The 214,016-nt window shown below is 35.6% G+C and overlaps 3 protein-coding genes across 5 annotated transcripts; 2 read left to right on the forward strand and 1 right to left on the reverse strand.

Annotated features, from left to right (window-relative positions):
* The first annotated feature begins 3,525 nt into the window (after positions 1-3,525).
* LOC138937521 (uncharacterized) lies at positions 3,526-7,581 on the forward strand. The gene is made up of 2 exons (XM_070303879.1): positions 3,526-3,551; positions 5,725-7,581. The coding sequence occupies exons 1-2, from the start codon at positions 3,543-3,545 to the stop codon at positions 6,031-6,033; spliced, it is 318 nt and encodes a 105-aa protein (XP_070159980.1). The 5' UTR covers positions 3,526-3,542; the 3' UTR covers positions 6,034-7,581.
* An 85,345-nt stretch (positions 7,582-92,926) lies between these two features.
* Positions 92,927-207,819, reverse strand: LOC138937698 (cell adhesion molecule 1-like). Of its 3 annotated transcripts, none has more exons than XM_070304215.1 (9): positions 207,703-207,819; positions 169,395-169,544; positions 141,083-141,158; positions 127,130-127,253; positions 116,062-116,197; positions 110,697-110,830; positions 104,150-104,262; positions 103,851-103,924; positions 92,927-97,941 (listed from the first exon to the last, which is right to left on the reverse strand). In XM_070304215.1, exons 2-9 carry the CDS (start codon positions 169,471-169,473, stop codon positions 97,859-97,861), a joined length of 819 nt encoding a protein of 272 aa, XP_070160316.1. In that variant the 5' UTR covers positions 169,474-169,544; positions 207,703-207,819; the 3' UTR covers positions 92,927-97,858. The 3 variants fall into 3 exon arrangements, with proteins under 3 accessions (XP_070160316.1, XP_070160315.1, XP_070160317.1); XM_070304214.1 differs by lacking the exon at positions 207,703-207,819 and adding an exon at positions 174,371-175,068; XM_070304216.1 differs by lacking the exon at positions 207,703-207,819 and adding an exon at positions 172,165-172,587.
* Positions 196,363-200,693, forward strand: Blop (opsin, blue-sensitive). Its single transcript, XM_070303753.1, has 8 exons — positions 196,363-196,656; positions 197,868-198,059; positions 198,730-198,945; positions 199,168-199,298; positions 199,552-199,724; positions 199,826-199,983; positions 200,071-200,166; positions 200,329-200,693. Exons 1-8 carry the CDS (start codon positions 196,595-196,597, stop codon positions 200,435-200,437), a joined length of 1,137 nt encoding a protein of 378 aa, XP_070159854.1. The 5' UTR covers positions 196,363-196,594; the 3' UTR covers positions 200,438-200,693.
* Positions 207,820-214,016: the final 6,197 nt, after the last annotated feature.

Genomic DNA, 214,016 nt, shown 5'->3' on the forward strand with positions numbered 1-214,016 from the left:
AACGTGTAAAACATGATTATTAAGAAGCTTGAATAATTTATTCGTTATATATATATAATGTATTATCTAATATATTAAACATATATAATATACATAATTTAGATACCGTTAATATTTAAACATTTTTTATTACTTTAGATCTAAAAAGTTGAATTTTGAAATACATTATATGAAATATATAATATGAAATATTTATTATATAAATTAGTTCTGTGATTCTTTTACTAGTTAAATTTACTTATTTTATTATAAAGAGACTTATTAAAAAATATTTTAGAAATAAATCCTGTTTTTTTTTTTTAATTTGGAATCAGAGAGAGAGAGAGAGAATTTTTTTTTTATTAGGTAAAAATATTTATTCTGCCAAAAGCATTTTACTTTTAACATTAAATAACTTTTTAATAATATATTATTTCTCTCTTCATGAGAAAAAGTTCAAATTTGTTAAGAAAGATACTTTTTTAAGGCAGATATTCTGTTAGATATGACATTTTTTATACAAGAGATGGCGATTATAAAGCATAGAATCAACAAGCTAAAGATTCAATGTACATATTTGCATTACGATCCCAGGCTTTACGTCGCAATTTTTTTACGTACGTGTGTGTTGTACTTTTCTTTTGTAGCGTTATAACTATATCGATACATAGCACAGGCGTGCGTAGGTAGAAGAGAACGTCAGAAAAACCGGATTATTAAACGTGCCCTCTCGATAAGATGGAATAGAGCTTAGTGACGTCATCGTGTGCCGGCGCGCGAGTGTTTTTTTCTTACACAGCTAGACGGTTTACGGTAGGCCGCGTAATACCTGGTCGATCGAGTGGAATAAAAGGGCTTTATGGCGTCACACGACCCACGATGAGATCACTTGGTCGCAAATGATATCACTGTATACTCCACTGCGTCGGCCGTAACGTCATTCATTTTCAAACATCGAGAAAAATGAACTCGAGAAAGTTAATTGTTTTATAGGACAGAGACAATTTTTTCTTCTTCTATATCTCAGTTTATTTTTGATGGTGAATAAAATCACTTGTTACGCTCCAATGACAATTTCGTTTTAGTTATTTTTGGTCTGTGTGTTAATAGAGAATAAGCATATTGCATTAATAGATATAGCTGTATTCTGTAAATTTGTAAAAGATATTCAGTTATCTCGCTCTTCTGCAAAATAAAAGTATGGACATTTAAAATCTAGAATGGCATAAAATATTTAGTTTGTATAATCAAACTACTGAAGATGCGAAATATATGTCACTGTACAAAAAAAAAATAGATTTTATAATATAGTATTTAAAAAAAAATATACAATATACTTTTTTGCGTACTATTAGAGATATCTTACGTTATAAAATTCTGAGATAAATATTATATCTTTTTCTATACAGATAGGCATTTCCGAATCGACAGATAATGATTCTGTGAATCAAGATATACATTGACAGTTGGATAAAATTTATTAGCCAGTTTTCAATAAAAATTCACTCTCTCATCTTTTAATATAATATTTACATACGTGGAACTGCCAGCGCGACTTGGTATCCGATCAGTGTAATTCGATGATTTTGCAAGATCATTTTTATTTGGTTTATGATTTAAATAATTTGATAATTTTTAAAGATGATTATTATTGACGACAATAATTAGCGAACTTTACACTTCACACGACGCTATCGTTATAATTTGTGCAATTTTGCATCTTGGATGGCAAAAGAAAAAATTGAAGTTTTTTTTTACATTTTATATTTTCGCGCAAATCAGTAATTACGAATACGTCAATCTAACGCTATATTATTAATATCAGATAATTTCAGAAAATGGAATACTGGGAATAATTTCAAGATAATATTGGACTTCAGTTTGGGCCATATAAATAAACATCTCTTAGAAAAAATACTTATATATAGAGAGGGTCCCAAATGTCCCGGAATGGTCAAATATCTTGAAAATAAAGCATTTTTGAGAAAAATGTTTCAAATAAAAGTTGTAGGGTTTTTTAAGTGGCGTATTAAGTAACAATGTTAGTGACTTTAAATAGCATTGCTAAAGTCATGTAAAAATCACTTTTGAATAATACTAATGCTGGCGGTACTGCAGGTACCTTTCAAGCCTCATAACTTGGAAAATACTTAATGGAAAGAAATTTTATTGTTTTGAAAAATTCTTGATGTAAGCTACAAAAATATGCAATAAAAAATGGGAGGTTCCATTTAAAAATTTCAAAGTCATTTTTTCGCGTCCTTAACAATACTATTTAAAATCACACTACCATTGCTACTTAATGCGCCACTTAAAACTCTACAACTTTTATTTGAAGTATTTTTCGCAAAAATGCTTTATTTATGAATTATTTGACCATTCCGGGATTTTTGGGATACCCCGTATATATGTATATATGTAGAGAGAAATTTATATTTTATATGTAATATTTTCATATGTAGTTAATCTCATATTTCTATAGCGTCAAAATCTATATATAAATTCACTAACATTATATCCATTGTAAAATCACAAATTAATTTACTTGCTATAATAATCACGTTAACACCAAATTGATGCATGCGCGTAGCAATCAAGAAGTAATTATATGTTAAGAGTACACATGAGATTATTAAAATATAGTTATTGTATTGCTAGTATAGTAGTATCATAAATTTAGAATTTCTGGACATGCATACATATTTTATTGCTATCGAAACAAATATTTTTCAAGCTAAACAAGTGGTATACACTTTTGTGAGATATTAATAATGTGCAAAATTTGAAAATTCGAAGTCTCTTATATCGTTAATATGTTACGGTTATATTTGCGCGTACAGAAACATAGAATTACAGATAGATTTTATAAATAATTCATGTGAAAGATTTGCGCATAGTTTTGCAAGTAATAATAAGAATCGCAATCGTTTAATCGACACACGATATGGAAACTAGTTTTTAGATCTCCAATTACGATTAATTTATCTATAATTACATGTATAATGTTATTTATAATTACATGTATTCTAGATAAAAAAGAACGCCTATAATATATTACAGTTTCTATATTATTTTAGGAAATATATAAAGATATATTGCATTTTTCTTTTTGTATGTATCATAAAAAATTATATCATACATTTTTATATATACGCTGAATAAAACCAGCAATGCACGTTGAAACATATGTGTATGGTAAATAAGATTTTCTTTGATATTTTTACTATCAAAACGTGTCAGCAACTCTTTAATTATCTTTTTACATCAACCAACAAATTCTTTCGAAAAGCACGCGGTTACGCCATTGCGAATATAAAACGGAGGTTGACGATTCTTAAGAGTAATAACTTTAACAAAAAGGAAAAAAAATAAATCTTCTCGAAAGAAATCTTGCCCTCAGGCGATCGTGATCGTTTGCTTACCAAAAAAAGAAAAAAAAAAAACGTCGATTCAACACGCTGTAAGACCGGTACTCTCCTCACACATACAGATACACGTATACCTATATATAAGTGTCATCGTGCCATTCTCAAGGATAGTTGGACACTGAGCATCGAGCGAACATGATAAAGGTAAGAGAAGATTGGAAATTCCGAGACAATAAATATCGCGCGCGTGTTTTCCGCGAGTGGCGTCGATCATTTGCGTGCCGATCCGTTGATCGCGCAATTCTCACTCAAGAGAAATAAAAATTTCCTTATGAATTCGCTGAAATCGTGATCGCATAATTTTTTTCAGAACAAAATGATGAGATTTGACGAAACATGGGAATTACAATAAATTCAAAATTTAAAGAGTAAAAAGAGTTTTTTTTTTTTTTAAAGAGTTTGCATTGATAATTACATTAAAGAGTTTAATTGATAATTATATTGATAATTATTGAACGATTAAAATGCCACCAACATTTATCGTCAACGTGCTAAATTATTATTTCGAGATTTAGTTGGTTATGCTGTGAGTGATATCGTTATTCTGTATTTCAAGATTATTATTAATGTCTCATTGTATACCAGATTAGCATATTTTTATACACTATTCATCTTCTTCTTTAATTCTTAACGAAGGAAATATTTAGAGAAAACATCGGAGAGATTTTCTCTCTGATGTTAAAACGCAATAAAAAGAGAAGAGAGTTAATCAGAGTCTAAATGCAAATGTAGGTGGATAAATTGTCATAGATTTAGTAATTTTAGACGCGTCTACACCCACGTTTGAGTTGTGATTATCTTTTTTCTTCTTATTACAAAACCAAGTATTTTTGGGAAGCTATTGTCAAACCAAGTTATTCTGAGTTTTTGCTAATTTTGCTTTATCATTGATAACAAAACCTGTAATTATATTTTGTGATATTACGTGAATTATATTAATGGTTAGTGTAATCATATGAGCGGAGATTCGTTTAATTTTAGATATCGGATTAATTTTATATTTATCACTGAAAGTGAAGAGAAACAAGAGAAACAGTTACTCGTAACGAGTTCAAATAAATCGTCAGTAATTAATATCGTCGCAACATCTCGAAAAGGTACATACAACTGGCAATATTTCAAATAATCAATTGAAAGAAATTTATATAATATTTTTATAAATTTGTAAAAAATTGGATTGAAATTCAATTTTTTTAGAAATTATTACAAACAGTTTCTGTAACAAAGCAGAGTTAAAATCTCAAAAATTCAAATGCTATAAATTACAAAAAAAAAATAGCAATTTTTAAATGCCACTGAGTGAAAGATGCAATCATTTTACCGCGACAATCCGTTCTTGCGATTAGCGTTCGGAGAAAAATTCTTTTCTGTCCGCAGTAAAAATAGCTTTGTCCCGTTCGAAGAATTTCTAGTCAATTGCGAGAAAGTAGGTTATCTTTTAACCTGGTCGAGATTTGGGTCAAGCAAAGCGGAGCCTGAGAGTGTCTATATGAAATAGCACAAGGGTGCGGAGAATCCTCTCGCACGTATCTATACCTATCTATCTATCTACCTACCTACGAACGCCGTCAAATTATCGTCATCCGCTTTAAATTTTCATGTTCACGGTTTCTCGACAAGTTCAATCTGCAAGTGATTTCTCCGAATAAAATGCTGTACCATACGAAATCATGTGTAATTCTACGTATTTTACGCGATGCAATAAACAGTCATAAATCTGTCATCGCATCGTCTAACTCGTATTTATTTTCATATCGATTGTTCGATGATTTTGAATTAATATCGCGTAAATTCCGCGTGATGTATGCCAGGTTAAAAAATAAATCTTGCACGCATGATCCTCTAGTGTGTTGTAATTTCCTTTCTTTTGTACTATGACCAGATGTGAGAACGGTAGGATGATTTTAAAAATCTGATTATTTCATGTATATTTCATTAATATTGTAGTTAGGTATATTAAAATTATTAAATAAAAAAGTATTTTAAAATATATGTTAATTATAATATAATATTTAACATTTAATATATATTTAAGGCTTTCGTAAACTGAAATTTATTTGAATTTAAGTGAATGATTTTGTTCGCAAAATTTAATTAACTAAAAATATTTTATTTTCATCATTTACAACGAAAGTTATTGAAATCTTGACATCTAACTAAAGAAAGATCCGGTTCCGAAGTGTTCAATGAGTCTAGTGTTAAAATCAAGATCGACGTTGTAGAATGCGTGATTATACTTATAATCATCTTTTATGCGCAAATGAAAATCTCACGTAATTCGATGCAATCACACTGCATTCAAGTGCTTTTTATGCAGTTTCTGATACTATTCCTTGGCATTTACGGGGCATTGGCGGCTCCTCACGCACCCCACGTGAATCATGATCTTCATCTGGATAATAATACGGAAGTGGTTGACGAACAGCTTCCTGGTACGGAGAACCTCAATGAAAAGGCGCTTCCGATATCTCATTTATTTATCACGGAATCGAGTAATCTGCCGCCGAGGAATAATCTGGCGGAAAGATCTCAAGTGCCTGAAAAACTTCCCGGGACGGGAAATCTGGCGGAAAAACGAATTCCCGATGTCGTTTTGAAGAGATTATTCCAGCTATCTGATAAGTAAAAAGAAAAAGAAAATCTGCTGAAAGATGTAATAGCTCATTCATAACCGTTTAAATATATTTAACTATTGTCCTTGGCGTTTAAATAAGTCCTGGATAATCCAATCTGCATAAATCTTTTTTGCTAAATATAGTTGAAGAAAGAAACGCATTTTTATATCAAAAATGTTTCCTTGTGAAAAGAAGGAAAGAATCTTTCAGATAATTGACCATTATATAACGATTATAATACTAATGTGATGATTAAAATATAATATATGTATATAGATCATATTAATAACATAAAAAGTATAAACAAGATACAAATTATCGAAAACACGAATTAATATATTTTATTGATTACATATGATTTATTTTAACATAAATGATTTTTGCATTATAAATTTGACATAGTTAATGAATTATTTTTGGCAAAACTTAGCCTCTTAAAATAATTACGATCATCTCATCGCGAGAAATGTATGTATGTATTATAATTACATCGATAAATTATTGTTATTAATCTATTTGAGTTATATATTTATTAGAAAATAACTTCGAGTTATTACGCGATAACAATGTAATTTCTAGCGATAAAACGATTCGCAAGCGAATAAATTCTTGAGGAGAAAATATGCAATTTACATATTCGTCGCTCTTCTATTATCGTATCTATTAGTATTTTGCGAGATTACTATTATTACTTGCACTAGAATGGCAATTGTATAGACAAAGGCATAAGAATGGGGATTATGCGTTTAATGTTTAGTTTGAAAGAAAAATAAAGAAATGCGTTTTATATTGAAAATATAATTATGTCATTCCATCTTTTGTATGTATTTTGTACTGTTTTGCTAATATCATCAGCACCATCAGTCGAATTGTAAAGTAGAATTTATACCTTTTACACAATACTAGCATATCTAGATATTATATACAATTCTAGATAAAATATAGTAAGTTATCTTTCTCATATAAGCGAGAAAGACAAGAAAAATAAATAACAATATTAAATTTCTATTACTTGATTAGATAAATGATCTGTTTTCACGCTATGCTCTTTGCACGGCGTCGCATATGTAACATTTGTCGGTAAAGATGAAAGTATTAGATAAATCATATGCATTTATATCGTAATTAAATTGAAATTGATGATGCAACAGTAACTATGCAATTATGCTTATTTTATATTTTTGCTGTTTATGTTATAAATCCAAGATATCGACAATCAATAACATAATATCATCAGTCAGTATATACGGCTTTCTACTCGTTCTAATTACAGTGAAACTGCCGACAGTGTTTGTATTGATTTGCGCTTGTTATCTATTTCGTTTGAAAGATAACGCCACGAATAAAATTCAGTGGGTTAAATAATAAAGTATTTTAAATACAAACTGAGTAATTTCTAAAATAAAGTTTGTAGAGGATATAAGCGTATAATTAAACATTTAAACAAAAAAAAGAGAGATCTCTAATTATAGTATATTTCAATGTGTATTAATCCGATTGAATGAGAAAACAAAATAGAGACAAGTATTTATAATAAATTAGATTTTCATATAAACGTATTTTTATGCTACAAAAAAATTTCAAATTTGTATTAAAATAAGAGATGGAAGTGCACAAATATCTTTTATAGAAAACAAATTATAATTATTTATTAACAAATTATAATTATATTTTATTATACAATATAAATGATCGTGCTATTATAATTTGATATGTTTTTATTTAGATTATTTATCTAGATATAATTATTTTTTGCATACAATTAGGTTGTTTCTTCTGTTCAATTAAGCTATATCTTTCTCTTTTTGCAAAAGAAAGCTAAAGTAATTGATATACGATTCGATATGCTGGCCCTATTGTAAGATTCACGTGTCATCCTTCAGCAACTGCTATTTCGTACTTGTTGGACATTATTCCGTTGGCGAATAGCACCAAGTCATGGCAGTCCCTCGTACGTGTTGGAACTTTAATCCGGTCGGCGTTTGGATTTAATACACGCAACCGATTAACAGCGAGATTACACAGGGCTCTACGTGCAGTCGTCGAGCTTATGGTAGCTTTAAACTAAAATTAGCTAAACTTCGCGTATCTTCAATATTGCGCCTTATTCTAGTAACGCCTCGTCGTGTTGATCGTTAAGCATGAGGATAATAGGATTTTCATCTCTCTCGAAAAACTTGGCTTAACCAAGCCTGTCTATATCTGCAATAATCTACTAACACAAATAGAAATAAAACTCTATTCTTCTTCAACAGCGGAGCTATTATTAATCAGAAATTAAAAAAAAAAAAAAATAGAAAGTTAGGCTAAATAAAAGATTAATTAATATTGAGATAAAAGCAATTCAATTAATTTATTTCTATATCAGATATTCGGAGTTGAAATTTATTAAAGTTTGTAAATCAATTGCCAACTTTTGTTTAAAATAATTTTTATAAAATATCGAAACTTTGATCTATTTTAATATAATAAGACTTTCTGTCTCTTCTTTGTGACCAAAGTATAAAGTAAAATATAAAAATGGAATGATTATATAAATCATAAGAATTCTTAAAATATCTTTGATTTGAAATAGCTGAAATTAATGTGAAAATGTGATACTCGTAGTAACGTATCGCGTCAAAGATTGGTAAACCAGCTTCATGACGCTTATTTCCTCTTCATGCATGCGCTATTACGTATCATTACGGCGCGACATCTTCACGAAGTGTGAAATCTAATATTCATGCCAAGTTGTTGCTTCGAAGCACGTGCCCGTGTCATCTCTCGCGCTCGTGCTTGTGTATGTACATCGATACGTGTCGACTCGATCGGGACACATGCGCTACGCAGGCTAAAGAGAGAAAGGGAAAGACAGAGACTGAGAGAGAGAGAGAGAGAGAAAGAGAGAGGATTCGAGCAAGCGCTTGCTCCTATACAGCCGCTAATCTTAACGGAAGAGGATAATGTTTGCACGAGGTAGGTTAAGGGTTGCGCCAGCGGGTTACGGTTTCAGGGACGAGTCAAAGACACCGACCGCGTCGGTGCAACGGTAATGCCTTTTGGTCATGTGGGTTAATCGGCTTCTAACTTTGACCGACGTCGACCTGCGCTCAAAACCGATCGATTAAAGCCGCCCACGCATATATACACGCAAAATCCGTATGGTGAAGTGACTCTGCGTTCAAATACCGATAATTTATCGAGTAGATATTGGCTATAGAGATTCAAAGACTGCCGGTTAAGAGTGCAAGAAACCGAACGATTTCAGTTCTTGTTATGTTAAAGTTTCAGTATATTATATTAAATAAAAATATGTAATAAAACGGAATAACACATACGCATGGTTTGTTTTCGCTCTGTATGTTTCAAGTAATAGATTCATTTCTCTTATACAGGAGTTAACGACGCATCTATCTATTGAAGAAAACACAGGTACCGAAAAACTACGCTTATTCGCTTTTACTATATTGGATTGCGATTTGGCAAAGTTACGTAGTGCTACGATTTCGATGAATGGGACTTTTGATATCGTTGCGCCAAAGTTGACTTTCCTCATCGAATGGCAACGCGACACAGAATACATTATAGTATTTTAATATATTATTCTCTTACCATAATATTTTTTTCCTTCTATGATTCCCGACTATAATCGAATAAATTAACATTTTTTGCATATAATTATTAATATTTTTTAGTTAAATGTTTACATAAAAGTCGGTATACAAAGAATTAAATGAAAAAGAATCCGCAACCCAGAGTTTTCTAAAGCTGCATGTTTAAAATGGTGTATACGTTTTAGCGAAATAGTCTCCAGTACGAAGTCATAACATTTTAAGTTGTACGGGAGCACGTGAGGAGACTCATTAATGGAAAATGTTACGCGAAGTAGCTAGGTAAACGCACGTGTTATATATGTTTATGCGCAATATCGTTGGAAATAAGTTCCGTGAGCATTTATATACGTAACATACGTCGCATATTTATAAGTGTTATTTTATAAAAAAAATTGGCAGACAATTTTTAAGAAATTTAATAGTGCAGGTTATCTGATGATCTTTTTGAAAATTATTAGTTGCTTAAAGATTTTTATTGCCACCGTGATTTTCATGGGAAAGCAGTTTGCATAATTCACTAAGAAGCATGTCATGATTTAAAATAGCAACAAATATTATTGCATATTTATTTAAAAAAGATTTAAATTTTTTAAATTTAATGCGATTAAATTATTGACAAATTTCAAACTATATTAAAATTAAACTTTAATCTACAGTTTGATAAAATTGAGATATTTGTCTCGTAATATCGGCGTTCTCTTGTCATCTCTGTCATTAGTTTTTATTTTCTCTCCCTCTCTCTCTCTCTCTCTCTTTTCTTTCTCTTCGTTCTTTATAAAGTAATTTTATCTTGCTACAGGGAAATATACTATCGTTTACTTTGGAAAATTTATTAATATAAATATTCAAAGAATATATATAATAACATATATATATATATATATATACACACACACATGTATATAGATATATTTATAATACATATATATTTTTATAGATAATATATATATAAAATTAAAAAAAATTAACATATATAAAATAAAAACTTAAAAAATATATATATATATTTAATATATTACAATTTTTTGATTCATTTATACGTGATATTTAGAGTTTAATTTGATTTTATTACACAAAATATTCATTATATATTCTTCGCTGGAATACCATAAATATGAAAAAGATTAGGCCATTTCTTTTAAAAGAATAACATTACGTTATGATAATTTATACGCGATTAGAGAAAAGAACGTTTTGAAAATGCCCGCATTTATATTTTCGCGGTAAGTAAATGAATGACGATGGTCAAAAGCAATGTTACATGTATATATGATTATTTATGTATGTGGAAAGTGGAAATGATTATGCATGTGGAGTGAGAGAAAGCCACAATCGTGCTTAAACGATAGGATTCATCGCTTTGTATGTTGACTAAATATAATACATGTTTCGACGCTTATCGAGTAAGAAAGGAGAATAAATTGGTTCACTGCTTCTTTAAATATGAAACAGTCTGAAAAAAATCACTGGATCATAGAAAATACCATTTTTGAATTGATCTGAAATTGTTTCGACACGTTGTGTTGAAAACTACGATCCTCGAATTCGTTTACATCAAAGTCCATTTTTCGGTGCGGTTGTTAGTAATCTTCAAACCCAATATTTTTTCACAAGAGATTTACATATATATATACGTATGAATAGAACATAATAAAAACAAGCACAGAATATTCCAAAGTTATTCTATTTTTATTTTATTTGATAATAATTGATAACATCGAAATTATATCTTATTTTACGCAATCGATAAATAGAAAATTTGTGTCACTTGATACTTGAATAATATATTTTGTTATAAATCAAATTAATTTTAAAACATATTAAATTAGAATAATTTTTGCGTTATGCAATGAAGGTAATGTAAGAAATGAGATATTTAATCTTTACGTACTCAATGTTTAGCCTTTATCTCGTTATATAATAATAATTAATAATAAATATTCTAATGCATTTATAGAACTAAAAAATTTTAATTATTCTGACAAATAACTCCTTTTTTGTGAATCGCAGCATGATATATTAAGAACTTGTACAGTTTACCGAGAATAATCTATTTTTTTCTCGGACTTTGAATAGCTTTAATTGTTCACTCGATCAAGATACACATTCTGTATCACCGTAAACTCTCTAATGGAATATCCGATATGATCTGATCCAAGTATTACGCGATTTGTCGGCTATCCCCAATGGATCTTGCAAAGTTACGCCTCGTCGAAAAGCGCTTTTCGAAGCAACATGAGAAACAATAGCGAACTGCAGTCGCACTTTGGCGAAAGCAATCGCCATTCTAACTACGAATCAAATGCAAAGATACTTTACGTTGCTTGTTCGTCCCGAATAACGACGACTCCGGATTTGACGATGGAAAATGGAATCCCTTTCGAATTCCCGTTCTTGATTGTACAACTTCCTCGGCATTTCAAAGAACCAAGTCGTAAAAGTTAGAGACGATAAGTATACATTTTTACAACTCAAACAGAGAAGTTCGCTTTTAAAGCGCATAAATTATAAAAAATAAAACTAAAACACATAATTTATATCAAAACAAGTATTAAATAAAATAAATCATATGTTACTTTTAATACTATTGTAATTCAAAACGTAGAGCTTTATATCTTTGCATTCCATAAAATTTATTTATTAAACTCATCAACGTGTTAAATCTGCTTGTATAGTAACTTTAAAATTTAGTGGCCAAGTTGGCCATTTGGCATTTAAATTTGTAATAAAATTATGTCTGCGCACATTGTAAAATTGTAGATAACGAGCGTAACAGGGAATTATAAAGTTTTTCAATCCTCACTTTTCAACGCTAAGAGCCCAGTTTATATCCTCTCTGACGAACGACTTTGTTGATCCAACTCATGTTTGTCGTGAAATCGGGAATGAGCAAATTTGACAGAAAGAAGAAACTTTGACGCAGACGAATAGATCCTCGTACTGTAAGCGAAAGTTATCCACATGCTATTAATGTGTCTAACTAGCTCGCTTCTCTTGTCATTTACGCATCTGCGTTCTCTTTTCTCTCTCGCTGCGTAACAGCATCCTTTGCCACCGGAAACTAGTTTTGCATATTACGCGAACGAATAACGTACATGCCGCATAATTGGACCATATAACGCGTTTTCATTTCAACCAATGCATATTATAAAAAATAAAAATAATGTTATTTATGGGATGTAAATCATATTTTTTTTTACACATATCTCGATTGCTTTTAAAGATATGGAATTAAAGATGCACATTATATGTATACATATAAGAATAAAGTTATATTGCTCAAAAAGAGTTTTTATAAAAACTTTATTTGAATATAGATGTTTGTGTTCAGATATTTTTAAATATCATTATACATGTATGCATTTTTAGAAATTATTACAAAAATATATATTTTTTTTTTATTTTAATGTAATAATTAAGAATATAAGAATCGATAATATAACAACAAAACGATTTCTCTTTCTCAAAGACAAAGATTTACCTTTATGTAACATTACTGCTTCTTCTTACGCAACCAATGCAAATGGAATTAAATGTCTAATAACTTTCATTGATGCTGCTTAAATTTAATTAATATCAATAGCATAATTATCTTAAGGATGATCGCTCATTCCGTGAGCAACAATAGATGTCAGAGGGTGCTGTTGAGGATTCAAGAAAATCTATTGGGTTTGTATCTTTTCATTAAATTTTGTGAATACTTATAAGTATAATAAACAAATAATCGGAGAATAACGAACGTGACGTGCGTATTTATTCCCTTTTTTTCTCCCTTTTGCTCTCGATAGTATATTATTTTCACAAGTAGCTTTTATACAGGATATTTCAATGAATTTAGACAATAATGTTTAAATAATTTTCTGTCAAATTTTGAAGTACTTGATTAAAAGTACTTAAATAAAAACTTTTATGTTACTTAATTAAAGAAATGTCCTATAATATTTGAAATATCCTATTGTCACACACACACACACACACATAAATTCGCTCTTTTTATGGCCACTATGTGTACAAATCCGATCGAACAACCTCCCCACGGTATACATCGGGTAGTGCGAATGCCGGCGATATGTCAACTTTGAAGCTTCATATCTCGGGAATGGCTTGCAGAAAACATATGTAGATAGTGTTTTGTAAACATTTCAACGTCAGCTACAAGAATATGTAATGAAAAGTACAAATTCCCATTTAAAAATTTAAAGTTAACTTTGGCAGGGGTTTTCAAGATAATCGCAAAATCAAACAAATATCAGCATCATCTGTCCCCCTTGATATCCTACAACTTTTGTCCGAAACGTTTTTCCGTATCTTTTATTATTTTCAAGATATTTGCTTGGAGCAATTAAAACCTGACACCCTGTATATATAAAATTTATATAAACTTAAAATATATTATATTTTTTTTTATTTTCGGTGACGTATATCTTAAAATGTATAAAGTATAGCAAATTAAGAAAAAAAGAATATAAGAGAGAAAAATTATTTTAATTTTAACATTATTGTATAGTCGTATTAGCTTTTTTTAGTTAGCAGCTCTTTCCTGCGTATATTTATCTTATCTTTAAAATTTTTGAGGATACTCAAATACGCAAAACATTCGAAATAAGATACCATGTATAAGGAATTGACAGTCGTATAATTTGTATAACAATAATAAGGGATTGGAGTGTGGATAAGGGGCCCGGTGTTCTGGACTTCGCAGAAAGAAGTATGTCGTAAAAATTGTAATAAAACGGTCGTTAACTGTGCAGAGCCCGTAATGGACTGATATTTGTGTCACTCTGCAATGTCCGCGTGGCCGGTTTCTACCCTCAAGCTTTTAGAGAAATGTCATTATAACCATGGTTGCCTCGTGTTACAGCACAATCGTATTAGAAGTTGCTATAATTGAGTTGAATTTTAGAAATAATATCTACGATTGAGTTTTTTTGTATTTTAAGAACAATATCTAAATTATAATTTCAATTATAAATTCTAATCTACTTTAATTACCTATATTAAGTTTCTCGTTGATTTTCTCTCGTTTGTTCTTCCGTTACATGAAATCGTTTTTCTTTTTTTCTATATATTGTATAATACCAGATGTTTTCCAATTCTAGATATGTTGAAATACACACTCGTACGTACATATATTAATATCACGAGCGTAACATTATCCGGATGTGATGATAATGGAAAGCACGCTGTGTTTTCAAAAATGCGCTTAACCCAATTATTTTAATCCCGTATCCGGTTACGCGGAATTAATTGTGCTGTGAGGAAGACAGAATTTGGAACAGAGCAATATATATATATATATATATATATATATGCAGGAAAATTTAGCGTTTTGTCCGTTTGACATATCTTTCGTGTTTACTAGGCGCAATATATGTTTCGTAGTATAGACGAAAATTACATTTCTATTGGACTCTCAAGCCGTCAAAAGTAAGGCATCGCAAAAGCCACTAAAATAAAACCGTCATCTCTGTTACGAGCTACAGTGGTCAAAAGATATTTCATATTTATTATCGTATAGCCAGTTTCAAAATACATTTGCCCTACTAAAATTTTTTGCAATGACGTTTTTCCTGTATCCAATTCTCATATCGAACCTATAAAGCTTATTTCTTATATTTATTTCTTTCATCGCATTGAACCGTAGTATAAAATAGACAGCACTTTTACTTATCTCCATATAGCAAATTTATAAGCAAACAATTCAATAATTTCAGATTTATCATGAAAATATTTTTGAAGAATATTGAAACATTGTGAGAAAAAACAGAGAGAGAGAGAGAGAGAGAAAACATCGAGAGATACATATATAGTTGATCTTTCTTTCATGTTTTGCGGAGAAATAATTGACAGGACCTTGCATTTGTGAATTGGTCCATGTCGAAAGAGAGGCATCGTAAAAACTGTAGTAAAATTGTCGTTACCGTAGTAGGACGGGATAATGGCAAATTCTATCATGAGAGCTAAGTCGTTACCCGTTTTGCTGGATAGCTAAATGACGATTTTATATTTCGCGCAAAATACGTGTTTGGTTCTTCTATGAAGTTATCTCGTCTCTTTTTCTCAGAATTTTTATATTTAATTGATAGAGGTCTGGTTTTCTTTGCCATAAAAAATTTTGAAGTATATGTCATGTATTAGAAGTATGTCATATATTCCCTTTTAAATATATGTTTGGTATCCTTATTACACAATATAAGCGAATCTATTTTGGAACAGCGCTTATTTCCAAACACTACGATTTTTCCTCGCGTTATCTATCGCGTAATATCGGATTTTGAGCTTTAATGTCGAATATAAAGTGTTGTGATGCTCTTTGTCGCCCATTTAAAAATACAGCATTATGAGATGGCTAATGCAAGAAAAATCAAAGTATTCCGAAATAGGTTTACCTTATTTAAACTAGAAAAAAATTAGAACATATGTACAATATATATTTTTTAATGTCCATTTTTCCTAATTACAATACCAGTATAAAATGGATTTCTTGAGATAATTCAATAATATTTTTTACCATTCGCAATATTTATTAAACATCATGTTTTATTAAAATATATGAAAGCATTTTAGTCCACAAATGGAAATTTTTGCATACGGTGGTTTTTGCGAAATAATTGTTTGGTACGTTTCCGCTGCATTTTAGTATAATCGTTTATTACGGTGTCAGCAATATACATCATTTTCGTGGACGATAAAAAGCAATTGCAGTCTGTTATAATCGTTCCTACACTAGCATACATTTCATTATGCAACAAAAGTGGCGGAAACAATTGGTTTTCGGTGCAAAATGCATGCTATAATAATACTGTCGCGATAGTCACGATGTCGCAGGTTCGTTGTAACATTGACGCAATGAATCCGATTATGCTATTATCGCTACATTAAACATGCTATATTTGGCGTTTTCATAAATTCCAATTTTTCGTACGTGGACGAACAAATATACGGTATTCGCGCAATGGAAGAAAAAGAGAGCCATACCGCGAATTTTCCACCGAATGCGACTACGTTAAGTTTTACGTTTTACTTGTCTAATGCAGTGAATGCCGTCTAAATGCAGACACAAAATGAAAATCAAACGGTAACATTCAGCGTTAAATGTGAGAACACACAGCTTATTGTATTCGTATAAAAAGTAAGCCGACATACTTGGGTATAGTACTGGGAAAGTGTTCTTGGTTAGAACCTGTAATGCAAGATAATAATATATTACTAAAAAAAAGTAAAGAATACTTAATATGCTAGAAATTGAACTATTTTCAAACCTCTGAAACTCGGCGAAAACACATCGTAGAAAAAAAATTAAAAAGCATTTTAAAGTTTAAAGTTTCAACTTTAACGTGGTATCAATAGTTTTAAAAAATTTTTTTTGTCTTTCGTGTTTCGTATTTAAAAAAAAAAACATATTATTTTGTTTCTCAAAATTATGTACTTTTGATACTCTGCAGCTCGATTAAAAAAATTTTCTCAAAAAATTTAGGTCAAGTTTCATAAACGTTTCAAAATTTTGCTTACAAAACGCTTTTTTTTAAATTTTCCTACAATCTTTTTTAGCCGCGTTATACGATTTTGAAACTAAAAACCTGGATTTTCTAGAAATAAAAAAATTTTGAAAAAATTTTTTTAATCTATCGAACTGCAACTAAAAAATGCTTTTTTTAATTTTTTGTCTATGATAATTTCTTGCGAGTTTCAGCAGTTTAAAAATAGCCCAATTTTTAGCGTTTGAGGATACTTTCTCAACTTTGTTGAGAAGAAAAAAGTTTATTCCAGAAATTGATTTGGCTAATTTATATCTAAAATGTGCGTTTCCGTTATTCTAACACGAAAAAGAACTCGCAAGAGCGATGTCGTTCGATCATTTCTTCACTCGCGATATCGCCGATAAAGGTCGCTGCGCGGATGTACCGTCCTTGTTTAAAAGCCTGTTAGTGTGGTAACGGCGAAACCTCGAGAATATGAGATTTCTCTCTCTCATCGGCGGTTCTTCATCCGCATCTCTCCTCCTTCCTTTCCCAACCAGATCGTGAAGTGATACAGGAATGTCTGGGATGCTGCTACCAATGGTGTAGAGCTCTAGGGTGGTTCTGGCGTGGCCATTATAGTGATTACATTAGGTACCATCGTACCAGGCAAACCCGCGTGCGGCTCACTTGGTTTATCGAGTGGACAATTCGATAGAGAAAGCCAGATCGCCGATTCAGAATAATCCCCCGCTGTCTCTCGACGTTATAGCCGTCTCTGACGCTTGCGAAATTTGCAGAGGAACGATAACGGGCGATCGCGAGAAAGGTGTCTTTCATTTTGATGAGAAAATTAGCGTATTATTGTAAAACGCACACTCCGTCATTCCTTATCCTTTCAATCGGGATTATCGGATAACAGATTGCTACATCTCACGAATCCTTTAACTGCTGATTAAATTTTTTTTTTTTTTTTTTTTTTAATGATAAATAAACATAACAGAAATTCTACTGCTATTATATCAATCACTTAGATTAATCACTTTGTAAATTTATATACGATTACAAATTAATAACGATAATTGATATTAAAATCAGAGGAAGATTAAAAGAATAAGTTAAAATACAATTTTTAGATTTTTTAAAATAAAATTTAATAAATTGAAATATTTCTATTTCTTTCTCTTTTCAAGAATATTATAAAATATATCTTTATAAGATATTGTAGTTATACATGAAGAGAATTAAGTTAATATTAAGTTAATAATACATTATTTTGAGTTAAGTTATTATTACGGCATAATTTAGACGGAGCTCATCTCAATAATAACTTTATCACGAAATGAATGCATGGCAAAGTTAAAAACAATCAATATTAGCGCTATTTTCAGAACAATGGTGTATGCTTTTCTCGTAGTTTCTTCCCTATAAATATAATATGTACCGCGCGTTCTCCAACGATATGCAAATTAATTATTTAATTATACCGTATTTGTTTGTTTTATTAAATATACACAATTAACCCTCTCTTTATAGCGCCTGTCGTTTGTGATGTAACGTAACAAAGGATAAACAATTTCGTCGTGTGACGGGTATTACGACATTAATTATTACTACTACACAATAGAGAGAATAACCTATCGGCAACAGAGACTATCTCTGACATTTAATATTATTTAATACCGTCTTTGCAGGATACATTTAATGCAAATAGATTTCATTTAGCGATCTAACTGCATTACTACCTTTATTATTATTATGATATTTCAGAATTCAATTTTAATTAACGTATATCAAGAGGAAACATTTATTCAATTTACACTCGTTTCTCTTTCGATCATTGTATTCAGCGACTTTTCTTTAATCTTTCAAGCCTAATCTTTTTCGATTCGGAGAAAGTTCTTTACATTTTCATTACATAGATCATTCTGATGCTATCTAGTCTATATACAGATATACGCTGATGCTAATTTAGTATTTAAAAATGTTAATTTCATAAATCTGAAACAATTTCGACGGACATTATTGATTTTATACATATATAAATGAATATATGTACTGGAAAGTAAAATAACAGAGACACGAGACTGAGTAATGTTAAAAGACATCTGTTTTACGACGCTGGAGTCGATAAATTCTAAACATAATACGCGGACGATTTTGTGGTTTTTGGCAAGGCAGAAAACTCTGATCTTCTTTCGTAACGCGTATTTCAACTTCCTCGTGGGCATCGCGAAGTGCGGAAGTTCCTTCCTCCTAATAGGCTCGACAGCCTTTACGCTTCCTTTTTATGGACTTTATTCGAGCGAAACATTCCCTAGAGAACGCGAGACGGAGACGGTGTTTTATATCTTTCTGGCTATCTTTCTTTTCCAGTGTGTACCGTAGTCTCGAGTTAGTCGGGTTAGACAGGCACACAGCATACTCCCTTTCCTCATACGCTTCTTCCATCCCCTCCTTCGTTTTCATTCTCTTTCTCTATTATGTAAATAGTAATACGTTACGTTGTCACAGAGCGGAACGCGTCGTACCCGACGTGTATGCGAGTCGTCGCGTAACATCCCTCTCGGATGTGCGGTACGTGCCGGAGTGATGTCATACTAAGCGTACTCCCCCATAGACTAAATCTACTCTCTAATCGGAAGACGATGGTCCGTGTATTCATGTTATCGCCCGATTAAATCGTTTTAAAATATTTCAAGCGCAATTGCTTGTCATCCTGTCAAAAAAGCGATTAAACCAACATATTTTTCCTGTATTTTTTAAAATCCTTTGCGTATATTGGTTTTTAACACATCCTGCAAAAGTACCATTGAATTTTCAACAACTGCCTAGCTAAACAATTGGATATTGTTGAAAATGCTCTGCGCGAGAGTTTGATTTAACGAGCACAATTTGTTGAAGGATTAAATTATCTTTCACTATGCCTATAGCTGTACAAATATAAATCAAAGGAATGATATATAATTGATATTATGATATCAGTATCTAGTTTAAATATTTGTTCTTATATAAAGTTTATTAATTAGACTAGTCTTTTTTTACTTTTATTCTCAGTTTGGAGCCCAGTACATGTGTGGCTGTTATAATGATATGTACTTTATGCAATTCCAAAGAAGTTTAATTTAAAACTTTCTACGTAAGGGGAAAACGCAATTGCTGTAACTTATACTGTTCAGAAAGACGAACTTCCTGACGTATTCACTTACTTTGACCAACATCAGCACAATGTTGCCGAAATGCAGCAATTGCGTTTAATTCTACGAGCGAACGCACGTTGTCGACGTGGAAAGCAGCCGTGTCTTCTCCTTTTGCAGCTACAATGTTTCCGGCTAGCGATGATGCGCCGTCGAGTCGGGAAACAACAAGGATGTTGCCGATGTAGTTGGCTCCTTTAGTCGACGTGTTTATTTCACTTTCTCTTGGCTCCTTTCTCGTTTACTCAGTTATATGTTTGGAGTACTCTCATTGAATATCTTCTTCCCTTCATCTGCTCGCTTTCGTACGAATTTTTTCGCTTCCCGCTGGGCAAACTTTTTCACAATTTTTTTTAAGCTTATTCTCCTGGCTAAATTGGTAAACAACGTCCGATTCGAGAGACTTGTACAAGTTTACAAACACATATTTCTAACACAGACGATAATTGATTACGCTATGATAAATACGAGTTTGATCTATCGGCGATTATTTAAATATGATTTTCAGTTCGAATTTAAATTTTGATCTATTATCTTTACACTTAATTATATATAAAAAGAAAAAGAGAGAAAGAGAAATTAAAATTAAATATATTAAATTCTAGAGAATTTTGCGATTATAGCAATATATATTGTAATATTAATATCTAGGTCAATGTATCTTTGGCTGACATAACTTATAAATGATTAAAAGATCATATATAACAAGGATATAAAGACATAGAAATATTAGTATTATCATTATTACGACAGTTATTAAGAAAAAAAGCAATGAAATTTAATGAAATGGAGTTTACTTAATTATTCACACACAGAATATATATTGTGAGATCTTGAAATAATAATCTTTGAAAAATTAAAATCAGTTAAAAATGTTTAATTAAAATACGCGATTAAACACATATATGTATAATATGTGTACATATTATATTATCTCCTATCATATACATATATATATATATACCGTTTCATATTTCTGTACTTCGTATAGTTCAAATATTTTTTTGCATAATAAAATTTTGCAAACAAATATTGCGTGTATACGTACAGAATGTAAAAAAAAAATTCCTTTTATTATCAGATAAACGATGAATGCGAAGGAGCAGCAATTGTCGGCGATAAATTACGAGGAAGTTGCATCGCATAGTAAGCGATAACCGTCATAAATTATGCTAGATAAATATTCGCGATTTCGATACGCTTGCGCGGGCGCCGCGAAATCAACGCTCAAAACTCCGCAATTATTTCCCAGGGGAACCTAATAATTAATTTCTCGGTGCGACTGCGTGGTTGAGCGGCGGTGCGCGACCCGTATGCATTATACGGACGATGAAGTTAACGGGGAGGCGAGAAACTTGCCGTCCCTGTAAACCCCGTTTTAGGACGAAGCCATTCTAAAATATTAGGGTGTTCCTCGCGTTGACGAAATTTCTTATCCTAATAATGTGAAAGGTTCCTTGTACCGCATTCATGTAACCGTTAAAAACGTTAAATAATCATTAAAGGCGCTTTTTTTTAATAAATAACTTTCACGGATTTTTATTCCAAGATATACATAAAATAATAGCTTTTGTCGATTATGTATACAGTGCATTGTAAAGCGCGATTTTATAATATAAATTACATTAAATTAAATTATCAGAAATCAAATTTTGTGAAGAATTCTCTCTCTCTCTCTCTCTCTCGCTCTGGACGGAAATAAACTAACAATAAGCCCACAATTTACAAGATTATTTAAATACGCAGTAATATTTAAAATAGATCCTCACGTATCACGGTCTTGATTTTTTCGCTGTTATTGAACGCTTAATGCTGTTTCGCGAATCATTGTCAAATCCTTTTAGCATTGTGACCAGCACAATGCACCGTCGTTGTAAATATTTTAATTTTCTCCTCCGAATCGTGCGAGTTTTAACGTAGCCTGGAAAAATCCAGGAAATTATTTTGTCTGCCGCGCGAGATGCGGAGACGAGGGTTCCGTGTTACGAGGATTACCATGGTCCGTGTTTCTCGACGAATGTAATATTCGCTGCGATTCTTGATAAGACTGTCAAGTAATGTACTCTCTTTTTTTTTCCAGTGCTCTTTCCTATTTTCCACTTTTTTCGTTTACTCTTCCACATATGGTAAGTCTGACGTATGAGCACGTTTGTAAGAGAGTCATATCTTTTTTTGCGTATGATTATCATTAAGATTATTATCGATGGTGCTTTTTATTTAACTGTTTGGAGTATCGCAGTATATAGAAGAGACAAAACATTTTTAAAGATTTTTTTCTAAAAGATACAAAATATATATGTATATTTTATTTTATTTTAAACGTATAATATTTTATTCAATCAATAAATATCTGAATTCGGAAATTTACGTTGTCTAAGTGTATACATAAGACTATAGTAATGGCGCCTTCAACCATCGGAAATAGTGTTATTTTTTAGAAACAATTTACTTGTATTTTTAAAACAGAAACTGAATTCGCAATAGTAATATCTTTTTCTTAATATCGTTCTATCCGTTCTATTCTATATGTTTCTGTTCTAACAAATCTTAACAAAGTTTTTAATCTCAAATGAATAGGAAAATTTCAATGTCTATATCTCCTTATTTACATATTACGACTTATATGATTCAAATTTCACAATACTATATTTCTCTCAACTCTTTTGCTTTGTGTGTGCGTGTGTATGTGTATGCAATGTAATTATCTCGACTAATTCTGCAGAACTACAAAATTATTATATTCGTTTGTTATTTATCAGTATCGGAACTGAGAATTCGGTATCTCGATAGCGCATCCAAGTATCGCTAACGTCTCCAGTTGTACGGATTCGGACTACGTTCTCGTGCTGCGCGTAATTAGCGCGAGCGAGAGCTTAATTATTGCTTGACTCGCCCCGCGAGAAATCACCGAACCGTTCGCAAACGGATCCCGCGTATACAACGCGTGCCGCGAGTAATAACGGTGAAATTCGCGGCGAGGAAAATTCGCGAAAATCGCCGACTATCGTGCAAGAAGGCTGAGTCGCTCGCGAATATCATTATAATAAATACTTGTAGTATTCGCAGTAGCTAGCGATTGTTCCTCACGCGCATGGCAAAGAATATAAAATGAGAAAAAATTAATTCTCGCTCGAAAGTGATTACATTACGAGCATCGCGTTCGCATAAATATTCTATATTTCTTATTCTTTTTTAATTATGCAATGTCTATAGATATGTAGAAAAATTTTTTAATGCAACAAATAACAAAGGTTTCATAGACGTTAGTTTGATAATTATTTGTTACAAAACTATTTTCTAATGTTACTTCTGTTTATAGCAAATATACGATATATCTTTTGTTTATTTTAATATATATATACATATCTTTTTTTATCTCTTTAAAGAAAAATTTGTGTATATGTATACATGTGCATGGATTTTATACAACATTTTTGAAACTATTTAAAGATAGTTATCATATAAAATATATTGAAATCGAAAAACAGCAGATTCAAAACTTGTCATAAAATAGGAGAAAAATCTTTTCCGAGAACGTATAAAGAGAGAAACGTTAAGGAGAAACTTTAAAGAAACGTGCTCAAGTGTATATTGAAATGTACGGCGGATATATCGAATACTTTTTAGATAAAATTTTATTAGCGATAACATCTTGTAATAAAATATAAGTAATGTTTTAACCGATATTTACTCAAATTGTTCATGTTTATTTTTTAAATATTACAGATCTTTGATGCGTATGATTGGCAACGATCTTTTTATATTTTGCGTGCATAAATGCGTTTATATATTTACTTGGATGTATAAATGTTTGTCATCCATTTTCAATTGCAATTTATAGCGATGCACGTCACGATTTTAATTGTAAACATTCGTATTTTCTGTTTCTTGCTCTTCATATTCTAAATTAAATGCTTCTCATTCTCTCGTCCTTCTTAATCACGTAATCGAATACGCACAAGCCGATCGTGCTAATTAATATCGCGACAGCATGTCGGAAGAAACATCTCTGCACGTTACCTCGTTAGTTTTTTCGACACGAGGCTATCATTGTTTCCCGATCCGATAGTAGATCCCAGCGCTTTGCTGTATCTACGATATAATTTAACCACGAGTAGTCGAAACCGGCGCTAATTAGCAACGTGATGTGTATTTACGACAGCTTTACCCGTCTGTAAATCCTCACCGTCGGTCGCTCTCGTCCTCGGCGAACTTTCGCCTCTCGCACACAAGTTTAGCAAATGCTTTTGGCCCGCGATCACGCTTTCGTGTTCTATTTACCTGGCGTGTGCCGAAGAGAAGGTAAATGGCGGACCACGTAGCCCTTATTTTGTCGATATCATCCTGGTATAAATCCTTAATATATCGCGATGAATGGTCGAATGGATAGGATGTTAATCGAGTATTCAGAAAGTTTTAAATTTGAAGATTGTAACTTTAAACATTGACCGTAACATTAATAATTACGACAAAACGGACGCAAAATGCAACATAGCATTCTATCTCAATATCTCTTACGTTCTTTTTTTTTTTATATAGAAAAGAATGTAACACTTGATTTAAAAGAAAGATTGACCGAAATGGCATATGTGTATAATATCAAACTATCTAAGAATGTTCTCTTTAAACTTGCAAAAATATCAACTCCCCCGAGGTGCCTCGCGTGCCACAGCAGCACGCGTGCGCAATGTCGTAACGATTGGATCCACTGCCGGTTTCCTCGGCCTTCGTGCCATAGCTTCCGTCCTAAGATCGATCGATTTCCGTCGTTCATGTAGCCGCGTGATGGATCGGGGTTCTTTCCGCGCCGGTAACGACCTTCGTTCATATCGTCCTATATCGTCCTCAATTAAATGCGCGACTCGAGGCGGATCGAATGACCTCGGAATGCAAAGAGATCATATACAATGCTCTTTTTAGGGATAGGTGAGATAGCCGTTTGAATATGTATATATTTCAAGGAAATAAAAAAATTAATATCGGCACTCGTGAGAGACTTTAATGACGAAGAGAAAGAAATGTTTTGTGATTTTAATGTGATCGACAGAAATGCGATATTATGGAAACATTTTGACTATGTCGAGATGTGTGTTTGGATCACAGACCATTGTTTCAATGGTCACGATGAGTCGGCTTCTCTCACCTGAATCTTCAACTTTGCGACTTCGTGCTTAACGCGAGATTCTGTTCTAACATATTCCGGCACGTTCTCAACTGACATGCGAGTACGTATTCGCAAATATAAGCTTTGCTATGCGCTGTGTCTTTTTTATACAATTTACCTCAACGAGCGGGTGCACTGTACAAGTTTATATTAGCGTAAGCATGCTACTGCGACAATACAGAATGCACAAGATGAAGACGTTGTATGAACTTATATAAATGGAAAATCATGTAGAAATTTACCTCTATCTAATAATAACGTTTTCTCAACTTCTATTAACGTAATATCATAATGTACATAAATGGGTTTCAAAATAAGATTTTAATATATAACACGATTTGCGTGCCGGTATTAAATCGAGGCACATCATATCGTATATAAATATTAAAGGACTATCTCATTTTATGATTCGTGACCTTAATTTCATGACATTCTCTCATAAATTTAGAGTTGATTTATACTGACTGAATAATGATTCGAGAGAAATTGTCATTTATCGCAAATGTCCAATTTTGGACATTATAGGTATTCGTAACTAAAAGCTTTAAATTAAAATTAATATTTTATTAAAATTTATATCAAATAAATTGAAAAATATAATTTTGTTATCTATTTATTCTCTTTCCTTACTGATGCTCGATTTCTTGTTTTTTAATCGCTTGTAACACGATAAATATTAATAAAAATCGAAATATTAATACTTTTTTAAATTGCGTAAACGGTTTGCTAGAAAATCTTATCAAAATTATGCTCACAAATCGTTAAACATTCCGGCTGAATTAGACAAACTTACCATATGTATAATAATATATATCTTTTTTTATGAAGAAAACTGTAATAAAATAGCGACAAAGCAATTGAATGATTTAATTAAATATAATTTTGTAAAATCGCGTTCGCATATATACGCAACAAAAAATACGCATAGAAAGTATAATATATATAATTTCGGTGTAAATTTATTTTTAGACGCTGCGCCACAGAGATCGATAAAATACAGCTGAAATTTGTATTTTCTCGAGCCACTCGCGCTTATGCAAGAATTTCTTTGCGCGTCAAGCGCTCTCTCGTTTGTTCATTCGCTCGCTCGCGTGCTCGCGCGTGTTGAGCACGCGCTGGTACGCACGGTTCTGACGTACAGGATGTGGTAGGCCGACCTACTTTTCGCGTATGTCAAAATTGCTCGGAACAGGATAATGTTAACCCACATTTTTGATGCCGGCGCTGATATAAACTCCAGCTGTCAGTCGAACGTCGGACGTAACTGCAGTGATTAGAAGGTTGAATATTATAACAGACTATATCAAAAAACAGATATAAATAAGTATCGAGAATTTCATCGAGAGTTTTCTCCTCTCAGACACATTCTAATTAATACTAAAATATTTTTCATTACAGTTAGATCTCTCGAAGAAGTAAATATAAAATAAAAATAAGCTTAATTTCAATACCTCCCGTTTTTTCTATTTTGATTGGCATATGTGTCAATAACTGTTAATGATTTAAAAATAGAAAATCTTCTAAAGAGACAGAAAGTCAGACTTTCTAATTAATTTCGCACGAATATAAATATTTCGACTATTTCTATTTTTCTATGTTAGGCCAACATTGTTGGGATATCATGGGATAATGGTTTGCAAAGCATTGGCAGAACGTTGAAACGATAGCGTCAATATTATGCGAAAATGTACCACCGAGCTATACGGGAGCTATCAATGAATTTATGTAAATGCACACATAAGTGTAAATGACACTGCTTATCGACGTCGTTTTTCGCTTAGCGACAGACATGTGGAAGCGATAGCGCAATCATCACTTTGAACACTTAGGCGAAGCTGGCTTTTAAGATCTTCTGAGATAGCTTTCCTTGCGCTGCTGCCGAGTTGTTGCCAGGTATGGTGAGTGGGTACAAAATTGTTTACCGCTCCCTCTTGTTGAGGTTATACTCCTTGCAATACCGGGCTTCTACTCGGCTCCCCCTCAGCTTCATCGGCACGGAAACTACTCACTAACTTTCGGGCCAACCGGTCTTCGACGGGGAATGTGGCGCGTGCAGCTGTATCGAGATGCATTACCGATCGAACCTAATGTAAGTATACATGCCGGGGGCAAAGGGGAGTTCGAGAGGCCAGGGAGCGGGTGCTTTCTTGGTGCAGAACCAAAATAAGATTTAGCCGAGGCATTCGCGAATCTTAACGAGTCTTCTAGAAGGAACTTCGGGTTTCTCTATTGATGGCTCTCTCGGCGTTTGTTCCCCGACTCGCAAAACTCAAAGATACTGTAATATTTTTGCTAATTTAGCTTTGAATCGGAAGAAACAAATTATTTTAGAAACGAATACGCAGAATGTCCCAGAGCCATACAATTTTAATTACTGTTTTTCTTTATCAACCTGGAAACAATCTCTCCTTCTGCAATAATATCGAAATTTTAATGCAAGATTTGATTATAAAAATATGCTATATTAAAAAATAGGGAGAATGGAGTACACAGGAATGATAATTTTTTTTGATAAACTGTAATTAAAATTTTAATTATACATATATGTAAGAAAGTTTTTTTTCCAACTTCAAAGACATATTAATCATTTTCATCAATGAGAAATTTATTCCAAATCGAATAAATAATCTGTAGTAAAAATTCTAATTTAAAGAGAATATGACATATGCGACAATTAAAGACAGAAATATATTTATATTCTATCTCTAATATAATTTTTTTTTCTTTATTTATAAATATATTTAAAATATGGAGACCGCAATTGATATTATCAGGCTTTAAATATCGTGTGACCTCATTTAGCAAATACACGATGTGAATACTGAATATATTATATACATATAGCATGACAATAACATATTGTAAGATCATTTACAATTAGGGGTGTCGAAAATACGGCCAAAGAAGGACAACCTATTTTTAAAAAATTTCGATTATACTTGGTTGCCTCCGTTCGTTTAATAATAAAAATGTGCACGTATATATACGTAAAACAAACTCGATAACTGTTATATCAGAAATAATCGTCGCCCACCTTTCGTGAGTTGTGAGATTTTTACCTCTCACGGGAATAAAACGCACAAACACTTCGCTGTTTAGATTACTAGTGGAAATTGTAGAAAATTACGGATCGTGCGCACACGCTCGGAATTGAGCCGAGATATATTTTTCAAAGCGACGAGCTCTATCGATTATGCGATTAAAGCCGGTGATGGAATCTTACTGGAGAGCGATCACGCGATTATTACATTATATCCGAGCACACGATTCGCCGACACCTTGCGGTGTCGGATAGACGAATTAAATTATTTAGGTGTAAGAATTCGATGATGATCGCGCGACAGTCGCAAATCGCCGAGCGCGCAGATAACGATTGTGAGAAACGCGCGATTTTTATTGCCTATCGTTGAAGCTATCCTCCGAGCGAGTGATGTGTACGTTTGATTGAATGCTCGATCGCAACTAGTAAATATTATATACGAGTCGCGAGTATGTTTCCGTTATTTCGATTCAAATGACGGAAAGAGATAGCACCTCATTTTTATCATCTACATCGGAACACGTGCTGCATTGACTCAATAACTTGACGATAAAAGAGCTCTTGAATCTTCTTAAACATTGAATTTAATTTGAAGTAGAAACTTTATTCCGAATTCATTTCACAAGCAAGAGATTATATCTGCGCGCGTGGCTTGACGGGAGGAACTCGTGTAGTTCTGGTGGACCATGTCGTTAAAAGCTTCGAAGAACACGAAACCGGAAACTCGACGAGCAGCCCAAATGTCCCGCGACAATTGAATTGTCGGCTGGACGTGACCGGAAAGTCGCGTACTTACGGTGTTCGTCGCTCGTGCTCGTCCTGCTTTCGTGCTCTCGCTCGCCGTATCTTTTATCCTTTTACCTCAAGGAGCGCCGCGTCTCACACTCGGGATTAGTCCCGGGACTTCTACTACTGACGTTGCGTACCGCAAGTGTCGAAAGCGATCTCCAAAGGGTTCATATGGTGCAATCTCGCAAGAATCGATGTGCAACGCGACTTATAATAAAAAAATGAAATCGATCCATTTCGTTCATTTTATCATGTATAATATGATAATGCAAATTTTGCATTTTACAATGCCGTTATTGATATATTAATAGCGCACTTTTCGGTGAATGTAAATTTCTTATCAGCGAAGATGTCGATCTCTTACGAGTTTTTGCTGAGTAAAAATCTGCGTCCATTTATTGGATTTCGTTTCTTTCGCGATTTTTGTTGCACGCGTGATGAGGCGGAACGGGAAAATTCCCCGATATTGTATCTTTTCTTTCGCTTCGCTTTATTGTATTTTTTTATTAATGACGGTAGAGCGAGCGTGGCGAGGAACGCAGTGTGGCTCTCGCGCTCCAGCGATCGCGCCGTAACGCGCTAAATGAAAAACGCCGAACAGAGAGGAAGGTTTGTTACTAAGGAGGGAAGAGTTTAATTGCATTTTAACGGCATCTCGGACCGGTTCGGATGGTTGCGCCGAGAGTACAACGGTGGCTTTGATTTACGTGATAGTCGTTCCCGGTGCCGGTTGCGGTGGTCTCGATCTAACGTTGCGCTCGTCAGACTCCAGGGAGATGAAGAATCGCGCGGAGAGCGCTAACAAAGGTCGTACCCGAGGGTAAACCGGAGATATGCTCCTCGTCGCGAAGAATTTCGCGGTAATAATGGAGGCGCCGTAAGATTAGTTCCCTCGACGAGATTCGCGGGGTTGAAGAAAGAGGACGGAACTCTTAACGTTCAGAGCGAATAATCAAGAACCTTTATATATTAACGTTTAAGTTAAAATTCTCGATATTACAATATTTATGTAGCATATTAAAAAAAGTGGATTTTAAAAGTATCGATTTTTGCTTTATTTGTAAATGATATTTTAATCTGTATATATTCGCAACTACAATATTTAATATATTTAATTTTCATATATTGTTCTGGCTATTGAGTGCAAACATATGATATAATATAGAAGAGTAGTAAATTTTACGATTTAGCCCTTATACAGTATGCTGACGTTGATAAAACGATCTATCAAACCAGACTGGACTCTTTCCTTTTTTTTCTTTTTTTCTTTTTTTCCTTGTGTCATTGACATATGTCAAGTTTCGGGCTTCGTCTTTTTTATTGTATTCCACATGTCGCGGCGCAGCATCCCGATGGACGCGGACGAGCCATTGTTGCTTGTCCCGTATTTCAGAAAAAAGTTCGCTCGAGTTGCGGAAGGAAGGAAGGAGGGAATTTCCGTGCGCGCGCGCATGTTTTGTGCGCACGGTGCGTTGTGCGTTTCCTGAGGCTGTCCTTCGCAAGCTCGAATTTTTAATCAGAGAAAGTTCGACGCTGTGAAATTCACGTTGCGTTCGTTTGACGCTTCCTGTCTGTCCGCGTGAAAACGGTCACAGTTCGTCGACTCGAAACCCTCGAATGCGTCCGCCGTCTATAGAAAAGCAGATACAGTCATCAGCTATTGAATTATACCGAATGTTACAATACGGAAAAAAAATAGAAGATAACGGCCCCGTGGCTTGACGCAAACTTTTTTAAACCAAACGGGAGATATGTTTCGCGTTGCACCGGTATCGAACGGTTGGAGATGTCTGTTGGGTTTTTGGATGAAATATGGGAGATAGTAATAAAACGGCAGTGTGTTATGCTATATTATTTTTAGTTTAGGTAATCTTTAAAGTTACCTAATTTTAGAGATTAAAGAAAAATGTACTCGGCGTATTTCCATAATTGCAAGGCGAAAGATCGCTTTGTTTTTACGAACGATGTTTTTAAGTCTTCCGATCGCTGACAAGTTAGAAACAGTTTTACTACACATGTTTTCATTAAATATTTATATCCAATAAAGGAGGCAAGAGAATAAGAAATTTCGCTCTTTCATTATCGAAATTATCAAATTATGATTTGCTATTAACTTTTAAATTTGAAAACATAATGAGAAATAAGAGACCAGCTATATATAAGGATCGCGTTGCTAATAAAAATTATATATCATGTACATTACACTATACCTGAAAATGATTGAACGATCAAAATAATTAGTATGAATGTCGATGACACAGATATTCCGCTACCGGATTGTTAACGACTTATTGCAGAGATTTCTACGGAGTAGATGATCCGTGATTTGCAACGCAAACGAAAGAGAATCATGTGGTTGCGCGTATATCTCTAAAGACGACGACGGTGTCGGTATTGTTGCGCGTGTTACTACTTCAGCGGATGGAATATGTATTCGCTTCGACGGGCCGGGTAATGACGTCGTGCGATGATAACGACAACGAGCCTTGGTTTGATGCCCATTGACGTCGCGTCGTTGTCATCCTCGTCGTCGTCGTCGTCGTCGTCGTCGTCGTCGTCATCGTCGTCGTCGTCATACTCAGGCATTACCGCGCTCGATTTCGCGAAGTCGACTCTTCGGTTTAGCCGCATGCATATGCACACAATGCACCGCCGCTTTACATATGCCTGCATAACGCGATTTAGTCTTCGCAACCGAACGACACGCTGTCATGCTTCGGTACAGCATACACGATAAATCGTATGATTCGTGAAGGGGAATTTACATTACTCGCTTATTGATCATGCATGTCCATATGTGGCATAACCAGACAGAATCAGAGGTTCGCAGACATATATATATATTGATATAAATAAATTCGGTCTACACAGCGTGTGTCTTAAGGGTGAAGCTCTAGGATGATGCAAAATTGAGCAAATATATGTACGATATGTAACGGTATATCGTATATACGAGAGTGCTACAATTGTAATGGTGATGGAAAGATGAATCCTCGTGTAAAAATAGGTCAAAAGTGTAGAATAGAATTTTCAAATACGAGACTTTGTACGAGAGGTTCAGTTTTCAAGAGAAGTGACTTTAAAGTAGCCGACAAATCAATAATATATTGTACTTTTTTTTAAACTGGAGAAAACAAAAGTTTTAATCCTTTCAAAAGAATGAACTTTCTCTGATAATATTGCGAATTTTATAAACTTCTCGGGTATATTGTAATTTTAGAATTTTGTAGACTGCAACAAATTACAAAGTAATGAAAATTTCAAGATCATATTTTTTGCTTTTTAAAAATGATTAATCCGACATGGAACAGTTCTTCTCGTATGCTATAAATAATAACTATGAATGATATATTGTATATTTTGCTACGCAAATATTTCTAGATAGCTTAAAAATGCAGCGCTTGATTTCTTTGATATAAGAGTCATTCAACTGTATCACATTGCAATCATTCTTACTCTCCTTCATGCGTTAGTATCATTGTCGTTGCAGCTTTATTTTGACGACGTGATGATTTTTTTTTATATAATAACGCAGTGCAAATTCGCATGATTTTCATTTGGCTCTAAGTAAGGGTCGAATCGGCGAGATCAGATTGGAAATTGATTCGTCGTGTTACGCAAATGGCCATTATCTCGGCAGGTTCCGGTGGAAATTGGTCAGAGCACAAGAACCTTAACGAGACGTCGAGACGTCGGCTCCCATGGGATGTAGTATTCAGGGATTTGCATCGATCGAGACGGATTTGACCATTGCACATTATTTCTTTATCTTGCAAATTATATTATTAACATTGTTATACATTATTATCTGACACATATAAATAATAACTTGATAATATATATATATATATTTCTAATATAATATAACAATAATAAAATTTATAATAACTATAGTATACATAATTACATTATTATAACAAAACAATATTTGATATAGTAATAATAAACCGTGATTAATATTCTTCTACATATAATATAATAATATTTGACATAATAATATATATAAAAATTGCCAATATTTTTTCTATATTAAATCGAAAGATTTATAGTAACATTTATATTATATATAGTAACTGTAATAGTAACGTAGATATGAAAATAATAATGCGACATGGCAATCTAGTAGTCAAATTAAACTGGTGCACAGGTAAATCGTAATCTTCGTTAGATCGGTTTTTCGTACTTCTCCGATACGTCGCTTTATTGCACGGCGTTCAATAAATTAGCGACAGCGAATCACAGCGTGTCGAGAGAGCCAAGCGTTAACCCAATACTTTTCTGTCGTTTGACAGGCCAGTGCCGAAGGAGAGAGACATTAAATGGCTTTGGAGGGAAGAGGAATAGTCGCGGCTTCCGATTCGCGCTCGATCGGTTAACGGCCATAACTTTCCTTATCGCGTCCGGGGTTTTATCGTGCGCGTGACGTACCCTCCGGGGACTTTTTGCCACTCTGTGTCAATCGTCGACGAAGATCGTGAGGGACCAGAAGGGTGTCACGATGACGAGACATTCACACGACGCGGCTCTCAAACCTGGTTGCTCGGTCCTTCGGAGTTAGGAGGATTTCATATCCACGCAGGATCAGCTTTGAGTTCTTTCATGCCCCGAATAAATGAGCCTGCTAATATTTCTTTTCTTTCCTTATTCGGCTTTAAGAGCCGTTACACATTTTTATCATATAAATATTACTATGTATATTTTTGTTTAGATAATATTTTAATTAAGTTTATCTTGTATATTTAATTGTGCGGTATGTTAAGTTTATTGAAAAATGCCCTATTAAAGAATTACTTGTATTTATGATATCTAGAGTCGGCTCTGTCTGTGAATTCATGCACTTTATATTGCAATGGGTACTTTCACCTTTCGATCATGCATTTGCGAAGCATCTTATCCCTTTTCCAATTTTTCCCCCGCGACTCTTTCGACGATAACTTCCGGCTCCCGCGATAGATGTTTGACATTTGACAACTCGCGAATAATCGCAGAGTTCCCGAGATAGCTACACTTTAAAATTATCATGACATATGAACTGTCGGAGGTCATGTCTTTTTTAATTATTTGTCGATAAATATATTAACCTTTAAGTTCCGAAAGGAAGAACTTAAATAACTTATTCAGTGATAGTGCCAAAAAGATATTTAATAAGATTAATACGTTTCTTATATTTATATGCGTCTAGTTATCGAGAATACGATAATAAGTCAGTTGAGAAAAATCATAAGTGTAATTCTGTCGATAGTTTCAAATGTAATTGAGACATCTACTTTGGACCAATTTTAAAACATTATAATTATATCCGATATTTTATATCAAACATGGACTGTCTAAAAATAAATTCTTATAATTGTTTATCAAATACTAGTATATATTTCTGATTTTATTTTAATTAATAGTAAGTAGCAATATGTATATTTTATTTTAAGTTATATTTTTTAGAGATATATAGATATTTATATTTTAAATTATCTGTTCCTCTCTTCCGTCATATTCGACATATGATTTTTCAATATTTAACATTACTTTTATCGACAAAAGAAGCTATCTGCGAAGCGAAAAGCACACTATATTTGTTCAGTTTAGCACAATTTTGTATATTACAGAGATTTTATCGTAATTCTTGCGTATTCAAATGTTGAAAAATAGTGATAGATACTTAATCAGGTTTTGTCGGAAAATACGTTTTATCACTGCATGTATCGCAAATGATTTTTTATCAAGCATAGCAAATTGCCACTCAAATTGCAATTGAAATTCTCAATTTTATTAGCATCATGAATACGTTTTGCATATAGTAAAACTACTATAATACACTTACGATACATCTCATCAAAAGATATTACGCATTCTAACGCGTAATATACGTTGTTCTATCGTCACGATGCGTTTTACAAAGATTTTATTTACAGAATATATTGGAATATCTAAGAGTATTTTCGCGTGTGTGTATATCTTGTTTTAGATAAAACTTGCATATCTTTGTAATATTGTTGATCCTCTACCCACAGTCAGTCACGTGAAGTAAAAAGTCATACGTTAGAGACTCTCCCCAATGCCTATATACACTTGCTCCTTCATTTGGAAAGAGAAAAAAGTAAAGTGGACGATCGAATGGCATAAATACGCTTAATCGTTTCGGGCGTGAGATGGAATCGATTAAACTGGACTACGGTGGGCGCTTAAGCGCGAAGGCCCGAAAACTCAGGGCCGAAAGGATAAATGAACGAGCTTCCCCGCACGCGTATAAGTCGTGTGTATCTCTCGGCAGGCAATGTATAACGGTGACGAGCTTGCGGGTATAAGCAGAAAGCCGCGTGCGGTGCCATGGCCGTGCCTTCGGTAAATGCATGCTCTGTAAATTGCCTGGCATTTAATTACCATGAGTAGGCAGACTGCGCGCACGCTAAAGCCAAGAGCCCACTCCGCTCGGCTCCTTCAGCCCATTCTACTTCTCTTTCTCGTCGAGGCGAGATAGCAAAAGAGAAAGATAGATGGAGCATCCGAAACAGGAGAGAGAAGGAGAGAGATAGACAGACGGAAATACTTTCTCGCTTCCTTCAATCCAGGACACACCACCTTACACCCTCTCATTCGTCTACTGCATCGTGACTCTTCGCCTGCCTTTACGTTTACAGCACGGCATGGACGTATGTGTTACGAAGTACCGCTAAATTAAACACCTGCTTGAGTCAAACAGTACCTACTACGACTCACCACTCCGAGCTGCGAACCAACCCGCTCGCGTTTCACTCCCCCGCACTCCCTCGCAATCCCTTATTCTCTGCGCATCTCTCTTTCTCACCATCTGCGTTTCGTTACTCTAATTGGGCGCTGTTGTAAATCCTTTTTAACATCTCAGTAATATACATTTCGTAGCAGTCGTCTTAGAATAGTAAAGCTGTTGTCCTAGGCATTTTGAGATTACAAACGTCGACAGTCAATTTAAATCATCAGATGCACGGTTTTATTTTATAAAAAACTTGTAAAGACCACTCGCATACACATATACAAGAATCTCTTAGAAGATATATAGAATATCGATTATATATCGATATAAGAAGTCAATTATAAAAAAAGTTAATATAATAATCAATTTTCTATCATAATGCGTAATTTATTAATTTTATTCTTAATGCTCATAAGAAATTAAATTTTTCCCATCATACGTGTATTATTATCATACATCTATATCTTATATTTTATGAATCTATACCTATATTCTTGTATATTTCATTCATATTTAAAGTTTAAACGAATCAATTTTTAGTCTGGCATTTCTTAATTATTAATCGAAAACACAATAAGTGCTTTTAATAGCTAAAGGTTCTTTTTATTGGCGAAATGTCAAACACTCGTCTCTAATATTATCGATGTATCGCGATGATATCGGGCATTCTTAAAATCGTCTCATTTCGTCGCAGCTTCTTCCTCTATTATTATCTTGCTCATTCATAACGCTGCGCTTGCCATTGACAAGATCAAGATGCGTCTTTGACGAGCCTTTACAACCCTTTGCATCGTCGCTGACTTAATACGCTGATTAAGTGTCGAGACTGCTCATTGCGTGCACGTTCGCGTGCAAGTGATCTCGCAAACGGTTCCGTTGATGTATATAATTGCGAGCCGATATTACACTCGTGTGCGCATTTACAAAGTAAAATGTGTTATACTACAATATATTGCCTTCTTTTGTGATTGCTTATGATTGCATATTATAGATGAAAAAAAAAAAAAGGTAAAAACGCTTGATTCTGATCGTTTCAATGTAAAATCATCATAAAATTGAATCTTATAATATTTTGTGATATCTCAGTTATTTTTTTATTTGAAAAAGATATTTAACGTAGTAAATTAATATCTCAAATTAAAAACAAAATTAATTAAAATTGTTTAATTATCAAAGAGTAAAAATTAATGATAATACATAAATAAGGAAGAATGGTGACACCTAATGGTGGCTGCTATATCGATCATATCAATTATTTAATGATCATTATTGTGACAACAATATTTACATTGATGATTAATTATACATGTGGTTTACATACGGGAAGAGCATAACTAAACAATTGGCCATAATTATTTGTTACTATCGCGACCAATGATTGCAGTTTAATCATCTTCTGCTCTGTACTTAACTTACACGCATGCATTTGCAGTTCAATCATGGAGATCATATTTAATAATTTTATACATATTAAACAATTATTGTGCAAACTTTCAAATTATGTTGTAATACATACTATATTATATGCAACACGAATATATAAATTAATTATGATATTTAATTATTATAAATGATAATTAGTATATATATTATAAAATTACATAGAACATAATGTAATAATAAAAATGCAATTGTTTAAAAAACTTCTTATTTTATGAAAAATATATTTTAGTATACTGACTTTACATTATCCAATAGCTAATAAGCTGCTGCATCAGTAGCGATTATTATAGTAATTAATTTGTTTTAAAGTTCGTGAAAATTCTATAAGAACCTCAAAGGCAGGAAACACTTGGAAAGGCTGCGCACTTGGTAACTCGCTCCAATCTAATAACAACCAAGAACGGCAATGGATAATTAAAAGAGAAGTACTCTAAAATATTCTTTTTCAAAGAGTACAACATTTCAGTGCAATGCGCAGCAAATATTTCGAAAGTAAAGCATTATGTTGTTCTTATTAATGTACGCGATTAAACTTTTTCTTGTCACCTCTGAGCTAATATAAGTCGAATTTTAATATGTATTATTATTTAAAATGATTGGCTATTTTTATTCTCACTGCAATGCAAACATGAATGCAACTAGCACAAGCATGTTATCGACAATTATATATTTTAAATTTAGCAGAATATGTAACAACCGTTTCTAAATTAAATTTTTTGAATGCTCTTATAAGAACGGTTTATTCGTTCGCAGAAGTTACGAATGTGCAAACTATATTCTGGATTCGACAAGAGTATATATATAAACGCTCGTAATAATAAATGGCTTAGAGGGAAGCTAACAATTGTTTGGTCGATCTCACTCGCTGCGAATTTAATCAGAATTCTCGGATCCGTCAGCAGCTTTGTTATCCCGAAACGCTAACAATACGAATCTAACTGGCACCTCGTGGCGCGATGCGTTTTAATTCGCTCGCTCTCGCGAGTGCCGCGAGTGCTGAGTAGACGTCGTGCTCGAGGAGTTCCTTGGGGTGGCTCTTTGGGGGTGTTTTTGATTTGTTGGTTCCCGCGGCGCCTACCGGGCACAGTGGGGGAAAAGGAGAGACAGGTAGAACCCGCTGGAACGAAACCGAGTTGTGCGGAGGTGCAGGTCTCGGGCGAGGGTGGCAGTGGGTGGACTGGGTAACCGCACATTATGTGATTTCTACAGGGAGCGGGCTAACTTCGCGATTGAATTGTGCCGGTGACAATGGCAATCTGCCAGGGCACTCGACGGTTTCTCTGCATGGCATTTTCAACGCGGCTCTCGCCGCGCCGCGATTTACGTTTTACGACTGTCTAACTATTATATTCTCTTTGTCACGATTGCGCTTACTTTTACGTGTTAATCGCGATATGCTATTTTTTTTGTAGCGTAATTTTCTAAATAACAATTACCAATACTTTTTGACCAACGCTTTTCTCAGGCATGCTAGAGTTTGATCAATACCCAAATGAAAAAAAAAAATAAAATAAAGATTATTAATTATAATGTCAACTCTGGTGCATGTGTATGCATGCAAAAAAATATTCTGTGTATGATGCAAGAACGATTTTCATATAATTTTGCCAATATTTTTTGCATAATATCTTTTATTTCGTCGAGATTATTAATCGAGGGATAAATCGTGTTCTCTAAAATAAATTTATATAAAATTTAAAAGATTAATATTTTATAGAGGCATTTATCTTAAAAAGGTTTTTCGCTATCTGGCTGCAAACGAAAGAAAGGTCCATATCGAACGTATTACGATTTTAAGATTCGAGAAGGAGGATATTTTCTCATCCGATATGAGACGAGGAGCTGCACAGAGTCGGCGCACGACAGAATGGACGATATTCAAATATTTACGCGGATTTTCCGTAAACCAAGCGAATGTTTTTCTTAGGCACCTTTCTCTAGAGACAACATCGGTCGCCGCAATAGAATCTATAAATAAGGAAAAAGCGTTGCAGAGAAGAGAACAGTGAATTTGCATGAGACTTAAATATGTAGCCAAAAAGATTATAAAACTATCAAGTTATTGTATTATCATAATGTATAAAATATATCTATTATATATTATATTTTATATAGAAAGATTTCTCTTGTTTAAAAACAAGGAAGAAAGAGAAAAATCAGATAAATTGCTATTATACAAGTTATGCGATATCAACCTGGATTACGCATAAGAAGAGATAGTTTATCATAAAGTATTATCATTGCTTGTTCCAGTTCATTGCTCTAGTTGTCTGGCAAATAAAATATGCATACCATATAGGATCGTTAAAAGTTAAAAAATTATATCTTATATTTTGTGCTTAGCAGGATATGAATATAAAGAAGAAGAACTTATATTAAATATCGTTAAATTAATATATAACTGTGATACTAATTTTCATCGAGTTGTTACGGTTAACTAATTTCTAAAAAAAAGAAATCTAAAATTGGTTAAACATCTTATATGTTTAATAAAAAATAACAATTTGTAACAAGACTCAAGTGCCGTTACGAAGCATTTATTAGAGAGGTAGTGAGCGAGTCCCTTTAGTACTTACTCTTCGCAAACTTAATTTTTCAGTACGCGTCACTCGCTTGTCCTCTCAATAGGCGCGTGTCCTTTGTCGCGAAAGTGTTCGCCTATGACAGCACGGTGGATGGCGCGGTCCATCGTGTCAAAAGGATTTCCACTTTCGCGATCCCCACGAGAGGCACAAAGCCCGAATCCCGGGTATTCGCATCCGGGAGGCGAGATCGACGCGCAGGGAGTTAAGAAGGAGCTTAAAAACGCGCGCGGCTCACACCGGCTTTTCTTCGCGATTTGCACACGAATGTCGCTCCTCTTTCACCACGGGAAATCCCTTTCCGGTCAATGACGTAATCGATGTTCACACACTCAAGGCGCTCCTCACCCTTTACTTTATGCAACATCAATCTCGATTATCCTGCTTTTAAACTTTTTCGTGTTTCACAGTCCTCTTAATAACAATGGATGAAAATATATGCACACGCTATATGTATTAGAATATGAAATATAAAATATATTAGGCATATATTTCTGTCTATACATATAATAACATAATCGATATAATCTACGATACATGTACATAATCAATATAATTACACAATTAAGAAATTAAATATATAATCTGAAAATATAATTTATGATTGAAAATATATGCACATGATAAGTTTCTCTTTCTTTTCTCTTTTATCTTTCTTTTCGTTCTTTCTTTTTATTTATTTATTTATTTATTTTTACTTTTTAATCTCTGAGATCTCTTGAGATGGAAGATCTCCCATACATGCCTGTTATACCAACGTTCAAATAACACTTCTGTTTCTGTCTTTCCGATTTTCGATTTTTTACATTCTTCTGTTAGAAGACTGCTTTCTTTTCTCGTGCGCGCGATCGGTGGATAGTCGGCTATTTGTTTTTCGTTACGTGAAATTGCTGATCGGTATTTCTCAAGGACTTGACAAACTGCAGCATTGACCACTGATCGTAAGCAGGACAGGTAGCTTAAGAAGCGTATTTATTCCTTACGAAAGAGGAGAAGAGAATCTGTTGCAATATTTAAGTTTATATAAATAGTGATACAATCTTTCCATTTATCAGACTTTATAATGATATTTTAATTACAAATTTAATTTATATATATATATGAATCTAAACTTTTTAATAATTCTTTTATAAAAATAAAAAGAATCTGTTTATAAAATTTAATTTTATTAATTTCAAAAAATTACCTTTTTTTTATATCTCAGAATAATTTTATCTTTAATAATTTTTTTTTATTATATTTATATATATTAAAATGTATAAAAATATATATTTTTATATATTAAATTTTGAAGGTTTAAAGTTTAATTTAACTTAAAATCTTATTATTTTATTTAAAAAATGGTAATTATTAATATTATAAGTTATTAAATAAAAAAAAATAAAGATAAAATTATTCTGAAATATAAAAAAAAGTATATATATATATATATAAAAAGGTATTTTTTTTTAAATTAATGAAGCTAAATTTTATAAAAGAATTATTAAAAAGTTCAGATCTATTTATATGTATATATAAAAAGAGAGGTTAAAAAATTGGAAATTGTCGATTAAAAAAAAACGCGCGGCTGTGTTGTTCTAGTAATTTTTAAATTTTCTTGGTTGTGTTTCTGTTTTTACTCTCTAGTATATTTTAATTTTTCAGTACTACTGTGTATTTTCAAAACTTTAACTTTAGCATGCAGTGTGTATTCAACATCCCAATTATTACAATATATGTAATAATTATGTCATTTATTTTAATACTTCTACATTAATATTTTATAACAATTTCTGTTTTTGTATATTTCACAATATTAAACAATTATCTCATTTTCTATTGATAAGAATGAAATATACAAAATGATTTAAACTTTTTCATAATATTTCGTGATATTGTCTTAATCTATATAAGATGGAAATCAAGATATAAAAATTAATCTCTACGCCTTCATTCTTATTAATTCAATTGAAATTATTAAAATGTGCTTTTAATAGATACGAATAAAAAATGCGAAAATCGATCTTTCCTTGCAGAATAATTTCAGACAGATTGTGCATGTTATCATCTCCTTTAACGCGTGTATTAGAGTTTTGAAATTTGTTTCTTTACGTCTCCATCTTTTACGGTGATGTACGCAGGAAGTAGAGAAATCGGTCAACCCGGGAGCTATCTCGCGCAGGCATCGTTCCGGAAATTCGTGTGCGTTCGCGGAAGCGTAAGCTCCGTTCTCCGATGTGTTAGAAGACGAAACGAATACAGAAATAACGTTTCGATAGGTATGACGCGGCGATCTTTTTATCTCTCGAATCTCCGACGAATCTCTCATGGGATGGGCGCGGAGAGAACGGCAAAGGCGAAGAAAGAAGCGAGGAAGCGGAAAGAAAGAAGAAGAGGATGGGAAACGAGGAGAGGCGTCGGCATCGCCAACGATGGAGATACGATTCATCGTTTTCGGTCTACTGCCAGTATTCGCATCGTACGGCCCTTAAGGCTTCGAAGATTTCGATTTACCTTCCCGAGGCGAGGAAGAGGAACAACCTCTTCCTTCCTCGCCTTCAATGGTACACCGGATGTTGAATTACGACTAAACGCGAAATGCGTTTTCTACCGCTTCGCGCGACCATACCATACATTTGCGGAATGTTGCGATTGGAAACGCTGGCTGATGTCCTATCGGGACACCATGATTTCGTATCGATGACGACGCGAACGAGAATGGGGAAAAAACATCGAAGATTGAGTGAGTTTGAAATTCCGACATTCCTGGTTAGAGAGAATGTCGGAATTTCAAAGCGAACTCTCGATTGGTAGCGTCGATAGAGTCGCGTATCTCGCGACATCGTCTCTCCTGTTGATGCGCCGAGAGCGAATGCATGTTTTTCACGGGGTTCGATAAGAGGTGGGGCTCGTCGGATAGGTAGTAACTAGTGACTGCAGCCGTTTTTCCCTATTTCGCGATGACACCAGGTAACTCGGAAGTTTAATTTCACGGTACAGACTAACTTTATGGAAATATGAATTTTAGATTTCGCGTTGAAAACATATTTCACTAAAATGATAATTTCTCAATTATACTGTAGTTATACGTTTATGTAACTATTATACTGGGTTAATTCGGTCCCATTAACTAAATGACGTCATCATTCATGTTAACAGGCTGAAAAGCAATAGCAGCTTTAATTTTTACTTGTTTTTATAATAAATGAATAAAAAAATTCACCAATTCTTTTCTCTCCCTTTCCTTTCTTTCTCTCTAAATTCATTTTTCTATTGTTTCTTTCTTTCTAATACATAAAAGTTAATTACACTATTTTGCTTGTGATCTTTTCTACAGCTGTACGATTAAATTACGTTTGACATTATCTTGACAGTGAAAACATTTCTTGGACAGGTTCGATTTTATTTTTTTTATTTTTTTTATAACAAATATAATAATTTTACAAAAGAGTAATATTTCCTATAATTAAAATTATAAGAAAGTATATAACAAATAATTGTTTACATTAATATATAATCCTACTTCTACTAGGAAATGTTGTGAAAATCTGGTGGCGTCAATCGATCAATGTATCGATTGAACTTCGTCATAGCTGTCGCAAAATTAGACAAGAAAAGTCGTAGAAAACGTGAAAGTCACGCGAAAACGATTCTGCGGTATTGTGTGGGTACCATACGCGTTGGTAATAAAAGATCGCAAAAAGAAAGCAAAACTTTAACGAGACGTTCGCAGAATTTACGATCGAATTTTTTTTAGTTGAAAGTTTCTGATAAAAAAATGGTGTTAAATTATTACACTTCTGCTTTTATTAGCACACATTTAAAAGTTCGATAAAAGCTTTTTATATATCCAGTTCAAAATAATGAAATTTATTCGATATCTAAAGATATCGTTTAGTTTGCAATTGACTTTATTAATATGTACGTGTTTGTAAAAAAGAAAAATATTTTTACCTTTTACTATATATGTATATATAAATAACGAAATACATATACATACACATCAGCCTCGCAGTTTTATAAATGTATCGTTGTATCAATTGACGGCATATTACGTTCACTGTTCATAAAAATTCTCGATTTGGATTTTACAGCAACAGACACACGTTTCACATTTTTACGAGTGAATTAATATTCCATAGTAACCGTTTTTTATTTATTCAATCGTCAATAGCTCAAGTGATCCAATTCCAATTTCAATAATTTTACATTTTATTTGATAGAAGATAATGCAGGTTATATTATTTGACGCAATCGACAGCTATTATCTTCTTTTAAACGGGAGGCAATTCTCATAAAAGTATGTATCTCGAGAATCGATTATATACTCAGCATAATTTATTCAATGAAATGTCTATAACGTGCGGAGAAGAGTAACACAACGTGACACTTTTTGTCGCAGATTCCATTATAAACTGATAAATTTTTAGCATTAGATTTGTAACGTTTTAAGTTGTTTAAAAAGATCTATTTTTGAGTACTAATTTTTAAAGTAAAATTCTAATTTTAAGACAGAAATATAATTTTCGAAAAAGCAATGTTGTACTATAATACTTGAATCGAAAAACATATATTAAATATTCAGATCGTAGAATTTAAATATATTCTAGAATTTAATATTTTATTAAAATGTAATTTATATATTATAAAAGCAATATTTCGGAGAAAATTTGTTAATGCTTATTTATTGTGTCTTTTAATTAATTGATTACAATTTAAGAATTGGAATTGCAAATCAACTATCTTTTATAGATTAGATTAAAAATAAAAATCTAATAAACAAAAATTTATAAATGAACCTATACAAGAGTACGGCAATTATATCGGGATTTTTTCGTATATCACATATTGCACGATCGAAATATAAGTTATTGTTATATCATCTATTTTTACCTTTTGTCAAGTAGTGACTTAATTTGACCGAGAAAGAGGACAGGAGATATCGCGAGGACAGGAGATATGGCAGACAGGCGAAGCGCGTACCGTATTTCATCGTTTAGGTTCCCTTTAACGAGAAGCCGGTGTATCATTGTACTCCATTCGAGTATTAACGCTCTTCGGCGAGGGGAGAGACGGCGAACTTTCCGCGTATACTTGGGGCACGTAGTTTGGTATCAATAAATTTCCATGCGCGGGAAACGGATTACGTTTTATTACCCTCGTGGTCTGGCAGTAGATTATGGCGTCGAAGTATAACTATTCCGGCAACAACTCCGAGGGCCGGCTTTTGCGCCAAAGAGAATGAGAGAGTTCGGGGGGATAATCAGCGGCATGGTCGCAAACAGTCGCGAAATGTTCAGCGATATAAGCGACCGGGAAAGCATTATAACCACGACGTCGAACTCCTACAAAACGTCCTACTAATGGAAAATCGATTCTCGAAATAGCTTTCTTATATAGAAATCATTTTGACTACATATCCGAAGGGAATATCTTCTTTTCGATCCGCATTGTATATATCATACTATATAAAAGATATAATGTGGATTTTATTTATTATGTAGAATTGTACCCCAGAAGTCATATATTTCACGTAAGAAAAGAAATAAATATTTATAATTTGATTTTAAATTTTTAGAGCGAATAATTTTTTTTACGTCTATAATTTTGTATTATCATTACAGAGGGTTTAACTTGCTTAGACTGAAATGTCACGCGCGCGCGGTTGCATTACTTGTTGAAACTTATTGAGGACTTTGAACAGCATCAGTTGTAAGTATGTGTGTGTGTGTGTGTGTGTGTGTGTGTGTGTGTGTGTGTGTGTGTGTGTGTGTGTAAAAAAACATCGAACGTTGCCGAAGAAGAAACCCAAGAGGGCATTGAGATCGATGGATGTTTCACTTTCCTTCAACACCAAAGTTTCCTCTTTAATCCAATCTTTTTCTTGACGCCCGATCGACCGCTTCGCCATTTAAAATCACGTAACGAATTCTTTCGATCCCCCCCTTCCCTCTCTCACCCTCTCTCTCTCTCTCTCGCGCGCGCGCGGTGATCTCGAGTGCATTTGTCTACCATATGTCGATGAAACTGTAGCATGTTTTCTCAGCCGTTTAATCTTTTAATCCCTTGCAATACGGTGTTAATCATGCATAATCACTTTCTCAATTTTCGCTCAAATTGACATATCGGTTTCATTCATCATTCTTTGGTGTTGGAATAATCTTAATTTTTTTAATTTTTTTTGTCGTATATGTATGTGAATAATAATTTAATATTTAATAGTTAATTATTGAAGTAAGTATACGCAATATCAAAAAGATTAGTTTGTAGAGACCTAGAAAAATTTTCAATAAAATATAAGTTAATATGAATTTTTTTATTGTAACGGAATAAAAATTTGATATTGCTTTTTGCCAAATAAACGATCTATTATATGCAAAATTATAATTCTCAAAAATTACGCAACTAATTAAAAAGTATATTCTATAATTTCTATTTATTTTTTTTTTACTGATTCTTTTTTTACAAGTATTCATCTCCTAATCGATTTACTGCGATTAACTGGGTATCCTATGTACTTTCTTAATATCTTTTACATATAAATTTATTGTTCAGATTTTAATGTACTAAATAATATTGAAACACACAGGAGAATGTAGAATGTTTGTGCAGAGACTCGAGAGAATATTTTTTTCTGCCGTAGATTGAAAAATTTTCACTCTGTGGGCCGGAACGTCGCGGAACGAGTCGTCGCGAAACGAGTCGTCGCGAAACGTCACGTCCGTCGTAGCGTAAAAGAAGAGAGGAAGAGACGGATGAACGCGTGAACCCGGAAAATGCGACTATGCGGGGAGATAAGTGTTGCAACAGGGAATACGAAGTTTCTCTCTCGCTGGTCGCGTCCGTGTCGCCGGGTCACGGTTTCCGCGAGGAAGTTTGCCTCATGGTGATGCCATACGGTGATCTATACGGGTTACCGCTATACACCGGTCCGCTCTCCTCTCAACCCTCCCTCTCGAACCTTACGTGGGATGTCCTGTGGCCCCCAGAGTTGGTACGCTATAAATTTCGCGGCTGAAAATCCCGCGTGATGTATATACACGCGCGAGAGCGCGCCAAGTACATGTACGCCGCGATATATATCGCGCTCCACATCGTTCTATATTCGTTCTCCACCTCTCAAAACGAAGGGGTGAGATGGACCAGACGATGGTGAAAGGGTTGGCCGGTACGCGCGGGAGTACCTTGACTGCGCGTTTAGGCTATGGTTATGTGAGGGGTGTAGCCGGTTGAATTACACCCGGTTACACGTTGCAGTTCTTAGGTGTTCAGATGATTAATGAGCGCTGTTTCGCGCGTGCTCGTTCACTCGTGCGGACTATTGGTACGTTATCCGATATTATCCACGCTCTTATGGCGAAAACAGTTTCTGACATCGTCAACTTTGCTGCCATATTGATTTTCGAAATAAAATTTTGAAATGTGTATAAATTTGTTTATAAAATGCGAGTCTCCAAAATATTGATAAATACATTCTTCGAATATGTTTGAGATCAGCTGAAAATAATAGGCAATTTGCATAAAAAAACGCGTTTTTATAAGAAAAAAATCTTTCAAGCTTGAAATTCATTATTACTCGAAGATTTTTCAAATTAATATCACAATTATACAAAGGTTTCATTATTTTTGTTAGTTTTTTTTATTCACAAAATATGTTTACAGTCTCTTTATTTTTCTTGCCTTCAAATATCGATGGTGAAAAGTTATTATGACAATCTAAAAAACGCGAGCGACCGCAATAGAATATAATGGCGCGCGGAAAGAAAGCAGAACAGGCTAAACAAACTGGTGAACAAGAAGGTAAGAAGATACGAAAGATCGAGGCAAACGGAGAAGAGTAACGAGAATGAGACTGTGCAAACATAGACCCATACTTTGCTGTCGTTGGAAGTTGCCAACTCGGCGCTTTATATTATCCATGTGTCTCTCGGTCGCCAGTATCGTTCTCCATCATGAACAAACTGGATAAATGCTCGGAATGCTTGGACATCGCGGGAATATGCCACAAATTTTGTTATTTGTTTGTATCATTATCTCGCTTCGTTATTGCATCAACCGGGAGCAGCGGCTGTATTGTTTGCAATGAAAACTGTATTTGATCAATTTGAGTAATTAAATCGTTATGCTTTACAAACAATTTATTTGTTTATTTTTTTATTTTTATTTTTTATTTATTTTTTTTTTTTTACATGAGAAATCGGAGTGGCATATAACAAAATAGAATTGACACTGCTACCATCGCAATTAAAATTCTTTATTCTATTTTGCTTCTTATCTCGTTTATTCTTTATTTATGTTTCCTTTTTCTCTTTTTCCTAAAAGAGAAAAACATAAGGAGAGAAAGAAAGTAAAACTGAGTCGCGCGCAAACCCTTTTGGAAACAAGCTCTTTGAATAATCTCTGTGTTCCGGTCACGAAGACAACGCTGTTGCTCGCTTGTTTGCCACCGCGTGTCTTTCATCGGACAATGCCATGCGTATGTGAATACATATACGCACACATACTCCGGTTCACCCCCATGAATTTTCGATAATCCAAATTGGATTCCCCTATTGGGTGCGCGCCGGCGGTTCTCGACGGTTCTCGCTCTCCATCGGCCGTGGCTTTCCTGCAAAATTGTTTTCTCCCCCTTCCCCGAAAGTTACGAATTCGTTCTCCGATCCGTGGGAAATGCCCGGCACACCAAACCCCGTTCTTTTTCCCGCATTCGTCCGTTTTTCCGGAATTTCTCGCCACGGTATCGGCCGAGAACACGGGAAAATGCGAATCCGCCTCAAAAGATCTCGAAACTGCGAACTGGAAATAAAAGAGAAATGGCCGGTAGTGTATTTCAATGTGTTGTTAGCTATTTCTAGCGAGTGATCCTACCTGCATTGAGGTCAATCCAATGCGGGCGGAGTAATATTTAATGGCGGGAGAGGATTTTATTGTTGACCAGAAGACACACAGCGGGAATGTGATTAAAAATCAAAACTGAAACCCCCCCTATTACAACATGGTTTTATCTCACGCTTCTGTTTTTTTTTTTATTTTATTCTCTTGTCATTTTGTTGCAGTCAATAACATTTATCGCACTCGTTTAGGAGACAGTGGTTATTACATGTAATTTAATTTAATTTATTTATACAATCGTCGCTGATTCATTTAATTATTCATTAATTATATTGCATTCCGTTACGATTACATATATATATATATATATATATATATATATAAATTACTTGCATATTTTCTCTATTGATTTCTGACAGGCAAATATATTATATAGAATGGTTTGAGATTTATTTTTCCAATTTCTGAATATATAAATAAATGATTTTGTTAGAATGTTTAAATACTTATAAAAACTGAATAATTCTCTATATCATCTGTGTATAGACGATTCTGACTCGCTATGCTTGCTCTGTACCAATTTAAATTAACATTATTTATACAAAACAAATATTTTGGTGTCCTTCTTTATCGCTATATTTACCGTGATGGATGGTGAAAATTTACACGACGCTTATAACGAACGTAATTGACAATTAAGCCAATAAACAATGATAATATCAATATTATTAATATTTTACTATATTATATATACATTCATATGTAATTAATAAAATTAATTTTTAGTATATAAACAAACCATGAAAAATTAAAAATTCCATATTTAATTGAAATTAATTTTCTATATAAATGTTGTACATATAACGCTCATATGAGAATTTTAGTTATATATGTAAACGTATTGCCTCATTATTATGTTTCGTAAAAATTCCTTTTACATTGAATCGAAAATTCGACAATTCGGGGAGAAAGTAGCTTAAGCCGGTGAATGTATGTGCACGCCTAAGCCTAACCGAGATAGATAACTTGTCAAATTGGCGGCGCACGTGTACGGTTCGCGTGATCGCAAGTTCGCGAATCCCTCTCGCGAGCGTGCGACTCTCTAATTAGTTTGACAAATCGATTGGCAAGCGCGGCCGGACGTGTGCGCGCGGAGCATTGCGGTGATCGGCTTTGCTCGACTCGGCGATTCCGCGTTGATCCAGATCGTTAAAACATAATGTAATCGTTAATCCCATCGGGCATCCACCTACGCATGAAACTATTCGCGAGGATTATATCGATCGCGCGTATCTGCTATGTCGCGGAACGATAGAAAATGCGCGCCAAAATACCTAGGCCGATAATGATTCCCGATATTTATTTCAGTCAAATGACTGGAAATTATTTATAATGAATAAACTGATATATATGTGTATGTAAAAAAAAAAGAAGCTACTTGAGTTGAATTATTATCTTTTATTGTTAGCAAATACATTTCTCTTGGAAAATTTTCTCATATTTATTTGATGTTTGAACACGAACATACAGGAAACGTTTATTTTATATAAGTAATAACGAACATATTCAACATATTTATTTTATATTTTGTAAAGTCTCGTGTTTCCCATGCGCTGATATGACACTACACGCATTAATAAAATTACATAGGGTATAACAGATATAGCGAGCAAAATTGTAGCGAATGAGTTGAAGTTAATACGTAGTGTGTCCCGATTCTGTAAATGTAATGTATGTGTGTTTGAGGAATTCAATTACTATGAGATCCGCGAAGTGCACTGCGATGTCAACGTTAGAACAACCATAATTGACAAGACGGTAATAGTGATAGATTACGAATTAGGTAGATGCTTCGTTGGTTGTCTGCTCTACTATCGCAAATTATCTTATTAGTATTCAATAACGAAAAGCTTTGTTTTAATGATATTTTTATCACAGCTCGACAAAAATGTAGCTTTCATTTCTTGTAAACCAGACAATATTAGTTATTAATCAGATCGATTACTATTCTTACAAGCATTATCGAATGGATATAATATATGAGATGGATATAATGTATGAAAATATTTATATATATTAACAGTTAGCTATAATTAGCACCAATAATATCGGTGTATATGTATGTTATCAATATAATCTATCTGTAAAGGGATCGTGCGCAATAATTTAATTTAGAGAGGAAATTCCTGATTTAATTATTCGCACATATATATCGTTATTTTATCCCTTTATCTTACAGCGAAAAAGAGCTTCGGACGAGTATATTATAAAGTAGGATAGCAATCTCATTTTCCGATATATATCCCGCTTATATCCATATTGAATTATACAGACCGCGCCGAGTTATCTCGATTCAAAAACAGCCGAAAGGTCGTTGCACAGTAAACTCAATTAGCAACGATAACGCTTACGTGTTTCCATCCACAAAAATGATTTTCCGCGAGCCGACTGCCCGAAAATATTTGGGAGATTAAACTCATTTAGATTGGATTGTAATTTCGATTCTCCCGCATCGAGACGGAAAAGCAAAGAAACGGAGACAAAATAATAAAAAATAGCAATAGTAAAAAAAAAAAAACAGGATAAACGTTCTAATTCGATATATTTTTAATCTGATATTGTGCCATTATTGGAAAATTGTAATAGCTTTATATTATATCAAGAAGTACGATGATGTCCCGCATCAAGTGCATATTTACTTAATTTGGAATGTGAAAGAAGCAAATTGAATTTTTCAAATATTTTATTAAGACTCAAATTGGATTCTATGGATCATTATGTAAAAAAATCTTTAATACCTTTTTTTTTTTATTTCACATTTCATTCATTTTTATATTAGTACGCAAAGTAATATGATCCTGTTTTCTGTTTTCTCATTATTTCTCATCATTTTGGTTTTCTCTTACAACAATTATTATAATATCTTTGTAAAGTAGATATATTCCTGACATACATACATTAAAATTGTAGACTATTTTTTATATAATTATCGAATCGTATCTTACGACATTTATAATTATACAGAAGGATATATATATATATATATATATATATATATAATAATAGAGTCTGTACGGCTATGTACACTCAATTTTCCAAATCTTATTTTATTTAATATTTTATTTATATTTGAATTTGAATTTTATATAAAAGATTTTATATTGAATTATAACATTTAGCGAGAAAGTAAGAAATAAACAGGAAATAAATATTGATTTATCGGATAATTTTGGAAAAAAAAAATTTTTTAATAGCTCGTATATGTATATTTGATCATATTTTAATCTAGATATTTCTATATTTTATGGCTTGTCGATTTTATATATGTATCCATGTGTGTATGTATATATGTATGTGTCGCATGATTTACCAGACATTTGGTATTCTGTCTTTGCGGATTGCATGTGGCATCGTTGTAAACCGATCCTCGTTGCATAACATAACAAACGATAAATGTTCGGGGATTATGCACGTCTATTCTCAGTTAAGTTACTAATCGCGGCGGTCAAGCGACTGCATCTACGGTATCGCGAGAAGCCGACCGATGCTACGAGCGATGTTTCCCTGCGCCATAATGGTTCATTATCGAGGATTAGTTCAATTTGCGCGTACGAGGTCATGTTGTATATCATATTCAATGCGCACGACGTCCAATTATGACAATATTGCGCATTTTATGTATTCTATACAAAATATATAACATATTTTTAATATATAAGATTTGACATAAAAGAGAGAAACTATCAATAATTATTTCGGCTTAATTAAAATCAATTATAACTTTGTAATCGTCTTCTGAGTTTATACCAAACTGTTATATACTATTATTATACTATAATACTACTATTATATTCAGTATTTTATGTCAATTTTGTTCACAGCAAGATGAAAAACAAGTTTCTACAAGTTACCGAAAGGATATTTGGAAAAAAAATGGAAGAAAGTCGAGTATGATAAATAACGTGGATGCTTAAGAAGAGTAATGTTTTTATTAGCTTTAAACCGTTTCGCAGACAAATTATAGGTCGGCGCCATCCTGATTCGATCAAAGGTAGGAACATGTTTATGTACTGGAATATACATTCATTTTTTCACTGAGAATAAAACGATTGATGTATGTGTGAGAGCATTGTTACATGATCTATTAAAATATATCAAATCTGTGTGTTTTTATTATTTATCTCTTTTGCTCATAGTTTCCAATTTATGTAATCAGTGTTATTTTTTTATCTCTCTTACTTTTTCATGCTTGACCTCGCGTATTTCTGCGTGTCTAATTGATATGTTTAATCAAGCTTATTCTACCGTCTCGATTATGTCGATCATTTCGTGATTAACGATCAAATTTTAATGTACCGAAGAGACAATGTACCGAAATACTTATTCGATAATGATCCCATCAATCGTATTATCGCATTAAAAGTCTCTCAATTTATTATAAACCATCTGATACGATTAATGCGTTTTATCATTCTTTTTTGTGTTCTAGTCATTCGCAACAATTTGAAAGACCGTTGAAATCTTTATGACTCTATCAATTTGATAATGAAAATGACCGATTAATATGGCTATTATAACAGCATAATATTCGCAGATATAAGTTACCATAAATTTTGAAGTATATCCGGACTTCATCGCGTGTTATAATTTATACAAGTATGCGACAAAGTATATATTAGTCATGAATATTTTAACATTTATTTCAATTTGAAATCTAACGCATTAAATGTTTAAATACTAACATATAAGTTTTAGTAAGCATAATAGTTAGCGATAGCCTAGTAAGTATGATAGATTTATAGCACGCGATGCGTGCATTATATATCTTATAAGATTAAAAATCACATTTTAATAAGATTAAATTCTTATTCCTTTTTATAAAAAATTAAATTACTCACTTTATCTTTCTATAGGAAATCAACTCCTGCTCAGAGTAAACTTATCGTTAGTTTATTTATAGAGGATACACATATAAAATTTTATAGACTATAACAAAAAATGTAAAAAATTAATACTTGTAACGTTACAAATCTGGACGCATCTTCATATTCAGTATCCGGAATGGAAAGAAATGGGAAAAGAGAAATGTTGGCAACATTTGCGTTTTACATATGTATCGCGTGGCCACCGGAAGTTACCGTAGCAGAAGAATCGAAGTCTCTCGTGTTTCGAATATGTAGGTCGTTCGTCTAACCACAGCCTGGAGTCCTCGTTTGTATACCAATCGAATTGTGATTCTATCTCTCTCGCGGTGCACAATATATCGTGCGATAGGTTTTTTCGAGCCTGGAAAAACCTTTAATCGCAACCTTCGTGCCACAAAATAAATGTATTAAAGAAATCTTATCTTATTGTAACTTATGCATCGTTCGTATATGTTAGAAATTTACGTTTAAAGATAAATATGTAGCATAATAATAAAATTAACGCGAGCGAGAAAACTAAAGAGAAAATAAATAGTATAAACGATTATAATATCAAATTAAATATAAATATTAATTATAGATATTCTATGCATATCTTTTATTAATCCAGAATAATCATTTAATCTAATGATTTGTCACTCTCTGGTGATTATAATGTTTGCATGCAAATACTCTTTTCTCGGTTTCCATTTCTTGTACTCATTTTCCTTCCCTTTTCATTATATCGTATGATACATTTGTTAATAAATCATATCTCTGTTGTTCTGTTAACATAAAATTTCTAAAACTTTATTAACTGTGTGCAGCATTTCTATACAAATTTTAATATATTGATTCTTGTTCAATTTTATATATACTTTAAAAACTTAATCAAAAAAACAATAAATAAAAACAAGTCACAGAAACTTATATACCATATATTTGAAGTTACACAGACATTAGAATCGCAATGACAGAAACAATTTAATTTCAGTATTAACATAAACTGATATAGCATGCTTACTGTGCGTGCCATACTGCAGTATTTGCGTGTGTTCTCGATTGAATTTCTTACATGTTTAGAGCGCGTTTGACGGCAGTTGAATGAATGTTAAATAATTTTATTTGCTTGTTCTCTCCCTCTCTCTCTCTCTCTCTCTCTCTCTCTCTGTCTACCGAGTCAAATGAAAAAAAGCATTTATTGATGTCGACATTATTTTGTTGCTACTATCAAGATTTTTATTTCTGTTTGCCATTTATTTTCGTACAAATATGACATCAATGTAAAAAGCAGGAATGATATTACTGACGGACTAGAAGACAATATTGATATAAGCAGTCGACGGTTTGTCGAGCTTTACATTTGGAGAGCTATAGATGCGATTGTTCTCCAAGTGTGCGCGCTCAGTTCACGTCTTTAGACAATGGGCTTTTCGTGTGGAATTTCTCAAATTGGACTTAACTATTGAATAAGATCCCAGGCGCTCTCGCGCGAACTACATATTTTACTATCGAGAGGAAAGAACATACAACAGCACTTACGGAGCGCGACAGCGACAATTCGCTCGACATTTCGCTTCGTGAAAAACCAAGGACGGAAAGCTGGTCATTCGTTCGTACGGTCGATCAGGTTCTGGAAAATCAACTGTAGAAAATAGGAGATTCTGTAACGATGGACGAGTGGGCTGCTATGAGAAACTGAACCGCTGTTTCGTGCGAAATTATAGTTGTAAATTAGGAATGTGTACTCGGAGCAAACAGGCTCGCGTTTGCTCGAGAAATTTCGGAATTTAATCTACATTAAATTGCGTTTCTACGTTTGGTTGGTCTTCAAATCTTATGCTTCTCTCTTCATCGAGCAGTTTCCTATTACGTCGTCGTCGGTTATTCTTGCGATTACTATTTATGTTTATATCAGCTTTTTTTCTCGAACAGTTCGCTCTAGCAACGAACTGGTAGCACAAGATTTAAAATATTGACAATAATGTTAAAAGATATTATATAGCCGATGATACGGTTACAAAATATTCTTACGCATCAGACACGAGGGAAAAAAGAATATTATCCAAGAGTCTCACCAAGAGACTCTCTCACGTAAGAATCCTTACGCCTTATCTGATTGTTGATCTCGACATCGATCGCATCGTTTTCTTCAACTTTCTTGCTTAAAATAACAAAAGCAAAAATAATAAAAACGTATAGGACTAAGTTAGCACGCCACAATATTTACGATCAATCACTGGCTCGAGTTAAGCTTGATTCACACTATCCGAAAGCAAAAAATTGCTCGATGTTGTCAAATTTTTCGTTTATTTATGCACTTTATCTAGTAGACAGTAGACTATTAATTGAATGACAGTAAATTGATTTGAACAAAATATTTAATATTGGCAGTTATTACAAAAAAAAAAAAAAAAGAGAAAAGCAAAACATAAAAATGAGTATAAATAAATATAAATTTTTTATTGCATAAGGAAAGCAAAGTGAAATTTTTTACATCGTACATTTGTCAAAGAAGGCGAAAAAATATTATCAATATTTTCGAATGACTTATTAGAAAATATCAAATTATCTATTAATAAAAAAATTTTATTAAAAATGTAATATCGTGATAATTAAGTGTCAATTGTCTTACTTTTAAAATGCTATAAATATTTATCTGAACATGATTAGCAGGCAAATATTAAATATTTAACTGTTTACTACATCAGAATTGTCTCGATGTCGACGATCAAATGATCCTCTTCAACAATATCGGTCCACACTGATATTACATCTCCATATTAATTACATTGCGTAATGTTTCATTGATCCTTCAACCCGTTTCTGCCAATGGTTGTACCAAATGAATATAATGTGAACGAAGCTTTAACCGATTTGCTCGACAGAGTCGCGTTTTACGACCCTCCAAGACTCGAACGAATTCGAAGGGAGAAGGAACGGGAAGGCGAAACGGCGTGCAAACATCAGAATCATGGTGGTTCCTCTATGATCGTATGCATGAAACAGCCGGTACACATACACATGACATTGCGGAGGGTCCGGGGCGTTGCGTAAGTGTGCGTACTCGCACACATATACGTACGAAGGCGTTCGCGCTCGAGGGAACTCCGCCGCGCTGTCCCGTTATACCTATGGTCAGGTCGAGCCGTTGGTCTTGCTTAATCTGATTACAAGCGAGGATCGATATTTTCGCGTGAGTTTTCCAGGCAATCGGCCGCGAGATAGCGCCGCCTCGGCATATTTTATACGCGTACGCGAATCGACCCCATTTACCACCCTCTCTAGTCCCGTTCGTCTGCCCGTTTGTCTGCTCGTACCCAGTCATCTCCCCCTTGCTTCGTGTTCATTCGTTGTCATTCATTGTAACACCAAGACCGAGTTGTGAACGAGCGAGTCTACTACCGCCTTTTCGATTCATGCTTAACGCAACGAAAGTTAAGATGTTTCTCGTTATTATATATATTGCAACAATGCTTAAGGAATTTTTAAAAAGTTACGAGCATCAAAAATTTACTAAATAATTAATAATATTTTAGTGATTGTACTTAAAAATACGATTAATATCTTAAACGTACTGACAACGAGCAATGTTTTATCAAGGCTTTTCAATCAACGTATTATTAATTTTTATATTGATTCATATAAAACATATTTGCAAAAATTTATGCTTGCAATATATTTTTTGCAGGAAAATATTAATTCACCAGTTATTATACTTTATTGAGCCATTCCGTAATAAATGAGGTCAGTCGTATTGGATTATTTTACATAATTAATGTGTAAAGCTTTTTACATCATATATCTCAATGGTATCCAGTTATATATGGAATTAATTCTGTTAATGAAGGAATAAATTCTGTTAATAATATTCACAATTTTCGCTTTTTTCACATTTTCATCTCGTCGCTAATCGAGTGCACATTTAATTTTATTCATAAATATAAAATCTTAATAAATACCATATATAAGATTGTACAATACATCAGAAATATTCCGTTTACGCTATACTTTCTTTACTTTATGATTCAGTTATTGATTGACAACGTGCTATGAAGACAAATAAATTATATTCATTTATGTGATAATGCATCGTCTTTACGGCAGAATTACTCGATCTGGCAGGATAATGATTCCGGCAGTATCGATTCTCGATAAATATTTAGGACACATTAGAGATTGCAATAACAATGGGAACTGAATTTTGCGCTGGCGGCTCGTATATTTGTCCGATAATATATATCTGAATTATTCGACATGATTAAAATGTGTACAGAACTGATTGGCCATCTACTATGCAGCATCATATGTTACAAAATGAACGAAGACAAATGTCATTTTTCGCAATGTAATGTTCATCAAAGCTGACCGGATCACAGCGCGATATATGAAGTTTTGAAAAGGTAATTTATTTTCTGCCGAAAAAAAATGTATTGTTCTTGTAATCTCGATCCGCTCTACGTTACGATTCATTTGGCCCATATGCAAATACACCACGAGAATACAAGAACTGATACAAGCCCATTTTATCGCAAGTTTGTGACGCTTCGGCATTCTCATCGCTTAAGAATTGTTTAACAAATATTGGAGCGTTGGTACGAGCTGGTATAAAAATTGAAACAACCGTAACGGCTGAAAGCATGAAATGGGAAACAGCTTGAATGAGCAATTTGTGTCAATCAAACAGAAAGCAGCCAAACAACCAGTTCAGAGTAGAAACGTGCTGTTCTCTGCAATATTTACTTTGTTTCGTGGCTTCGTCTCATATCTTCTATCACGAGATTACTACGAACTTTAAATTTTGATTGAACGTATGACGTGCGCACGAGATATCTATTAACGAGAAATAATCGGTCGATGGGATACACGATTTGCTCGCGGAAATCCAAATTCGACGACGAGAGCGAGCGATAGGTTGTCGTGAGATATGTATGCTAATTGATAATCGATGTTATCTAATCGGCCGATGTAGCCGCTCGCGCGAAATCATTCAAATCGTATCCATTCGCATTTGGTATTTCATCCTCAATATGTTCTTTTGAATCTCGCGATTCATTTATATCGGTGTAACGGAAATACAAAATATCTCACCAAATGACGAACAGTCGCGTAACATTACTCGCGGGCTCTGCGTTTATCTAAAGCTTAATAAAAATGTTTAGCATTACGTATTGGAGTTCCCTATTGCGATACTAAATAAAATTTTTGTTAAAAATATCAACTTCAAAATCGAATTATCACATACAGAATTATCTGTATTAGACGCGAGGAAGCGTGACTGTGGCAAAGCGAAATACTTTGTACATTACTCTGCATTCAATACCGTGGTTTTCATCCTCGTGAGGGAATTTTTCTCGTCGCCGTATGACGCGCATCGCTGATTTTCACGTACGAAGATGAAAACGGCGCTATCCTTCATCCTGCCGCAATTTTAGACGTTTTCTACCACGCAAAGCTTTACACAATATACATACATATATTAGAGCTGACTGTTTTATGACAAAATCGATATTTAAAGATTATTCGTAAAACAATTTGATAGCCACACATCTCGATCACTTCATCGCATATCTATCTACATTTTTCGCATGATGAAGAAGTCAATTGAGAATCACGTACATATCTTGTAGTATCATTACAAAATGATACTAACATCATATTAAGATCTCTAATCTCTCTAACGAAGATTATGTGAAGGAATATATGTCTTGTGCAATAAGTCTCCAAGAATCAGAAATTGACAGAATTGCACTTTCATTCTAGGCTTATTAGATACGTATCGATATAAAAAAAAAAAATTATTTTGCGAATAAACATGCAGCGGCAATTCCATTCATCGCCGAGTTATCGTTCGCGTTTCTGTCCACGAATATTTCATCGTGCGATTTTTCAATTCGTACGCCCCGGTTTCAGTTTCGAAACTTATTTCGCGAGCGATTTTTCGATGAATACCGAATATATATGTGTCGTATGAACAAGAAATGGGATCGCTCTGCGGATTTTCATATTTGTATGAATAAGTTTTCTCAAATCCAACGCCGCGATGAGATACGATTCAAAACAGGTCGAACTTACGGAAAATAATAATTTAATAATCGCATCTACAAAATGATACAAGAAGAAAGCAGCGTATTCACATCATTGATATCTCGCCTAGTAGTTTGTCGTCGTTTCAAGTTTCGCACTTCTCACTCGAAAAGAAACTTTTCTCGTTGCAAGTAACACGCGTCACTGATGCTCGATGCTCCTTTCTCCTCAAATCACAGATTCTGCCTGGATATACTTGAAAGATTCTTGCAATATCATTCAAGCAAATAGCACTGTGAGATAGATCAAGTTTCTCTTTTAATATAATAAAAAATTAAAACCAATAAAAAAAATAATACAATAGTAAAGTTTAAAAAACGGTAAAAATAGTAAAATAATAAAATAAAGTTGAGAAAGTTGTAAGAAAAAATAGATTTATACGTTATAAATTAATACATTAACAGATCTGCATTTAATTATCGTTCTACTTCTTCATTCAATTAAATAAGAATATTGCGACTTCCCGAATTTGCGTTTAAGCTTCGGTGCACGCGCAAGAAACCCGAGCTTCGCACTTTTCCGGAAGTACACTTTACGACTCTTAGAATTAGTTCACTGGACTTTCCTCGGCTTAGTAATCGGCTGTTTAGCAGCAGACAAAAGCCCCCGAAAGTCATATTAGGAGAAAATAAGAATCTATTATCTTGTAACCAGCGGAGATTCTCTATAAGTATTAAATACTACATTGCATGCTGTATACAGAGAGCGAGATTTAAAAAAACAGATCGATAAATTTACGAAAATTTACATACATCGCGCTCGCCGTATCGTTCCTCCTTTTACGCCTAATAGAAACGCACAGCCGTGCAATTTTTCCACGGCTGACTTTCCGCATTTTTCCATCGTATCGCGCGCGGTTTTATTGTCGAACATTTGTCCGGGCGGATTAACGATTTAGCCGGACGGTGCGTTTTCCGTAATATTCCGGTGGGTCCAAATACGCGCGCGCACAAGGCGCGTGCATGAGCGTCAGGATGATTTAAGCGCGCGATAAACGGAGGGCCGAGCGCAAAATTTACCGTAACGATATCGCCGCATACTAACAACCAGCTTTCTCGCGTTTCGGATGACTTCGTTCGTATTGTTTGCCGCTGCACGTTCGTTTGAACGATTCTATTTAACGCGAAGCGACCGCGCGCAAGCTTGACTTTATTTACGATCGGGTGCGGCTTGCTCGGGGGTGTTCGAGGGGTTGCCCTACGCCTTCGCATTGACGTACAGATACCACATCTGTTTGTACATACATTCGCATGTACAGTCACTATCCAATAGCGGTTGGAGTCTTAATCAGATTAGGCCGATCGATTCTTTTCCCCTCTTTTGCGGTAGGATCTCGTTTTACGATCTTCCGTCGCGCGAATAATTTCTTCTTTTTTTTAGAAATACCGTTTTCGTGAGTCTTCTTACCCGATTATGTTTGTTAAAATAAAACAAAGATAATAGAAAAACTAGAGAAAGGGAGAAAAAGAAGAAAAAAGAAGAGGCAAGAAACATGCGTATAGGGATAGAGAAAACGAGAGATGACAAAATGAAACCAAAGTGTAAGGAACGATTCGTATATATCGATCTTAAGATCGATAAGATTTTAAGAAAATAAATAGACAGGAAGAATTTCTATATTGGACGCATCAAATCGGAAATTAAAAACTAGGCTGAATAGAAAAAGTTAAAGAAAAAGATGGGGATCTTTAAAACAACTTCTATGTTTGAAAATTAGTAAATTATATCTTTATAAATTCAATTTCTTTGTTATAATCTCTTTTAATTCATTTATTTCGTACAAAATTGGAATAACAGAAAGAAAATAAAAATACGAATAAAAGAAAATTACACGAGCAACGAAAGTCAAAATCGGAATACAGAAGAAGAAATAAGAAGACTTCTTCGCCTCCCTCTCCCTTCTTAATTAAAGTCTTGTTTTAGTCGGCTACGACAATTTATCCGAAGTCAGAAGACGATTATCGGATCGATGAAACTGCCCTCGAACTCTGTTAATTCGAGCATCGATCGCGATTCTAATTGTACGAGCGACTTACTGATCTCACTGATTTTCGCTTTGAATGAGCTACGGAATTTGTGCATCTAGCATTACTTTAATTATTACTTTAGGAAACTTATCGAGATCGCACGCGTAAGTTTTGTCGTTCGATTCTTCGATACTGTTTGTGAGCTTAAGAGAAAATCGTCGCTTCGGCTTTATTCGATTCGCGACCGTTGGATGCGCTCCAACAAAATTCATTCTATCGGTTTTAACGCTGTTAATGATTAAAATTCCTTCGAATTTGAAAAGACTCGGTTAAAATTATAGGAAAATATAATAATTATATAATAGAATAGATCTCGCGTTTTGAAAATCACAATTTTTTATATATGCCATATAAAGATATATCTAAGTATCGGAAAATATAGATTTTTTCGTATTTTCGGTTTTTTTTATTTAGAGTTCTGGGTAGTGCCCGATGAAATAGAAACAAAAAACTTTTAAAATTGTTATGCTCAAATCAATATTGCAAGAGATATCGCGACTTCTTTATCATTTTTATCTATTATCATTTATAAAAACTAAATAATGCATTTTATAATATTCTATATAACACACTTTGTAATATTTTAATAATATGCCTTGAGCAGCTCTCATCGAGATATCCATTCTTAAAAAGGCATGTTAAATCTATACTCGCAAGTATTGTTACCTCTTTTACGCGATTGGTTATTTTGACACAGCTACGCTGTGCATTACTCTATATCAATAAAAGTCTGTCATGACTGAGCGATGCATTTGAGAGTTCAAATATTAAGTGGATGTGTAATTCTTATGTAAGTAATTATACACACGCACCAAAAATAAATGGCGCGCTTATATTATTCTAAGTATATAAAACATGGCATGCGTATTATTACTAAGGAAATCAAATTATCTCAATATTATTTTATCAGATATTCAAATGACTATCTATGAATCAAATGGAGTGTACTACCAGACTTCATTAAATCTTATTAAAAATTTAAGAACTTTTTTATCAATACTTTCATTGGAATATTAAATGTTTCTAAATTCCTCGTTCTACCGAGTAACTAACGTAATGTCACACACGAGGAATCTAGAACTAAATTAACATTTTTCAATATTGCTGCATTGAAACTTAAACACTCTTTGTACGTTAAAGGCAACCACCGTCGCATCCACGCCCAGGATTAACGTAGCATGAATTTTAAAAAAGTAGAATTTTCATAAAGTGGAAAGTTTTCTGTTTGCTGCTATGACGTAAGCATGCGAATTACAGAGATAAATCTACACTTTCTCACAGCAATATAACTGCATATAAAATTTGTTTCAATCATTTATTCTATGTCAAGATAGTAATTATAAATTTGACAAAATAAGGGTAATATACGTCTTTTAATTTATTTATTACTTGCTTTTTTTTTGTTAGAGAAAAATCTGTGGTTTCTGAAATATTGCAACAGTTAAATAACAGTTAATAACGGGTTTATATTTTACACTCTGTGTGTAATTGTGAATTACATATTCAACAACGACGCGTTAATAGTTTCATAACCATCGTAATTTAGCATGTGAATTCGATTATCATGCTTTATCGATGAAATTCGAAATGAATATTGCGTCGACCACCATGCTTCCGGAGGGTGAGACAAGCAAACAGAGAGAGAGAGAGAGAGAGAGAGAGAGAGAGAGAGAGAGAGAGAGAGAATTAGTAGATTCAATTTTCTAATTCCATCACCTATATAGTTTCGTACATACATAGATTCGTAAATCTATAGATTACATCCTTATTGATCCGTAAACGAACATATACTAGAGACGCACAAATATTTTATTGTTCATATATATTTCTATTGATTCAAATAATATCGTATTTTTTGGATACGATTTTTATTTAAGAATCAAAGAGATTTTTGCCGGAACAATATTAACGTATTGCGGAGCATTATATGAGTTGAACTTTGTAAAAGCCCAATTGCCACGCATTTTTCAGAACATTTCAACTATGCAAGCATTAATTAAAACAATTGCAAGTTTGTCCGACAACAATACCGTACGACCTACGAGAACGTTTACAAGATGTCAATCGATATTTGCAGTCCCTAACGCTACAAAAAACAAAGACCTCGATCAATGTCTCCGGTGTACAATATGTTAATAAAATATTTCATGCATTACATCTGTTTATATTTTTTAAAGACGTGTATTCTCTTAAAGTTTGAAATTAACTATATTATTATCCAAACGAAAAATCAAAACATATTATATAAAGTTAAATATCTTATGTCCGTATATTTACGAACAATCAATTCTAGTATCTTTATCTCTTTAGATCGAGTAAATTTCACACTGATCAGTATCATCGTCGTCGGTTGTAATCGATTCGATTATCAGAGATTACGATTTTCCATCTTGCCCAACGCATATCGGTAGGCGATATCGACTTTAAGTCGTGTGCGGAAAATAGAGTGGCCAGCTCGCAGCCGATTTTTATGAATGGCGCGCCGTGAAAGAATAGGAGAAAAACACAGCAACCTCGTTTCACTCTTTCTCCATATCAAAGGAAGAGAGAAGAGCTCGCTCCCGGAAGCAACACTGAATTTTTCGTTTGTTCGATCTTCTGGCTCGTATAAACCGTACGCTACGACTCGCTGCACGCGTTATCGATGAACGAATGAAACGTCCTTGTTTACGGCGTTATCTGTGCCCTTTACGATTTTTTTTTTTTAATATTTTGTTTCTCTTGCCGGTCACGCTCGAACGTCAAGTTTCTCCAGCTGTGTTTTAATCTCCCCGCGATTGCGGTGACAGTTCTGATAACGCACCAGGATCTCTTATTGATCGCCGCGTGACGTGGCGAACAGGTTGACTCGGCAATAGCGACGCGATGAGAATTATATTTAACTTCCGGTTGCATTGCAGTGGAATATATCGGTCCCATTCAACTGAAATCTGACAGCTTTCAGATATTAAATTTAACGATAATAACCATCTGATAAATATGTTGGCAAATTTTAACTGAATTCTCCATTGTCTGCAATATTGTATAATACATTTCATCTATCGCTAGTTATAACTATCAGCTGATAATTATTAAATTTTTATATATTTAATCTTTTCTTTTTACAAATATTTAAATATTTACAATTTTGACTTATATATATATTTTTCTTTTATTTCCTTCAGATTTGAATTTCTTTGAACTTCCTCGTGTGTATGCAATTTCTACGAATTAAATGAATAAATAATGATTTTTTGCATATTCTCGCGAAAATAATTCAATTTCATTCCGCGCGCGCACGTACCTGGTATTCCTCAAGTATAAGTAGGATTTTTTCTTCAATCATCTTCTCGTTGTAGCGTTTTTGTCCCTCGGGAACGCTTTTTCAAATACTCCCGAAAGATGATTGCTAATAGATAGTCCAAACTTTCTCCTTTTTTTCGTCTCCTCCTGGTGCTTTATCGGTTTCTTGATGCGCTCGACTTTAGTCTTTCGGACAGACGCGGGACATATGCGACGCGACTCTTCGACCACCGAGTACTCATCGCGCTCGGCTTGTTTCGCCGGAAATTGCCCATCAGACATGTTAATGGCGATGTCTGCATGTATTCCAACCCAATATTTAGCAGTTCTGGCCAATGGTCGAGAAACGCATTAATGCAGATTGTCGCTATCGCGCCGCGGCGCACCGGACTTCCCCGACGAAGCCGTTACTCGCGCGCTTCAACCCTCTCGCACTTTCTCTTTGCATCTCTCTCCCTGTCCGCTCCATCTCTCCCATTTCGCCTCCACCCTTTCGGAACTCTCTCTCTCTCTTTCTCTTCTGCTGTGTATTCGTCTCCCTCTCTCTTTCAAAATTGATTCGCCCCAGGGAATCGCGCGGCAGGCGTAAATCATCGAGAAAATTTGATTGCACTCGTTTCGTGACACGCGCTCTTTTTTATATTCGGCGTTATAGTCAATTGGAAAATCAGGAGAAACTGAAGCGATAGTAACAAATAACGCGAAGATTGCATCTGACGTAGCTTTCTATGATATTGTTAATTGATTTACTCTCAATAAGAATTGTTCAGTCATTGTCATCGACAAATTATATTCATTTTCCGCGTTATCTGCATAATATATTAATAATTTTTAAAAATTGAAAAGACTTGTACCCCTCTCGTAACATTATTCTCGATTATTAGTAATAAAACGAGAATTTGCAGAAAAAATCATTAGCACGCATGCCATCACAGATTTGTCCAACATGTACGTTAAAAGCATACTATATAGGTATTCCTGATGAAATTATAACGCACTGTCAAGCGTGAGAAAGACAGAAGAAGCTTTTATTTAACATACGCGCGTACAGAGTATTCCAAAATTATTTTATATATATATATATATATATAGTACTTGTTAGTATCATATAATTTTTTAATACCTACACTAGAATCCATAATTTAATCTAAAAAATACGAATATTTATTTAATACATTTTTGTTGAAAAATAAATTTTCGTTTTTTCTACAATTTTTCGTCGATTAAAATCAGTGCTCTAAAACAGTATGTAGAATTCATATTTGGTAGAGAAATTCACCGAAAATTTCGCGCAGCGCTGAATAATTAGACGAGCATAAAGTGTTATTGAGCATAAAGAGCATTTCGCTCATCTTGTTTATATTATAATTTCATGACGTTGAACGTGCGGTACCGCAAACGGAACTACCGGTAGACCGTCCGATAGAGAGAAGATCAGTAGAGGGATCCGATAGATATAAAGAGACAGACGCGACACCGGAGATATACGCGTTAGACGCTTGCCGCGCGTCAAGCGAAATTATGCGAATCACGACGAACGATTGTCACCTTTGTTTAAGCGGCCGCTGGCTTTCGCGCATCGCGTCGAATCCCATTGCGGTGGACGTCTCTCTTCGAATTGTCGACTACAGAGCGGCAAATCTCCCTTCTGTATTCGGTCGGTGTATAACCGGTGCATTCTAATTGAATGAAATTGAATCTCATATCTTTGTTGCGGTACTATTGTATCCCAATGCCCGCTTCGCATAATTTGGTTCATAGTAACGCGCAGTTCGACGAACGCGGCGACGATCGCCAACGCGAACGTAGCTTTGTCGACCACGAATATCAGTTTCTGCGAATGCAAATTTCTCTTAGAATCTTATTCGCGATGCGAAAGGATCCGGTATGTATTCAATGGTATTTTGTACAATTAATTCATATTATTAATTTATTTTGTGCATTAATTTGTACTGGTGAATGATCTCCCCTTCCCTATTTCAAGCTATACGTCAACAGACAGAAAATTAATTGAATTTTATCATATTTTCTTTCTCTCTCGCTTTCTCTTTCTTTCATGTTTGTCGATACGACACACTCTATGAGAAACTTTCATTGGAGATGATTAAAATTTGCAGAAAGTAAACAATGATAAAAATAGAAGTAGGATGATACGCGATAAGTGACGCGAAAGGCATGTCAGTCTCAAAGTATTATAATAAAAAGTATAATAATTATATTGCGTTGTTGCTTTAACTAATTATCTTTATACAAAACGCAGTATGGACAAAGCTTTATGTATTAATAAAATATTAATTACACAATATCGTAACTTTTAATTACCTTAATTGTTTCTCTAAATTATGACATATGATACTTAACGAAATGAGATAACAACTAATTATAGCATTATTAGCTTCAATTTTATATGAGACGCTTCTGCATCTACGATACTGAGCTTAATGTATGAATTCCGGAAAGAAAGATAAATTAGAAAGCAGGGTAGCAGAGAACAAATAGCATAAATACTAAAGGGCCAAAGGGTTATGGTTCCACCACTCATCTGTTCCACATATATGCGTCCCCGCAACCTCGACTAATGGCTAGCTAATTGGCGGAACGCAAATAAATACCCTCCGGTAATGTCATGAAAGCCAGCCACCTCCTGGGACTAGGTCTATGAGGATATACTGCCTTTGGACATGCATTGCTACTTCGATGGCTCCGCGCGATTTCACACTACCGGACAGATTCTATCTCGCGATGATGTCTCGGATGACGTCGGATGAGCGGATTTTTTATAAAGACAAGCATCCTTTGTCCGTTCAACAGGGAAAGCAGATGTTATTCTTTAAACATTTTAAAAGTAATACTGCTAATAAGAAATATGCATATTACATACTGCTAGGAAATATATCAAGTAATACGCATACAAAATTGCAAGAAAAATTACAAGAATAGATAAGTTGTTTTGAAAGCTATCTATAACGTATTACGTATTTGTCTCCGACCACTTAAAAATTAAAACGTTCCGTTATTACTTAGATAAAATTATTTGAAATTAAAGTGACAGAATTATTATTATATTTTTACCATTATACATCGTCCGTGTCAGAATCTGACAAGTAGCGATTATTAAAGATTATTCACAATTTTATATTTTTGTCGTATTTAAAATCTTATATTATGCCTGCAAACTTCAAAATTAAAGTTAATTTAAGTGTTATATATATATATATGCACTTTATCTTTATTTCTCTGGTCATCACAATATTCATCAGTCATGGTCTCTTCATTAAGGCTGAATGATAAATGCGACTAGCGAGTGTCAAAAGTTTGCCGACTCCTGGATTTACGTTATATCGCTTAATATTAACATTTACGTTGTTACGATCAGGATGACATAATCTCTTACAAAGTTTCGCATATAATCCCTCTGTCACGCGATATAAAATCTAAGAAAATTTTATGCGATACGACGTGGCAATTAGGTCTAACCGTAGTTTTGAAAGGAACTATAATTTCTAAACTAAGCTTTCGAAATGTTAAATAATAAAATCTAGATTATTTGCTTAGATTCAAATAGATCTTATTCTTTATAAAATTTCAATACTATATATGTATTCGTGTGTATGTGTTCCGTAAAATAATTTATATTAAATAGCCGTAATAGGTATAATAAAAAACTTTAGTATTTTTCGAAATAGCAGTGTGTGTATGCTAGTACTTTACAGAAATATAAAAATAAAGTAATTGATTAAAAATTAATTAATATATATATATTCTTAAGACATGTATCGAGCATTCTAACTTTAAACAATCTAACTTCTGCCGAACAATGATTCAATGAATTGAAAGAAAAACAAACGCATCTGGCGTGCCTCTGCAACGCATTCACGCTCGACTAGCTCTCTCTCTCTCTCTCTCTCTCTCTCTCTCTCTCTCTCTCTCTCTACTTATTTTCATCGAATGAGTCACGATGCCGGATGCAACGGCGATGGCAACTACTGCCGCTGGCTGTGGCAGTTGGTGGAACGTGACGTCAGCGAATGCAAATTTCACCTTTTATCGCGGGTCTCGCAGGTCGGTTGAAATTCTTCTCGAGTCCGCGCGCGAATTCTGGCGGCGGGCCGATCGTGCTCGATCGCTTGGGAACACATCGTAAAATAGAGAATCGATTTGGGACTATTGGGCAATTTTTCCACAGTGACAGGACACGTTTTTCGATCGCTTGCTCGAAGCTACTCAAGATCCGTGTGTCTTCGAGCAACGTCATCGCGTTTGCATATTCTGCCAACCGTGCGGTTAATAACGAAAAGATATGCTTTTATGATATATTTTTTGTCATACAAATTTCAATTGCCTTAATTTAATCGAACGATGAGTGAATCTATTGTTTCGATTTCGGACATATGTGCATGATTCTGGATCTTTCTCTCTTCTCATTTCTGCTTCATCTTTTACTTTCTGCTTTAATCTTAAAAGAAAATATCTGGTATAAGGAAGCACCATTATCTTCTTTAGTGTTAATCGTACATGGCTAAGATAATATAACGTAATTAATTTTTAGACATAAAAATAATTTATACGTTCAAGAAAAACTGTGATAATAAAGGTTTCAGAGTAAAGTTTTATACGGTAGCTTAGAATATCTGTGTATTAATGTCCCTAATCCCTAATGTATTAATGTTGTGAATTTGTTAATTATATCTCACGATATCGAACATTCGATACTCATCGCTCTCTCTTGTACGTTTTATATAAGATATAATTTAATTTACACGAGGCTTTGTAATGTCGCTTTAAAAATGCATACGCATTACAATGCTCGCGCGTAATTAAACAAACAAAATGATGGCAATCATAGGGATTGAAGAATATATATGATATAAATTGAAATTTACAAATTATATCATCATTGGACCGAACCCAATATTCAGTGATAAATAATAAATTACACTGATAACGTTTAGCAAACAAGTGCGCATGCATTTTCAACGCGCTCGGTACAATTGGCGTCCAAAGCGGAATTACGTTTGTGACGCTTAATTTACACCTGTCTAGAGCTTTAAAATGTCGCGGTTATATTTAATCGGATATATCGTCCGGATGTACATGAAAAGGAAATATTTTATGTGTCTAGTATTATATATTTCTCTCTCGGCTTATATTTGACACAAATATTTACTCGGATACACAAATAACCAGCTAACGCGTTATTACAATTTTTATTTGACAAAAATTATTTTTGTTAAGTTACTTTCTCTACATATGTATATAGCACAGATTTTAATTTCTTTTTTTATTAATTTATATTTATACGTTTATTCAAAACTACTTGTCAAAATAATTATCTTTTCCCTCATTTTGTTTGTCTCCTTCTTTTCTCCTTTCTTTATATGTATATAATCTCTATTTTCCTACTCTCTTCAACATCGGACACCCTTTCATCTGCAGAATCCACAAGGCTGTCCGTTACGCCGCTGCATATGAGATTGTCGTCATCGTCGAAAAGTTTCAAATTCCAAAGGGACAATAGCTCAATTCGGCCTGCTATCGGTTTTAATATCTTTCTAACCGCGAGCGCGCGTTCGTCAATTATTTTTCAGGGCAGACGTGTATCGATCGTGCGAGATATGAAAACTGTCGGCGCGCGTATCGGCACGACGACGTGCCGTATGTTGTGCTTTGTAACGCGTCGCCTCCAATTTTTCGGCGCGTTCTCGATCCGCGCGGAACGAGATCAAAGGTGTCACTCGCCGTTACAATAATTCCAGCCATCGTCAACGGCATCAGTGCGCGATATCGACGGCGACTGTCAACCAAAATAGATTCGATGGCACTCCGCCTCCTTGTTTAGCCATACATACTTTTTTATTTATTCATTTGTTTACCTGTATCAATATTTTTCTTATTACGGCTTTGATCAATAATACAAATAACGAAAGATTTTAAATATTTCTTGATTAAGACACGCGATATATATATATATATATATATATATATATACATACATTTTTAGCCCACATATACAAAATGTAAATACATCAAGCAGATTTAATAGACTTATATATATAAATAATTAAATAGTATTTTTATTTGCAATTTCAATTTTTTTTTGTAATAACTTATATGTGAAATGAATCTATCTTCCAGAGTGCATAGTTTCCTTTATGTAAAAGCCAATCATTTTGTGTTTCAAATTCGGTATTGATCGATTTTCGAGGCTCTGTGCTCTGGAGCACTCATCAGGAAATGCGCGCGAACAGAGCGAAACTTGGTGAACGCCATCGACACGCGGACGAAATTGAAGCGAAACAGCTTGACGCCCTCGATCGAGAAGCCAAGTCTCGGTATTCTCAATTACCTCTCTCGTCGCTAAAATTGCTGACGTCGAGAAATGTCATCGAGCGCGTTTCACATAACTTCGAAACTACAGTATCTTGCTGTAAAAAAAAAAATGATCACTATTTTTTCTTATTTGCTATTTAGTAATTGCAGTTTAAATAACATATCCGTCGATTTTTGTGATTTCATATACACGTATATATATATATATATATCGCTGGCTAATGTAGATAAAATTAGAATATGCCAAGGACTACGTAGATCGCAAACGAGAAATCGAGGGGTCGCCGGCTGTCCTTTGTGCGCCGCGAAACTAGATTGCTCAACTGTCAATAGCAGAATAATTGAAAGACGCGAGCTTAATTAGTATCCCGGTTAAATCCTGTCTTCTACTGAGATTATTTCGTGCCGTTGGGACGTAACGATAAAATGAAACGCGTACCGGACGCGAAGGAGAAACGAGGCAGGAGGGGAGAAGCAGAAAAGCACAAGTCCGGAGAGAAGAATCGAAAAGAAATCGACTTTACGACTTTCAGCTCGGCATTTCTTAGCGCGGATACCTTCGCGTATAGGCGAAGACGTGTCAGAAATGCTAGGAAACGAAGAACGACGAATGATACAGGATTGAGACATACAAGGTGTCGTGTAAATATCTGAGAAATATTTATGAGAATGACCTTAAAACGTTGAAGCTTCTCAGGTTTTATTAATATTATCGTTTTCTTCTTTTCTGTAATTAAAGTACATGTATAACGAGAGCTTAAAATGTCCTGTAATGTATATATAAGTGGACGGTATGTAAATGTAATATAAAGAGAATGTGTACGTGTGTTGTCTGTTCTGTTTCCATGATTTCTCGATCCATCATTTTTAATTATATCGAGATTCGCAATTATTGTATATGTATATATTGCATTTTGTAGATAATATTTTTATGTTTTGAAAAGGCATCTTTTTAGCTACAATACGATTAAAGAAATCAACTTTTATATTTTATGAATTATGCTTTTTTATTTTCTCTCTCTTTTTCTTTCTCTCATTATCATAAAAAATTTATGTTTTCTATATATATATATATATATATTATACGACACATTGTATATCACGATGTCTTTCGTCTCAGTTTCAACTAGTTCTTTACGGAGTCGAGTCATCTATCGTTTAGTCTTTTTGGTCGTTTGGAACTCGGTAAGTTTATTAATGAAATTTCATCAAGCGGATCTTGTTTGATGTGCGCTTTTCTCACTTACACGGATAGTACAGTGGATCCTTTTTTTCGATATAATTGACACATATGTTTATTCTATATTGTTTTTTTGCGCATCTTTCATAACACGAAGATGAAGTACATTTCTTAGATCTTTCTCTCGCCTATTTGACGATGTGGTTGCATATAAAAATACATGTAAATTAATATTAAATTTATAATATCATAAATATTTAGATCAATTTACAACAATATGAATATTGAGAAACGTGACTATTAGCAAAGTATTTAATATTGTGCATTTTACATAATTCATGTGTGATTAATTTTATTTATTGTAATTTATTAATGATTTTTTCCTTTGAAAGTTATAAATTGAGTTAATTGATGAAGAGTTACATAGTGATAAAGTTGACGAAGGGTTACAATTGCATCGTATTACCATAATCCCTGCTTTTACGCCTGTACATGAAAACAATTGCACCTATATTTCGATCATGTTGTTGGGATTACCAGGATTGTCGCGTACGCGAGATTCGAGTACAGGAGAGGAATTTTTAACCCGACCTCACGTTTGCCGTAAGTTCTTGCTACGTGATAGAGTTAAGAAATTTGGCGTGCATCGATTTATCGAAATCGGATCACCACCAGCAGTTTATAAATTCTGCGAGCTATACGAAATCGGATTAAAACAGGAATCCGCTACATCGGATTCTAATGCTTGCGAAACTTCATCGATATTCCGCGTAATTTTCCGCAAAATATTACATAATATTTAGCGTAATCGGTTTATCGTTTGCTAATTTGCGACCCTAATTAACGTGCATACGAGTATGAAACGTTAAGTCGATGCAACTTTTTGAGCAGTCAATGTGAAAATCAGCTTACCATCGAGTCATTTCTAATTTCGAGCCTGAACGAGTGACGAAGACGGGACCTTGGAAAATTATTAATCTCTTCTGAGATATTTTGCGGCATTTATCACGCAAAGAACCTGGATCTTATTTCAAAGCGGTTGCAAACGACAAAAGTTAGATGAATAGCTTTATTACGTGTCGTTGAGCTTCCTGCTGTTGGAAAATCATAACAAAAGCACACAGAATCCGAATGAAAGAGTATCTAGTGTGTTTGTATTTTAATATATTATATTTGATTTTTTTTCTATTATATATGTATAACTTGCGCAACAAATTAAATAATTGTACTGATTATATAAAGTACATCGACATATGAAACATATAAAAAAATATGTTAATAAAGCATTAATAGATACAAATTATAGAATCCTAATTGCAAAACAATGCGGAAATCATAAGGTTGATTTCTGAAAGGCTAGTCATCTCTTTGATCGATTATTCGAATTATGTACTATTTCGACGCTCGTAAGAGAAGAATCGATCTCGAGATTATCAAGAGAGGTTTCAAGAGCCGTTTATTTATGACCTGCAAAAGATACGCCATATATTGTACCTAAGTTAAAGAAAAATGTTAAAAAAAAAACGCAATATGAAAGATTTGTCAAGCGAGCCGCAATCGATCGTCCGTCTTCTATCTCCTTGGAAATCCGACAAATCTGTCAAGATCCTCGAGAAAGAACTTATCGGCATGCGCTATTGATTTGCGCGTGCGCAATTCTTTCTCGATAGTTGGCGAAGAGACACTTTACGATCCTATATATCGTACGAAAATTCTACTCGGACGGACGAACGAACGTCGCGAAAATACATTCTGCGATTCTTATCATGCGATTTCTCGTCCTTTCGGGAATGCGAAAATTGACTTTCCTGAGAATTATGTGTGAGAGCTGGTGCAAGTCTTACGACGCACACAGAGATATATATTACTTTCGCGTATACGTACGCGAGGTCGAATTCGAACGAGATTCCGCACTAGGAATGCAGCGCGTACAAAAAGCTCGCCGGAGAATTTCAGAGCACGCGGCGAACAGCGTAATATTTTCAGTGAATATAATAGAATTTCCGATAATTTTCGAATAATATATTTCATTATGTCTGTCGTCGCGCCGGTTCTCGTCGAATTAAACCGCTAGAAATGTCCAGTCTCGGATACATTATACTTTCAGTGTCTGTATAATAACAATTTTTTTTAAAATCTTTTTTTAGCTTATAATATTCTTTTCTAGTCTATGAATGAGTAATACAGGTCGCTCTTTGTTTTGCGATACGATGTAATAATAGCAAAGGGAATCGTGATCGACGGACTAGGGATTATCAAGATGCATCACGATTATACAATACTATTTCGTGCAAAATTTGTATAACGTGATTAAAGAGAATTTTCTGCAAGAATGGGAACGACCGCGAGATCGTCATTACAGCGTTACAAAGTTTCCGAAGACGCGCGTGTTTACCAAGGCGCTTCTCTATTAACCGAGAATCCGATAGCGCCTCTCGTAGTGTTCCAAAGTTCCGTTCACCCTTCTTGAAAGGGCCGTAAATATTCGTGCGAGATTGGCGGATGCATAAAATGTACCTATTCTTCGCGCTAATGATCGCTCGATAGGAAGAGGAGAGAGAGAGAGAGAGAGAGAGAGAGAGAGAGAGAGAGAGAGAGAGAAGAAGAAACGCGATCAACAGACAACCAGGAATTGTTTATTCCCGTGTATCAGATATGCATCGCGCATAAATGCAACCCCTATTTACGTCATGACATTAACAACCCCTCGTTAAGCTCCGAACAATCGAACGGTTTCTCCTTTCGAAAACAGAGAAAGCTGAATGCTAAACGCGAGCTGAACGTAAAGATGTTTCTCGGCCGAAAGTATCTCATTGGAAGAAGTTAGCATTGTTTCACGCGCATTGGGATTTATGCACTCGACAGTTACTTTCGAAGATGGTACAAATTCAAACAAATAGACTTAGTATTAGAAATATTATCTCGTTTAGTGATAAAGATAATTTTATTTATTATTTATTCAGTAAATATCACATGCACAATTATTTAATTTATTTTGAGGACTTATTAATTTAATATATAGAACCGAAAAAGCGATTCTAAGCATTTTTTATAAAAAAAAATTATATTTGAATAAATACATATTTATTGTTATCGTGAATTTAATACGCAGACCAGCTTAATTATATTGTCCTATTGAATCTTCCTTTATTTGTATAAACAGAATTGATTTAAAATCTACAAAATGCGAAAAATGTTTTCAAAAGGTATCAGAAAAAATATACGTATAAAGCAACAAATTTTATACATATAATATCTATATTAAGTTGTACTTTCATCTCATATTGAATCCATATTGTTTATATTTATAGATAAAAAATGTTTTCAATATTTTTTAAAATAATAAAAAGCAGTATTTATGAAAACAAATTTTGATAAAAATATATGATTGTTATATATATACATATATAGACAAAATCTCTAAATGACTAATGCAAGCCATTGTACATGAAATAGCTATATTGGTTACGTTTATATCCTATTAAGTTTTATTGGTATTATATAAATGGAATTCAAATATAACGCACTCTGAGCACTCTCTATTTAAATTTTTGCGAGATGGATATCAGGTGGAAACTTTTGCGGATTAAAAATGTTTATTCGGAATTATATATTAGAAAAAATCCAAATTATTTTTGACGTACGTTTTTTGCCGATATACATAAATACATTCCGCGAAATATCAGACAACTGATCGACATTTATCGGGACGTGACATTACTTCGAAGTGTATGCGGAGATTATCCGTGACGTGCAGATAATGGGATGAATCGACGAAGGAGATAGACGGATAAATCGAGCAATTTATCACGACATCGTGGGATATACTTTGTTACGTAATTAAAGTAACTGATTAAAACACACACAGACACGTAATCGTACGATCAACAAGGTGGCTTCAAATCACTGTAGCATCCATATGCAAATAACGAGTAATTAATTCTAATCGCAGAGATTAATAAAGTATATCGATACGTGGATGTAATATTGTATTATTTCGCGATCAAGATGATAGGGACGATAAATGAATGCAGTTATTTTGAATTATTCAATATATTCCATTATGTTCTTAAATACTATATATTTAGACAAGTAAACGAAGCATTACAGTAAACGCTATGAACTAAATAAATAATTATAAGAGTGTAAGTTGCAAGATCGCGCTATGCGAGAATATCTGGAGAATATTTAATGCTCGGTAAGGTAAATGTACACTGTATTTGGAAAGTGTGTTAGCGAGAGATAAGTATCAACCGAGGTAAAATAGCACGACAGATTTTAGAGCGATTAATAACAAGCAATTTTTATGCAAGCCAAACGATGCTTCATCTGTACTTTTCTATTTTTCTGAAATTTTTCCTGCGTACAGAGCGTAAAGGGAAATATATATTTTTAATACATGCTATGCATAAATCATTAATTTTATTCAAATCTTTGGGAGGTGCAATTCGAATTAAGTAAACCAAGGTCTATTAACATCTTCTAAATCGTATATATATATAAGTACGATTCGTTTTATTCAATTCGGTGAACAAAAAGTGATTTTGGTTAGCTATCGAACTCGGGCCGCCATAAATTCACGGTACTAGAGACAGTTCATTGATTTCCTGCCGTTGTTCTTAATTCTATCGTTTCTCGAATCGTCGGTGGTTACGGCATTGATGGTGGTAGTAGCGACAGTAGTGACGGTGATGGTGGTGGTAATGTTAGCCGTGTGGTGCAATGTATGGCATCGTACACGTAAGTGCCGATTGCGAATTGCGCTGTGGAGAAAACAGCTCGTAATGAAGGTTGGCGGACAATAATTCTTCTTCAAGTAGGTCATCGGATAATCGATGTTTTCGGCCTGTCTACCTGAGGTCGAGTAGTTTTCGACCTTTGATACGTCGATCGTTATTTGTGCGGGAATTCTCATAATCATGAATAAACGAAGCCGTATAACCCGGAGAACTCTCGGAGTTCGTTTTGTTTTTGATTAATCTTTTCTTGATATCTAGCTTTCATTTGTGTAAAAAAAAAAAGATTTAAATTTTCCGCGAATTTTCTCTACGCGATTAAAAAGTCTTCCAGAATTTTAGAAAAGTTATTAGATGGATCGATCTGGGAAAAGAAGAGTTAATTACAAATAAGTGAAGAAAAGACATCTGTTTTTTTTTTTCTAAAAAATAATAGTTTGTAAATCTCTTAATTTTAAATTTAAAATAGCACTTGTGAATATTAATGTTATCTGCATATATTCTAATATCCTTAGTACATGAGCGTTGAAAATGTGCCTTGGGAGATAAACTCGGGTATACGTGAAACTAAAATTTAGAATCAAGAAACGCGAAGAAATTTCACGGGACAGATCTCAAGATCTCGGCATTGATTGCACTAATCTTATTCAAATTGCTCGCGATTGAAAAATTGCATCGACATTGTATAAAAGTGAAAAGTGCTGTTAGATTTTTATTTAATTTATTGTTTTGAAGATATTTTAATTGAAAGCATACTTTGATGTAAGAATTCCAAATAAGTTACTTGGTAGCGCTTCGACTATGTGAATATAATCGCCAGTGACTTTCTACATACTTGGAGTCGTAGCGATGCTACCGCGTCGCTTGATTCTTTTTGCAAACGCAGCTATTCCGCCGTCGTTACGACGTATCCGTCTCATTCCTGTGTGCTTTTTTTTTCCTCTCCGAATTCTATCGTTATTTACGTTTCCGTTTTCTCTTGTGCCGAAGTAGCCTTCTCGGCTCGACGTTCCCAAAGTTCCCTAAAGGAATATCCTTCTTGTCTGTTTTTACGCGCATCGAGCCGCGAGTCGGTGAGCACCTACAGGGAAACCCCCGCGTCTTCGAAGGAAGGTCCTCGGGGATAGTAGCGGCGCCGAGAAGGCCCGTTTCGGAGAAATATGGTCGAGTATCATAAAAAGAAGATAAAGGAAGTAAAATATGTGTGGTCACACACCGCACACTCGATCGCCATTAACGTGTGTTGCAATCGATAAACTCGATATTTCCGCACCCGTTAATTACACAATCAGAAAACTGATCCTTCTTCGTCTTTTATCAGATATGCTTCGCATAATTAAAGATTGGAATCTATTGTTCATCTTGCGCATATATTTTCAGGGATGGCGTTTAGAATGATATTGTACGATAAGAGAATGACACGAAAAAAAAATTTTAATTCCTATTTTATTATCAAAAGCATAACCAAATATAAGATTTATGAACGAGAAAAGACGAGCGATACTCATAAATTATTTTATTATACTATATACCAGGAAACATTCTAAGGCTTAAAGCGTATCTCGCATTATTCAATCCTAATTGCCCCGAGAGATGTTCTTTTTACATGTTACTTGATTACCACCTAAATTGAACAAATTGTTGCTTTCGTGAAATTCATGTGTAAAACGACGCATTCTCTGTGCGTCGATTAAGCTGTGATAGTGTCCGTTATCATTTTCCCCTTTTAATTGGAAAGTTCATTAGGGAATGCCTGTGTATGTGCCAGTCGCTCTCTTCAGCCACGTCAGTGTGATGTTTTTAGTCGTGCCGCGATAATACACGGACATAGTTTGTTGACATGTGTGCGGACGCGTACACGCAAGACCATCCACACAGAATATACCACAGCCTCGCTACGCGATCATTCGATACGATACGATCGATCACGGCTATCGCTGCTAGCTGCAGTATCCAACGCGTATTGTGAGCGTGGAATTGACGAATGGACCGCTGGCACAGTCTGGTTTTCAACGAGTAATTAACGACATTATTTCAGCGAGACCGGGCTTCGCGCATTTGTATTCAAATTTACTTAGAGATGCAACCCGGTCGACGAATACAACAACAACTGGGAAAAATGTTGATGCTAGTGACAGATATTTCAGAAATTGCGACCTCTCATGGAAAATTTTATATTTCGAAATTCTCACAAAAAAATGCATAGTTTATAAATACATGTATATTTATGTCGATTATTTTTTCAAAAAAATGGTACATAAACACGGTTTTTCCAACAATTTAAATTGTGTACGGTTGTAAACTAAAGCGATATATTGATTGTAGCAAATTTATAGTTATTTGCCTAAGGCACAACTCGCCCATCATCGACGTTATTCGTTATCCGATTTATCCATTTGAACTGAAATAGTTCTTTCCTCTTGTGTTACGTTTAATTGTTTTTATACATGTTTATTTTGCGTATTTTCAAAATTGTGAATACACGTGCAGAACTATCAATGCGCAAAATACGATGCTTACCTCATCGAATTTCTTACTCGTCGCATATTTTATAAAATTTATTACATGCCGATCTCGTGAAATTTTTCGAAAAAAAAAACGGGAAATAGAGATTTTTTTCGAGGCGTGATAAATTGAATCTCGCGCGCGATGAAATCGTGCCAAGCTTCTGTTAAATAGAATACACGCAACACGGTGCATCTATATCCGGGTATCGATGCGAGCTGAAAATAATTCGACTTTTTCGAAGATCGACGCCACGGAATGCCGATGATTTAGAAGAGTCTCGATCGTGAGGGAGCATCCAGCGGCAAAGAATTTTACGGCCAAAGATTCTAACGGAATCGGGCGTTAATTGCGGGCTCGTTCTAAAGCCATCGGTAGCAATTAAGGGAGGTACGAATTAATTAATGCTTTCTTCTCCTCTTTTTTCCGCGGTAATACCGACAAATGTGTACGTACCGTACGTATTGTGCGCTCTTCTTTCTCTCTTTTCATTTTTCTTTCCTTTCTCTTTTCTCACTATTTCATTAGTGTGCCCTCCTTTCTTCTTTTCATTTTTATAACTGGCTTCTTGCGAATTTTTTGATATTTGCAAAAGATATTTCACGTACGCATTAATCAACACGCAGCGGATGACTTGCGCTCGTTATCGCTCAACAACGAAGTCTCGAGAATAAACACGAGGAAAAAGAAGTGCACTAAGGCCGATATTACATTTGTCGTACGACAAACTTGTTAAGCGCATTGATTAGCTAATTTCTAGAGACTCGGGAAAGTTTCTATTCTGCAGCCAATCAATATGCTTAAAAAGTTTGTCGTACGACAAATGTAATACCTGCCTAAGTCCTCGAATCCTGAGGAGGCTGCATTACCAGATTGTCGATCGAGGGAAAAATCCAAAGCGAGTCAGATCCGTTATACAGCATCAGGCCGATTCGTCCATCTCTTTCATTTTCCATTCTCTCCCCGTTCCTCGTCTTCCGTCTTTATCGCGAGTGTGCTCTTTGTCGTAATCCACTTCCACTTCTCGTTTTCTGACGCAAAACGTCGTTTCAAAACGAATGACACCGCTCTCTCTATTCCGTAGACTTGCGACGAGTCCTCTTCCCGAGAAAGCCAGTGAACGTATGAGTCGGGAGAAGAATGCTTTGAAAATCAGTTTTGCCGGGCAATTCATCGGAGAGAAAGCAATGCCGGGTTATCGATGAGAAAACGCAACGATTCGATATCCTGGAAAGATCTTTCGTCATTCTGTAAATTATATCGAAATCGTTTCTATAAAATATAACAAAATGTAAAATTTAATATTAATTTTTTATATAAATAAAAGATTCTTTACATATATAATATATATGTATACATATTGAAATTTATGCGATTATGCATTATTCGCTTATACATCTTAGTTTAGCTAAAGTTATTTTAGAAAATAGGAAGAAAATAAAAACTTGATCCTCGTATAAAGTTATCCATATATCATGTGATTTTACACGGTTTTTCCCTTACAAGATACTAAAACATTTATTTGAATGAAATAGTTACGAGTACGCAAATAAATTTTACAATCCAAGAAAATATAGTTATAGTTTTGAACGACTAAAGGTATATTCCGGTGATTCTCCACACGGCTTATTTACGCGTTTCACATTTTCGAAGCATCGATCCATTAACTTTTTTCTAAAATAAGTTCACCTCTCGAACTTTCCTCTGTCTCCTAGTGACACCCGATAAATCGTCGAAGTTTGGCGCGTGACAGCTCGAACACTTCAAGCGGTTTGCGGAATCTAGATTTATAAATCGACTCTGCTGGAAGTGTTTCACTACAGTATTCAACTCTGGCAGGGCATCACTCGTCTATGGTGTCTATGTATCTAAGTATTTAAATAGAAAATGCATTCTGAAACTTATATACCACTATCCGTTAAGGAACACATGTCTGCGTCATGACGTATAACATTGAATGTTTCAAAGAAAGTGGAATTGGATCATTTATTCAACAGCTATCTTGCGCGTATCCGCACACACGCACTCAATAAGGCAGATGGAGTAGTGAAAAAATGATAAGCGCATACGTATGCAAATTTATCCTACATACATTGCCCATAACTCATACATAAATCAATATTTTATAAATAGAATGCAATTTTATTGCTACAATATCGTGTAAAAATCTTTACAAATATCTTATTCGATTTATCTCCGCCATAAATATCTTGAATTCTTACAATACACAGAATGTCTCAGAGTTATTTATACTGAAGATATTACAGTTACTATATAAAAATCAAACTATAAGAGAAAGTCATTTTTGTTTTGCAATATATAAAAATTAATATATTATCTCTTAGTTACAATTTAAATCAAGTTACAACACAGCAGATCGACGAGACTTTTTATCCGTCAAGTAATATTTACATTGGTCAAATTCTATTTTCCATCTATTGTGCAAATATACAAAATTAAGGAGAGTTCATTATTGTGACGAGTCATCATGTTAAGATTTCTCAAATCGCAACCACAGGGTTTCACCTTAGAGTGTTATTATACCAACACGACAAGATTGCTCGACAAATCAATTGGCTTATGCAACAGGGAGTATCTCAGAAATTGACTAATTTGACAATATCATTGTTACGCTTAACAATCTTGTCTTATAAGCGTAATCAATAATCTTAATAGGCCTGTTTACATCCAAATCGATAAATTTGGTTGCAAATTCAGTATCAACTTACCATCATATATGGGATCTTTGAATAGGTGAATAAAAATTAAATTTTAGCATGCCAAAATAGGAATGTTGATACATTATAATAGTCTTTAATTCCTTACATGAATCATTTACTTCATATTGTTTGAAAGCAGCAAGAAACAAATAAAATATAATCAATATATTTGATTGCTCCAGTTATCGCAAAAAAAAAAAAAAAAAAAAAAGCAAGTATCGGAGTATCGCCGATCTGTGGATTTCTTTCCTTTATGATCGTTCATATATAACGAGCATTATTATCTACCGGCGCGTTTCTTTGGGTTGTTTTCTCTATTTTTCAGCCGAGCGTAGACTTCGTACATTATTGCTTGAAGAAACATTTGATTTCGAATGACAAAATGGAAGTATACTTTCAGGTAATAAAAAAAAGAATCGGAGAAAAATAAAGGCAGAAAACGAATCTTTCTCTCGTAACTACAACGTTCTTTTTTAGTCTTTGAGATAAAAGGAAAAGAAAACATGTGGCGTGAATTATGGTAGACAAGTGTCAACTTTACATAAAAATGTCAGCAATAAACATGATGTTCTTGTGTTTGACGATGAATATGAACAGCGTCCGCTTCATGTGAATCATGATACACATGGATCTATTTAACAATAAGAGTTCATGTCACGGAAAAAATTACGCACGATTTATTGTGACGACACGTATCAAAGCTCTTTACTTATTCCCGATATTTATTTACTCGTCGATGACGCATGAGTGCACATAATGATGATGGCGATAACAAGCTCCGTTGGTATCGACCGAATATTTTAAACGTCGACGATTCAACCGCTCGTCGTTTTCGGGCCACACGCTTCGTCATGGCACGCGTCGCTTTAAAGCTTTTATCTTGGAATCACGACGGCGAAAAAGCTTATGAAATTTAACGCAATTGCGTGAACGCTCTGCGCACGACGATCGGATTCCAAAATGTTTTTCGGGGGTTTCAGGAGGATGTTTGTAGAAATGTAGAAATATCGATTCGACATAACGGTTTCCACGTCGATTCCTTCCGATTCGCCTCGTCACGTTACATTCGATTCGCTCTTTCGAAAAATCGCCTCACCGGAAGTAATCCAATGCGGAGAACCGATATTTCCCCTATCGGCCACTCTTTTTGCGCCAGTTCTTTCCGGGTGCCGGAGCGACCATCAAAGTCCACGAGGGGGTGAAATTTCACGAGGCAAATCGGAGGGAAAGAGAGAGAGAAACGAGGCGCCCCGTTCGTGTACAACTTCGATGAAGCGCACACCCGATGTTTCTCGTTCCGGTAAAAGCTCTTCACGTCTCGATTCCTTCGCAAATCATCGCTTTCCAATACTTGCGATCAAATTTTATCGTATCTACACGTATTCATATACATATTTTTTCAATAGTATGCGATAACGACGTGATGACAACAATGCAAAAGCAATTCGTATATTTATACTTTTAAATCTCCTAAATAAAGATATCGATATTCCGTCTTATCAAAAAGAATAACATTTTTCTTGCAACGCTAAATTTTCTAGTTTGTTTAATTTTTATTTTAACTTGTGCGCAACGAACTAAATTTCTTCTTGTAAGCGCAAGTTGTTATCGATAATCTTGTATAAATAAAATCGTCATACTCGCGTCATGTAAATTGATAATTGGTCATTTTTGATGACACTAATTATCACATTCTCTTATGTTTTATACATTTTTGTTTATAAAATGTGAAGGTTAAAAAAACAGGAAAAGATATTTTTAAATCAAATTAGTTTGACATGTATTTACTCTAAGTATCAAAACAGCTCATGAACAAACTTTCGATGCAACGGCGGTGCATCGAGATGGACCTTGAGAGATTGAGGGGGAGGGGCATTATTTTATGCCAAGGCTTTGCTGTGCGCGCAAGGCTCCCACGCGGCGACATTGCGCGAAGTCACGAATGGTATAATTGAAAATCAATATTTGAGCTTGGTTTTAGACCCAATGTATGCTTTTTCCCCCTTGTCCCTAGATTTCCTTTTCTCCCACCATTTCCTCTCTACCATTCACGATACTCGTTCTAAATCTTTCGATTGTATGTACGAACGATGTCTCATGTAGCTATCAGTTGTAAAAGCGATTTAAATTCTCAGTAATCGGGATCGAATTAACAGAACATTCGTTCATTGTATTGCGGTGAAAACGCAATATATTTATATATTGTTGCATACCTTCGTGATCCGTCGCGTTAACTTGGCAATACGATGCATCACGGACGAGACGCATATTTGTCATTTCTTACATTATTTCACTCAAATATATGAAACGGTAATATGGTTTGCGCTTCCGCCACTCGGTATTCATTTCGTGTTTTCTAGGATAGCAAATCATACTTGAATAAATAGGCAAACAAAAGCTGGTATTTTATCAAATTTTAATTAAAATAACTCGGCTACACACCGGTCGCCCCGGGGTCTTAACTATTTGTAAACACTTTTTTTTTTTAATAAGATTATATTGTATATATACACACATTCATTTACTCGCTAGGGATTTATTAACGTACCGATGCCAGTCTGACTCGTTATTTATCGCGTTGAGAAATTACCACATGATATCCCAACCGTAATATTATTTTTACAATGGGCGTTCCAAGTTTTTTATACGGATTTTCGCGCGCTTTTGCGTTGGCCCGTAGATGAGCAAATTTGTTCATTTTTTTTTGTTACTTTACTGACCATAGACAATTGTTGTGTCTCGCGGTTGATGCAGTGGGATATTAATTTAGGCATTTTGTTTATTTGCATTACACATGTGCAGTAAAATAAAATAAATTTAAATAATAATATTAAAATAAAAATTAGATTAAAAAATTATACCGTATTATATTATATTATAAATTATATTATATTATACTGTAAAAATGGAAACTATAAGATATATTATATTTTAAAAATATATTGCATATATTATTATTAATATTTTTTAATTATTAAAAAAATACACAAATTTAAATCAATTTAATCGTTAAACCATCAGAAGCATAAAAGAAAACGGCTAAGTGGAAGTATTAAGAAGAAATAAAAATGGACGAAGTCATTAAGTTTTTGTTGCAGAAAAATCCTTCGGTGCCGCATCAGACTTATTATTAATCTTTGCAATCTCGCGACGTGCAAAAGTTTGTTCGTTCTCAAAGTAGTATAAACGGAAAAAGTAAATCATCAAAAGGTAGCATGCGCTCTCTTAGGAAAATTGTCTGAAAAAAAATCCCGAACAAGCCTAACTCTAACTTTGTGAAACGTCAAGTGAACTTTCTGCGCCGTTTCGCTATGTGACCGCTTCTCGATGACGCATCTCCTTCGCGAGTTTGTCTTTGAATAGGTAAAGACGAATTTTTAATTTTATCATTCGCTTTACTGTCAAAGAGATTCTACGCTCATTGATATTAATCAGCTGTCGGGGAAGAGAAACGACGAATCTCTCGGCGGCGACATTTATATTCAAGATATTCCATTTTGTTAATTTGTCACGACCGGATCATTTGCTCACGAATCATCCACGATGTTCTTTATAATTAATTATTCAAAAGGCTATTCTTAGATTTGAGACAAGCTATCCGAATCGTTGTCAGCGCCTGTTTTCTTATCGTGAAATATGTATATAATAAGCGCTTGCTTGAAGACCGATTAAAGAGATTCGTATCTCGCGAATTTGCTATCGTTTAAACATGTCAGATAAAGGAAGGATTTGTGACGAATATTGCGTTCATTCAAATGTATCCGCTGTTATGGAAGTTTTCACTCGGACAAGTGCTATTGCGACTCGAAGTGGTTCGAGAAGTGGCGACATCGTCGCTTCATTAGACACACGTCGACGAAATTGCAGTTTCGTCTGTATTTATCCTCCAAGTCCAGCAAAATATTTCTCATCTACGTCAAATCGCGTTGTTTACACGCGCCCGCAAGTTTAAGGTCTGTCGCATATCGTATGCGACTGTCGGACGATGAGCTCCTTCGTAAAGTGGTACGTTTTCATTTAGATGCACAAAAGTGCGCCACTCACGAAATCATAATTATTTCTATAGTGATCCAAAAAGAATGCCGAGTTTTGCGGTAATCAAGAGCCTTGATTTTTACATAGCTCAATAAAAACCAGATATTCTGGAAAGCAAATATAATACAAAGGAGAAAATATTTCAAAATATACGAGTAATATTGAAACTTTTCGTTCTCTATAAATAAGAAACTGCAGCAAATGTGTGCTACACAAATAAAGCTATACATAGAGAATGATATGTATTCGCGGAAACAATGTCAAGAACTTGAGAGAAGCATAGCTCAGTTGTATCAAAATGTTTTCTCCGATATATCTCAATTGTTTTGAATTAATTGCTGTTGATTCTACAATGGTGCGTCTTCCCGGAAAGTTGAACGAAGCTGGTGGAAAACGTACCATTAAATTAATAGCCGATCGATACCCGCTAGGCCACGTAAAATCTCCGTAAGCGAAGTTACTCTGGCCAGCTTTATAATAAAATCGGATAATACCAGGTTTTTCATAAACGGTAATGCGTCGTATCACGCAGCGCGTGCTGTCCCGCGGCGCTTTTAATAACCGACACGAAAGGTCTGTATTACGAGTAACGATGGAATAAAAAAAAACGAATATGATAACCGTAGCGTGACCTTGCGATACGTGGTAATAATCGCGGGGCATACCGCGGGCGCAAATTGTGCACCCCGAGGAAATTAATGTTTTACAGCGGAGAGTCGAGTGCACCAACGTAAATTTATCGGACGCACGTGAATCTAACAATAAGTGTTCCCACGAACGTTCGTGTCATCGTGTTGAACGCACAATAGTCGGCGTGTCAAATCACAAAAGCGATGCAAAATCTTTGATTTTACGCGATATTGTGACACTATTAATTGATGTCGAAGCGAAACTTTTGCAGTGATTATTAGAGAAAAGTCGATCGTTGATATTTGATTACTAATTTATCTATTTGTAGAAATGGAATGTACAGAAATAGAGATGTAAATAAGATATGTGAAAAAAAAAATAAATAAAAGAAAGAAATTTGATCATTGGAAAATGAAATAAATAAAAATGAGAAAATCAGTCATCTCTTGTTTCTATCAGTCCCAATATTTTCCAGCGATACGTCTCAAAAGAAAATTCTAGATGTATTGCGTTTTAGAATTCACGGGAAAGATTCATAAAAATGTCGACAAAGAAAAAGAGCGAAATAGAAATTGAGAAAGAGTGAAGAAACTGGAAATCTATCGAGCTGCAAAGGGTAATCCTCAGGAAATCCTAAGGGACAAAGACAATTAAGCGGCGTGGTCTATTTATTTGTGCGTCTCTGGCGAGGCTTGTCGACGAGAATACGAAATGTCGCCAGGAAGAGGAAGAGGGATTAGCGATGATGACGAGCCACGCATTTGAGAGCTGGATGGTTGCGACGTCGACAGCATCGGTAGGGCTGCCGTTGCAGGCTATAACAGCGTCAATAGTGCTGATTATGTGACCGCATCCGTCCGCGTATGCATCGGCTCGTGTGCGTGTAGGAACGTCGGTATCATTGTGTAGCGTGAATAAACTCCCTGGCTCTGTTCCCTTGCCGGGAGGAGCAAGATGGTACAGGAACAGGTAGCAGAAGAGAAGAGAGCCTTGAATTTGAGAGCTCGTGCGCGTCGCAGCGAGGGCCAATGTGAAAGCTGCGAGCGATCGGTGAGGGGACGGCAAATGAGGTGACAGTAGAACGTATTGGGTCGGACGGACGTGTACACGTACGTGTGGCCGTTGTCCCCCACGTGAGCGCGATTCTAGCGCGTTCTGAACGTTGGCAGGATGAAGGGTCATCGAGATTGCACTCCGGGACTCTCTTCAACACGCCGCGATTCGATCGTGGAGAAATTTCGACGTCGCGACCCGGATAACGAGCCACTGTTCTCGCAACCGTCAACTTCCGTCCTCATTTTCGCCCAGATTTCGAGCTTTCGCGAGACGTTGATCCGTAATGTATCTTACGGAGAAACCCGTCTGATTTTACAATCATCCTATCGACTTTGAAATCACATTTTGCCGATTGTGAATTATACTTTATAGACATTATTTGAAAAAATATAATTTTTCGAAGAGGGGCTTGCCTGACTGAAAATTCTAGACTATCACCGTTAAGATTAGATAGAGCTTAATCGAAAATCTATATGCCGTTTAAGGGCAATTAAGAGCGATCGAGAAATGTCAGTGTTTTTACCGTCAGTTTATTAAATAAATTTAAAAAAAAATAAAAACAAACATTAAATAATACGCAATAAAAATGAATCGCGAGGAAGTATCATGAAAATTATTATACCCGGTATATTGACCGATTAAAAAGCTGCCTAATACACTGAAGAGTGGTATAAAAAAGATAAGAGTTATTACTCAAAATTTACAAGAGCTCGGACGGCCGTGTGAAATAGCGCACGAGTAATAGTAAACCCACCTCAATAATATAGCATGATAAGGAGTTGGCGGGTGCGCTTAAAGCTCGAGACGGCCTCGGTCTACACTCGGCCTCGGGCCGTTCATCGATCGACGTATTCACGGGGAGAGAAACAATTTCTTTCCCGACGGCTCGTTAAGTCCGACCAATATACGTAGTCGATACGGAATCGCAAAGTTCCCGTACGAGCGGGAGTGAAATTCCGCGAGGACGTATGCGAACTCGCAAGTGGTTTCGATCGATCTTTTCCGATGCGTCCTCTCTCTGTCTCTTTCACCCTCTCCCTCACTATTCCTTTCTCGAGAAGCAGGTGCGCCTTACCGCTTCGTTTTAACATTCTATAATTCAGAACATGAGAGAGAGAGAGAGAGAGAGAAAGGTGAGAAGGTGAGGGAGAGAGAAGACGGAAGAGAAAGAGAGCGAAAGAAATGACCAAAGATGGTGAACGATTGCTGCGAATCGAAGCGAGTACACTGATATATGTTTCACGCGGTTGAAAGTTTTAGGATTACCAATGATTTTCTCGCATTTCCAAGTACCGAAGAGGTAGCGGGAGCGCCGGATCCTCCGAGAAGAAGCAATCGTATTCGGACCATTAACCCTGATGCAACCAAATTCTAATATGCAGCACGACAGACCGAGGATGGGTTAATCATAAATTATGATAAAGAATATTTTCTCCGATTTAACACCAAAAGTTAAAAGCATATCCCCACTCATTGCTCTTATCATGTCTGTATAAAGAGAGAAAGAATTATATATATATATATAAATAAATTTATAAAATTTATTATAAAAAATTTATTATACGCGTCAAATAACTAATGTCTAAAGAGAAATTCCTTGCGCACGATAGAAATCTAAAATATTTAAGAGCAAAATTTTCAAAATTTTTTTCGTCGCTTATTATTTATCAATTTATCAATGTATCAATTTGAATATCCGATCCATCAGTTTAAACCTCTAAGCATACGTTCTTGCAATATTACAGAAATTCGATATAGAAGTATGACGTTGCTATTCGATAAAAACTCATCGATGTATGACTTAAAATTTTGTGCAATAGTATTTTTCAGTATTATCAAAAACGTTATCCATTTGCCAGGTAGCGAGCAAAAGAGCTTCTGGCAATAATCTATTTAAATATCCGCGCGCTGCGTATGCGTGCCATTTTATTGCGGATTATATGTGAAAAGCGTGACTTTTAAATTGGTTGCGACAGATGCGCGAGTTTACACGAGGAGGGTTTAATTCGTTATAATCTCCCGAGTCTCGAGTGAATTGTCGTGACTGCCGGAAAAAAAGTTTCATAGATTTCGCGGGGAGAGAGAAGATGGGGAAAAAGTTAAAAAGAAAAAGGAACAAGAATACGAAAGAAAAAATAGGGAAAAAGAATAAAAATGTGCCCCGACTTATGAGTTTCGTCAATGATAAGGAAACTGTATACTTTGGAGAAAGATAACTGTACGCTCGAGGTCGACGGCATCTCGTCACCGTTGACGATATATTAATCACAAGATGGTTCAATCAATCTGGAATTTATTATGATACCGACTTCCTCATTCCGACAATCCGACGTCGGAATAATTTTAATAAAGCACCAAGGTCACATCTCGAGGGATTATTCATGAAAATCCTCTCTTAAACATTTGAATATCCGTCAGCCATAGAATAATATCGCGATTGACTCGATATTAAAAAAATTCGGCGCATCACGATTATGTTCCTCGCTGGATCTGATCTCGGGATTGTTTGAACAAAGTTGGGGTAAAAAGCGACTTATATGCGAAGATCACGCGGGAGAAAGGCAGACGCGAGAGGATTAGCGCACGGACAGATGTCAACTGGCAGCATAATTAATTATCTCGCGTTACCGAGCCAAAAGTGATATGTTCGGTCGTTAAACGCGGTCGAAAGGGAGTATCGAGCGGGGCTCGACGGGGGCTCGTTTTCCATCACGGCCCGTCGCGCGATTTCGTCCGCGTGTCGCCATGTCAAGTGCATTACGAGACACGCACTCGTGACGTGTCGCGCGCACTCTCGCTTATAAATCAAGCTTGTCCATCCGTGCCAATACTAACCGGATCAAAGTGAGTTTGTAAAAGTCAAGGGGACGTGGAGATGAGTTTCGCGCGCAACCGTTCTCGTTTTCGCGTCCGCCTCTGTTCCAGACCGATCGTCCTCTTCCCCTCATCCCCCTTCCCTGCCCATCTCCTGTCCACCGCTCGTTATACTCTCTCCTTCCGTGGCGCTTATTCATGTGCCGGTAAAGCGATCGATGTTTCTGGCACGAGCCATGCCGTACTGTATCGGATATGTGCCAACAGATAGTATTTGTCCGCATCGCCTGATATCGATTTTCCAACGGCGGCTCATGTACGCGGACTTGCTTTATTACGCATACCGTGGGAATTGTTTGGTCCATTATGATAAGAACCGATTAGACGAGAAATCAATATCAATCCACAAAGATTGTGCCGAAGACGAAGAGTTTCAAAAGAAGGAATGAGATTTATCAATCGACTTCTCCGTAGCTAGTAGTAACAGTCAATGAAAAGCGCGACACAGTTTTGGTAACAAGAATTTTTAGCAATCGCGCATACCAACAAAAACTGCAATAATGGTATTAAATGATATAAACTTTAAGCAAATATTACAATTATGTTGAAAATATCGAATATACTTTAATACACAGACTGCATGAAATATCTGTCATGATTAATAAACAAGCAAATAAATATATAATATGTATAATATTATAACTTTATGTGTGTGTAATAATTTATACTGTAACTTCAAATAAATGTGGTTAGCATGGTATGCCAGTGGAGATACTGATACTAAATAAATATGGTTAACAAAGTATGTCGGTGAATATGATAATTAATTCTGTGCTTATTTCTGAAGTGAAAGCACGTACGTGCGTAGAAAATATAGTGATGCTAGGTGATTAGTCATGATATTATATTAATGAAATTGTATTGTAGAATAATTATACGATTCTGTAACATTATTATAGTCGGTATAGTGCGGCATTATAATCAAAGCACATACATTGTAACTTACCATGCGATCCCCAGCTTTAGCTCTCCTTGATTGTAGGATTTCGTGAATTTGCGGCAATCTTTTCCGATAAGGCCCGGTAAAATATGCATCGATACATATTCAAATCTTAGCGTACACCTTTCCTTCTCCTCTTCTTCGATCTTCTCTTTCTCTCACGTTTCGTACAAGTCGTTAGCGTTAATCGCTTTCCGATGGTCCGCGATCAACCGACTAAGGAAAAGGGCCGATCGACCAACCGTTTACATCGCTCGGAGATTTCAAATTCTATCTGGCTCATCCTATGTATCTCTCTCTCTCTCTCTTTCTCTATTTCTCTTTCTCTGCTACGCTCTATTATTATCTCTGAACACAAAGGATCGCGGTTACTCGATGCGTTTATTCTTCATTGAGTTCACTGGCCCTGATCTGCGAATACGAGTTGTTTCTCTCGGCAGAATTGTTTTACAAATTATGAAATTAATAGAAAAGGAAAATAATATTAATTGTGCGTGTTAATATCAACTCGCTCGTCTCTTGTTCGGATTAATAATTGGCGATTTTAATATTAATTTGCGGTGTAAAGGCCTTGGCCATTGTTGCCTTTACATAAAAAAAACCGATTATATCATAATCTTAATTTTAACTATTTCCATCTTTCTTTTCAATCAGAATACGTATAGAAAGTATATATCAAAACGCTTTAGCAATAAATAGTAGCGATAAATAGTTTTTAATATTTATACAATCTGTGGGCTTTCTTTCGGGGATAATAAAAGCAGGAAATATAATGAAATATGATTTATTACTAAAATCGCGAGATATATACATTAGGCCATACACATAAGAACGTAATCTTTTTCTCGTAAGTTTCTCGATATCTCTCGATAGAGCGGAACATCACATGCGATTCTTCGTCGTCGTAACGGCGAGAAATCTCTTGCGCGATTACCGTTTTGAAAACAGGCGTAGAGGTACATATACTTGTTTCCGACATTTTTACTGTGTGTGTATCTGTATGGGTCCACAAGCTCGTTACAACTGAAAGCTAACACCGAGTATACCGTCTTTTTTTTTTTTTTTTTTTTAATAACTACATCTCACGCGCCTCGCGAGAATGAATTTATGGGGTTGCGCTTTCGCGTGCGCGCGTCAATGTATTTCTTATTTACCTGTATTGGCAGTGTCCCCGATACTTATCTCGAGACGCGCCATTTGAACACTTCCACAATATATGGCTAAATACTTTCGCTATCTTTCTGTCGGATGCGAGATTGACAACCCGCGTCCGTTTAATCACGCACGAGACTTCCGGGGTACGAAGTCCTTTGTCCCCTCGAGCAATTTATTATTATACATTACAACGCAGATATATACAGGATATATATACAATTCTTGCTCGGCCAACACCGCCGTAAATATCGGAGATATGTCCTCGATAAGTCGCAAAACATACTGCCGCCCAACGACACTTGAAAGCAAATGAAAAGCTAAGCCTGCTTCGCCGTAATATGTAAATGTAAAGTGCCTCGCGTTCATCTATCGTAATCGCAAAAGACATATCAGCTATATACATTTTTTGTACGTCGAATACGGTTAACTATGCGGCGAAAATTATTAACTATATGACAAAGCGTGATAATTGGAGATCGAAAATAACGATGATTTATGTAAACTGCGAATTTTATGCATCGCTATTTACATTGGGATTTATCGTATCAATGAAATGTTTTGAATTACTGTATTAAAAAGCGTCCAATCGATCGTGTTCCTTATTAAAAAAAAAAAAAAATCTTGGTCTGATGGAAGTATATGGTAATAATAATAATTATATGTGAAACTTGCTGATTTGTGCGAGTTAATAAACGAGCCTGATCAAAACGGCCGTTTTGTTTACTTATTATTTTTTAATCATACTTCATAATAACCTGTACTTGTTTGCACTTTTTAATCAATGTTAATGATGTATGTATATGTGCATATTCCGAGAAAAGAGTCCATATTGATTTTTAATTAAGAATCGTAGAAAAAAGAAATCAAAGGAACGAATATTCGATGTGACGTATTATTATAACATATACGTAATTAAATACGATATATATATATATATATATATATATATATATATATATATATATATATCCTTCGTACTGTCGCAATGACGTGTCATCTTTTTAAGCCATGACGTGCACGTTGCGAGAATTAATGATAAACTCTTGCGCTCGAAACTTTATCTCGTGCCTTTGAAAGTTCCGACAGGTCTTTTGCATGTCAAAGAGACACCACGATCGCGCGAAATTTTCAACACGATAATTCGTTAAAAAAAATCATATGCATTCTTTCTTTTTCTCACAAATTTTCTTTCCCGAAACGTATTCCGCTTGCGCCTGATTCAACATTTGCCGATAAACCGCGCGCAACAGCATTCCGGCGCGATTTACGGCGGTCTGAAATTGCTATAAACGAACAGCTGTAGACTCGCATTCCTTTTTACAGGTTCTCGCGACTTCTCGTATAAACGCGACGTATACCGCGAACACAATCCCATGATCGCCTTCTTGCCGTTATATAGGAAGCTATCGGTTCTGAAACGGGAAGCGTGAAACTGGAAGAGCTTAACTATCGTATTTGTTGCGCGTTGTTGTCGATAAAAATGCACGCCGAAGGGAAACGAAACAAAGTGAATAAGGTAATATCCTTTCTGCATATGTGTCTATGATACTTTCGTATCGCTATATGAGCTATATCGCCAATCGCTCTTCTAAAATATTTAATATATCTAACAAGAAGTTGTATGTAAATTTCGAAAAAAAGCTAAAAAAACAAATTGTATAAAAAAATAAATTATACATTAAAATATTTCATACTAAAAATAGTTTTACGTACTATTATAAGTGGATTTTGATGTGTATTATGAAAAATTATTGTATATACGATTAAGGACACGGCGGAAAGCTCTACGGTTCGCGCAAATGTCTGGAGATAATTTAAATATTTTATCGAATCGGTCTCAAAAATGCTTTTCAGTAAACTATTATGAGCGATTTCTTAATCGTATAATCTCTTGTATATGAATATTCTTTCACCTGAATTTATCGTGAGAATTAACATCCATCTTTTTCAACTATAGATCTGCTTCGTTGAAACATCGATGTCCTTTGAACGGAGAGGATTTCGTCGATGCTTGCGTTCCTTACGAAAACCTGGCGTGATATGATATTATATTTATTATGCGACACACGCGATGTCGATCCGTCGATCGTGGCGACACACGACTATACATGCGAGACACGCAAAAACATACCGTAGCACGCACCCTCGGGATGCGGAAATGTAACAACTATTAATCTCGGGTGAAAAAATAACGCATTTCCACGGAGAGTGTTGTATAAATATCCATGTCAGCTGTGTGTACGTTGAACTTTGCAAATTAATCGGCTTACGTGCATGAATCATATTTTCCGATCGTTCGCGATCGCTGATGGCCGCCGCTACCTTTCCGTGTGTGTATGTTTATATATGTATATGTTTACATAACAAAAAAATAAACACTTCACGCAGCTCTCGTGTTCGTTTCGCATTTTCTGCACAATTTCGTAGATATCAAACGCATAGGGTAAACAATAGGCCGATAGGCTTCTTAATTTCTCATGGGGCTATGACTGATAAAAATCATATTTTCAATTTGTTAATTTTTAAATATATTCGTTAATATTATGAATTTGTGATGATTTAATTAAAATTAATCAATCAATCAAAACGTGATAAAATTATATACAAATTATAATTATAATAGGAAAGTATCCAAAAATTATTGTCCTTATTAGTAAATTGAATATAAAATAATAAATAATTTTTAAAATTTGCTTAAAAACATTAAGCTAAAATATACATAATAATTTTCTCCTTAATTTTATAAATTTATCTAAGCTTGATATTATAAGCTTAACTTCAAACTTCAATTTCACATATTTTAAGAATTTTAATAATTCTTGAAGAATGCTTAAACAAGTTACAAACAGATGCGAAATGATAATAAGATAAACTTGAGCATGTATTTTGATATATAAACACTTTGTAAAACAATAAATAAATTTTTTTCAAGGCTTACCATATTTTTTCCATATCGTATAAATACGATTTTGTCCAGCGTTACTGTTTACCCTAGTAGCAAAATACTTTTCGTCGCGCTTATCCAAGCTGAAGCGGGTTTTTGGGCGTAATATTGTATTACCGTACGTAATAAAAGGAGAGAAGGAGCGTCTATGCAATTGGATATCCGAGTTTCTTCTTGGCTTCTTACATTAATCACACACGTACCAATTAAAAGTTATAATTATAATGAAGGAAGCTTACGACGGGGCTCGATGAAAACGTGTCTATCTAAGGTTTGTTATATTTACACTCGGTCGCTGCACGATACAATCGATAATGATTGCATCTCGACGACAATTGCTGCGCCCATTTATCACTGACAACGATATCACGTCGAGAGGGTTCTCGAATCTTGTGGTGCAACATCCTCGACGTTTCTTTTTCAACAAAGTTATGATTTTATGAATTTATATTAAAAAACAATTTGCATATAATAATATTTTGCTTTTAAAGCTACTTCCCCGAGATATATTTTTCGTATACATTGTTATTTCTGTATTTTTATTGAGATAATTCTTTCAATTAAGATTTTTGATAAATATAAGCAAGAGAAAAAATACAGAACATAGAATTTGCATACTTATTATTTCGTTAAAAAAATACTGCAGATGTCAAAGGCGTTGCACCATAATAAAAATTGCATATGGGCTCAATATACGTCATTATCTACACTGCCGGATGCATTTCTAGCTCGTTATATTCTCCTTTATCTCATTTTTTTAAATTCTCACTTTCTAATGTTGTATTCCTGATACGGCAGTAAGATATATTTATTCTTCTTCTTGTTGTTTTCGACGAAAAATTTCATTTTTCGTCTATAATTCCGATTGACTGCATTTCTCTTTTCTTTGAAGTATTAGAAAGAAAAAAACGTAAAAAATTACAAATTTCTGGGAATTCAAATTCAAAAAGAAAACAAAGAACAATCTAGTTTCGTTAGTCATGTTACATTCTATTGCATTTCTATTGAATGTATTTTTATAATTTGACAAATTTAATTCTAAATTTATTTTATGATTGTAGAAGGAAAAGTTTATTCTCCAAGTATATGACTAAAATGAAAAGTTAGGAAAGTTTCTTCACATTATCGAGAATTTGAATCCCCCAATACGACCGATTTGAATCTATTTCATGAGTCATGACGCAGATATCGACTGCAATGAAATCGATGCTCGCCGAGGAGGAATTTCTCGTACGTGCAAGAACTTCATTGATGTGTCCATTTGATTATATATCGCGTACTTTTTTCCGCGATTAATTAAACTATCTAAGATTATATGTGTCGGAGAGATACGGGCACAAGATACTCTCGAACAAATCGTTTCTCGTTCAATTCGATACTCTCCGGTCTAACGAGAAGGCGCCGCGACGTAAAAAAATCACGAGGATTGTTGCAATAACGATTGATAAATCTGACTAATACATCCTCCGATTTTTCTCGTCGCAGTTCGCTTCGTATTAAGATATGATTGTCTTTCATCACGAAACTTTTGTTGCTTCTCGCCTTTTGTTTTTTTCCGTGAATCGCTTTCTCTCCCTGTTTTCTCTCATGTTAGAATCGTCTTGAGTTCCTCGTCAAAGGATCTACACGGGCAGCAGAAATCGTTGCAGGGCCGCTGCCGCCAGCAGACATAGCGAAGGTGTCGTCAGGGTGGCGAGACCTCGAACTGCAACACGACGAATGAAAAGCTTAGAAATTACAGATATAATTTATTATCAACAATATCCTAACAATTTATTTTATAACTAAAATGGGAGGACTTACAACTTATTTAATTTATTTAAAGCTGTTAAAAACTTTTACTGCAATACATCTTTATATCTTTTATTTATAAATTAATTACTACGAAATGTTTTATTACATTGCTCTTATAAATTTTTTTGTTAATATTTTTTCTCGTGTTCGGTTTAGCGACAATTGAGTCTAAAAAGGATTTTGATTTTAATTTGAGTGACAGTGAGATATTAATCGTGTAACATTCACAATTATTCCAATCAGCCAGACGAAGATAAAGATTACATTATAATCTAAATAGAATAGAAAAAACATCACTTGCCGCAAATTTCTCATTGTCACATCGGTACGAAATGATATGAATGAAGTGAATACGCGAAAATATGGTTTATATATACGTAACTCTAGAAATTATATATTAATCTATTTCGTGTGTGTATGTGGTTTGTAAAACTAAATCCATTCACCACATTATAATTTAAATTGATTTCTGTTAATAAAACTGGAAAAAATACTAAAACTAATATAAAACTCGCTATATAAATTGTTTAGGAAAAAAACATGAATAATATAGTTTAAAGATTTATGTAAATTATGCGCGTATATAATTTATTTACAGGATCTGCAATAATAATTAAGGATTCTAAATAAATTTTTCTTCGAACAGGAGACAGCCTGTGGCATCGAGATCGTTGCCTCCGTGGCGCACGCGTGCTTTGAGATAACTCAATAAGCTACTCTTCTTTGAAGATGCCTTAGCTGAAACGTGTAACTTTCGGATACATCTCGTAACGAGATGAACAACTTTGCGAACGTCATTCTCATTCTTATACTCCCTACTACGCATTAATAATACCGATAGTTTCTTTATTTTGGTTTTGTCTTTATTTGACTGTGCCAAAATACGCGTAACAACGTAAAAATTTAACAGAGAAAAATATGGTCATTGAATAAAAAATCAATGCGCTATATGTATATATATACAATATATAATGTATTACAGCGAGTATCGTAAAATACATCACGCAAAAAATATTTTTACCACAGAAATGCTTCCTACTCACGAGAATATAAAATATTAGATATAACAGGCACATCAATTCATCGAGAGAAATTATAATAATCCAGGACATAGTCCCACTATTTCAATCACGTTAATACTTTGTTATAATAAAAATAATAAAACCATCTTTGCCCATCTTTTTTCCAATAGTTTCTCTCGCGTTGACGAGAGATCATTCAACCGTAATAAAGCCGAACGAGAACTCGCTACGTCTTCTGTTATAATATTTCTGACACAAAATAGGAATATCACGGATATGCGACAACTTGACCGTCGTAGACCGCATGAAAAAGCAAAACAATGTAACCGCCATTCAGGTAACGTAAATCGGATAGACAATACCAGTCATCCGTATGACAACTCGAGAGTCCTGTTCAGTTACTAAAAATCATCTAACTACTCGATATAGGTTTTCAGCGTTATTTCATATTCTCTCTCTCTTTCTTTTTTTTTTTAGTCGAGAACAAGCCAACGAATACGTGCGGTATTTCTATCCACGCTTCGAAGAGAACGGCATTCAGCTCATTCCGGAAATATAAAGAGAAATACAATATCGTCGATATAACATAACCCAGCCGGAGCTATTGTCGGTTCACTCTCTCGCTGCGTTTCGATATTATTTGTGAAAAGAATAAAGTTACGCGTATAGTCTTTCCGCTTTTCATACAAAAGTTACGCATTGAAGTATATGATCGAGGGTCGCTACCACCTGTCTCGAACGTGTCAACGCTCTGCTATTATTTCTCTTTTGTGATTTTTACGAAAAAATGTATGCGATGAAATCTCTGGAGGTATTCATATCGTAGCGCTAAAATTTTATCAAGTTTTAATTTAATTTTTTGTTTCTTATATTGTATTTTGCTTTATATTCTCCGTTTTTGTAGACAGGATTGCAAACATAAAAATGACATTTAATAATTACGTTAATTATCGGTTTCATGTTTTATTTTATAATAGCAGCTTCAAAATATGTGTTTACAATTCTTTTTTAAATATATGATTTAATTTGTTACTTTCATTATTAAATTACTAAATTAGTAAATTAGTAATGCGACGAATATTCTCGTGTAACGTATAATATTTTACTCTTTATAGTACAAACATAATTACGTAATTAGCAAAATATACAGAAACGAAACATTACGAGAATATTTTAAAGTGATGAATTAGCTCATTTTGTTCAGTTAAAATGAATTAAAGCTGGCCAAGTCGAACACCACGACGGGATTGATGATGACCCCGTGACCGAGTTAAATAGCGACTAGGTTAAAGAAGGAAGAAGGGGTAAAAAAGGGGGGAAGGAGGTAAAATAATTCAAAAAGTCACGTAGAGGGAAACCAGAACGAGGGAGCGAGGCGAGACGCAGGGAGACGATAAGGATGGCCGTTGATAGAAAGAAAACTGATAGTTGGCGAAGGTTCGAGCTATACCTTATAAGGTAGCTCGGCGATAAATGCAGGAGGCGTAGCGAACGTCGCGTAGGGCGCTTCCAGGAACGATTCCGCCTAACGAGAAAATCGAAGATCGTTAAGAGCAATTTCTTCGAGTCGTTCGGCGTCTTTTCCGGTTTGCCTTGCCTCTTTTTACCTGTCCTCTCCTTCCTGCCTGCCCGTGCCGTTCGATCTGACTTCACCGACCGGCGCTCCATCTCCTTCCCTTTCTCGCGTGAAAGTATGTGTTCCACCGCGTGTTCGTTACCCCTTCGTGTTTATTTCTTTTATCCTTTTACCCCGTGTCTCGTGCAACGGTCGATATTCGGAGAGGCTCGCTTATACAATTAGGCCGAGTGCTATTCGGCGGGATATCTAACGACAACAAAAATATGCGATTCTTCCTGGCGTTTCGTTTACTGTTACGATGAATATCCTCGATAATTCTTGAATATACAACTATATGGTAAATAGAAGTACCGATCGCGACAGACGTTATAGAGATTATCATTCAAGAGTGCTGTTATTCAAGTAAATTCAGGAATTATTTATGATTTGAAAAGAGGAAATATATCATCGTTGTCTTCTCGCAAAAACTCATTATTATTATTACGCTAATCGTTCCAATTAATCTCTCATTTTCGTCAAATTGAATAAATTGGGGCTTTTAGTGTCATTGAAATTTTACCCTCGAGGCACCTCGACTAAACAATGTGCGAATTGGCTCAACTTATGACCGGAATATTTCTAGACGTGACGCGCCGCCCATTGCCAGCACAAAACGTCCCGATAACTGAGCCGCGTTTGTATGCGCCGAAATGTTTGCCGATTTACAATCGCGTAGTTATATGCGGAGCTAGTCAAATGCCGCGCATTATATGCATTGTAATTCCCTCAGCCCGCCCGCGGGATTTGTATTGCGCGGCGTGACGCGATAGAGCATGCGGCTAACGCGCATTTGATTATTCTCGTTACGCATTCGTAATGCATGAATAGCTACGATCTCCTGACATTCTCAAAAATCGTACAAAAATATTTATCTTCTGATCGCAATGCAATTGTTATGTAGTTGAAAGAAATTTCATTTCGATCGATCATTCGCGCGACACATATTCATAAGCGAAATAACTTTTCAGACAAAAATATTTCTCGACGTATGTCTCTCTCTCTCTCTCTCTCTCTCTCTCTCTCTCTCATTCTCAGCCAATTGTGTCGCAAAGTGACAAATTATTGATTATCTCTTTTTTATTTATTTTCAGTATACTATTTACCTTGTGTCATCTCAATCGTTTCGGGCATTTTAATGCCGACAATTCAGCGACTGTAACTATAACAAAAATATAGAGCGCGCGACAGGTAATAACACTCTCTAAATTACAAACGAGAAACGTGTCCGCCGCAGGTGTTCCACTGGTTGCGTATTTTTCGACGTATTTTTCACCAACGGTGTACAATCGTGTACAAATGTGGTAAATCGTTGATTACCTTTGTGAGCCTAATAAAAGAGAGATACGCGAGCTCGAAGTGAGCTCGGTGTGAATCGCTGGCTGATCGGCTGTGAGGTTCATTCTCGCAAAATTCACTCGAATCGAAGTACGATGCGGAGAGTGTACCCCATGATGTGCGCATCTCTTTCTCCCTTTCGCTCGGCTGTTGCCATTGCGATTTCGACAATCGGTCAACTACGAGTGTCTGCCGTTTCCACGAAAAATAGCGTGCTTACATCACAACGATATATTGTCATCGCACCGCGTGTAAACGAATGTGCTCGCAAAAAGTCAATTTATGATTCATCGACCGAGCCAAAAAAATGCTATTGCGGTGAAATTCTTGTGATACATACATACATACATACATACATATATATATATCGACACATATATACACACATACACATACACGAGGCATATGCGCGCGTGTAACGCCACGTGAATTTCTTATTGTAACTTGAATTGCGTGACGCGAGGGATTAGTTGATAAATATTTAATCGCGTTGCGCGCCGGGCGTTGCCGGAAACGCGGGTACATACGAGACACACTACTGTATATGGTTTGATGAATCACGTATCCTCCCTCCCTTTCTCCTTCCTCTTCGAATTCGCTGTCGTTCCGATTTTCTCCCTCGACGATATCTCGTGCAAGGGAAACGAAGTGTTTCCGCATCACCGTAATTTTGCCCTTATTGCATGTATGCTACGCATGTATCGATTGCCTTATAACACCGATCCGAAGATGAAAAAGGTGGGTCAAAAGAGGAAAAACAGCAAGCAGGAAGATGAAAAGTGATCGGAATTAATTTAAGTTAGAAATTAAACGCAATAACGAAACGCACGTTTGCAAACGAGGAGACGCGGTGAAGAAAAGGTTAAAGTAGCTGCAGGTGCAATTGGGCAGACGTGTTGCGCGAGAGCAGGTGGTAATGGTTGTAAATCATTGTCTTAATTTCTTCCCAACCATTGCTTTCCCCACGGGTTTCGTCGACTCGCCGGACCCCGCCGGTCCCACGCTAATTTTGCATACCAAGAAATAATAAATTCCCACGAGTGGTTACTTTAAAAGAAATGAACAGAATATCGATAATTGAAATTCGCTATCGCGAGTATCTCCATTTGAAGTATGACTAGAGTTTCTAATTTGATACGATCTATATTCGAGATAGAACTCTATTTATAATTTCTCAAGTTGAATAAATGTAAAACTAGGTAAATGTAAGGAATAAATCTTGAATTGGCAAACACAATCGTATATTCGAATTAAAATTGTCATGTCTAATTATAGAGAGAGTACATGCGTAATTGTACTCTATTCTCACCGACTTCTCACTTTCGGATCCACCGGTTTATTATTATTTAACTATATACGTCCACGTGTATACATATATGTGCGAAAATGATTCAATTCTCAAATTCTCTCTTGCACGAGGTATGATTTGTTCTCGGCATCAGACTACTGCTATTTCAAATTATGTACAATGTAGACGATTAAAGATTTTGAATCATGGATTATAATTATTAAATTTGTCATTTTATTGCACGTATTTGGCTTGCCGTTTCCATCTAGTAAAATAATACATATAGAAACATAAAATTTAAATGCAGATATTAATTTTATATATATATATATATATATATATATATATATATATAATCTCCTGATTTTGAGCAAGTATCACACGTTATTTTAAAGTTCTCTTTTTTTACGCACGTGTTTATTTTATTTTATTAAGAATAGCCAGTTTCTCGGGCTCTAGGTAATTCGATTATCGTTATCTTTTCCACGTGAATTCAATCTCGATTTGTTCGCCGGTTATACATCGATTGTATGCGACTTGTCATATTGTAAACTTACCGAACACCTCGGTATTGCGCGTTTCGACGAACGGGTTGTCGACGTCGTGACTTGATCGCACCGTCGCCTCGCACCTGCAACAAGACATTCGATCATACTTTCGAGTCAGAGCGATGGTTTTTCTGGCCGATCAGACAAAAGGGTAAATTATCGCGCTTGACCGCGCGAAACTCACGTAAAACGAACTCTTGCTCGCGAGCAAGTGCCATGTATATTTATGGGGTATGTGCCGAGGTGCCATAAGCAACGGCCCCGTCGAACGACGGGAATATACTACACGTTGTAAAAACCGATATTACCTGACGTTTATCTTGTCGCTTGCGAGATGACCCGGCTCTAACTCGAGCTCCAGACTCGATATCGTTGAGTACAGTCCGTGTTGCTCGAGCACAGTTTCCAAATCGGATTTCACCTGGAAAAAAACATCGTTCATTGTGCAATGTTTTCCCTCGCGGCGACCAAATCCGATTGCATCGAAAGTAACTTTTCGATTCCGAGCATCGGGAAAGAATGAATGTCGCAACTTTCCATCGAACATGGAACCATCGATCGATCGCTATTACAAGCTTCGACAAGCCTATGTGAATAGGCCCAGCAACCGTCGAGCTATAAATAAATTTTTTTGTTATCACTCAGAATTGCTTGCATCTGTTTAGATTAGTTCTAATTTTACGTGATTAAAATTAAAACTTGGAAAATGATCAAATCTGCAAATAGAAATGGTTAAGAAAATGGAAAAATGTATATATTAATGTATAAAAGGGTAGTTATCTGCGAATGGAGCGAATGGAATTATATTCGCTTTTAGGAAACATTATTATTCCAATTTCTAATCTGTGTTGATTAATCAAAGTTCTCTCGGGACTACGAACCTTGTGTAAAAAGGACGACATAAATTGCAGAGCATATGGCGCAACGATATGTGCGGGGTAATTATACATCTAATAAATCGTAGACTAATATCGCGAGGTTCAAGAAGCAAGAGAAGAAGGGATACATGGGGTGCATCGTCTCGGAGTACGCAAAGACATCGAAAAGAAAATAGGAAGTGTAAATGTGATGCCGCAGACCGACGATAATACACCCGCACGTTGCTTCGACGTGATTCCGCCGATTCTACCAAATGTACATTATGTAATGTGATACAGCAAACAAATATCGTTTAGAGACAAAGTTAATATCGGCGTAACAGCTTCAACATTATCGTCAACTTGATCAAGGGGTATCGTATTAAAATGAAATTAAATGTAAACAGATGTGTTGACAAACAACGCGGATAAAGTTCTCATTATTATATATGAGATACAGTTTTATATATAGTAAATGTACAATATTACAGTCGTTAATTCAGTAAATGTGTTTTATAAGAATTCTTTGTCGTTAAAATGCACAGCAATTAAAAAATACAGGTGTGAAAAATATAGAATTACTAAGAAACTCTCTTATGTATGAGAATAAACATTAAATAAATAAGTGCTCTACATAAAATATATTACGTATATTATATATTATATATAAAAGAAAGGTTTATTTATCTTATTTTAATATGAATTTTTTTATCATGATTATTTCTATACTCTCCCTTCTTTCTCTCCTGTTGCATTAGTGTATTAAACTTTCTTTTTTACAGATGTGTGCTTAGTGTATTTATCGTTTCTGTACAGATCTCTTTATTTTCTACCTGATACTTTCTGAATATTTATGTGTAATGTTAAAATTATATGTGTCATTAAATTAATAAATAAATAATAAAATGCTGCATATAATTTTGTAATTCAAAAATATATCTTGAATAACAAAACTGCAATAATACATCAATTCTTCGTAGAAATGTCCTTTATCCTTTTTATCTTTATACTTTATTAATATCAGAATGATATCGCTCAAAGAAACGTATGCAGTTGGCGCACAGGCATCTTTTTTTATTATAAATATCTATTAGCATAAAAGACAACGCGCAGTGAAATGTATTAACGCGTTTGTCAAATTCGTCATATTCGTGTCTTGACTTTATGCAACAGCCAGATATACGGACATCGTTTTGTAATTCAAGTCTTCCAAGTTCTTTATACACCGTATGTCGTACTTTGCGACTAAAATTTCCATTTTCTTTGCCGCGACGACATACAATTCTGCTCGCTTATTCCGCGCCGTCTTTTCTCCATCCAACTCTCTCTCTCTCTCTCTCTCTCGTTCTTCCAATTTTACTCCGCGCCGTAGGACTCTATGTGTCCTCCCGTTTATCTTCGAAAGTCGAGACTCAACCCCATCGCCTTCTATTAATAAACCACCTTGTGACTGCACTTTGCGCGCGTGCACGCGCGAGCTGAACTTTATGCGACTTGAATATTTCTATCGTGAGCGAAAAACTTTAACGCGAGCCGCGCGTGTGCGTATTGAGCAAGACGGGCAACGGTGCGGAAACGTGCGAAAGTTGACAGACGAAACTTCGTTGAAAGTTTCGACGCGACGCTCATTTGAAGTACAGAATTTCGTAATTAAGGTAACAAAATCGCGCGATTGCCGCGACACGATTACGCAAATGGGGCGAAAAAGGAGCGAGTTTGTGTTTCGTTCGAATGTTGCCGAGAGAGAGAGTAAGTCGATCGTCGCCCTGAATAGATAAGCGCGTCTCAAGGGAAGAATGCTGATGATGTACAAAAGGGATCCGATATTTCAAGAATGACAAAGATTCGACGGACATTGCATCGAAATATTTCAACGACCTGATATCGTTTCGGCATATTATCGATAAATTTTAACGCGCGCGCGCGCGCGCGCTTCGTATTTTCTGTATCGTTTATGAATTCTACAATGCTTCCGTCTGATTTTGTTGCCGAGCGCTATATGTCTCTTTGTAGCGAAACATACGCGTTCCATCCTGATACGCTACGCTGCACATTTGGCTGCGTATATTTTACTTTGTGCAGAAATACGATGCAATTTTATCATCTCTCTTGGCATATCTACGGCGCACTTATATATTTATCTTTGAGCAATTGTCGTCCGATAGTTTGTTTTGATGTCCACTCGGTAAAAAGCAACAATGATGTAAAAAAATATAAAGGGGCCGAGAAATTAAATCATTTTTAAATTACTCGAATATTCTTGATCCTGTTGGTTGTATTTACTGCGATTTACGACTGCCATCATATTTCCGACACCTCTTTTTTTATAATGATATATATATACATATAATATAACGCCAACAATTCTCCGATCCTGCAATTTAATTTTTTTTGTATTTATATTCCATCAAAATACAAGCAAGCTCCATCCTATATAAAATAATCTCCCGCGCGAGTTGCCTCCTCTCTCTCTCTCTCTCTCTCTCTCTGTCTTATTAACTTATTTATCGAAACATCTGGCGTATCTCTGATATCGATATAATTTATGATTCTCGACTCTCTCTCTCTCTCTCTCTCTCTCTCTCTCTCTCTTTCTCTCTCTCTGTATGTGTGTGTGTGTAAAATGTAATAGCTCTGACATAATAGCTTTCTATAATCATAAACAATTATACATAGCGAATATTTTCGTTTAAATAAACGTTGTAAAAGCCAAGATTTTGTCGTAAAAACTAATTAATCTAATGGAAATTAGTTCCTCTATGCTTGGCTAGTAATATTTACTCGGCAAAAAGAATTCATTAGGACTCGCGAAATAATCCTTGATGTATTATCGTCCCTTGCAGATGCGGATGATCGCGGACGTAATATTCATTGTGATGCGGAATGCCTAATAACGTTACAAGTCATATAAACATTTGCTTTTACAGCAACATAATTCATAAAAATACTCGTTCAACCGGTATATGACAATGCTTTTATATATCCTTGTAAAGTGGTGCCATTTTGGCTGCTTTTATATGACGACCACTTCACGACAAAGGGTTAAAAGGCGCGTGACTATTACACGGTTAGCGATCTGGAAATCAACCGCCCTCGCTTTTTCTCGCGTCATAATCATTCATAGTGAGCTTATTTTTTTGTGCGCGATTAGGAGAGTAAAAAAAAAGGCATTTTTTTTTTCTTAATTCTCCGATACATCTTTTTTTTTTAGCTCATGTATATCAAAAAATTAATATTTATTTCATAAAACTTATATATAACATAAACAATTTAAGAAATTATTAAGGCTCTCAACTGAAAATCACAAGTTTAAATAATCGCGGGCTAGAGTAAAAGCCCCATACTACCAATACGATATTCAACGATATTCAATTTAACTTCTTCCGGGACAGATCGAAAAAGATTATTTACCTTTCTTCGCACACAATTCTATTTTTCCAAAAATATTTATAATTATTAAACAAAACAAGAAAAAATTGAAAAATATTTGAAATCTCTGAAAAAATATTGCACATATATTGCCATTGTACATTAAGATTAACTATCCGAGAAACGATTTCGTATATTAAATCTCAATGTGCACATATTGTATATGTCGATGATTTAAAGAAATTAAAATATTAAAGATTGGATAATACCAAATGCTAAATTGAATCAATAAATACAAAGTTTTATCTCTCTCCGCCGATTGCAAACATAAAATTGAAACAGGGAGAATCCACGAGTATACTTGAGAAGAAGAGAACAGATAACAGATTTAAAAAAAACAGGAACTAGTTTAATCGATTCTATGATCTTTTCGTCACTCAACCTAACGACAATGATTCTCCCGTCATGCTGCTCATCCGCGACATATTTCCAAAGTTGGGGGAGTGATCGAACTTTTTCCCTTCGCAAGATTACTCGACTCGCGTTAACAGGTTTTTCGAGTCTCGCGACACGAACATTTCCGAAACAATATTACTTGTTAAGTGCTATACTAAACTCGCGCAACTTCTAATGGACGTCGTTGGAAGCGTTGCAAAGTTTTCTCGAAGGGAAAACGGGGTGAAAGGGGTGGGGGTATGTTTCCGCGGAAAAGGAAAACCAAAGTCCAAAAGATAAGAGAGAAAGTTTCGGCGCCGCCGAGTACGATCCACTAGAAGAAATGCTCTAAAGAAGCATCGCTCGTTATTGGTGTAATCTTTGACTCTTTAAAGCTTCGCCGAAAAGCACTTGCATTTTACGTAACGCGATTTGATTATTCTCGACGTAAGTGTAAGCGTCATGTTTATTAATGTTTTCTACGTGGCACGTTACATCTCTGCTCACCATAACCAGTGAATAATCTTTGCGTAAACGGTAAAAAAAAAAAAAATGGTCCTTCTTATGTTTCGCAAATTGAATACTCTCAAGACGCATCATATTTTCGGTATTACAACGCTTGAAGAAAATCTTGCAAGCAACACAATCCAATTATATAATCCGGCCTATTTACTTTGAATATACCTTTAAGTTTATTTAAGGTTGCAAACAAAGGAGAAACTGCCAGTAATTTTTTACTCTGCGTAAGTTACGATTGTCATAATCCTTTGCCTTCTGCTTGAAATAAGATTAATATTCTCTTTGTAATTTGGATCTATAGCATCTCTCTCCACCTAACACTATCTAATTGTTCCTATTATTCTCCTCCGTAGGATGAAAATAATTACGAGTCTGCTCCGGACAAAAACTGGAGCTGAGGTATTCGGCATTCCCTCTCGGTTCCCTTTTACCGAATTTCTTCCTTATTCTCGCTTAGAGTTAAGAGTACGTCGGCGTTTTCTTCCCTCGACAGCGCCGATAACGATACATCAATATGCATGCGATAGAAGCTCCGGCAGCCTCGAGCGTTAGGAGGATTGAATTATTCGTGACGAGAGAATGGAAACTTTGTAATAATAACGTGAAACGAGAGAAATAAAAATTCCGCGCGTCGAATATAACTCCCTTTCTTTCTCGTCGTCTCTCCGTCGATTTATCGAACGCTAGACGTGCTAGATTTAAAAACACGAACGAAGTGAACGGATGGGATAAAAATAAAGCCCGCTCTTTTCCGAATTCATCTGGGATTATCATGCGGCAAGGAGGAGATAACAATTAAGCGGAGAACTCTCGTGCAAATCTTCGTTCTCGAATGCCGGTCGCTTCTTCCACCGCAAATGCAAATTGGCCCTTTCTTATTGTACGCTCTGGATTAATTAGAGAGTCGTGGCCTTTTTCACGACTCGTCCCTTTCGCGACTCGCGCTTCCGATTCGCTTCAATTCGATTCGTAATGCGCTTCGCGAGGCTATAAACAGAAGTTTGGAATTGACTTGATGGAAGCAAGAGACGGGAGTAAAATCACTGTGCCGCCGGTCTATGGCGCGCATTAGAAAGCGCTGAACAACGTTCAGTGGTGTTTGATGTTACTGCACGAGGGATCCGTTTCGTCGACCGTTAATTAGAGCTTTGGCTCATCAACCGTCGTCGTTGCTTGCGCGATGAAATCGAGCCACGTCGCTGCGACGCCGAACTCTCTCTATCTCAGTCGGCTTACTGTAAAATCAGCTTGCCTACCGTCCGCTCTTCCCATCCCGCTTTTCACTCTCCCCGAACCTTCGCCAATACCGGTGCAACACCATCCGATCTCAACGCGAGACCGCTTCACCTGGTGAAGCCACGTCGTGCTATTCCAAAGGTTCAACACTATACATATATGTTCTACGGATTTTGTAGAAACTTGGTCACCCGTGCGACAGCGAGTCGCTGTTGCAAACGCTTTCACCCGACAAAGATACAATATAATACAATATCGATCGTCATATTCCATTTTCTCCTTGTCGCGTATGTATCTATTGTACTTTATTTTTATCCATGTTACTTTGGCCGGAACGATGCAAGATTCGGTTTACGGGCGATGCTTCTCTACTTTGTGATATCTTTCCCGATGCTGCGGAAAGTACTTTTTCGAGAAATGTTTAAAAGTGATTACTCACCTGCTCGCCATTAACGAACCATTTAAGTTTCGCGGCAGGATAGGACTTGCCGCTGGTGCAATTCAATGCGAGCACGTCGCCACTCGCGTACACCTTTTCCTCTCCCCTTATCGAGGGGCTTTCTTGAGATACCGCTGCAACAATTTAAGAAAATTCTTAGATCTATACGATAATATTCTTTATTTTAGCTGTACAAGTTTGAATAAAAGTTAGCGCTTTATTTTTATTAAATTATGGCACATTATATACACGTATTGTCTATTATATAATTATAAATATTGCTATACATATTTTTAAAAAATGAAAAGAGAGAGAGAGAGAGAGAGTGAACATCTTGATTTGTAATTGTAAATTAAAATAATGTCTAAAGAAGTAAAATTTCTACTATTCAAGTAAAGACATTATCTGATATGGAAAATAAAAGAATAAAGAGAAAATTCTTAAAATACTGCCATTTGTCTCGGTCTTATTAACCCAAGACGTCTAATACTAAATCCCACATTGTTTCGTCGGCATAAAAAGCAGCTTCGCCCTTTGGGAACTTTACGCGGTAAAGCGTATAAAGTCGGACGCGCCATTAACAAGAAGTTTTACTGCCACTAAACGCGTTTATTAACCGAGCTTTAGATCTCGTGCATTTTAAATTTTTCGGCGTATACGTGCCGCCTCGCGTTAATGCTCTCCATAATGAAGCGGCCGTACGGTACGCCGTCGCGTAGACACGATTAATAGCCGAAGTCGAGAAAGTGAGCTCTATAAGAATGCATCGGGGTTTAGATGCTCTCGGTTGGGAAACACTTGCGAAATTTATGACGACGGCCGAAGCAGTACGCATATTTGTTTGACGCGTATATTATATTGTTCGCTGGATAAGAACGTTCTTCCGTGAATAAAAAATTCCATGTTTTTCCTTTTTCCATTAGTTCCAACGCTAAACAGCTTACATTGAAAGACCGAATCATAGATGCAATGCATCAAATATCACTAGAACAATCTACAATCTAGCTGCAATTAATGAGATCAGTGCTAGATGTAATGCTTGGATTGATGCAAGAGGGCAACATTTTGAACAATGTATGCATTAAATAGATGAAATGTAAATAAATAAGTAAAAAAATGAAAACTTGCTTTGTTTCTTTTTTTGCGATTCTCTCCAAAATGGAGCAAAAACGAGCAAACCTCTACAGGACTTTCTGTCTTAGCTTTTTGGTCCTCGACACGCTCCTGAAGTTTTGTCATTTAGATTGGAGACAGCCTGTATATATTTATAATATGTTAATTCCAAAATACAGTATATATCTTCACATGTCTTTCTTTCTCTATTACATATCTAAAAATATTAAAAAATATATAAAGTAAAAATTTCTTTCTGCATTGTTACAGAAATAAATTCTTTGTAATATTTTTCTCTAAATTAACAATAATTCTAACAATGAATCTTTTTAATCTGATTTTGATAGAATTGATATTAATTGAGCAGAACACATATCGATTATGTTTATAAATGATAGATTAGAAACATGATTGTTTCTCTAATAACATAATGCATATTTAAAGTTATTTATCTTTTATATTATGTTACAAGAAGCATATAATTTCTTGATTGTAGCTAAATTCGATTCTGATGTGTGTGTGCTCGATTGTCTCTGCTAAATCGACTACGTATGAGAATTAATCTGAAGCGACTGGACAGTTTTGATCAAAGTCACTATCGAATAAGATACCATCGTAATAAAAATGCTTATCTTCCCGATAAGCTTCCAAAGCCATCGCGACACTTCGTTTGAAATATTCAACGAAGCCATTTTGAATCTTATAACGATTCTTTCCATCTATCCGACTGGCGTTTCCGCCGGAAGTTTGTGTTTGCAAATATCGTTTGCAGCGAACGAATATCGTTTGCTCATTTCTATTTTTAATCAATTACTCATCAAATTAATGAAGTTATTAAAGAAAATTATTTCTGTATAAAAATATTACGAATGTTTTATGCATTTATTTTATGCGTTTTATAATGAACAGAGTGAAAGATTAATATATAAAATGTAAAAAAAGAAACATTTATTTTTGAAGAAAATACATAATAAACGAATATTCCAAGTTTTTAATAATTTATTAAATTTAACGCGGACGTTGAACAAATCAATAAATAATATCAAAAAAGTATAAAATGTATAATGCCATTTAAAATCTCTCTCATGCAATAAGAGATGATATGTCGATATACGATAATATGGAGAACATTGTACGAACACACAATTAACTTCTAGCATTTTTTAACGCTTGGCAATAAAGTTACCGTCTAGCCGATGTATGGCACACCAGCGAAATAAATTCAAATAATTCACGCTCGCTTGCTCTTGTTGAAACGCATTGGCCTGACGACGGGAACGCGATCGAACTCGCATGTTAGCGAGAGGAGACGAGGTGGAAAAAAGGAAAAAAAAAAATGCGAGAGTCGACCACTTGGCAAAAATACGATACGATTAACCACGAAAACACAATTAGACGTCTGTTTCTACGCGAGAAAAAAGATGGTTACCATGATATAATATCCGATAGTGAAAAAAATAATTGGGTTGGTTACTAAAACTTGATTTTAACTTCGCAATATATCTATGTTTGTGCGAGACAGGCAATGAAATACTTCGCATTGATTTATATGACTGTATTGAATATTTTTGATATTTGCAAATGGCACGTTTGAAATTCGCCGAATTGCGAGCGAGAAGCCACGAAGCGAGCAACGCTGGTTATCGATTTTTACGCGGGTCAGCGCGAGGGAGAAAATTTCGTCGCAAAGATGCAGTAGAAGACGAAAAGCCGACAGGCCGACGAAACTTGGCAAGACGACAGCCTCCTACACAACGGTCTTAAAATTCCCCCGTCCGCGTATCTCTCCTTTTTCGTCTCCTTTGGCCCGAAGCGGCATCGGCGGCGCCCAGTAACGGCTCAAGACTTACGACACCGTAATATTTATCGCGTTTCGACGGTTTTATGCACCCTTAAACTTTAACGCCCGTTCACCGATCGCGCCTCGCGCAAACCACTCGAGTGAATTTCCTGCCTTCCACGGAATCGCGAGTAAGAGCACGCGTCCATTCCCGCCTTCCTTGATTCGATCGAGCGGGATGCGGATAAGTCGAAAAATGTGACGTGGTCTTTCGTAAAATTAGCGTTAGAATATTTCGCAAGTCGATGCGTTTCATCGTTTCGACGATATCAAAACATACGCAAATTTAACTCGGACAATTAACCCTTTCCCCAATCATTCCTGACGACAATTTAATATCATTTGTCTGCTACCTTTTAAACAGGTTTCGATATTATATATTGCGAAACAATATTATAAATGCATACCTTTATAACACAACTATGTCAGAAATTTTATTTAGAGCTCACTGATTTATACAAAACCGATATTTATATGACGTAAAAAATAATTGTTTTTTTCAATCAATACTATTAGCGGCGTTGTTTGTATTTTTCGCACAGCAAAACAAAATATACAATTATTAATTCTATTATTACATTTCTCTGTCTTTTCTTTTCGGCGAATTAGGTACATTTTTAAATATATTTTCATTATTGAATTAATAACAACATGTGTAAAATTATTTGTTTTAATGTTTTTGTGCTGTAACGTAACGTGACTTCCGCACAAATGAATAAGTTGTTTGAGGAATTAACTGAAAAATAAATGCGCTTAATGCGTTGTATTTTACGTTCGACATTATCTTCTTTTTACAAAAATTCCAAAATCCATTCACCGCAACACACCGTTTACAAATCTTATTCAGTTGCTAATGGAAATATGTTATAACGAAATAATTATAAGGCGATTATGTTCTGCCTATAGCGGACGAGTCCCTCATAATCATGCCTATCTTCGAACCGTCTACGTTAAGGTGAGTTAATATCTAGCTCGGAGTTACTATGTACTATCGTATCGCCCACTTTGACCGTATGATAATCCTATTGCAACGGATATCTCGTCTAGCGTGTGCTCAAGATAATTAGATACGCTTCCTTTGATCCTGATAAGAACAGCATACGCATCCACGCGCACGGCCGTTTGGATCGAGTATCCGCCGCGGATTGATTGGTCAATGTCCGAAACATCGTATGGGAATCATGTGTCGCGTCATCATCAATCGGATATACTAATCTTTGAAAGGAGAATTAGTGCGATTACGTTAGAGGATATTGCGCGCTGTTATCGGGTTTCGTCTCCCATTTACTACTTCGTACACTTGCTTTGTTTGAGGAGAAATGTACCATATTTGCTGTACCTACAGTTCGCTGTATATCGTACTGATGAAAATGCGTCCAGAAATCGAGTTGCATGGAGATCAAATAACAAAAGAATAGCAGACAAACAAAAAAGGCAGATGACGTTTTCATGCACAGATTATTGATGAATTTATAACTCCACATGGACACGTACGTATTGTATATTCGATGGCACAATCAAATAAAGAGCTGAACGATTAATCAATCAAACCGTTATTCGTTTACCCGCTTGAACTGGTCAGTGGAGCAAACGATTATCTGTTTGTCTATCTAATCAATGAAGCGATTATATAGCTGTTTTATATCGCTTACGCGAGAGAGGTAATGAAAAAATTTTAAGTACACGATAAATACATATAATTTTAAAATTAAAAGAGAAATTAATCACATGTGATGAATAGAAATTTCCCAATATTTGCGGCTATTTTTTCGTTCATTAAAAAAAAAAAAAACCTTTTTTTTAACCCTTCGATTGTATACGAGTTTATTGGGATATCCTAAAATTCTTTTTCTATTGACAATATTTCAAAATAAAAGCTCTCTGAGAGTACTTTCGATATTGATGTTTTCTTTATCAGAACTAGAATTATTTACGATTCATTTTTAAGCCTATCACGATTCCAATAAGATGCATTTGACATTCGGTAATTGGCGCATTCTCTGACTGTTAGATTGTCTTGCAAGCAATATAGGGTCTCGATGGCACTTGCGAACTTACACAACGCTGTAATTCGATATCGTCGACGGAGTTGTCGTTAATTTTGCGAACTAATCGGTCCATAGTAACCACATGAACGTGTAAACGCGATAGCGAATTCATGGTTAGAGTAAAGGGACTCGCTCCATCTTCGAGGATGATAGAACATTACGAAGGACGATACCGGGTCTCGACTCGCAGTTTCTCATTTCTTCGCGAGAACGCGACGGTTACCTCTCTCTTTCTCTCTTCCTTTCCGCACACTGCCGCCCAACTCAACCACGTCGTAGTCTTTAGTCGAGTTACCAAAGGGGAGACGACGGCGCGGCCGTGTTCAAAAGCATTATTAATTAAACGCGACACCGGTCCACTCACCTATGACCTCCATGTTCGCCTCGGCGCTAACTAAGCTAAAGTTCGGCGCCTCTGCATTAACTTCGCACTTGTATTTGCCGCTGGCATGAAGGCTCGCATTTTGCAATACTACCATCTGGTCATTCGACTGTTCTTTCTGAAACAGAAAATGCAGACTCGTTGTAAAACCGCACAAATCGTAATACAAATAATAAAAATAGATATAAAATAAAATACTGAAAAGTTGATTAATGTTACTTAGATTGCAGGCTTGCAATATTCCATTCAAGATAATACCTATTAATTAACTCCTGCTCATACATAGCGATTTTGTAATATGTATATACATATGTTAAATTGAAATTTCTTTTCCTTTTTTCTCGTTCATCATTTGAAAGAGAGATGTTACATAGAATTCTATTTTATAATTAAGTTCTTAATCGCAAACTGACTATTATAGATTAAAATATAAACATTAAAAAACATATACAAAATTTTTTAATTATGTTAAATATAAATTTTGAATGAACAAAGATAAAAAAAAAGATACATTCGAATAACATTTAATGAATAAAGCAACGATAGATATTCATCGTTTATTTAATAATGTTTATTTAGTGATGCGCAGCCATCTAGTCTAAAATAAAATTTTTTGCAAACTATTACATAAATAAAATCATAAAAATTAAAAAATAAAAAATCACGTATAAGGATAAATTGCATTAAAATTAAATGAAAGATGAAACACTTGAAATATATGAAATGGCGAGAGATGTCTATTACATTTGACATTACATGGAAATTTATTTGTATATCAACCTAATCATTTGCTGCGAGCTATTATACAATAGAATAGAGAATTATAAATATGCAGTATTTTGAAGATAAAAATGAGTTAACTCGAATAAAAAGACCCAGAGATATGTCTACTGGAGAAAGTGTCGAAAAATGAACGAGACGGAGCCGCGATTTTTCCGAGCTATTTGACAACATTTAGCCGAGGTATAATAATTCGTGCCATTACGGTAAAGCGGGATGACAAGACATCGACTTTACGAGTCATTTCGTTTTTAGAGCAGTGTAGTTACGTCGTTACAAATGGCGGTCGCAGATCGGGCGCATGATTATCGAGTGTAAGAGTTATTCTTTTGTTTTCTTTTGCTGCAAATTTGCGACTTGCAACTTTATAAAAGGTTTTTGCATTCATACGCTTTTTATTGAATTAAAGCACATTTATTATATACTCTGTCCTAATTTACACATTAAAGAAAAGAAGATTAATTAGATCGAGAGCTCTTTGCAATATTTTAAGAATAAAAATTCCATCAAAAAATTTGATATAAATTAACAAGTGATTATACAAACCTAATATACACCTAATTACACAAAACTACAAATTTCTTTTTGTAATGCGTTAACAGGACAACCATAGCATAATTACTGAACAGATTTTTTACGCTATGTCAAGCTCTTATGCAAGAAAAAAATGACATCGTAAATGGATTTTTTCTTTTTTCTCGCCAACTTTCGAATGCAACGGAGAGTTTCGCAAATAAAAATAAATAGAAACGTATAATCAAAACATGCAAAAAATAAAATGGATTTATTGAAATAAATATAAAAAAAACATTTCCCTTCCTTTTAAATAAACATTTCTTTATTTTTTAAACCGGCACAATTAATCTATATATATATATATATATATATATATATATATATATATATATATATATTTCGTAATTATGATACGATATTATAATTCAATTAAAGTAAAAAAAAAAATTAAAAGTTTCAAATTTAAAAAGATTGATTTTATCCATCTATCTGGAAGACAAATATGGGAATTCAATTTTATATAAAACGATCTGGCTGGCACTTGGACCATATACAAAGAAATATATATGTATGCACACTTAAACGAGCGAGCAAATATATGTATTTATTCTATTTATATACATACATACATATGGTACATACATATATATATGTGTGTGTATGTACAATATGGGTAGTATATGACGTATTTTCCATAGTAGTGCATAAAAGGTCGATGCAACGAGTTTAAGAATTATGCGGCGGAGAAGCGAGTCTTTTGGGTGCTTGCAAGGCAGAAAATTGGAACACTTCTTTGCTATTCGAATTTATGGGAAGTACATTGCAGATATGTTTACTATGAGAACTCCCAATTTTATAAACGAACTAAAAGCTTGCATATATTCACGATAAAACTTTTTTTTACAATCAAATAAATTTATAAAATAATTGCATATATTCTGACAGTTTCCGAATAATAATACTTTAGACAAAAATTAATGTTATCAAGAAATTTATTTATTGGACATAAAAACCGAATTTCTCTATATTAAATCTTTTAAATTTCTTATTACAATTCTGTTACATTACATTTGTTAGAGAAAACATTTAGAATTTCCATATATTTTTTTAAATGTATAAATTAAATATATTTTAGTAATATATCAAATATATTTTTTTTTAAATGTAAATTATACAGAAAAGATATTGTGTTTTATAATCTTTTCATTTTACATTTCACTGTGTAATAACTAGTGAGTTATTAAAAATTATTTAAGAAAATGAATCTCGAAAGCGATTAAAATAGAGAGCTATCTAAGACAACATTAATATTTATAATCATTAATAATATAAGAAATGCTTCTTGAAAAAAAAAAAAAAAAAAAAAAAAAAATGATTTTGATCTAAAATATCTTTTTCAGTAATGAAATTTGGAAATAATAACGTGCAGCAAATAGGATACTTTAGCTTAGACATACGCTAATTCATTATAGTAGCAATGTATAGCCAATGTGTAGCTAGTAAATTATTAAAATACGCAACGCAAATGCAAATTATGTTTTATCGAAAAGAATGTACGTCAAGAAGTGGTCAGAGAGATAAATGCCGTTACCGAAAGGTTTCATACTGCTACATGGTACTGATACGCGAGAAATCCGCTCGATACTAAAAGTATCCGAAAACTTTTCAGGAAATACTTTTCACAGGTACGATAAAACTTTGCACAATTATGAGGAAATAAGAGCAATGTCTCTCGTGATCTACCTTTGAAGATAGTGACAGCGTTGAAGACGCTATACAGGGTGGCCCCGAACGTTCCAGCCAGACTTTGAGATCTTATAGGAAATTTAATTCTGAAAAAATTTCCTATAAATTAAATGGATCATAAAATGCTTTCTTAAAAAGTTATCGCTCAAAAACCTCTGAAATCGTGATTATTTTACACATTTTTCCAAATATCATGGAAAATGTTCGTCTTTTAACAAAAAGTATCGAAACAAAAGTTGTAGAAAATTAAATTATCTTTCAAATGAGATCAAAATGATTGTTGTACGTTCCATAGATTTTGATATAACCAGTTTCAAACGTACAAAAACGTGCTTTTTGTTACTTATTGTTAGATCGATTAAAGTTGAATCAGAAGGAAATCCGGGACATTTTGAAAATAGTTAGTTTTTTCACGTTTTTATTCATTTTGTACTATTACGTGCTATCTTAGTTTTAAAAAAATTTATTTTATTTTCATAAAAGAAAAAGATTTTTATTTTTTATTTTTATCGTTTTTTCAAGAAATTTATTAAGTTTCATTTTCTTTTCACCTTTTGCTCTTCCTTTGCAACAGAAGTTTTTGAGCGATAACTTCTTAAGAAAGTATTTTTCGACCCAGGAAATTTTTTGTTCAGAATTAAATTTCCTATAAGATCTCAAAGACTGGCTGGAACGTTCGGGGCCGCCCTGTATAAATCTTCAAATAGAAATAGAAGATATAGAAATAGAACGGTATAAATAATAAATTCTGAGGAATTACGCGGATCTAATTAAATAGCACAATCCACATTTTATTAATTATACAATGTGCAATTATTACATATATTATATTTTTTGGGATTAATTTAGCAAATAAGTTATATTTATTTTTCATTGCGTTGAAGTAAACTGCGCTCGTCGAAATTAATATAAACGTTAAAAATACTCTTCTAACATTTTCTTTTTTCTTAATTACTGATTCAATGCATGCTAATTTTAAATTATATTTTTTTCCGTTCTATTTAAATTTTCAATGAAAACAATAGAATGATTTGTCGTGACGCTTTGTTCGTGTCACGCATTCTCAGCGAAAATGACGAAAAGAAAGATTCGCTTATAAATGGAATATATCTATATTGGCGAGAAAATTTAGGGCAACCGAAGCAGAATTGAAAAATCGGATGACCGAGCATAAGAGAAAAGATCGGGGCAGTACGCCCTCATATGTCTGGGGAAATTTTATTACCGGTAGTAACACGTCCAGAGATTTTTCCAGCAGCGGAAAAGTACACACAAACGAGACTCCAGAAAGAGCGGAAACGCAAGGAAAGAAGGCGCACCGGCCACGATCACGTGGAGGAAGTCACGAAGTATAAACGACGTGGTTCCTGCGCGGCAATGTTGACGTTTATCTCGTACTAAAGGCGCTGTCGGACATGGAGTTCTTACGCCGACAAATTAATTTACGTCCCATGAGAAAAGTTTCGCGAAAACAAGAGAGGAAATGACAGCGAGCAGCGGAGATCGCGGGAATCGTATTACCGTCGACAATATTTCCCACCGGCAGCAATTCGCTCTTCAAACGGTCTGTTTTGTAACGATAAGCTAATAGGTCAAGGTATACATTTTGCGAGGGAATATTATTCGAAAGAGCTATTGATTTGAATCAATCATGACCCACGTCCATTTACGCTAATCCTGATTAAATCAATCTTACGAATTCTGTGCTTTTCTATTACTGACATGAGAAAAACAGTAATATGAAGAAGTTGAATTGAATTTTGTGATACTTATATCTCCGTATGTATATTGCATAAGAAGAGGAATAATTTAAAAAAAATAATCAATTGTTAAATCAACATTAATTAATCAAAATTAATTCATTAATTTGAACAATTAACACACGACCTTTTAACATGATTTATAAAAATGTATAATTTAATTTATATTGCAAAAAATATTGGTGAAAGTAGAACTTTGCAAGAAAAACGAAGTATTCAACTACCAAATCCAACTCGGTTAACACGAAAAGAGTCCATAACTGGCGGTTTACCAAAGCGAGTCAAAAAAGCATGACAGCGTAGAAGCACACGATAACTTGCTCAAAGCATCTGAGATTGTTTGTTGGCTTCGCTACGGAAGTTTCGCGTAAGAGTCGACTGAGGAAGAGAGTAAAAGAGAGAGAAAGATTAAGAGAAGGAGAGAAAAACATAGAGAAAGGGATTAAGAAAGATAAGAGAGGAGAGGAGGTTTTCTCCCTCTCAGAAGATAGGCGCGCATTTCTAGCGCATCGCGAGAGATTCAGCTGTTGATTCGTTCTCGATGAAATTTCAGACTCGAGTTGGCAGGTAATTTCAAAGCTGCGTGCTTCTCTCTTTCTCTCTCCGTTTCCCTCTTTTTCTTTCTTTCTTTCTCTTGCTTACTTTAGATCCCACGTGTCCTCCTCTCACGGCTTCGCCGCGTTCCTATAGAATACGTCTTTTTCATCATTTTTCCAAGCACCTCGGAATCTCTCTCGGTTTTACGGCGAATTAACGAACGCCTTTCAGGCTGGCTGCATCCGTGCCCGATGAAGGTAAACGCGATTACACGTGCGCGCCAACGGGAGATGAAAACAATTTTTATATTAGCCACTCTTTCACATTTCCAAAAACGTAGAGATATTTGTCCGGAACTACCCTAAGCTGCGAGATTCGTTAATACTACTTTATTATTCGCATTACTCATTACTTAAACTTAAAATATAAGACATGTGATGAAATAATTGCAGAATGAGAAAAAATATGTTAGCTTAATTTCCTAATTGAACGGTCTTTTCTTCAAACTGGCAAATTAACGACAAAAACAACAATAAAAAAAAAAAAAAGAGCATAGAATTTATAAAAGCATAGATATACAATAGAAACTGTATAAGAAGTGTTTAACGATGTTCAAATTTAAATTATTTAATATTAATATAAAAATTATACATCAAATCATGTTTCTTACACGATCATAATAATTTTGATTTAACCGCGATTAAAGAACAATTAATATTCAATGAACGATTTATCACATGAAACTTCGAAAAAAGAAGCAGAAGAAACATGATGAATATTCTTGTTTATATAAGTCACGATCAAAATCTCAACTCTTAGTTTTGCGATGTTCAGCCATCGAATGATAACGTCATTTTATAAGCCATGTATCTTATTGAAGTTCATCAAAAATATTGAGTGTACGTACAAAAGAATTTATGTTAGAATATATTTAACTGTATTAAGATTTGTCTTATTTTATTTTATAGAGTAACGCGGACAATCTTTTTTCGTCATCTAATCGATAAAGATAAATTAATCAGTCAAAATAAATTTTACTATGTTATATATTATTACCTTAATATTAATATTAAAGGCGAATCAATTATATTGTTCAATTTTGTTAAATATATTTTATAATCTAATAATTGAAAATTATATTTATTTTATAGATGTTTTGTAGGCATGTAAAGAAAATTGTATGTGTGCGTGTGTGTAAACAGATTTATAAAAATTATAAACAGAAATTGTAAAAAACTCTATTTATAGTAAAAGATAGAAAGTGAAATATTTTACAGACCTCCTTGTTCGCTCCGCTTACTAAAGTAACGACGTTATATATATATATATATATATATATATATATATATATATATATATATATATATATCTTTAAATTTTCGTGATTCTTTACACTTTAATACACGTCAAGAATCAGGCGCGGAGGGGAGAGGCAACAACGGCCGACGGACATGATCACTTTTGTCCACGGAGAGTTTTCTTTGTCGATATCGGAGAGCCATTGGACTGAGCCAGATTAATAGTCCGCTCTCCAATACAGGAGATTCGAAAGATCGGCGGCCCGGCGAGCGAAAGCCCGATGAGCCGATTCGGCTCACGTAATGCTCGTTACACGTCGGACGATATTAACGAGCGCCAAGAAGAGCGGAACTTTCGTGCCATCGAAAACGTGAATCGGAAGCGGACGCACCGTCTCGGGAATCGAGACGATCGCTCGCAGCCGGAACGGACGCAGACCGTCGATCCTCCCGTACTTTAGAGACACGGTAGTTTACTTCATATCTCACGCGTACGGCCGATTTCTCCGACGAAGCTGTCGTGGTCCGCGGTCATTTCCGCCGGCAAAAAGATCGAATCGGGCATCCGAAAATTACCGCACCAATCCGCATCTGCACGCTGCACGACATGTCTCAGAACCGGACGTCTTTTCATCCTCAGAGTTCGTGACACATTATATATATATACAATATATATGTATACATATGACAATTTTTTCTTGGTTAAGACCTTATGAATAGAACCGTTTGTCTTAAATTTTTGACACATATTTTTTCAACTAATCTCCAAATAAAAACTTGCTAATTTCTCCGATCGAAGTTAATCAAGATATAATTTTGCTGTACCTCCCCGTGGCGTAAATAAATTAAACAATCCACATACTTTTTTATCACTAATAGTTACCTGTCGTAGAAAGAAGAAGAACTTGTAGACGCCTATTCCCAGAGAATAGTACCGTATTCTCGTTTGTCTTCGCGTTGCGCATTTGGGCGTTTCTATTACGATGGTTCTTTTTATCACAAAGCATATTATCGCGACCGCGTGCCATTTCCACGATTGCCTAAGTCCGTCTACGGTCATGACAAATGTGTAATCGGATTTTATTTATATTCTTGTATACTTTGAACGCGCGCGCGCAGCGCTTTATTCCTACGCGGCGACCTCGTTTATATACATATACATACATGCGATGTTTTTGAGCACGCGTCGCGAACACGATCTTCCGCGACTATAGAATTAAATTAAATAATTTTACACGAATTTCTCACACATTCCTTACATTTGTCCGATTCGACGCTTCTCGTTTCGCGATATCTACATTCTTTCTCGCCCCGTACCGTGCCTGATGTAGTTTTACTTTAGTCTCTCTTCACGAGAAGTAACGACACGATTCCTTTACCATCGAACGAGCAATTCTCCAATTAAATTCTCTCAGTTACCTTAGATTATTCGATATGCTATATATAGATATATGTATATATGTATGTGTATGGATTTTTTCTATCGTTGTCGTCAAATAATTTTTCAATTATCAAATGCTATCGATAATTGTTCATTAAAAATTTCTTTTTTAGATCAAAATATGAGATTTATCTTACCGGTGTAATTGGAGCAATCTATATATTTATAACATATGATTGTAAACTAGAAATATAAATCGAATAGTTTAAGGTCAGAATTTTATTAGAAAATAATAGTATCTATATTGCTTTCGGGAAATATACATGAAAAAAAAGTGGCAGAAATTTACATTTTTTTTTTAAATTAATAATAAAATAATAATTAACTAATAATTAATAAAGTAATAATAAATTAATAATATTCTTCTCAGAATAGAATATTTAAGAAGAGCGTAGCAGAAAGAAAAAAAAAACAGAATATTGTAATTTTAATAATTTGGATGTTCTGTGTAATGTACTTGAAACTTATCAAGATATGCTTGATGTACTTATCTACCGCAAAACGTCCTACGTCAAAGCAAGTATGTAGTCGTAAAGGTAATTGCGCTTTACAGCTTGTCCCATGACACAAAAGGATCGCATCTATAGATATTAAAACGTAAGATAAGAAAACAGACAAGGAGAGAGAAAGTTTATATATTGTAGTTATCCATCTTATTTCTTATCTTACCTCGCGTATATAAAATGTTAACATTAAACATGCGCGAGTAAACTTGATGGAAAGAGAAATTGCAATATCGTAAGATTAAGATTACATACGAATGGGATTTTTTGCGCTTAGAAATAATTATTTGCAAAAAAAAAAAAAAAAAATGGAGACAAAACGTTTTTAAATTAGAAATGTTGTATGTATATATATATATATATATATATATATATATATATATATATTCTTGTATATTAAATAAAATTGACTTAGTATTCTTGGAGAATACAATATATATTCAATTGATTATATTTACACAAAGTATTCCATTTGCTGACATTTCCTTTCATTATCTCTCAAAGGCTTGTAAATTATGAGATCTTATTACTTACGTAATTCAGACTTATACAGATTATCTAAATTACTAAATTGCTATAATAAGACCGCATTTTTTATGTGATAATTTGTCAAATACCTATTATGAATTGATATCGATGAAAATTGTGCGGATTAAGGTTGAGCGACGAGGATAATCCCCATCAAATGTGATTAGCAAAAAAAAAAAAAAAAAAAAAAAACTATGAATTTGGTAGCAACTCGATTTTCCTGTTTCGCGGACACGTAATCGCATCACCGATGTCGCGTGTCCATTAAAAACGCGGTCGATTCTTTTTCAATGAGCGTATCGTGACCTATATTCGTTGCATTACGGCACGGGAGCAGGATGCATCATCCTCGTGCAATCTCTCTTCACGAAGATCTCTGAATTCAGCCTCATCTCTTCGTAATATAAAGAGTAGATTGGCGCCGCTAAATCTTTGCGGAAAGCCGTAAAACTTGAGCGCTCCCATGTACGTTGTTGAGTACAATGGCGGTCTATGATATACGATGCACATTCCCTCGCGTTATACGAACAACACCGCCTGATAGTGTACCCTAGTCTATTTTTTTGCCAAATCTATATAAAATGGGACAAGGAAAGTACATTGATAACGTGATATGTGATCGAATGCTTTTGATGATTTTAAAGTCTAAATTATGTTATGATCTATTTTAATAATAATAAAATTAATAATGTTTCTTCCATTTTATACTTGTTATTTCAAAAAGAAGATATAAGATTTATATAGTTCCTTAACTTGTATAGAAAGATCTTATTACATTACAGTAAAGAGATGAGAGAGGAGGAGAGATAAAATTTATTATATATTTTCGCGCACGTTTTCACAGAGAAAAAAAAAGAAGCTATATGATGAATTATAAGAGTGTAAAGTAATAATGCTTTATAAAGGCATAAAATTTATTTTATCCCTAAAATGTTAGATATAATAAAAAAAAAAATTTTTTTTACGGTGATACACGATATGATTATGCATCGTCAGATGGTTAATTACGAAATCAAATTAATCTATGCTTCTTTGGGTATTAGATGGCAAACAATATTTTTTTCTCGACAAACACAAATATTTTTGTTGCAAGCAACAAAGATGTCCGTAAAGCTCGCGTGTTAAGCTCCTTGTCGAAAAAATCGTTTCCGTTTATCGAGCGATGAGACAAATATTATCGAAACGAAGTTTGCTGATCGTTCGCGGTTTTGTTTGCGACGAGACTCCCGATAGTTTCTCCCGCCGTTCCGATCTCTATAATCTGCGACGTTAGAGCAAATTTTTCGTCCTCCTTCTCTCTCCTTCTTCCCGCTACGTATGCTCGAGCGAATCGAAGATCTTTCCCTGAAATTGGTATCGTAGATCAGGTCGGAAGGTCCACTTTGTTTGACCCGGAGGCTCTCCAACCTGTTACCCGGCATCTCGGATATATCGACGTTTAAGACGTATCTGCAGGAGGTTGCCTTTGAAAAATTTATCGGATTCTCGCGATAGATTTCGAGATTTGTCTCAAAATTCATTCGTCCATGACGCATCGCTGCGATATGGCGGTCTTCAATTCGATTTATTTGTCTGCATCTCCGATCGAGTTTGAATTTCATTGAATGATTTTTATCGAAACGAATGTAAACGTAAATCTAGGTTTAAAGTAATCCGTTCCTGTTAAAATATTTCACATTCGGATTACACACATCTTTTATCTGTGACATACTTATTTGCTTCCATTTACAAGTGTCATTCGCCAATTTGTCAATTTTTTGGATTTCAAAAACGTCTACATGTTTATGACAAAGATATAAAGTTCTACCGATTCTTTTTTAGAGGCGAAGTGCTCTTAAATGAAGGACATTGTATTCGATGAAATGTTAAAGATTCAATATCGAAAAACACACACAATAGCACACTGAAATATAAGGAGGTACGAGAGGGTATTTTACTTACGTCAACTTTAACACCATTGACGAGATAGGTGTGGCCTTCTTTTGTTTGTAGTATATATTTGTAGAATACCTCGTGGTCCTTATACCATGTAATAGCATAGAGATTGTCTGCTCCCGGATCGTATCTAAAACAAGAGATTAAACGAGACACGTTATTAAACGCATGTCACAACTGTTGATCGAATAATTAATAGATACTAAGCAGATAAGCCTGAAAGCTCGCAACTACCTTCATCGTGACATTCTATAAAATACTATATTCTACGTATCATGTTTTAATAATTCGTAATTGCATCGCGTTCTTTCTTTAATAATATATTATACGTATATCCCGCATATAAAATAAAATTTATATGTGTGACATACATATAATATATTTAAAATATATTACAATCTCCCCCTCAACTATTAATTTTTTAATATTTATAAAAAATATGCATTAACGTCCTTAAGGAAATGATACTTAAATATGGATACTAAACAGGCAAAGTTTTTTTAGTTTCTAAAAGTTGAAGCATCAGATGCACGGGAGAAAACAGTCAATTCGTCCGAGAGTTCGATTTAAGAAAAAGATGCCACGAAGAGTTATTAAGCAGTTTAAATCGTTCTCACAAATAAGATCTGAAGATCTTATTTGATTATTATTATAAAACAAATGGTTTTACAAACACACATGACAAGTTTGTGTGCAATATACATATGTGCTCTGTGTGGTGCTCGTTTCATCATCTCAAATCTTCATCATAGATTGGCGGTGAGATCCCGGGAGCTAATTGTATGGGTTTTTGTATGGCAGACCAATATGCCTACCTTTGCTACTGAAGAATACCCCATCCATCTATTCACAAGCCGCTTTTACCGTGGACGCAATTTACGTATCCAGGGACTAATCGGTTCTGCGGTTCATTCGGTACAATAGAGACGAGTCGTGGAAACGAACAGATACTAACGAGTCGGGAATAAAAGTGAAATGAACGCGCGTCCCATTCGTACGCCGGCTTCAGATCGTATCCTTAATTGCTCCTCGTTCGATTATTTCTATCGTTGAATCGCGCTATTAATTGAATCGATTCTCTCTCGGTTTTAAGAATAGCACAAATATATTTTCCGGACCTCGAACTTTTAACGTGCCGTTTATTGTTGTACAATTAACAGAATGCCAACGAGCGTTTCATTTAGAGCGTCTGTGGCCTACTCGATATACATTTATTAAAGTTTTAATAGTTTTCCGCGAAGCAATTTACATATGGATGTGCATTTACATATGCGGTGTACACGCATTAATATTTCCGAGTGCGCTAATTTCACGCGATTAAACATTAATCTCATGGCTGCGCCTTGTACGAAATAAGATTCAAATTGACACAAGGGAATACTATTGCCAGATACATTTGTGACTGTGCATTTTCTAGAATAAAAAATTACAAAATTCGTACAAAATCTTTACAACAACGCAGTTTTTGCACATGTCCAGAAAATATGCATTATCTTACGTTGATAGATTATTAAAATGACAATTATATATATCATAAAACTTCACTGATGAGATAAAGAGCACCGTTTTAAAAATCCTTCGCTGCGAAAGCTTTTCATGTTCGTTCGAGATAAACGGGTCCTAAAGGCATCATTCATAAGCGTAACATTTCGAAATTCAAAAGAACATAATTCGATATTCATAAATTGTTTTAATATGATTACGTTCAACAGAAAGAAGAGATTGAGAAGATTATTCTCGTGTGACGAGACTCAAAAATGGAGCAAATAACAGTGCGATAATTCACCAATATACGTGATCGAAATACACTATCGCAGCAACCTGTCATTTTCTTAATCGAGAGTTATCCTTGTTGCATTCCGAACAATAAATCAAAAATCAGTTGCCTATATCGTAATTTTCCTAATTGTCATACATGTTTGCGCATCCATAGCGCTCGATATAATTCTTCGAAAGATATACGGATTTTTAAATATATCGTACTTAAATAAATGCTCTGAAATTATTAAGTCAAAAGTTAATAGACAAAATGAAATCGTTATCGATGATTACAAGTAATGAAAGCATTACCGTGTCCATCCTTTGCTTAAATAATAAATTAGTTGCAAACTCGAATAACGAATTCATTTTTATATCTATGTTCATTCGCAATTAAATTCTACCTTTGATATTATGTTCGGAACGATTGATCCGGTCGGAAGAGGTACCTTACTCCACGACCGCGCATTTGTCGTTTTCGCTATAATCACCGTTCTAGATAGTCTTCCCCACCGTTCCATCTCGTTAAATTGCATTTCAATAGAGTTTCTCAGTCATGCTCCGATAAACCTTTTGAGCGGTTAGGACAAAGGGAATCTCGTCTTCGACCCCGTCCTCGCCATGTTCTTACGAGTGACGCGTTTGCAAAAGTAACCGTATGCGCTCTCTTTCGCAATCGGTTCATATTCATCAAACGAAAATTTATCACGATATCCGTTGCCCATCAGAATATAATCTTGTTAAACAAACATTTTTAAAAATTTAATGAGTATTGGGCATCTTTCGAATAAAAATTTATCCAATTTTTTTTTTCTATATTTTTAGATTTAGATTAAATATCAGAGATTTAAGAACAGCTTATAAATAGAGAGTTTATCCTAAAAGAGGAATGTATATAATGTAGTAATATTATATAAAATTTGTAAACTCTTAAAAAAAAATTTTAAGAGAGAAAGAGAGAGAGTTGTCATCTTTCTCAAAAGATTTTATAAAATATACATGTGCGTTTTACTGTGTGTGTTTTACTAATCTATAATAAAATAATTTTACAAATGTAAAATTGATGCGGAGAAAAGTCGCGAAAAAACACAGAAGAAATATATAATTAATTTATCTCTCTCATACCTTTTTTAAACGTCTCGTTTCAATTACTTAATCATTGTAAAGCAACTTTAAAGATAAAGCAATTTTATTTGTCAAAACAATCAAAACATTCTACAATTAGAATTTCAAAGCCTTGTTCCGAACTATTGTATAAGATTTAGTTTCACAGAAATAAGATGGTCTTTGCGAACTGCACTCGTCTTCTGGTTACATAACACAATCCATTCGGAACAAACTGCTATCTTATTTTTGCATTATTCTAACGCGTAATCAGTAATATAAAAAAAATCGTACAAGGAGATACAATATATATTAAGGTACTATCTGTTTACCGGTATATATTGGGTCGTTTCATAGAAATAAGATGCAATAATCGAGAGCCACATGGTCCGCAACGAAGATTCGCGAGCGAGCAAAGTGTACGAGTAGCATCGGAGAACATTATTCCCCGAAGAGAGGATCGCGCAGTAGGCGGTTCTCCCGGTCGCGTCGGACACGTCGGATGCGATAATGCACGCTCGGTCTCATTGCGCCGTTGCACCGTTGCAGTGACGTACCCTAGGGGAGCATTCCGTGGGCTGTATGTCGGTGTCGGCGACGGTTCGCTACTAGCGCACCGCCATCCTCCCTTCCTACCTTATCCTGGCACAAGCAGCAAAGCCCTGGAAAAGGGATTGCCGCATTCGAGCGTAGGTGCACAATTTCGAGCCCTGCGTCGTGGGATTGATTTGCATTCTCCGGCTCATTTGCTGGGTCGTATCCTGCGGGATTTCTTCCTCCTCTTCCTCCGCCCCCCCTTCTCTCTCTCTCTCTCTCTCTCTCTCTCTCTCTCTCTCTCTCTCTGAGTTCCTACTTGTTCTTCTCCTCTTCTCATTTAGCCTTTGCTTTGCTTTCTTTTTTTCTTTATTGCTTATACGATATGTTTTTTTCAATCCTTCACGCGCCGGTCTCGATTTCGTCGACTTTTCTTCAACAAACATAAACTTTCTCGCATTTTTAGTAAAGTATTATTTATGTGCTGCTTTTATCCTATTCCTTAAATTTTCTATGTTTCTTTAAGTTTTTAAAACAAAAGAATGAAAATTCTTCACCGGATATAAAGCGTGTTGTTGCATCTTTTATTTTAATTAAAAATTGACTCGATAAATTGATGGCGCTCATGCACACCAATAATTTGATAGCGCTCGTGCAAATCGTCATTTGAATTGGAAAAACCAATGATCTAAATATTATTTATTATAACAATATTACCATAAACCATTATATTATCCCGTTTTCTATGTATTCAGACATTCATATCGTCAAATCCGTGATGATACAATTATATAATTTTAACTTTAGTTAGATATATCCATTCCTGTTATTTAAGTTTCATGAATTCATTCAATCGTCCAATTCGTTTATTATGAATGCGTTCAACGAATCGTGGATTACGTCCATATAACAATATTTTAATAATTTATATTATAGGGCGATGTGCTGTGTATATATAAATATCCTTTCGTTTAAAAGCGCAGAACAATGGCGTACAATGGCAATTATATTGTTTGGCGATGCATGACAAGATTCAAAATCAATTTGCTCAACGCTAAATCAAGTCGCACCGAGATCGTTCGGTCTAATAAGATCGAGGAAAATGTCGCGATGATAAATGAGATTCGTGGGGCAATCGAGGCGAAATTCTATGATTGGACAGCGTGAGAATGGAGAACTGTGGAACTCGAACTAGGAAATTCTCCGTGATGAAATTATACGACGGAAGGAGTACGCGTTATAATGTTAAAGCTAACGTGCAACGATGAATCTTCGTCTTTGGGATACACTAATCGCATAAATCTCAATTGCGAAAAGTATATTAGAGTCGATCAAATAGATAAAAGTGAATGACCGTTCTTCATTTTGACTTTGTTAACGCAAAATGTCAAGATTTATCTTTGAAACTGAATTGAAATAGAAAAAGGAAAAGATTCCAGAAGACAGTGATATTCTCTTTGATTAGCCACGTATTCCCGTTCGAATGCGGAATGTTCAATAATTCAACTAATGGCAAATTAGCGGTATACTGGCTTCAAAGCTTTATCGTGTTAAATAAACATGTAGAGGGTATTAATTAAAATGAGACTGTCAATCTCGCGACAACTTATGCGCGTCCATACAACAGATCGGTATACAGACGTGACGATACTCGATAATTTCGGTCGTATGATTTTCTATGTATTATCGCTAATGGAAACGCGATTAGTATAATCAAGGTTTATTGATATTGTATCATGTGCATTGTTCCTCTTTTTAAAACATGTACAGGAATTAAAGTAGGATTTACGTATCCATAATAATTACTTGATTTGATTTACATGCATAAGAATTTAATTATCATTGTTTCATTGTAAATGTTGATTCGTCGTTATTTAATTATATGTATACATCTTAACAAGATCGATGTAAATTGAATGAATAGTCAAATTAAAAAAAATTATTAAAAGAATTCAAAAATGTCATATGAGATTCTCATTTAAAGTTCCTAAACTGATTTAATTCTCTACGAAATTTCAATCGGTAGGGAATCGATAATGAACGAGTTAACGATTTGGACGCGGGCGTGTCAGGAATAATTTTCGCTTCTAGAGAGGTGAATTGTACGGGTGAGAAATTATTACTGTAGAAGTAGCAATACGTGGAATAAACTGATCGAAGAAGTGCGCCGACGAGAGCAAACTAATTTGTGTGTATATCAGAGAAGATATTTCGTCGCTCGTGCCCCGTTTTGAATGTTCATTCGCTTTGCAATTAATAACGATTGTCGACGCATTGATCATTATCAAATAGATAAGAAAAGATTTATTTGTTTAATACAAATCTATTTTCACTTTTAATTATCCTTTATTGCCCGTCAAGAGATCATATTATTGACCTAATTCCTCGATGCTTCGTGATTGAATTAATTAAATAGCCTGTATAATATGCACATCTATGAGATGTGTATATTTGATGATTTGAAGATGAAAGCTTCGGTAAATATTCCAGTAATTCTTGGAAAAGAGATAATTTTTCTGCAAAAGAGGTTTTCTCATCTCGATATACTTTATGCATTTTAAGTTCTTCATTCCGCTCAAGATATACAAAAATATATATGTATCTTGCGCGAATCGAGAGAATATTTCTTTTTCAAATATTTATCAAAAATTCTTAGATAATAGCTTTTAAGTAAATTAAACGCAATATCGATCGTTACGAGCGCTAAATTGCTCCATCCGATATCTTTTACGAAGCCCAGTTACGTAAACGTGAGACAGTGTCTTTCTTTACAAGAGTCCTTCCCTAGTATCCGCACGTAATGTAATATGATTGAAAAGTCCTAATTAAGCATGCAATATAAGGTACAAGTTTGCAAAATCTATGCAGAAATCTAGAAACTTCGTTACATTTCCGCTATTTGGAGAAGTGAAACGTCAATATCGCAACAGATCTCCTCGCTAGAAGTTTCTGCATCTGACAAAATAATTTTCAAAGTACAGCGTATGGTCGTTTCCTGAGACTCGTATATCTTCGCATTGAAGATACAAGACTCATCAGTTAAATTAAACGTATCGAATCAATGTGAATTATGTTACGCCACGCGCGCGCGCGCGTATTCATATATATATATTCGTGATAAGAAAAATTATTTTAGAGAAAACATGAAATAAAGCATAAAATTATTGAAAACTGGATTAAATCAATTTTTTCTTATATCGTTGGTAATTTAAATCTGCACTCAAATGGTAGATTAAAATAACATGAAAAATAATAAAAGGATAAGTCAAGAACCAAAATATAGAAATCGTCAGGACGAAAGAGATATAGACCGTAGAATTTTCTTTTCCTTTCGTTCCCTCTTTTCTAATTTGTCACTTTTAATATTGTTGTATTGTACATCATCACTTTAATACGCAGTATAGGATCAAGACTCAGCCTTTACGAGAAAAAAAGAAATGGCTGGAAAGTAGCGCCATAATACAAAAAGTATATCTTTATTCTTTCTAGAAAAAGAGAGAATTAGTATAAAATGTCATAAGAGCAATTTTACAGAATAACATGATGCATTTTAAAAAAACAAAGATACTGATTTTTTTCTCCTTAGGATAAAAAACAATTCAACAACAAAACAAAACAATCGTATAGATATATTTTTCTTTGTTGCAGAGAAAATAAAAAATTTATCAAAGTAATTAATAAATTTAATCATTAAAGCTATTTTTAATGAAAAATAAAAATTTTTATTAAATTTTCTATTAAGTTTAATATAAAATTTATCTATTTAATTGATGACTCTCTAAAATATTGATACAAACTTCAAAATTTCGTTTCTTATAAGAATAATTGTACACAGAAATTAATTTACATCAAAATTTTACTTGTACGCATTTTTGCAGATTATTTAGATTCATCGAGACACATCCTCTCAACGATTCAATTATTCCTGGACTAATAATTAATCATATTATTATTTATCTCTGCCAAAAGGAATGATATACTTTCGATTATTGTAAATTTTGGACGTGGCAACAGATTATAAAGAAGACCAGGGGGAGGAACGGAAAACCGGGCGCGATTACTTCCACCTGTTTTCTTCTCTTACTCTCACTTTCTCTTCTATCGCTGTCTCAAGATTTCATTCGCTGCTGCTGGATCGGCGTGCCAGTCGGATTAATGTTTCAGAAATTCAATTACGAGTTCCTTGACAGCTGTCCGAGTCGAATAGGATCCAATTAATGCTCGCGATGCAGTCGTTGTTCCCCTTCTCCCCCGGGTTCGTTTAAAACATCGAACTGAAAGTGCCGCGGAGACAAGTACAATAACGCGCGTAAGGGAGTACGGGTATCTTATAAAATGTAGCGAAATGACGAGAGCAGGTTGAAAAGCTGAAGTGTTTCAGTTTATACGATAGTCGATGCGACGTCGAGCCACGTACTCTAGGGAGCGCCCGCCGATAGAGGGCAAGAGGGTAAAAGCGTGAGAGGGTCGCCGATCGAAGGGAGGGAACGACACCCCGTTCTACTTTCTCCACGATTTCTCGAGACACGATGGAAAAAGCGTGTGTTCCAATTTGCAGGCGCTTCGCGCGCTCTCACAGTCTCGTTTACGACGTTACGTGGGAAGCATATTGTTTCCTCTGGCAAATACGATACCCGTTCGGCGGCGAATAACGTTGCGAAAACCGCTTCGTGCAATACGACAACGTTCAGATGTTTCGCACGCGATAAAGATGTTAATTGCAACAACAATCGCGTCTCAAAATACCGACAATATTCTAAAAAATGTCACTGGAAGATCTTCGACAATTGTAAAAGTATTTTTAACCCATTGCATTGTGTTTTTCACCTAAAAAGATACATTTATCTCGTGTTCTCGCGCTCATGTCTTTATCAAAAAATAAAGATATATTGCAGGGAGTGTGCACGACATATGTATGGTACAGATTAACGTAAAGTGCTTCTCACGCGACGTACATATAATGACACACTGCGTGCCATATTTTATGGAATTTGCGCAAAACAAGTACCCGCGTCATGCTTTAATGCATAAATTCTGTCGAAATCCTTTCGAAATACCGTCGCTGTAATCCATAAATTAACATGCTATCCATATAAATACATAATAATAAATAAATTCTTTTAAAATATAATAAATATTATATATATTAAATATGAAATTTAATGTCTGCGCGCGCGCGCGCGCGTGTGTGTGTTTGTGCGTGCATGGTGCAATAAACAGAGATCACTGACGATTAATTGAACGAGAACATATTTTGAGAATTACGCGCGCGCGGATCTTACAATTAGTACCGCAGACGTCTGAGAAAGAATGTTTTCTAGCGAGATAAATCGACCGTCGTATAAGAATAACAGGAAAGTTTGAATTCAATATCGCAGCGTCGCGCGCCGGTTCGCGTTTGTAAGTTATTGAGTTTCAAAGTGCAATAGTCAATTCGAGAGTACGTGCCATGCGTACACTGCCGATTCGCCGGCGGTCAATGTGACGAATTTTACTTCTGAACTTTGAAATCCAATAACTCACGGCTCGGTCATCGAATCGACGTGTTACCGAACGGTTTGCCGAGTTTCGGGCAAGCTCATCGCTCTTCATGCGTTTCGCTCCTTGCGATGCATGGCAGACTACTCCGAAGCTGAAGCCGAATTTATGGAGCTCCATAGTCCGACCGTGTACATCTTGGCATTAAATATAAAGTCAAAGCGACGATATTCATATTCTATGTAGGGATAAATCTGCGAGTTCAAATTTCGGTGCACAGATATGGTGTAGATATATCAAGATAATCTCTCTTGACATAAAATAGAAGAGAAAAAGGAGGAGCTACTTTTGAATAAAAGATGCTTTTAAATAATAATATTTTCTATATTAATTTGAAATGAAAAACTGCCATTTTCCAGAAAAAAAGTATTCTATAAGCGAGCAATATGTACACATAAATAATTTCCAATTATTTAAAATTAATATGAAGAAACGTTATTATTCAAACGTATTCATGTTCAAAATTGTGCTTTCTCCGCCACATATTTGCATAATTATATTAACAATTATCATTGAATATCATTGTTTCATATCCTCCTGTATCTAAAATAATACATAAAAATCGTCGATTTTTCTCTTTTACTTATACTTTTATGACTGTACGTAAAAAAATATGAGCAAAGTTTGCTAAAAAATTAGAATTAAAATTATATGCAATATAATTTATCAACATGTTATCAATCTATTATTCACATTTACATGAAATTTCTTATTAGCTTCCAATTAATCGATTAATATTTTTAATAATAATTTTTAGAAAACAAAATTTAACCGATGCAAAAAGATGAAGAGTATACTATGCTGCTATCTTATTATAAATAATATGTAATAGAGCTTTCTACGCACGCAAATTTTTTCATCAAACATTCTTAAGAAACTTAAAATAATACGTTTTATCGCTAAACTGTTCAATATTTTTTTCATTATATATTGTATATCATCCACATATATTTTCTTATTAAATTATGACAGTGTACATATATACGAAGAGTTTTCTTAAAACATTTTTACAGCAGCAATATCTCTAGCATTAATCGTATTCTTGGTAATAATCATTAAGTACCGCATCAATTACGACGTTTAAATCTACGACGTGTTGACTAAACATCATTACACCTATCCTCCGCCCGTCTCTTCATCTCTGTCTCGCCAAGGTATATAATTATACTTTAATTATCTTCCGCTCGAGGTGACTCCGCGGTTCCGTGTGAGCGGACGTTCGTGTGCGACTAAACACGGTGACTACACAACTCTTACACAGACTAGACGGTATACGTCCACGCGGCACTTCGATCGAGCTTCCCTAATAGAGATTCCGTGAAGCTTGTCGTTTCCTACCGGAAGAAACTTCGATTCCGTGATAACTTGGGGTATGCAATTACCATCCATCTAGCAGATGACTTGGGCAACCGAGCTGGTCCAGACCCAAGGATTGGAAAAGATAAAAATATATTAAAGCACGTGGATTGCGGGTTTATAAATTGACAGCAATCAGTGCAGTGAAATTCTTGATTCTAATTGCATGGATAATAATAATGTTACATTGATCTTTAATTATTATATTTGAGAAAAAAACTGATCGCCGTATGTAGAAAACTATGTTAAAATGTATCGTTAAATTAATGGATAAGCAAATTCAGTGTAAAAGAAACGTAAAAAGTAAATGAGGAAATGAAAAGTACGACACAAGAGTTTAGATAAGGAATAAGAAAATTTAGCAAACTTCTCCATCGTTTGTCTGATTTTTCGGCTATTTATTCTTATGATATATTGTTATATTATTATTATTATTATTGATGATGCGGCCGAATCGAATACACGAGCTGTGCAAATAGCACATTCGAACTATTGCACATTCGTATCGCGAATACTGCAACGGGGCAAATCGATCTGTCATGTATGTATATTCGGAAAGCACGAAGCGCAAAGCGGAAAGCACAAAGAGTGGAAAATCCATGGTCGTTGGCTGACCCTGCGGGGACCTTCGAAAGGTGCTCGCTTTCCTCTTTTCCGCGCTCTCTTTAGTTTTCTTCCTTTCTTCCCCGTCCAACCATATTCGCATATTCGATGACGGATCGTTCTACCGAAACGAGTTTTGGCTGACTAACGCTTTGCTGTTTCTTTCGCTCTCTGCATCATTGTTCCTTCTTTTTTTTTCTCTCTCTCTCAACGGAGATCAATGGAAGCAACAGCAGCCATCATCGTTGGCAATGGAATTCCGATCGGAAGATTAGAGAAAACGATCGTGCGGCAGTACGGCAGTCGTCGAAAGCGTCCACGAAGAACTTACGCAGAGAAATCTCGCGAGAGTTACGACTCTCGCGGTCGAGTTAGAGATCGAGAGGCATCTTTTTCCGAGAGGAAGAAAGTCGCTGGCGAGAGATGGGGGAGAGGAGAGAAAGAGAAGGAGCGCCGGAGAAAGAACGAGAAGTTTTCCCGCACGGACCCATCTCCGCGCGCTTTGGCGAATAAATAAATAAAGTACGAAAAGACTGAAAAAGAGAGAGAGAGAGAGAGAGAGAGAGAGAGAGAGAGAGAGAGAGAGAGAGAGAGAGTATCGAGATTTCTTCGTCGTTCGATCCGGCTAGCGCCTTCTCAAGCACCTTCCCACCTTCCGCGCTCCCTCCTTTTTCTAGTCTGCTTTTATTTGTAATTTTATTTATCGTTTTCCTTTAACGTTAACCGCAAACTCGATACGTACTTTATTGCTTCGATTCTTACCGATGCCTTTATGAGTTTCGCTTACACGATTTACCTTTGCGGGGTAAATGCGAGAAACGGCTTCGTCTTCCTTCATATTGTCTCTTCTATGGCCACATTTCCCATCGGATTTTCCGCGTTGGCTTTTCTCTTCTATTTTTCGTTCGATCTTTCTCTCTACGGCATTACCGCCGCGGTCTTAATAATTCCAGATGGAAATGGAATTTGTATGCCCGTGTATCCGTGCTGTCGATGCAACAGTGATAGTATAGTTTTTCGCTTTCGGCGCACGTGTAAAATCTACTATCCGCTGGGAGGTCTAGTCCTTCATTACGATTTACCATTTGCGTTGTAACGAACGAACAGTGGTTTCGCCGCACACCGCGCACTCTGCGCGCTGTACATACATATAGAGAATTCACGCCCGTTGGCTTGGAACCGGGTTGATATACATTAGTGATTATGCCACGATACTTCGGTTTTATTGTGCGGTCCGTATACCCCGACGAATTATTTAGCGAGCCCTGCGCCACCGAACCGGTCATTTATCGTTGCTACATCGCGCCGAGAACGTTATTGCGAGAAATCCTGCTACAGGTTGGTCATTCGAAAACTGATCAAATGAGCGTTCAGAGTCCTCTTTACGGATATAACTTGATTAATGGAGTAAATCGATTGAATTATTGAATGTAAAACTAACACAACGACCGGTGCAAATTATGCAATCTCGACAATCTGAAAGGAAGTTATAATCCAACTATATAACATGTGTCTTTATCTTTTTCATAAATCGTCTTTCATCAGTCGTTTTTGAGATTGTAAATGCGGCGATTTTTAAAAAGTCGCTAAAAACTTTTCCTTTTCCGTTCCACGTTTCATTAGTAGGTATATTAAACACGATATATCTATCTCTCTCTCCTTTTTTTTTACTTGAATATAAATCTTCCGTAGACATTTTTTATTCCAAAAAGATTTTTTTATCAATTAATATCGCTTTTACTGATCCTCATAGAAATACCTAAAAAGGACGTCAGAAATTTTTAACGAAGTTCATCGAACGAGATTTTGTTAGGTCGTCGTAAAATCAGATGTTGTAATTGGAGAGAATAATGAGGGAGGATGTGCCGGAGCGAGAAAGGAAGGGTAATAGATGCTCTGAGAGGAGGAATGCAGAAATTATGTAACGAGGGTGAAGTTGCGTCTTGTTTCAACGAGATTCGCATTATCTCTCTAGCGTATAAAATAAGAGTGCGTATCGATCGATAATTCGTAGAACACATCTTGGAGGTGCGCGCCTGTTTAGCACGATCGTGTTTACGTGCCTTATGAACAAAAGCAGGCAAGAGGCTCTGACTTTTCACAGTAAAATTCTCTCTGATATTTTCATAATTTAGTGCTTTATCGAAAGAGAAATCGAGCGAAAAATATAAGAAATAATAAATACGAGCTGGTCAACCGTTTAATATTTTCTTAAGAGGGCATGAAATCTTTTTCTTTTTCAATATGCATAGTCATAAATTAAAGACAAACATGTTTTCATTGTTAAAGCACTATTAAAGTACCAGTGATTTTTTTTCTATAAGCTAATTAATACCAATTATAATACATGTATTTATTCCCTCAATATTACATAATATATGAGAAATAAATTATAATTTGTAATAAAAATATAATTCTGAACAAAATTGCACAAGTCATAAATGTAACGAAAAATTAAGTTTAGCTTCATTGATTTGATTGAAAGAAAATTGTTCTATGAAAATTCTAAAAAAACAACTTTAAGATTCCTATATTGATATATCCTGTGAAAGATTTTGAATATTTTAGGAGAAAGTATAGGAGATTATTTACTTCCAGATAGAAAAGATACAATATTCATATAAGTAAAATTATACATGAAGATGGATAAGATTACCTCTGTCTTAAGCGCTGTCGTAATTGCAGACTAAATTTTTAAATACAAAAATAATCAAATAATCGATGCACGCTTATGGAAATTAATCGCGTATTATTGAACTATTACAGTATATAGTAGAGAGTTCAGATACAATATATATAAACTTTATTTATACTTTATAGTATATACTTTATTATACTTGCCGATATTAAACCGATTAAGCCAATATTAAGAGAAATAGTTTTAGGATACTGGGCCATTTCAATTTGAAAGTGCATATATATATGTCATTATGGGATAAAATCTGATCGTGATAAAGCTCCACGATAATCTGACACAAGTGTACGCATAATTGCCGACATTATGACCACTTTGCGCGCACAGAAAGCAGTTGACGTTTGTATGGCTTATATAGCGAACATTCTCACCTGCATTCCAGAAGTGCTGTCTTGCCTCTGAGGATGTACGCCGGGACATTTATTTTAAGTATCTCCAGAGCAGCGACTGAAACAGAAAAAGAGAGAAGAAGCTCGCATGAGGTCACATAAATGTCAATTGCGAATATATACGTCGTCGCCCGGGGGTGCTTATCGATGCGACGTCGTTGGAAATGCGAGGCAACGATATCCCGAGTGTTCGATTATAGTATTGATAATAATAGAACGAAACAGATACTTTTCTTCGTTGAAAGCATCTTGAAATGATTCTTAGTTTTATAAATATATTTATACATAAGTATACTTTAGAGGAATATAACTTCTTTTCGTCTACACAAAGAAATTTTACTTTTTTTTTTTTTTTACGTGAAAAATTTACATAGATATATATAAAAATATTTTGATAAAATTCTACTTGAAATATTTTTCTATACATTTTATAATTTTAGCAATATTCGTTTAAAACCATATATGTTATCAATCAATTAAAGATTCATTAAATCAAAATATATAAGTTTCAATAAAACGTAGACCAAAAACACACATTTTTATATAGTTTTTTAATAAATATATTATTCTTATTTTTTTGCGTCATTCTCTATGACACTTTTGAGACTTGTAAAGAATGAAAGACTATCGCAACAGTTTTTGTTACTTAGATCAAGTTAGATCACGTCAGGAACTCTTGCGAACAAGTGCTACTACTTTAATACTATTCGCTACGTAGTCGGTATGTAGTCAGATTTCAATGGAGATGATTTTTAAATGCAAGAGGCTTTCTTTCACGCCTAACTCGGTAAATCTCTTGACCCACTGCCAAGCGCACAATAGAAGCATTAAAAAAGCGGTACTATGGTTACTCGACCTACCGCGGATCTTTTCGCGAACAAGTATCGCGTCGACCTTACAATAGTGACGAGGGTCGACGAAGCTTGAAAAATTGTGCCGCGATTGGATGATCCATAGAGTTGGAAGTAGATCGCACTAGATGCTCAAATAATAGAGGATAGACTTTATTAAGATATTTTTCTCGCGCGATTTATTCTCTATCTCCCATCTCTCTTTTCATCTTCCATCCTCTTGACATACTCGATGAGCCAAACAGAGAAATAAAGCTTTTACGAAACATATGTTCCAAAATATTAATATAAAATTTTATATAATTGACAAAACAATATCTTTATGATATCAAGTAATTGATATCTATGTAATATTCATGGTAAAGATATATATATATATATATATATATATATATATATATATAAATATTGATAAAAATTAATAATTATATATTATCCAGTTAAATATTAAAGAATTATATAATTTTATATATTTATTGACATATGATTATTGGGATTCTTTTGTGTTCTAGGTAAACTGTTCTTTATCAAATATTTCAACTCAAACTTAGAGAATGCGAGTAAAATCAATATCTTTATATAGAACATCGAATTAGATTCTTCGCTTCTTGTTTCAATATTCAATATTTCCAACACGTTTCTATTCTCGTCAGTTAAAAGTAAAAAAAAATCTTTGAGCCGTATAAAAATCTAACAATAAATTCAACTCTTGTATTTTCTTAATATAGTAGAATGTATATGTGCAATGTATATAAATATATGTAGATATATACAATATATACAACGACTAATAGGGTCGGTATCTGACTTCGTCGTCTTTGTCGTCGTTTTGTCGTCGTCGTTGTCGTCATCAGAAAGACGGGAATGGAAAGCAAAAAGGTTAAGAATGAGAATTCCGAGACAGAGACAAGCTGAAATTTTTAGTACCAGATTAAATGTAGAAACTGAAACATTCCAGGCGCGCCAAGTCTTCTCTCGTTTTACATTCTTGTATTCGTAAACGTAATCCATAGGTAATTCGTAAGACAATAATTTTGTATATATATATTAATTTACCGTGGAATAAAGCGAAGACTATATTTATGCGTAGAATAAAGCGGAATAAAGAAAAATAAAGACTTGTGTCTTTACATGTTAAAAAAGCATGTCTGTGAGAGAAATACGTGTTTAGTGTGAGCTTCTTCCTTATACAAGTTAATAGGAAAAGATTGAGTTTTCGATATAACGTAACAAGTTTGATTTTACGGTCGCTCTACAAAATAAAAAGTTGATGCAATTAAGATAAACCGATGGCTAAAATAGATTTTCGTGAATTTTAAAGAATATGGAATATTTCGAAATTTAAGTATTAATATTTTATCATATACTCAAAGTTATGAACGAAAAATATCCACGTTGTAAAATTAATTCCTTTTTTAATTATTATCGACATCCATTTTATTTATATGTATATCATATTGCCTTTCTAACTTTCCGATTAAATCGATTTCATTTCACGACTCGCAACTGCAACATCTATCGTCTTTCCCTTTCGCTGGCCTGTCGATCCTTTAGAGCTTCCGACATGGTCTGTTTGACATGGTAAGTACTAAAATTCGTACGTCACTTCAAAGTTTTCGCTCGTCCTAGGATATGTCTAAACAGTTTAACCAGCAACGCGCGCATGAGAAACGTCAAGCAAACCAAAACTTTCTACGGAAACGCGCGAGCTTTCGTAATTGGAGATGGGGAGGAATAAGTGGAGAAGGACTTGCATCTGCCTCTCGATTCCTGCATATATCTCACGAAGTAAACTGGTAAACTAGTAATGTTCATCTCGGTGGAAATTGTTATGCCCTGTCAGAAACAAGTTGGAAGTGATCTAGGTCCGAGGCAAATCCGAGTTTTGAGATCACCCTAAGAGGATTAGATAAGGAAGAACTGCCCGCAACATCAGTGTAACACATTGTGTGTGCTTTTTAGGGCATTACAGTGAAAATCGATGCAATCCTCTCCGTTCTACCATGTTTTCTTAACCGTTTATAAACTTAACCTTGATACCATCCTACAAATAAATTCTACATAAAATTTCCATCGTAACAACATGAATAAATATTGTCTGAAAAAAAAAATCAACCTTCTATTCTGAAGTCCCAATATTTTACAATTAATCTTCGTTATATAATTCTCTCTCTCTCTAAATACTCTTTTTTTATACAACATTCTATAAAGCAACGTCAATAGACAGCAATTTGCGCAAAGCAAAATGTACACGTAGGGTTATTCGTCTACGTGATCGTCGTTCGAGGATAAAATTCAACGCGTCGACATGGTTGGAACTAGACAAACGGGAAATAACGAACGCGTTCCGCGTGAACGATGCGACGTTACGCTATTATCCACAGATCGGAAGGAGAAATGACTCGATTGCATTGCTGCATTGCACGAGTGTAAAAAGCTCGTATAAATGTCCGATTAAATTGCAGCTCAATCGCGGGCAACGCGACGACCGATCAGCAATATTGCGTCTTGCCGATCATCGCCAATTTTCGTTTCACAGCGCGTCTCTACTACAATAATGTCTTCATTTCTGGTATTATGTTCCAGCATTGATCGTTGAATTACATGAATCGTGGCTTCAAGATAAGCAATCTTGGCTCGCTCTCGACAAGTCAGTTTTGGTCCTGATGCCGACCGAGAGACCGCGATTATATTCCATCGAGAGGATCGAGCTTCGATTTAGCCTGAGAATTAATTGCATCGGGATTCGGCTTTGCATACCCACCAGAAACGTCATCCCTTCACAAAATTCGTCAAGTTTGAGGCAACGATCGTAGGCTCTCCATCTACGATAATTTAATGATTCTATCGAAATTTGCATCAAGAATGTTTAACAATCTACAGTTTATTTCTCTATGGTAAAATCATGAATGACGATAGCTTTCAAGAATTTGGGGAAATATGTGTGTGTATGTGTGTATGCTCGCACGTGTGTATGTAATAATATTTTAGAATCATAGAAAAATCTATATAGTACTGCAGAATATATTCAAATTAATTAAACTATTTTCCATTAAAATTTCAGTCGTGAGAGATATTTTATATTCTACATTGTTCTTAGATACACATATATATATAATATGCTCTGTTTGTCGTTGACTTTTTTCATTTTATCACTTTATCTTCGTTAACAGACCAAATAATATTTTTTTACACGAGACGCACACTATCTCACATAGATTAGTAACTTAGTGAATAATGCCATTTTATCAGTCAATGTAACCCGGAAACTACCTCTGTTCTTGCTCTAAATGACATTAAGAGACACGCTTCTCGCGCGGACTACGTATTACTATGTTAGTGCAGGTTATATTGTTCTTGCATTAGATAATGTCGGAAATGCTATTTCTAAGGATATGACAGGCTAATTTCGCTGTAACTTCTGTTGACAGCCTTCCCGTACTATACTTTTCAAGCTGGTAAAAGTAAAATAAATGAATGCAAGAATATAAGTTTATTCTACAATTTTCTGCTAATGCGAACATTCATTTAAAAATATTTATTCTCTTTTATAAATTCAATAATATTTCTAAAATAATGATGATGTAAATTATAAATACGAATAAATATTCAAAATCTGTCATATATAGAATTTACGTATACACATATGTGTGTGTGTGTATGTATGTACAGAAGTAAATTATAATAATTATTTAAAGCACTTAAAAAAAAAAAGACGATACATATACATATATTAATTATTATAAGAATAGGTATATTAATTTATTTTTTCAATTTTGTATAATTACCTTACATCTGATGTTATGTAAAAAGAAAGAATATTCTTGAGAATAGGAAAGTTGGTAGACAACTAGAAATTTCATACCAAGATTTCATAAATCCTTCTTGAAATAAAAATTTTGATCGCGCTCTATTCGTAGAAGATCTAATAATATTACCAACACTTTAGCACGAAATCACGCAATCTGCTTCGTGGTTGAATTTATGGACAATGTCTGCTATCGATCAGGATTTGTTATCAAACTTCGCGCAATCTGGCGAACCCATGCAATCACGAAGCTCGAAGTCATCTTCTATCCTATATTTTTTTTTAACATATTTCATGTCGGAAAATGTGAAACTGCAAAATTTTTAATAAGGTCTCTATGAAAATATGCGTGTTATAACATACTGAATCTAGGAATGAGAGCTCGTAAAGTACGATATCTGCGCATAAAGGACGTGCGCATGAAGAGAAAGGGTGCATATAGGAATGACGAGAGAATGTAGAAACGCCTCTCGGGTGTTCTATTTTAATACTGACTTATCTAAGAGCGCGGCATAATAACGCACCTAAAAAAGCGCTATCGTTAAAACTTCTTGCGAGTCGGGAGCACGCCGAGGTATCTTTAATTTATGCAGTGTCCGCGTTTCGGGCGTTGCATCGAGAGTGGGAGAGAGACAGAATGGCCTCCCGCGTTACGGTGGCTTTCCCGGAACGAAGTTGAAATTCATTATAAGCAGACATTAATTTTACGCGGATTAATAACGACGCTTCCTTGTCCTTTATCACGAAGAGGGAACACCGTGAGTCAGCGCCGACGCGATGCCGCGTTTCGTCCCGCTGTGTTTTAATTAATTCGTGCCACGCGCACGTGTTTGCGTAGCCTGTCATTTTGTCGTTGTCTTTCAATTGGCTAAACGAGAGAGAAGAGAAAGAGACGCGATCGAGCGAGGGGCGCAAAATTATAGAGCGAAAGTCAAATGCCGACTAAATATAAATAATATTCTGAATTAATGAAAAAGAAAAACTTTTGAAATTTTGTGCTTATTTGAAAGCACTAAGTTAGTATCTCAAGCAATATAGAAACTTAATTGACAAATGAGAGATGATAATTCATAAATAAGAAGATAAAAATGTGCAACGGAATAATTTGAGACATATGTTTTTTATTTTTTCGAAAGAAAATCAAAACATTTTTTAAAAATCTTATGCGTGTATTTTTATCTTCTTTTGTACAAATATAAAATGTTATTTTTTTTATTATAAGTATCATTTCTAGCATTTAACTCAAATTCAAATTCTTCACTTAATAAAATCGTTGACTGTTCGAATCATTTGATGGGTCAGCGTCGAATGGATGACCATCTAGCTCGCCTCGGTGAATCGATAAATTATGACTAGATATAACGATGCTGAATCGAGTTCCGGACGATCATCGCTATCGCTTTCGGCGACGATAAAATAGGATCGCTTATTTTTGTCGAGTCAAACCAAACCAAACCAAACGCTTGTTGTTCCTTGGCGAATTTACCGCACTGCGCCATTACTTGGAGGCGAACGAGTTACGATGCCGAATCGATGATACTCGCCTGCGCGTCATCGTTTTCATGCGATCCGCCCCGAGGCCCCTTGCTTTTCAGAGCTATCGGTCCGTCGTCATGCCGGTTCATCGCGTGCATACGCTTTTTCCCTTCGTACCCTTTTGCCCGTATCATTTTTTTTGCGCCAAGTCATTACCATAGACCGTTAGACGCCGGAACTTTGTTTCGTTTCGAAAATTCCGTTTAGCGAATTCGCGCTAAATTCGCTGATTCGTTTCTTTCTATTTTCTTACCGTTATATTATATTAATGATATATAATGATAATAATGATACATAATTAAAGCGAACAATGTTATTTTACTCTTCAACATACGGATACGTTACTACTCTATTTTTCGAGAACGTCTGTATAACAATTATACCGTATAGCCGTATATAGATCGTAAAATACTAGCATTACTTTACTTTCAAGATATTGATGTATCGCAGTTCTTTGTTCTATCTCTCCTGTGTGCATAACGGAAGAACGTCCTGAATAATTCACCGGCGTTTCCCGCGTGCATAATAGTCACTTTGTCTTTGACTCCCGGCATTCAAGCGCTTTTTCTTTGCTCCTGCTCGCGCCATCATTGTCATCCGATGCCAGAAAACAGAATTACTCCTTGTCATTCGCGATACTAGCAACTAATTGACGAAATGGCTGCATCAGGACTCGCATATATATATATATATGTGCGTGTGTGTGTGTGTGTGTGTCAATTAAAACAATAGCGTTGATTTTCTTCATATTATCGTCAATTTTTTATTTATTTAACAAATATTTCTCAAATCTTAAATCTCAATTTTGAATGTATGAAGTTAAGATATGTATCTCTGAAATATATTGTATATATGCATATGCATCTTTTCTAAATCGCATATCAGAGAAATATTCGTTCGATCTCTTATATATAACTCGATCGCTGTAAAATTCTCATTCTTTTTTCTTTGTGTAAACTAGTAAAAATAAAAGAAAACATTAATTTATTTTGTGGATACTTTAATTGATTATTCTTCAGTTAAAGATAACAATTCAAAGATAAGTTTTTCAAGAAATGAAGACTTTTACGCTCTGATACATTGCGATCGATGGATTAATAAAAAATAGAAAATGGTCGTATTTTTTCAAGAGGAAAACTGAAAATATTGCAGTATCTTCTGCAACGGTGATATTTGGTCATAATGTGGATAACGGTTCGTGATTACTTGTGTGTCTGCAGGAAAGATTTAATTTGAAAGAAATTGCTTCGGACGGTTTCTTAACGAATCGGAAAAAAAAAACCAAAGGAAAGAAAATCAGTCTAAAGTAGTTCTGTCTGAAACGCGAGAGATTAACGAAGGAATAAGAACGTAATGTAAAAATACACAACGAGAGAGACGGGGGGGGGGGAAGGGCAGGGAGAGAAGATAACGGAAGGAATCGCGTATAAAATTGTCGCGCGACGAGCAATAGGACCTTTGTCTGGACGACCGCGCGGTGGTTGAAATAAAAAATAATTAGTCGCTTTCAGCTTCTAGGCGATATACCGCAAACTCCTTTGCGCTAGAACGAACGGTTAAGCTTTCCAGCTTGGATAAAGGAGGAATTAACCGCGGAAGTCCTTTATATCCGTTCGTCCCCCCCCTTCCGCGCTAAACGCGAGTTCTATTGTAGCTCAGCTTCCACCGTATCTTACCTACATTAGATTTCAACAAATGTTTGCCAATTTATGAAACGCGAGTGCCCCTTTCCCTTTTCCTCCCACATTATAATTAAACATGATTGACGATTTTTATGGATTTTTGGTTGTCAAAGATGGATTAAAATTATTTTTTACGAAAGATGTATTTTGACGAAGCAGATCGAGAAAGAATAAACATTTTAATAATCTAATCTAAGCGACGATCATAATAGAAAAATGTAATCGGATAATAATAAAGAATTTAAAATTATGATTCGTAAGTAATAAAAGATAAATATGATTTAATTACAATATCGATATCCGATAAAGTGGTAAGATATGCTGTAATATTTAGTTTAGTCGGATAATTTGATTTTCTGAACGCTTACGATATATCCTGTCACAATAATTTGCCCGAGGACAGGCGGTAAAAGTTACGAGTGCCTCAACGCGCGCGCGCGCGGGTATACTAGTTTGTTTTAGACTATTCTACTTATCGCGCAAGAGAGCAGCTAACTCTTCCCGGACGTGTGCTCACGTCAAACAAACTTTACACGTATTCCATTTTCCTTCGCTCCCGAATATACTACGTAGTTATTCCAATCATCCCGACCAGAACCGTCTTCAAGCATTTGGCCACCGTGGGTTAACAAAATATGACGCCCTAGTGGAGCGTGAGATAAGCCGCCGACTAAAAGTTTGTACATTAATTCCGCGTAAAGTTCGGCCATTAAATAATAATTCTCACTAGTGATATATTATTAAATTACTGATGGAAATATTACGTATGCGACTTACAGGCGATATTCGTTCGCGCATATAATCTAAGTGAATAATCTTTTTTTAAAATTACGATATTTGCAATTGGACACGTAACGCGTATAAAGTACCGATAAAAACACTAGTTTCCTCCTCGCACCTTCTTCGTATGATTAATGCATTCGTGGTCTCCATCGAGGTTACATCGATACAGATGCAGTTTTACGTTGCAGTGCGATGGTTATATTTAATAATTCGCACCATCAATGACAAGTCCATTTCTTTCCGCGGGATCGCGTTTCATTAACACAAACTAGATTGTATCCCAATAAAGAGAAGTACCTGACAGTTCCTCTTATCTTATCCCGTACTACCTGTCCGAGTAGGTTGAGACTCGTACTCCGGTCACGCTACATGTAGCGGAGATGCGCTACTTATATATACACTCGGAATTAAAGCCTCGGAGAAGGTAAGGCCGGGGACACGGTAAGGCAATGGCCGGCTGAGCATTATAGTATTTAGATGAGCTTCACGTTACTGCAAGAGCGATGCTCGACACATTAGTGTTTTCATTATAACGATACGACGTACCGCGGACGGGAGTCCGCGAGTATAATCTTCGAGTTTAATTATCGCGCCGGGCACAACAGTCGTGACGCGATACATTACTCCCCGTTTTCCTCCCTCGTGCTATTTCGAAAATCTCCGTTCTCTCGGGCACGATTCAGCTATGAAAAGAGTTCACGACTCTCTCGTGTGCACTTTTCGTAGGACTGTATCTCGTGTGACTTTTCGAAAGCAACCCGAGTAGCAGCACTTAGCGGAGAGCGGTAAAAGCGATTTCGGACTAATCGTGAGAAGCTCATTCAAATAAATGTATCTCTATAATTATGTGTCTGTAATTATTTTTTTTTAATTTTCTTATTATCAATATATAAGTAGCTGTGTAAATAATCATCTATAAATAATAAAGGCTCTTTACTTTCTGCTCTCTTTTCTAGATAAATATAATAACCTAAATTACTTTATTTCTAAAATTTCACTAGCTCCGTTGCTCTATTTAGATACCTGAAATTTTAAACTAGCTCGTGCGCACAGTAATATCGCGAGAACGAGAATAGAAACAAATGCCGATCGTTCGCGTTATTACACGCAGCACAGATATTAACCACAGCGTTCGCATCTCCTTTCGACGCGAATATAAACCGAACAAATATCGCATTTGTAGCATTATTTCTGCTTTATTCGTCGCGGAAATGAGCGAATAATTAGACATACAACAGCAGAAAGTTTAGGCTGATGCGACTTTAAATTGATGTCTAGATTTACGTTTCTCCGCGGATAGAAGCAATAGAATAACGATCTCCATACGATTATTTCGTCAGTTTGTTGAAATAATCGCATGTACCATGGAAATAAGTTTCTAAAACTCTTCTCATATGAATTTCATGTTAACAATTATCCGGAGCTTCCGCCATTTCTTCGAAATAACAAAGAGTCTTCATTAAAAGTTTACAAAGATATAAAAAATTCAGTAAATGAGATTTCAACTTGTTTCAGAACTTCTTTTAAGATGATTAATAATTAACAATATTCGTTAATTTTACTTATCTTCATTAATAATCTTGATAATAAGATATTTAAGTTTTCAAAAAATTGATTTATTTTTTAATAATTACTTTTACTCGTTTTACATCCCATAATCTCAATCTTAAAAATATTAAATATATTAATAAATCATTTCAAGATTCCGACAAAATATAAAATGATTTGATGATTGCGTTTTTAATTGTATACTAGATTTTTTTAAATATAAGATGTAAATAACATGAAATATATCGTGTCAAGAGCGAAAAAATTTGATATTCTTATACAACAGTCACAATATATTGTAGACTGCGACTATATATCACCGATCAATATATATGCTACATCACTGTCTGAGAAACTTTCTTTCGCGGTTAAACTACTTGTAAACTCAATATCGCTGTTTCGTTACACGCCGCTAAGATACGTACATGCATGACTGCATACTGGCAGCCGCATTGTCTTGACATTGACGAATTGCCGCACGCTTTGCTCTTCTCGAAATTTAAATGCCACCATCTGAATATTTGAAAAGAAAAACTTTTCAGTTGAAAAACTCACGGTGGGAAGAGAAAATTCTTCTAATGAAATTGCTTCCAAATATATTTTGTTCACCAGCTTCTTACTAATCAATCTTCATTAATTCCTTCTTAGTCACCTTCTTATTAATTCCTTGTTAATCATTTTTAATTAGTCATCTATTCGGCGATTAATGGACGTTTACAAATTATATAAATATTTTGCCACATTCACGTATGTAAAAAAATAAAACAATTAGTAAAAAATTTTTTTAATTTTATTTTACTTTATTCACAAAAGAGATTACGTATCGTATATAGTGTAAAGGTTAAGGATAATAGCTATTGCTATTCCAGGAGACACGTGTAGGTATTTTTGCAGCAAGGAAACAATGTATAAGAAATCTGTTAATATTCTCAATGAATCGAGAAAATTTATTTAATCAGATCATCTCGCATAATCTCCATTTATCCTGATTCATTCCCCTTTCACCCCCCCCCCCGCCCTTATTAATTGTTGCCAGCGACTCCGGGACATACGAAAAAATGATTGTTGCCCGCGACTGGACACACAGTCGTCGGATAAAGTCACCTCGTCTCGTTTATGTTTTTTGTATGTGTGTGCGCGCGCGCACATACACACCTACGGTAGTATGGTGATAAATTTGTCCGATGATAAGAGTCCCGATTTTTGTCTTTACGACTCCCGACGGGATCGGGCACGGAATCCGGGGAAAGGGTCACTTCCGGCTCATGGCGTGACTACTTCGCGCCCTCGGTGCTCACCCGACGTGGACGATAGAAACTATACAGGGCTCTACGTAAAGGAAGGAGGGAAGGGCGGAAAGGGAGGTCGATGGCTCTCCCTCTCTCTCTCTCTCTAGTATAAACCGCATCGGTTATATAACACACATATATAAGATATCAGACGCATTTTACCTCCGAGCACGCGCCTTCTCTCTTCGTTATATTTTCCACGGGGGAGGAGAATGGAATGCTGATTCGGATGCGTAAAGATTCGTAAAGTCAACGCTGTTGTGATGGAGACGAAAGCAGGGAGGTGTTACGACGGAAACGTCAAAGGCGAGGGCGTCTCACTTCCGTTGAACGAGCAGGTAGTTTTTCGCGTGCTTTATGATTATCGATTGTTTGAGGTGCCCCCCGCGGCACCCTTCGCACTAGTGCGTCGAGACGGCTGGCGCGGCCGTCACATGCTAGCTGCTGGTGCGTCCTGTCGCTGACTCAGCCGAAACGCAGCCCGGCATTAATATTAATTACCGCGGCACGAGTGCGCTCGTTGTCGCGTGGGTTGGCGTTTTTCGAAAACGCTCGAACGAGCTCGTATAACACGAGCGATAATCGCATTTTGTCCTTGCTGCGATCAAAACGCTTTGCAAATTATGTTAAAACCGTGCGCTTTAAGTATAACAATATTGTGTAATATAAATTTTATAGTTTTACGAAATAAATATATTAGACCAAGCTATTAAATAATTTCTTAAAGTTTTTATAGGGCACAGAAAAAGAAATAAAATGCATTGCCAAATTGTGCTCCATTTATATAGCATTTATGTTACTTTATGCACTCAAAACAACGGATATTTCTCACGTGTAGAATAACACAGAAATTGGTTACGCTGAGCACGTTTCATGTGTCATTCTTTCAGAGGAGGATAACGCAGCACCTCTCCACTGCAAGAGAAACATTTATGAGAAAAGTAATTGATGAGGAGGTTCGTATTTCCGGCCATAATGGTAGATTTCGTCGATCAATCAGTTGTTAATGATTATTCGTGCAACGACCACATAAATATTTTGACACTGCTATACTGTTACACTACTGTATCTGTGTGCCTATAATATAATTATACTATATTAATTCAAAAGTGCAACTTTGAACGTATTGATAAACAAAGAACAGAAAATAATTATGGTATTAAGATGATAAATGCAAAGTTAATCATAAAAGATTATAAAAACTTAAAATATATTTTTAAAAACGTTGCAATTTTGGCAGAAGACATAAGTCATATATCTTCAAACATTTATGGGCTATGTGAAAGAAAATGTAAATATTGCGAATGATTCTTTCCTTATTTTGCGGAAACTATGACCTACATACCATTCATCCTTGACAATTTGTTTTAAAAACGAAACGGCTGACATATAACAATGCAATGTAATTAACTTATTAACGCCAACATTTCAGTTTTAGAATAAAATAAAGAAAAAAAGAGTGTCGAGTATAAAATTTCTCGTATATAATTTTCAAATCTTCTAAAGTTTTTCGAAAAATAATATTGCCGCATTCACGTTTTCTATTTTTATCAAAATGTGTGTATGTAAGAATATTTTTATATTCTTCAAAAGATTAGAGAAATATATACAAATATCGCAATATATATTTTATTTTTTCTTTCACTTCAAATAATTTCATAAATAATGCTGTCTAAAATATAATTTTAGAAATAAAAAAATTAGAAGCTACTTTTTTTTTTTAATATTGATATATTTATATTAATTAAAAATTTCTTTTATTCTTTTTAGAAAACAAAGAAATTGTAATTCAACTAAAATTTTTACAATTATATTTTAAATTGTTTTAAAAATCAATCAGCCTATATTTTTTTACAAAAAGACCAAGTTGTGTGCTTAGACCACTTCGCATAAGGACGCCAAGAATGATAAAGTACATATAACCCTTTCGTTTGCCGCGGTAATAGCGAAAAAGAAAGACAGAGGATTGGGACAGAAAGAGAAGGAATAAACTGTTAATGTAACCAATGACCGATCATTTTCAGCTGTGTAAACGAACTCTTAAACGCAGTTTCAACGAGAAATAACAAAAATAAAATCTGCGATAGGAATTGAAAAAGAAAAGATTTTATTTTCGCCGCCGATGAAATCTACAAAAGAAATAAGTTTGCAGCAGCGGTTAGCGATGTTAAAAATGTATTATTTCGTCGCGATATAAGTACTATAGTTTCTTTGATGGCACGAGGTAGGAGGAATAAATTAATCGTCACACCAGAAAGTTCCGCGATGGATCTGATAAACTTTGGAAATATGAAAATCGGGAACTCTCACGCGATTATAACAAGTCCTATCAGAGCAAGAAATCTGTGTTTCATATAAGATTACGTATACTTAATGTTAGTTTATTATAATTAATATTATAATATTTTATAACAAAGTGGTTAAGGTATTTTTAATTTATCGCTCAACGAGATCATATTAATCGTTACAATGATCAATAAAAACAGTTTAATGAACACAAACAATGGAAAATGTAAGCAAACATTCATTAATTCGTTTATTGATAATTCAGATCATATATCGTAGTTTGAAGGTATTTCAGTATCTTTTCCCATTATTTATGAAAAGAGTTCACAGGATTAATGGGGACTTTTTTATCGTCTCCTCCGCGTTTTAATATTTTTAAAAGTTCGAATCGTTAGGAAAAATGTATCACAGAACAACCATTATAAAGAGGCGATTTAAAAGCCCGAAACCTACGAGCTATTTCCCCTGAGAATTCGCATTCGCCAGATTACATTCCTCGGTACATGCAGCTAAGAAGATTCGAATTCTCGGTGCTGTTTCGCACCGCTTCCTTAAATTGGCGATTTCAGGTGATTTGTAGAGGGTATTGCGTGTACCACGAAAGCACGGCGGAGGTTCTTTGTAAAATGCGGGAAGCCACGGTCCACCGATCACCATGGTGCTTAAGGTCGGCACCCTCCGACTATGTAATGTATTGTGATAACGACAATACAATCACGCTTCGCGTGTCTAAAATAGTAAAAAAAAAAAAGGGAAGAGAAAAACATCGTTGCTCGCGTGATTAAGTTTCGCGCCTGTCAAAGAAGGGCGATATTACATTGTCGTGTAAGTTCACGTACTTTTGCTGTAGAGCCGCACGACTTTTCGAGTGCTTTCAACCACGAGAGAGGACAAGTTTTCGAGTGCTTTCGTGCAACGTTCTACTGCGTCACTGATTGCTCATATAGGGTATCACCAACCGACGTTGTTCAACACATTTGAATATTTAATGAGGGATCACATGGTAAATTAGCACATATTGCTCGTTGACTATAGCGAGAATAGCTATACAAGGTAATACCGCGCTTATCGTTGATAATACAGAGATATACTATACGTTTGTGATAATCTTTAATCTGACTTCCGATAAATCAATTCTCTTTAATTTTACAAAAAATTTTAATGTTATATATGTATGTGTGAATTTAGACATATACAAAATATTAGAAAAAAACAATATTGGAATTATTATTACATTTTGCGTAAAATCCAGTTTTTGTATTAATATTTCTCATAAGGAATATATATATATATTTCAATTTATATGATTTTCATCTTTAATACAATATAATTTACAGATTGATAATATATACGCACGCACGTAACAAAAACGTGTGCATAAATAGACTAAATGAGAGAATTGCAGCGAATGTATGTTTTATATTCGTATTTTATATTCATAGGACTTATATGCATGCGCGCGCGTTTATATATATTCCCATTATCGATAACAGTTTGATTCTTATCAATGTTTAATACTGTATCAATGTCAACAACAAAGAAAGAGTTTCTATATCCGACCTTTTAAAGTCCTCAATATTATCGAAATTGATAATAGGTGAAAAGAATTGCGGTTACAGATAACAATGCTAATAAGAACATGTATATTTTCTAAGAAAGAATTTTAATTTCACAAACTTTAAACTACACTATATATTGTAAATACCATTGTATATTGTTCGTTCAATTGATGTATAAACATTGATCGAGCAGTGAATAAGCATACTTTAACAGCTTATTGTAATCATCTATTATAACAATCTGCAAATTTCAATTTATGCTCATAGCCTCATTGTTATTATAATTAGTATCAATATCATTTCCAATCTGTTATTCTAGTAATATGTAATATCCTATATGTTTGCTATTATTATCAGCATTGTCATATTATTTATCTTAATATTATTATAGAAAGAAAGTACATATATATAGAAAGAAAAGGATTAAATGTGTCTCATATCGTTTATATAAAAATCTTGTAGTTTCTAATTAAGAGAGGATGTTACTCACACACTCTAATAACGTAAACTAGAGTAATATCTTCTAATCTAAATAAATATAATGTAAAATCTGTAAAATTCTTATTTTTCTGTGACTCTTTGCAATTACATATGTTCTCCTTTAACATTACTAGATAATCTTAGATAATCTTCTTACGAGATGGAGTCCACAAACATTACATGACGCTTTACCTTCGGCGAACATCATGGAATTCAGTATTACTCTGGACTATAGCCAGATTTTTATCCTTTACACATTTCTGTTCGGCATCTGCAAAACTTGCGTGTTTTTTCTCTTACTTATTATACCTATTTTAGTAAAGATTGGTGACTGCGCTTCATAAATTTTAACAACCGTATTCTCGCATTTTATAAAAATAATTTTAGTTGGAAAACGACAAGTAGATGAAGCATTTCTAGAAGTAAATTTTTGCTCCGAAAAGCGCGTGAGCGAAGATAGCACGGTGTGTGCCGGGTCTCATGAAATATGAAATTTCTCGCATCCGTTGCAAATCACGGAGTACCCCTAAAAATTCAGTGAAACGTTACGGGAATGCCAGGACAAGAGTGGTTCTTTGAAAACGGGTTTCTGTCTCGTTACATAATGTGAATTCTTCCCGTTACGAAACATAGGAAAACGAATCGCAAATTACACGTTAATCCGAAATATATATATATATATACAATATATAACGGCCAAGAGCAAGCGACAATAAAGCGCAAAAATAATCAAGGGAAAAATGGATCAACTTTTTCGGCATATTTATTAATTCATTATTTATTTTATTCTCTTATACTCAATGAGCATTATATATGTACAATACTCGTGAGATAACATTGAATTCAACGAACGGCAGTTGTGTTACGTGCTTGCTCCTGCTGTTGTATCATTAATATTTAACGGCCTGATAATTTGTGGAAATTTGGCAGATATGTGTCGTGAGTGAGTTGCGTAAAAGCGCGTATCGCATGACAGATATAGTTTTACGCAACCGGGATAACGCTTTGTCTTCCGGCCTGGTAATTAGACGTATATGTAAGAATTTTCGTGGAAATTAAATACAGGTACGTGAGAGAGGCACACGGTGCGCCAAAGTCGGATTCAGCGTAGATAACTAGGACCAACTAGAGATCCCGTTTATATCCTGTTACGAGTAATTATACGAAGGGTTTAAAGTATACTCCCGCGTGTTCTGTTCGGCCGTAGATTCAAATTTGTCTGGTGCATTGTACAGTCCGCAAAAAGTGTTACGCGCCGCCGTTGCCGCGACTAGGAAAAATAAGAACGCGTGAAATTTACATTTTATGTATCACGCTTTTGCACTCTCGGCCCTCTCTTCCAACATTACGCTTTTCTCGTCGTTGCGGTCTCCGCGCTGGGAAATATTATTCCTAATTACACTGGAATACGAATATATATAACGCGATGCCGCTTTGCACGGCAACTTAGCTTCCGGCGAATCGTTGCTTATGTGAAAAAATAAAACACATCTCTTGAGAATTACGTTTACAGAGGCAACTATAATTGATTCTAATTAACTATGTATATATCTGGAAGATATATATAGTTCAATTTTTTTTTTTTTTTTTATAAATTAATAGAATTAAGTAAAACGTAAAGATATTAAAAGTAAAAATTAGGCAACTTAGTAATTTCCAGAAAGTTTCTACGTGATATAAAATTTGTTATTATTTATTTTAGTTTAGAAAATATAAAAGTGCTTACCTATATATTTTACTTGGAAAACGCCTTGCAACCGATAGATAATTAACTCAAGTCGCACAACGTGAAATTGACAGAGCCGGAAATTCGATCGAGACTGCACGATCTGATGTAACTAAGTCGCGTTAATTCACGATACATCTATTCGTGTGACAGAATGTATGAAATCGTGTAATCGAGTTTGTGTGAAAGAAATTCAAGTGTCGTGTATTTTAGATAATGCAGTGAAAAATTAAAATGAGAAACAGAAACGCTTTTGGCCGCAATCGGAATGAAAATCTGTACAAAGTCTGCGACTAGAAAAACGAGACGAAATTAATTCGCGTTGGCAGTGTCGGTTTGAAAAAACACAGACGCTGCAGTAGCCGCGACGAGAGGTAAGGATTTGTCGCGAAAAGCGTAAATTATTTTCCTGCCGAGACAAACGGAATTGCTCCGAAATTCATGGAAAAGTCGGGCTGCCACTGGCCTGTAAGTTCGTCGATTTATTTCTTCGTCGGGTACAATTTGCGATGTGAAGGCTTATTATCCCCGATCCCTTCCTTCATCTTCTCCTTCCCGAAAGCGGTCCGGAATATAAACAATTGTGGCGATAACGCTAGGAATACATTTACCGGACTAATTCAAAACTTTGCCAGCGTTTTTACGTACGTCTTGCCGCGCGAAGATGCGCGGGCGAAAGAAAATAGAGAAATTAATTGGAAACGCGAGAGTGTATGCCGGGGAATAGAAGACAGGGGGAAAAAAATGGAAACTCGGGAATTTAGCCAGAGTCGGCGTTGTTGACTTTTAAATTCCGTAACAAAATACGTACACGTTCCGGCGGTTTGACCAAGATCGACCGGAATTTTCCGCATCGCGGTAACGCAGAAACGATGAAGATGAATCGCGAATAGACTCGGTTAGCACGCTTATCTCAATGAAATAAACTACACATGACATATATATTTTTTAACGGAGGGACGACTCGTTAAGAAGTATGCGTGCGTATTGGATGTAAAATGAGCTTTTTCGAATGATGATCGTTTCCTCGGTGGAATTATAAATTCCCATCAGAGGATTAAATATATTTTCCTTCCCGATATACGAGAAACTGGATAATACACGTAGCGTGAAATGAACGGTTTACTTACTGCGGGACTCGGATATGTATAATAAAGAGATGTTTCGCGTGTTATCGCGTGCGCGAATTGTTTCCTCGTTGATCGTTTCCTTTCTTAGCAAGATTACACCCTTCGTATAATACATATATCGCGCAACATTAGCGCAACTTACTTGGCAAACAGCGTAATGGAAAATATAATCCGGGGGGGGGGGAGGAGGGAGGGGGAGAGTAAAGCCTCCACAATCCCAACCGAAACGAAAGTACCTTTGCGAACACGGGATCATCGAGTTTCGTTTTCCCTGTCTCTTTCTCTCCTCCTCCTCCTCCTCCTCCTCCTCCTCCTCCTCCTCCTCCTCCTCCTCCTCTCTCTCTCTCTCTCTCTCACACACTTTCTCTCATTCATTCGTCCTTTCCGCTATTTTTCTCTGATCCCGAACGCGGGTAGAAAATTACACGATCCAGGCCATAGAAAAACGGGAACTCGATTTACATACCTCGGTGGACCGGGAATCGCACGCGGATCAAATTACCATGGGTCGGCGAATGAGCGGGCGAGCGAGCTTAATTAAGCGCGCGCGCGGGCGAATCGCGCGAATCGCGCGAGCGACACCGCGCGCGTGATGCACACTTCGTTAAATTTTATTCGTCGTAATTGTACGACCGCGTCCCGCCGCGCACGCTGACGGTGTCACCTTTAATTACATCGTCTGTCCTGCCGGCGGCACCGTCGAAACTGCGAACTTCTGTTTTCCGACAGACAGACTACGACGCGACGAAACGAACGCGTTGAAAATCGCGGAGAGAAAGAAACAAAAGGAAATAACGGTATCCGATTGTGAGATCAGGCACACGACTGTGCAGTAGATGGAGCGAGCTTAATACTCTTGTCGTACGGTTCTTCAGTCGGACATGCTCGTTAGTCAGATGTTAATGAGCGGAATCTTCATTACACCGTTTTATATCCTATATCAGTCGGTTTGCGAAAAGCGGATATAAAGTTTTGCGATAATGTTGTATACGTGTGTAATACAGATCCGTTTAGACGGAATTAATTACGGTACCATCTATCTTGATATTGTTTTGTGTAAGGATTGTTACACAATGATCACAAATCGTATCCACAGTCGATCTGCCAGTGATTTTAAATCGATCGGACAACGTTAATGGAATTATATCGCGGATCGATATTTGTCAATTTAATTTAAAATTGTAATGTAATGCGAGCTAAAATGATTCCGCGCAATGATCTGAAAATAATATTCAATGCTACGTCGCGTGAATATCGCAGATCAAGCCACAACTACTTTTTCATATATGTATATACATTTCGTGTCTTTATGCGTCGTCTTTACCATGTCAATTAAAAAAGTTCTCGACAGTTTTTGGAAAAGATACTGTCACCTGTACGTTAATGTCGATCTAGACATTAAGTATCGAAAAAGAACACACACAGATATACGCGAAAGAAATGTAATATAAGCTCGCTCGAGCAATACTCGCAGACAGTTCGGCTTTATTATTTATTTGTGAGAACCATTAAAAACAAGCGTGTGAGCGAGTGCAAATTGTTTTAAATTGAGAATCTAATAAATTCATCGATAATTTTGTATTCCGTTACACCCTTTTAAAACCGTCACTTTGTTTCGCCATTAACGTCGTTTCGCGTGACAACGTTATGACATTTCGTTTCCCGCGGAATTGAAAATTACTACCGCACGAGCGCCGGGTTTAAACGGTCCCGGCATTGCAACCTGAATACTTTATGTAATATCAATTATTTGACTGTGGATTGGCAAGCGTATCGATTTTGTCGTCGATTAAAGCACCGAGGTGAGCTCGATCCCGCGATTTGTGAAAGCCGCGCCCGGCCACGTTTATAATGCGACACGAAATATCTAGTTTCCAGTCGTGTTCGGTGGAAATGAACGTCTTGGATTGCTCCACGATCGCGGGATTTTCACGGTGTCGAATATTATATTTATCACCTCCGCGAAAGGAGCTTTACGGGGAAAATTCGAGGATGCAAAGAGGTAACAGAGTAGGAAAGCGATAAAAAAAATGTAGATTAGTTGAAAGTAGAATTCGAAGATATAAAATATGCAAACGTAACTATTCGTATAATGAAAGAAGTTATCGATAAAAACAGCGAGGACTGACTTTTAAACTGGTGCCATTAGTATCCCGGAAGTAAAAATTGCGAGAATTAAATCGAACTTGGATCCCGTAATGTAATATTAACGTCGACAGTTCCTCGACTATTATTATTGAAAAAGTCGACTCTCTCTCTCTCTCTCTTTCTCTCTCTATCTCTTCTTTTCGTTCATTGATTATTATTATTCGATGATGAGACTGCACGATTTTAACTCTCGTAGTACACTCTTACATTTCTCTTACATTTTAAAGATGTAGCGTAAAATCGAATTTTTATACAACAGTGGACGCAACTTTATTCGAGAATAAAGAAAAGATTTGAAACCTTTTGACATTACTAAAAGATTAGTCGGTATAACAGGAATATCGTAAACATTAAAATTTAAACTGAAAGATTATTCTCTTAAGTGTTAAATGATAATATTGTTCTTATTCATCGTAATGCAAAGTCTGGTGCAATCGATTTGGCGGTGCAATCAATGACAAAAAAAGATTATATGATAAATTATAAGAGTAGATAATTTGGAGTATAAAAAAATTTTTGACAGGAAAGAAATTTTTGAAAGGAAATATTGAACTATAACGCATATCTATGAAAAAATGTAATTTTGAAACTAAAACAACGATCGCTTTTATTGGCAAAAAGAAGAAACTATACTCCCGTTTGTGCCTGACCCATTGCGGACATTTCGTTTTCGTTTCGAGTAGGTCGAAACATCAGGAGCTTGGAAAGTGCTGAGATCGCACTTGGTCGAGCTCCTTTCCACGAAAGTCATAGGAATGAAGGGAAAAAGAAAGAAAGAAAGAACGAGGAGAGAAGAGAAAATGCGAACGGAGAGGTGGAGAAAGCTATTAAAGTGTACGTTTAGCCAATGAGAATTTGACGATACTGCTTCACTTTAGCGAAAGGTCTTGTCAGTGTAATTACTGAAACTACGATTTGCAATCGATAGTTTTTCTCTTACAGCCAAGAGAAACTTCTTGGAATCTTTTTCTTTTTTCTTCGCAAGAGAAAATAAGAGACAAAGTTAGCGAGAGAGGAAAAACAATATTTATATATCTTCTAGTGATTTTTATTTCAATTGCTTTTCTTCTAAATGACCTGGTTCTAAATTTTCTTTTAATATGTAATTCTAATAATTATATTCTCCGAACTATAATTTTAAAAATCATAACGAAATACGTAAATATAGAACGTTTATAAATAATCATAAAAAATATCGTTTTGTATTAAATATTATATTATACATATTATACATTAGACACATGTCGCTATCTCCAAACAGTGCTATTTGACTAAAATAGCATGTGATAAAGATTTGACGTTTCCGAGCTTTTTTCAATTATACATCGGATAATAAGTTTGATAGCAATATCTTAATAGTGTTTGTAGATTAGCTCAGTTTTTCTCTTTAGACTAAAATACGATAATATAAAATGAAAAATGAAGAAAATACGATACGGGATGGGAGATAGAATTCGCGTGCACCGGTACGATTAGCAAGGGGAAGGAGGTTTTGCAAGCAGCAAGAGCGACAGCGTCTTGGACGCGAATTGCGAGAGCGGCAACAGAGGAAACGGTAAGCACATCTGCCACCAGCATGCGGCAGTCACGAAACAGAGGAAGCTGAATGAAAAAAGAATGAGTTAGAAATAATTAGCGAGATCGCGTAGAGTTGCAAGCGGTCGGCCAAACACAGATGCACACGTCCCGTATGAAAAATTAAGCGTCCCTCGCTCTTCTCGCGTCCGCTCTATTTCTATTTCTATGTTCACGACCACGGCTTTTTATTTCGTCCAACTGTGTGTTCAACGCACGCAGCGGGTTTATTTTCCTTTATACCGGGGCTCTTTTTCACCGCCCGCAACCCCACCTAAGTCTCGGTTTTCCTTTTATTGCCGCGCCCAACGTTCGACGATCTCGCGTGTCCCGACCAAATTTAGCTGCGCCGCGATCCTCGATAGGCTCTATAATTATCCCGTTTTATCTTCATCAGGCGAACGGACTGCCTGCCTGCTCTAGGGAGGCGAGTCTCGAGGTCGAGGAAGCGATATAACTCGCCTCATTGGAGTGCGTTTTCGATTTAAGTCCGGCACGCCTGGACGTTTACATTTTCGTCGGCGAGTGAGCGGTGAGGGAATCGTATTTTCTTCATTTCAAAGCGCTTTGTCAGCTTTGGCCAAGGGCGCATTTTCATATAGATGTGTTACAGACAACTACCTGCGCTAAATTTTGCGCACGCGCGTTTGAATATTTTTTAATCTTACTTGTAATAATTTTATTTAGTTTCTCTTAGATAACTAATCACAAGGTGTAAAAAAATAATAAGAAATCAAATTAATATAACTTATTTTTTCTCCTTTCTTTTTTTCTTATTATATATCTAATCGCACCTTCTCTTATATGCCTATAAATGATAATGTTGCAAATACGCCTTTCTCGTTACTCTTTGGTATTAGATTAGAGAAAATTTGTCGAGAATATTTCGCGATAATTATCCGGATAAATTGGCCCAACTCTTTAATTCATCTTCGTTACGCGCGTCAATCATCCAATCGCACTTCCTTCGTTCGCCTTCATTTTTCATTTTCTTTTCTTTGCGATCCGATCGATAAATTACCGTACAACACTCGCCGCTTCTTCGACACATTTTTATCATAAAGGAGTTATCTATTAATGTAGAAATCCACGGAAGAATCGACGCAAGAAGCATGGATTTTTACATCCAAATACTTCCGCGCTCGCGCTTTTCACGCTCCGCGACATTTTTATGCGCTTTTTATACTTTTCTCTGAAAAACCGAACGTTTCTCGCTACATGAATACGAGACCGCGCGGAAAAATTCAAATTCCCGCAACCTCCGCGCCGAGAGACGAGAAAATGAAGTTTCGCGCATTTCAGCTTTATTACATCGGGGGATGCGAAAATGCATACGATATTGTGAGCGAAATGCCGAAATGCCCCGGGGCGCACCGTTGTATTTTCTTCTTCTTTGAATCAGCCGCCAATTTTTGGCTTTCGATTTTTCAATTCGTTCGACTTGTCGATCCGGGCACTTTATAACATGCACGATTTCGCACACTCGTTTAATTTGCGCACTACCCTTTTCTCGGCGCACACCTATTAGCATAACAATGATATGATTTTGTAGTTTTGCGATTATAATAATAACGCGCTCCCATCTTCAAGGTATTACAAATTCTAGAAACAGCTCATATAAAGATTGCCGTTATTTAACATTTGTTCGCGTTGCCATTTGCAACAGTGTAATAATCGAAATAGTAATACATGCGATATTATAGTATTAAAAAGCACTCGAATGATCCCCAAGTTTCATTATGCGTTATGACAAATTTAGCAAATTTCGTATCTCTTGAATAAATTTCTCTCACGGATTCCGTCGTAAATCGGAGAACTTTGTGTACTGGCCCGCGCGATTGTACGCGCGTGCGGTGTCATGTATCCAAAAGCCTTGAAGCCAAGCAAATAAGACCAAAACCTATGCAAAATTTAATTACTAACCTCTCTTTGATAATTCTCTTTGATAAAATTCAAATATACACCAAATTGTTAACTCTCGTTACATATCCAGAGTTCGTTTTTATCACAAAAAATCAAAATGAAAAATACATTTGTATATAAGAAATATGTTAATAAGATAAAAAAATATGTGGTAATAAGTGAGATATCCATAAAAAATAATAAAATTTACACAGAAAAATCTTATTTATATAAAATATTTGAAAAATAAGATTTAATATTTTATTTCTGTTCTAAACGAAAACAAAGTTTACGCACATTTCTCTTCGCAAATAAAAAGATATCATTCCTTGCAACACTGCGACTAATTATGTATCTGATAGATATTACAATTTTTGTAGATTATATATATATATATATATATATATATATATATATAGAATGAGCCATAGATATGTTTTCAAACTTTGTGAACGTGTTCCTGGATAAAAAGTATGAATATTAGACTAAAATCTCACCCTGTATAAACATATAATACATATAAAATATATGTTGCTAAATAATTAAAATTTATTTGCTAAAACAATCATGCGATTCGTATTCTTTTTTCTTTAACTAATTAAACAACTGACTTGCAATCTTTGCATGACAATTCATTCGAGAGAAAGAATTTTACGACGCCGATATGTTCGAGCATCTTTTATTTATGTTAATCAACTTACCACATATGACATTCAAATTCATGGTTTTAAAATTTCATATCATGTACATGGCGATGCGCGCAGTTTCCGTATTCATATGTATTTTGGAGCAATGCATTTTACCCTCTTTGGTAGAAATATTTTTCATTTTCTGCTGAGGATACAGACAATATAAAAAAAGCTCTCCATACGATTCCCCAAAAAGAATATAGAAGCTTCTTTATTTCATCGACTTCTCATCGATTTCTCATATCATGTTTTTCCATATCGTCGATATATTTTTAATCTTGTCTTGATTATAGCTTTTACTGTCAATCGTGAAAATTGTTAATAAAAAATAAAATTAATATAGAATACTTAACTAAATTATTTTCACTCGACGACTTAATTGTCAGATGCCCGCCCGTTTTTCTCATTTTTTCATTATTAGTCAACTTGTTTTTAATTTATATATAAAATATTATAATTACAATAAATAAAAATTCACATCGATACACATAATCTACGTTTTTATTTTATCATATAATTTCTATTATTCTCTCTCTTTTGACTCTATTTCAATTCTATTTGATTTTCTTCGCTCGCTGATGTATACGTCAAACTTTACTGTCGTGAGCTTCCATAACCGTTATTTCACGAGCTGACGTGATGGAAGTAAAATCCGTGAAAGTGATCCTTATAGATATTCACCGCCAGTTGATATATAACATGAACGCATCTTCGTATTCGCGGTTACTTAATCTCTTGCCGATCGTAACCTTTTAACTACTCCCGTCCTCCTTTCGTCTCCGCCCATTTAATTTTGACTTTTACACCATTTGCCTTGCCTTAACGCGAGATTTTTATTCTGCCACGGGCGTAACGCTCGCTTTCTCGTTACCTCTCTCTTCCTCACCCACCTACCGGAACGTAATAAATCCCAACTATCCCGCATTCTGCTCTCTTACTCAGCGCGCAACCCTCGTCTCCCTCTCTCTCTCTCTCTCTCTCTCTCTATCTCTTTCTCTTAAAGCTCCTTATCTACCTTCGTGTAACTGCTATCTCTTTTACACCGCACACACCTTTGCCGTGATAACTGAGAAGGAACGACGAAACGTAATTAGAAAGAGCGCCATTTTTAAATCGTTCCTTTCGTTCCTCTTCTTGAAAAAACGAGCGCGGATAACCATTCTGAGCTTTTCACCCTCGTCAGAATATGCATTCAGATTGAGGACCAAACCGAGAATAGGAAAAAAAGAGACGAGATCATCGAAAAAATGGCGTGAGTGAGATGGGAAACGGCCATTTGGAAATTGCAAGAGCTATCAGATACTTCGGTATAGAACGACAGAGGAAACTTTGGCGTACAGGCGAGCTTGTAGCTGGCTATATACACTATAATATACATCAGTGTTTCTCAATGTGTTCGTTGCGCATTCTAATAGTGATTTTAATTCTCTGGTTAATCTTTGTCAACAAAAAAGACTTTGAAAAGCTTAGAAAATCTGGCATTTAATTTTTAATAATAGAGAACATTATTTCTCCCTATACGTTAAATGAAATTTTTCTACGATTAAATATTATTTTTTGACATTAAAGGAATATGTTATACGTATACACATGTATATGTGCGTGTATTTTATGTGTTGTGTGCGCGCCTATGTGTGTCTCTAAATAAGAAAAAACGCACATCGCCCGTCTAGATTCGTTAAAAAATGCCAGCGTTTTCCAAATGATATTTCTATTGTGAATTATGCAAGTTATGCGTTTTCTTATTATCACACTGGTCGTTTTTGTCCCGCAATGTGTCATAAAACTTGCACTTTATCGCGCACCGAATTATGCGACGCCGTGAGAATGCGGAAAGCTCTAAATAAATTTATACTTCTTGTGGTACGGCGAGGTCGAGATATTAAAGTTTGAGAACCTCTACGAGTTATACGCCGTCTGTGCCATACGCATCTTTGGCTGTTATGATCTTCATGATAGACCCATTGAACTATATATACCTTAGCCGGAGGGGTAACGACGACAATCAACTCTCGAACCCCCGGCTGTTAAAGACGGCTTGCGAGGAAAGCAAAACTACCGTCTACCATCCTGATTGGCGTTCTGAATCGAGTCTGGATTTATAATTTGTAGAGTTACGTGATTAATGTTACGATATCAGATTCAACAAACGTCACTTTTGACATGCGTGTTGAAATATTAGTGTTTTATCGGTTCCAGCAGTTTATTTGCACGATTCACGGGAAAATCGAGTAGCGTTAAACAGGCTGTTGCAAGTAATAATTATTATAACAGCAATATTTCGTTTGCGATGCGATAGCCACGCAACTCGATGAAAACTATTCGACCTTCCGATTGCAATTCTATCCGCACCGGATTATTTCACATAATTACGAATTATTGCATTACGTAGCTGTATTTCATGTTCCGTTTACTCACGTCCATTTAATCATCTCTCGCTCTACATCGATGAGAATTTTTATAGTTTCTAATAATTATACAAAATATACAAAAATTATTATTATTCAAGTTTTTTCACCAGAAAACCATCGCAATTTATTCAATTAATTAAGATAATAATTTTCACAATTAATATAGAATGTAAAAATTTATATCATAACAACGTAATATATAAATAAAGAATAATTATTACTTAATATAATATAAATATAATTTGCTCATCAATACATATACATATATTTATATAATATTTGTGTCTGTGTGTGTGTATACGCATATACTTATACAAATGTGCATCAGAAATTATCCTATACTAATTCTTGATATCAAGATTAAATTTTCATGGCATAATTCTCTACAAACAAATAGCGCAGTAATTTATAACAAGTTGAAAGACAACGGTAACTCTAAATTTCTTGTCTACGTAAGAAATTGAACAGAAATATTATATATTATATATTTAACAATCTCACACATTAATGCACATTAATGCATAATTCAATCAATAGATATTTTGCGATGTATCAAGCTTACTAGAGAATAACTTAAAATGTATATAACATACAATGCGCGCAATCGAATTTTTATCACTGTTCCAGCATTTAAGAGATTTTTACGAGCAAGATCGATTTTGATGAGCAGTCTTTGTGGCTCTTTCGAAGCGCGTGCTTAAAATACAGCGCAATAGTTAGTATCCTTAGCGGCGAATAAAAAAGGAAATCGCAGAGAAAAGAAGAAGGAAATGCTATCCTTTGTATCCTTTAAAGTGAATGTAGCAAAGAATTCTGCACACTTAGGGGATCAGAACAGAATGCATCCGTGCGTTGGCGAAAGCGCAGCTCGTCATAAGTGAAGGTACTCACCTTCTTGCCTCAATAGCATCACGAACAGCAGCAACACAAAATCCATCGCTCGACGGCGTTCGGGCACTTTCTGGTCCATGGATTCGATTCGTAATTATCACCCAGCTTCTTCGACGATAGATGGTGATCTTGCCGATAATTCTCTTCTTCCTGGCGTCAAAGAGAGACGTCGCGTGATAATAAGAACGGGAAGAACGAAAGTGTTCGCACAGTATAGACACGGCGGATAATGTTTCTTAAACACTTCCCACCAGGTTACATCAATTATTGAAAGATTAACTATCTCTTTCTCTCCCTCTCTTGTAATTTCGATTTATCGATCTCACTTATGTAATGATTTCAAACGTCCATTCGGCCGAAATTCTTAATAATTACTCAATAAAGCAATAATTCTTATTCTCTTAATAAAAGTTTTTGATTATTAATTTTATATGTATATATATAATAAAATTTAAAAAAAAAATACATATATATATATATATATACATATTCCTGTTTTTTAATTTTATAATAATTAATAATTTTTCTTCGTTTTCTTTACAAATAGTTAATCTATCTTATTACAATCATTGCACACATTTTCCCATTAACAACAAAACTTCCAACCGCTCTACGAAAATTTATCGTTTCGATACGTTATTTCGGAGGCGCATTCGCGGCACAATTTGTTCAAGCGAGAAAGAGTCACGAACAAACATCCACCATAGAGACAATCGCAAAACTGATAGCGAAAGGGAAAGGGAAAAGAGAGGAAAAAGAGGCGTGCTCGTCAGGCACGCGCGAGAATGCCCATCGCACTGGTCTTAATTACCGACGAGGTTCTTCGTTATTCCACTGTCAATTAAATTTAATGATTGCCGCGGGTTATTGTGTTTTCATTGTCCGTCCCGCCCGTGGAAGAACCGTATACGCAGTTAACGGCGCGACCTTATTTCGCGTACGTTTACTTACGACTTTGTTCACGCATCGAGGGACGTGTTTCCTTTCTTTTTATCTTGAAAACATTCCGATCGGTTATCGGTCGAAAACGAAACACCCGAGGGAATCAAATCTAGTATCGGATCGACATTATCGACACTTTTTCCACCATTCGAGCGTATTTTTGTCGAAACTGGACCCGCGCGACGTTTTCCTTTTTGCAACGTCAGTTAAATTTTTCGCAATTGAAGGTTCTACCCTCTCTTTCTACCCTCTCTCTTTACTTTATCCATAAGGTGCTAAAAGCACTCGCTTAGTAACGAGTCGAGTGCGCTTCATCTTCGAAGCTTTCGGTTGAGAAATTCTGGTAATTCCACGTGGCCCTCTCCTTAATTGAATTTCTTCGTCGCAAGAAGTCGCAAGTCAAAGTGCAACGCTTTTAATTCGCGCTTGCGAGTAGAACGATGTGCTTCTAAACAGTCGACTCACCATAAAATCGAATTAATGAGCGCGCGTAAAAATTACTAAGCGCATGAATAAAAGCAGACAGCGTCGCGAACTCCAAAAATAGAGACGAATAACTAATCTCGCGTTTCTTCTTCCTCCTTCCTCCTCCCCTCCCCCCCCACCCACCCCCCACCCCCCTCAGCCCTCCAGAACGAGCGAATTAATCCGATTAATAATTACTAGCTATCAAGAGAGTGAGAAGGCTGTCAAGGCAGTCTCGAGCATGCAATACGACCCGCGTAGTACCCCAGAATGAATTTATAACGAATTTCAGGAATAATCCCGGGGCCGAGCGGACGAGAGAAATCTCAGGCGAGCTCTTGTCTGAATAGCCCGAATCAGTCGAGAATACTCGGCGATTTGACGGGGTTTCCGGTAGCAGCAACGGGCGAGAAGAGGAGAACGGGAGGGGAAGAAAAGAGACGAAACTGCCATACAACTACTACAGACGCCGGATGTGGATTTTTAAATGCAACTTGTTGCCGAGTTTGCGCTGCGAGTCCCAAGCGTCGTCCGGCGTCGAGACGCTGGCCGACAGAACACGCTCTTAGGAGCAAGTTGCGGCACAATGGTACGCATGTTTCGCCAATCGATCGTCGTAAAGAGATGTATACAGAGGGAGATGGATAGGCAGATAGATAGAGGGATAACGCAAAGGTTCCGGTTTACCGATGGGGCACGATGCTGCTAATGAGCGTAGAGGAGATCGAACAGGATGTTGTCTGTTTGTCTAGCGCGGCTGACCTGATGCCTAACTTTGGAATAGTGATTTGTGTTTATAATTGGAATGTATCTTGCGGGGATTCTATTTACCAGTGATATCGCCCGTTTATCCGAATTGCGTGTGCAAGATGTATCGGAAATCAGCCGCCGCTTTTCTTACGTACCTCATTATTACATTCGAATATTCAATATCGAGCTAATCCCTACTGGAATAATATTACATATTTAATCTTACGATTTAATATCATAGAGCAGTTAGAAGTTAACAGAAATACAATTTCTGTGCCTCATATGTTTTACATTCAATTGTAGAAACCACAAAATTGGATCAAATTTGGGCTGTTAAAATATTGTTTCCAAATTTGTAGATTAAAAGAAAAGAGAGAATGCGCGATACGTTCATTTCTCTTTACAATCTATCGCAGGTCAGAGGTATCGAGTTAAAAAAAAAAAAAGTTAAAGAAAAAATTTGACAGACGTAAATGTGATTATAAAGTTTACGCGAGATATAATATCGATGGGAAGCTGCGACTAAAGTAAAGCGAAAAAATCTCTTGGTTCGCTTCTCATAGTTCGCGTCGTAGAATACACACAATATTTCTCGAAGCCACAATAGTCTCACCTCCGCTACGTTCGTAAATGATTCCGAGTTTGAGGGTTCGAAGGGTCGGCCAAAACTAGCACGAATTGTAGCGCTGCATGGTTTATTTATTCGCGGCAAGGCTACTCTCGTTCCTCGCCTAGCTTCCTTTTTCCCTCGTGTCCACGTGCGCGGGCGGCCGCGCGAGAACATCTTACACGCAACGCTCGTGTCCCGATCGTGTATGGCATCGACTACGAGAATCGATTTGTCAGCGGTTATTCAGATACATTCGAATAAAGGGCGGTGTGTCTGCTCGTTCATTCTTGACTTATTCACACCGCGATACTTTTCTTGTATCTATATATCGACTTTGCCTTCCCTTCTTCGTGCTATTCCCGAAGAAAGTTTCTCCAGCGGAGGAATATGAATAAACGATTGTATCGTTCAAGATCGTTCCTTTTCCCTTTGATCGTGTGATAAAACTTGTACGGATCGAGTTTCAAAAAATAAAAATTTTTTTTGTGACGATATAAATAATTTTGACGGTAAGATTAGTTATTCCTTACAAATTTTTTTTTTTTTTTTTTAATCTTTAACAAATTCATCATTTAATTTTTGCTTATCGGTTATGCACCGATTCGTTTACTCGCACAAAAGAATTTTCTATTTAAATAGCAAATTTTTAGCGGAAGAACGCGAAAATATATAACGCGACTTTTTATGTTAAGACTTTATTTTAAAGTAATACATTCGAGAATTATTTGAATCCCAACGTCTTTCACAAATCCGATCCCCCCCTGCCGATTGTTAATTTCATTCGCCTGTGATTTTCACAATACGCGATATGGAAATATTTATCGGCATCACCGTCGTCGATTGAATTGTCGCGTCGTTTCGATCTCGCCACTCTCCATAACTACCATCTACGCGACACCCACCGTTCTCGTTCTCGAATGCGAAATTTGAGTTCCGCCATGCGTTACTTTTTTATTGCTCCCTTTTCCCTGGAGCTTTCGCTCTCTGTCGTCGTTCGCGTTCCATCGATATGCCCGTTCCATCGGCATACGCTCGATGAAATCGCCCGATCGCTCGTATAAAATCGAAGTCGATGCATCGCGCGCTTTCTATTTCCGATTTTATTCTTCTTGTCATAATCAGCCGATCGTCCATTTTACCGATACCGATAACGGATGACGCTCTTTATTGTCCTATCGCTTTGCTCGATTTTAGGAGACGACTCGGCTCCGCGTATCCCTCGTATTGCCTTTATCCCTTGATCACACTTAAGGACGACTTTCCTCCATTCTGTCGGAAATATGAGAAACGAATTTCCGTCTCGATAATCAGGTCTCGATTCTGAACAGCATCCGCATTCATCGAATGGATATTCCATCGTTTGTATTCTTACGATGTATTAAATTTCAATTGGCTTTCGCGCGAGTTGGCAGTCCCGGCGTTGAGATTTTATAAAAACGTCGTTTTTTACGTGATATATCAGTTGAATGTTTCATTAATTTTATCTTTTTGAAGATTACTCGGTACGTAAGCCCCTCGCTGTCAAAAATATAAATCTTAAAAGCGACAGATTCTTGTTACGTTAATAACCATTCAAACTATACCAATTGAAACTGCGGAGAATAAACGATGAGCTTTATATCAAGCAACTTAAGCAAGCTGCACGGATCGCTTACTCCTGATTTGCATAATTCTCTAGATAAAGGAGATTTCGCGATGCATGTATAATATGATAGACAGGTTAGTTCAAGTTTCCAATCAATTGCAAATTTGATACCGTCTTTCTTTCGGATCGCATATAATACTATATATATATATACCGTTGGTTAATTTAAATGTTTTGTGAATCTACACGTGAATATGTTACGTATGATCAGCATAATTTTGTATACGTACGTGTCTTATACAATATATCGATAAAACGCACTTACTTGATCGAAATTTTGCAAAATCGCGTTTATTTAGCATCTATTAATTTCCATTGCAAACCGATTCGAGAGTCCCCGATTGCGATTCCCATCATTTGACGTAATATAAAGAGATATTCCGATTGCGTGTATTACGCATCGGCATAATGGACCTATTAGACTCGTGGAATTTGCAATCGTGCCTCCGATCGGTATTGAAATTTAGCGTGACCGCATTTATTTCGAACCGCGCGGGTACATTAATTCGCCTTGCTGGGCGATTTGAGGCTGCGTCGGGTGCGCTGCCGCGGTTTTCAGCCTACCTTCGCGACCCGATCCGGGTTAAGAGCGGCTCGCCGCAATTCCGGGGACAGCATCGAAACTCTTCCGGCCGGCTGGTTTCATCGCGCGATCGAGCGACCAAAAACGCGAATGCGGTTTATATGCCGGCCGTATCCTGGCGTCGGCGGCGGCCGGTGAAATTAAAATTAGAGATAGCGCCGTTCGTTGTCGCCCACAGCTTGTGTTTTTCCAAACAGTTTTTCCATTCGCGCGCGCACGCGTTCGCCCGTAGGCGTGCGATTGGGATAGATGAAATCAACGCCGGCATTCGACGCGATGCACTTTTTATTCATCCGTACGCCACCGTCCACGAGGAAGAGGCATCGTTGTTGCGCGCGCGCGCGCGAGCGCAACGATTAATCCGAAGAAACGTGTAAATTCCAGTTGGAATTAATTTCCATTTCCTCGCTAACCGGCGAACTGGCGATCTCCCGAGTCTCGCCGCCGGGATCAAAGTCCTAAAGGATTAATGTCCCGAGTTCCAGAGTCAATTGCACACTTGTCAGCCGCGTCGACGTCGTGACTCGCCTCGTATATTCTTCCGCACAATATTCGCGAAGAGAAGGAAGAGAGAGAGAATGTTCTCCTCTCCTCTAATTCACTTACACGCGCGACAACTTCGTAAGTGGCGCCGCGGCATGCGCGGGACCGTCGTCCGGGTGAAAGTTCGCGTCGCGGATGGCCGATGCCGACTACGAAAGCTCGACCGCGCGACGTTTTACCTCCGTACGGCGATTCGTAGCACCTGAGCGCCTGCGCATCTCGCGCCTGACAGGTGCAACTGCACGCGCCGCGTCCACGACGATCCTCGACGAACGCCAAAGCGCCAATCGGACGTTCAACAGCGACATAAAAGCGATTATTATCCCTATTTGTACTTATTTTATTATTGTTATTACTATTATTATTATCATTACTTGATATTGCGCCTGCACTGAGCAGTCTGTTCTCTGATTGCGATTATCTTTAGTTTAGAGAAAAAGGGACGAAAAAAGAAAGAGACATAATTCTTCTAAAAAATTCTTTGTAAAATTTAGTTTAATGGATATATATATATATATATATATATATATATATATATATATATATATATGTCATTTTGTTCATTTTCATATTCTACATTTGATCGCGATAGGATTTTGCCATGTGTACATGGCATACATTATAAAGAAGAATTTCAAAATGTTGGAAAGAATTATGACTACAGGGCGCAGTGGCATGGAAGTACAATGCGAAATGACTAGGGAGACGCTGAGAATTATTATTGATGCCCATCTATATGCAGACGTGTCGTGATACTGTTCTCGATGATTATAGAATGTCGTCAAAGAATAAGGACGTTTGTACGCGTATCGCCAGGTCGAGGAAGAATGGTACTTTATAGTATCGACGATATAGATCGACGAATCGGCGGAACAATAATTCTTCCCGACCGCTTCAGGATATGCTTCCCGAGCAATTTACGTCGTACTCTTCTCAAACACTGAAAATTTCGGCTCGCAAACTATCGTCGAGACAATTGTTCGTAGACTTTTAAATCCATCGTGCTTTCGTATCTTCGATAGATCGATATCTCGGCGAGTCACGACAGCAGACTCGCGCTATTCCAAAGTTTACGAAGACAGAGGCGGCTGTCTCACAGAACACGTGTCTACGACGCGAATAATTCTATTGTTGTTTCGGCGAACGTGCAACTTGTACGTGATCTAAAAGTCACATAAATCCAGTTTCACGTCAGGACTGTTGCGCCCAGCATTATTTGCTCAACTAATTGCTCGAACAATCGTGAACGGCCGGCTATTCGCGCGCGTTCGATCGCGCACCAATTCACTGATTTATTTGCGCTCACTATTTAAATGCATTGACGATCGACCATTTAATGCACAGTTTGATCGCTCGGAGGAATAATTATTCCTCTCTCTCTCTCTCTCTCTCTCTTGTTTTCTCTCTATTACCATTTAATGCCAATAGGGTGCAATCAATTTACCGATTCCTCAAGTAGAAACTAACAAAATTGCTCACAACGGGCCCATTGATGAAATGTGTCACAAATAAAAAAATGAGAAATAGTGAGGTAGAATAGCAACGGTAAAAAAAAAATGGAGGAATTTTATACCGAATGATCTACGCTTTTTTATATTATATTTAAAATGATCAATAAATATATAAAATGTATATATAACGAATAATAATTTTAATAATAGTAATCCGTGAGTTAGTCGACTATAATTATTGCTCAATGTAACATAATCGTAAAGTTCGCATCTCTTTCTCTCCATCTCTCTCTCGTGACTGACCCGTTCACTTGCCAACCGCAACAGAAGCCCGTTCATTAGTTTCCATATAGATCCGGTCTTGACTGAGGAAGGGGAACACCGCAAGAGGTTGAAACTAATTTTAGTGTCTCTCTCTTCGCGGCCGGTATTCGCTGGAGAGCACGTTCGTTCCACTTTGCCGACGCGAAAGAACGATAGCAACGGCGGACGACCGGAAGAGAAAATATCGCGATAGAAACTGCGTAATGCACCGCGCAGGTGCATATCCGGACAGCCTGCATATTTGCGTACGGTGGGATGATAATCTCTTTTCGTTTCTGCGCGCGGTCGTCGGCCGTCTTTCCCGGAATTTGCCGATCTTCTTTCCGGTCGACTTCGCCTCCGGGCCGCAAACCGAAATTGATATAACGGCGCGTTCCGCGCGTTACCCCGTAACGGGTAACGGTTGCCGTTAAAACGCGCGTTCGCGCCCGCGATACGCTTCATCCCGCGTTTGCCGTACGGCGAACAGCGCGCATACTCGAGACGAAACGAAATTCCAAGGGAGGTGGGATCAAAGGGTAAGGCACCTTCGCATCGTTTCATCTTTGCCTCTGTTATTCGATATTGCGCCGTCGGGCGTTTAGAGGAAATCAAGCCGCTAGGTTAATGCTAAGATAGAAGAGAACTGACGCGTATATATAATCCTTTCTTTTTAAGTAAATCTCTACATTGCTCAAATTTGTATTTTTCATTATAAAAATGTTGCGTGCATAATTTGCTATACAACTATTCTGCTGCATTAGCATCCCTCTAAAGTCGTAATGATTAATTAGGATAAATATATAATATATATATCTACATCTCTATAAAACGTCGATGCTGAGAAAAATTAATAGAATAATAAATTACTTGCCGCAAGATAAACCTTATCTCTTTCGCATGAAATGATCACACGTTTTATAGGAATCTGTTTCCGCTTACTAAGCTGCCCTTTGTAATACTTACTCCATCACACAGGAGCGAACTCGGCACTCGGTCGTTTCTCCTTCGTCGACATTTCGGTATAATCGGAAGCGTTTTACTTTGACAGCTCGTAAAAACCAAATAATTTATGCCGTAATTGCACGGCTATTAACGCAGCAATGAATGAGTAATCGGTTTACGCGACCTCCAAGACCGAGAAGAACCGATTGAATCTTTGATTTGCGCGCATTCGAGAATCGGCACTCACGGTTGAATGCCGTTGCGCCAATTTCTTACTTCGCGCACAAACTGATGCGAGAACAAAACTAACTACTTTGTAATTATGCAAAGTTTCCCGATAACTCGCAAATTTACGACAAACAGTTCCGTGATTCCGAATTAGGACGCCTCGATAACTTGACGCGAGAAAGGATAAAGAAGTTATTATTGTAAAACTTTGATTGTCAAAAATGAATATATCAAAAAATATAACATGTAGCGCAATTGTAATATAATCCACGAAATAATTGATGTCAAAGACCAAAGAGATTTAGCCGTAAAGCTATTTAATATTCTGGCAAGAAAAAAATAGCTAACAAATAAAAATAGAAGCGCGGGCAATACATAAAAACTCTGCACTTAAAAATAATATCGAACTAAAGAATATATTCCATTCACGCGCACAAAATCAATGCGATGAATCCGTGTAATGTCAATTATTGCGTGCGATGAAAAGAAGAGATAGCATAATCGTATCGGTTTCACTTTTGCGATTCGTGTCTTCGATCTTTAATTAATGATAATTAATCGTTTAATTTTGCAGAGTTCAGGCAATTTTTCTATTTGACGAATACTCGATCAACGAGTAATAATAGTCAATCTTCTTCGATGTTCCTCTACAAGTCCGCCTCTACACAGACTCGTACTACTTAACCCGAATAAACAAGAGCGTTCTGCAAGAAGATCGTATTGACCATCCCTTTTCCAGCTCGTCACAGTTTCACGGATCACCAGCAGCAGGTTGCAGGTTCGTTCTCTCTGTCGCCTTCGGAGCGACCCGGTCGTCTCGTATTCGAGCGACGGCGACCGTTGAAAAGAGATGGCAAAAGGAGCGGAAAAGGTGCTGGCGGGAATAAGACAGAGACGGAAATACGCAACTCCGGGATAGATCCCAACCATCTTTCCCGGCTACAACGAGTTAATATTTATCGAGGCTGTAATTTTCTCGAGACTTTCCGAGACTACCGCGAACGATACGACTCGAGATGGCAACGAAAGTAAAATAACTAAAATGCTCGATATATCGGGATTAATATACATATGATTATGTCATCGCAAATCATTTTTCTACACGACGTAGAATGGTAAGCTCGAAGATTTTGTTTCGCGACAAGTCAAATTTGCAAAAAAGACATGTCTCTTTCTTGCTTTTTCATTTAGTTAAATTCAATATAACAGAAGGATAAATGTCATTTAATTCGCGTATATTGTTATATGCGTACGATATCAGAAGAGACATTGAAATCTAGTTTACGTATCACGCCGCGTTGTTCATCTCATCGTATAAAAATAGTTTTAAACTTGGTACTTGGTAGCAATAATAAACAGAAATATTTTTTTCCAATTCGCCATATGACGCGCGTTTCCGCGCAAAATCACACATAGTAGGTCGTCGACCGCAAAACGTACATCATTGCCGGGAGAATAACGTGCTTTGGTGATACAGAACATATCTCCATATGATGCACGGGCAAAGCACATATTTCTTTACGTGGCAGCTCGATCTACTAGTTTTATGTTTTCTTCCATAAAAACAGCTCGCTCCCTTTCACACGAGAGAAAGTTCGAGAAACGAGCTGTCGTCGGTAACCACAACCGGTATCTACTTTTTATTGCGATACATCTTAAAAAGAAAAAATCAGTCGTATGAAAAGAAAACATGCAGTATCTTCGTGCACTATATTTTTCAATCTTCTTCGAGAAATAGTGACAGATTGACATATTTTTAGATATTTTTTTTAAATTGAAATCATTTTGAAACCTCTAAAAAAGTAAAAGATTTGTAATTGCAGAAGATTTTTAATTGTTCCTAATAATGAAGAAAAACTTTTACAAGAATTTTGAAAATTACATTCTTTCATATTCAGAGTGCTGATTTCATATTTGTAATTCATTGCTATCAAATAAAAAAGTTCAATATAATTTTTTTAATAATTTTTGTGGATTCGAAAAAATTTGTCATTGTTAATAAATAGTAATCGAATTTCTTGCGAGGCAAATAGAAAATAGAAACGATAGCATAATTAGACATAATTTGATACCGCTTGTTACATCGTATGTGTAATATTGTGTAGTATCAAACATTTCTCTCTAGCGTCGATTAATTGAGATCCAACAGTGAATACATCGCGCAGAATTAATTTATAAAGGTGCCGATCATGTTTGTCAACAAGTGGCCGATTCGTAGACTATCGTCCGAGATAATTGCGAGAGACGATCTCTACATATATATGTTGCATATATCGGAGTTACGAGAGCTGCTCGCTTGCATTTCCGCCCTCAAAATTCACTCTGTTGGTAATCTGGACAAACAAACTCCCTGATTGCGCAATGGAGAGAGATTTCATGCTAATTTTTATGTGGGATTGCGATTATGAGTATGAGAAAGCGGCGGTGCAGAATTCACATTGCCTGTGGTGTTTCATTAAACCGAAATAAAAAAAAAAGAAAGAAATAAATAAGCACTAAATCGTTTCTATAAAGAAAGGACAAAAAAAAATTAAGAGCAAAATAATCTTTTAAATTTCTTTGAGAGAAAGAGAAAGAGAGAGTTTATCGGAATTGTAGAGCGTTCCTAGATTTTAGAAATTGTTCATACTATATTGTGTGTGCATTCATAAAAACAATGTAAGCAAAAAGTTTCAAAAACGATAATATATTGCATTTGCGCTGCAATCCGCGTTATAATGAACATTCTCAGTAATCTATAAATTCTCACGGAGATATACATTATACTTGAACAGTGGTATGTGGTAGGAAACGGGGAATAATTCGTAAAGCAGATATTTACTGTAACTTATATTTATAGCGCCGCGCGCGCGCGAGGTCTCTTCATACCACGACTTTTTACCGCGAACGCGAGAATAGTGTGGAAAATAACGGAAAAATGCCAAGACAACGGCATCGCGGTCCTTCGGGAGAAGCCAAAGATGCACTTTTTATCGAGCCGGCATCTTTGCATGCACTGCGAGGAGGTCGGATCCGTGCATGCATATTTCCCGGCACGTTTCCGCCGAGTATCCCAATGTACACGCACGTACTTTGTTCCTGAGCCCGGCTATCTGGATGAATAAACCGTGCAAGGTCGATCAAGACTGCATATTCATGGAAGTTCAGAGAGGCGATTTATATATATTTTTTATTTTTTTAGGATGCGAGAGATGTTTTAAAATGTGTGGACCGGGTAGAAATACATGTTTGTCTCGCGGATCAGATGGCCATATGAAATTTTCCGAGTGATACTTTTAGAACGAGCGTCGTCACAAATTTCGTCGCATGATCTCTTTCTCTTTCAAATACAAATAAAATATTTCTAAAACATACAATATATATTTTCGGACCGTGCTTAAATTACGCATGAAGCGCCGGTTTCTTCGCGACGAAGTTTTCGATTCATTTGGAAAAAAGTCATCTCTTTCGAATGTGTTTTTATGTTCTTCATCTTGAGTCCGAGAGGCCACGCATTTCACAGGATCTTTTCCATTTCCCGAGCGAAAAGAACTATCTCCTGCTTTCTTCGAAAATATATTTCACGTATATCGAAATATATATAAATAAAGCAACCACACGTACATTTCATGCTTATATAAAATCGCTCCTTTTCAGTGACTCTATCTATTTTTCAAAAACAAGATAGGGAAATATAAAAAAAGCATTTTTTATAATGTCTTTCCCTTAAAGATTTCCAGAGAGAGAAAGAGAAAAAGTTCAAATCCTTACGTTTTTTTAGAATCTAAAGTATTTTGAACCTCGGCAAAAAACCACCACAAATATTCTATTCTATATTGAAGAAAATATGTAATTAGGAATATTTTTGAAGTAGAGCCAGTGGATGGGGAAAATAAAACTTTTCTCCTCTCGTGTCCTGCACGCACTGAGGACCGCGACGCACAGCGTCGCTACGAAATTAAGTGTGGTCCACGGCCGCGGTGCACCTTCCGTCAGTTTAGTCACCGGAAAAAGAGCGCACAGGAGGAAAGAAAGAGAGAGAAATGTGGAAGCACGACTTTGTCCCCTCGATAAGCGGATTCTCCAATTCGCCTGGCGTTTTCGAGAATTTCACTCGACCGTTTCTCTCTCTTTCTCTCTCTCCCTTATTCCGTTATTGTAGCATACGAAGTACGTAGAGCGCGAAGAGCCGAGCAATCTAGCGAACGATGTATTTAAAATCCTCTACAATGTCTTCTCTTGGCTTAATGATTTTATACAGTGCTAGCCAATTTTTTAAACAATGAATTTTACACTTAATGGCGACGTATATTATTCGTTTATCTCGATCTTGTTCCGCGTTCAAAAATTTCATGATTCAACTGCAAAATTAAGTCTGACAATTTGAAGGCTGCTTTATTCGCAAGATTGAGAAAGTTACACGATGGCAGTGATGCGACGAAAGCCAACAAGAGAAAGAGAGAGAGAGAGAGAAAGAGAGAGAAGTAAGAGAGCGAAAGAGTACGAAGGTAAGCCAAACGGTAAAGTTTCGGTAACTTCATATACACGACGAAAATCCTCGTTTCTCTACACTCGTCTACGATATGTTGGCGCGTGAGTAAACCTATGATCTAAAGGCGCATTCATATCCGCACAAAAGATAGCTGCTCGAAACGTCAAACGTTTTCGAACGCAGCTAAAATAGAATAAAATAAAGACGAGTATTTTCAAGTATGATCTAATAAAACTCAACAAGGTAACGTCGTTGAGAATTTAAATAAAAAGTCAGGTAAGTCGGAAGGTAGACAAACCAGGAGGTGAAAGAAATAAAGAGCAGAAGATTTAATAAAAATGGAGAAAGGGCGGATGGACAAAGAGGAAACGTAGCTAATCGCCTCGCAAACTTTTCCTCGCTTCATCCATAAATTCTAGTAATCGCGTACTTAAGGTGTACTCTGCAAGTAGTAAAAGCGCAGTCGAAACGCAGTCAATGTATCTTACAAGCGTTCATTAATAAACTTACGCAAATTATGCCTGTGAAATTCTCGCTCGCATAAAGCACTTATCGCAATATAGCAATGTAGAACGAGAAACGTTGTGACGTCGTCTTAATGTATCATTGCGCAATCTCCACCTCCTTAATAGCTTATATATAGCGCGTTCCACTGCAACGCAAGCAACATACTAGGATAGTACGAGTCTTTAATCAATTATGCAAATGATTTGCGGACGACTACACTGTATATCCATCTCTTCCCTATCCCCTCCGTTGCACTAGGACGCGCAATCTAAATGTACCCTTGTCTTTGTCTCTCAGCCTTGTCCTGCGTATAAACTCCTCACGGAAATACGTCTCGCTTTCTCTCTCTTTCTCGCACTTTTCTCTCATTCCCCGACAGCACCGACCCAGTTGACACGGTTGTTTATTAAAACTTCCAAATTAACCAGCTTTAATTGTGTTTGTTTTAGGCGTTTTGTTACCCCGATTTATTATTTATTACAGCGACCAGTTCTCGCGGCCTTCCTTCGGTCCTTAATCCTCTTGCACAAATCGCGTCCGTCTAACCCCACCTCTCGCGGTTCGTTCTCTCGCTATGCACTTTCATCCGCCTCTCTTTCATTTCCACGCTATTCCATATCCTTTCTCTATCTCTATGCCATTTACACCTTCGCCAAGTATCGTTCAACCCATCATAACGTAGTTTCGGCCTTTGCACAAGTACCCTTTTACCCTTCCGCCTGACGGCTCATCCGCATCTTCTCTCCTCCCTACATCCCTCATCACTCGCTATTCTATTCTATTCCGCTCTATTCCTCTCTATCTCTTGTTCCAGCACACATTTATTTATCTTTCGTATTCTCGCATCTCTTCCGTTTCCTCATATATGTCCAGCGAGTTATGTTTCGCACCCTCTCTACGGAAGTTTAAATACTGAATTACGGCGGTGGTCAAGCACGGACTTATGAAAAATGCAAATGGCGTGAAAATGCAAGTAGAAATAGAAAGGATTTCTGGGGGGGGGGGGGGGAAATTCAATTACTAAAAAACGATTATGAAACAAATGTGTAATAACACCCCTCGCGTTTCGTATTTATTATAATATACGCATAAAATAAAAATTTGATAATTTCACTTTATAATAATTTATAATAATTGGAATAGTAATAATTTATACAATAGCAGCTCAAGTAATAACAATCTCGACAATTAAAACGGAAACAGTTTAAATAATAATAATGCGATAAATGGTAACCTAAAAAAAGAGTGTGACATGTGAGACTAAAAATAAAGGGTTGCATGAGGTTTCGAGGTTCAACGCGCGTGCTTGTATGCGCGACACACAGTTTCGGAAACTCCGACGTTGCCATGAGCACCCGCGAGACTCGTATCCTAGGACAAACTGGATGAGAAACTGCACGAAACGCGTTCAGACTAAGATCTAACGGGGAACATGCGCTATGTATATAGAGTGTGTATAGGTGCATGTTTGCGCTTGCATCTCTATCTCGAAACGTGCTGGATCGCGTGTTCTTTAGGTATTTCCGTTCGTCGTAACACACGATCGTCGCAAATAAAGAATTCGGACTGGTAATAATCTGTGGAATCAAATTGTTCACTTAAGAACAGAATGGCACGTTACATATGACATTTCGAATCTATTTGTTAACTTTTAACGCTCCACAGAGTTCAACAAATTATCGGAATCAATTTTTTATTCGTGCAAATTCGATAGAATATTCGTGGATTTCATCGACCGAATAAAAAAAAACGGTCGCCGCTGCGAATGATTCCGGAATAATCGTTATCGAACTTGGATGACAGTTCGGCGGATGAATCGGGAGTCGGCTGACCAAGATCCGCCGTTAGGTACATCCCATCGAAAGTCGGCCGACGAGTCTGTGCGACGGGTGACTTCCCATCGAATTAGAGAAAAGTGTTCTCACGGCATCTTGCACATTCCGCCACAAAGACAAACTTCTCCGTTAATCTCCTGGAAACCCCTACGGGGCTCGATTTATCGAGGATACTCGATACGCGGAAGCTTCCTTGGTGGTTCTCGATTTATTCCGGACCCTTCCGGGCCCCCGGTCCGTCGCACTCGACTCTTCCTTCCCCCTATCTCCTGATTCTTTGGCAACTTTCTGTCTACCGGGCAGCCACGTTTTTTCCCATTATACTTTAATCAGACGTTTTACAATGAGGCACTTGTATATTCGAGAGGACAACGCGACGGATCTTGAGTCGCGCGAATACGCCGATCGTGGGATATCGTCGTGCCTTTGTTTCGAGATTTAACACGATGTAACTTGGAGTCAGGAATAAATTAGCATGAATGGAATATCTACGAGCTTCTGGAACTTCGCAAGAGATTGTTTCGTTTACGCATACGTATTTACGAATGTATCAGTACTATTGGATCGTGATTCGTGATGTTAACGTTAATACACACGGCATGTCCTACATTAGATTTCTCACATGTGCGTGTTCTTTAATTCACGGATTTATCGATGAAATTTTATGTCAATGAAAAAAAGATTTCATTGAACATCATACTTTTTCATACATTTATATGTAATCTATAATGTAATATGTAATGTATTATACAATATAATACGACGTAACGTAGTATAATATACCATAATTGAAAAAAAGATACGTTATTTTAATTTCTTTTATCTCTTTGTACTTCTACGATTTGAATAATGTTTCATTGTAATGGCAAAATTACTGTACAAAAGATCAAAAAATATTCTGGCCGCAGGTTCGATGTAACATTTCTAAAATTTAGAATTTGTATCTTTCTGGTAGACGATAAGAGAGCGAGACCGAAAAATCCGCAGCGGTTTAACTCGAACATATTTTGCAAAACTAGCGAATGCGGTAAATGAAACGGCGGATTGAAATTTCCAATTTGTTAATAGCGCTATTCTTTTCCGCACTGCCGGCACGCACCGGCCATTTCGAATATTAAAGAATAAAAATGGTATCGGAAGAATATGTCTCGAGAATGACCGAGAAACAAATGTTAACTGTTACATATAGAAAATGGCTCGAACCCGAGACTCCCACACTCGACTCATTAACTTGAATTATTCGAATAATATTTTCTTGCCTAACGGAAAAATCAATGCGTCTGCCGGAGAGATGCATAATTCATGTAGTAGTATCAGACAGATCGAGAATTAATAGATCTGATCCGCAATCGAGTATATTTACCGTCCTTTCGCTCTCTATTCCTTTCGTTTCTTCTCTCCTTTTTCTTCTCGTCTTACATTATTTCGGTTCGGTTAAAAGAAATCGATAAATCATACCGACGAGAAAGCTTTTAAATGATTTCAGGATATCATTAAAACGGTATTTCTGTAATCCATTTCGCAACATTATTATCCAAGTCCAATCGATCGATCGTCGACAAGAAAGGATTATTTTGTTTCGCAGCGTCCTATTCAACATTTCATTTTACTTAATACGTTTACATTATACGACATATAGACAAAACGCAATTTAATAGACCAACTTTTAAACATCGCTGCCTTGGTAACGTTCCTTTCTTTCTACATCCACAAAAAATTGATTGCAGAGCAGGAATTTAATTATTCTTCCCGAGTACACGGTTTGTGCCGGTTGAGTTCACATCAGAGAAAATATTTAACCTCTTCAGTTTAAATAAAAGTCTTGGCGTGAGCTGCGAATTAACGATTCAAACAATGACTTGATTCTTTCGCTTTTTTAACCTTCCGAGGCAAAAAATGAATAAATACAAATAGAAATGGATTTACACAACTAAATCTTAATTTCAAAGATTAGAGAGTCATTGCTTTGAAAAATAAATTTCTACTAATTAAGAATTAATTATCAAAATATTATTCCTACCGATTCTTAGTAAAATATAAGAATTATACAAGAATTATATACGAATTACACGAATTTTATATTCTATTTATTGTTTAGGAATTTCGAACTTCTACAATTAGATAAAATAAAAATTTCATTTCATTCGTATCGAAAAATCAAAAGTTTGCTCAAGATTTTAACGGTGAAGTAATTTTAATGCATATACAGAGATTGTATATAGACACTGTTCGCGATCGGTATTAAGATTTAATCGAGTCAAGCACGTACCGACGGATAATTCAACGGCTCGTCCCCGGAAGTTAAGTGACGTGACGTAGAAACTAAGCACAGTTGGGAGGAAAAAAACAGTCGGCGGCTGGATTTTAAAAGAGCGGTCGAACGGTAGGTTGTAACACGGTTAGCTGCAGTCACGAGTCGACCAAACTTCGATAGCACGGGCTAAGAATATATTTCAATTGAAATCGTTAAAAAGCAGTACGGCAAAATAATACGGAGAGAAAAGAAAAGAGAGGAACGTAAAGAATAGCAAGAATATCTAATGTTGAAAGAAGCGACGTGGAAGCGCTCGAATTTTAGCTCGATGGTTATTCTCGAAGCGTTCGTTAATCTTATTACGAAGTTGAATATTTTTAGACGCGCTTATTTCCAGTAATCAATATAATTTTTACATTTTTGTATATATATTAGGTACGTTCGAATTAAACAAAGTGAAATTTTTATGAAACAACGACCTTAATTTATGTTTCATTGTCAGTTGAACGTATTTAATACTTGGAATTTCTATAAAGCGCGATGAAAAGATGGCAGAACAAAAAAAGTTCTGAGATAAAAATTATAAAGAAAATAAAAAAACATTTGTGCGTGTGTATGTGCGTGATCTTAGTGAGAAATCGCTGTCTTCGTTTACAAATATTTTTATAAAACAATTTTGTGATGTGCGCGCGTGTATGTATATGTGTGTATACATATATACATGTATCTTTAAAGTCTTTTCACGAATATATTAATTATACAAATTCTTCTAGATTAATTGTACTTCTTTTCCATCGCAGAATTTTAAATTAATATTTTTTATTGAAAATTTCATACAACGTTTTCTGTAATGTTTTCATTTTTATGAAGACATCTCAATAATTAAACTTTATTAAGATTTTTTTTTTTAAATATCTATCTGAGAAAGACAGAGAGAGAGAGAGAGAGAGAGAGAGAGAGAGAGAGAGAGAGAGAGAGAGAGAGAGAGAGAGAGAGAGAGAGAAGTTATATAAAGAATAAAACAACATTGTACATTTTTATAACTAATACTGAAACATAAAACAGAAAAGTTCACTCTACAAAAAAATTTCTTTATTTTCAATCCGTAGTTAAGAGAAAGTACGATATTTCCACGCAGAATATTTTTTATATAAATTTATTATTTCTTTTATATACTTTGAGAATCAAAAATATTTTTAAATTTCTATGAAAATTTACAATACTTGTAGTCTATTGCTCATACGTGAAACTGATATCAACTAAAGACCTATCGGATACATTTTTATAATTATTTTATCTCCTTTTTTTAGACTACATTTTAATATTAAAAGTTTAGCATAGTTGCTGGCTATTCATTTATATCATAGCTGGTAAACGCGATAGCATATTAAAGTCTGTGTTTACATCAACACATTAGAGAGAAATTCTGTGCTAACAGAATTCTAGTCGAGAACTTTCTCAAAATATTCATTGCTCGATAAAATCGATATCATCTTTCATTTTCCTACAGAGTTATTGATTGAGAGTCTAATGATAATTATATTAAAAATAAGTAGTTATATCGCCGTGTTAAAAATAGAATATTATATAGTATATATCAAATCTTTCTGTTGCAAAATTTATTTTTGTAGAATCTATTTTTCAAAATCTATATTTTTTGTAGAAATTGTAAAAATTTGTAAGGGTTGTAAACTTGTATCATTTTAAAAATGCTAATTGCTTTATCGTTTCATATAATTACTGTATATATTATCATGTAAGTACTTAAATATAGATTTCTTTAGTTTTACAACAATTAACACAAAAAACCAATCGAGTTACAATAATTGCGTGGACGATAAAAAAAATTCTTTGGTTACTATTCTAATACTGTTATCTTTATATTCCTATAAATAAATAAATAAAAAAAAAAAAAATAGAAATATATTAGATATTTTGGACTAATTGCGAGGTTCTTGATAAAAACGGCTAGAATTTAAGTAAATATGAATAGAAACAAATGACTAACTAATCTTGTCTTTGTCAAGCGGCGCCTCTTTATTCTCGTCGGCCATCATGCGATTCAGTATCGATTGAACCGGATTTTTAATTTCCCCGAAAGCCGTGCGGGTACCCTATATAGCGTGTCACGTGGCCCGAAGAGTCTCCAGATGTTGGCTATACATCATGGTTGTTCGAGCATTGCGGTGCCCGGTTATATCAATTTCGCGCTGGCGCGCGCGCGTCCGCGTCCGCTTCCCGTCGTGAAAACCACCGACGTCCTTACAAATTGCCATCGCGGGTGCTAACTAAACGTGCACCGTACCCGCTCAACGAGAAACGGCGACCCATTAATATCGCGAGAATGGCGCCGCGGGATCGCCGATGCTCTCGTTGGCGCTCGTACGTTTTTCCAACACGGACTGATTGCAATCCATGAGAAACGTGCTGAACGACGATAAAAATTGGACAATCTGTGGTCGTATTTTCCTCTTTTTTTTTTTTTTATATAATCTAACAATTGATTCTCCGAGAGAGAACAATTGTACCAAAGTGTCAAAATAAATATCTATTTATATACTCTTGTTCAGCAATGTAAATATAATTGTTTCTATAATATTATCACATAACTATCATTTTGATAATATTTTCGGAAAATTCACACATTCACACACATATTGTCAATTCGTTTAATAATTTTCATCATAATTCATCGATTAAAGTCCATTTTAGGCTATTTATAATTTATGAAAGACAAATTCATTCAACACACACACAGCCACAGACTTTTATTTTTTTATAATTTTACGTGCCATGTATTCTGAATATATATATATATATATTTTTTTATTCTTTTTTAATGCTATTTGTATCCAAAGGACGTAGAATTATAAATAAAATTATATCTTATCTTTTACAGGTGCAATTTACAGATCATCCAAAAAGTATGCTTAAAATATATAAAAAGATAGTATAAGATCTATCGATTCTTAAACAAAATGGTAAATTGACAATGGATTGGCTTATAAGTGGACCGAATCACGCGCGTACAACGATACGTCCGAAAATTTCAAGGTCGATAGATATGACAAACGATTGGCAAGTCCGATATGATATTAAGAGGGGCCAGTAGCACAAATTAATGATTCCTGCCAGCGGCGTTCGATAGTACGGGATGAGACGTATCGCGCGAAATCACGCGACGGCGCACGTAGCTACCAGCGCGGCAAGCGTTGTTTCCGGCACAACACAACGCGTTGTTCGCCAGCTACTCTCATATTATATCACCCCGCATTGAATTCGTCCAAGGTGCGCCAAGAGTCCTTGCATACAGAGAACCGAGAAAGAGGGAGGGTGAAAGAAAAGCGCGCGCGGGGATCAGACGAGAGAAACAGAAAGGGTGTGCGGGAATAAGGGGGACATATAATAGCGAGTATTACGGGCATTTAGTCACTTTTGTGCCGCGGTCGCTATTGTGCTAAGACAAAAGATGACGAATCCCTGGAGCGATTCAACCAACTGTCCCGTACGAACCAGTCGCCGTCCGCGCGGCGCGCGGCATCGCTCCGCTCAGCACGGCTCAGCTCGGCTCGGCTCGGCTCGGCGCGACGCGACGCGAATGCTCGAATGAACATGATACTCGGGGCTAAATTAAGCCCCGGTTTGCAAGCGAGTACCAAAAGCGTATTCGCAGCACGAGCCTTCCTCTTCCTTCCCGAGCAAACTCAGACATACATTGCGCGCGTACCAGCTTTTGTTATCGCACTGTTCTATTTTAAGCTTAAATAGGAAAGACCATGCGCCTGCGCAGTTATTGCCATTGCCACTTGTAATTTCTATCTACTTGTTCTCTCTTTGATGTTCTTTTAGAAGCTATATAAGTTACTCTGACAATGATTTCTCTTTTGTTTTAAATATATAATTAACAAATTCATAAAATATTAGGAGAGAATAAAGTCCTGATCCAACGCGTGTGACTATTATAATTTTCAATAAGATTGTCTGCGAAATGGCATACTAATCATGTGTTAAACGTATTAATGAATTGCCTTGGGAACTGATCGCGAAACTTGTCAAAGTACGACGATCTCAACCGTTACGCGGTTTGCTAATCGAAAATTCGGTAGGGAAGGGGAGATAGATTATCGTCTTCACCGAAACGCAACGACAAATTTTCGTGAGATTCTCGTTTCATTGTATCTTTCAGAAATTTTCGATCTTTTTGTTCATAAAAAAAGCTACGAACAACAAGAAAGACGCGTTGAATAAAAGAAAAGGCGAAGACTCGCGCGTAGGAGGTTAAAGCATTCAGCATCGCGGGGCTTTTATCTCGAACATCAAAAGACAATTCGCGAAATTATGGTGATTTTTCCGAAGAATTTCGCGAAATTGACGTTATCCTACTGACAGGTCACGGACTCTTTGTCAGCGCTAACACGCTCTGGGACGTCACTGACAAAGGAGGGAATAGGTTGAAGGAACAAATGAGACGTTACTTCAATTGCCGTATACGTGCCTCGTCTAAAGCGTTAGTTTCAGTTTACTTCTTTGCGTTTCCACAGCGAAATTCTTGTATATTTTTATTTCGATGTCCGAAACAAATAGACCAATCGTTTTTACTTTATGGGACATTTATTTCCAATGTAATCGCAATATATTTTTAATATATATATACAAATTTTTGTGTAATAATAATCTTATAACAATTTTATCTCAACAAGATAAAAAGAATTAAATGCTATTGGTAATTTTAATCATAAAAAAATATATTTATTGTTTACGTGTATTTTAAAATAGAGTAAAAGTGATTACAAATACAAATAATATATGTATAACGAGCGAAATTTATATTTGTATGATACCGATGCGCCAACAATCCCCATATTGATTGTTCTAGCAATTTCGCTGGATTCTGAGGAAATAATAATGCATAGTTAATGAATTTGCGATGATCAGAACTATAATGAGCGACGCAATGTTAACGCGTTAATCATGTTCGCGGTGCAACGAGCCGCGATTGCGCTGCGCAGAGGCCGACCAAGATAATCCATTTCCACTTTATTTAGCATCATCCGGCTGGCTGCTTCGAGCAGGCCGAGTCAAAGTCGTTCGATCAAATCGATCCGCGCTTCGGCTGTGCGCTTCGTTTCTGGTTGTCGGATCTGTCGCTTTGAATACATTTGCGCTTACAGTTGCATCGACCGCAACGAACGTCAAGATCGAATTGCCGCGGCCGTTTGTTGTCTTTCCATCGGCAATTGTACGTTGCCGAAGAAAAGGGAAATGCCCTACTGTTCCCGAGACAACTTGTTGTAACGATAACAAGAGAGATATGGATACCATTCGGATATTGAAAAGAATTTATAAAAGTCCTACGATTATCAAATTATCGCGCAATTTATGTATAATTTCTGTAATACATTGTTGCGTAATTTTTTTTCTACTTTTTATTATTTATTGTACTTCTGAAATACATAAGAGTATTTATATAAAAGAGTTTTGTCATCATCGTAAAATAGAGAATTTGCACCGACAAAACTATATACATATAAGTATAGGTAATCTCCTTATAGAAACGTTATACCTTCAATACACATTCGTGCATACGCTTTCTCTCTCCCTCTCTTTCCCTCCCATTTCTACTACACCATTCAAGCGATATCGCGCAACGCGCTTATTTTGAACGATGGATGATATTACGCTTTTGAAAATTGTGGTTGCCAACAATCGATAGATTTCTACTCGCCGCGTGCAATCAGCCGTAATCACCCGACCGCGTACACAATGTGTACTTTCCGCACAATCGGCGGTAAAAATTTGCGTCCATCGTAAAGTAACGAACGACTATGCATCGCTCTTCGTAGTATTTTTTCCATTTCGATAATGACTGCTTTACCATCAGTCACCGCCGGTTTTTCGTCTTTGCCTTTCTCTCGTACGGGCCAACTTTCCTAAAAAGCGGAGCGGGAGGATGAGTTTTCTTTTAATCGAGCGTCGAGATGAATGCGAGCGTATTCGCGCGTAGAAATATCCTCACGAGAGGTGCATATAACGCGCTTTATTTTCAGCGACGCTATATCTATGTATATAGCTTTTCTCCCTCTTCTCGCGTAAAAATAATCGCCACATAAAAGCGCATAACGACCCGCTGCATATCATAAGCGGCTAAAAAGCGAAAGAAGAAATCGGGAATTTCGTTAAAGTACTCCGTTATGCTGATAAACCGAAAAAAATTGTTACCGCGTCGTTTGTTAAATTAAGAAAATTAGCCACTCGTGTATTACGAATACTCTTTACGCCAACCACGTCAAACATCTTGTCTTCCCAAAAATCGATCGGTCGCGCGCGCACCCGATGGTGATTCCCCCTCGATCGATCGCGTTATAATCCCCTTGTTGTAAAAGCGAACTTTGATTAAAAACGGCGCTGAATTGATCACGCGTAACGACGACGCGGCGCGACTGACTTTGATGAGACGATTTGAATAATACCGATGGCTCTTGACTTTGAAAAAAGTGTCAACCTCCAATCGTGTTGCATCGAGAATCATCTCAAGTTCTCAAGATTGAACGATCGTTGGAAAACAAAAACTATGGGGTTATCCTTACTTACATTCGCTCGTTTCGGTGAATTGCCGTCGCGAGAACGGCACGACCGAACACGAGAAGTAGTCGTCGTCGACCGCACAATTAATCCTCTTTTCCGTTAATCCGTCTTTTCAATCTGCATTTCTTTGTACGTCGCCCCTGTCACTCGATTATGTGAATACTATAAAGATCCTATATACGGGGGGGAGTGAGAATCAACGCGCTCTGACGAGGCAACGATAAAGACGTTCTGGAATGAAAGGTCGAAGGTAAACGAGGTAAGATACAGTTTATCCCACGAGTCTTGGCCGTTAATACTTTAGTTTCCTATATTTATGACACCGATCAATATCCTATTCCTATCCCGCTCTATGCCGGAAACGACCCAGATCCGCGCAAACTAGGCAACAGTTTAAGGTCTCGTGTGTGTTGCAAGGAGAATATGTGACAAGTCTTGCCACTTGGGTCATGATAAACACACGACCTAACGAAGTAAATATATTGTACTTTAATGTGTGCAACAGCATCTATACGTTCGGTTACAATATTCTAATAATAAATATATAAACGTGCTTTTATCATTGATATTCAATATATCCTTTCATGTCGGGCTTTTGTACCGTTTGAAAAATCACAAAATTCCGTTCTCTCAAACACTAGATGGAATGTCGTCAATGTGGCTTATCGAATCGTCGGAACAAAAAAATAGAATGCTATATCATCTAAAAAGACGGGTTACAGTTTTGTCCAATCAAATGGTTCTATTGGCACATGTCTCGTTGGCTCGTAACCAGAGCCATGATCGATCTCTATTTGTATCGGCTGGCAATCGGATATTGGCCGACGAATGTATGAAAAAGAGGAAGGCGTCGACTAAGGCAGTAAATAGATGTAAGCGAGAGATATCGTGGTTATACGTGGTTATAGTGGTAGGTGTAGTAATGCTCAAGTCAGTAAGTAATATTTGAAATCGATTATCTGTGGCTTTATGAATTCGATATAGTTTTACTTTAATTGCGACACGCGCTCTTGTCGATTCATCAATGTGTCGACGATGGACGTCTAAAATCGAGAATGACAAACCGCGAAAGTATACATGAAAATGCGAGAATGTACATACGACGATGTATGAAAGGCGAAATAGAAGCGCAAACTGCAACGCAGACAATCGTTCGTCGCTGCGTCGCTCGCTGCGCTCACATTGTTGTCGTAATCTGCCCAGACTAGGTCCATTGTTTGTCATTCAATTTTTCCGCTGAATTTCCATCACGGACAATGGTAGCGGCGCTTCATAAGTCGCGTGAATTACACGGGCGAATGTAGCTCGTAAATATAGCCATAAATATATCGTGCAAAAGCACCATCGCGTTCACTCCCTTCATGTTACAGAACGATGCTCCAAATTCTCTCGATTATATTTTATTCCTCAATGAGATTCGACAATGATGCATTCGCATTTTATTTTCTTCCCTAATTCAAGCAAATCTTACATTTATCGAACATTACTTTCACGGAGGAAAAAAAAAACTAATTTAAAAGCAACTTTTGATCAAAATTAGATAATGCAATTGCAACACAGAATACGATTTATTATTATTATATTCTTCATTGCATTAACATATATAGTGACTATTAAATTCTGATTTCATTTTACTCCCTCGCTCTGTTACGTCGTGTTTTTTTTTCCCCGATGATGGGTGTTTTTCCTGTTCGAACCATCTTTATCGAGATCGCCGATGAAAAGCAGATAGTTCGTCTTGCGAGAGAACCGGAGCGAAGTCGCCAACGATTGCCGGTGTCGCTCGTAAATCAGCGCAATTTCGCAAACGTTCCGGGACAATTTTATGATTTAATCTAGTGGATGCGTGAAGGCTGCGGTCGCGAACGGGGACAGCCATGGAAACGCGAGACACGTCGCTTGCACGATATACCGGGTTGCACTCTTCGAGATGAATTTTCCCGCGTAAATCGCCGATATAGTAACCGCGAGAGTGAAAAATCTCTGCGGCTAACTGCGAGCTCGCGGTATAACGGGAAACGCACTCGTTCGTTCGAATTTTCGCGTCGATTCTATCGTGGCGTTGCGTTTTACGAGTTACACAGTTATCGGTGGCGGATGTATCGCAATAAGGCAAAATAAAATACCGATTAGGATCTACATGGGAAATTTAATTAACTCGGGACGGATGGTCGCGCTTTTGTAATTTGCATTTTATTATATCGGAAATCGATTTTTTTCCACTCGGCTTGAGGCGCTGCTCTCTCTCTCTCTCTCTCTCTCTTCTTTCTTTTTTTGTCGTAACAACTTGCGTTCGCCACTTAAAACGTTTCATTCTGCCGGAAATAAATATTTGTAGCCGACGTTATATTGCCTAGTCAGAGGATAAATACGCAATGAACGTACTTAACTTCACGGGAGGTTTCTCTCCGGTACGGAAATTAATTTACCTCGCGTCTCTAACTGCGGCAGGGATCGCAATCATGTGTAAAGTGTTACCCAGCTGGTTTTTGCCGATAAGTTTATTAAGTTAGACTTTTCATGAGCGTATTTCAATGCTGACGTCGCACAAAACGATGAATGATCTAATAATCGCGATTACCTTGAACAGAGATTACGATACATCGCAGAAAGAAATCGCGCGGCGAGGATCGGATGCTCGCGTGTCGGACAAGCTTCGCGTCCTAGCAAAAGGTTTCTCGCATTCGGTAAATCGCAAATCGAATTAAGCTCTCAACCGGCACGCCATCCTCGATCCGAAATGTCGCGGACGTATAAAAGGGAGCGATAACGACAAGCGGCCAGACAAGCGAGTTGCGGAACGTGCCCCCATCCCTTCGCGCCGCGTCTCGCTTCAATCTAGGAACCTCTCGTGGCTATTACAGCTTTAAAGTGTACAGAACTCCACGGAACTCGTCGTCCGTGTCCAGCACTGACAGTCAATCGGGCGGAAAGAGAAAAGAGAGAAATCGACGTCGTCCAACGCATCTGCCGTATTCGTCCGTACGAGTTCGCGAGCTAACTCGGAGAACTAGTCGAGCTTTATCCGGGGTGCGTTAAACGGTGCATCGACCGTTAGCTCACGACTCGACTCGTATCGAAGGATGTTGATGCATAACGTTAGCGGTATCGTAGCCGAGCCATTGGCTTTCGCTAGCAGAGCCGGGTAGGTATAACGTCGTACCGTCTTTCACCGTATCGTTCATAATCGTCGTAATCATTCTGTGGCGGCTGTAAAGTGGATAATACTGGCGTCACGAGAGAGAATAGAGCGAATCGAAGATCGAGACGGTGCGAGCGAGAGGCACCAAAGTTCCCGACAAGCGCGTGTATGGTATACGTATTCGCAACAGATGCGTTTTATTTACGGATAAGATCGCTATACGATAGTGGAGGCGATTATCAAATCGTGCGCGCATTATAGTATCACGCCGCTACTTTGATCTCTCGATAGATCAAACTAATAATTTCTCGACATTCCACTGGAATAACAATGCAGGTAGTAATAATATTCTATATAATATCGACTCCTCGCGGACGCAAGATTTCCGCGACACTATTCGCCTTGATATAAATCTCTGCTATACGCGATTATATTGTTTGAGTTTCTTTGTCTTCGATACGTCAACTTCTCGCAATGTTATGTTCTCTCGGTCTCGTATCGATGGCGTTTTTATCGCCGGAATGAACAAATTTGCCGCGCGTTAATGGATCGTGTTTGTCCTGCGTCGTATTGCGATCGATGTAGTGAATTTGCGGGTCGTCTTATTCGGGAAAGTCGCAACAACTCTTATCGTTGACGCGAAAGCTATTTGTCCTACAACCTGCTTTACATTTGCGATGTCGTGACGGAGTAATAATGTCGGTCACGAAGGAAGCGACAGAAATTACCCTCACACAAGTCTTATGGAAATTCTTGACTGTTTGTTTAATTTCTTGAGATAAGAATTTGGGATTTTGTTCTATCAATGAAGTTTAATCAAACATTACAAGAAACAATCATTGTGTTCGTCAGTTATCGTTGCGTAAGTGATCATGTTTATTTGCTTAAAAGCAAGTTTTTAAGTATGTTAAACAATTCAATAGTATAATTTTATAATGATAGACGTAGATTTAGCGCAGACGCTAAATTCAAAATCGACTTTGGCTTATAGAAAATTTTACGAGATAATATTTCAGTATTCAATGATAATCATACCGATGATTAAACCTCGGATTAAAATTCTCAGAGAATCAGATCCACTGAATTTAAATGAACAATAATAAGTCCTCGTTATTGAATTTGCAGAAGCTTTATTTATTACGCTCGAACAGTTTTGCAAATTTTAATAACTCGATAATCAAATATTGATTAGCCCGTGTATTTTTAAATAACAGAGATGTACAGCCTTTGCAAGAACGATTTCTAGGATGGAATTTTCCTGCCGAGCACGCAGACCTCGTGCATCCACATTGGCGCGCATTTCTCGCACCCGGAAGACTATGGCATGTCGGTCTTGCGCTTATTTACCTCCTGCTCTTAATTCTCTCTACCGTCGGAAATGGCATCGTCATTTGGATTTTCAGCACGTAAGTTTGCATTATTTAAGAAATTTTATTTTTAATAATAATTTCAAAATGTTATTTAAATTTGACAATGCAAGAAAAGCGTCGAAAATTTAAAAAATTATGAGCGAAAATTGTGCAATTTAAAAGCATTTAACTTATAACTATCCGATACATTTTTAAAGCATGTATTAGCAAAGCACATACCTATCTAATCGCAAAATAAATATATTATAATTAGATATGAATGTTTTGCAAATACATGCTTTAAAAATGTATCGGATAATTATAAATTAAATTCTCTTAACTGCAACATATCTAATCGTAAAATATATATTTTACGATTTACAAGTGTGCTTTATTACGTACCTAAATGAGATAATTGTATATCATTTTAATAGGTAGTATAAAAATATATATAGAATTATTTCAAGATTTTCTGTGTTTTTTTAAATTCGACATTAAATTATTTTTTAAATTTATCGATTAATATTGTAAACGACAATATGATGGTGCTGCCGCCATCTCTATACATGAGGCTGAATCGTTTTGGCACAATACGCAAAGTTTTTATCGTACGACGGGAATTACTATCGCATTTCCCGTTCTATTTTTACTCGAAGAATAATTTTATTTAAAATTTAATTCAACGCACAATATATAAATATATTTGTTTCTATATATTAATTTCTAGATCGAAATCATTGAGAACGCCATCGAACATGTTCATCTTGAATTTGGCCATATTCGATCTTCTGATGGCAACGGAAATGCCTATGTTAATCGTAAACAGCTTTTTGGAACGAACAATTGGTTGGAAGACTGGATGTGACGTATACGCTTTGTGTGGCGCAATTTCCGGAATGGGACAAGCGATCACCAATGCGGCGATCGCTTTCGATCGATACAGGTCGGTATGGTCGAGCTTTCACAATTTTTATTAATTATTACTGGACAATTACGAAAAAATAGCTACATGTTTGTTAAAAAATTTAGTATATTCTGGTAAGATTGTTCGTTCTGATCAAATTGGCGTATCGCGCAATAATCGTAAACGATTATTTCGATGATAATAGATTGGGAAATAAAGCAAAAGATTTTACAATCTACTACATCATACTTGGTATTACAGAACAATCAGCTGTCCGATTGACGGTAGACTAAACGGAAAGCAAGCTATAGCGGTAGTACTCCTTACGTGGTTCTGGGCACTGCCCTTCTCGATAATGCCTATGATAGGATTTTGGGGTCGATATGTGGCAGGTAAACGAATAGTAACCTTTCTATTGTCCAAAAAAATATAATAAAATATTTAATTTTCGCATAATGTCCATATTTTAATTCCGAGTGATTAATCTCTGTATATTTTTATTTCGTATATTATTTACACGTTTATTTTGTCAAAACTGATATAAGATGTATGTGTTTCGGGATAATTTTACTATTATCTCTCTCTTTTTTAGAAACATGAAATATTTTACTTAAAAAAATATTCAGTGAATCGCACAATTTTCAGAGGGTTTCCTCACCACGTGCAGTTTTGATTATCTTACGGACAACGAGGACACGAGGACTTTTGTGATATCGATATTTTTCTGGGCGTACGTCCTGCCTATGCTGATGATTATTTATTTTTACTCACAGTTGTTGAAGTCTATTCGTACTCACGAGAAAATGCTCCGCGACCAAGTAAGCAATAACTTTGTGCATCGTAATCTTTTTCTTTGATGTCGCGATAAAGTATGCAATTTGTGGAGGATTCCATTTTTACCGGCGTATTGCGTGCACAGGCCAAGAAGATGAATGTCAAGTCGCTCGTATCGAACCAAGACAAAGAGAGGAGCGTCGAGATGAGAATCACGAAAGCCGCTTTTACGATTTTCTTCCTCTTCGTACTCGCGTGGACACCGTACGCGGTTGTCGCTTTAACGGGAGCCTATGGAAATCGGTAAGATGGTCCATTTCCAAAATTATTCTTCGATTCAAAGAATATTTTTTCTACTTTGACATTAATCATGCTTTACGTATATTATAGCGAAACGCTTACTCCGCTCTCGACTATGTTGCCAGCCATATTTGCCAAGACGGTATCGTGTATCGATCCATGGATATATGCAATTAATCATCCTAGGTCAGGCATCTATATGTCTCTAACATTTTCCTATTTCTAACTGCAATTTCCGAGCAGCTATTAATTTCGATAATCAAAATAGAGTGTCTCAAATAAATGACAACTAAACGAATAATTTCTTTGACCCCTTTTTTTTAATCTAATAATTTTTGCATTGTCTAGGTATCGACAAGAATTAAATAAGCGCTGCAAATGGATGGGAATCCGAGAACCTGCAACCGCAGATACCGTGTCGGCGCAAACCGAGAAAGTTACAGCTGAAGAAATGTAATTTCACCGATGCTCATCCAACGTTCTCGATGACAGTTGCCGAGAAGATGTCGATCGATCGCATCGCATTCTGATCACGAATTTTACTTTAACTGATCGTCTAAATATTTTCTCTCTCAAAACATATTTCATTTATAAAAAATGTAGACGGAAAATACCTCTCTTTTTGTTTTGTGGAAACAAACTCGAGAATAAAAAATGATTGCGTATTGTTTAATTTACGTATGTCAAGCTATTACATAAATATATACCATATACGAGGGAATATAACAGTTTCTTTTTCATCTTCTTAAATTCTTTCTCCTCCCCATCCATATCCACAATAATAAATTTAGCCTTGATGCAATTCAAATTTTTTTTGGATTAATTGTCATGCTTTCCCCAATTTATCAGAGATGGCACAGTATGAAAGCCTGTCTTGTGCTGCCATCCTTGACTGACTGGCTTATTTTTTATTGATCGTTGATTGCAAATGTCAATGAAAATTTCAAAGAAAATTATCTTGCTCTTCGTTAACATAATATTGTAGTACAAAATGATTATAATTAAAAATAATCACAAATTTATTAGATTCAAAATATATAGATTCTAAGAAAGCAAAAATCGTATTTTGAGTTTTTGGTATTATGTTTTAACAAAAATTTCTATTATTTTATTTTTCTAATATTTTCAATATCATATTCAATATCATGTTCCATATTAAAATAATATTTCTTTCGTCTGATAAAAAAGAATATTTAGAATTTGAAACAGCTTTCTGGTATAAAGTAGTTCTGTAATTGATAAAGGAATCTTACAAAGTAGCTCTTTTGACAATATTCGAAGGCCAAACCAAGAATCACCAACGAATCGATCATTTTAGATAGTGTAAATTTTCTATCCATCTGTGGACAAAAAAAGGCTTATCTACTGAGTGAATAGAGTGGATAGAGATCTCTTTCTGTCCTCCGAGAGTGGAGAAACATTGTCTTATCTGAGAACGAGGTCACGTGCTACCCGAAGCGCGGCAGAAGCCCGGATAGAAAAGAAAGTCGGTGAGAAGAGCAAGAATGGATGAAGGAAAAATGAAGAAGAAAAGACAAGCACAACTTGAAGACAGCTCCAAAGAATACCACGGCACGTTCGCGTTTACGTGTTATCTTTTAGTCTGGGAAAAATATTGTCCTACAAATCAACTCCAGCTGAGAAATTGCTCGCTCGTGAGAAGACCGAGGCTTTCGGTAATCGTCGATCGCGAGTTTTATCTCGCAATCGAATTAATTCTCGATAATAAGCTCAGCTGTTGAACGCGTAAAAACGGATTGTTAGTCTCCTATACGTAATTCACACACACGACGTACACGCGCACATAAATATCGTCCTCTACAAAAGTTTTACATTCGCCGAATATAAAGATTCAAGCATAATGTACGCTTTTCTTTATGCGCACGGATGAGACGTATCCCTTTTTTATGACAGAGTCTTTGGATGGGCGCTTGTTACGGAAAATTGAGAGGATCTTCTTACTCTCTCGTTATCTTGATCCCCTTAATTCGCCCCGCGGATTTCCGTTCTCTGCCGAGGGAAAGCGATACGCTATATGAGTAGCGTTCACAGAAAATGGCGCTCCGCCGCGTGTGTCACGAAACATATTTTCAGAATATATTTTGTGGGGAAGATACGTTATGTTATATTTCTTATCTTGCATGTTCTATCTTCATGTGCTATTTTCCACGTATTTCGGTGTATCTCGATTCGGTAATATCGCTTGCTACGCTAATTATGATTACTACTGCATATTTCCGGCGCTACCATATTATGTCGATATATATACGTAGTTTATATGTATTTTCAAAAATTACCTTTTATTTATAATTATTGATTACCTGATATTATATTATACATAATTAGAAATGAGAAATTTATTTAACGGTGTTAAAAACTACCAATATATTAACTCGTAAAGTACATCGTCGAGAATAATCGTCACGAAAGTCAATCTCATCTAAAACTTTAAGAATATCATAACACCGACGAGTGAGTTTGGTTGATTTTAGGTTCCGCGCGACGTTTTTTTTTTTTCCACGATTGTCCGGGATACGATCGCGCAGAAGGAACAAAGGTAATGAATAACGCGCGACAGCGTGCTAACTTACCGTCCAACTTTCTTGCGAGCAAGAAACATTTGCTCCATGAATACGTATATATACGCACGAAGCGTCTCGTGAAATATACGACTACCGAAGCGCAGCGAAAAACTTTGAAATCTGACGGACGGAGACTGGAAAGAATCGCGCTCTTTCGAAAAGAATATTGCGACGAGGTAATATTTTTATTCACCAAAGAGAGTGTACCGTGTCCGCGTTTCCGAGACTTTGACCGTGGCGAACGAAGCTTTTATGTAAGATTACGGCAGAATATCATTTTCTTATTCGCCATTTGTATGAAAATCGACATTTTTTTTTTTTTTTAATTTGCGTACCATGATAAAATAATTATTGTGATTCCGCCGAGTCGACGCGAATAGCGCAAAGGGATGCCAATTGGGCGATTTCGGGTAATCCCGGTCAACCGGCATGCTGTCGATAATTGTTTCCATCGACGAGTATCCTAATCCATCAGGGAAGACAAGGTGATTACGTGCCCGATGCGCGCGTCGGTCTAGAAAATTTAGTCCAGTCCGTGAAACGGCAGTGAATTGCGCGGTGCAGATCATTGAACGGGCGGATCATAGATGGGCTTCGCAGACAATTTGGGCAGTTCGGTTATTATGCAGTTAGTACGTCATTTGTTTCTCGCCGCCGGCGCCGGGAGAGAGTTTATCATTATCCTTGATGTTACGGCACTTCAACGCATCGCCGATCAACCGTCATTCGACGTAGTCGATTTCTCCAAGTTATGATTCTCGAGGTAACGGCTGTCTCGTTCCTACATACGTATCGCGACGGAAATAAATCGCGTCACGTCGATATTACAAAATGTTGAAAATGATAAGAGCCTTCGAACGAATTTATTCGCGTCGAACGTGAAAAGATTATCGTAGGATCGCCTGTTCTTCTCCTTTACAATCATTTTTTACATAAGTGCATCGCTATACCGACCGACCGAGAAAAATATATGTGCGGGCTATTGAACGACAGGATTTCCAATCAGCAGAAATTTCATCGTGCTTAAGCCGGCTTTCGGCAACCGTCGTCAATCGATGCAACCATCCCACAATATTCTTTCTTCGTTCCCGGCGCTTCCGACTTACATACAATCAAAGTTTTCCGTGCCAAGTGCGTCGACAACGTCGACAACACGACGCAAAGACAGAGACGAACGCGGGGAAGGATGAGAACGAAGGTAAAAGGAGATGGAAGGGAAAAGTTGGAGTTAAATCGAGGAAGAAAGCGGGGGAAGAAAGATAGGTGAAGAATGCTATAACTATAGAACGGGGTTCGAGGGGGACAAAGACTCAAAAATCGTGGAAATCCTTGATTAGATGTTCGCGTCAAAGGAACTCTTCGCTCACTGGGAATCAAAGAAAGGAAAAGACGAAGAAAAAGCGAGGAGGAAAGGACGGCTGCTGGATCGCGCCGCGGCTCGATCTTGAAGGCGAGAATTAAAAATAGTCTCTGACTATGAACGTCGCGGAATCGATTGCCATTCTGTCTATCGCGTCGCACGGAAAAAAAGAGAAGAGAAGAGAGGAGAAGAAAAGAGAGAGAGAGAGAGAAAGCGAAAAAGAAAAAGTCGAAAAGGACCGTGTCTTTCAAAAGCGGAATGGAATCATCTAACTCCCGTTCAAGATACGTTCCGTTCCGTTCTATTTCCTGAGGTCGCGACGGCCAGTTATGGATGTTGAAAATTCAATTACGCGGGATTTATGACTACCGACGCTGGGCATATTTATTATCGCACTATCCTCTTCTGTAACTTCGCCTGCCCCGCCGCCCCCATCAATGATGTCCGTTTCTCATGATATTCATGATTAAATAAAAATTCATCCGCGACATCGGATACTCGGCAGTCGATTTTCATTGCATCAGTGAAAAAAAAAAAAAAAAAAAAACATCGTAATCATCGATATCGACCTTTTCCAATATTACGTGCACAATTAAGCTATCAGAGAAATAACGCATAAAATGATTGTCGAATAAAAATTTATGACTCGATGGCTATCCAGATATTTGAGCCAAGAATTGAACTCGAATCGCGCATATAATCATATCTTTTCGATCATTCGCACGTATGACATTGCGATTACCTGAATAATATTCGCATCAACCGCGTATCGAATGCATAACGGCATTATTAAATATACAATGTGTGGCACCTAATGATGTGACTATGTCCATATTATTATTAATTTGTACATAATTAATAGATATCAAATTTCGATTCCGATTGCGATGCAACCTGCTCGCTATGGCGGTTTCATATGATCGAGACACTTTTAGCAAAAATTATATACATATATATATATATATTCCACCATCGGAAAGGGGCGAGGGGGATGGGAGGGATACACAAGTGGAATAAATTTGCTTAATCGCGGTGCTCATTAGCGCCCAAACTTTAGTCTATGCGCAGCTCTATCGTGTGTTGCAACTCACTATGGAATTATATCCTCTTTTATTTGTGTTGCTGCGGCTTATCGATTCCGTATATCCTTCATTTTAGAATGATAAATTTCCCGTTATTTCGAATCAATAATGAAGAAGTATACGACTATCGATGCATCTTTAGTCAAACCTATCAAAATATGAAAAACCATCGAAATAAGTCTGATTTTTTTTTCTTTTTCTTTTTCTTTTTCTTTAGGAGCGTACTTTTCTCTCTATCAAGTTATATATGAAGATTGAGATGCACCGACAGCCTGAGTTAATTAACTCTAGATTAGCGATTCGTTGCCTTTTCAGAGATTATAATCCCAATTATAATATAGAGAGTAAAAGAAAATTTAGTTAAGCAAATTTACTGCTAAGCGACGCTGGCATTATTAATCCAAGATTCTCTTCAAAAAATGCCAGTTTCCTAGAAATTTCTTTTAAATATGATTCCAAATATTTTATATACGACGGAATATATATTAATATGTCATTTTTTATTTCCGTATATCAAAAATTAAAAATCTATGTAGAAAGAAAATAATATAAAATTATATATATATGTAAACGTAAATTATAAATATAAATCTTATACACTCTCCGGCACAATTACAGACAGGTGCCATTGTAGAGAAAATTATTAATTATGTATATATTAGTACGAAACTGCGCTACCGCGAGAACGATCAATTTCACCGAGCAGAAGATATCATTACCGCGATGCGCCCTCATATAACGCCGTTGTTCGTTAATACCATGACGCGAAGATGTAACGTAACAAACGTATCGCGCCGCCGACACGGAACCGTCCCAGTGCACACCGACTCTATCGACTCGATTACACTGGCTGGCTGGCTGACTGGCTGACTGTGTACTACGCTAAACTACTGACTGCGACAATCTGCATTGCGCGTGGCTCACACATACGGTACATCCACGGTAGCCAAAGCCTATACTCCGTCCGATAGCGTACTCACACACACGCCGTACTCGGATCGCTATTACAAACGTAAGGGACATATAACTCCTATCAACCATGTGTTCCCCACCTGTCATAGCGGTCCGATACGCGCAGAACTGCGGGAACCGACGACCGTGCACTGATACGAATTATTGTACTTCGGCTTACGGTAACGTGCGGCAATTAATTTCTACGCGCGACCTCACAGCTTCTGCGATATAATTACCAGAGTAAATATAATCGCCGGATTGCTCAGCGTACAGTATTTTCTCTTTCGCTTTTCGTTGTGTCAATCTTATGTAATAATCTCTTAAATAAAATAATAAGAAATAAAATCGAAAAGTTATTTCTTTATTAGATATTTTAATTGATAGATTTATCAAATAGCGTGCTTGAGAAAAATAAATAAATATGTTTATTTATATTGCGATTGGAAATATTTCGATTGAGGATTTGAATCTTCGAAAATTGAGTACATTTTCTAGTACTTTTTTTTTTACAATATTAATACAATATTATTAAGTACTTAAATAAAAATGTTCAGCTTAAAAAAATATTTTTTTAAATGTTATGCGAATATTTGCAGAGTTATGTTTTCGTGTACGATGTGCATAAAAATTCGGCATACGTTCAACGGACTGATTTTAAATTTTACACGCGAATTCCTAACAAGATTCCGCATCTGCTAACAAAGTTTTTTTTTTAATCCAATTCCAATTTTTTGTTATAAACAAAAAAAGATGGCCTTTATAAAATTAAAAAAAAAAACTTTTTTCGACACGCCGCCATTTTTTTATCTTTTCAAATTTTGAAAAAAATACTTGGACAGCAGATTGCTATTAATACGTTTACTAAAAAAGAGCTTGTATTTTTGATTTTGGATATGATTTACAAACATTTTCATGCACAGCTACCTAAAAATTTGGAGGAGCTCTGCAACAAATATTCCCCTAATTCCAAAAAGGATTTTTTTTTTAAACTAAAAATTTTTATTCAAGTTAATAATATTGTATTAATATTGTAAAAAAATTAAAAATTTTTATCAAGTCTGCGCTCTGCAAAAAAATCTAGAAAATATACTCATTTATACCCCCTTTATTGTGTAAAATTATAAATGTATTTATTTATTGCAACTAGAAATGTTTTGAGATATCGTAACTGTATATAATATAGATTGTATGAATTCAGAAATTGTAGCTGTATATAATATAGAAATAACGCAATGCTTACATATTATTTATAATTTATAAAAATATTCAAATATAACGATTAGAGATTATAAATCATGAAAGAAAAAATAATTTCAAATTTTGTTTCTACAAATTAAAGAATAAATCAATAATTATGTAAGTACAGTGACAGTCTCTCAAATATTTTTTATTTTTATATTGGATATTTACCATAAAATGTAATTATATTAATAACCGAATACGGGTGCGCGAATATATTGAATAGTATAACTACTATACTCATACTAAATTACAAATACTATACTACACTCACTCACACAACTGCTGATTATAATTACTGTGTAATTAATAAATAAAATTAGTAATCAAATTGTAATGAATTATAGAGAGATAATCACGGCGAAAAATATAATCGTTTAACATAATTAGATTATAAATTATTAATAGAAAAATATCAATTATACCAATAACCAATTTATAGTTATTTGCGTAAATTAAGAAATAAATCAACAGTTATGAGTGTATAATAATCAATTTTACTCACCAACCGATGCACTGCGATTGCATATTTTTTCTGCATCCGATGACTACTTGTCGCTCCTTTATGCTCCCGGTTGTTCTTTTGCTGCAGTCAAATATTCTCATAGACGACATCCTCGGTCATATATTCACTTACACACTGATATATTTCGCTAAACCACCAATATGTACGTGTGTATTAATTGACTCGCTAATACAGTAATTCACTCGTATTCCGCAAAATCGAAGCTTGCAAAAGTTTGTCGCGGACAATGACGCGATAGATTGTTTCCATGTTATTTGCAAATATCGAGATAAAAAGATTCGGAGTGTTTACTAGATATGTACACTAAAACAATCGTCTGTCTTTCAATTCGGCACTTCTGATACACCTTCGAAATCCGCCATATGCAATAACGCGATAAATTATTTCGATATGTCGCCTACGAATATCGAAAGACGTATTAATCGCGATCGCGCAGCTTAATAAACGCACTAAGATGATCGTCTTTATTCAATTCGGCACTCCCGACACTCGTTCGCGTGCGAAATTCACTTCTACGACCGATAAAAAGATACGAGAAACACGGAGCGACGACGTGACCGAGACCGGTAAAAATTTCAACTGCGTTCAAATCGGTGGACTGGCGCTATATAAATGCTTTAACTCGTGCGAGCGGGATAAAGAAATCTTTGCTCTGATTGGTCGAGCGCGTATAGCGCTAACGCTAAGTCGAATGCACGAATAGACCGATCGTATAGAATTGTAGGAGGAAAGGAGAGAAACGGAGAGAGAGGGAGAGAGAGAGAGAGAGAAACACTTCGCCAAACTTCTCGCCGGTGGCGAGCGCGTCTTTTCCAGGAAAAAAACCTCGGCATGAGAAACATAAATAAGAAAGCGTAGTTTGAGCGACGAACTAAATAATTTTTACAGTTATATATTACATTTGGACGCAAGGAAAATACAAATAATATCGCTATCTCTTTCATTGCATGGTTTTCTTTAATGAAAAATCTGCGCTTGCTACGTTTGTGATATTAAAATACAGTACACGACGCATTTTAAAATACATTTACGCACTTTAATCAGATCACGTTCCACATGTCAATTTGTCGTACATTTGTCGCTACGTCGAATATAATGTCTTTTATCTAAGAATCACTAGATGATCCATAATTCGTGACAAAAGATTCGAAATGAATTTTGATTTATAATTTTACGCGTCGTGTGTAATATAGAAACATTAAAGAATTAAAAATAAATACGCTTATATGTAAAATATATTAGGGTACATATATCGCAGGATAGATGTCTTATCGCCAATAGATAAGAAAGCGACGCACGAATTTTTGAGATCCAGATCGGTTTTTACAGTGAACCTAAAACTAAAAAAAAAAAAAAAAATCAGCTTGGTAAAAAAGAAACGCGATTAATCGAAATGTACATGACGTAATGGCGCGAAATTATTATTATGTATGGCAAATGGATTATATATATTATATTTCAGCACTGCTTATAAATTTATTTGAAAAACAAGATTACACACACATACGATTAATCGATGCATTGAAACTGTAAACCGTCACTCAAGTCGATATTTCGAATATTCCGTCCGTTACATGAAACTAGGGTAAAATGACGCGGAACGGACGTAATTGTTTTCCAATTGTTATAATATAATATTATTGAATAGTTGCAAAAAAATTTTCACGATGAGCGCGAAATTTTCCAAATTCGCCATATGCAACGTTTCGACAGGTAAATCTCGACAGGATAAAAGACGCGTTAATCGCGATCGCGGGAACTAATAAAAGTACCGAGATGATCATTCGTTATATATAATTTCATACTTCCGATACTTGCTCGCACGTGAAAATCACCTTCGACGAATAAAAATCGCGCGAAAGCAAAAGCAACTTGTCCTCATACTCGGGTTAATGCGATGTAAATCTGTGAATGACATAATTACGCGAAATATAGACAGTTAGATATGTAAGTATAAAGAGGGGTGGGGGGACAGACGCGTGAGACGCGTCGTCGAGAGTCGAGGGACGGAAAGAACGATAAACAAAGAATCTTCAGGTTATAATAAACAAAGATAAGCAAGTGTAAGACTCGAGCTTTTAAAATCTCGAACAATTTATATACACGGTGAGGCGATAGAATTAAACGATATGTGCACACATAATTTGCTATAAAACTCAAGATAGAATTTTTATTACGATTTTATGCTCTACATTCTCTCTCTCTCTCTCTCTCTCTCTCTCTCTCTCTCTCTGAATGTATGTATATATCCTGATATATGTATATATATGTAATATTATATGTGTGTATTATTTTTAATTCTTTAATATATCTATATTACACACGACGCCTAAAATTCGAAATAAAATTCTGTTTCGAATTTTGTCGCGAATAATAGATCATCTAAAGTGGTTTTTGGATAAGAAACATTATTGAACGAAGCGAAAATACGATGAATTAACACATGGAACGTGATCTGATCAAAGTGCATAAATGTATTTTAAAATACGTCGTGTACTGTATTTCAATGTAATAAATGTAAAAGCATATTTTTCATGAAAAAAAAATCACGTAAAACGATGCAATAAAATAGGTAGCGATATTATTCGTATTTTCTCTGCGTCCAAAATGTAATATATAACTCTAGAAATTATTTAACTCGTCGCTCAAACCTCGCTTTCTTATCTATGTTTTTCATGCCCCGAGATTTTTTTCCTGGAAGAGACGAGCTCGCCACCGGCGAGAAGTTCGGCGAAATGTTTCTCTCTCTCTCTCTCTCTCCTTCTTTCCTCTCTTTTCCTTCAACAATCACACTATCCCTGTCGACCTATCCCTACGTTCGATTTAGCGCCGTAGGCGCTTCATCGACCAATCGGAGCCAAGATCTCTTTATCCTGCTCGCTCGAGTTAAAGCATTTATATAGCGCCAGTCCGCCGATTTAAACGCAGTTGTAATTTTTACCGGTTTCGATCATATTATCTCTCCGTGTTTCTCGCATCTTTTTTATCGGTCGTTAGAGTGAATTTCGCACGCGAACGAGAGTGCCGGGCGAATTGAATAACGGGCGACTTTCTCAGTACGTTTAATAATCTAGGCGATCGCGATTAATGCGTCTTTCGATATTCGTAGGCGACTTGGAAATAATTTATTTCGCGTTATTGCATATGGCGGATTTCGAAAGAGTATCGGGAGTGCCGAATTGAAAAACGGACGATCCTTTTTCAGCGTACATATCTATTTATCCGCGACGAAGTAAACACTCCGAATTTTGTGTATATAACGCGCTGTACGCGGTGACCTTGTTATCATTCGTGCGTCGACCGTCAAGCGGGAATGTATCGGTCCGACATAGATTTCGTGTGTCCTCGATAAACGTCATAAGTCGTAATACGTATCGAAATACGATCGCGAAAAGTACCAACGCCACACAGACACTCGATACACATACACGAGTGCGTGCGATTAAGAAAATCGTGATATGTCAATCATTTATTAATTTATGCGTATATCGCCGATTTTATGCTCGAAATATTATACGCGAGTAATAATCCGTCCAACGTCTCGTAAATCAAGGCAATAAACGAATCTCGAATGACAAAAGGAATTCGATAATTGTATGGCTATTTACTCGTCGAATCGATATTACAGCATTATTATTTACTAACTATACTTTTGTGTACTTTTATCTATGCTTTAAATAATAAAATAATATTCATTCGCGATTTAGATTAAGGTATCGTGTATTATCAGCAAATAATGTAGAAGAATTCAAAGTAAAAATAAGTATAGAAAACATAAATCCGAAAATATTAGGTTAAATATTTGCCGATAAATACCAATATTTTTTTTCGCGTTATTCTATGTCGTAATTGGAAAAAAGTGCGCGCCGAGGAGTGCGATTATTATCGGGAGTGTCGTGCAAAATGTCGCGCGATCATCATATTCGAATAATTAATACGTTGACGATCGTAATTAAACGCGAGTGTTGTGTGACTTTTCGAAGATGTAACAACAAAGGATTAGGAGAGAATGAGCAGGCCTGGGATGGCATCGGGCTTCGTCGCAACAATCGTGAGGTAATTTATTACGAGTTATTGGTGGAATTAATTTTTTTTTTTTTGTCGCAATAGTGGTATAATTTATTTCGTGCGATTCCACCATTTGGCATTGTATGATATACTTAACGTTTATATAACACAAACGTTTTTAGTTTTTTAAAGTGACAAAAATATCCTCCTGTGTGAACCCTCTGTCACTTGAGAGAGCGTGGGAAAATTTCGAAGCTATTATTTATTATTATATTTTGTCCCGCTCAGTCGACTTATCTCTCCGCACAGCACACAGTGATATAGTAATTCACTGAATAAATCATTTTATAACAAAAACTAAAATTCTTGATACAATAATATAATATTTAATATATTTTTGAAAATAATTTTAGTGTGATTTTTGTCGACACATTTTCATTGAGATAACATCAAGCACGATATTTGAACAATTTTCCATTAAATACATAAACAATACATTTTATTACGTATTATTATGGAACAATATATTTTTATCACATATTATTTAATGATATATTTTTATTACATATTATCTACCTGAAAATTATCGGAATAATATCGCGTTTGATGTCATTTTAAAGGGGCGCATCTGTTTGAACTCTCGTAAAATGAGTAGATTTTCTAGATTTTTTTGCAGCGCAACGATTTGATAAAAACTTTTTTGCAATATTAATACGATATTATCAAGTACTTAAATAACAATTTTTAGCCTAAAAAAGTTTTCCTTTTTTTTTAAGTTATGTGAATATTTGCAGAGTTATGTTTTCGTGCACACCGTGCATGAAAACTCGAGCTACGTTCGATGGATTGACTTCAAATTTTACATGCGAATTCCTAATAAGATTCCCCATCTGTTAACGAAGCCTTTTTTTATCCGATTCCATTTTTTTGTTATAAATAAAAAAAGATGGCCTTTCTATATATATATATATATATATATATATATATATATATATATATATATATATATAAAAACAACACGCCGCCATTTTTCTATTTTTTTAAATTTTGAAAAAACGCTTGGATAGCAGATAGCTATTAATATGTTTGATAAAAAAAAACTTGTATTTTTTATTTCGGATGTAATAAACGAATGTTTTCATGTGCATTGTGCGGCCATCTAAAATTTGGAGGAGCTTTACAAATATTCCCATTAAAAAAAAAAAAAAAAAAGTGAAGATTTTTATTAAAGTAGATAATAATATTGTATTAATATCGTAAAAAAATAAAAAGTTTTTATCAAGTCGCGCTGCAAAAAAATCTGGAAAATGTATTCATTTTCTGAAGTTTTAAACGGGTATGCTCCCTCAATCGCAAAAATCTCGTTAATTTGTTAACATTATTTTTTGAAAAATCAAAATAAAAAAAATATATATATATATTTTTTTTGTAAAAGATGAGTAACAGTACAATACAGTACAATACATGCACACATCCACACATGACATATTCGTGAATTACTATAGATGGTATTCGTTGTAAGAGACTCGGATATCTTTGATGATAAGCTATCTCGTTCGCTCTTTATTCGTTCTCGTTCTCGGCACGTGAGCTGCCAGTATGATTTATGGAACAGTCTGGGAAGATCAGCTGATCCACACGAGGTATTTTTATCGGGAGATCACTAGTGACCCCTGATCTATCGTCACACATGAGCATTATTTACTAATGTATAAAGTATTTCTGATTTTGAAGTTTTTTTTAAATATTTAATAAAATATATTTAGAGATTTATATAATATTATATGGATTATTTATATGTATAAAATAATGTAGCAGGGTTTTTGGAAATTTTATGAAATCTTTTATATATTTGAAAGATTTATTTTAGAGAAATTATTTTATTGAACGTCAGCTTCAAAAGTCATAAAAATTTCAAATCGCGCGCACACACACACAATAATTCTTTTTTAAGATATTATTGTTTTTGGATACTCTCTCTGCTACAATTTGGATATTTTGTATTTTACAGGTCAATGTTGGTGTTATTGCTTGACCGGTTTCGCATCATATTGGTGAGTTAATTTATATTTTAATTTTATATAATAGATCTGTGAAGGGGCATATTATGGATCAAGAAATATCATTGAGAAGAATAAAAATTTAAAAAAAAATTGTAAACAGATATGATTTGTCATAGATCTATTGCCGTAAAAGATGCTTATTAATATTGATTACTGTCATTATTTATCTTTTTAAAATATATGTAATCATCTCTATTTTGATTACTTGTGTTGCGAGATATC

Source organism: Polyergus mexicanus, unplaced genomic scaffold (assembly GCF_030449975.1).
Source record: "Polyergus mexicanus isolate NDT 795.1 unplaced genomic scaffold, iyPolMexi1.0 SCAF_11, whole genome shotgun sequence".
Classification (NCBI taxonomy): Eukaryota; Metazoa; Arthropoda; class Insecta; order Hymenoptera; family Formicidae; genus Polyergus; species Polyergus mexicanus.

What these genes read in the sequence shown, in the direction of transcription:
- Blop (XM_070303753.1), top strand. Translation starts at nt 196,595, where the DNA reads ATGTTGATGCATAACGTTAGCGGTATCGTAGCCGAGCCATTGGCTTTC. An exon ending in GCTTTCGCTAGCAGAGCCGG is followed by an intron (nt 196,657 to 197,867) that starts GTAGGTATAACG and finishes TTTAAATAACAG; the next exon opens with AGATGTACAGCCTTTGCAAG. An exon ending in TATGCAATTAATCATCCTAG is followed by an intron (nt 200,167 to 200,328) that starts GTCAGGCATCTA and finishes TGCATTGTCTAG; the next exon opens with GTATCGACAAGAATTAAATA.
- LOC138937698 (XM_070304215.1), bottom strand. Translation starts at nt 169,473, where the DNA reads ATGGACCAGAAAGTGCCCGAACGCCGTCGAGCGATGGATTTTGTGTTG. An exon ending in ACAGCACTTCTGGAATGCAG is followed by an intron (nt 127,254 to 141,082) that starts GTGAGAATGTTC and finishes CTCTTGTTTTAG; the next exon opens with ATACGATCCGGGAGCAGACA. An exon ending in GCGCAATACCGAGGTGTTCG is followed by an intron (nt 97,942 to 103,850) that starts GTAAGTTTACAA and finishes GTCGTGTTGCAG; the next exon opens with TTCGAGGTCTCGCCACCCTG.